Below are 288,358 nucleotides of genomic sequence, written 5' to 3'. Positions count from 1 at the left end.
TGTAATAGTTATCCTCTAGAAAAATAAAGATTTGAATTTTATATGGAGTCCATACAGAGGAAAGATGGAGAGCTTTCTAAAGATAGAATCAATAGTATTTGGTGATCTACTCAATGTAGTGGGTGAAGGACAAAGAAAAACTAAGTTATTTTTCAAATTTTTGGTTTAGCCTGTTGGGTAGAAAATGTGGCTATATACAAAAAATGAGGAAAATTTTGGAGTGGGGAGGCCAAGAATATAAGCAGCAATGTCACTTTTATTGTGACATTGTCACTTTTGGCAAAATCTAAGTCTCTAATTGAATAATTGCTTCTATTTTGTGTCATTCTAAAATACTCTTTATTCACCTTAAGTCCATACTAAAGATGACATTACTGCTTATATTCTCACACAACCACATTCCAAACCTGGATCTCTCATGTGACATTCCTAAATACTTGTTAAATATATATTTCTTTTTCTGATTTATTCCTCTGACACTCTGCAATTATGTGGGCATTCAGAGATTGAAAGAGAAGAATGTTTCAAAAAGATAAGAATCCAGGCTTAAGACTCTCTTAATTATGACTCTTTTGATTAAATATGAGCTCAGCAACTTATGCAGATAAGTACTCTCATTGAAACCGTTATTTAGAAAAGAAAAACACATTTTTGTTACTACCAAAGAAAGAGTAATAGTTTCTTTATAAACTCTTACTTCACATTAGCTGAATTCAAATAATGATTAATTCCTATAACATGTCTGAATTTTGTCAAGAAAATAAAAATGCTAAGGTATCGCTATTTACTTTTATCCAGGCACAATACAAGTAACAGTAATAAATCAATGCAAACTTCATATAGTCACCAGGTATAAAGAAAATGTATATAATACCAATGTTTTAAAATGACTAGATTTAGGGCTACTTACATATAATAGAGGAGAATTTTGTGAACAATTCTTTTATATAATAAAGGGGGGTTATTTCCCAGGACATAAATAATTTGACTCAACAAACCATTCTAATATTTTGTTGAAATTGGCCAATTTTGAATACTAACTTCAAAGCAAATACTCATTGTTTTTGTTAATCTAAAAATTGAACAAATTTGTTGATTTGAGAAATGAGAACTGTGTTTACATAATAGCTGAGGATGCTATTAAAACCTTAATAGGCTGGATGCCATATTAATTAAAAATGAGATATATAATTTTAAAAAATATTACGAAAGTAAAAGTTTATCTTTTCTTTTAAGCTTGTCATAATATAGGACAGAACATGAAACATAAGGATAGTCAGACAAAGAAATTCAACATAAAAACAGTTGGTTTACATCCTTATTCTTATTCCACCATGATGCTTATTGATCCAAAACTAATCTCACCACCAGATTTATTCTCTGTCTAATCTTTTACTTCTTATTTATAACATCTGAAATTTCAGCAACATGAAATTCACATTTTAGTTACAAGTCAGATATATCATTGAAAGAAAGAAAATTTGGGTCGAAACATTCTCACTTTTTATTGTTAAATGTCAAATAATTGCAGAATTCTCTTTATTTTGTATATGTATAATCTAATTATGTTTGAAATGAGTAGGTATCTTGCAAAGAAGAAATAAAGGAAGGTAAAAATAAATAAATGTGGAGAAAAAAAAACATAATCTGCGAAAAACCAAAAGAACAAGAGCATCTTGAAGCCATGGGTACTTCCTGGTCTGGGGCAAAGAAAGAATTATGTGAAGCTGGAGTATCTTGTTCTACAAGAAATTTAATTGTCTTCAAAATTAATGAAGTGACATTAAAACAGCAAGCAAATAGACATTAAAAAGCCCTCATGGACTAAAGTTGTGACATGTTGAGTACCAAAAGAATAATAATTGCAGTGGAATAAAATAACTTTCAAATCTGAAAATAGTGTTTAAAAACAATAAAGCCAGAAAAATCTTACAGAGTAAGATTTGATAAAGCATTTTTTTACTTGGAAATTGGTAGCTAAAGTACAATAAGTAAACTTTTTTTTTCCACTAGGAACTATGTTTTCAAGTAAATAAAGTACTCAAGTAATTGGGGAAAAGCTCTACATTATAAAAAAGTAAAACTTATTTTATAAAATAAATGATAGAGTTGATACAATTGTTTTAAGCTTGCATTCTTCAAGTAATATAAGCTCAAAATATACTAGTGACATTTACAGAATTACAATGCAAAAAATTTCAAATCTGAAATCAAAACATTGTAAAACTTCTCTCTGAATAAGAAATACATTGACAATTATAAAATCGAATATTGTTACAAGACACTTGAACAACTAACACACTTAATATAATGAAAATATATAAAAACCTGCACCATGAAATTGCTGAATGCACATTTTGTAACTTATATAATTAATAAAAAACTTAAATTCAAAACAATAAATTGACAACAAATAATCAAAGACTTATAATTATATCAGCTATTTTCTAGAGACAATGAAATTAAAATACAAATTAATTACAGTAAAACATGCATTATTTCAAAACTGATACAAAAGGCATTACAAAAGAAAGAAAATTTCTAATATTTGTGCAACTGGAAACTCAGAAGGAAAGAGTACAGGGGATGGTAGCAATTTTTAATGACACACTAACTAAAAATTTTTCAAAACCAGTTATTGAATTTAAAGCATCAATAACCAAACAAAATAAATTCAAACAAAATCAAAATTTTCACACCATAATCAAATTACTGAAAATTAAAACAAAAAGAAAATCTTAGTAACATTCAGAGAAAAAGAAAATATACAGTAATAATATTTTGGTCAATAACAGTTCCTTAAGATTAAAATGGAGCTGAAACATTCTTCTTGCCTGGTGACATCATAGCCATCTTAACATCGTAATACAATTAATTTACTCACATTTGTGGTTATGATTGTGTGAACAAATCTACTGCACTGCCAGTGTTATAAAAATATAACACATAATACTTGATAATGATACTATTAATAAATGGTTATGTTTCAGGTTTATGTATTTACTGCATTATACTTTTTATTGTCATTTTAGAATATGTCTTCTTATTTAAAAAAAAGTACAGTATGTCTTGTACTTATTACAAAAAAAGTTAACTCTAAAATAGCCTCAGGAAGGTCCTTTAGGAAATATTTCAAAAAAGATATTGTCATCTCCTATGACAGCTCTATGCATGTTTTTGCCCCTAAAGATCTACCAGTGGGACAAGTTGTGGAAATGGAAGACAGTGATGTTAATAATCTTGACCCTGTATAGGTTTAGGCTAATGTGTATGTTTGTGTCTTTTTGTTTGTTTGATTGGTTGGTTTTGGGGTTTTTTTGAGACAGAGTCTCTCTCTGTCACCCAGGCTGGAGTGCAGTGGCTCAATCTTGGCTCACTGCAATCTCTGCCCGCTGGGTTCAAGTGCTTCTCCTACCTCAACCTCCTGAGTAGCTGGGATTACAGGTGTGCACCACCATTCCCAGCTAATTTTTGTATTTTTAATAGAGATGGTGTTTCACCAAGTTGATCAGGCTGGTCTCAAACTCCTGACCTCGTAATCTCCCCACCTTGGCCTCTCAAAGTGCTGGGATTACAGACATATGCTACCGCCACCAGCCTGTGTCTTCATTCTTAGCAAAAAGTTTAAAAGGTAAAAAAGGAAATCTAAAAATGGAAAAAGCTTATAGAATAAGAATATAAAGAATGGACATATTTTTGTACAGTTGTACAATATGTTTGTGTTTTAAACTGTTATTACAGATGAGTCAAAAACTTAAAACTATACCCAAAGAATTATAAATCGTTCTATCATAAAGACACATGCACACATATGTTCTCTGCAGCACTGTTTATGATAGCAAAGACCTGGAACCAACCCAAATGACCATCAATGATAGACTGGACAAAGAAAAAGTGGCACATATACACCATGAAATACTAGGCAGCCATAAAAAATGACAAGTTCATGTCCTTTGTAGAGACATGGATGAATCTAGAAACCATCATTCTCAGCAAGCTGACACAAAAACAGAAAACCAAACACCGCATGTTTTCACTTATAGGCGGGTGATGAACAATGAGAACACTTGGGCACAGAGAAGAAAACAACACTCACTGGGCTAGGTGGGGAGGAGGAAGGGAGGGGAGGGACAGTGGGGGTGGGGGTGCGGGGAGGATGGGAAGGGATAACACGGGGAGAAATGCCTGATGTAGGCAATGGGTTGAGGGGGTTGTGGGGAGATGGAGACAGCAAACCACCATGGCATGTATGTACCTATGCAACAATCCTGCAGGATGCAGGATGCAGGATGTGCACATGTACCCCAGAGCCCAAAATACAAAAAATAAATAAAAATAAAAACAAAAACAAAATCTAGCTTGCTAGCTTGTAAAGTAAAAAAGTTATAGTAAGCTAAGGTAAATTTACTATTGAAGAAAGAAAAACTTTCTTGTAAATTTAATGTAACTCAATTATAAGGGTGCTCAAAAAGTTTACCCTAGTATACAGTAATATCCTTAGGATTTCACATCCACATCCCACTTACTCACTGACTCACTCAGAGCAACTTCCGGTCCTATAAACTCTATTCACATAAGTACCCTATGCATGGGTATCCTTTAAAATATATTTTATACTGTAGTTTCACTGTACCTTTGCTATGTTTAGATATGTTTAAATACACCAATACTTGCCATTGTGTTATAGTTGACTACAGTATTCAGTATAGTAACACATTGTAGAGGTTCATAGTCTAGGAGCAATAGACTATACCATATATTCTGAGTAAGGGGGAGGGCATCCCATCTAGATTTATGTAAGTACACTCTATGATGTTAACACAACAACAAAATCACCAAAGACACATTTTTTAGAAATTATTACTGTCATTAAATGATGTATGACTGGACTATATTTAAAGTAGAATCAATAAGTCTGAGAAAGATTTCTCAAAGAAACAAGCTTTAATGAAGAGATTATTGTAGCACTGAAAGAAAACATTGGTAAACATTTATTCTATATTTAGCTAAAATGTCCTTCTAAACTGGAAAGAAATAACAATGTTTTGTGACACACAAAATTGGCAAATGCATTGCTAGAGTCCTACACTAAAAGATAAACTAAGTAATTCAAGAACAAGAAAAATTATTTCAGATAAAAATGTAAATATACAGGAAAGCAGACCAAGCGATGTAAATGTTAAAATTTGGGTAAATATAAATAAATATTAACTATGGAAATCAATACTAGAAAAATTCTATATGCTCTGGTTCAGCATGTAAGAAGTTTAGAAGTCATCACTTGACCCTCGCAAATAAAAAGCTAAAACATCAACAACTCCTCTTAGATCCATCAGAGAAAAATGAGAGCACAGGGGAAACCTCACTGCCTTAAAATTAGAGACACAGACAGGGTGATGCAGAGAATCACAAGTTACCCGAGCAAAAAGTCATGAGCAGAAACTTCCTAAGGGACCAGTGTGCAGTAGGAAAACCAGAACAGTAATCGACAAATTGTTGGATACTCAGTGTGGACAGATTCAAATGTTAAAAATTCCAGGAGGATCTAGTCAAAAGGGAGCGTCCACACTTTTGTAAATTTAACCATGAGGAGTTCTACCAGATCTCCACAGTGAATATCAAAGAAAAATTCCCTTCTGATTCTGGCAGGGGGAAGTGGAAAGTGACCATTTTGAAATGCACCTGAGCACTTTGTTCTTTCTAACAAGGTTGGCCCTGAAGAGAAAAAATTTTACTAGATCCTCAGGAGAAAAGTACTGGGAGGCACTGGTTAAGCTTATAGTACAGGGGCACAAACTAACCAAAAGACTGAAACTTAGTCATAGGAATAAAGTGGTTCGTCTCCCCTCACAGGTTGGGATGACCTTACTAAAGGGCTATTTACCATAGTTCCTTTTACCCAGTACATCACGTCCACCTTTCAACAAAAATTACAATGCATGCCAAAAGGCAAAGGCACAGTTTGAACAGGCAGAACAAGCCTCAGAATCAGAGTTAAAAAATGGCAGGAATGTTGAGATTATCAGACCAGAAATTTTTACAACTATGATTCATATGCTATATGAAGGCTTTAATAAAAAGACTAGATAACATTCAAGAACTGATGAATAAGGTAGGCAGAGAAATTGAAATTCTATTGAAGAGTCAAAAAGAAATGCTAGAGATCAAATACACTAACAGAAATAAAAATGCCTTTGATGGACCCATTAATACATTGAGAAAAAAATACCTGAGCTTGGGTATATGACAACAGACAAAGATGAAAAGCAAAGAAAAAAACTGAAATAAACAGAACAAAATATTGAAGAACTGTGGGACAACTACAAAGGTGTAATATGCATATAATGGGAATATCAGAAGGGAAGAAAGAAAAAAGAAACAGGAGCATTATAGGAAGTGACAATTACAGATAATTTCCAAGAATTAATTTCAGACAAATGAATGACAGACACATCCAGATAGCTGACAGAACAACAAGCACGATAAGTGCAAAATAAACAAACTATGCAGAAACATATTATATGTAAATTTCAGAAAATCAAAGATTAAAAAGAAAATCTTAGAAGAATCCAGAGGAAAAAAAAATTTCTTATCTATAGAAAAGTAAAGATAAGAATTACATCTGGTTTCTCAGAAACCATGTAAGAAGTGAGTGAAGTGAAATCATTAATGTCGATGAGAAAAACCTACCAACCTAAAATTCCATACCCGGAGAAATTGTCTTTTAAAATGGAAAAAGAAGTAAGGTTTCCATAATGAAAAAAATTTCTAATCTGAAAATCTGAAATCCAAAATGTCCTGAAATCTTAAATTTTTGAATGTAGACATGACACTTAAACCTCATGCTAAAAATAAATGCTCATTGGACCATTCTGCATTTCAGATTTTCAGATTAGGGATGATTGATCTGTATAAATGAATATAATGGTGGCCTGAATACACTAAATATTAGTATGTGTGCGTGTGTGTGTGTGTGTATATATATACACACACACACACACGTACACAAACTCATATATATTAAATTACATTACACTCAAAATAAAGCACATTGAGTCTAGAAAAAGACCAGTTGCCTATCCTCCATGAAGCTTAAAGGATGACACTATTTTGATAAACTTACCACACTTTTCTCAGTCTGGATCTCAAGCTTACGTGATTCCTGAAACAAAGTTTTATCAGTAATCGAGAAAGAATATATTTCCCAATGGAGAACCTCATGTGAACAAAGCCAATAAAATGAATTTTACATATATTTTTTATCTTCAAAATAGTGAGAATAAAATGAGTTATATTTATCAACATATCTGGAACTAGATGCTGAATACATGATAACTTATTGTTAAATATAAAATCAAAATGTTAATATAGTAATTACCCCTGAGAAATAGAACTATCAAGCTGAGTGTTATCTTTGCATAATCAAGGCAAATTACACATACACACACACAATGAAAGACAATTTATAAGCATGATTTTAAAAAATGGATTTGGGAGGAAGTAAGGGCAGAAATTGTTGGCAAAACCTTCAAAAGTGTGATTATAAAGGAAAGAAAAGATAAAAATGGTGGTGGAAACAGAAAGTCTAGTTAAAGAATGTTTGAAAACTTATGGTTTTGTTTTATAAAAATAGTGTTCTGGGCTGAATTGTGTCCCCAATCAAATATATAAATATTTATATAAGTCACACTGTGAAGTACCGGAGATTAGGACTTCAAAAAATATATATATTAAATTATATATATAAAAGACATACATATATAAATATATATAATATGTATAATATAAATATTATATATATTAATATATATAAATATATTTATATGTATTATATATAAATACATTGAATTAAAAAAATATATAATATATATTATATATTTATATATAATTAATATGTTTTACATATATATATTAGTTATATATAATATATATTAAAATACATATTTTGTTTATATGTATATTTATAAATATAATAGTTATATATATTTTAATATATTTATATAAATATAAAATCTATATTTAATTTATATATATATTTGTATATAATATTTATATATATCTTTTGTGTATATATATATTTATATATATTTTTTGAAGTCCTAACCCCCGGTACTTCACAGTGTGACTTTTTATTTAGAAACAGTGTTATTGCAGATGCTACTAGTTAACACGAGGTCTCTCTGGAGAAGGGTGGACCTCTCATCCAGTATGACTAGTATCTTCAGAAGCACATGGCCATGTGAAAACAGAGACACAGGGTGAACACCATAGGACATCAAAAGCAGAGATGGGAATTAAGTATCTGCAAGCCAGGGAACACCAAAGATTACCAGGAAACCACTAGAAGCTAGAAAGAAGCGACCCAGAACTGTGAGACCATACCTTGTTGCAGTTTAACCACCCAGTTTGTGATACTTTGCTACAGCAGTCCCATAAAACTAACATTGATAAAGAGATTCAAGAAGCTTGAAATGTTGAGAATGGGTTACCAGGAAGTGAGTCAATGAAGACAGAGAAAGAAGGACTATTGATGGAGTATGTTCCTGGAGGAGAAGACAGGAAATGCTATCCTAGAGAAAGGCCCTAGGAGGAAAGACGCTTCTTGAATTGTACTGAGAGGAAAAAAGGAAAGTGAGATTAATTCCTATCTATAACTCTCATTTTCTCTAAAATTTATGAGATAAAATCATCATCTGATGATGAACAAATACCTGGTTTCATAGGAGATCTGAGAGAATAGAAAATAACTTCTGTAGAGAATAAGAGAGAAAACTGAGCACATACAAGATTGCCAGTCTCCAGATTCAAGTGTAACATTAATAAATGAATGCATTTCTAGTCTTCTTTGGTATATAGAAATTCAACTTATTTTCTTTATCTGTCCTACTTGAAAGATTAATTTAGTCATAAACATTATAAATATTATAATTTGAAGCCAATAACATTCATATGTTTTGTTGCCCCCTCACATCATCTGAGAAAATCATTCATTCATTTCAAGGCCTGTATTCATGTTGCTGGTGTCCTAGATCTGCATGCCTAGTAAGAAATGTATATGTGAATTTGATCCTGCCATTTTGATGCTAGCCGGCTGTTTTGCCCATTGGTTGATGCAGATTCTTCATTGTGTTGATGCTCTTTACCATTTCATGTGTAAATGTAAATGGACTAAATGCCCTAGTCAAAAGACACAGACTGGCAAATTGGATAAAAAGCCAAAACCCATCAGTGTGCTGTATCCAGGAAACCCATCTCACATGCAAGGATACACAAAGGCTCAAAATAAAGGGATGGAAGAAGATTTACCAAGCAAACAGAAAGCAAAAAAAAAAAGCAGGAGTTGCAATTCTCATCTCTGATAAAATAGACTTTAAAGCAACAAAGATCAAAAGAGACAAAGAAGGACATTACATAATGGTAAAAGGATCAATGCAACAAGAAGAGTTAATGATCCTAAATATATACGCACCTAATACAGGAGCACCCAGATACATAAGGCAAGTTCTTAATGACTTACAAAGAGACTTAGTCCCACACAATAATAGTGGGAGACTTCAACACACCATTGTCAATATTAGACAGATCAATGAGACAGAAAATTAACAAGAATATCCAGGACTTGAACTCAGACCTGGAACAAGCAAACCTAATAGACATTTACAGAACTCTCCAGCCCAAATCCACAGAATATACATTCTTCCCAGCACCACATCACACCTACTCTAAAATTGACCACATAATTGGAAGTAAATCACTCCTCAGCAAATCCAAAAGAATGGAAACCATAACAAACAGTCTCTCAGACCACAGTGCAATCAAGTTAGAACTCAGAATTCAGAAACCAACCCAGAACCACACAGCTTCATGGAAACTGAACAACTTTCTCTTGAATGTTGACTGGATAAACAATGAAATGAAGGTAGAAATAAAGATGTTCTTCAAAACCAACAAGAACGAAGACACCACGTACCAGAATCTCTGGGACACATTTAAAGCAGTCTCTAGAGGAAAATATATAGCAATAAGTGCTCACATGAGAAGAAAGGAGAGATCTAAAATTGACACCCTATCGTCAAAATTGAAAGAGCTAGAGGAGCAAGATCAAAAAAATTCAAAACCTAGCAGAAGACAAGAAATAACTAAGATCAAAGCAGAATTGAAGGAGATAGAGGCATGAAAAACCCTTAAAAAAATCAATAAATCCAGGAGCTGGTTTTTTGAAAAGATCAACAAAATAGACAAACCACTAGCCAGATTAATAAAAAAGAAAAGAGAGAATAGCCAAATAGATGCAATAAAAAATGATAAAGGGGATATCACCACAGATTCCACAGAAATTCAAACCATCATCAGAGATTATTACAAACAACTCTATGCACATAAACTAGAAAACCTGGAAGAATGGATAAATTCCTGGACAGTTGCCTCCTCCCAAGCCTAAACCAGGAAGAAGTCAAAACCCTGAATAGACCAATAACAAGGTCTGAAGTCAAGGCAGCAACTAAGAGCCCACCACCCAAAAAAAGCCCAGGTCCAGATGGGTTCACAGCCGAATTCTACCAGACATACAAAGAGGAACTGGTACCATTCCTTCTGAAACTATTCCAAATAATCCAAAAAGAGGGAATCCTTCCCAAATCATTTTATGAGACCTACATCATCCTAATACCAAAACCTGGCAGAGACTCAACAAGAAAAGAAAATTACAGGCCGATATCCATGATGAACATAGATGCAAAAATCTTCAATAAAATACTGGCAAGCCGATTACAACAGCACATCAAAAAGCTTATCCACCATGATCATGTAGGATTCATCCTGGGGATGCAAGGCTGGTTCAATATATGCAAGTCTATAAATGTAATTCACCACATAAACAGAACCAAAGACAAAAACCACATGATTATCTCAATTGATGCAGAGAAGGCCTTCGACAAAATTCAACAGCCCTTTATGCTAAAAACCCTCAATAAACTAGGTATCGACGGAACGTATCTCAAAATAATAAAAGCTATTTACAACAAACCAACAGCCAATATCATACTGAATGGGCAAAAACTGGAAGCATTCCCTTTGAAATCTGGCACTAGACAAGGATGCCCTCTCTCACCACTCCATTCAATATAGTACTGGAAGTTCTAGCCAGAGCAATCAGGCAAGAAAAAGAAATAAAGGGCATTCAATTAGGAAAGGAGGAAGTCAAATTGTCTCTATTTGCAGACGACGTGATTGTATATCTAGAAGACCCCATCAACTCAGCCCAAAATCTCCTGAAACTAATAAGCAACTTCAGCAGTCTCAGGATGCAAAATTAATGTGCAAAAATCACAAGCATTCCTATACACCAATAACAGACTTAAAGAGAGCCAAATCAAGAACGAATTGCCATTCACAATTGCTACAAAGAGAATAAAATACCTAGGAATACAACTAACAAGGAACGTAAAGGACCTCTTCAAGGAGAACTACAAACCACTGCTCAATGAAATAAGAGAGGACATAAACAGATGGAGAAACATTCCATGTTCATGGTTAGGAAGAATCAATATTGTGAAAATAGCCATACTGCCCAAAGTAATTTACAGATTCAACGCTATCCCCATCAAGCTACCAATGACCTTCTTCACAGAACTGGAAAAAACCACCTTAAACTTCATATGGAACCAAAAGAGAGCCCGCATAGCCAAGTCAATTCTAAGCAAAAAGAACAAAGTAGGAGGCATCACACTACCGGACATCAAACTCTACTACAAGGCTACAGTAATCAAAACAGCATGGTACTGGTACCAAAGCAGAGATATAGACCAATGGAACAGAACAGAGGCCTCAGAGGCAACACAACATATCTATAACCATCCGATCTTTGACAAACCTGATAAAAACAAGCAATGGGGTTAAGGATTCCCTGTTTAATAAGTGGTGTTGGGAAAACTGGCTAGCCATGTGCAGAAAGCAGAAACTGGACCCCTTCCTGACACCTTATACTAAAATTAACTCCAGATGGATTAAAGACTTAAACATAAGACCTAAAACCATAAAAATCCTAGAAGAAAACCTAGGCAAAACCATTCAGGACATAGGCGTAGGCAAGGACTTCATGACCAAAACACCAAAAGCATTGGCAACAAAAGCCAAAATAGACAAATGGGACCTAATCAAACTCCACAGCTTCTGCACGGCAAAAGAAACAGTCAATAGAGTGAATCGGCAACCAACAGAATAGGAAAAAATTTTTGCAGCCTACCCATCTGACAAAGGGCTGATATCCAGAATTTACAACAAACTAAAACAGATTTACAAGAAAAAAACAAACAAGCCCATTCAAAAATGGGCAAAGGATATGAACAGATACTTTACAAAAGAAGACATACATGAGGCCAACAAGCATATGAAAAAATGCTCATCATCACTGGTCATTAGAGAAATGCAAATCAAAACTACATTGAGATACCATCTCATGACAGTTAGAATGGCGATCATTAAAAAATCTGGAGACAACAGATGCTGGAGAGGATGTGGAGAAATAGGAACACTTTTACACTGTTAGTGGAAGTGTAAGTTAGTTCAACCATTGTGGAAGACAGTGTGGTGATTCCTTAAGGATCTAGAAATAGAAATTCCATTTGACCCAGCAATCCCATTACTGGGTATGTATCCAAAGGATTATAAATCATTCTACTATAAGGACACATGCACACAAATGTTCATTGCAGCATAGTTTACAATAGCAAAGACCTGGAACCAACCCAAATGCCCATCGATGATAGACTAGACAGGGAAAATGTGGCACATATGCACCATGGAATATTATGCAACCATCACAAACGATGACTTCGTGTCCTTTGTAGGGACATGGATGAACCTGGAAACCATCATTCTCAGCAAACTGACACAAGAACACAAAATCAAACACCGCATGTTCTCACCCATAGATGGGTGTTGAACAATGGGTACACATGGACACAGGGAGGGGAACACTATACACTAGGGTCTGTTGGGGGGGTGGGGGGAACAGCGGGGGGTGGGGAGTTGGGGAGAGATAGCATGGGGAGAAATGCCACATATAGGTGAAGGGGAGGAAGGCAGCAAATCACACTGCCACGTATGCACCTATGCAACAATCTTGCATGTTTTTCACATGTACCCCAAAACCTAAAATGCAATAAAAAAAAAGAAATGTATAATCATTGAGTTAAAGCTTGTAGAAGCTACATAACCAGAAAAAGTGGAATTCCCATTAGATCTATCAATTTACCTAGCCCTTAAGTTTATTTCAATATAGGCAGTCATTTATTAAGTAAAATGGCACACTAACATTTTACACTTTGAAATGTGTAGTCAATGAGTTCCCTGATAGTATCAATCAAATAATGTAAAGACAGAATTGTTCCTTAGCATATTTAAGAGTTTATTACTATAGATAACACTCATCTTATTAACATAAATGTGTAGTAATAAGCCAACATAGAGTGTGAGAGGATGCTTATGATTTCTTGAGACATAGGTGTAAGATGTATAAGATTATATTTAGTTTCCATACCTGATCCATACAAGTAAATAAATATCTAATTAGCTGTATGTCTGGGAAATGTTAATAGAATCTCTATTCATGAGGAGATAAAGAAAAGCTCAGCATAATAGATAATATGGACATTTTAAAATAAAATGTATGACCATTAAAAACAATCATATATCTATGAATAATAAGTCATTCTAGACTAAACCCACATAATTTTTGATGTGGTAACTAGTCCATTGTTTGGATGTGTGTGTGTGTGTGTGTGTTTTACATACATACATTTATATATATATGTATTTGATTTACATTTACTTATATATACAAAAGGACTACACAGTCAAGTTGATTAGTTACTAAAATAATTAACTATTATAGCACTGTGTTGATGCTAATTGTATAGAATATTGTCAAAACAGTACCAAAATCCTCATATTAAGACATCTGTCTTCATAGAGGCCAACTTCCCCCTCAAATTTGTTCATCTTCTCAGCAGCAGAGCTGTGTGGCATGGAGCTCAAAGTAAGCTCTGCAACTATTCCATCACATTTGTAATTTCACTCTCCTGCTCACTAGCTATGCGACCTTGGAAAATTATTTATTTCCCATGTTCTACAGTTTCCTTCTCTGTAAAAAGGAAATAATATTATTTTGTAACATTGTTGTTAGAATTAAATGAGTTAATTGCACTAAGGATATCTGGAATCTCAGTACTTTGAGGCCAAGGTGGGAGCATCCTTTGAGGCCAAGAAGAATTCAAGACCATCCTAGCCAACATAGGGGAACGCTCTTTCTACAAAAAACTTAAAAACTTAGCTGTACATGATGGTGGACAGAATAGCTACTCAGGAGTCTGACTTGGGAGGATCATTTGAGCCCAGGAGTTCCAGTTTACAGGGAGCTATGATAGCACCATTGCACTCCAGCATGGGGAGTAGATTGAGACTCCCTTAAAAAAAAAGTATTTGGAGCAGAGCTTGAGTCTGACACAAATTAAGCACTACATAATATTAAATATTATAATAAGCATTTATTATATTCCCTATCTTGGCTAATAGCACTGTCATCAACTCAGTTGCACAAGCTGAAAATCTGGGGATCAGCTTTAAATCCCACCTTTTCATCACATATGTGACATAAATAATTTGTAGACCATATGCCTGGTGTAATCTTTAATATTTAAGCTTTAATTTATGTCTTTGTTTCTCACTTGGACAATTAAATCTGTCTCATAAGTCTCTCTAATATCATCTACTCACACTCAGATTTGTTTTCTATGTCATTTACTATACCATTTTTTCTGATATCCAAATCTAATCATGCCGCTTCTTTTCCTATAAGGCTTAAAAGTTTCCAAAATAAAGTTCAAATTTCTCATCATTACACATCAAATTGAATATAAAAGGTCACTGTTCTCTGAACCTGTTCTGTGTCTCTACACCTTACTGCTCTGCAATATTTTCTCTCCATCTTCAGCTTGGGGTGCATTTCCCTCCCTTCTCTGCTTAATCATGATGCCCTTTTCTTCTCATCTTGTGTTAGTCAACCTCTCTCTTTCACCTTTTAGCACAATTATTTCTTAATAACAAGGTCACCAAAATAACAACAGTTAATATCAACATACAGTTATTTGTCACAGGCTATTATAGAGACAGATAATACCTCATTTATTCCTCAAAACAATTCCATAATATGGGTAATGATATTATCCTTATTTAACAGATGAGGAAACTGAAATCAAAGACACACTTGTCCAAGTCCACCTGGCTGATGAGATATGGAGCAGACTTTGAATCCATGCGTTATTATTTGAGAGCTAATTTTCTGAAATACTAAATAGTATTGCCACCCCAATTACACCACCTATATAGTAGTACATATCATACTGTCGTAAAAATCAACCTCTCTCTCTCTTCTGAAGTACTTTGTCTTTGTATTGGAACCTCCAGGGTCTATTCAGTAATGTGAATACATAATCCATAATAATTGATAAAAGAACAAATAAATAAATTGATGGATGAACAATATAAATAAAGTAAATAGCCATTTTTTAGTGGATTACCTTTCCCACCCTGTAGAAATCATGTTTATTCATTTTTATGATTACCACTTATTTATGGTTTTCTTTCAACCTCGTTAGAGGAAAAACATAAGAAAATTCAATTTAAAAGATACTGCTACAGCTGAATTAATATTTGTCCAAATCTATACAACCACAAGTAAATCAGGCCATTAGAGGATGATACTTGGCATTGTAAACAGTGCTGCAGTGAATGTGACAGTACAGATATCTCTTTGGCGTACTGATTTCAACTTCTTTGGACATATATCCAGAAGTGGAATTTTACCATTATTATTTGTCAATTAAAACTACAATTAAGTCTTTAAAGTCTGATCTCTTTTTCCAAGGTTTTTAGGTATAGCCACTGTAATAAAAAATCAGTATAAGTGAAAATGTTGTAATATTCCAAAGTCATGAAAAAAAAGTGTATATATTTACTAAGTAGAGTATAGCCTCAGTACAATTTTAAAAGCATCTCATAAGACAGAATGGGCCCATTCAGCTGAAATACGTAATCTGATTCCTGCCTAGATTTCTGAAATATTCTTCCTGGTCCAGTGAGATCAGCCATGTCAAAGGTTTTCCAAAAATTTAGACTTAGTATTACAATATACATCTTTCTTAATTTAGCCTCTAATTTTTCCAGGTTTTCAAACTCATTTTTAAATGTCATTGCTTTTTAAAAATGACTACCTGAAATTGAAATCATACCATGAGGTTTTAGCTTCTATTTATTTATTTAATGTCCAACCTTTTTTCTAGAAAGGAAAGATATAAAATGTTTTATATGCTTTCTATTTTAGCTTAAATTAAGGTACTTTGGTGTCTAATTTTTTAAATTTTCAAACATAAGGGGATTTTTTGTCTTCTTGTTATTAACTTTTAATATAATTGTATGGTATCAAAGAAATATATTTTTTTGCTGTTAATCAAATTTTTCTTTTCTTTTTTTTTTTAAATTATAATTTAAGTTCTGGAGTACATGTGCAGAACGTTCCGGTTTGTTACACAGGTGCCATGGTGGTTTGCTGCATCCATTCCCCCAACATCTACATTAGATATTTCTCCTAATGTTAGCCCTCTCCAATTCCCCCACCCGCTGCTATCCCTCCCTTAACCTTCCTACCCCCCAACAGGCCATACTGTGTGATGTTCCCCTCCTTGTGTCCATGTGTTCTCATTGCTCAACACGCACTTATGAGTGAGAACATGCAGTGTTTGGTTTTCTGCTCTTGTGTCAGTTTGCTGAGAATGATGGTTTCCAGATTCATCCATGTCCCTGCAAAGGACATGAAGTCACCCTTTTTTATTGCTGCATAGTATTCCATGGTGTATATGTGCCACATTTTCTTTATCCAGTCTATCATTGATGGACATTTGGGTTTGTTACAGGTCTTTGCTATTGTAAACAGTGCCACAATAAACATAAGTGAACATGTGTCTTTATAGATGAATGTTTTACAATCCTTTGGTTATATACACAATAATGGGATTGCTAGGTCAAATGGTATTTCTATTTCTAGATCCTTGCGGAATCACCACACTGCTTCCACAATGGTCGAACTAACTTACACTCCCATAAAAAGTGTAAAAGTGTTCCTATTTCTCCACATCCTCTCCAGCATCTGTTGTCTCCTGTTTAATGATTGCCATTCCAACTAGCATGAGATGGTATCTCAATGTGGTTTTGATTTATATTTCTCTAATTACCAGTGATGCTGAGCTTTTTTTCATGTTGTTGACTGCATAAATGTCTTCTTTCGAAAAGTGTCTGTTTATATCCTTCCCCCACTTTTTAATGTTTTTTTTTTTTTTTGTAAATTTGTTTAAGTTCTTTATAAATTCAGGTTATTAGACTTTTGTCAGAGAATTTTTTCCCATTCTGTTGGTTTCTGGTTCGCTCTAATGATAGTTTATTTTGCTGTGCAGAAGTTCTTATGCTTAATTAGATTCTATTTGTCTATTTTGACTTTTGTTGGCATTGCTTTTGGTGTTTTAGTCGTGAAGTCCTTGCCTATGCCTATGTTCTGAATGATATTGCCTAGGTTTTCTTCTAGGGTTTTTATGGTGTTAGGATTTATGTTTAAATCTTTAATCTATCTGGAGTTACTTTTTGTATAAGATATAGGAAAGGGATCCAGTTTCAGGTTTCTGCATATGGCTAGCCAGTTTTCCCAACATCATTTATTAAACAGGGAATCCTTTCCCCATCGCTTGTTTTTGTCAGGCTTGTATTTTAATATAATTTTTAAATACAAGATATGGAAAATTTCATTACATCATTTTTAATAAACCTTAAATTCTAGGAATCTATTGTAAGAAAACAATTGAGAACACACAAAGATATAGTCACAAAAACTTTCTATACATTTTCTTTATAAACACAAAAATATCGAGAAAAATATGCTCATGTGAGTCATTAAAAAATAGAAAATAAATCACTGTAGTTAAAAGCAGGATTCAAAGAAATTTAATAACATGTAAAGGCATTTAAAAATTAAGTGAAAAGAAAATACTAAAATGAATATATTTAGTATGTTTTCATTCTGTTAGTATATATGAAAGACAAAACTCTGAAATGCTACAATTGTATAATAAGGCTGAGAATGATTTGCATTTATTTTATTTATCTGTATTTTTAAAGTTTCTAATATTATTACTTTTGTTTTTAAAAAACATTTGCTTTTAAAACACTATATTAATGTAAACAATACACAGAACTAAAATTTTAGAGTTCTATTCGATTTGGTCTACTCTGAATGTTAAGACAACACTAATGCAAATAGAAAGTTTAATGGGGCCTTGAGGAGGGATAGTTAAAAATTTTGTTCAAAATACATCACCAATTGCTGATATATTTCACATACACGAACATAAAATTTCTACTACTGCTGCTGAAACTTCTTTAGATTGGCTGCCTATACCCAGCATCATCTACTCAGACTCAGAAGTTTCTTCAACCTGTCTAGAATTGCTTCAAGATTATCTAAAATATTTAAAACAAAAGTGGACTTCTATTATTAATTCATATTCTCAAGGGATCATTAATTGATGTTACATCACAAAAATTTACCACAACAATGGAAAATTTTCACAAAGTTCTACAAAAGTTGTATGCTGTGGGAAGCTAATAAAAACTTTTTTGCATCTGTTCTTGTGTTGATTAATCTTTCCTTTGCACATCTTTACTCTACCATAGACTGAATGAATTTGGAATTTATTTAGCCATTTTACTTGTAAGCCAGAAAAATTAAAAATATAGATAAGAGATTATTCTTACTGGCTAATCAGTCTATATGATAAAATATAGACACATGCTGATTTATAAAATACTGTTTATTTGATCCATAACAAAATACTTAAAATACTCTAAGTAAAGTGAAAGTTTAGCCCTTAAAGTGCTTCAAATCTGAAGACTGCTAAATTTTAAAATCTCAGTGAAGAGTTTTTGAAATCTGAAACAGAATTAAGAGGTAGATTAGATGTGGGGCAAATCAGGTATCCTATAATATTATGTTTGGAGTTAAATTTTTTTTGAGTAAATAAATTATTTAAATTTTGCAATAAAATGAAAATGATCTACAAAATAATATACTTTTCATTTATAGTTAAATATTCAAAATAATATAATTCAGTTTTTAAGGGTGTGGTGTGTGTGTGTGTGTGTGTGTGTGTGTGTGTTGGCAGAGACTTCGGGAAATGTGTGCAGAGATGAATATATAGTTATCAGATCATCTTGAGCAATGAAACCATTGGTGATTTTCTTTTCTTTTCTATATTAATCTATTTTTAAACTAATTTTATTATAATTAAATTTTTTTTTATGTAAGTTTGTCTAATTACTAGCTTTACACTGGAATCCTAGAACTATTAATTCTCTCTTTTACAAAACATAAAGATAATTCCTTAAGCAGACAGGGTCAGCAAAGCATTTAGAGTCAGTAATGTTTTTTAGTACCAAATATCTACTTAAAATAAGTGTTATGCCTACAAGTATCATCAAGTATTTATCTCTTTTATTTAGAGAGGCCTTGAAAGAACATGTATTACTTGGTATAACTTTGGTAAAATAATGCCATAGGCAAAGAAATGATAAAGGGTATAAATATTAGAAATGAAAAGATAAATATCATTATTGTAAATATAATTCTCTATATAAAAAGCATACAAAAATAAACTGAAAAACTCTTGAAACTAGAATACTGTTCAGTAGATGGCTAGTTAAAAATATAACAACAATCGCTTTAAAAATAACCAGTAAGAAACAAATACGTGAGACAAATCTCATTGGAAAATTATTTTATTTTATTCTGTTCTGTTTTTCGAGACAGCGTTCTATTCCGTAGCCCAGGCTGGAGTGCATTGGCATGATCACTGCTCACTGTAGCCTCAACCTCCCAAGGCTCAATGGATCCTCCTGCCTCAGCCTCCCAAGTAGCTGGGAGTACAAGGGCACACCACCATGCCCAGATAATAATTTTTGTATTTTTCTTTTTCTTTTTCTTTTTAGAAAAAAAAACCATAATGGCAGCTGTCTTCTTAGGATAGGGGAGTGAGTTCTGTTAATGGATAGGTGGCCCCTACTTGCCGGCAATGAGCAGGTTCCACAAGACCACAATGACCGAGTCCCTACACAGGAATATCTTGGAGATGTAGTGGTCTTTGTTGACTGGCTTGGACTTCTTGCTCTTGGGTACCTTAGTCCACATCTCCTTCATGTTCTCCAGTACCATGTTGCAGTGCCTATGGAAGGCTTTTACGTGGCCCAGGAGTTTCTTATTGTTAAGGTAGTTGATGAGCACTTGGGTGTTGTTTTTGATGGACTGCATGAGCACAGAGTGGACCCGTGTTAAATTCCTCCTCCTCTCACTTCTGCAGCTCCTCTGGGGTCATCTCACTCTTGGGCTTGTTTAGGAGGCTCATAATGGTCACTATGCTCTCAGTTCACTCCCGTTTCCTGTACGTTGCTTAATTAGAGACCAGGTTTTGCCTTGTTACCCAGGCTGGTCTTGAACTCCTGAGTTCATGAGATCCACTGCCTCAACCTCCCAAAGTGTAGGGGTTACAGGTGAGAGCCACTGCTCACATTAGGCAAATACTTTAAATATGTTCACTCAATTCTTATTTCAGTGACTCCTAATTTGCCTTCCTATGTGCCACAAAGGCTTAAAATCTAATGCAAACTTTTATGCTCCTTATTGCAGGATATCAGGGATGTAAGTATGTAATTAATTTCTAAAAATCATATGCACATATGCAAGATTTAGATGCAAAATGAATGCTGTGAGATGCTCTCTTCCTGCAGGGAGTTCACGTATTCTGGCAAGCATGGAGATAGTGGCATTTGGTTCTTCTGGAACAACTGTGGTAGCAATTTGGTATCCAGTTCCCTGACCATTGTTGGTGTGGAACAACAGGTGCTGATGACAGAAATATTTCTATCATGTGATTGGGCAGTTTTACTGGCTGCATTGTTCCCATTGGGGTAACAACAGAACCTAGTATTCTAGAATCTCTCACTGAATCTGTGAGCTATCTGATATCTTAAATTTATTTTCACTTACTATGACAAGAGCTCACCTTATTCTTATTCTTGACAACCAAAATATTTGACAAATTCAATGGAGCATTATTACATAAACAGAAAAACGATAGTTAATAGATTATCTAAAAGGGCATATATATGCATGAATATTAATATTGGGTGTATTCTGGATCATAATATTTGGAGTAATAGTAATCTTGCTGATTTAAAAAATAAAGCTTTTCATTATACTAATAATATATACTAACATGTATTTGCTACTAATATGTATATGTTTATACTAATATGTATTTGCTACAAAAAAGCTATGCAATATAAAGTGGACATAAGAAGTCACCCAGAAATTTTCTTCAGTATGCCATAATTAAACGGAAAATAGTACCTAAAGTAGAATCATCTCTGTGGCAGGAATAGCCAGCTGTCCACCAAACAGAACACACAAGCAGATAAACAGATACTGGTTGCCTCTTCTTGGAAACACAGCCAGACTAGAATTCTCAGCCTCCCTTGAAATCGAGTGTAGACACATGGTTGTTTTAATGAATGTGCTGTAAAGAGAAGTGATGCATACAACTCCCAAGAGTAGCTCATATAAACTTCCCATGGGCAACTTCTATACTCTCCACTCCCTACTTCTGACTGATGGTTATGCTCCTGGTGACCTTGGAATCCACATATTTAAGATGGCAAAGTAGCCATCAGTCTGCCCTAGATGTCTGCATAGAGAAAATGCAGCTGTCAACCTGAATGAACAGCCAGGACAATTAGCTGAGAAAGAAATAGGTCGGACATGGTGGCTCACTCTTGTAATCTCAGCATTTCGGGAGGCTGAGTAAGAAGATCACCTGAGCTTAGGAGATCGAGACCAGCCCGGGCAACATGGTGAAACCCCTGTCTCTACCAAAAATACAAAATATTAGCCGTGAGTGATGGCACATGCCTGTGGTCCCAGATACTTGGGAGGCTGAGGTGGGAAGATCTCTTGAGCCTGGGAGGCAGAGGTTGCAGTGACCCAAGATTGTACTGCACTCCAGGCTAGGCAACAGAGGGCCAAAAAAAAAAAAAAAAAAAAAAAAAAGAAATAAAACAGTTTCATTTTTTGTTTGTTTGTTTTTGGCACTGTAAGTTGGGGGTCTGTTATGTTAGCCTACTCAACATTAATACAGTCTCCATCTTTCATTATCTACCTTCTCCTCTGGCCTTTATCCCTTCAAATTAGGACTTCCATGGTGTTATTCTGTGCTTTTTATTTACTTTCTCAAAATGCTGCCTGCTTTCAGTAGCTGGAGACTATTTCTTAAAAGAAGTCTCATCTGTAATAAGACAGACATTGTTCAAAATATAAAATGTTGTCCCTTTCCCAAAGATTCAATATTGATAAATTGTTTTTTATTTTCTTACTTTTATGTGGACATTCCTATCGTGTAATAAAAAAACACTGAATGCCTGTTCTTACACTGACATATTTTACTAACATTTTGATTTGAAATAATTTATTATTTTTATTTTATTTGTATTCTTTAATTTTTCTGTAAAAAATAGGAATTACTTATGTAATGCTCAATAAGAAAATTCTACAATGCTTTATTAAAAATATCAAAGTTAAAATAGATATTTAGCTCAGTGTTCATTTAAAACTTTGAATTCAATTAAATTCAAGTTCAAGTACTGCCAAGAAAAAGTTTGTTATTCCCAAACTGGCCTTCATTGCTCAATAAAATTGTGTGTACAGGCCCATCATATTCACAAACATAGGCGAGAGAGTATGCATTCAGAGGATGTTCTCCCTTTTTAATTTTCTTTCTTTTTTATTTTTTTATTTTTGTCATGCAGGCTCTAGTATAGTGGCATGATTATAGCTCACTATAACCTTGAACTCCTGGCCTCAAGCAATCCTCTTCACTTAGCTTCCCAAGTAGCTGAGACTACATGTATGTACCACCATGCCAGGCTATTTTTTTTTTTTTTAAGAAATGGGGTCTTACTATGTTACCCAGGTGCATCTTGAATTCCTGGCCTCAAGCAATCCTCCTGCCTCAGCCTTCTAAAGCATTGGGATTATAAGCATGAGCCGCCATGTCCTGCTCCTTTATAATTTTCATCTTTAATTCTCTAATATCTTCCAAAATCAGGAACTAAAAAGCTGCATTTTACTTCAAAACCTCCTATACATGACTACTAAGCATTCCTGCCCATAAGGGCCACACAACCAACTCTGATTTACAAAAGTCCTTAGATCATTCAATGTCCATTTCTACCGTTGCCTGCTCTGTGAACGTTCCAAGATTCCTCAAAAAGATGTACTCATATCTCCATTTATATGTTTTTGTTTGACATCTGTATATGACGCTTTCCAGACCAGGTCTTTTATCCCTGAGATATTAATATATTCTGTGCTCCTCTGTAAACTGCAAGCTACTTGAGGCCTGGAACTGTGTCTCTTTTGTCTATATTCTCTATATATCTTAGCATCTCAGAATACATATAAATGATGTTAACCATATTTTGTTGAATTAAATTAAGCAAATATCTAAGTTTAGTCAATATTTCTGCTTCTAATCTGCCACTAAAACTCTGTTTCCACAGCAATCCTAGGTGATAGAAGCTCTTCCTTCCAAGAATAAGATGTGGATTCTGGTGGCAAGATATAATGGAGTCCCAAATGGAATAAATAGGAAGAAAGTTATTTCTGAAATCGCCAATAGGAATATCCTTAGAAAAACAAAATTTAACAGCAGCTCAGAGGAAACTGAATCCTGTCCTCTTGCTTTCCTTCTCTGAGACATGAGATTCATCACTCACTTGACCACCTTCTCTACTAACTGCCTGTCCGTGGGGTTCATCCAGTTGCTCACCAGCAGCCTGGCTATCCTTTATGCAGGCGCCAGGGGCTCTAGCTTCTGAATCTTCTCTTCCAGCTCCACCAGCTTCTGAGTTGGCTGAGGGACCAGGATTCTGGCTGCAATAATGACCGAGGATCTGGCAGAAATAATGGGGCATGCAAAGCAAGAACGAGGCCGTGCAAGGCCTGAATAACTGCTTAACCTCCTACCTGGACAGAGTGAGTGGCCTGGAGACTGAGAATCAGAGGCTAGAGACTAAAATCTGGGAACAACTGGACAAGAAGGGGCCCCAGGTCAGAGACTGGGGACATTGCGTTAAGACCATAGAGGACCTGGTGACTCAGACTTTTGCAAATTCTGTGGACAATGCCCAGATTGTTCTAGAGATAGACAATGCCCATCTTACTGCTGATGATTTTAGAGTCAAGTATGAGACAAAGCTGGCCACACGCCCATCTATGGAGAGCCACATTCATGGGCTCAGCAAGGTCACTGATGACACCAATGTCACTCAGCTGCAGCTGAAGACAGATCTTGGCTCTAAAGGAGGAGCTGCTGTTCATGAAGAAGAATCACAAGGAGTTTTGCCAGTTCTGGTTGACCATGGAAATTTAGATGTCTCTAAATCTCAGGACTCCAGCAAGATCCTGACATATCAGTGTGACGAGCTGGCTCAGAAGAACCAAGAGAAGCTGGACAACACTGGTCCCAGAAGATTGAGGAGAGGACTATAGTCATCACCATGCAGTCTGACAAGATCAGAGATGCTGAGTTGATGCTCATGGAGCTAAGAGGTTCAGTCCAGTGCTTGAAGATCAACCTGGACTCCATGAGAAATCTTAAGGCCAGCTTGGAGAACAGCCCGAGGGAGATAGAGGCCCACTATGCCATTCAGATGGAGCAGCTTAATGGGGCTCTGCTGCACCTGAAGTCAGAGCTGGCATGGACTCTGGCAGAGGGGCGGTACCAGGCCTAGGAGTATGAGAAGCCCCTGCTGAACATCAAAGTCAAACTGTCAGCTGAGATGGCCACCTTACTGCTGCCTGCTGGAAGATGAAAAGGACTTCAATCCCTGTGATGCCCTGGATAGCAGCAATTCAATGCAAACTATCCAAAAGACCACCACCTGCAGGATAGTGGACAACAATTAGCATCTGAGACCAATGACTCTAAAGTTCTGAGGTGCTTAAGCAGCAGAAGCAAGGTACCCTTTGGGTAACAGGAGGCCGATAAAAAGTTTAAGGGTCAAAAAAAAAATTGAACAGCAGTTTTGGTCACCCAATGTCAGGAATTTTAGATTTAGCTCTAAGTCAACTAACAGGATTGATAGGGAACCTAACTAATTTTTCAAACATTGTATCATTGGGAAATATATTCCATGCTTTAAACAGTTCACCAAAACTGTCTTTGGAATAAAATATATTCTTGGTTTTAAACTTATTACAGTAAAAACAACTGGCAACTTCACACAATCCTCTATCAATCCTAGAAGTGCATTCTCTGTGCAGAAGTTATCTCAGTTTAGTTGATACACTGAACTATACAGAATGATAGAACTGTTTGAACTTCTATGATCCATCCTGAGTAGAAAATTTTGTAGTCATGTCAGGTATAAGAGTTATGACATGCCACAAATATTTGTCTTATTATAGAAAACTTAAACATAGGGAGGAGGTATGTAACTTTTCTGGTCCTATTTAATCTCACTGAGTTAGTATGTTTTATGTTTCAATAGCAAATGTATACTGAAAAGGCAGAGAAACATTAAAATGACAGCAAAAATACAGAAATAATATTTCATTATCTGGACTTTGTTAGTTTATAATTTTCTCCATACATTTTAAAAAGGGGAGAAAAGTAATTACAATAAAAATATATGTTTTTATTATTTATCACTAACTTTAACTCCAACAGAAGAAACTTTTGCATTGAACAAATCTAGGATTTTTTTCAAAAATTTCAATTAAATATTATATATGTATGTTTGTATATATAATAATATTCCATACATATAAATATATGTATGTTTGTATATGATGATGTTTGTATATATAATAATATATAGTACATAATAATGTTCATAATAAAATGAACATATTGAAATATTACTCATCCATTAAAAGGAATGAGGTTCTGATACATGCTGCAACATGAAAGAAACATGAAATCATTTTGTTAGATTAAATAACCAGACACCAAAAAACACATAATGTGTAATTCCACTCATATGAAATATCTAGAATAGGCAACTTCATAGAAACAGAGAGTAAATTAGAGATTACTAGGGCCTGGGAGACGAAAGAAGAGGGTGCCTACTGGTCACAGAGTTTCTATTTGAGTTGATGAAAATGTTTTGAAAACGGTGATTATGGTTGTATAATGTTGTGAATGTGATTAATACCACTGAATTGAACACTTAAGAAATGGCTAGAATAGGAAATATTATATATTTTGATATAATTTAAAATAACTAAAAACTAAAATTAGTAAGCAATGATATAGCAAAGAAGCATAGCATTGTGTTTTATGTCTGTTGCTACTCTGATTTTTTTAACTTAGATTAAAATTTTTATTTATGCTTATAATTATAATCAATAAATGAGAATAAACCAAGTAGCCTTACAACTGACATTGACTAGTCATTATGTAAAAAGTCTAGACTTTTGGAAAATAAATAACTATGGAATTTCTATGGAATCTATAACACAATTTTAAGAGTTCTCCTCCAAACACCATGGTTAGGTTTGAAAACCAGTAGAATAATCACTGATTGCAGAAATTAAGAATCTGTTTTTGGGAGGCTAATATATGAGCTCAAGAGATTCAAATTCATGAATGATCGTATTAAACTGTTAAAATATATTTATATAAAAACAATACAGAACACTAATATACAACACAATAAACATAAAAATAAAGACAATACCAAATACAAATTCAATTAGTGATATTTTATTTTTGTTAAATTAATTTTAATGATTATTGTTTAATAAATTTTTATTGAGATTTGATTTTAAGATAATTTTTTGAAATGATATAATACATTTTTTATGACCCCAAAGTAATAAAGGTAGCCAAGTAGAAATAAGAAGAAGAGTAGTTGAGAAAAAGAAGTCCTCTGGTCACTCTTTCTCTGGCAAATAATGGAGACATTCAGCGTTGTTAAAATTGAACTATGAAAGTTTAATTATTCAATTGTCTGCTTGAAGCGTCAGCAGGTTCACAGCACTGGATCAAGCAGGGTTTTTTTGGTATGTGGAATGGCATAGGGCTCCTATGCATAGCATTTTATAAACTTTTGAAGAATGTGTGATGCTCATTAACAGAGGTCATTCCTTTTCTCTTTCGCAGGTCACTTGGCAGCTGTTTATATATGTGTTTGTGTAGAAAATATGTTTTCTTATTCAGAGGTCAATTTTTTTTTTTTTGTGAATCCCATTGCTTTTCTAGATAGGTTTAAACAGTAGTGTAAAAAATCAATAATTTTTGAACTTTTTTGCATTGCCCCCAAAGCCCTTTTCTCTCTCATCACTTAATATAATCAAATCTTCAAAGTTTTTTCTAATGGATTCTAAAAATGGGAATTCAGCAGTTGGCACGGTCACTTGGTTCAATGTCATTAAATCTTGTCCAATCTTTATTTATTTCTTTATATTTTTTGATTAGTACAATGATCTTTTTTTGTTTCCACCAGAGAAACCCTGCAAAATCATTTGAAAGCTTTAGCAATTTTTCACAAGGGACAGAGTATTTTACTTCACATATCAATTCCCTTATTTTTTAAACATCTAGAAATAGGGAACACTTTTTCACTGCTGATGAGAATGTAAACTTGTACAACCATTATGGAAAACAATACGGAAATTCCTTAAAAAACTAAAAATAGATTTACCTTTGATCCAGCAATCCCACTACTGGGTTAGGCCCTCCCTAACCTGAAGGTGGTGCCTAACCCAGACCCGCCCCACCCTGCTGAAGAGCCTGCCTGCCTTCTGCCACTGCCCATGGTTCTCAGGCCACTCAGGCCAAGGGGCACCCACAGACCAAACTGCTCCCAGCCCCATCTCAGCCTCCTTCCCACACTTGTTGGTGCCCAAAGTCTGGAGGGGCTGAGGCAGCAGAGGACCAGTGTGTCAGTCCTGCTGCACACCAGGACTAGCTGCAACATCTCTGGGGGGCTTGGCCTTAACCTTGCCAGGCCAAGAGGCTTGGGCCCACAACCACAACCTGGGTGGCTGAAGCTAGACCTTGGGAGCTCCCACTCTGCCAACTTGGGAGGGCAGGGCTCTTAACCATCCCTGTCCCAGGTTGTGCCCCTTCTCTGCATCATCTCGCCACAGTGGCAGCTGGCAAGGTGCAGGTGGCATGGTGGCCCTGGCCAACTCCACACAAATGAATTCCATGCTTCCTGGTCTGGTCCTGTGATTCCCAGCTAGACTTTTGGTTAGGTGCTTGCAGGCTCCCTGGATTCGGTGGGGAGCAAGGCTGAAGCTACAGTGGAGGCTCTTGACCTGGGAGCAGGTCCTGCCTGGCCATGTGATAATGGGTGTGGCACAGTCCACTGCCTTGGGGATATGGGGCACAGGGGACACACTGCCATTTCTGCTCCTTCTGCAGCTGCTCCTGCTTCCCTGACTGACTCTTTGCAGCCTGGGATGGGGTTCCCTGCCCTTTCCAGGGTCTGGGGCAGGAATGACATCTGGAAGTTCCCCCTGCAGCCCTGGCTCTCAGTGACAGCCAGGGGCTCCCCCTTGCTTAGCTCATGACCATGCCATAAGGGTGCCTCCAGGAGTTGATCATGGGCCCTCGACACAGCCACTGGGAGAACCAGATTCAGCTGTTACCCCAACATGGGGTGGATCCTGGGGACCATTCTAGGGTGGCCCCAAGCTGAGCCTCCCACCTAGGCACAGGGACCTGGTGCCTTTGGCAGGTTGGGTATGATGGCTGCATCACTGGTCAGGTCCTACTGGCAGAAGAGCCACTCCCACTTCCCACTCCAGGGCCCTGAAGTGAGGCCACTGCTCCATGTTTGGGAATAGCCCCCACACTCCATGCACAAGCACAGCATCACCCTGGGTCGAACTCTGCCTTGGGTTCCCTCCATGCCTGATGGTGCCATTTCCCCACCAGTGGGTGTTTCAGCCCATCTTGGCCCCACCGCAGTGGTTCCCAGGGGTCAGCTCCCAGGGCACCAGGTTCCAGGGATGGTTCACCTCAGCATCCACACCTAAGTACCCATAGCTCACACCCACACCCCACCATCTGCACCCCACCACAGCTGGTACCATGGCAGCAGTTGCTTTGGACAGCCAGCAGCTGTCATCACCTTCATGCTGAAAACCCTCAACACCTAGTCACTGAAGCAACATGCCTGGAAATAATGAAGCATCTATGACAAACTGAAGCCAACATCATAGTGAATGAACAAAACCTAGAAGAATTGTCCTTGAGAACCAGGACAAGACAAGGATGCTTACTATTCTCACCAGTCCTAGTTGACATAGTATTGAAAGTCTTAACTAGAGATATCAGATAAGAGAAATAAATAAAAGGTATCCAAATAGGAAGAGAGAAAGTCAAATTATCTCTGTTTGCAGATGATTTAATTCTATAACTAGAAAACCCCTCATAGTCATTTCCCAAAAACTCCTATATCTGATAAACAACTTCAGCAAAGTTTCAGGATACAAAATCAATGTTCAAAAATGAGTAGCATTTTTATATATGGCCGACAAATATATGAAGAAAATGCTCAACATCACTAATCATTAGAGAAATGGAAATCAAAACTACAAGATAGCACCTCACAGCCAGTCAGAATGGCTATTCTTAAAAAGTCAAAAAATAACAGATACTGGCGAGGCTGTGGAGAAAAGGAAATGCCGATACACTGCTGGTGGGAATGGAAATTAGTTCAGCCATTGTGGAAAGCAGTTTGGCAATTTCTCAAAGAACCTAGAATGACCCATAGACCCAGAAATCTCATTATTGGGTATATACCCAAAGGTATATGAATTGTTGTACCATAAGGTCACATGCACTCATGTATTCATTGCAGCACTATTCACAAGAGCAAAGACATGGAATCAACCTAAATGCTCATTTATGGTAGACTAAATATAGAAAATGTGGTACCTTTACACCATGGAATAATACACCACCATGATAAAGAATGAGATCATGTCCTTTGCAGCAACATGAATGAGCTGAAGGCCGTTATCTTAAGTGAACCAATGCAGGAACAGAAAACTAAATATCACATGTTATCACTTATACATGGGAGTTACACATTGAGTACACATAGGCACAAAGAAGGAAACAAGAGACATCAGTACCTACTTAAGAGTAGAGGTTCAGAGGAGGCTGGTGATTGAAAAACTACCTATTGAGTACTATGCCTATTACCGGGGTGATGAAATAATCTGTACACCGAAACCCTATGACTCATAATTCACCTACATAACAAACCCACACTTATACTCCTAAGCCTAAAATAAAAGAAAAAAGAAGAGAAGGTATCTAAAAGAAGATGATTAGAATTAGAGAGGGAGAACATAATAAAACACTTAATACTCTGCTATCTATCTGGTTAAGTTTGTCAGTAGCCTCTTAAAATTTTTTTGAAGACGTCTGTATGGAAGACCTCTTTATTGCTACCGTAGGTGCAAAAAGTACGGTAATAATGTGCAACACACATGCATGTGAATGCAGACAGGGACAGATTGTTTCTAGTATAAGTTCTTCTCTTTTTCTTTGAAGTAATAGAAACGTCCAAGTTTAAGGTCAGTTTATGTCCACTTAGCTACAGACTACATTTCCTGACCTCCCTTAGACATAGATAAAGCTGTATACTATATTCTAGCTCATGAAAGGAAGTTGTTTCTGCAAACTTATGAAGGCTCACAAGCTTTAAAAAATGAAGATTTTCACCACCTGTGATGGTTAATTTTATGTTCCACTTTACCAGGCCACAGGGCATCTAGACATTTGGTTAAACATTAGTTTGGATTTGTTTATAAGAGCATTTTTAGATGAGATTAACAATTGAATCAGTCAAGTGGGTAAAGCAAATTGTTCTTCCTAGTTTAGGCAGGCTCTATCCAATCAACTGAAGGCTTAAAGAGAACAAAAAAGCCCTCTTGAGAGTAGAGAGAACCTGGCTGCTTGAGCATGAGCACTGGTCTTTTTCTGCACTTAGAGTGGAACTTATTTAGCTCTCTTGATTCTCATGTCTTGTGAAAAAAATGGGACTACTGCATCAATTCTCTTTGATCTCCAGCTTGCAGACTGCAGATCTTGAAACTTCTTAGCCTCCATAATTTCATGAATCAATTCTTTATAATAAATCTCTTTATAAATACATATATATGTGAATGTATATACATACATAAAAGTTTTCTTTCTATTAAGAACTCCTGGATATCCAGAATTTACAAAGAACTAAAACAGATTTACAAGAAAAAAACAAGCCCATTCAAAAGTGGGCAAAGGATATGAACAGACACTTTACAAAAGAAGACATACATGAGGCCAACAAGTATGTGAAAAAATGCTCTTCATCACTGGTCATTAGAGAAATGCAAATCAAAACTACATTGAGATACCATCTCATGCCAGTTAGAAGGGTGATCATTAAAAAATCAGGAGACAACAGATGCTGGAGAGGATGTGGAGAAATAGGAACATTTTTACACTGTTGGTGGGAGTGTAAACTAGTTCAACCATTGTGGAAGACAGTGTGGCACTTTCTCAAGGACCTAGAAAGAGAAATTCCATTTGACTCAGCAATCCCATTACTGGATATATACTCAAAGGATTATAAATCATTCTATTATAAAGACACATACACACATATGTTCATTGTGGCACAGTTTACAATAGCAAAGACCTAGAACCAACCCAAATGCTCATCGATGATAGACTGGACAGGGAAAATATGGCACATATACACCATGTAATATTATGCAGCCATCAAAAATGATGAGTTTGTGTCCTTTGTAGGGACATGGATAAACCTGGAAACCATCATTCTCAGCAAACTGACACAAGAACACAAAATCAAACACCACGTGTTCTCACTCATAGGCGGGTGTTGAACAATGAGAACACATGGACACAGGGAGGGGAGCACTACACACTGGGGTCTGTTGGAGGGAAATAGGGGAGGGACAGCGACGGGTAGGGAGTTGGGAATAGATAGCATGGGGAGAAATGCCAGATATAGGTGAAGGGGAGGAAGGCAGCAAATCACACTGCCATGTGTGTACCTATGCAACAATCTTGCATGTTCTTCACATGTACCCCAAAACCTAAAATGCAATAAGAAAAAAGAACTCCTACTATGTTCTATTTCTCTGTAGTACCAGATTAATACAGATTTTGATACAAAGACTGATGTACTGCTGTAACAAATATCAAAAAATTTGGAAGTAATTTTGGAACTGGGTAATAGGTAGAGATTGAAAGAGTTTTGAGGTACATGTTAGAAATGTATGCACTAGGAGTGATTCCTGTTAGGTTTCAAATGGAAATAAAAATATGGGAAGTGAAAAAGGAGATCCTTGTTACAAAATGGCAAAGACATGGCTTAACTGTGTTTTAGTGTTTAGTGGAAGGTAAAACTTACAAGCAATAAAATTGGATATTTAGCTGAGGAGATTTCTAAGAAAAGTGTTGAAGGGGAATCTTGGTTCCTCCTGACTGTTTATAGTAAAAGGCAAAAAGAAAGAGATAATTTAAATCCCTGAGGCTATTACATAAGAAAGAATAATAAGCTTCAGTTTTTTGATGGAAGAACTGTATTGTTTGGTCTCTTAGCTAATGTAGTATTTAAAGTCCACCATCTTCTATATAATTATTATTTATTGCAGTAAATATAATTCAAAATTTGTGTAAATCACTATATTATACTTCTACTATTTAAATAATAGTAATATTTTTAGGTCACATATATTTCTACATCTTAACTTTATAAATCTTACACTCATAGAGAATTTTCAGTGTCAGTTGGGAGTTTCCTGTATCAGATGGGAAACTGATGAGTTTCCCATATAGCATATGAGAGATTGAGGGCTAGATTTGGTGCACCTCTAGAGCTTGGTGTCAGTATTAGAAAATTGTGCTCTTTTAAATTGCATGCAATTAGAATCAATAAAAAATTGAAAGTATTACCTTCAGAAGTAACATTCTGAAATATGATTTGTGGATTTATTGCTGATGAGAATGCTGTTTCTCTGAAATCTTATTAAAAGCACTAAAATGTGACCAGTGAATTTATGACCTAATTAATTGTTTTATATGACTAACAGAACTATGGTGCTTAAATAAAATATAAATATTTTAAAAAGAACAATACAAATTTGTCTCTTTTTCCCTACAGTCCTGCAGAGAGTTAGGTAACAATGCCACTTAGTCTGCCAAAAAAATGCTCTATTGGGGAAATTTCTAAACAGAGGAACAGCAAGATACAGCATGCTGTTTCCCACATTCTTTTCTCCCTTGGAGAATCATGTAGGGATGAAAACACAATGGGAAGTTGTAAAGGACACTGTTCTCCAGGAATGAAACTTGTCCCCTCTTCCTCTAATTTTTTATAGGACTGTGGTGAGAGTGCCCTTGAGAATGCCCTTGAGAATGTTTAAAAAGGGGTGGAACAGTAGTCAGATTAGGGACCAGCTCTTCAGGGGGAGGTTTCTTCCCAAGACCTGAAACACTATTTGTTTAAATGACTTGTTTATATATTGATGATAACACCTGGAGGCCTGGGGGACTGACAGCTTTGCAGTCCATTTCTCTAGGGTGAAGGAGAGTCACAGCTCCCAGGTAGCTCATTGCCAAGACATCAGAAAATATTTCTGCTGTGTTTTTGTGTTTGAGCACAAAATATTGGTTTCTGCAATTTCCCAGGATAGAGGACATACAGCTTTTCAGTGCTTTGACCTATCATAGCTTGAGGACACTGTTGCTTTTGGTCATCTATACCGCTTTGGTCTAATTTTTAAGCATAGAAAGCAATGTTCTGGTATTGCCACATGTTGTCTTCCTCAACAAAGTGAGTATTTCAATTATTTTGAAATCTGTCTTCTGCACAAAAAAACAATACTTGGCTTCTCAGTCACTCTTTTATACTATGGAGATCATAAAATGGTTCTCTTTTGTATTTTTGTAAATGAGATCACATTATATATCCTTCACTATCACTTGGTTTTTCCATGTACCCATTCTGCATCCCTTCAGATTCACACACACAGGTCTATGTTATTCTTCAGTGGATATAAAGAACTCCTTTACTCATACAACATCATCAAGCATGTCCCCTATAAATAGATATGTAGGTTGCTTTAGTCTTTTGTTTAAAAATGGTGTCTCATATGGAATATTAAAAATATAGTCCTGCAATCACTTTTCTTTTTCTAGAGGAATTTGTATCAAATATACATATTTTTGTTTTAACATGCGAGTTTTGTTTAAATTCTGTCCTCTAACTTTATGTTGTATTTTCTTTTAGTACTGCTTCTTTTATTACTTTTACCACAGGGGCTGTATTTATTTTTTCTTTTGTTTTCTTTATTGGAAGATTTTCACACGTTGAAAATACTTGAAATATTAAATTAAAATAATATAAATTGTTTTTTAAGATTCAGCTCCTTAATATGGTATCTGTTGATTCCACATTCTGAGGTGTGCATATATTGGTACATATATAACTTTTGACTTCTACTCTTCAAATACCAGAATTTTGCTTTTTATTCTTATATTGTTAAATTTATCAATGCCTTTTTTCCTGAAACTAACATAGAAAAGATTCTCCATTTAAGAATTCTTTATTTATAATAATGAATTGGTTGGCTTAATTTAAATATAAAATATATATTTATTTTCCTAGTGAATTCATATCAGTGCTACATTTCAGTCTTGGTATCTTAAAAACATATACATATATTGTTAAACAAATTGATTTTTCATTCTTCTTGTGAATGCATTTTGTTAGTTTTTTCTCCTGATGCTCGTATTTGATGTTCAGCAACTTCATCACGATTATTATCTTTTTCTGAGATAGTATTTCATTTTGACTAAATTTTAAATACAAGTGTCATTTACATCTTTAAAACTTATTTTTGCTTTATTTACTCTATCTTCTTCATATTTTAGATCTTGTCTTGTATTTTTTAAATATTTGTCATTTTCCTTCACATATTTTTACTTCTTTGTCACTTTTTGGGTGTATTCCTTTACACATGCTTTGCTCTGTGTAGTGAAAATGGTTCACACATTTATTTTTCCCCATTGTCTGTCCACTACTTTTACCATTCTCCCTTGTTCAAAAAGTAAAAAATAAAAATACAAAGGTTATTATTTGGATTTCTCAGTTCTCTAGTATTTGCATTGAAGAAAATCTGTAATTTTCAAGGAACTTAATAAGTACATATCATCTCCTAGTACACTTCATTAATTTGGTCCAAACTGTATTGTCTTTGGCAGTTAGCTTTCAGAGCAAGTATTTTTCTTTTTTTAATCGTAGAATTTCTTAGTTGCATTGTAGATACATTTTCTCTTTGTGTTTATTTTGATACACTTTCTATTGATGGGAAAAACAGAGTAAAAATAGTTTTCCTTGGTTATATTTTATCAGATATATTTAATCCTAACTGTTTTCAAGGGTGCTTTAACTGTGGGCATAAATAGTAAAAACCAATGAAGCCTTAATTCCCACTAAGAAAAATTCACCTGAGATGTCCTATAACATCATGTACAGTGGCTAATGGAGACAGAAAACTTTAAAAATAAAAGCGGAAGCAGAGTCTTACCATACAATACAGCATTGCACTCTTAAGTACTTACCCAATTTATTTAAAAACGTATGAATACTAAAAAACATGGCTATTTATGGCAGCTGTATTCATAAATGCTAAAAACTGGAAGCCATCAAGATGTCCTTTAATAGATGAATAGATAAACAGTAGTGTGCCCATACAATAGATTATTATTCAATGATAACAAGTTATGGGTTATAAAGACATAAGAGGAAACTTAACTGTAACATATTGCTATGTAAAAGAAGCCAATCTTATTCCAATTATATGACATTCTGGAAAAGACAAAACTATAGAGAATAAAAAGACCAGTGGTTACTCTACGTTTGTGGAGGAGACAGGAAGGACTGAATAATTTAAACATGAGATTTTTAGGCTGGTGAAACTATCATATATTATACTGTAATGGTGCATACATAACATTATGCATTTTGTCAAAACACAAAGAACTTTACAGCCTAGATTGTACCTTAATTTATGGAAATTTTAAAAATCATCTGAGGTCAGGTTTCCCTGGAAGGAATAAAGAACAAGAGAACTCTAATTGTAATGCAAATATATGGAACAATCTTACTGATTGGTTGGGATAAAATGGTGCTGACCTATGTGACATTGGAAATAAATGGAATCTGTAAGACAGGAGGGACCTGGTGGAAGGTAATTGAATCATGGGGGCAAGTCTTTCCTGTGCTGTTCTCATGCTAGTGAATGAGTCTCATGAGATCTGCTGGTTTTATAAAGAGGAGTTCCCCTGCACAAGTTCTCTCTCTTTGCCTGCAGCCATCCACATCAGACGTGATGCTCCTCCTTGCCTTCCGCCATGATCATGAGGCCTCTCGAGCCATGTGGAACTGTAAGTCCATTAAACCTCTTTCTTTTGTAAATTGCCCAGTTTCAGGTATGTCTTTACCAGCAGCATGAAAATGGACTAATATACCACTCTAGTGAAGTTGGGGAAAATTTCATGGACCATATCCCTAAAATATGTTTTCCAAACTGCTTTCTTTCCCTCTCTTTCAGGACACCAATGAGTCATTTTGTCTTTTTACAAAATCCCATACATATCAGAGGTTTCAATCATTCTTCCTTATTCTTTTTGCTTTATATATTTCTAAATGTGTTATTTCAGAGAACTGGTCTGTGAACTCTGAGATTCTTTCCAGGGCTTGGTTGATTCTGCTGTCAATACTTAGATTCCATTATGAAACTCTTGTAGTGAGTTTTTCAGCTCTATCAGACTAGTTTGGTTATTTCTTAAAATGGCCATTTTGTTCTTTCATCTCTTATGGTTTTTTTTTTTTCCTATTCCTTATATTCATTGGTTTAGATTTTAACTTGCTTCTGAATCTTGATGATCTTCATTCTGAAACATTATGATTTTCATATATGTCATTTCAGCCATGATTAAGAGCCATTGCTGGGGAATAGTGTGATTACTTGGGAGCATGAAGACACCTTGACTTTCTGAGTTGCTATAGCTCTTGCACTGGTTCTTTCTCATTTGTGTGAATTAATGTTCCTTCAATCTTTGAAGATGCAGTCTTTGGATTTTTTTTTCTTTCTCTTTTTTGCTTTTAACTTCTTTGATGCCCTTGGGGTTTGATTGTGGTATAGGATGGGTTTGGTTGATTGGCTTCATTTCTAGAGGATTTTAGGGGGCCAAGACTCAGCTCAACACCCCTGGGCTGCATGCTCTAACTCTAGGGAGCTGGTACTAGATCCCTGTCTTTGTTCTCTAGCCCCTCAAGATTAGGAAGCTATTGCACTAGCAACTGAGGTGCTCCCCGTGTGCTGGCCACGACACTCCAATGGATGGTGCCAGTTAAAGGCTTCACTGAGGTAGTAGTAGTGAGATCTGTTCTTACTCATGTGTGCCAGTAGCTATGGCAATGAGGTGGTGCACATGCACATCAGCAGGGATGGGATACCAGCAGGAGCAGGGTTTCAATGTCACTTACACAAGAGTTTATGGCAGCACAATAGGGGCAAGGCATCACTTGTGCTGGCAGCAAGGGTGCAGTGATGGAGCACTGGCCAGGGTGGGGCTGCCAATGTCTGTGAGCATTCTGGCACTGGTGGCGAGGGCACAACAGGCATTGGGCTGCTGGCATCTATGAGCATGTTTGCATCAGAGGGCATTGTGGGGGGAGCAGGTTAGCAACCTCCATGTGCACATTTACACCCATGATGGTGCTGCAGTCAGGTGCCTGCAAGTCAAATGGGGGAGAGGCAGGGGGTATACTTGCTCCAGTAGCAGTGGCACAGTGGGATGCACATGTACACATGTACTGGCATGGGAGGGGAAGGGGTTTCACTCTGAATGTGCACTGGCAAAATAGTCGGGGAGTGGCTTCAGGCAAGTGCATGCCAGCAAAGTGGCATGGGGGAGTCTGCAGTGAGGGAAGGTGTGGGTGGACTTGTGCACGTTGGTAGGGGCTGGTCTCCTGGAGTTCTCTGAATCAGCATGGTCTGCTGGTGAAAGAGCTATGATGAGAGCCCCGAAGAAGCCCCCTGCTTGGGCATCCAAGGCTGTGCCAAAAGTGGGCAAGCCAAGCTGGGGCCACAAGAGAGGCCAGCAGATGGGGGCACTCAGATTGGACTGGCTCTGTCTCACAGGCAAGATTGCCCTGCTCCATCTCGCTCTGACAAACACCCTAAGTGTAAAGTATCCTAAAGGAGCATGGCAAACCTTAGGGGATGGGCATCCTTGGCCATCTTCCATTGTTGACATTCACACATCAAACCCTCTGGGTTCTGAATAAGCTGGAGTCCTGCTCCTCTAAGCATCTTTCTAAGCACCTTTTCCTACCAGTTCAAGTTTCTGTGTGAGTCATGGGTCACTTACTGCCAGGATTCCAGAGGCTTGTGACATCAGTAAACCACTTCTTGCATGTTCAACTCACCTGTTACCCAGGAGTCCCTGGGAGCCAGGAATGAATCCTGGTGCTCAGTAGTCCCATGGTGGGTTCCCAGATTCCTCTCTCTTCAGCTCAGCATCTGCATCTTCCCTTACCCACTCTCAATGCCTTCCCTCCAAAGATCTCAGAGTGTTCCAGTCTTCCTGATGTTCTGTTGTCTCAGTGGAAAATGTTCCTCCTGGCTGCATGTAGTCAGCCATCTTGGTTCCTGCTAATATACTTTTTCTCATTTCAAGTTTCTCCACCTTCTATGCTCTTCTACAGAAAACTTAGCAAAAAAATAGAAAGGGGTTTTTTTAGCAAATAAATAATATAATAAATAAAACCTATGAGTGCATGAAGATCTCCTGTATTGCACACACCTAACAACCACCCCACTATTCTTCTCAGAGCTACTCCTTAGTAAGCTATTCTGACCAAATTACACTAAAATTTTATTCATTAACCCAAATCCAGATGAAAAAGATTAAATTTACTGATGCTTCTACTTGTCTTCTTTGTCGAATACTGTTTCAACCTTTCACATTCTCCTCTAACCTCCACAAAGACTTCTTTCTCCTCCTTTGCCTTAAGCAGACGTGGTAAACATTCTTTAAAATCACTTCCTATAATGTTCACTTCCTGGTTTTTATGCCTTGGTATGATTCCTCCCCTTGAGTGTTTGCTGAACTTAGTGACTTGCTTTTAACAAACAGAATACAGGAAAAGTAATAGGATGATTGTTCAGCTATTACATTCGTAAAAGACAGTAACTTCCATCTTATAACTCTATCTCTTGCTCTCTATAATCATTTGCTCCAAAGTAAATTAGCTTCTGAGTGACAAGTAATGCTATGGAGAAGTTTATGTGACAAGAAACTGCTATCTCCAGCTAACATCCAGCAAGGATCTAAAATATGCCCATAGCCATGCGAGTAACAGTGGAAGAAAATTCTCCCCAAGTTAAGCATTGAGATGACTTGTAGCATCATCTAATACCTTGATTGAAGCCTTGGGATCACGTGCCTCAGAAGACTGACCCACAGAACCATGAAATAGTAAAATATTTTTAAATTGTAAGCTTCTAAAATTGGGGGAAATTCATTTTGCAACAATAAATAGCTAATACAGCAACTTATGTTTTCACATGCTTCATTTAAAAAAATGATGGAATCAAATAAAATCATCTCATCTTTCTGCAAATTAACCTTCCACTCTTTCTGTTCCATGTATTGTGTTCCCCTTCTTACAATGGGCGAAACCTCCTGTTCCTATCTGAAGTCAAGCCCTCCAATTTCATTATTTTAGACACGACAAAGGCTTCCCTTTGATAATTATCACCCCTACTTATCACTTAATCAGTTTCCACCTTGCTGCTTAACCATTGCCAATGATATACAAGAGTGCTTTCTCATAGCCCATCTTTAGAAACAAGGAAACAAAACTTTCTCAACCCCAACTTTAAACCCTGTTTTTTGTTCCTTTTCACAGCAAAACTCATGAAGAGAGGAAAAACTTATATTTATTCACAATCTGTAGTTCTTCAACTCTTAGCACTGTTTGACACTTTTGGTTACCCCACCTTATAAAATATTTCGCTTCCTGTGGTTCTGAGATTCTATATATTTCTGGTTTTTCTACTACCTCATCAAGGTTTTCGTTTCTTTGTTTTACTGTTTTCTCCTTTCTTTCCAGACTTCTAAATGTTGGAGTGCCCAGCTCTTCTCTATCTGCTTTCTCTCCCTGGATGGTCTCAAGTTCAGTGCTAAATAATGAGCTATCAAGCCATGAACGGATGTGAAGGATACTTAAATGCATATGACTAAGTGATAGAAGCCGGTCTGAAAAGGCTATATATTATATGATTTCAACTGTATGACATTCTAGGACATCTCTAACTACAGAGATAGTAAAAACATCAGTAGTTGTCAGCAGCTGGCGGGGGCAGGGAGGAACAAACAGGTAAAACAGAATTTTTAGGACAGTGAAATTACTCTGTAGGCAATGATAGATACATGTCATTACACATTTGTCAAAATCCATAGAATGTACAATATGGAGTGAACTCTAATGAAAACTATAGACAGTGGGTGATGATAAAGTATCAATATACGTTTATTGCTTATAACAAATATACCCCTCTCATGAGAGATGTTGACAATGAGGAGGCTATGCATGGATGTGGGTGGACACTATGTGGGAACTCTACCTTTGCTAAATTTTGCTGTGAAACTAAAAATTAAAGTCTATTTAAAGCAGAGGTGTATACTATTTAAAGCAGTAGTATATACACTTATATACTACTATTATCATTTGAAAGTATTGTTAAATGAGTGGTTGGTCTTAAGTACTCCCTGAATTTACAAATTGATTTTGATTTTTGTAGGATGTTAAAGAAAATACAAAATAACAGATCCCTAAAAGGACAATAATAAAAACCATCAGGAGAAGGGATAAAAGATGAGAATACAATATTAATAAACCACACAAGTAATTTATTATTTAAGAAAATGATAAAAAGATTTATATTACTATTATAAGCATAGTCATCTTTTAATATCTTATGAATACTGATAAACACAACAGATAATATTTATGAAATGGTCACTCTATGCCAGGCACTCTTGCTAAAGATTTGGTATGCAATAACTCTTTTAATCATTGTAAAAAATCATCCCATAAAGTGGATACTAATATTGCACTTTCATTTTATAGACAAGGGAAATGATGAAGTATGTTAATAGATTTTCTAATCCAGTAACATTCCTACCTTCTTGGAAAAAAAAAGAAAAATACATTTAGTGATGATATAGTAATGTGTAATAGGGTTCATTTGTTAATATTTTAATTAGGATTTTTGCACAGATGCTCTTAAGTGAGGTTGGTCTAAAAAAGTCGAAACAGCATGGTACCGGTACCAAAACAGAGATATAGACCAATGGAACAGAACAGAGGCCTCGGAGGCAAAGCCACACATCTACAACCATCTGATCTTTGACAAACCGCAAAAAAAAAAGCAATGGGGAAAGGATTCCCTGTTTCATAAATGGTGTTGGGAAAACTGGCTAGCAGTGTCCAGAAAGCTGAAACTGGATCCTTTCCTTACACCTCACATTAAAATTAGCTCCAGATGGATTGAAGACTTAAACATAAGACCTAACACAGTAAAAATCTTAAAGGAAAATCTGGGCAAAATCATTCAGGGCATAGGCATAGGCAAGGACTTCATGACTAAAGCACCAAAAGCATTGGCAACAAAAGCCAAAATAGACAAATGGGAACTAATTAAACTCCAGAGCTTCTGCACAGCAAAAGAAACAGTCATCAGAGTGAATCGGCAACCAACAGAGTGGGAAAAAATTTTTGCAATCTACGCATCTGACAAAGGGCTAATATCCAGAATCTACAAAGAACTAAAACAGATTTACAAGAAAAAAATAAACAAGCCCATTCAAAAGCAGGCAAAGGATATGAACAGACACTTTACAAAGGAAGACATACATGAGGCCAACAAACATATGAAAAAATGCTCATCATCACTGGTCATTAGAGAAATGCAAATCAAAACTACATTGAGATACCATCTCACGCCAGTTAGAATGGCAATCATTAAAAAATCTGGAGACAACAGATGCTGGAGAGGATGTGGAGAAATAGGAAGACTTTTACACTGTTGGTGGGAGTGTAAACTAGTTCAACCATTGTGGAAGACAGTGTGGCAATTCCTCAAGGACCTAGAAATAGAAATTCCATTTGACCCAGCAATCCCATTACTGGGTATATATCCAAAGGATTATAAATCATTCTATTATAAGGATACATGCACACGAATGTTCATTGCAGCACTATTTACAATAGCAAAGACTTTACAATAGCAAATGCCCATCGATGATAGTCTGGACAGTGAAAATGTGGCACCATGGAATACTATGCAGCCATAAAAAATGATAAGTTTGTGTCCTTTGTAGGGACATGGATGAACCTGGAAACCATCATTCTCAGCAAACTGACACAAGAACACAAAATCAAACACCACATGTTCTCACTCATAGGTGGGTGTCGAGCAATGAGAACACACGGACACAGGAAGGGGAGCATCACACACTAGGGTCTGTGGGGGGGAACTAGGGGAGAGACAGTGGGGAATGGGTAGTGGGGAGTTGGGGAGGGATAACATGGGGAGAAATGCCAGATATAGGTGATGAGGAGGAGGGCAGCAAACCACATTGCCATGTATGTACCTATGCAACAATCTTGCATGGTCTTCACATATACCCCAAAACCTAAAATGCAATAAAATATATATATATATTTTAAAAAGTGTATATGACATTTAATCTTCAAAAACTTTACTTATAGTCTATCAGTGTGGACACTTGTGGGTTAAAGTATTAAGACTTTTATTAATGATGGGCTTCATGTTAGCTCCTTGAATATCTTATAATTGCTGCTGTAGAAATGTTGGTGATATATAAACTTGTACACAGATATTCACAATTGCTTCATTTTAACAGGAAGATGTCTGTTCTATGATGATCTTAAAACATCCTTCTTTATCTTGTTTAACATGTTTTAGGCTTTACGACACCTTATCTCTGATTAAGATTGCAATGCCTGCTTAGTCATTGTTTTCATTTGCCTGATATATGTTTGGTCATATTTTTATTTTTTAAGTGTTCTAAGTGTTCTGAGTTTTCCTGTTGTATATATGAAACACAGAAGTCTAGTTTCAATGATAAAATATAAAAATCTTTATTTTTGTCCATAGAACAGATTTTATTTACATTTATTAATATAATGGAAATATTACTTTTAGTACTGCCATATTATGTTATGTTTTCACTTGTTACTTTGTAAAATTCCTTTACTTTGTGTTCTGTTTTATTTGTGTGTGTGCGTGTGTGTGTTTGTGTGTGTGTGTGTGTGAGATAAGGTCTTGCTCTGTCACTCAGGTTGGAGTGCAGTGGCACAATTATGGCTCACTGCAGCCTCAATCTCCCAGGCTCAAGGAATCCTCCTGCCTCAGCTCCCCAAAGAAGCTGGGATTACAGGAGTGTGCCACCACACATGGCTGATTTTTGTATATTTTGTAGAGATAGGGCTTCATCATGTTGCCCAGGCTATCTCAAACTCCTGGGCTCAAAAGATCTGCCCGTCTCAGCCTCCAAAAGTGCTGGGATTACAGGTGTGAGCTACTACTCCCATCCTATGTATGTATTCTTAATATTACAAAGGTTTTCATTTTGTTCTGAGTTACTTTTGTAATTATTTATCTGTCTTGCTCTATTTTATATAGACTGTTTCTGTTAGTTCATTTAAGTAATGATTAAAAACTAGTGTTTCTCATTCCTCCATGCCTTCCTACTTGACTAGATAATTTATCAAATAATTTGGATTACATTTAATCTTTGTGTTCCTAAATGTCATGCTACTTATTTGTTCCTTTAAGTGGTTTTGTTGGACTCCCAGCCATTAGACAATCAATGCCATTATATCTCATATCATTTTTATATTGTCAGAGTCTATTTTTTCTGTAAGGTTTATATTATATTCTATTGCTTTAATTCTCATATTCTAACAGAATAGATACATTGAACGTATTAGCTTGAAAACCAGTCCTCGTTTCAGTGTGTCTCTTTTATTTATTTCTTAGAAAGCTGAATTTCATTATTCTAGTGATTTCCTCAAGGTGGTTTAATGAGAATAATAGTCCCTGAGTTCTTGCATGTTCCACATTGTTTATCCCCATTATACTTGAAGAACTATTTAGCTAAAAAAAAAAAAGAAAGAAAGAAAGAAAGAAAACAAAAGAAGAGAAAGGAAAACTGTAGTTCTCACTCTATTTTCTTTGGTTTCTTGTAAGCTTTGTTCCACTGATATTGAATGGCCCTATTCCAACTAAAGTTGCAGTGAAGACTTCTGAGGTCCCAGTATCAGTATTTTTTTAATATATAAGTTACTGATTGTTTTTGCCCACATGCCTAAAAATTTCTTTTTTATATTTAAATTCTAGTTACTGTTCTAGGACACATCTCAGTGTTGATGATTCTGGGGTCATTTTTCCTGGTAATCATTTTTTGTTTTCAAAGTGAAATTTCAAGTTGTCTTTCATTTGAAGAATGTTTCTTTCTTTAATAATATATTTACCTGTTTCTTTTCCCATCAGTTCTTTCTTTTCTCTAATTATGTATCAACTGGATTCCCATTCCCTATCTTGTCCATCTTTCATATTCTCTCTAATCCTGTGTATTTTTTTCTTTACTTGCTTTTCATTTTGTTAACCTTTGTTATTTTAGTCTCTTCTTTTTCTTACTGTGTCTATCTCAGTGTCCATTTTACCTTGTAATTCTTCCATTTTTATTCTTTTTTTTTTTTTTTTTTTTTTTTTTTGAGACGGAGTTTCGCTCTTGTTACCCAGGCTGGAGTGCAATGGCACGATCTCGGCTCACCGCAACCTCCGCCTCCTGGGTTCAGGCAATTCTCCTGCCTCAGCCTCCTGAGTAGCTGGGATTACAGGCACGCACCACCATGCCCAGCTAATTTTTTGTATTAGTAGAGATGAGGTTTCACCATGTTGACCAGGATGGTCTCGATCTCTTGACCTCGTGATCCACCCGCCTCGGCCTCCCAAAGTGCTGGGATTACAGACTTGAGCCACCGTGCCCGGCCCCATTTTTATTCTTAATTCATGAAGGTATCTTTTTCTTCTCTTCTTTTCTGAGTTCCCCCAGCTATGTGTCACCAGGTCCTATTGTCTCTAATCATCCCTTCCCAATTTCTTGCATTTGTACCTTGTATTTTTCATTTACAGAGGCAATTCCTTCATTATGCCTTCTTGAAAATTCCTGCCATAATGTTAGAACAAATTTCTCAAATTCTCCATGACAACATTTTTATGGTGTGTGTTCTTCAACAATTGGTACATTTTACTACTCCTTTGCAGTCTTTTCCTTTACTACTTTTGTATTAACAAAGTGTCCATTCTTTTTTCAGTTACTCATATATAACTGAGTTAAATTTTCTCATCTAGATTCTTCAGAAAAGGAGAGGAAAATAGCATCTAGGGTTTTCAAAGGGTTTCTCTTCACTGCTGCTACAGAGATAGACTGTTTTCTACAAATATCACTCCTCTAATTTTTGTGTATCCTTCCATTACTTCCTGCAAGACACATCCAAGTGGGCTTCTTTCATTAGCCACACTGAGTGTTGCAAATTCCAGTTCCTACACTGATCGGTGCAAACAAGAAATACAGGTTTCATAAGTTACAGTAAGAAACTGACCTTCGGGAATTGTATTTCTGTTGGTCTCCTGAGATCAGCCGTAACTGAGTCCTCTACACTTGTCATGTTTCTTTCTTTCCTCCTTTTGCAGCTATACCCCAACTCCAGTTCCTGAATCCACTGTCGTAACCAATGGAAATCGATTTTGTTCTTCTGAGTCAAAGTCTCGCTTTCCAAAAGATGTTTTTTGTTTGGTTTTCTGGTTCATTCTCAAATTAGGTGTCATTTGGCCCACTCTCTGACCTTCCTTCTTTCTGTTCTGAGACTTCTGGTTGATCTCAGCAGTTCTGGGATCTTATATTCAAATTTTGGAAACCACAGATTATCTATCTTTAGGTTTTACTGAAAAAAAATTTGTGAACTTTCTTTTTTTCTTTTGATTCTTTCCTTGTTCCTTTGGTACATTCTTTGGAAGGAAAGAAGGAAAACTGCTAATTTTTGCCACCCTCTTCATAATAGATTCAGTTCACGTATTCAGCGGTGCTACTCGTATGTATCTTATAGTGTACATATAATTTTTCGGAAGTGTCTGCAACCTCAGAAACATTTATTATTCTCTATTTTTCTCACTTTGAATAAAAGAAGATGCTTATTTTTTAAAGTTAAGGCTCCAAAATTTTCACTTGCCTAAAAAATATCCATTGTGTTCTGTTACTACAACAAATGTGACTCTTAACTAGCCCTTCAATTTTCCTCTTTTCTTCAACAGCTCATATAAGAACTGGTTATAGCAGAGGTTCATAATCTATCTTCCTTTATTCCTAATGTTTTTAATACCTATAATTTAATTATTAAATATTTCTTCTTTAAGCTTGAAATTGATCATGATCATCATTATTACTAGAACATCTTTCTTAGTGATAAAGCTTTTCTATTGTATCACTGGACTCTTAAGTCTCACAAGGGCACGGTTAGCAATTTTCTTAACTGTGATATCCCTGGGGCCTAACATATTGCCTGCCTACAGGGAGTGCTCATTGAATATGTGTCCAATAAATAGAGCAATTAGATTTCCTTTGCTAACCAATATCTGGCACTCATGCAGTATCAGTTTAAAGACAGCATTTTGAATCTTTCTTATTTTAGAAAAATTTCAGCATAAGAATTTGTTTTGAACTAAACAAATGCAAAGGGTCAGTGTTTCATATTAAGTTTTTATTTTATTAATTAATTAATTTTCCCGTGATGTAATGCATAACACAGTACAACAGTAATAGACATGTAGAAGGGGAAAGAAATATAAAAGGGAGGGAGAATGCTGTAGCAAAGGCAGCAGAGAACTTTTCTCTCAGCCTCAGAATCTAAACTGAAATGCAAGTCCTTCAGCAGGAGAGTTCAATGCCATTCCATTGCTTATCATCCTGTTCTAGTCTTTGGTGGGCCAAGTGGTAGGGGATGTAAGCTGGAGGGAGGAGTTAGAAGTTTGCTTGCTCTACTTTAAACGTCACCCCTTTCCTTTGCTTTGCTTTAAGGTATTAGAGTTTGCATATTTGTCTTTGCCATTTTAGAACAATAAAATGAGACTATAAGCTATTGCTTTGCAGTTTCATAATTAAATGTAGGAGGAAAATAGTAAAAACTTTCAAAGGTAAATTAATAAGGAAGGGATGATAAATATTCTAAACAGAAATGAGAAAATAGAGATGTAATTAATTCTTGGTAGCCATCCCCTGCCCAAGTAGCCTCTGGCATTTGCAAAATTTATTGTTCACCTCTGTAACATAGGCACCATTGAGAAGACTTAGGGAGCTGAATGAATAGTAGGTCTTTGCCAACCTTTTCTTTCTATGAGTGGGTGAATTCGCATGGGATACCTTTGGATCTCTGGAGACAGTAACACATGCCTTTTAAAAGGGAGGCGTATTTGAATAACTAGATGTTTGTTCCCTAAATAAGGAGATGCTTCTCTATTTCAGATCATTAGGTAGATGTTGAACCAAATGTTTTCATTAGCAGATATACACAACAGAATAGATTCTAGCAAGTTGATAATGTCCAGTCTATCAAGTAATACTTTATCTCCTACGTTGTTTTTTCCTTCATGTGACTGTACATAGGAAAATCTAGAGGTTTTCATCAATATTTAGGTATGGCCTATTGCATTGAAAATGTTTTTCTACATTGCGTTTACAGTCAAGAGAGTACTTTTTAAAATATGAGAACATTTGTTATATAAGACACACTTATGTAAAGTGAAATGCCTACTTTATTTATTCTAAAGTCTATGATCCTTTAGGCTTTTTTTAAAAAAATGAATCCACCAACTGAAAGATTACTTCATTTTATTTTTAAAGCAACACCACCAACCAACCAAACAAAATCAGAATCTCTTTCCCTTGTAGGAATGTCTGGGAGTAATTAGCTCACTTCATGTGCTATGTTATTTGAGGAGAGTTTTACTAGACTTTTTTTTCTAGTCATATTTTTTAGACACATAATCTACTTACTCCCTGTCTATACCAATTACGACGTGAAAATTATAAAATAAAATTATGGCTCAATCAGTTAATAACGTCCCAGTGTTTTTATATTTACTGAATATGTGTTAATTCACCCTCTCTATCTCGCGCGTGTACCTGCCCTCAGTACAGTATCTATTTGCATGCGCCTCTTTGTAGTTTGCGAATATACAGGATCTATTTAGAGTCTAATATAACAAACGAAAATCCACAATAGGAAAGCGGGACCAACCCTAGGAAATGCAGGAGGAAATAAAAAGCTCTGTGATATAGAGATCCAGAGATCTTTAGATCCCTAGGTTTTTAGGATGTAGAGAAAAGGGAGGAAGGAAACCAAGACAGAAGGTAATGGACTGTCAGTCACTATGCCCTTCACACTTACAACCTTCCTAGATCACTGAGGACACAGTCTGAGACAATTGGGTCAAAACGATATATGTATATATTTCTTTTTTTTACCTCGTTAGCTGGCCACCCCTGCCCAGGCAACAGCTCCTAGGGGCAGGCGATGGTTGCCGGCATTGAGCTCCCTGCTGGCGCCTTCTGGTGGGACAGCCGGTGCCAAAGAGAGCCCAGGGAAACAAACAGCAATGGGGGACCATACAGATGCCATGGATGCACATGTAGGATCATAATCTGTCCAGAAAGGGGAGAGAAGGAGGGCGACAGGCTAAGGATTCGGGTCCAGGAGCCGCCGCAGTGGAGCGGGCGGCGGGGTGCGCGCACAGGTGCCACAGGCCGGTGGCGCCTAGAGCTGTAGCCGCTGCCTCCCGGACTCAGCACTTGCACCCGCGCAGTGAAGCCGCGGCTGCTGCCAAGCTTGGGTAACCCCCAGCCTGAGCCACGAAAGGAAGAGCCCAAGGAAAGGGCGCGAAGGGGGAAGGAAGATGGGGTAGAAGGAGGGCGGAGGAGAGACCCATCGCCTCATCTTCGATTTCCCCTCCCCGAGCTCATCTTGTGGGGACCTTTCTGGGCTCCTGTGCGCCTCCCTACCCACCGCCTTAACTCTAGACAAGCGTCTCCCCCTCTCCCCTTGCTCACCCCCCACCCTCCCTGCTCTTCCGTCCCTCCCTACCGCGTGCCTCCTCCCCTCCCCCTCGCCTCCCTCCCCTCCAGCAGCAGTAGCTGTAGCAGCTTCAGCGAAGCCGGAGATGGGCAGAGAGCGCGCGCGGCGCAGCAGCTCCAGATTCACTGCTCTCTCCTGCAGCTCCCGGCGCCCCCGCCGCTGTCGCCGCCTCGGTGTCCCCCGGCTCCAGTCCCGCTCTTAGGACAGCGCCGCCACCGCCGCCTGGCCCTGCCTGCCTCCTGCTCCGCGCAGCCCTCGCGCGCTCCCCGGATGGCGCTTTACCCTTAGGACCGGTGAGTAGGCGGGAGAGTGCAGGGGGTCGGGCGTCAAAGCTTGGCGCGGAGAGAACCTCTTTTGATTTGGGAGGCACCCCAAACCACCTGCTGTGAATCCCCATCCCCCGGGCAGAGGGTCTAGGGAGGGTGCTGCTCCGTGGTCCCCAAGGGGATATTTGATTTCAACTCCACCTGCTGGCAACCTGAACCCCTCTCCCTCTCAGCTGCCTGGAGCTCGCAGTCCTGCCTCACCTTCCAGCCCCCAGGCTCCCACACTAGCAGCAGTAGATGGCCCCGACCCTCTGGTCACTCCAAACAGGGTCATCTCTACCCTTACCGTCCCTGCGTTTCCCCCCATGCCAGTGCACAAACGCCCCCATCTGCCACCCTTCACCGGATCTCGCGCTGACAAAGCCTTCCCCACAAAGTCCGCCCTGACCCACCTTCCCTCCTTTCCCAAAGCCAGGCTCTCTAGCCCCACTGTCCCGTCGTATTCCTTCCCAGTGAATTCTGACCTCATTCCCTCGACACAATGGTGCCTTTCCAGATTTTCTGACAGTCACCTCAGGAAATTGACACAGACACGCTGTGATCCTGGCTTCTTACAATTACTTTGTGTGTTCTCAGCACCTGGGCTGTTCACGGTATGATTAAGCATGAAAAAATAAAGACCAAAAAGCAAACCCTTGGGAACCAAACTTTTGTTATTGTTGTTTTAAAGCGCAGAACTATTTGCATTGCTTAGGTTTGTTCTGTTCATTGAGAGGCGTCTTAGCTGAGTACAGGAAACACACCTATTTTACCTGTTCCTGCGGAATTTATCTTACCTGCAGGTTAAGAACGGAGGACCTGCCTGGGTAGTGAATCTCTTTCAGCAACAACACTATCAAAAGCTCAGCAACTCTTGAGGATAAGAAGCTTTTTCTTGAAGGAGATGAGAGTAGCACCAAACTTACCCTTTAAAATCTTCTTTGAAATTGCAAGAAGCCAAAGCTCTTATTTTTCTTTAGGTGTAATGGCTAAGAGAGGGATATAGGAGGATTAGAAAACGTTGTACCAAGAAGCCCCTGCGCTACCTGGGTGCTTCCGGAGTTGTGCAGTATCTTAGCACCAGACGCTATTTCTGTTCGGTATTTCTGCAGAAGTTTTCTTAGGGCAGTAGCCATTTCTTCTGAAACCATGTTTACCATTTTATTATTTTTAGTTGGAGTGAGAGAAAATAGAGTTGTGTTCGATGAATGAATATGAACAAGGGGGATGGAGGAATAAGTGAACATTGGGAGAGAGCATTTCAATAATAAAGTGTGTACTCTCAATTTCCCATGTGTGGAAATATTAAAAACAAAACTACCCCACACAGTTTATGGTTTAATTTTTTAGAGAGATGATGAAAATGCATTCATTTCAACATGGCATTTTACTACATGGAACCCTTGGTCATAGTGCTTGTGTTCTAAGCAATATGGATAAGAATATCCAGAAATAAATGTTAGAAACTTTAAAAGATGCTCCATTTAGGAATGTAGTGTGTTGATATAAATTTTCTGGTATTATTATTGCTCTAATTTGAGGGGTATATGAATTAAAGTGTCATTCTTGCTCTTGCAGTTGGTGGAGAGAGATGTACTCTTCTTCACCTTAAAGGAGCAAGTCTCAGGCTACACAAGAAATAGGAAGGGAAAGTTGAGCTATTATCTAGGGAATTTGTCAGTGAATATTGCCTTTATTGCCTTAAAATCTTACCTTCCCCAGTGTCAGGAATTTTTGTTGGTTTCTTTTAATTCAAACCGTATCTGAGCTTTTATTTCCCTTTTGTGTGGACACAGGCAGAAATACACTGAGCAAGTCCACTGAGAAGGGGTGGTTTTAAGTAAATGTGGATAGCTACATTAAAAGTCAAGATGGGCTATGAATACTGACTTTATTGTTGGTTTTCTAAATTTGAAAATTTTAGTTGGTTAAATTTAGGACTTGACTAAGAACATTCAAAACTGTATTTAAACATGAAGTTACTGCAAATATTCATATGTGGCCATGACGTGAGGATGGTAGATAAGTCAGGAGCTGAACCAAAAGGTTATTTGATTGTTTCCCTACATATGTTTAACACTTGGGTAACAGTGGGGTGATTACTAGGTACATTATGTCCAACAGTAATTAATCTGTATTGGAGCTGATACATCCTAAATTAAAAGCAAGGAGTTATACTGACTTTGATCATTATTGTCCATAATTATGTTAATGATAAATTAAAGTCAATGTATTCTAACATAATTCCAATTAACATGAAAATATTAACAAGGTCTCATAATTATCTATGATAATGCAAATAACTAGTCTGCCAAAAATTATGGCAGGAATTTCTATAAGGAATTATTGGTGAGCTGAAAGTCAAGAATATCTGTCGGGATTTAATGTCATTGTCACTGGTAAGAAAGGCTAAACAGTTAAATATAATACATGGGGAGATAAGGCACACCAATACTGGAATGGCATATCTTTGAGTACCATTGAACTGTATCTTATAATGCTCATAATTATATGCCACCTAGAGGATGATGGGTTTAAATTAAATATTTGCAATGTTAAACATAAATTAAACATTATAAAGAAAAATGTAAAATTACGGAAATTATTTAGATTAGTTCATCAACAAGTTGCCATTAGTTGACTGTTACTTGTGAAACCATGTTTTACCTTGTGAGTGATGAAAAGAATGGCTGAGGAAGAGAAAGCTGCAGGATGGAAGAGATAGAGGGAAAGGCTTCAGACTCATGGATACTGGCTTAAATTCTTTAATCAAGTTAAGGTAAATAAATACAAGTTCTATTATTTTGGCATTGGGAAAAACAACTGTTTTCCCACTTGAATTTTAGGAAATAGTTCCTTAATTATAGCAATAAAAATACAAGTTTTTAAAAGTAAAGTATTTTATTGATTTTATTTAGTAAAATCTGAGCATCTCAGGGAAACTATTTTGTGTAATCTAATTGATGAATTGAACAAAATAAAATTCTACACAAAGTTACAAAATAAAAATACCTTGAATAAAAAAGCACACATACTCACACCTCACACATACCTAAAATTAAATTATTAGATAAAGAGCTAAACAATTTAGTGTCTTATGAAGGCAACAAGGTTCAGTCAAGTAATAACCACATACAATATTTTTATGCTTTAATATGTATTTCTTATATTTTCTTTTTCATGGTGGTGGATATATTATTACATTTTATAAATATTTGCATTTTATTGATAAATTCCTGTCTCTGTATTATAAAATACAAATTTTATAAATTCAAATAACCCCCCAAATAACACTTGTAAGTATCAAATTATTGCATAAATGTTCATAATTTTGCTTTCTATCTTGCATTAAGGAAGGAGTATTTAGCAAAATGCATTCTCAAAGAGCAACTATGTAAAATGAACATTTCGAAACAAGCATAATTCATCCAAAGTTTTACAACAATACTATAAAGTGCTACTTTCATAAATAAACTCTAATGTATGATTAAAATTCCTAAGAGAAACATTTAAATTCTGTGATTTTTACCCGTAACTGAATGTGTAAAATACAATTGTATTCATTTAGCTGCAAATGGAATGCTTGGCATTCTTAATAGAAGGATGCACAGAATTCAGATGTTGATTAGACATATAGAGAGCATTCCATTTCTATAACTTTACTAATGACTTGCTCAAGGTTTCAAAGTAGTTAATAGAAACAGAATTCAAATCCTAGTCTCCTGACTCCATGCTGTATTTGTCCTTCTATAAAATAAAAACCATTTTCCACTTCTTTTATTTTAAGATGTTAATAAAGAAGTCAGTTTTAATGTTAAAAAAATCTCAAAATAAAATAAAAGATCTGTGCTTCTTCAAGGATCATCTCAATGCTTAGCCTTCCAACACACCACAGTTGAAGGTAACCAGTCAACCAGACTTTTCCATTTACTCCTACCTTCAGGTTAAAGTTTGGGAAATATTTAAAAATTTAACTGCAACTAGCCCAGCTAAAACTCTTTTAACATTTTTGCACAATTTTTATTATACTTTTCTCACTTATGCAGTGTAAGGTTTTTTAAGTTAATAGCGTGCCATGGATATTTCCATATAAACTTTTGTAGACAATTGACTGAAAAGTATTCCTAAAAAACAGATTTTAGTTTCTGTAAACAAAATACACTTGTAATTTCATCTCCATGCTGATAATATTTATGTCATCACAGAGTAAGTGTTGTATTCACATGTTTTTTTTTTAATTTTTACATCCATAGACTGTGAATAGCTCAGGTCGTCAGGGAAGGTCAATTTGTTTCACAAAGTTCCAAGCTAAGACATGAAAATCCTGGCAATTTTAGCTTTCTCTTCACTGATAGCCAGAGGGATCAATGAAAGTGAATGACTAAATCAATGGGAAACTGTCATCATTACTGTGTAAAAAAATAAGCTCTCAAATGTATTCTTGGTGATGATGGCTCATGACCATCATTTCATCTAAGAAGAATAACATGGTGACATATTTTGACATCTCAATTACATTTTCTGAAACAACACTGCATTATCCAAATGTGCCTGAGTTGATGTAAGCTAGGGGAATTTGTGGTCTTGTACTGGTGGGTGGCCGGTTCAAAAGCTGAGGTGTTGATCTTAGGCACTGGTCTTCTTACAATACATTAAATGCAGATTTGGCTGAAAGGAAAACTACATCTCTAAGGCTCCTATGACATAGTTTCTTTGGAGTGTAATTCAGCCTCCCTTTATTGAGGGCCTATGGGGCAAGAACTGAAGTGATGATAGCAGGCACAAGAATAAATATGATTTAAACTTTGACCTCAAGCAGCTTAGAGTTTAACTGGAGAAACCAGTAAGAACAAATAGAAAGATGCAATGAGATACCAATTGCTTTAACCTAGGGATGGCACCTTGTTATTGAACAAGGGTGTCCAGGAAAAACTCAAAAAGACCAAAAACGAGTAAAAATCTGTCTTATGTAACATGGATCTGGACATGCTGTGGCTAAGGCTTGACAACAAAAATCATTTAGTTCCTTTTAAAAAGCAAGTTTTCATTGCTCCCTACATTATGTTTAACTCTGACAGAGATTTTTTTTTTTGAATAATGTAGGAACCTGTTAGAAGAATGGACATAGACACTTCCAAACTAACAAATCCAGTGGTTGATTCAGTCCTTGGAGGTCATAGGGCAAATCTTTTAATGAAAATGTAACTAAGTATATACTTTAATTAGGTAGGAAATGTTTACCTTTTAAGAAACTTATATCTTCAAGGAATATTCACAGGGAAGTACATGCAGAGGATGCAGGGCAGGAGGCTATGAACATTATTATTTTATCATCTATTCTGTAATGAAAAGCTTAAAAATCACTTTAATAAGATAGACCACCTTAAAAAGGTAATTTTAATTATCTATATCTTATTTACTCTGATGAATATTTATCGAATAGTTACAATTCAGTGATAGAAAACGAAGGTGACATATAGTTGGGATGATAAAATATATATTCATGAAGTAATTTGGGAGAAGTATGAGGCAGCATCTCAATAGTAAGTATTACATGTCATCTGACCTAGAACATGGACTGGACAATTACTTTTATGCCTAGGCAAAGTTTATAATACTCATGTTATTGCGAAAATAGTGGCCCCAAATAGCTTCTGAAGGTGCCTGAATTATGCTATAGTAGGAATAGCTTATGCCCATGAAGGATCTGGTTCATCTATGGTCATTGTTGGTTTAACAAAAGACGAAATTAAAGTATTCAATTTTTACATGACAGGGAAAAATATACCACCTAACTTGCTGACTGTTTTATGAATTCTTTACTACTTTATGTTTTCATGACATTCTTTATATAAAGAAAGTGACTGAGTTACAGGGGTAATATGATTAGAGAGCTTCAGGGAAAAATGGGGAAATCTTTGACATGAGATGAGCTACAAGCCATAGGTATTAATGATAATGAGGTTTCACTGCCCTGACCTGGAGGGAAACAACTGAGCTATTTTACTAGTCAATTCCTGCTAACATTCAAGAGTCCTAAAGGGTCTGAGATTAATTTAACCCACTAAGTTAAGTATGAGTAACTGGTTGTATTCCTTCTTTTGAAAAGACTGCATGAAGGCAGTCAATCCAACTTGTCCTATTTGTCTACACCAACAGCTTAATGGTGTTGTTTTTTTGTTTTTGTTTTTGTTTTTGTTTTTGTTTGTCTGCACTGATTGGTTAAGCAAGAGTTACAGAAATGGGAGTGGGAAATACATCTGGAGGTGTTGACAGGTATTGTATGGGAAATGCAGAAGCTGAGACCATATCCTGCTATTTCCAATAGATTTTTTGCTATGGTTAAGGTGAATATAGATCAAATCATGGTCAGAGCTGTCTGGTGTGGGATGGCAGGTCTGGCAGAGAGTTAAATTTAAGGCACTTGCAACAGTTGAGTGAATCATTTTTTCATGTAAAGCTGAGATGCCACTGGAAAGCTAGGTGAGCTATAAGCTGGAATATAATCTTTCCTTTTGATAAGCAAGGTTCATAGGACCCCTTTTTACCTTTGTTAGTCGTTGAATCTTATTTGGCACACCCCACAATGAAAATAGCATGCCAGACAGTCATAAGGTCTTCAGGGTCAGGTATTCAGTTTTGACAAGAGCCCAGTAGCAAGATAATAGCTGCTTTTCAAATGAGGTGTACCTAGTAGGGGTATATCCTGAATGTTAAGGGGGTGATCTGTCCAACATCCCAAAGGGCTCTGTGAATGGAACCTACTGACATTTTCTCGGGGCTCCAATCAGAAAAATCATTAGTCACAGAAACTAGTAGCTCACAGGTTAATTAGGGATATGGGACTCCAAATGTAGAGAGAAGGTCACAGCCTGCTAATACAATGTATTGGTTTATGCTTCATTCAAATTATGCTGATTTTTTGGACCAACTAATATAGAAGTCCTAGTAGAACTTTCAAGTGAGGAACATATCATCTCCAATACCCAAAGGTTTCAATAAGATGCTGAACATTGTTTTTGTTTGTTGTGGATGAAGAGACAGCAGTTTTTCTTTGACTACCAGAAGAATTGAACATTGTGAATCTGTTCATACAGTCCCAAGAAACTTTATTTGACAATCAGAACCCTGAATTTTGTCAGAACTTATCAGCTGTCATGGTTGATAGAAGTGTGATAACACCACAGTCAAGACCATTGCAATGGAAGATTCTGACTGGCTCATTAACAGGACATCATCCGTAAAGAGAAAGCCTTGCACCATACAAAGTAGGGACACTTATGATGACCCATGTACTACTGATGGCAAAAGGCAGAGTAACCTTTAGTAACTTGGGAGGTTACTACAAATGTATATTGGTGGCTACGTCACATGAATGTGACTTGATCTTTGTCCTCAGAAGCCAGTGGTAAAAAAAAAGCTGATATTGGCACAGTCCAAGACAGCATACCAAGAGTTTATTCTGTGCAATGGATTCAATTACATGAATTGTTGGGATTATGGGATTAACAGCTTGATTCCATTGGTGATAATCCATTCTAAGCTTCTAGCTCTCATTACTCTGTCTCGCTGGTCATACAGTGCTGTTGTACTAAAATATCGCATCTCTTAGCACCCATGTTCCCTTCAAATCCGTAATCAAGGCTGCGATTTTCTTTTCTCCTCAGATTTTATGTTGTTTTTGTTGGACCATTTGGGAAGAAACAGAGTAGAAGACAGGAAAGTGATTTGTGGTCCCATTAGCACTTCACTACATTTTGCCTTTCCCAATTGTGATAATCTTCTCAGGCACTTAACTGATGATGAAGTATAAGCACTTAATACATTAATTACTATACAATTGGGTATAGAAAAAAACAACAGTACATTGAATTGGCCCAAAGGGCTCCATTCATGACATCATGTAGCTTGCCTTTCCCACTGTGAACCCTGCTTAAACCCAATTAGCTAAATCAGATGATCTTTTTCTTTCTATAAATCGAGTTTAAAAAGTGACTTGGGTATCCTAAAAGTTTGATTCCCTTATTTTCCTGAAATTCCTCAACATAGTTGGATGGGTGCACATGTCATTTGATACCCACTGGGAATAGGGATGCCTTGACCTCTAGTCATGTTTCTCTTTAAATAATCTGAGATTGTAGTAGAGGGGCACAGAAAAATCAGAGAGCAAGAGAGGAGAGAGACTTCATATGTACTATCCCAGTTTCAGTGATATGGCAGTGTCTCATGGCATAAACAAATTAATTTAGAATATTGTTGCCCACCCAATATTCTGTAATGGGAGCAGGACTCCTGTGGCTGGCACCATCTATTTCATCCTTGGGAATCCCTTGACTCAGAAGCCACAGACATATTGCTGTCTTTGCTAGGGCGTGGGATTTGTGACCTCTGGCTGACTCAATCTTGGCTCACACAGTGGTGACTTTAAGGAATCCACCTTAATTTGAGGCATTAACTTCCCAATTATCTTATATCTCTTAAGTTCTCCCAGTGTCAGCATCAAGGATAGGGAAGTTTCTCTGCACGGTGCTGATAACCTCCAGAATTTATCTAGATTTCTTTAGATCGCTTTCTCAGTTCTCTAGTGGGTCAATTTTATCAGAATTCTAGACTCAATCCAGGCCAGTAAGAGCCTAAATACTGGTCAATGCCTCATCTATGATTTTCCACAGGAGTTTTTCTGTCTTTCAAAAATCTCCTCAAGAGAAGTAAAGCTTCCTTATTGCAGCAAAGTCCCACTACAAAAAGACTTTGATTGATTTTTTTTTTATTACTTTCAAGTGGATCTAAGGTTGGCATGATAGAACGGAGGAGACGTTTATCTGCAAGATAACCCAGCATTTCCCATTATTCCTTGATAGGCAATATGTTCCATAACCTCTCCTTTCCATTGTGAGCCAAAGTTCTAATGATTCACCTGGTTTCTGGTTATGGAGTTCCTCTTTTCAAACTCAATATATGTACACATCACTCTTAACGATTGTCTGAAAGAGGGTAGAAGCTTCTCCTTACCCAGTACAAATCTGAATATTAGTTGTTACAGTGCTGCAGCTCTGAGACTGGACTCTAGATGGACAAGGAATTTGTTCCACTTAGAGGAAAATTCTGCCATCTGTATTTTACCTATTTTATGTTATTTAGCTTGCAATGAACCTCCTTGATTCCTCCTCATTAACAGGCAAAAAAGTAAAGGACTGTCTATGGCTCAGTGGCCCATATAATTTGGTAAACATCTTTGCTACTGATTCCCACAGACTTATCTCAAATACTTACCTTCCTGAAATTTCTCAACACTCCTTGATGGGTGCATATGTCTTTTGATACTTTTTGGAGATAGAGATATCCTGACCCATAGTCATGTTTCTGTTTAAATAAGTGAGGTCATGGTAAAGGGACAGAGAGGAATCAGAGAGCAGGGAAGGAGAGAGACTTCATATGTACTATCAGTTTCAAGTGACGTCGTGGTGGTTCATGGCATAAACAAATTAACTTTGAACATTTAATACGTCTGCAGGACTCTCATCTTTCCTCTTCCAGATAGCCATGTCTTTGTTGGCATCCCATCACCATCACTAACATTATGAAAATCTCTGAAGGGTCTGAGATTTTTCCCTGCTCACAAGTTAACATGAAAGCCTGCCAGAGTTGAATGGGAGGTGGTGAAAAACATTAGACTCCTAGGTCAGAGATGAAAGACAATTTATTTTTCACAGCAATAGCAGTAGCAAAAATATCAACATTTTTGTCCGGGTTCCCTGGGCCCCAGTTTCCACAAGACAACATGAAGTATACACATTACAAACAAAAAGATCCCAAATTTAAGGAATGCCAACCTTTTATAATGGGCAATAAGCATGCCTCCCTTTCTTCCAGAAGATGCTATTTCTGTGTTCCAAGGCTGTCTGCTTTATAAACATCTTTTTCAAATAATTCAGAACAAAAGCAGTCAATGATTCTTTCAAAAGATATGCAGAAATGTGAAAGACCCATGAGAAATTGTCTCCCAATAGTGAAAAAGATTTCAAAAAGTGACTGTTTGGATAGGCTTCTTATCTGTGGTATGATATATATTCATTCTTGCTATTTCCTAATAATGGAATGCATGAAACTTTGTTACCTGAGATTGATGAACCTTTCACTAAGATAGAAAATGAGAAGGAAGCTTTTGGAGCAAATATATTGTATTTAAACTTCAATATTAGAGTCCTGATTAGTTATTCCTGACTTTATAGGTTACAGCATAGGGGATGTTAAAGAATTGAGAATTTCTATGTCAGGAAGTAAATATTTGAGCCTAAACCACAGAATATATGAAAGATATATTCCGTGTAATTGTAGTGCATTTTAAATCAAAATTATTAAGCAAAAATATGTTATTACAGGTTTCCCATGGCTGTAGTATTTCTCCAATACTTTACAGTTTGCAGGGTGTCAAAATTTTCCTAAATAATCAAAAGAAAAGGGTGCAATCCTGCTCTAATTTGTTTAATTTTTTCAAAACTGAACATAATTGTCATCTTCTCTAATAGGCATCTCCTGTATTGCCAGGTTTATCTGTACCATTTTATGACTTTACAACATCATGTTGGCCTTATATATTTATGTGTTTTCTTGACTAGATTACTCTGAAATTAAACCATGTTGCTTATTACTCTTTGTACTTCTAGTGCCTAGCTTTCCACCTGAAGTATGGTGAGTATCCAATAAATGCTTGTAGAGAGGAACTGAAAGTAAACATTGTCTGTTAATTTTGAATTTACTTTCAGATATTTTAGACAATTATGTTCCATGAGGAATAACTGAATGGAGGATGTATAGAATATTTGGGATGGAATAATTTATAACATTTCTTAATGACCATTGTTTTACTTATAGTCTTCTAAATATTCAAATCCTGATGCTTATTCCTAGTTTTGTGACATCCTGAAACATTTATAATTTTGCATTTATAGTGAAACCTTAAGATTTTATATTGCTTATATACTTTTAGACATTGAAGACAGGATCCCAAAATTAAATGTAAGACTTTGTTTAATTATCAAATGGTCTGGAGTCGCTGGTTTATATTATCCAGAATTGACTTCCATTCTAACCCTGCATTAGAAATTTCAAAGCTTCTGGCCTTTCCCCATTTTCAAAGAGGTAGACTGAAGATGAATACATGTTCCTTTCTCTGCCCTGATGCACAGATGTTCTTTCTTTATTTCTATAGTTTTTTTTTTCTCTTGAGTTCAGATAGATGTCTGCTGCTCCTACTTACCTTTGCGGTTTCTGTCACTACCCCACCTAATCATTATTGTTACCACCAGTGCTGCCAACCCTGAAATCTGGTGCACTTCTCCCCTTTCTTTTATCTCAAATTTTCCAATTTCTTCTGACTCTTATTGCTTACTCATATTCTAAAAACAACAAAAACATAAACAAAAGGACTATCTCTAAGGGACAGTTGCTCTTTCCTTCTGTGCAGTGAACTTGAAGGATCAGATAAAGTGATGGGTTCTCTGGCTCTTACTCTCTATTTGTTAGTTATTCAAGAGCTGGCTGTATCTTCACTTCATTTCAAAGGCTGTATTTTTCTGCGTTTGTTCCAGAGCCATTTTGGAAATTTAACAATACTAAATTCTTGGATTTTTATTAACCAATGTTTTGCTGTTTTCGTCATTAAAAAAAACAGATTTTTGGTACCCGTTTTGTTCCTATATTGTGTTGTTATTTAATACCAACATTAACTGGTGAATACCTTAGAACTTATAAAATACGTGTGTCATTTCAGAAAATAAAATGTTTGGAGTGAATCAAACGCAAGACAGATATGTTTTTATGGGAAGCATGGAAGGTCAGAACTGGCTTGCTTGGAGGATGACAGTGGCAATCTTGTTCAGAAGAAAAGAGGAAGATATTGGATAATAAGAGAACATATAAATACTGTAGAGAGAAGGGGGGGCAAAGTAGGAAGTTCTAGAATAATAAAGACAAATATTTACCTATGTTATAATAGGGTTTCATGGAAACACTGCATTATATAGAAAAAAAAAACCCACAGAGTTGTAACCAAATATAACTGGGTTCAAAATTCTCACTTGTTTATTGAGTTAACTATTAGATTGGCGCAAAACTAATTGTGGTTTGCAAGTAATGCTTAATTAAACTTTAAGTAACATTTAATGTATTTAATTAAACGAAGTCTTAATATCAACTATTTAGCTGAGAGAACAGTCCAATTTCTTAGTATATCTAAGACTCTATTTCCTATTATGTTGAAATTTTGCATAATTATTTTGAATGTGGAATTAGATAATATGTAGAAATCCTTGAAACATTGGCACTGTTAATTTTCATTCAATAAATGTTATGTATTTATCCATACTTAAGAATTTAAGAAGACATAATCATTTCAGTTTGTAACAAATAAAATGAGTCTATTTCTGAATTAGACAATTAGCAAGTAACAATTAGATAATCCAATTCGATAATCAGCAACTAGGAGAATTTTGGATCCTTCAGAATATTATATAGTAATGCAGGAAGAAGCATATGATGAGCACTGAAGAGCTAATTAGAATCATGCTTTCCGTGACAATATGAAGTAAACACTTAGAAAAGAAGCTATCTATTTTAATAATTATTAAGTCAGAGTGGTATAAATTTTTTTCCACAAGAATTAAAACTCATGAACAAGAGGAGTTCCTCTTTTAACCAGGATGAACAAAACTGGAAGGGGTGTCAATCCCACCCTAAAAAGAGAAAGCCAGATGAACTACAAAACCATAACTCTTGTTAAACCTGTTGTAAAACTGAGTTCACCAGGCAAACAAATATCTAGATTTTCAGGAAATGATAGGTTCCTCCACTGAGAAATGAATCATAGGGATGGTGTCATATGTGGCAGAGAATAGAATAGGACCTGACTATCATACAAGTGATGATAAAAATTATCATTTTCTAAATTATCTAACAAGAAATTTTGTAAAAATCTAAAATTATTAAAAGTTGCTAAAGACTGACTAACAGTTTAAAACTCTGGTAACCTCTGACACAAGGGTAGTTTGATGTCACCCACTGGGGCATTTATGTGGACTTCCACCAGGTACTTATGAGAAATACTGGAAGCAGGGTGGGAGACAGGAGGGAGCCCCTCGGTAATACAGGTGCAGAGTAGGGGATTGGCTGCTACACCAGGTAAAGCACAAAATCTCAGTCTATTCAAGTTCCCATCCCATTTCCTAAGCACAAGGCTATAGGAATGTGAAGTCTTTGCTTTGGCACCCTAAAGGTCAGCTCTTGACTAGATTAACTCAAGCCCCAAACTAATGGTTTTAGTGTAGCAAAAGTGTACTGTTTCTATGTATAAATGATTGGCGTCATTCCCAATTATTTTGCACTTAGTATTTGACATTTAATTGAAAAATTATAAGATATATAAAAATTTAAGGAAAAAGAAACCATTGTCAAGAGTCCAAGCAATGAACAAAACCAGACTTAGAGATGATCCAGGAGTTGAAATGATCAAACAGGGACTATGATTAATATATTAAAGAACCTAATAGGAAAAAGTGGACAATCTGCATGAAAGGATGGAGAATTACAACAGAATAATTGAAAGTGCAGGAAAGATCAAGTTGAAGGTGAGAAGTGAAAGGAAATATTATCACAGATCACAAATTCTACAATAAGTGGGTAAATTTACCAACTACAATTCCAAATATGTGTGCAGCTAAGAATAGTGTTTCAGAATCCAAGAAGCAAAATTGATCAAACTGAAAGGATGAAAAGATAAATTTACAACTATGGGGTTTTCTGATGACCAGAACTACTCTGTCTGTAATTAATAGAACAAGTAGAAATTAGTAACTATATAGAAGACCTGAACAACATCACCAACCAATTTGGTGTAACTGATAATTAGAGGATAGTCCACCCAATAACAACAGAATATCAAAGAAAATATTTTCAAAATACATATGATAAACTACTGATACACAGGATACATAAAGAATTCTCACAATTCAATGATCAACAAACAAATAACCCAATGAAACAAGTTGCAAAAGATTTGAACAACAATGGAGATGTATGGTTTACAAAAAAAATATGTGAAAAGATGTTCAACACTGGTAATCATTAAGAAAATTAAGCAAACTAAAATCAGAGTAAGATACCACTGCAGACCTAATAGAACATAACAAAAACAAAACAAACAAATAAAATCATGACCTTACCAAGTCCAAGTGAAAATGTGGAGCAGATGGAACACTGGTACATTGCTGGAAGGGATACAAAACGGTACTACCATTTTGGAAAACTGTTCTATAGTTTCTTATAAAGTTAAAAATACAAATACCATATGACCCAGCAATAACATTTCTAGGTATTTACTCAAGTAGAATGAACATGTATTTCTACATAGAAACTTATAATGAATATTTAAGTGTGAATAAATACTTATACTTGCCAAAAACTAGAAACAACCTAAATGTCCATCAACTGCTGAATAAATAACAAGCTGATGTATTCATACAATAGCATACTACTTAGCAATAAAAAGGATTGAGCTACTGCTCAGTGAAAAAGCGCACTCAAACAGTCACATGCTGCACTATTACATTTATACGACATTTAAAAAAATAAAAAACTGAAGAACAGAAAACATATCAGTGGTTTCCAGGGGTTAGGGTGTGAAGTTGAGACTAATTTTAAAGTGACAAGAAGGAAGATTTTGGGGTGATAGACTGTGCTATATCTTGATATACAGTGATGGTTTGCAGGACTTTGTCAAAATTCATAGAACTTGCCAATTTAAAAAGATTGATAATCAGTTTTCAAATCCTATCTCAATAAACCTGATTTTTAAAAAATCATGAGTGGAAGAATGAGAGAATTCCCATTAGGTAGGTCTACATATTAGGCACTTTCTAAGTGTCTAGAAATGATTATTTCACATATTTTTAATTCCTTGCAATTTTAACATTGGAGTATATGTGTATAAACAATCTAATTTTGGCAAATAGCATTTTGTATCATTCCAAAGTATTGACACACATCTATATTAATGAAATCTTTATTAAACTGAATAATCTTAATCTAGCCCTAACTTTGAAGAGTTATTGACAAATGCTTTTGAGACAGATTAGTAGATAAGAAAACTATAATTCAGAGAGGTTTCATGGTTTACTGGATCTATTAAGCATTGGAGTCATAGTAGTAATCATATACTGAAAGAACTTATCTTTAGGTAGATTTAGGGTGACTGCCCCCCAAGATCGTGGCCCAGTGTCACAAACTGGTCTAGTAAAAGATTATCTGCCCACAACTGGACAGTAATTATTTAACAGAGAGTGTATCCTTCAATAAAGCCATAGAATATTTATTCCCTGGCCATTTATAAGGTAGCATACCTTTGACCCGCTCCATCTACTATTCATCAAAAACTTAGTTATGTTAATTGGTATAATTTGAAGAATTGACCATTGTTTTAGGGAAATTGGCCCAATATTTAAATACCCTATTTCTATTTTTAATTTTTTTTAAATACATTTTTGTGGTAATTTATTTCTCAGTACTTTTTACAAAATTATTGATGGATAAGAATTTTAAAACAAAACTAGTACTTTACTTCAATTAGTTTGAGAAACACTCATTCCCAGGCATTCAAACTAACTAAACAAAAATGACAACTGAAAGATCTGTTGCCAAACTTGGCCTATGGCTTTCCAGTTTGCAGTTCTTCCTTCTATATTCTAAACTTGAGACCTTTGTATCAAAACTGCATTATTCTCATCTTTTGCAGAACTGATTTATCTGCATTCTATTTTTAGTTTACATTGATCCCTGTAGAACATATTGTTACATTAAAAATAAGGGTATTTTTAAAAAATCCAGTTCACTCACTACATGATACAGAGTACTTTTATGATAATCTACAGGAGAAATGTTTCTCACACTTCATTTCCCAGAGGAGTCATACTTATTTTGTTACTGATTTTAATGAATGAGCCTCTTTTTAATGGCTGCTAAGAAACTCAGTGTCAATTTTCTGTCCCTAATGACTACAGAGAGACTATGATATGCATTTTTAAATTATGTAACTTAATTTATGAATGTTCTTGCTTAATTTTATGTTTCCAATCTTATTCAGTCATTAATTTTTTCTTATAATACATGTTAATTTTTAGTAAAATAAAGGACACTAGAAAGAAAGACGGTAAATAGTAAGGAAAGAAAAGAAAGGAGGGATTACTCAAATATGCTTGTATATCGCATATTAAATATATGAGTAACTCTAGAGTACATTACTTCTTTAAATTTTATTCTCCTAGATACATAGTTGAAAACAATCTTTGAAAAATACAACTTTGAAAATTTTAATGTTAAAAATACATGTAGTAGTGAGACATTTAATACAATTCTCTATACATGAAAGTAGGTAGTAAAATTTAACCATATTTTCTTTTCAGAACTGCCTGTTCTTAACTAGGTTATGTAAACTGGGAGCCCCTTCATTATTATCTCTGTCCATGTGGTCTCACACTGTTTCAGGTTCCCGATTTAAGCCAGGCCCTGTCTATAGACAGGCTGTGTAACCGGAGAGATAACAGCATCCTACTGAGATAATATGCTTTTATTCCTAATGGCAACCTGAGGAGTAGAGAAATAGTACATGTTATTAGAGTAATTGTAAGAAAACTTCAGGCCAGATTTGCATCCTGTTCAACTCGGCATGACAGTTTTTTGATTCCCAGAAAGAAGTTCCTAGGCTGCTAACCAGGAAAAGAATCCAAGCTATTAAGAACAATTACATATGGTTTCCAGCTCTCTACAATGAGAGTTGAAATTCTGTATAATTAATTACATCTTATGCAGATAAAAAGAAAGGAAGTGTAAAAGCAAACCACTCTGCTAGTAAAAGTATGAAAAAATATTGAGAGCTTATTTGTTATCAGTAGTTTCATAACCATTGCCAAGCTTTGTTCTAAGATTTTGAATATATTGGGTTGAGTTTCACTGAAGAAAGTATAATTGTAATACTTTTCAACTTATGAGACCTTATGTCTAAGTCTCACTGAGAACATTTTGATCATTAATTAAAGCTGCTAAACAGTTAGTGAACTTGTATTGAATAGAAGCATTTTCCTTGCTGATGAGACACAGCCACCATTAAAATGGGGTCCAGCAATCCACAGATAGAATAAAATTACTTATAAAGGAAAATGACTCCACATTCAATTGAAACAGCAGGACCAGAAAACATAGAAGAAACAATTAATTGCATAGGCTGAAGATTGTCCAAGTCCCTGGAAAACTGTCCAAGGTCAATTTTCCTTCACCCTAAAATTATTTTCCTGAGGCACATAAAAATTTATTGACTTAAACCAAGTGTATAAATCATACCGACTATGTTAGAAAGCTCACTTTTTCAAACTAAACAATTGTATAGAAAAGCTGTCTTCTTTCATAAATTTGTCTTCTGATATACCAAAATATAAACACTCATATACACACTCAAATTCAAACACGTATTTGTTCTTATGTACATACAGGTACAAACTACCAAATATATAAACACATATACAAATATACTCACATACAAATGCACATATACATATCTGCTTACATATAAATACATTCATAAATATATACACAAATACACACACACATTCATCCTTAACTTACTTAAACACCCTAAATTCAGGGAAAAAACCTCCAAAAGTTAATAAAAGGCATATAGACATTTAACTTAGGAAGGGAAACCACAGGACAAACAAGAAAACAGAAACTATAAACACTCTCCAGAGCTGCATAAGCAGGGTCAATCCGACTTCCCGTTGGCAGCACTTTTTCAGTATTCTCTTCTTCTTTCCATCTTGGTTCTTGATCCTTGTGGATTCTTCCTATCTTTTGGCTCCTTCCTCTAGCACATCATCCCTCTGAATGAAGCAGGCACAGCAGCAGAGGCAATTTCTGTACCAACTTGGGAATGGGTAGAGCTACATGATCGTTAGAAGGAGTAGAGGAGCATTTTATCATTTTAACTGTTACTAAAAGATAATTGCATATGAGGTATGGTTAGGCACTATAATCCTATTACCCACTTATACTGTCCCTGTTTTATTTAGGATTATATCCAATATCCAATATGAAATCGAACCTGCAGAGAAAAAAAGCAGAAAAAAAATAATAAAGCAATACCCAAATGGATTGTAAAGTATAATTCAAATAAGGAGCAGTACTTGTTCTTACACTATTTTTTAAATTATTGTCTTTATTCAACATACATCTATTAAAGTAGTGTGTAAATATTTTAATGCAAGATAAATGCTCTAGATTAGTAAATGAATCAACAGGGTGATTCCATTTGAGATGCAACAACCAGAATGGTTCTTTATCACACACTTACTACTCTAAGGGCAATTTAATTCTGTGCTTAGAAAACCACCACCTACATCCTTAAGCCCTAAATTACACCTCTCCAGACCCCAAACTTACCCCTGCAATTAACTCAGAGTGCTTAACAGGTCCAAAGAAAGTTCCCAAAATTCTTAACTGGAATTGAAAAAAAAAGAAATTAGCCATGATTTCTCTTGCTTTTTCAACTTTCAACTTTGTAAGAAAGATGAATTTTGGGACAATAGCCTATTACAAAGCAGAAGCATGAGAAAAGTGGTTTGGGAACTATAAGGTACCAGTGGTTTGGATAAGATGAGATAAGCAAATGATTTAAATAAGAGGATATAGACAAATGAACTACACTTTTCTAAAAGCTCTGGTAAGAGAGGGACAATAAATCCTCAACTCTATTAACTCACTTTAAGGTCATGAAGTTACTAAAGAGAAGAAATCTTTATTAGAAAAAAATAATATAACCATCTTCTGTAATAGATTGTGTCCTTTCCATAAAACCAAAAGGCACTATTGAGGATAGGGAGAGACACATATGAGGATAGGGAGAGAAAGAGGGAAAGAGGAAGTAAGGAAAAAAGAGAGATAAAGAGAGAATGAGAAAGTCAGAGAGAGAGAAGATATACTATTTGTTTTGGGAGCATTATTAAATTACTATTATTGGTATGATAGAAAAGTGCATAAATGCATTGAAAACAAGTTATTTCCTCCCGTTTCTTTTCTTGGAACAGTAAATGTCACTCTGTATTTAGACAAGAAGTTCACATTCTTCATCTCATCCTTCTTTGCCACCCATAATCTTATTTTCTCTTATATTTTATTTAGTTTCCTTTTATCCCTTAATCCATGCATCTAATACATTTAATTTTTTTCCATTATAAAAGGTAATTTTGGAAACATTGGCCTATAGTTTTGTAGGCCAATGTAATATTTATCTAGGAAAATTTCAAAAGATACCTTAATTTTAAGTAGCTGTATTATAAAAGTTCCCATCTGCAAATAAATACTTTTGGTTTCAGATTTCACTTATATATTTTGAGCCAAAACATTTACACTTCAGAATAGAGATTCTGTATAAATATTAAATAGCTTAATATTTAAAATATAATTTTTATCTTCAAGATGTTCTTTAAAAGTAATATTTGCCTTAATTTTGAAAGGTTCTAAGCAGATTTCCATGCTGCAAGAGTAACAAATTATGAAGAGTAAATATATATTTGAAATCTGCTTCTATAATTAAATAAAACCAAGAGCAATGTTAATCTGATACATTGAGTCTATTCATGGTTTGCATAATCATGATGGTGCCGATGATTATTAGGCGTAAATGCTAAGTGATTCACAGAAATGACTATCAGTAGAATTACTTAGTTAAACTAACTTTTGGGTTTTATTTCTTCCAATTTTGTCAGTAGGGCCTTTAGCGGTGATAGCTTCCCCAATAACATGTATATTTAATCATGGTTATTATTAACTCAAATATAATGTAACGTAAATAAATCCTTCTTCCTTACTCAGACTTTAATGTTCATGTGAATCACCTGAAGATATTGTTAAAATGTAGATTCTTATTCAATAGGTCTGGGTTGGGATGTGGGATTTCTAACAAACTCTTAAATAAACTGCTACTCTGGAAACTACACTTTGAGAAGCAAAGGTCTGCAGAACTAGAAAGGTAGAGATCTTTTGGTTCATGGTTCTTAACCAAGAGCCTATGAATCTGTGAGGCATTCAATCACAAGTTCTAGGATTCTATGAGTCCCAAGAAATAAATGAAAAATTGTATATGTATGTGGATATGGGCATTTTTTTGGTTTTATTTTCTGGAGAGCTAACAGTTATCAGCTTCTGTAAGAGGCTTATGAAGTCCTAATTAAAATAAGTGGCTACTGATTGAATCAATTCAATCTTTAGATGAGTAAACTAAGGTCCAAGGAGGCTAAATTATCTGCCAGGTTCACACAGTTTGTTACAAACCTAGGAATTGCATTCAGGTTTCTGGTGCCTAATCCAGGGGCTTTTAGTAGAACTAGATTGTCTTTTAAACTTTGATTTGAGAGAAAGAAGTGTAATAATTCAATAAATAAAGTAAATAATGAAAGAACAAATAAACAAGTCAGTATGAATACATTCATGCATAAGATCCTTTGAGGAAAAAGCGTAAGAACATTTGGCCTAGATTAAAGAAGAAACTGATGGTATTGATATTTAATGACTTTGATATGGAAGAAGGTGGAAACAGCAAACACTGGAAAGAGGAAAGTAGGGGCAGCAAAAATGGACTTTAAAGATTAAACATTCAGATTATTCTAATCTTTACTGGATAAAACTCTGCAAATGCTTAGTCATTAGTCTTTAGTGTGAAAAAAAAATTTTTTTTGAGTGTTAAAAAGAAACCCTTTTTATCTTCTCTCCAGAGAAATGTACTTACAAATAATATCATATTTTCATTAGCCTTTTATGCCTAATTGTGAATACAAAATGGCAGAAGCACAAGTTCTTAAAATAATTACTCCAATGATGGGTGAGGTAAATGGGACAGTGATTGATTTGTAATACCAGTGAAATGTGCACAGAAAGATTGGCTAAGACTTTAAACTGGGCTAAAATTCTGAAAGTATTAGAAGTTTCCAGACTAATGAGCTAATCTGAGCCTAAGAAAGACACCGGAAACATACACCCAAGCCCTTCATCCTCACTGCAGGTGTGTGGTGCCTTGAACAGAATGCAGTGCTTCAGAGCGTTGTCCAAAGGTCAATGGCTCGTAAGTAAGATGTATAAGATGACAATGGACAACTTCAGGTAAAAGAAATGCAAAATATGTAACCACAAGATTTTTAAGAAGACACGAGTTTCCGTTTAATTTCCAATTATGGAATCAAATCAGAAGAAGAGTAAAGTTTCCAAAAAAGAGGTTCAAAATGTTGCTCATATTCATCAGAGAGAAACTTCTGTCATATCTGGGTCAGACGAATTCACTGCAATCCTGGAATGTGAGACATGAGTAATATTAGAAAACTGAGGCCATCTCAGGCTTCTGTTAGCAGAATATCTGGCTAACAAAACAAACCAAAAACCATTTTTAATTCTTCTTTTTTGCCATTATGCATTAAAACTACAAAGTGAATTTGAAAAAGAAAAATGTGGGAGATTATAAGGAAAATATTAGGTAACTTCCTTTAAATTTTTTCTATTACGATTTTTTTAAATGTTTAAAGAATTTAGAGGAGATCTGGCATTTCTAGAAAAGCAATTCTCTTCCAGAATGGTAGCTGGGGAAAAACATATCCAGTGTGTTCCCCACCAGCTGCCAGAGATCTATTTGAAATGCAAATCTGACTAGGTCCAATCTACTCTTCAACACCCATCAGTGGCTTTCAATTCATCTCAGGATAGTGTTTGAATAATTTTAAATGGCTTTGAAAACTTTCTTGATCTATTTCTTGTTTACGTCACAAATCTCATTTTATACTGGTCCCCAGTTCCTACTTTAAGCTTTAGTGATACTGACCTGAATGACCTTCTTTGCACCATCTACATAGAAATGTCTCTTTTTAACTTAGGCTTTCATTCTGCACAGAATATCCTCTTCGCCCTGGTTAATTAACCCAAAACTCATGTGTCACCTCTTCCAGGAAACTTTCCCCAAACAACCAGTATGAAATAATTAGGCCTCTCCTCAATCCTTCAACATTTCTACCTTAGCACTTAATGTATTATTCTAAAATTATGTTACTGAACCTGCCTTTCTTTTTGCATTGAGTAGTCTCTAAGGCTAGATGCATGACTTTCATTTTTGTACTTCTTTCACTAAGTTTAGTGATAGACATATAATTTACACTCAGCAAATATTTATTTAATCGAACTGAGCATCATTCAGTTATATATATGTGTACACACACACACATACACACATACGCCATTAGTGAAAACCAAGGAACGGAGTCCAATCAGTGCCAATTATGTGGAATGCAGTCATGAGACAAGGGACGAACTTCACAGTCCTCAGAGTATGTTTATGGTGATAAACAACAATCACATTCGTGCTTACTACCTACCCTCCAGTAGCTCCTCACCAATTTATAAAAATGCCTGTAAGTTTCTACTGAGCCTATTATTTTGTCTTTATTTTACACTGTGCACCCTCTATCTCATTTTTCTTTGTTCTTTCTCTAGAATTTGGCAAGTTTGTTCCCACTTCAGTGTTTGTGCATGTGGTATTTTTCGTGCCTGGATTGCTCTTCATTTATCTAGATCTCAACTCAAGCATTATCTCCTCCTCACAGAGGCTTCCTCAGTCACCCTATTATAAGTAGCCAAACCTGTACTTTCCTATTATTTATACTATCTGAAAATCTGTCTTGTTGCTTATTATCTATCTTCTCTGCTAACAGTAAAATTATGTGAGGACAGAGACCTTATTTATCTTGTTCTTTACTATGTCTCCTTCACCTGCAACAATCCAAGCATTTAGCAATGAGTATGTAATCCATAATGAAATGAATAATACACTTCATTTTAACGTGGAGTTTTCTTATAAAATGTTTCTACAAGACTTTCTTGGCTTAAAATATGTTAGAAGCCTATATCTCTTGGACTTGAAGTTCAAACTATTTTTTTCCGTCTCTTTCCTTCTCTTTCTTGCTTGCTTTTTTGCTTTCTTCTTGTTTCAAGTATTTATTAGGTTCTCACTACATTTTAAGTAGCAATAACTAATTTATCATACCATGTATGTGAACTATAACATTATATAAAATGTTTAAATTTCTAACTTGTTCTGAATATTGAATGCTATCTTGTTTGCAGAGATTCTAAGTGATTGTCCTTGTTATCCCACTGCCTAACGCAGTGCCAGCGCATAGTTGTTTAAATGGTCCATCTATTTGAGAACCATTTAGAAGAACAAAACACATTCTATTTGAGGCACTGAAAATTTCAACCCAGGACTACAATAAATTCATTTATTTATCCATCAACTAGTGCAGTCATGTGGTCTAAAAAGAGCACTGCCTATTAGCTAGTATTCCACAAGTAAAAAGGCACAGGCATGCAAAACCATGGCACATTCCTAGAACTAGAAATCCTCAATATTCTTACAGAATAAAGCTGGAAGTACAAAAGGGAAGAAAGAAGTAAGAAGTAATGTGATATTGATAAATATCAGATCACAGAGTACTTTTTGTGACAGGCAATTGAACTGGCATTTTATTTTGTTGATGATCCTACTCTATAGGATCCTGGCAATGGAGTAGAGGGTTGGAGAGACTAAACCCAGACACCATAGTTCAAAGGAAAGAGATGAGGAGGGTGAGAATGGGGCACAGTGTGCATAGAGCGGAATCTGTGTAAAAGGTACCTGTTTTGGAGGTAGCATTATTAGAACTCGAATGATGGAATGTGGGCATTGAAGGACAAGGAGCAATCTAGGATGAATCCCTGGATTCGGCTTAGAGGTAACATTCACCAAGACACTGGAAGACGGCCAAGTTTATTCAGGTTGATGTTACAGCAGTTTCTTTGCACTTGGACTTTTTATCACTTTTATTTGTTTTTGCTAGTGTTTAGAGCGTTTGATGAGAGGATGGGAAAGGAAGAGGAACTGATGCACCAGAATTCTGAGTCATAAGCCTAAGTGTTTCTTTACCTGCAACTGCCTGCCACCTTTCCTCACATTTAGCTGCCCCATCTCTTATTCGTTCTGCTTTTTCTCTAGGCTTAGCCAGTGTGCCTCCCCGTGTATGCCTTTCCCCAGTTTTTCTCTCTTGTGACCCATCTTGCAAAAAACACAACTTTGTAAATATATTTACATATCAGTATCTTCCCCATCTAGTAGACTGCTGACTTCTCGAGGACAGAGTTTATACGTATCACAAAGCAGCCAGCAGAATGCCTAATACAAAATAAAATATTTTATGTACTGAATTCTTATTTAAGTGTTCTGAAGCCAAGAAAATCGTAGTGATGGATTCTCTATTACTCAAATTCTTCCCTATTGTGCTTGGTAGAATACATATAATTTATAATCTATATGTAAATTTCATAAGCCTTGTGTAAACAATTCAAAATTAAATATAATCTTTTACCATTCCCTGAATGTAAACAGACATCTACCCATATTAAGGTAGATGATTTTGCATATGGATTTCCCTCCAACATCCTGTTTCTGTGTAGGAAAATAATGTCAGCCTTTTAGAGCAACTGGCAGTGTGGTGTGCAGAAATTTTACTAAACCAGCTGACTGCCATTTAACTGGCCCTGAAATGAACTTGTGAGGTGACACATTTAGCTGTTCTGGACATTATTTTTTCACTCATAAAAGCATATGTCTAAAGGCATTTGCAACTTCAAAATTCTTTGATCTAAGTGTTTTTTTTTTTTTTCTATTTTTGAAATTCTATTTAGGACATTAAACAATCTGTTGATACATTTACAGTCACCATTTCTGCCTCCTAGTAATCCCGATGAGTCTCTTCTTGTTATGGCCTAATCCTTTTATGAAAAAATATTACTGAAGAATAGTACTTTTTCTGATATTGTGCTTATACAGAAATAAGAAGATAATTACAATTATTATCTGAATAAACAAAAAGAAAGATTTACTAGAAATATCCAGGTGATTAAAGCAGAATTTATTTTGCCTGAAACTGATCTTCATTTTGTTATATGTGCATAGGAAAGTCATTGCTATATAGTTGTATTTCACATTTTGAGAGCCCTCTCAAAAGTAACAATAATTGGACTCCAGGAGAAGACATATCACTAAAACATCTCAAACTTTTCTACAGAATACCAAATACTTATACAATTGACTTTCTTTTTTTTCTTTTTTGAAAATTGGTTTGTTTAGACAAATTTGTTTAGACATCTGAATTATTTCTTCTTTATTTCTGAAATAAATAATAATTCTTTATAATAAATAAATAATTAATAGTATGATCATTCCCACAAAGGCCTGTTCTGGTTTCACATGGAGTTATTCTTTGTGGTTTAATTGCCATAACGTATCTCAAACACAGGTTAAAAATACTTTTTACAAATCTTGTTTTGTCTGAGATTAAAGAGAACATAGAATTATGAAAAATAGCACCATCTTATAAAAACATTTTGTTTCATAGAGCCATTAGTTCACAACATAAATCTGTACACACACACATACACACATACACATATACATACATATATATACACACACATATATATACATACATTAAAAAAATTACTTTTTAAAACACAGAATAAAACTACCAGACCAAGTGTTTTTTTTAGCAAGTTATGTAATCAGCACATTTTTGTTCTCTCTCATGTTTTTGCAACTCATGACCCTTTTCTCCTGAACTTTATCATCAAATTGCACCAATCTTACTCTTCAAGTACTTGCCTCGGGAATAGAAACCATCTTATAACTTTCAGTTATTTCCAGGCTCTCTGCTCAGTTCACTCCCCCACCGCCCCGACATCCCCAGGTTCAGCCTGGTCAAGTCTGTCAGAATTGGATGTCACGTTGTGCCTGCAGTCACCAGAGCCTCCCGCAGCCTCTGATGCATGGCTGAAGTGGGAGTTAGGGCAGGATGGTTATGTCTATAGGGGCACCACCACAACTAGCAACTATGGACATGGAGGCAAGCAGCAGAAATCCTAACCTTAAATATAACCATGGGTACTCCCAGGTAAGTGTTAGTAACGATGGCTGCATCTGATTGCTTCCAATTTTAACTAATTTTTTTTTCTGGCTGAACAAGTAGTAGATAGTGTCTAGTTTTTCAATTTTATTATTAAAAATTTAAAACACATGGAAAATTTAAAATAATTTGAAATGCCCCCACTACTTAAATTCTGTAACTACCATTATATTACATTAGTTTTATGCTGAAATATACATCTATTTATTCCTGTATTCATCTGTAAATTCATTTTTATGCATAGCAAATTGCTGTATACTTCCCCTGTACACTCCAGCATACATATGATAAACTAGAGATCAATATTGTTATAGCTTTCTTTTCAAGCTATTTAACGTAGACTTGAAAGATGGATATTCTAGACTTGAATCAAATCTCAGATACAATGAAACCCCAAACCCTCCTTTTTTGGTCTTGTATTAATCCAGTGGGTTTAGGTGTATTATTCCATTGAGTTTTATAGATGTATTAACCCAGTGAATTATCACAACACCTCTATGAGGTAGTTGCCATCATTCTGTTCATTTCACACATAAGGAAATTAGAGTTTAGAGCAGATGATTATTAAGACTTAATTTATGTCTTCTTTTGTAAAGTATCTGTTCATATCCTTCGCCCATTTTTGAATGGGCTTGTTTGTTTTTTTCTTGTTTACATTTTTTTTAGCTCATTGTAAATTCTGGATATCAGCCCTTTGCCAGATGGGTAGGCTGCAAAAATTTTTTCCCATTCTGTTGGTTGCCGATTCACTCTACAAGAGGCCAACAAACATATGAAAAAATGCTCATCATCACTGGTCATTAGAGAAATGCAAATCAAACTACATTGAGATACCATCTCACGCCAGTTAGAATGGCGATCATTAAAAAATCTGGAGAAAATAGATGCTGGAGAGGATGTGGAGAAATAGGAACACTTTTACACTGTTGGTGGGAGTGTAAATTAGTTCAACCACTGTGGAAAACAGTGTGGCAATTCCTCAAGGACCTAGAAATAGAAATTCCATTTGACCCAGCAATCCCATTACTGGGCATATATCCAAAGGATTATAAATCGTTCTACTATAAGGACACATGCACACGAATGTTCATTGCAGCACAGTTTACAATAGCAAAGACCTGGAACCAACCCAAATGCCCATCGATGATAGACTGGACAGGAAAAATGTGGCACATATACACCATGGAATATTATGCAGCCATTAAAAATGAGGAGTTCGCGTCCTTTGTAGGGACATGGATGAACCTGGAAACCATCATTCTCAGCAAACTGACACAAGAACACAAAACCAAACACCACATGTTCTCACTCATAGGAGGGTGTTGAACAAGGAGAACACATGGACACAGGGAGGGGAGCACTATACACAGGGGTCTGTTGCGGGGGAGTGGGGGGGACAGCGGGGGGGGGAGTTGGGGAGGGATAGCATGGGGAGAAATGCCAGATATGGGTGAGGGGGAGGGAGGCAGCAAATCACACTGCCATGAATGCACCTATGCAACAACTTTGCATGTTTTTCACATGTACCCCAAAACCTAAAATGCAATAAAAAAAAAAGGAAAAAAAAAAAAATTTAAAAAAAAAAGACTTAATTTATTAAGATTCCTTTGTGTCAATAAAATATGTACTTACCATTTAAAAACATCTGTAATGGTAGTTATCTGATATCAATCATTTGACCAATGTCGTTCCTGACTAAATTTTTATGAGTGTAGCAAAATAAAATATATTTTAACTGTGGTATTTCATGAACTTAGATTTGATCAATTCACAGGATTGTTGTTTATTCTAAGGTTATAACTGTTATACATTATTTGATGTCAAATGACATTTTGTTTTTGTTTGTCTTAAGTTATAGTTACAATAGAAGGCAGTCATACTTACTAGTTTGGTTGTTTTTGTTTAATTGTTTTACTGCTTTTACTGGGAAAACGTCAAATGTTATTTTATTTGAGCATTTTCTTTCTATAAAATTCCCAAATCTGAGAACTGTTGATTTATACTGGAAATAAATTATTAAATGTCTTATACATTTAACTTTTCATTTAAGAAAATTTATAAAATTTAATTATTAGTTATTCAAGAGCACAATTGCTCTGAATGATTAGTCTTCTTTGAATAGCATATTCTTTTTTAATAGTTGGGAAAAAATGCTCCCACAGGGATTTTTTTGTAATCTCGAAGGACTTAAGTCAGTCTCCAAGGTGCCTCTTCAGACACTTGACTCTCTTATATTCATGGGATTTTTTTTAAAAAAAGCATAAAATAGAGAAGCTGGAAATACATTTTTAAATGGAAAAGGAAAAAGGAAAATCAATATCAGTAAAATAATAATCTTTTAAAAACCAACATGTTGCTATCTGATCAGATCAAATCTGATCAACAGTTGCTAGTCAATACAAGTTCAGGTTTCAACCACCTTGAACCACTTTGTGGTCTCTGACTTTATTTGATTTTGTTGACCAAGCATCACTTTGGTTCAGGGGCACACTTTCAAAAGTAATGCTTGATTTAAAATATATGTAACAGTAGCTGTATTCACATGTGTATTTGGATAAGTGACTGTGAGTGAGAAGAGAGATCAAAAATATCACAGGCATTATAACTGACAAAATTTTCATACATGTCCCACATTCAAAAAAATCAATGTATATGTACACAAATGAAAGCCTTTATTTTTGGTGATTTTTTCCCTTACCTATATTGCCTCTAAACTGAAAGAGTGATTCCTTGAGCAAAGACAGCATGACCTAAATAATTGTCCTTAAACCTGACAGATTTCTCATTGAATTTTCTGAATTTAATCGTTTATCTTTTGTTGACACAGAGAGACAGACCTAAATAGCAGACCCATTTGCATTTATAATTGCTCAGATTTGAGTGGAAATATTCTAAAAATCCATATCCTTTGAAAAACTCCACCATGCCTGGTAAACTAAACATCAAACATATAAATAAACACATTGTATTTTCTAACAGTGCTGCTGAATCAAATATGTGGCTTACTTTCTTCTTATATTACTTGATAACTGTATTGACATAGAATTTCTCAACCAGCAAACCTATAATAATTGAAACTCTTAGACTAGGAACTGGAATCTTGATCAACAGTTTGTTCTGTGCTTTTTTATTCTGATTTAAACACAGCTGAAATTACATTATTTAGAGCCATAATCTGTGCTAAGTCTTCATAATAAAAATTATTTTTTATAAATACTCTTTTTAATTCCCTAATTATCATACTCAATGAGTCATATGAATTTTAAGTAATCTTTTATTATGCTAGGTATGAGAGTACTGCATAAATTAATCATTTTAATTAAGTAATGATGACAGTCTTAGTGTAAGTGAATCTACTCTGTTTTTTAACATTAATTATTGCTGATATGTATAGCCTTGTATGTTCTACCTGTCATATAAATATTTCAAAATGCTTGATTTGCCAGGTGACTAATTTCATTTGTTAAACTTACATATAATATTGGGAGTCAATCTAATTTGGGTGACAGTGAAAGGGTTGGAGATTGGCAAGGCTCGCTGAACAGGAGAATGTCAAGATTTAGGGAGTTAAACATGCCACAGATGAATCCTTCAGCAGGACAAGATGGGCCAAACTGATCGATCCACCATTATACTCAGGGAGCAAACCAAGAGGTCAGAATTGGAAAGAAAAGGCAAATAATGCTAGAATAAAATGACTGGTGGAAATGTTAGAGCAGGTCCTAAAGAACCAGCAACAATCAGACCGGAAGAAAGAAAACTGGGTATTAGAGAAAAGCAAGAGCTAAAATCAAGAAACAAGAGCAAGTTGAAGCATAAGAGAATAAAAGAAACTCTGACAAAATTTGACCAGATAGATTTTATTTTATTATGTTGTTCCACGTGCCACGTACATCTACTTTCTGACATTATCATCTAGTATAACCATTTCGTTGATTCCTAGATAGCTCATTTTCAATGACTTTCTTCATTAAAAATGAATTTTTAAGCCAGACACTATGTTAAGCATTTAAATTACCTAAGTGTCCCAAGACCGACAAGTAAGCAATTATCATCCAAGGGAGCAAATACTGTTGAAATTTGGTGAGGCACAAAGCACAGGAAGTGTGGGAGCAGCCCCTGCATGTGATTGTGTAGTTTTTGGAGGGTAAAGCGTACTTGGATGGGAAAAGCTGGGGCTGAAACTCAGCTTGAGATCCAAGCCAACGTTTGTGGCCTGGTCACCCTGAGGAAGTTATCACCATGCTGCAAGAGTTCAGAGGAGGCACCTCCTTTTGTAGTTTGTCCATTCCTGGGGGGTACTTCTTGCAGTTTGCCCAAGGCAGCTTAATGCAGTCTGGGTGCCTCCACAAGGAGGATGGCTAATTGAACCTTAAAGAGGTCACCATTCTTTTACTCCCTTTCTAAGTTTCTACTCAAACGTCACTGCTTCAAAGAAGCCTGGACTTATCACCCATCCTGAAGACCTTCACCCTAACTCTATGGTCGATGATTTCCTTCACTTATTTGTTAATTTGTTTATTTCATGCCCCCTTCCCGCATGTGAACATACAAGTTTTGTAAGAGAAGAGAGCCCATCTTCTTCACTGCTGCTTCCCACAATTTCTGGCAACATGGCCAGTGATTAATGAAGATCTATGTTTTGTCTATCATATATGCGTATCTGTTCCAAAATTCCAAAATATTATTTTAAAGTGAAAAAGAACATTTTTATTCAATCTGGGAAGTGCTATCAGCAGATCATTGTGCTTTCCTCTAAAGGAATGCTACATTTAAAAACAATTATCAGAGTGAGGGAAATTACCATGTATTTTAATTTAGTAGCATCCAAAAGAACATCTCCTCAATAATGCAATACACCCTAGTAACTAGAAAACCTGTCTCTGAAACTGTACACTTTCTTCTTTCTACCATGCTTAAATGGTAAATCCAAGTTCTATTCGATCTTCACTTTTCATTAAACAGAGCAGGATTCAAGTTTTACATGGTCTGAAGCGCATATGGTTTGGGGCACCATTGATGAATAGGAAATTACATGTCCGCACAGTGTCACCAAATGGAAAGGAAAATGTTATGTTAACCAATTATGGTAGAAACGGCTCAGTTATGCAAATTTTATAAGTATGTGTGACCCTCTCAGGCCTCTCTCAGAACTTTAGAAGGAGCCACGAAAATAGCTATATTTAAGCTTCACTGGCTTCACAGGACTTTTGTCTCTGTTTCTAGGTATACGTTTAGTTATAAAAATAGATTTTTTTTTCCTGAAGTAAAGCACAGTTGTTACAACTTCTGTTTTCTGAGTTTCAATCTTGTTTCTTTCTCCTTGAGATTGCTAACAAATTAATAAGAATTATGGTTATTTCCCAAATCTTACTTTATACACTTAAAAAACAAAATTTTGGTTTTGTTCCTGAGATAGCTAATTACATTCATTGTATATGTACTTTATGATTTTAGTTTCAGAAACGAAATGCATTTTTCAATTACAGATGGCAGAAGCCTCACCTTCCTCCAGTCCCCCTGCCTTCTCTACTCTAGCCCCTGATACTACTATGCAAATAAAACAAGGGCTACGATAGAAAAACAAAATGAAACAAAAAACCATAGGTACAATGTGGGAAAATATAAGATGATCTAAGAAAGACAACAAGAATTAAGAAAGATTTCCTGAAATCTCTAGGGAATCAGTAGATGATTTATAAAGAATGTATTAGTTTTCTACTGCTGCTGTAACAAATTGCCACAAACTTGGTAGCTTAAAGCAAGATAAGTTTATTATCTTATAGTTCTCTAAGTCAGAAGTCCAACTCAGGTCTTACTGGGATCAATCAAGATGTTAGCAGAGTTATGTCTCTCTCTAGAAGCTCTTGAGGAGAATTTGCTTCCTTGACTATCCTATCTTCTAGACGCTGCCCACATTCTTTGGCCCACGGTTCCTTCCTTCATTTTTCAAAGTCAGCAAGCTTCATGGCTCTGACCCTTCTGCTATAGATACCTTCCTCTGACCACAGCAAGTAAATAGTATCTATTTTTTTAGAGACCCCAGGTGATTATATTGGGCCCTCCAGAAAATCCAGGATATCACTTGATCTTAAGGTCTTTAACTTAATCATATTTGCAAAGTCTCTTTTGCCACATAAGGTAACATATTCACAGCTTTCAGGGATTCTCATCCAGACATCTTTTGGGAGACAGGGGGATTCATTGTGCCTACCACAGTGAGTAAGTGGAATGATCAGTGCTGGAAAGATAAATCTGGCAAAAGTGAGCAATAAAATTGGAAACCATTACACACCTGCCACTGTTACTCAATAAGAAGTGTTTGCAGCTTGACAAAACTTGACTATGTAAGATGTAAGAAAGGATTGACAAAGAGAAGCAAGGTTTCCACACTGGACAAAGGAATAAATGGTACTCCCATTCACGAAGCTGGGGCTGGAAGGAGAGAATAATAGATAGCGAATTCATATTGTCATATTGATTTAAGTTCCTATGATACTTAACACTAAATCTGGGAGAAGATGAGTATATTCTCACGGAATGAAAACTCAGCAAAGAGACCTGCACTGGATGCTTTGATTAGCGTGTGTTCACTGATTCATCAAATGTTCCTGGACATGTCCTAAGTGCCAGTTGTGGGAAATGAGAAGGAGGAACTGACCAAGTACAATTGGAGCGGATTCAAAGTGATTTTCCTGAGTGATGCATCAGCAGTAAAACCTGGTATGGAAGAGCAGGATCACTGTAGTCAGCTTCTCTGCATTTGAATTCTGATTCTTCTACTTAGGTAACTTACAGGAAATTATTTACTATCACTGTGCTTCTCAGTACTTTCTTCTGAGATAGTTATAATAATAAAAATGTTTTCTTCAAAGTTTTGTTGTGAGTTACTACATGTAAAATTCTTTGAAAAGTGCCTAACACGTATTAAATAAATGCTACTTATAAATATGAAGAGACAAGGGAAAATTATGGAATGGATCCTCTCGAAGTAAGAGTTTGATTCATCTAAGTCAATAAGTATTGGATAGGAATTAGAAGGAGACACAGAGTCAGCAAATCATCTCTTCCGTCCAAGGTTGTAGCCTTCTGGGTGCTGTCCTCGGGAATCCTTAGTTCTCAGACTGCTTTTCTGGAGTCTCTTTCTAAGAATTATGCAAGCTAGTAACATTCAGTCTCCTGGGATGCCACTCATCAAAATGCCAAAACACATGTTGCTCATTGATACAATTCAGTGTTTAAATTGAAGAATAAAAACATTTATACACAATTTACATATGCCATTCTAATAAAGGAAGTATACTTTAGTCCTGTCCTTCTTGAGTGAGTAAACAACTCTTTCTTACATCTTTCATATCTCATATGAGGCCGTACTGTTTCAAAGCCCGGGGCCAAGGTAAACTATCAGAGAGAGGTTTGAAAAGGAAGAGGTGGTTGGTTTTAATGCTTATGAATTTGTATTAGCATGAAAATAAATGAGAGATCTACCAGACTTCCATGTTGGCCCCCAAATTTATGGTGTTTGGAGTGAGAAACACAGATTGGACAATAGTTTTGACTTTTTTTCCTCCTTGAACTATGTTTTGCTTATCTTAATTATTTATTTTGGGTTATGCATTTTTTTAGCATCTCTGTTATTTATTTTCATTCACAGAAAAAAGAGAACCAGAAATATGGAATAATTATAACAAGATGATAGTGAAAGGGTGAAATTCATAATACCCGAGATTAGCTAACATGGACTAAATAGTTACCATGTGTCAGGCAGTATAAAAAATGCTATCTGTCACTTATTCTCATAATCATTCTATGGGGCAGATAGAATCTTCATCTTAAATATTAGAAACCTGAAAAATAAAATAACCCACCTCATAGAAATGGGTCTACCAGAATTCTCTACTCACAAGGCATCTGGAAATCTGTGAGCAAACAGGGCTGAAGGAATGGGTGCCTATGCACATTTCTCAACTCTCTTCTGCTCGTATGTATGCCCCATCACCACACTAGATTTCAAAACACACTTTAAAAGTTAAAGTTATTAAGAATTTCAGATGTCAACAGCAGAGTATTCATTGAAGTCTAGGGCCCTTCTGAGAGCCGGGACCTGTGTGACTCCATAGGTCACACACCCATCAATCTGTCTCTGTGTTTACCCCAATCTAATTTGAGGTAAAATTCAATCGTTTAAGATGTTCAAATCACCATTTAAAAATGTTTGAACAGAAATAGGGTTCTGTTTACTATCATTCCATTTAATTAAAAATGCAATGCTTGTTTAGTTTGTAGTTTAGTTTTTCAGTTATGAGCAACTGCTCTTTTCATTATCTAACCCAGTGCTTTTCAAGCTATTCTAACAGAAGAGTTGTTTTCCTCTCAATTCATTACCAACTGATATTTTGGCGAAATACAAAACCACACAGTTGGATATCTTGCTCTTGTTAAATTGCTTTAAAAGCATTTAAATGCCTATCCTCTCTTTCTGAACTAATCTCAATGGGACTTGGAAATAAATAGTTTACATACCACACTTTGAGTAGCACTGATCTCAGAGATATCCTATAATTGCATTTTAATTATAAAGATTACTTTTTAATGTTAATCTCAGTAAGGGACTGCTTAGAAAGATTACCTCAGTCTTTTAATTCATTTATGGATGATGGAGGGATATATAGCTGTCATGTCTCTTTCATTTTTACCCTAAGAAACAGTAATAAAGGATTTTTTAAAAACTTGATTATTGATAATATAGATACTGTTACATAACTGACTTGAAATTCTTTTTAAAATCAATAAAATAAGCCAGCCTTTGTGGCTCACGCCCATGATCTCAGCACTTAGAAGCTGAGGTGAGAGAACTGCTTGAAGCCAAGAGTTCAAAACCAGCCTGGACAATATAATGTGACCCCATCTGTACAAAAAAATGAGCAAAATTAGCTGGGCATGGTGTTGTGTGCCTGTACTCCTAGCTACTCAAGAGGTAGAGGTGGGAGGATTGCTCAAGCCCAGGAAGTCAAGGTTGCAATGAGCTGAGATTGTGCCACTGCATTCCAGTCTTGGCAGCAGAGCAAGACCCCATCTCTAAAAAGTAATAATAATAATAAGTAATAAATAAATAAATAAATAAAACTATAAAATAATAGGGAAATTAGTAAACTGGAAATTTGCAAATCAATATTATATATTAAATACATAATTTGCCCTTGGATTATTCTGTCCATAATTCTGATGGCGAAGAGCAAATATCCATACCCACTTGATGTCTCTGAAAAGGACTGGTGGTTTTCCACAATGCTTTGAGAAGTGTGGTTAGATTGGGAAGTATATTACTTCCTTCTTAAGTTGCTATGAAGGAATACCCAAGACTGGGTAAGTTATAAAGAAAAGAGGTTTAATTGACTCTCAGTTCTGCATGGCTGGGGAGGCCTCAGGAAATTTACAATCATGGTGGTAGGGGAAGAAAACACATCCTTCTTCACATGACAACAGGAAGGAGAAGTGCCGAGCAAAAGGGGGAAAAGCCCCTTTATAAAACCATCAGATCTCATGAGAACTCACTCACTATCATGAGAACAGCAGTATGTGGCTAACTACCCCCAAGATTCAATTACTTCCCATTGAATCCCTCCTGCAACACATAGGGATTATGGGAACTATAATTCAAGATGACATTTTGGTGGAGACACAGTCAAATCATATCAGAAAGTGTTACTAAAAAGAACCTGAATGTCTGGCCACCATATTACATTTATTCTCTGCTGAGTGTCCTGCTTTTTATTTCCTAATTCTTTTACCCCATAGCTTCTTGAAAAATGCATCACAAGGTTCCAATTTTTATCAATTTCTGTTATTTATTAAGCATAGTTACTTTTCCTCACTCCCATTGGTTAAGTCAAGATAGAAACAAAAGGAAAGCTGGACAGCTAAGTCTCATATGCTACCTAACCCGGCCAGGTTGTGGCACAAAGGAAATTGGATTAGGAAAAAGAATATCAGAGAATTTTCCAATGGAACCAACTTGGCTTCCCTACAGATACTCAGATGCCAAGTGCCAGAAAGATGTTGGGAAAATGACTGACTACACTATAATGAAAAGTTTTTTTTTGTTTGTTTTTTTGGCTGTTTTACCAATCAAGATACTTTTTGAAATATCAAGAAAAAGCATCACTGAAAAAATATTTGTCAACTTTTCCTCGTGAAGGTGGTGTGGAAAGAATAGAAGGGAAAACTTAGAGAGCAAGTTAATATTTAATAAGGTCAAAAAATAAAAATGAAGTCTTGAAAATAATATTGTGTCTTCACCTTACTGGTTTTTTTTTGTCTTTGCTCAATCACCATCCAGCCATGCACACCCCAAAGCTCAATCGTCACTGAAAATATACCAAAAGTAAAGTAATTTTAAAATTCTTTTGAATCCAACTACCAAATCAGTTTAATTAGCAAGTCTTTATCCTGGTCTACTGAGAAAGATGTCAAATAGTTCTTATTTTCATCACAATGAAATTAATTTTATACTTCAGAGTTATTTTAGATTTTAGGATTCTACATGTCTAAGAAGCATTAAAGCAATGCATTTTTTAGTTCATTTGGTCATTTCATTTACTTTTGTAATTTAGAAACTTTAAAGCTATTTTACCCAAAGTACTATTAGAACTATGACTACATTAAATGGAAAAAAGGAGTCTTTCTATTCTGAATAAATGAATGAATGAATGAATGAATGAATGAATACATAAATAAATAAACAATGCTAACAACTGAACCCGAGCCTGAACTATTCAAACTGAAGAAAATAAATTTATTAACAGAATTATTTAAATAAATAATAATTACAGCACTGGTCAAAATATCACGTGTTACAGGTTTTTATCAATTTTGCAAAATTCTTATGGAAAGCTGTTTAGTGCTTTGTTGGCTACTCTAGTAGGATAACTTGTATATAATATTTATAGTATTAAATTTTTGGTCTAAGGAAATTGTGAAATTATGTTTGTGAACATAATATGATATAAGATATAAAATGACTCAGATAAATCACATTTACTTCTACTTTTTGGATATGTTTAATAGTGCTAAATAAAGCATAGGATATTATAAAGTGTTGCCATAGAATGTTGTTGTGGTGAGTCAGATAGCAAGAAAACTAAATCTTCAGCTGTTTCAGGTCAGCTTCACCAAATGACCACAGTTCTTAAGGTCTTTTTGGCCCAGGGATCTTGTCCTTATTAGTCAGGATGAGTGGACAGATCCATCTACTCCTTCAATCAACTCTTTACTAAGTCTTTACTCTGAGCTGGGTATTGTTCCCAGTGCTGGGGTTATAACAAAAGTGAAAGAGATAGATATGGTGTTGGTCCTTATGGACCATACAGTCTAACACCTGTTTACTGTAGTATTGGACACTTTTACACAACACCAAGTCCACACTATAGTGTGTAATGTGAAATATGCCCTATAGAATTCATTCATGTATTCAGTCAGCAATTTTTTAAGTAACTATTATGATACAAACACTTGGCTAACTCTTCTTACTACAAAGATAAAAGAAAAATCCTCTGCACTTAAAGGATTTACAGTCTAAATAAAATGAAAACACACATGACCATCAAAATTATAAACAAAGGATATATAACACCAATACAATGAACATCATAATGCAATGCAGCTAGCAGATTCAAATGTGAAACAATCCAGCATACGTGAAGTTAGAAGATTAGGCAAAAATATTGATGTCAGCACATGGAAGAATCCTACCCACATGACCTTGTTCACAGTCCTAATCCCCTCGCATTTCAGTGCTTCATATATCTGAAAGAGGGAGAAAAAATAGTGTCTACATTATATGGTTTAAAAGTGAGGATTAAATATAATAATATAAGTAATGTTCTTATAAGAGTGCCTGACACATAATACATACTAAAGAAATATTATTGGTCATTTTCATTTTTATCCTTTTCTGATTTTATGTTCCTGTTTCCCTTTTCTTCATTAGATTTGCCAGGGTTCTTTAATTTTCATGATATCAAAGATTATGCCCCTTGATTTTGTGATCAAATATATTGTTTTATTGGTTACACCAACAAACATGAAAAATAGAATGTATTGTTTCATATTTCCAAATTCATTAAATTCTGCTCTTATTTAATACTTTATTTTTTTCTTATGATTAATTGATATATAAATTATGAGTGGTATACTTAGTGCATTAATTGATTTTTCATTCTTTTAAATATTAAAAATGTTTAATATTACAAATTTACCTTTGTGTATAGCTTTAGTGATGTGATAGAATTTTGATGTGCAGCATTCTTCTGCTCAGTAATTTATAAATAGATGTGACAATACTTTTAATTTTTATTTGACCCAATAACTAGGATAATAATTTAAATCTCTAGTTAATGGCTGCTTGGGGTTTGTTTTTTTTCTTTACTTTTTTCCTGGTTGGAAAACATTAATTTCAAATTTTAGTATATCCTTGTCAAATATTATATTTAGTATACGCAACTTCTGCTTTGGTAATTTATTTAGATTTTCTTTTTAAAAAGTCCTCTCTTTTTTTTTTTAATTTTTATGTTCAAGAGTAAATGTGTAGACTTGTACATAGGTAAACATGCGTCATGGGGGTTTGTGTGCAGGTTATTTCTTTATGGTGTAGTCTGTTTTTGATTACACTGACTATAGATTTTTTTTCTATTTCTTTTTTTTTTTTTTTTTTCTTTTTCCTAGAGATGGGATTTTGTCATGTTGGCCAGGTTGGTCTCAAACTCTTGGCCTCAAGTGATCTGGTGCCTCAGCCTCCCAAAGTGCTGGGATTATGGGTGTGAGGCACTGCCCTGGCCAGATCTAGATATTTGAAAAGAAATTTGCAACTCTATTTCATAAAGTTTAGTATAGAGTTATTCTATTTCTAATATAATTTATTATTTGTCATCTATGTCAAAACAATTTATCAAAATATCAAAATAATATCTGAAGCCATATATTGAAGTCTTGCATGTTAGTCTTGTGTTGGAAGTCTTCTATTTCTGTCTGTTCTGTCTGGCTTAAGTTTTACTTTTTAAGAAGAATTTATATTTTAGATAGGCTGAGTCTCTGCTGCTGCTTGAAGTTTCATGCCTGTTATACCTTCATTATACATTGTCTTGTTCTACATAAAATGACAATATGTGTCTTATTGAATTATTTCTGCCTTGGACTCTAACTTGTCTAATACTAAAATAATGATCAATATCTGCTTTAAACTTTTCAAATACCCACATATCCTTATTTTCCATTGAGTGGCGTAGAAAATGATAAATAGAATTTGGTTAGTCTGTATGTCAAAGTCATACACATGAGATCTAGAAACATTTTTCTTTTGCCAAGGGCATTAAAATGGCAGGTGGAGAATCAGCACTACAAACATGCATATCTGCTTTTAGTTTTCTTTTATTAATTGTTTATATAACTTATACTAGACTGCTCATGATCAATAAAACATGTAGGAAGTTACAAGACCATTTTTCACCTATCAGTAATTCAGTCAGAGTGTTAGTAGTAAAGAAGAAAACATAATCTTAATATAAGCAAATATTTCTAGTGTCCAACAACATAAGCTCTCAGTTGGGTGGCGTGGCATGTGCCTGTAGTCCCAGGTACTTGTGAGGTTGAGGCAGGAGGATCGCCTGAGTTCAGGAGTTCAAGTAGGCAGTGAGTTATGATTGCTCCACTGCACTCCAGCCTGGATGACAAAGCGAGACTCCATCTTTAAATGAAAAATAAAAGAGTAAAAACCTAAGCTTTTAAAATTAATCATCTTATGAACCACTGAATATGATAATTATGTCTCATATATTTACAATATACAGTCTCTGACTTACTGTTGGTTCGACTTAGGTTTTTTTATTTAAGATGGCATAAAAGCATATGCATTCAGTAGAAACCATACTGCAAGTACCCACACAACAATTTTATTTTTCACTTTTAGTGTTCAGTAACTTACATGAGGTATTCAATACTTTGTTATAAAATAGGCATTGTGTTAGACGATTTTGTCCACTGTAGGCTAATAAAAGTGCTCCGAACACCTTTAAGGTAGGGTTGGCTAAGCAAGCTAGACTATTTGGTAGATTAATTGTATTAAATGCATTTTCAACTCATGATATTTTCAATCTATGAAGAGTTTATTGGGACATAATCCCATCAGAAATTAAGGGACACCTGTATGTAATTCTTAAGTGTGGATAATAATAATAATAAAAGAGAGGTTGGAGAGATGAAAACAGTTACATTTCATGTTTTACTATCCATCTTTTATTTTTCTAATGCTTCAATACCTAGAAGAGTGATAAAATATTGCAGTTTGAATGTCTACTTCATTTTACATATAACATCAGGAAGTGCTAAAGCGTGGGAAATCAGATAATTGTGGAATGCAGAGGGAGGAGAGAAAGCCCCAGTAAACCATATGCTTCAGACACAGGCCCTGAATAATAAGGAAACAGAAGGATATATAGAAACTGAATTGCTAAGGCACTTTTATTGCCACTCTTAAGAAACTCAACATTATCAGCAATAATAACGACCATCATTTATATATGTTGATTTTATAAACTTATTTTTTAAAAGTTCTAAATTGCTCTCTCTCTCTCCACTCCCTGAAGCTGGATTAAAACCTATTGCTTCCAAATGCTGAATTAGGGAAATTCTGTGCCACAATTTTTGCTACAGAAAATTAGTGTGAGCACAGAATGAAGAGCAATCTTCTGCATGGGAGGCTGCTGCTGGAGAAAGCTGAATAAGAGACGTCAGGAGGTTTGGCTTCTTTTCAGAGGCCTTGGGAAGTTTTGATACCTAAATGATACAATAGAAAATTTTGAAGTAATTGCTAAAGCTATTTATATGTGCTAGACAATTTTCTTAAGATTTGTCCTTTTTGTCTATGAGACTTTTACTAAAACTCCATCATCAGGTAGTAATTCACAAATGTAGATAAATCTCCAGCCTCTCCAAACATTTTTAAAATCTGTAAATTAAAGACATTTAAAAGGAAGACACGATCTGATCTGGACTGCTGCTTGATCTTGTTTGATATTCTTCAACACTCTACTTTTTATAATGGGTCAATAGCAGAAGGGCTGTAACTGATCTCCTTATTTCAGAGCTGAAAACACAAGGCACTTTGCGTTGGGTGCAGTTCTATTCTGTTATGCTACTCCCGTTTGTCAGTAGGTAAAAACTTTTCCCATTCCCCAGAAGGCAGTACTTCTATGAATAGTTGCTTTAGACAAGCATTCATTGTTCAAAGGGTTTGATTCCTCACTGAGCAAAAGCAACAGCATTATAACGATGCCAGTTTAAATTTTTTTAAGCTTGAATTTTTTAAAGCTAGAAAGGAACCCTCACTGTTGGGGAAGTCATGAAAGAAAACCCCTTTTCACAAGCCCTGAAACAAGTGGATTAAGAGAGTAAGAGTAAAAGTGCAAAGACTGGGAACCTGGCTTTATTCCAAAAAAAAAAAAAGGCCAGAAAAAAGCCACAGTTAGAAGTAATTGAACACTTTGGAAATCCCTTTGAAGACCTAATGCAGTAGAATTTTTTGAAATGAATAAAAGTTAAATGCATAATGATTTCAGTTAAGATATTATAAATGAATGTTTGAAGAACTAAGTAATGAATTTATAAATGTTTAATGCAGTGAGACCAAGCAGTATCAACCTTTGGTAATGTGTATTAAACATCAGCAATGTTGTTCCTTGTAAGAGACAAATTAAAAACCTGGCAATCTTACCTCATGCTATATTGTACTTTGTAAATTTTGAGTGGTTTATAGAGATGATATTATCTGTACTGATTACCCTTGTTCAGTAGAATTTTGTATACTTGTAAATGGAATTTTTAAACATAAGAATAAAGGTACAACGATTGTCTAACTATATAAATTTTCCCCTTTTGTATTGGGACTAATGATATGTTAAACAATCTGATGTATTACTTGAAAAAAACAGTAATGGCAGTTGCATTTACCAGGAAAATGTAGCAATAGATTTTAGCTCTGTTAATAGAACAAAAATTATTAGTTTTGAATATCTTGCTGTATGTGGTGCTTTTAAATAAAAAGACATAGAAATCATTGATACTTGAAGAATGTTGCTATAAAAACAAATCTGTGTAGACGATAGTGGAGATTTGATCTAAAATGGAAAAATCCCCAAGAGTGTATAACACACTAAAAGAGGGTGTATTTTCTGCCAAATAGAGTATACAATGTTATGTATTTAGTACATAAGATCATGTGCATGCAATCCTTCCCTAAATGTCCCAGTTGTTTCTTTATGCCAGTTTTCTTTAGACTCATTTCTCCACCTTGATCTGTGATGACTCCATGTGAGGTCAGTCAGAGAATAATATTAGTTCAACCACTCATGTGCACATCTCCATACACACATACCAGAAGGTTAATGTTTTACTTTGGAGCATTGATTTTACTCTGGACTATGTGTATGTGGCAGAAGGATGATAGTTACTTGTACATAAGCATCTAAAGAGAAGGGATAACTGATACATATGCTGGAGTTTGACAGAATCCTAAATCAGGAAAAATAATAACAGAATCTTAAGGTTGGAGGGGATTTAAAAAATCATCTTGACCAATAATCCATTTCATTACACCATTTCTCACTCTGAAGCTCATTTCTAACTGGTATTACCTTGGAAGATGACTAATTTTTAGTGCTTGTTTTGAATTTAGTTTGTGGAGTGATTTCTCAGCTTGCCCCATAATATCTACTCTATACAGAAAAATGTTATCCCCTTTTCTTTGCAAAGTGTGAATATAAAGCAATGAGGCTGTTTTTCTTTCATGAGTCATATCCGGTCTCTGAACACAGTTCCTAAATTGGAGTTGCCAAAATATTCCATGTCATGGAAGCATGGTTAGAATAGGCTTATCAAGGTGAATTTTCTGAATGGTATTTCAGTACTCATTTTATAGTCTCATAGATCTATAATCACATGTTGACTTTGATTTAATACTAAAAAAGAGAATACATAAAAACACATTGTGTCTATTATTTGGATAGAACAATAGCCTAATTTCTTCATTAATAGATCTCATTTTATGAAAGCTACATCTCACAAAATTTTATCTTGCTCTCACCTAATTATCTGAACACAAGGAATGATCCTGCTCTGAATTAAACCTTTCTGTTTAGTGTCAAATTGAACAGATGCAGATTCACTTATGGGAAGCCATCCTTTGTTGGAAATAACTCTTTAATTCAATAACTATCTAATCCCAGAATATTCCACAGAATATGAATACCTACTTAAATTCATTTCAAGTACCAAAGAATATTTCAGTAATAACATTTACATACTAAATTAAACTTAATTATACAACATAAAACATTTAGAACCATTAAATACAGAACGATTATTTGAATTGTTAAGTGCTCCTAACATCATTGACATGGTATATTTTTTGAAATAATGATGTAACCATTTAAGTACGTTTTTATATTTTATTCACATTAAAGTTTACGTGTAATAACTTTTTTCTTTTTCTTTTCTCTCTCTCTTTTTTTTTTCTTTTTGACGTGAAGTCTCATCTTGCTCTGTCACCCTGGCTGGAGTACAATTGCACTCTCTGAGCTCACTACAAATGCCACCTGCCAGGCTCAAGCTATTCTCCTGCCTCAGCCTCCCCAGTAGCTGGGATTACAGGTGCCCACCACCACACCCAGCTAATTTTCTTGTATTTTTTGTAGAGACAGGTTTTCACCATGTTGGCCAGGCTGGTCTCAAACTCCTGACCTTTAGTAATCTGCCTGCCTGGACCTCCCAAAGTGCTGGGATTACAGGCATCAGCCACAGCGCCCAGCCAGCATACTTAACCTTTACAGAGACATTTTTAGCTGAACATTTACAGCATTTAAAGAACGGAATTCAATTATCAAAAAAATACTTTTTATAACATTGAAACGGGGAGTTTAAAAAAGTAAATGTGTTGCTATTTTATTTTGTTTTATTTTGACAAAGCGAATATTATAAATTGCCAAATTAAAAGCCTGTTAATACACATTAAAATATATTCTATATTTAATGAGCATTAAAAGTGAAGTTTACTCGTAATGTCATGGGATTTTCTTATGAAGTTTAAGAATAGGACAGAACTTGTAGTTTATTTCCATCTCATTTTAGAATTTTCCTATTATGGCACATGAATATTAATCCACTTAAAATGTTGTCATTGAAGCAGATAGTATGATATTATCATTCTAGTATTTAACTACATCTCCTGTTAAGAATGATTTTATCACACCTTATTCTTTAAACCTCTCAAGATACTTCTTAGGCTCTGTTCTCTCTGAAGTTGTGTAAATTCTAATAATCATACCACATATTGTTATCTTAGAAGTCACTGAGTCTACTTTTTAATTTATTTTTAGCATTCATAGTTTCTCATTGGTATAGTTTTATAAACACTTTCGTTCTTCATATTGGTTTTCATTTCATATTTTCCTTTCCCCAAAAAGCATCACACTGCTGCTTTCTTTTCTTCTTGTTTCCAGTGGGATTGGTAAAACTTCTTCTTAATACCTTACAGTTATGCGAAGTCTCATGGAATTTTTAATGCTTTTTATATATTTTTTTCTGATTTTATTTTGTTAAACTGACCTCCACTATGATTCGAAGATCCTTTTCCTCTCAGGCTCATGTGGTTGCCCATCTAAGCCTTGTATTCCTGTTCTTCATTCTAGTGGTGTCTAGCTACTTTTCATTGTTAACATTATTTTTATTGTAATCCTTTTCTCTCCAGTGCTAATTACCCAATCACAATAATCATCAGCAAACTCAGAAAACTCTCAGTCTCTCCTGTTTTATGTAGAGGAATTCTCCCAGAGTACTTCTTTCCTGAGGAGGCTAAAAAGAAAAAGTGTACCAATCCCATTATGGAGTTACAGAAAACAGAAGCACAATTACATATTATTTTGTCTTATTTGAGCCATATTTTGGAAGTCAATTTGATCTTTATCATTCCCATGGAGTGGCTTAATTAACTTAATATTTTTTCTTATAACTATTTCACAGTTTGTAGTATATGATACTGTTTAAAATGCCTTCAGTTAAATGACCTCTTTTAATACTGGAGAGAGAAAGAGTTAAAGTAGCTGGCCTCTAATCCATTCACCAGCTTTCTGAGGAAACAGAAATGGGGGTGTTGCTGGAATGATGTGAAGCAGGGAATTTAGTATAATTTACTTATGAAAAGATACTGGACCTCCTGGTAAATGAACTAATAGTATTACAAGAAAAAGATACCTTATTTATGAAATGCTTTTAGCAGGATATTCCCGGTTTAAGATTATTTATAACAAATCAACCCAGAATCTGTGGATTTATGGAAAATGAGAAATACACAAGCTAGCTGACTGTTTATTTAGGGTTTATTAGACCATTTTCCCTTGCTAAAAAGAAATACCAGAGGTTGGGTAATTCATAAATAAAATAGATTTAATTGACTTACAGTTCTGTAGGCTTTACAGGAAGTATGGTGCCAACATCTGCTCAAATTCTGGGGAGGCCTCAAGAAGCTTACAATCATGGTAGAAGGCAATGATGGAACAAGCGCATCACATGGCAAAAGCAGGGACAATAGAGAGAGTATGGGGGACACTCTTTACAACAATCACATCTCGTGTGAACTCAGAGCAAAAGCTCAGTTATTACCAAGGGAATAGCTCAAGCCATTCCAGGGGATCTGCTCCATGATCCAGACACCTCCCACTAGGTTCCACCTCCAATATTGGGGATTACATTTCAACATGAGATTTGGGCACAGACAAATATTCAAACTATGTCATGGGATATAAAATATGAATTTTAATAACATGCTTCACTGTTTTGTGAGACAAATAAAGGCAATGAAACATTGCAGGGTCATGGATGGATAAAGTTACTGGGTCCAGTGAGGACATTAAATGGGAAGCAATAACTTTTATCTTTGGAGAGAGGATTTGGGGAAGGATACTGAAAATGTCGTCTGTACCCTGTGCACCAGGCAGGTGCACCAAAGTATCTCAGCCAGTTTCACTGAGATTCAGACTGGCAAGAAGCTCTTGGGAAAGTATTTATAATTGAATTAAAATCTTAAGTAATTGTTTCTGTTATTTAAACTCACTGGAAAAGATTCAAAATCAGACAATGACTTGAATGTTTGAACCAGAAATCTCTTGGTTACACTATTAGGGTTAGCAGATATCACGATCAATTTAGAACTTATAATGGCACAATTGCTACCAAAGTTCACAGGTGAGTTAGTGTAAGGGGATCCAGAATGACTCACGTTGGGGTAGAACAATTATCTCATTTTTGTTAGCTTGGGGTTAACCACTAGTGGATAAGTTGCTTGATCATACTGGCTTTCTGTGATAAAGACCTCATCTTGCACCTCACAATATTATTACCATGGTATTTAACCAATAGTCTCATCTTCATCAGAAACTAGCTACCTATGAGTTAAGTACTGAGACCCAGCTTGGGACTCCCTGCTGAGAAGGAGAACTAATGAGGGGCATAGAAAGTATATTACTGGATCATGTGGAAAATGATGTGTTTCCTTTGAGCAGTAATCACATCGCACCAGCAATGTACAAACAGAATGTGAATGACTTGCAGGTGCATAGTAAGGACAGCAAAGAAAAAAATGAGGGGGCTGATGCCATTAGGGCAAGGAGCTCTTAGAGTCTTCTTATTCCCTATGGGAGAAGTTGGCAGCAAAACTCTACTTTGAAATAACTTTTCTTTGGCTCCCAGCAAACACACTGATCTACATTGAAAAAAAACACAAACATAAAAGTAGCCCTAATATAGAAAAGTGGGTGGATCTTGAATCAGTTTGATGTGTCTTCTACTCTTGGCTTATTTGTAAGTAGGCTCTATCCAAACCATTCTTTACTTTTATCTTGCACCTTAATACACTCAAACACACACACACACACACACACACACACAACATTTAATTTTCTCCCCACCTCAGTCTGCATTAGCTATTCTAGAACTGAATATCTAAGAAATCTGTTGAGAAAGCTGCCATGCTAGCCAAAGCAATGAACAATTATTTTATGTTTATGAAGACATATTGTAGCATAGAAATGTATGTCTCAAAACATGTTTTTAGGTTACTACATCACAATACTGTAGACAGGAAAAATGAAAATTCCCTTGGCTTCACTTCACATTTGGGGTAGGGACCAAGAAATATGTATTTTTAGTAAATGTTTCATGTGAATTTTAAGAACAATGGTTAGTAGAAAGAACACTAGATTAGATGTTTCTGGAAGAGTTACTAGTATCATACGGTTGTTTTTCCTCTGTTCCTGTCTACGTAGACTTGGGCAAATTATAAAAATGCTCTGAGCCTTAGACGAGTCAATTAAACTGAATGCTCATGGAGGGGCAGTCAAGGTCTAACTAGTACAATTCCTTGTCTAGCTGTTCAGTATGAATGTTTTGAAATGAACTAGCCATACAAACAATGCTCCCTTAAGGGATTTGCCTTTGAATTTTTCCTTTGTTTGTATGCTGTAAGAAGCCTCCTGTAGCCACAGGAGCAACAACACTTGAAAAAAAATATGTTTAGTGAAAAGATGGCCAATGATTACAAATTCCTGGGAACTTACTCAGTTCTCTAAGTAACTGGCCATGTGGCTACTCCATCTAATATGATGAGATGTGACTGGTAAGTTAATAAGTAAAATATTGTTTTATCTCTTTAAGCTGCAAGTCTATGAACTTTCTGAGGAGTTTATATGCAGTCTAAAGAAATTTGAATTAAAAAAATTGTTAGCATTTGCTTTGCTTTTCATAACATTTCCTTCTTTGGGATATATATGCAAACAGCAACCACAAAACTACTATATACCAATTATTTTGAATTTTTAGTTGCAAGCCATATGCCAATATACTTTATTAGAAAGTTTGGCACTCTATGACACAAACAACAAAATTGATAGGAAATTTTCAGTGAGAATACTAAACAGCTACAATCTGCAAGATAACATAAAGGAATAGATTGTTGTCTCAAGATAATGGCTGCTGACTGTGAGATAAATTTGTCAAGGCAAAGTCATTGACAAGTCTGGCCATTATTCAAAAATAAACACTGAAGAAAAGTAGGATACATTTATCAAGCAACTGTTCTAGTATAAGTATTTTATTTTTATTTTCCCAGGTAATCTATGATTTAGATGCTGTCATTTCACCTGCCAGGTATTTGTGCAGCTAAATGACTCAGGTCACCATTGCATTGTTTAGAGTTATATAACCTTGATTTTTGAGTGGTTATTGTGTTTCTCTCAATAACTACCTTATTGTAAGGAAATAGTTAAGCAACTGATTGGCTCAGTTTTAGTTTCTTTTTCTTTCTATTTAGAATTGTTTACACTCTCATCTATTTATTTAAAGTGATTTAGTATGGTTCACATTAAAATGGATATTTAATATATCAATAGGATAGAAATTTAAATAAAAAGCTAGAACTAAGGAAAATGATAACCAGAATTATTTTAATATGGGCATTGTGATTCTAACAAATATACTGATTGCTCTACACATCTTACTCCCTGACAGATGTCGCTTATTTAACCACAAGTGTGTTATTATCATTTGGTACTGACAGCCCTATTGTCATCTAAAGCCATTTATTTCTGTCACCACTCATAAATTACTGTTAAAAAAAAAAAAAGAGGCCACTGTTCTCCTAATTTAACATGTTCTTTCACATTCCAACCATGATGGTGATTTTGTAATCCATTTATCTTCTTAAAGCAATAGGACCATAGGCCAGCTTCCTCAAATGGAAAGCAAGCCCCCAGTAATTAGTAAGCTGATAAAGTACATAAAAATCTTTGTATAACTATACAAATGTAAGTAGATATACTTTATTTCCAGAACTACTTGAGAATGGCATTACTTGCAGAATAGGCATAATGAAGATTTTCCTCATTCTCCTCCCTGAATATTCAGAGAAATGATGTGTGGTATACCACTTCCAGAATCTTGCCTTATTCCTGGATCTTGCACACTCAATTTCTTTCAGTTGGGGGAAGAGGCTGAATTTTTTTAAATGAACATCATGGACCCTAAAATATGGTTACCTAAAAGCTTTATATTAGTTTATTTCTTCATTCATTCACGTGTTGAGCCAAAACATATTGAATAACTGCCATGTGCAGAGTACTGTATATTGTTAAGGTTAAAAAATACAGATGAGTAAGGCATGATATTTCCATTGAGGAATTCCTATCTATATATTCCTATGGATATATATGTATGCATATATATACACACATATATATATATTTATTAGGCTATGGATATATATATTCACTGGGAGATATACATATATGAATATATAAAATATGTTGTATACACACTCATATTTAGGTAATAATAAGTAATCATTACAACAGGGAATATATGTTTGAGGTAGGGTTGAGGGGCAAGTGAGGAATGTTCGGAAACTTAACACAACTTTAGAATATAAAAGACCTTGAGTACTTTGCCGAGAAGTTTGAATTTAATTCTGCATGAAACAGAAAGATTTTAAACAGAAATGCTTTAAACATAAGAATGATGGAGTCACACCTGATTGTATGGGAGGCATCATGAAAGTATAAAATATTGGAAGTAGGAAGTCTTTGCTACACATTAAATAAGAGTTGGTGGTTGCTTGAGAAAGCAAAGGGTAGAGAGGTGATGAGAAGGGCATTAACTATGCAAAAGACCAGATTGACAGGTCTTGGTAAATAATTTAGGGATAAAAGAGAAAAGAATGACTCAAAGATGATTCTGAAATTTTTAGCTTTCAGCTTGGAAGTATAGAATTGTGGTTGGAAGAATAGAATTGTGGATGTCTTTCTTTCATTCTTTCTTTTTAAGAGAAAAAAACTTTATGTGGAGACTATAAAGCTAGTTTTTCTACCTTTTATTTATCAATATGACCTTGGGCAATTTCCTCAAATTTTGCACCTAAATATTCTTACTTATAAAATATATAATACATATGTTTATTTTATAGTATTGTTGTGACAATTAATGAGTCAGCACATGTAAAGCTCTTAAAATGATTCTGGAGTATGAATAAATGTTTCTAGTTTTTTATTATTACCATAATGTCACTATTATTATACATTATTTTTATCATTATCCTTATGCCGTTTTCTGAACTAACGAATTCCAACAGAAAGGATGATTTTGAAGAAAATATAATGAATCTGACTTTGGATTATCATTTTAGTCATCCAGGTAGAAGTGACAAGTAAATATTTGAAATGCAGTTCTGAAAAGAGGTGACAGCCAATATATAAACTTGGAAATCAACCATGTACAGGTCATATTTGAGGCTATGAAATAGTTTGACTTGCCCAAGGGGAAAGTATAAGAAAAGAAGAAAAGAGAGTAGTACTGAGAAACAAAACAACCCTTCTAGAAATATCAGTATTTAAGCAGTGGGTAGAAGATAATCATCATAGTAGCCTGAAGATCAGAGATAAACTAGAAGACTACGGAAAGATGGGTGAGTTAACCAAAAATACCCAATATGAAGATGAAGAAAACTGCATTGTCAAATTCTATAATAGTATGACTTAGCCTAAAGAGTGTTCGTTGGAATTCAACAATTAATTGCTGTGAATGAAGCAATTAACTTGATAATTGAAACATCATTGGTGACATAGCAAACTATTTTTGTCCTGCTTCTTTCACACTGATTCGCATCTGAGTAAACTGAAAAATAAATGTGAGACTTAAAGCAGTTTAAGTAATGTTAGGTATGAACTTTAGATTTCAGTGGGCTAAGTTGTTACTGGAGAAATGAAGAAACTTATGCTTTGGTAAAAAATATAATTGTAGATAATATTTCCTCTTAAAATGAATTATATGCTACTTAAATTTGCTATCCTTCATACCATTGTGAAACTGGTATTTGTAAATTTTGTCCATGGACTTTGGAAAGAAACCACCCATATATGGAGAACCTAAGAAAATTAATTGGAGAAAAAAAGAAGTAAGCTGTAAAGTCAAATAAACTGTCTGGAAACAAGCAAGTTAAAATCTGTACACAGATAATAACTGATTAAAAATATAAAGAAATTATGATACTATTTGAAGAAACAAATGTAAAATATAGTAGTTAAGAATCATCAGCTGGGAGTGGTGGTTCACGCCTGTAATCCCAGCACTTTAGGAAGACGTGGCGAGTGGATCATGAGGTCAGGAGTTCAAGACCAGCCTGGCCAACATGGTGAAACCCCTTCTCTACTAAAAATACAAAAATCAGCTGGGTGTGTTCCTGTAATCCGAGCTACTTGGGAAACTGAGGCAGGAGAATTGCTTGAGCCAGGACCTGGGAGGCGGAGGTTGCAGTGAGCTGAGATCATGCCACTGCACTTCAGCCTGGGCTACAGAGCGAGACTCCACCTCAAAAAAAAAGAAAGAAAGAAAGAAAGAAAAATAATTATCTTACCAAGAAATAAATGAGATCTACCATATTTTGCTGGGCTTAATGGAGTGAGTAATCAGACTGCCTAATGAGAACACTGAAAAAAACTTAGTTACAAGATTTTTTAGAATATAGTTAGTTTAATTTTAATAAAAATCTCAATAGAATACCTTTAGGAAATTTAAAAATCAATTTTAAAATTCAGATAAATGAATAATATTTGGTAAGATAATTTTATGAAAGATTAATAAGTAGCTAAACAGAGCAAATTATTATTTTATTTGTTTGAGACGGAGTCTCTCTCTGTCGCCCAGGCTGGAGTGCAGTGGCAGTGATCTCGGCTCACTGCAACTTCTGCCTCCTGGGTTCAAGTGATTCTTCTGCCTCAGCCTCCCTAGAAGCTGGGACTACAGGCACGTACCACGATCCCCAGCTAATTTTTTGTACTTTTAGTAGAAATGGGGTTTCACTGTGTTAGCCAGGATGGTCTAGATCTCCAAATCTTGTAATACACCTGATTAGACTTCCCAAAGCGCTGGGATTGTAGGAGTGAGCCACTGCACCCAGCCAGCAGAGCAAATTACTAAAACACAGTTTTAAAAAACACAAAATAATTAAGACAGAAATCGGTTAAAGAAAAAATATTAATGGACACAATTCATGAATAATAAATTATTCATTAATTTATAAACACTAGTGAATGAATTACAGAATAGTTAACTTTCTTAATAATAAAAATATACAAACAAAAAGCACATGAGAAATATTCTCTTACCTTGCTGATGAGCTGATAAGTGAGGGGGCACCTATCCTACTATGTTTGATAAAAATAATTGCATGTTTAAAATGTCTTTGCCAGGAATTGATATTTCCATGAAGCTATTTGAACAAAATTGAAATATAGAAAAAAATATATTTATATAAATACATTTATTAAAGCATTATTTATAGTAAAATATTGGGGGCAATATAAATGTCCAACAAAATGAGAAAAGCTAATTATGGCAATTCATATTATATAATACTACGCAAGTCTTAAAAGTGTAATTATGTCTGTAATTCCAACACTCTGGGACGCCAAGGTGGCCTGATTGCTTGAGCTCAGGAGTATGAGACCAACTTGGGCAACATAGAGAAACCCCATCTCTACAAAAAATACAAAAAGTTAGACAAGCGTGGTGGGGCACACCTGTAGTCCCAGCTACTTGGAGGCTGAAGTGGGAGGATTGCTTGAGTCTGGGAAGCAGAGATTACAGTCAGCCAAGATTATGCCACTGCACTCCAGCCTGGGTGACAGAGAAAAACTCCTTTTCAAATTAATTAATTAATTAATTAAAACTACATAAAAATCATTATAAAATTTTGAATAAAAACTTGAACGTGAAAATATGTATGCAGTTTGAGTTAAACACAAGAATGTATATGTGTATATATAATATATCCTGAATTATGCATTGCTTTGCTAAAGATGCAGTAATCTAAATAGAAACATTGAAGTGTATGTAAGTAGGGGCTTATCAAACAGATGTTAGTCTTCCTGCTTAAATTCAGCACGTATATTTAATATTACTGCCTGACAAAAATACATTTGAAGACTTTCAAAATAAGTTGATCAAAAGTAATATTAAAACAATCTCAGTCTATTTAGATAGCTAATACATATTGGATAAAAATTCTTTGAAATCTAATTTTGCATTTTATGAACGAATTAAAAGTAAAGAAATTTCAAATATAGTAGAGGGCTTTTTAGAATTAGGACGGAATTCTGACAGCAGATGTGTCTGCATCTGGAAGTTGATTGCAGGTCATAGGTGCTGTTCTGCAGGAGCACTCATTAAAACAAACTTCCACATGAGGAAGTATGAGTGGCTATCTCTGGGAGCAATTTACCTTACATAGGATTTGTTCTAGTTGTCTGGTAAGGGATAGTATGTTTTGGGAGGTAGTTATTTTGGAGAAAATAAAGCTGAAAAATATAATGCAAAATTAAGAATTTATAACAATTTTTACACATTTGCCCAGATATCATGATTATTAATTTTCTGCCTCTATTATTCATTCCAATAAGTGATCACAGAGAAAATAATTCCAGAAGTAAAATAATTGGTTTGTTTATGGAAAAATCAATTATTTTAAAAATGAAGTTTAAATGTCCTTTTAATGAAGAGTATAAAGAGCAACGGACTGCAAATCTGAATACCTGGAAGCTATGACAGTTTTACTATTACTACATAAACAAAAGAGCAAGAATAAAGGCATTTAAAAAAATTGCCACTGAGATCTCTCCTATCTCTAAACATCTATGACCAAAATTTTAACAACAGCCATTCAATAATTATAGTAATGACAATAGTTACTTTTTTTTAATTTAAATGTAACTTTTTTTTCTTTTGTAGAGACAGAGTTTCACTATGTTGCCCAGGCTCATCTTGAACTCCTGAGCTCAAGCAATGCTCTCATCTCAGCCTCCCAAAGTACCTGGATTAGAGGCATGAGCCACTGCACCCAGCCCAATAATAGTTAATTTTATTTGTTATTACTATTAAACTAGGTGTAGTGCAAAATATGTGAATTATTCTTTTTAATCCTTGAAATGACTTTATGAAATAGGCTCTATAGGCTGGATTCCTAGGAAATATAGTGAGACCTTATCTCTATTTAAGAAGAAAAGAAATAAGTTCTATTATATGTTCCATTTCTAATGAGAAACTAGGGGTTTGGAAATGTTAATTAACTTGCTGAGGTCATATAGTTGCAAGTAGCAGAGTCAAGATTCAAACCCATAGCTATAAATCCCAAACTCAGAACCACTACCCTGCCCTCCCTCTATATTTCTTATTTCGTACCACCTTATTTCTAAGCAGCCAGAACATAGGAATGGCTGATTATAAATATGAAATATGTGCATTAAAAACACTGATGATGTAAAAAATTGTATCTTTCTCCTGTTATTCTCTGCAGCACCTTGTAGATTGCATCAGAAATATATCTTTGTCAAATACACTGAAAAAGCATTTTTTTCCTCTCTATATACTCAATTGTCAGGATCTTTAAAAATAAAACAAGAGAGGATCATGTTTAAAATTACTAGTCCCTGATGATGTACACAATTCACTAGGCCTAGCACATACCTCTACGTGGTACGCACATGGTTATTTTTATAATGTCTTTGTGGTCCATATATTTTTAGAAGAAGGCCACATTTTTCTTCTATCTGAATAATGAATTTCATAGGTTAATTCATTAGTGAAAGCAGATTTTTTGAAGTTTATCATTTTGCACTTTATTTTAACTGAATTACTTTCATGTAAATAAAAACTGCACAAACGTAGCTAAGTAAATTTTATAGTTATTCGAAGTATGAGTAAATGTGGCTAATGGATACTTTCTAGTATTTTGAGCAGATAGTAATTATGCACCACACATACATAGTCTTATTTAACAGGCACATGTCAGAGCCAGTGTATATAGGGCACTGGAGTCATTGAGAAGAAGCAGACAATTTTCCTACCTTTAGAAGTCTTTTGGTCTAGCTGGAGAGATACACATGAGCAAACAATCAGAAAACAGAATAAATGTTCTGACTTGTAATGTGAGCACAGGGGATAGCACGCTACTTCTACCTGGATATAGTGAAAGGATGGAAATCAGATGTCTCATAGAGAAGATGAGATTTGAACTATCATTAGAAGCAGCATTGAAAACATAAAGGATGATATTACTGATAAACACACAGGGCAAGCAAAAGCCTGAAGGCCTGTGAGTGTATAGGATTCAATAGGATATAGGATATGTAGGTCTAAATATTAAGAGTGAGGTAAGGTTGAGAAATTGATTGAACATTATCAATATCTTGCTATTAATTAAAATCTTGCACAGCATGAGAAGCAGAGCTAGAAGAATAAAGGCTTGAAAGGATGATGGGGAACAGAAACATTAAAGGGGCCTGCTGAGGAAGAGATGCTAATGAGGGACCCAAGATAGTGCTTTAACAAATTGTTTCCCTCCTTATAAATTTGTGTATATCCAGCGCTGTCTCTCATTAGCTGTGTAACCTTGGACAACCCTCATCCTGACACAACTTCTGTCATCTATGAAATAAAGAAAGATTTATTCATTTCTAACTTGAATCCCCACAGGTAGTAATGGAGTTCTTCAAACTAAACTCAAATTCCATTTAGATGTTCAATATTACAAAATAATTGTATGATTGCGGCTTGTTTACTGATTTAAAATCTTTTAAAATTTAGGGCCTGCAATTAAAATAATAAAAAATATCTACTAGTGAAAAGATTGCAAACCATTAGCCCAGATGGTTACTTGAGTCCCTTCCAGTTCTAAAAACCTGCTGTTATTTTATCTCAGTGAATATTAGCAGTAGTTGGTTTTTAGCATAAAATTTGTACTGCACCAAACAATATTCACACTGTCCCCATCCCTGAGACTGTAGCCTGCCTGGCAGCTGCATGTCACCCATTAGCACAGTCGTTTACATAAAATACGATGATCTCTGTTTTCTTTGGTTTGTTAAAAAATAAAACACAGCACTTACAAACGGAGCTAGAAGAATAGGGTCTTGCAATGATTTTCTTCCCAGTCATTTCTTGGGAAGAAAGCAAATGGTATAATGAAAGTAAGATTAAGTTTTGGATATGAATTTCCTGAAGAAGCCAAGTTTATTAATATATAGTTAGTAGTCAGATTTTTTTTTTAAATTTTAAGGCTCTTGAAAGAAACTATAATTAGCCTTCTAGAATGTCCCTTTTCTTCTTTGTAAAAGGAGTAGGATCATAACTGCTCTCACTTTATACTTCATGGCCATTTTCTAAAGAATAGAGTCTCTTTGTTCTTTTGAATGTTGGGGTTCAAAAACAAGATCATTTAAAAGCAATATAGTTACCTACATAACAAATAATTTTTGGAAGAAAAATTACCTTTGTCTCTAAAAATTTGCTATTGTAATCAAATCAAATATTGTCACTGTATAAAATATAGCCAATAAAGTAATGAGATTGTTTTAGTTTTAGTTTAATTAATTGATTCATTTTTATAAGAGACAGGGTCTCATTCTGTCTCCCAGTCTGGAGTGCTGTGGTACGAACATAGCTCACTTCGTCCTTGAACTCCTGGGCTCAAGTGATCTTCCTGGTCAAGTGATCAGTCTCCTGAGTAGCAAAGAGTACAGGCCCACGCCACCATCCCCAGCTAATTTTTTTTTTAATTCTTTGTAAAGACAGTGATCTCACTGTGTTGTCCAGGCTCGTTAGAAACTCCTGGATTCAAGCCATCCTTCCATCTTGTCCTCCCAAAGCACTGGGATTGCCGGCATGAGCCACCACACCTGGCCCGATTTTATTTTTTAGGCAGTACATCTATATTTTATATACGTGTGTGTGGGTGTGTGTATTCCTGCCTTGTCAGTTACTAGCACAAAGCTACTGTATAAACATAAATCAGAAATACAGCAAAAAGTCGGTTTGAAACTAATAATGGTGAAGACTTTAGACAGTAGGGAAACAATCAAAGTTTCATGTTCCTTTTGGATACATCAGAAACAAAGCCTTTGAACAGGGTTTGATACCAAGAAAACTTGAGAAACCATGGAATCCTAAATTTTAATTTTATACCATTCGTATTTAGCACCCGGAGGAAAAGGATGGAAACTTTGCGCTTCGGAAATGAACCTCACTTTCCTGACAAATATATATATACTAGTTCTCCTTCTTGCAAAAGCGGGTTTCATATACATACAAACTCAAGTTACTTATGTATAACTTTTCATTTCCTTAACTTTTAGTAATTCATTCATTTCATTATATTTAAAAGGAAAATCAATGGGCCAAATATTATACAGACTAGGATCTTCTTATAATATGAATGTGTAACTGAATCTAATGGAAATTAATACACATTTTACACCTTTAGATGTTTAAAACTCCCTGTCTTATTCAGGCTAGTGCTTCATCAGATGAATATTAATATCAACCAATTTTTGAATTTTATGTCAAGTTAAGTTCACTGACCGATTTGACAGTGGATCAATGAAAGAACTATGTAGGCTTCTAAAGTTTAATATGTACATAATAAGAGAATGACATTTCTTTTCCCCCCTACATATTTTGCAGTAGATATTAACAAATATTTATATCTCCAAATAGCCTGTTGTTAGAGAGGGCTTTGTTCTTCTACCTCTTAAACATACCAGAAAGGATAGTTACACAAGCTGCATTGTTCGGACTATGTCGCTGGCCTATTATTTACTATACATAATGAAATGACTGGGCAAGTGGTCTGTAGTGAGCTGTGACTCAGGGCAGTCAGTTTCTTGGTGGATAACATATCCATGGGATTCAGAAATAGCCCAGCTTTTCAGAACCTTTCTTTAGGAGCTGATACTCTACTAAAAATGCTTTTGTGTTTGCATTTTGTACACCAAATGCTACTTTATAATTTGATGTCAAGATTTAAGGAAATATAGGAAGACTATTTTGGGCTGGGACATGAAGGGGGAAATATTAATAGTGATTATTATGATATCTTTACAAAATGTTAAGGACTGCAAATTCGCTTGATAGACAGCCTTGCTGGTAATCTGGGAATTACCTGAGGGCTTTCATGTGGCTGTCGAATTAATTTACATTGCCTTATGATTATACATTGCAGCCTTCCTTCATCCAAGGAGACAAATATCCACATGCTTTTTGACTTTTCACCTAAAATAGTTAGGACCACTAAAATAATTTATTTAGCATTTTGCTGTGTGTGATAAAACTGACAAAGTCATCTGATTTCTTTCATTTGAAAATGGAACTGCTGAGAACAACATATATACTTGGCATTGACTTCATAAGTATAAACTAAATAATTTAAATTATTGTCAATGTATTATACTGTTTGATATATAGAAATGTAAACTCCTAGTAAAATTTAAATTTAAAACAGGCATGTTATAACATTGTTTTATGTTTGCAGTGTTATTTCCCCTGGGCAGTTGACTTGTTTCTAAGAGTAATTATTTAGTTCTCAAATATACCACATGAAGTGCTCAGTTGCAAATATTGTTGACCTTGTCTTACAAATTGGAATGCTTTTGTAAAGTTTATGTATCAAATAAACAAATAGACCGTAATAAGAAAACCTTGATTATTAGTTCACTGATGGCTCTCTTCATTATTTTATGAATATGCAAAATTTTTATCAGAGCAATATGCTCACAAAGCATAAAATCACTAAATAATACAAAAAGTCTAGTAAAGAAACACTTCCCCAGCCCTTGCCTTTCCCCAGATTGACTCCTCAGAGACACAGTACTCACAAATACACAAACCTAGACATGGTTCTGGTATAATTTTCTTATGTTGCTGCGACTTCATTAATCAATGTTATTGTTATTTTTTGCCTTTGTGTTATGGTAATGAGATTAGGATCTTCACATTCACTCCGTTACCAACACACACACACATACACATCCCTTTTACCCAACCTCATAAACTAAGAATATTAGAAACTTCAGTCTGTTTTTATATTATTATGATTGGGTAGGTACTCATTTTTTATCTAAATTCTCTACTATCCTTTCTTATACAACTTTGTATTGTTCTTGGAGTTAATCATTTCCTTTTCTTTATTAATGTGCATGGTTTTCTATGTAACTGTTCCTATTTTTTTCATAGTTTATCCAACCTATCAAAAGTCTTTTAATGTAATTTTTAAAAACTCAAAATTATCTGGTAATCTATCAGCTTCTTCCCTCTCCTCTTACCTTGTAAACTCTCCTACTGGAGCTCTCTACCCATTTTCCATCTGGATTAATTGTTCTGTAGTCTCAGCAAAGAGTGATCGTTCTGTAGATGCCCTATAGCTCTTTGTTGGCTGCATTATTGTTTCCTGAGTTATCCTTCTGGGTTTTCTCTCTTGCTTCTTTGGAGCAAATCCTACAATAACATCTGAAAGAACACATGAAAATCCACTTTGGAGTCTTTATTTATATGATATCAACTTTCTCCTCATTCTAACCTCACACTCAACTAATAATGTAGTTGGTTGCAGAATCCTCTGTTGACAATCATATTCCCTTAGATTTTATAGTCTCTTTATAGCCAGTGCTTTTGGTTAAGAATTTTGAAATATTTCTTTTGTTGTTCCTTTTTATGTTATCTGCCTCCACATCAACTTTGTAGTCTCCATTATTTATTCTTTATCTCTAGCATTCTAAAATTTCAAGGTGATGCACACTGAAAGTCTCTATAATAATGTTACTGTCTTAGGTATTCAGTGAGCACCTCCAATTGTGACCTTAGTTATTTTATTCTTGTTTTTAAAAATAATTTTAAACTAGTTTCCTAGGTGTTCTATATCTGAGATGCATATGAATGAGATGTTGGACCTTCAGAATTGATCCTAATTGTTTTAATTTTTCCTCATTATAACTTTTTTCCCTTTCATTTTTTTCTACATTCTGGGAGATTTCCTCAACTGTGTTTTTCAAACTTTCTGTTGGAATTTTAGTTTTGGTTACATTTCCATGAGCTTTTTATTGCTCTCTGGCTGCTCTGGCTTCATATAATTCTGCATTTGTTTCAGAGATAAATCTTCTTTTATAGCTCAGATATTCAATATACTGTTTCTCTTATAAACCTTCTTGGAGTCTGCTTGTTTTGATCTTTCTTTCATTTTAGAGTCTTAACCAAATTTTTCATGATTGTGAATTATGCATTCATAATTAAACAAAGATCAAACAAAGTCAATTGAAGCTCTTTATTCATAAGATGGAATTTGTTAGATATATTTCATTTACAGTAATTAATCGGTGAGTTAGTCTTTTCATTGAGAGACATCAGTATTTAGGATCTTGCTTTTCCTTGCCCCTATCCCCAACAGTTCTGTTTCTGAAAAGAAGACTCCTTAATCTTTTTATCTAAAGATAGTATCCTGTGGCTAGAGTTTTGGGGTCAAAGAGTCCCATCATTTCATTTTCAGATCCTTGCTGTCTTCCTGTATTTAGCTTTGACCTGCACTTTATTTCTTCACTGTTCTTCATATGTGCTCACGTTCAGAGGCACCGTGCTTTAATTTCTCTTGAAAATAGGTATTCAAGATTTTTTCCCTGTACATTTTTAAAAGTGGGGAAGGGAGACTAGAAAACACCAAATCTATATGCATTCTTTCAACCAACCTTCCATTTTCAACAACTTTAAATTTCCACAACGCTCAGTGCCTTCAAATACTGAGCTTTTCCAGGACACCACAGCAATATTGACTAGTTTCTTGTCACTCTCCCTTTCTCTTGGTATTTAGGTGACATCTGAAGTCAGTTACTACACTTGAAGTTAAGTCAGTTATTATTCTTTTATTTGCTTTCTAATTCCTCCTGAAATTATTGAAATCTTTCAGCCGCTGATATTCCTCTCTGTTTCTCATTCTTCTTGAGTATTTAAAAACATGTTATTCCTTAACACTTATTTTGGTAACGTTCTTGAAAGGCAAGAAAATGAATGCATGAGATGAATCTACCATTTTTAATGGAATATTATTTTATTAATCTTCCAGGTATTAGCATCACCAGTTTGTTTTCTAATGTACAGAGACAAAATGTTTCTGAGGACATTTAAGATACAAATCCTATTATTCTACTATATATTTCTAGTGTAAAGAACATCATCTCCATCAGAAAAAGCAAGATAATGAGAACTGGAAACTTTCATTTTTTTAATAGTTTGGTAAAAACATTAAGAACTGTACTACAATGTTAGCTATCAAAGTCCATTGGGAAGACAATGATGTATTTGAATAGCTTAGGAAAAACTACCTGCTAAGTTTAATAAACTCTAAGGAAATAAAAGTTTACTAGGGGAAAAAAAAAAATAGATCAGCTTTAAAAAAATGAAGAAACAATAAGGATTCTCACCAAAAAGAATGCCTTTGCCTTTACAACAATGTATCTGACAATGTTATTGCTTTGTACTTGAAGGAGGAGAATAAACTCAGGACATTCAATATCAAAAGAAATACAAATTCATATATATATTTGTGACCTTGCACTTTTTAAAGAATTATATTTGAACAAATCGTGATGAATAAAATATCCATCAACCCAATACTCAACATTTTGTTTTTGCTGGTTTCTGTGATCTATTTCTCAGCAGTTCTCACAAATAAAGCTTAATTGTGTTTCTAAAGAAAAAGCCAGAAAGAATGACATAATAATTTTTCTAAATGGTTATTTGTAAGAGGATATAAAAGTGTAGCTATGAATAACTTCTTTAATACTTATGTAGACTCTAGGACTTATTTTAGTAGACTTTACATAAGAGGAGTGAAGCGATCAATAAAATGAAATTTTAAGGTACATTTTTCCATGCCTTAGGCAATTTATTGAAAGAAGAAAGAACTGAAGTGAAGCAAAAACAAACTACAAAAATGTATTTGCCTACTTACTAAATGTAAATATACTCTGCCTATTTTAAAACTGACTTTGAAGTGTATTATTACAAATAAAACACTATATTGGGAACATTATGATAAAAAATAAGATACTTAATTGTTCCAATGATGATTAAAATGGAAATAACTCATTGGTTCAAACTTTAATACTTGAAGAATCATGTCTTGACCATGCACCCTCTTCCCTTTCAATCCGCAGTCTTTCCTAAAGTGGACATATCCAGTTCTCTGGTTTAAAATGGATGCCATCTATGCCTAAATTTTTATCACCAGACTTGGTATATCTTCTTATCTCAAAACTCATATATCTGTCAACTTAACATGTTCTTGGATGTGTCTATTATACATGTTAAAAATGGCAAGTCTTGATTAGAACTCTTATTTCATTGGTAAACATATTTCTTATTTGAAGAATTAGCAACATTTACTCTGTTTATTCAAAACAAAATCCTGAGATTAATTTCTAATATCAAGTTTTCATTCATTTTATACATGTAATGCAGCATAAAATCTTATCAGTAATGACAATAAAATTGTGTAGAATCTGTTTATTCTCTCCATCTCCATTGCTAAAATCCTACTCAAACTAGGATTTATTTTTACTAGTTAAAATATCTGTAAAATATTTTATGAAAGAAACATGAAATGTATATGTAAAGTTTAAGGAATATTTTCAATGAATATCCAACATCAGAAATAAAACAATATCAATACTTTTGAGGCCCCTTAAATGGTTATTATATTGCCTCAATTTCTTGCAAAGGTTCACATGTTCTTCATTTTCTTACTTTTTAAAAGTATTCTTTTCATACACACACAGCACACACACACACACACACACACACACATCTCTTTGATAATACATTTTTTTAGTTTTGATTGTCTTTGAACTTTTTTTTGTTTTATTGCATTTTAGGTTTTGGGGTACATGTGAAGAACATGCAAGATTGTTGCATAGGTGCACAAGTACCAGTGTGATTTGCTGCCTTCCTCCCCTTCACCTATATGTGGCATTTCTCCCCATGCTGTCCCTCCCCAACCTCCCACCCCCCACTGTCCCTCCCCTATTTCCCCCCAACAGACCCCAGTGTGTAGTGCTCCCCTCCCTGTGTCCATATGTTCCCATTGTTCAACACCCGCCTATGAGTGAGAACATGCCGTGTTTGATTTTGTTTTCCTGTGTCAGTTTGCTGAGAATGATAGCTTCCAGGTTCATCCATGTCCCTACAAAGAACGCGAACTCATCGTTCTTGATGGCTGCATAATATTCCATGGTGTATATGTGCCACATTTTCCCTGTCCAGTCTAACATTGATGGGCATTTGGGTTGGTTCCAGGTCTTTGCTATTGTAAACTGTGCTGCTATGAACATTCGTGTGCATGTGTCTTTATAGTAGAACGATTTATAATCCTTTGGATATATACCCAGTAATGGGATTGCTAGGTCAAATGGAATTTCTATTTCTAGGTCCTTGAGGAATCGCCACAACTGTCTTCCACAATGGTTGAACTAATTTACACTCCCACCAACAGTGTAAGAGTGTTCCTATTTCTCCACATCCTCTCCAACATCTGTTGTCTCCAGCTTTTTTAATGATCGCCATTCTAACTGACGTGAGATGGTATCTCAATGTAGTTTTGATTTGCATTTCTCTAATGACCAGTGATGATGAGCATTTTTTCATATGCTTGTTGGCCTCATGTATGTCTTCTTTTGTAAAGTATCTGTTCATATCCTTTGCCCACTTTTGAATGGGCTTGTTTGTTTTTTTCTTGTAAATCTGTTTTAGTTCTTTGTAAATTCTGGATATCATCCCTTTGTCAGATGGGTAAGCTGCAAAAATTTTTTCCCATTCTGTTGGTTGCCAATTCACTCTAATGACTGTTTCTTTTGCTGTGCAGAAGCTGTGGAGTTTGATTAGGTCCCATTTGTCTATTTTGGCTTTTGTTGCCAGTGCTTTGGTGTTTTGGTCATGAAGTCCTTGCCTATGCCTATGTCCTGAATGGTTTTGCCTAGGTTTTCTTCTAGGGATTTTATGGTGTTAGGTCTTATGTTTAAGTCTTTAATCCATCTGGAGTTAATTTTAGTGTAAGGTGTCAGGAAGGGGTCCAGTTTCTGCTTTCTGCATATGGCTAGCCAGTTTTCCCAACACCATTTATTAAACAGGGAATCATTTCCCCATTGCTTGTTTTTGTCAGGTTTGTCAAAGATCGGATACTGGTACCAAAACAGAGATATAGACCAATGGAACAGAACAGAGGCCTCGGAGGCAACACAACGTATCTACAACCATCCAATCTTTGACAAACCTGAACTTTTCTTAAATAAAGTAGTATGGCACATATTTTTCTGCAATTTACTTCTGTCTCTCTACATCTTCATTGTGAGATTCACCTATGTTGATGTGTCTATTTGTAGTTCATTTGTTTTTACTGCTGTACAGTAGGCAATTGTCTTAATATTTTACGATATATTCTAACATGGGTAAATATTGGATGGCTTCCACGGTGGTGGTGGTTGTGGTTTTTTGATGTTTCATTGTTGTCCTTCTGGATTAAAAACAATGCTACTACAAACATTCTGGTAATAGTCTACTGTAGATAATGTGCTAGAGGTTCTACAAAGTACATCTCTAGAGTAGAATAAGAAAGTTGAGATTTTTACACTCCCATTAGCAATGGATGAACATTACAGTTTCTCCATTCCCTCACCAATACTCATTATTATTTCTGACTTTTAATTTTTGTCCATCTGTAGAGTGTAAGGAGGCATCTCTTTGTTACTAAAAATTTTTGCTTTCCTGGTTACTAATGCAACTGAGCATCTTTTCTTTTATTTAATGGCTATTTATGTTCCCTCTCCTCTGAAACGTATGTTTGCTCATTTAAGTATTTATTTTTTTATTCTTTTGTAATTATGGAGAAATTCCGTGTTCTTAACACTATAGTCATTTGTTTAGTCCACTTTTATAAATCTCTTATTCCAGTTCAGGTCTTGTCTTTTTATTCTTTTTATGGCATATTCAGTTAATAAAATATTTATTTTAAGTAAATTTATCAACATTTTCCTTTTGAGTTTGGATTTTTTATTATTCTTTAGGAGAAACATCAATCCTTGAAGCACAATTTTCTTACATTTTCTTCTAAAGCCTTTAAAGTTTATCTTTCATGTTTAAATATTTAGTAACTCTTAAAACAAGTTTTGAAAATGACACATGTAGAGATATACTTTCATTTTTTTTCCAGATCTCAGCACCTTAAATAGTATATACTCTTTCCTGGTGACCAGCAGTGTAAGAAACTGAGATTCCATACATGTGTGGGTCTATTGTAAAACTATATCTGCCATTGGCTATTTGCCTGTTGTAAATACTGCATTGTCTGAATTATGTAACAATAACTCTATGATATGTCTTTGATGTTTCATCTAGCAAATTTTTTCATCTGATACTTGTATAGAGTATTGGCTAATATTGTTCCTTTATTCTTTTGTATACATTTTAAAATTAGTTTTCAATTTTCTTTAAAAACTCTAATCTTTAAACAGTTACAATCAACTTATATACTATTTTTTGGAGAAATTGCATCTTTAATATATTCAGCCTTTCCACTGAAAAACGTGTTATACTTCTCCAACTCTAACTTATTGGTGATTTCTTTAATATCTTTTATAAATTGTTATCATTTTCTCTGACAGGGCTTTCTGTATTGTGTTTACCTACTTATTTATTTGTTTGTTTCTAGATACTTTATGTTCTTGCTTGCATTAACCAGAAGGGATATATTTTGTGGTTGCTTTGCTTACTATAGTGTTAGAAATGAGAATTCTTCCAAAATTGTTTTAGCTGGAAAATAACAGTAGCTTTTTAACTGGGTTCTCTGTTTTACTTTTGTCTCCCTGTAGTCCATTCTTCTCACTAGCACACACTGGACATTTTCTGTTTCCTTATTCTTTGATGTGTTGGTGACCTATATTTTCTCACCAGAATTCAGTTTTCTAAGAGTGGAAACTTTGTGTTTTCTTATCAACGCTGAGTCACCAATGTCTAAAACAAAATGGGCACTTAAAAAACTTGAATGAATGAATGAAGAGGCAAGTCGCATATATTGTTAATATTTCAGAATGTGTAAGTCCAAACAAGGACTCTGTCTTTCTCATAAATAAATAGTCTTGAGTAGTAATTAACCAGCATAGGCCAAGATTTTGGAGTTTCAAAACAAAGAATATTTATGAGTAGCAGATAATATAAAAGGGACTGCTGACCATTTACTTATTCTATTCTGTTCTCTGGATTCATTGACTTACAAGTTATTATTGAACATAGAGTAGAATGATATTGTTGATCACAGGACACCTAGTTCTACCTTTCATCCAGTGTTCTAGCCACTCTATTGCATCTTTCTTGAGTGGCCTCAAGAGTTCCACTTAAACTCCTTCCACAGCTGGCAGCACACCCTCTTCTCAGATTTCCATTCCATTTTCAAGTATAGTTCCTCATACTGAAATAAACTCTGCTTTTCTTGAGTTACCATTTATTGATCTGAACTCTGACTGCCAGATGCTCCAAATTAAAAATAAATAAAGAAGAAATTCACCCTCTTTTAGCTAATAACCCTTCAAATATTTTAAGGACTCTGGTAAAATAGTGTTTCTCTCATTTAATCTAAGCATCTGTTTATTTTAATGCATGCATTCTTTCATCTATTATTTCTTGAGTGTTTTCCATGTGTCAAGCATATCAAAGGTGAGCATTAATAATTTGAGAAAACATTCCTTCTCACATGTCTTCATATGATAACTCCCTGAGTTAGGTCTTAACCTTTCAGAATGTACTTGTCAATTGAATAGATAGTTAGTGGAGATTTGGGGCTTCTTCTTAATTCTAGCCATAACGATGGACTATTTCAACAAGAAGGTAATTAGCAACCTTGAAAATTAAAAGAGAGAGAGAGACTAAAGTGATTTATCACACTAAAAGTCAGACTGTCTAAAAGATCATATCTATTTATTTCCCTTTAAGAACTAAAATAATTTTGGATTGATTCTCCAAAGAATTCTGTCAAAGAGAAGAAGATCTTAAGTTTCCTTGAAAGACCATCTGGCACATTTCATAAGTGTTATGTATTTTGTTAAGCTATAGAAAGCACTCTAAAAAGAAAGCATTTTTGGATAAAACCTAAAACAAAAAATAATTTAGTTTTCAATTTTGTCCCAAATCATTTTTGTCAATTACAAATATATGTCTAAATGTCCCAGATTTATCTCTAAATCTATCAAAGCTAGAGCCTAAATGATTTACCTTAAAGGTGACTAGCTTTTCAGAGTGCCAAGTTAATTTTATCACACGCACACATTTGTGACTGACTGCTCAAATACTCAGTTATCAGCAAATTAGCAACACAGCAAACATGTCCCATAGAAATTGGACTAAGGTGACTAGCTGTACAGGAGCCATAAAACTTATAAATCCTGTGGACAAGATCTTGACCTGTAAGCTACAGAAATTATTTGAAGGCTTGGATACTGAGAGTTGCATTACTCAGCACACTATGGTCTTTAGTCCCTATAAAGTTCTTATTACTCATTCCCATTTGTATCTCTCCACTCCCCATAGACATTTACTCTAATGTTTGTTTTACATCCCTGGTTTTATATTATATATATATATATATATCCTTGCAAAATATACTGTGTTTTGTGTGTGTCTATTATTTAATTATTTCATATAAAGGATATTACGATGCATGAAGTGTCACAAGCATCATTTTGTTGGGTTTCTTGTTTTACTGAATAGTATCTATCCACATTGATAAATGTACGTATTTCCCAGTTTGGCTATTTGAAAGGACTTACCAGACTCTACAGAGCATATTCGTATAAGGCTTTTATTTAAATTTAAAAATGATACAGTACAGCAAAAGAAAAAGAGTACAGGCAAACATTAGAGGTTCCAAAGACATGCCATGTACAAGGCACCATTTCTGGGATAGCTCAAAGGATGTTGTAGTTCCTTTGGGCTGCTGCAACAAAATAGCATAAACGATGTAGCATATAAACAGTAAGAATGTATTTCTTATGCTTCAGGAGGCTAAGAATTTCAAGATCAAGACACCAGCAGAGCTGATGTCTCATAGATGGCAGCTTCTAGCTGCGTCCTTACATGGTGGAAGGGGTTAGCTAGCTCTTTGTGGTCTCTTTTATAAGGGCACTGATGATATTCCTAAGCATAGAGCACTCACGATCTAATCACCTTTCCAAGGCTCCACCTTCTAATATCATTACCTTGAGGTTTAGGATTTCAACATTTTTAGAGGACACATTCAAATTATGGCAAAATATAAGTTGCCTGGGAAGTCTTTCTTTGTCTTTTTGGCCAAATAAACAAGCCAGGTTTGTCAAACTCCGGTGGACTAGTTGCAATCATCAGGAAAAAAAAAAATTACCCTGAAGGTTCTCAGCACATCATAAATTCAACTTCCCTTATCTTGGCCAAGAGTCAAATGCAAACACTCAAATGCCCTGGAAATACAGAGTTTTTCAGCATAGTTATAAATTAATTTTATCTCCACAATGTACTCTATTATTTCTAACTGCTTTACAGTATTTCATGCCTTGCACCCCTCAAGTATTATTTAGTCATTCTTCTAGAAGTAGACACCCAGCTTTCCAACTCACACAAACAGAATTGTTATGTTTACTGGTAAATGTCCTTTAGTGGGCCCCTATGAAAGTTTCTCTGTGAAAATTAGATGCAAAATTACTGACTCATCAATAGAGCAATTGTATAATTTATCATCTACACTGAACTAATTTTGAGAATGAAAGAGGGTATTATTAATAATTATGCTGTGACAACATCATGAACCAGAGTCTGGATAAACCACGGCATATAGTACTCTGAATCACAGGCTTCACATATTCACATAACACGATCAAACACTTCTCCAGATCACATAAATGTACCTGTTTACACACTTTATTGCCAATACTTTGTGTTTTCAAGTTTCCAGTTTTGAAATTTGATGCACAGTGTTCTTTCCATTTGCATTTATCTCCACATATTTGCTAGCTATGCAGTCTTCCTTCCTTTTAATTTTTGATTCAAAGCTTTGGTTTATTTTTTCTGCTTATCAATTGGTTTTCAGCTTTACATCTAGCAATTATTTCCTTCAGTTTGTCCACTACTCATTAACTTTGTCCTTTACCAGAAATGCTTAATTTTGATACAGTGAATCAACTCATTTTTGTCTTTAAATTGTACTATACGTAACGTTTAAAAAATATTTCCCCATCTTAAAGTCACAAATATATTCTCCTATATTTTCCTTCTTAAAGTCACGAAGATATTCTCGTATATTTTCTTCCATCGGCTATATGATTTTCCCTTTCATAATCAGGAATATACCTGACTTTAATTTTGTAATCAATATGAAATAGAAACCCGTTTTGACCACAGAGTTCTTGCCTTTGTTTGTAATTCTTAATCTTAACTAAATACTCATTATCTAACATGAACCTGTGATTTTTCTCAGTTAGTTAATATTTTTCACTGCTTGGCCTCTCTTTTTTGTCCTCACGCTAAAGGAACATACTGTCTGCACTAAGGTATTAAAAGGCACAGGATGACATCAGGACCCTGCTGTCACAGAGAATAGGTTTCCTGCAATTCAGGAGTGTGCAGCCTGCCAATTTTGGGTTAGCACCTGTGCCTCCTATATAGTCAGTGGGACACATGCCATCTCAACACATGGGGATCAGCAAGGAGACAAGTATTATGTATGTGGGTGAAGACCGGTTCCTAACTTTTTACTTCCTGTTATACTTGTTTTTAAAAATCTAGACCTGGTTTTTAGATAAAGAAAAATGACACTCTTGCAGAGCCAAAAAGGAAAGTTCAAGAATTGCTTTATTTTGGATTATTTGAATATTTTCTTTATCTCTGTAATCTCTATTGGCTTATTACCTAAAATTATTTGTTGTTGCTTTCAGATTTGTAGTGTATATTTTCAACTTATCATAGTCTACCTCCAAGTAACATACTACTCTACATATGGTATCAGAAGACTGAAATAGGTTTATATTTTCCACACATTTTTTTCTTTAGACACAGTTTCACACTGTCACCAGGCTGGAGTGTAGTGGTGTCATCTTGGCTCACTGCAATCTCTGCCTCCTGGTTCAAGCAATTCTCCCACCTCAGCCTCCTGAGTAGCTGAGACTACAGGTGTATGCATCAATGCCCAGCTAATTTTTGTACCTTTAGTAGAGATTGGGTTTCACCATGTTGGCCAGGATGGTCTCAATCTCTTGACCTCGTGATCCACCCGCCTCAGCCTCTCAAAGTGCTGGAATTAAAGGTGTATGTCTTCTTTTGTAAAGTATCTGTTCATATCCTTCGCCCATTTTTGAATGGGCTTGTTTGTTTTTTTCTTGTAAATCTTTTTTAGCTCATTGTAAATTCTGGATATCAGCCCTTTGTCAGATGGGTAGGCTGCAAATTTTTTTTCCCATTCTGTTGGTTGCTGATTCACTCTATTGACTGTTCCTTTTGCCATGCAGAAGCTGTGGAGTTTGATTAGGTCCCATTTGTCTATTTTGGCTTTTGTTGCCAATGCTTTTGCTGTTTTGGTCATAAAGTCCTTGCCTACGCCTATGTCCTGAATGGTTTTGCCTAGGTTTCCTTCTAGCGTTTTTATGGTGTTAGGTCTGATGTTTAAGCCTTTAATCCATCTGGAGTTAATTTTAGTGTAAGGTGTCAAGAAGGGGTCGAGTTTCTGCTTTCTGCATATGGCTAGCCAGTTTTCCCAACACCACACATACATGAGGCCAACAAACATATGAAAAAATGCTCATCATCACTGATCATTAGAGAAATGCAAATCAAAACTAGAGAAATGCAAATCAAAACTACATTGAGATACCATCTCACGCCAGTTAGAATGGCGATCATTAAAAAATCTGGAGAAAACAGATGCTGGAGAGGATGTGGAGAAATAGGAACACTTTTACACTGTTGGTGGGAGTGTAAATTAGTTCAACCACTGTGGAAAACAGTGTGGCGATTCCTCAAGGACCTAGAAATAGAAATTCCATTTGACCCAGCAATCCCATTACTGGGCATATATCCAAAGGATTATAAATCATTCTACTATAAGGACACATGCACACGAATGTTCATTGCAGCACAATTTACAATAGCAAAGACCTGGAACCAATCCAAATGCCCATCGATGATAGACTGGACAGGAAAAATGTGGCACATATACACCATGGAATATTATGCAGCCATTAAAAACGAGGAGTTCACGTCCTTTGTAGGGACATGGATGAACCTGGAAACCATCATTCTCAGCAAACTGACACAAGAACACAAAATCAAACACCACATGTTCTCACTCATAGGCGGGTGTTGAACAAAGAGAACACATGGACACAGGGAGGGGAGCACTATACACGGGGGTCTGTTGTGGGGGGACAGCGGGGGGGTGGGGAGTTGGGGAGGGATAGCATGGGGAGAAATGCCAGATATAGGTGAAGGGGAGGGAGGCAGCAAATCACACTGCCATGTATGCACCTATGCAACAACCTTGCATGTTTTTCACATGTACCCCAAAACCTAAAATGCAATAAAAAAAAAAGAAAAAAAAAAGACCAAACAATATACATATGTATGAAAAAAAAAAAAAAAAAAAAGGTGTAAGCCACCATGCCCGGCCACTCCCACAAATGTTTGTGCTATTGTCATACATTTTACCACTACATATGTTATGTAGAAGTTGTAAACCCCACAATATAGTTTTCAGTTTTGCTCTAAACAGTAAGTGTTCTGATATACAGAAAATCTTTTTTTCTGCTTTTAACCACATATTTACCATTTCCAGTGCTTATCACTCCTTGGTGTAGATCCATGTTTCCACAAGGATCATTTTCTTCTGAAGAACTTCCTTTAACATTATCTGGTAATAGAGACCTGTCAATGTCTTTTAGCTCTTGCATGAGTCTGAGAAAGTCTTTATTTTTCAAAGACATTTTCACTGGCTGTACAATTCTGGTTTTTAGTACTTTAATGATGTTTCCCTTCTGTTGTTTGGCTTCCATTGTTTCTGATGAGAAATATACTGTCATTCTTATCTTTATTTCCTATATTACATGATATGTCTTCTTCTTTGGCTGCTTTAAAATGTTCATATTTCATTTTTAAAGCAATTTTAATATGATATGTTGTGGTATAGTTTCCAAATGTTGCTTGTGCAAGGAGTTTATTGAACTTCTTGGTTCTTTAGATTTATAGCTTTCATCAAATTTGAAAAATTTTAGACATTCATTTATTTAAACATTTTTGTCTTCCCACACTTTTTCGGAACTCCTAATACCTGTATGTTATGTGGTCTGAGGTTGATGGAGAGAGGCTTTGCCAAGTCCAGATGGTTTTACAAACAAGTTTTATTGAATGTTTAAGGATTTTTGAGTGAGAAAATATTCGCAGAAACAAAGTTTCCATACTAATTTTATAATGTGAGCATAACTTTGAAACTTGATTAGATCAGGACAGTTTGAGAAATTCAAATTTAAGTATACTACAATAAACATGGATACAAAAATGATATTCTATAAAATATTGTCAAATTACAACCAATAGAGCAATAAAAATAATATACTATGACCAAGTAGGGTGTATCCCAAATGGACAATAATATTTTAACAGTAGAAAATTGATTGACATGTTTGCCAAATTAACCAATAAGAGAAAAACCTTGTAATCAACTAAAATTTCCAATATTTTTATAATATAGAACTGAACAGCAGGTAAAATGAATGAACTAGATCTGTATGCATCTTTATTAGAATATCTCTGAAACATAATGCTGAGTGCACCAATCAACTGGCTAATGATATCCTATGACACACTTGTGGGAAATTCAAAAATAAAGAAAAATTTATATTTTATTTTCTGAGAGAGATATATATATATCTTCATGACAAAAACAAAAAAAGAATGTTTAAAGTATATTTTCTAAATACAAAATTCTAATGGCTTCCTATAACTGCTAAGATTAATATCAGATTCTTTACTACAGACTATAGGAATCTGCATAATCTGATTTTTGCTGTCATTTCTAGAATTGTCAAATATACATCTAGCTCTGTGCTCCAGCCTTATCTGGTTTCTTCATTCATTCATTCATTCATACACTTGAATGTGTCGTGTTACAACACACAATTGAAACTTAAAATGTACCATCTCCTCTTTCTGGAGTATTCTAGGCCTATTCTTCCTCCTAAATAACTTATCTTTCAGCTCTCACCCCATATTCAGGAGACTCGAGGTCAAATTCCCTCATTTTTATTTATAACATTTCATGACATTCTTTTCCTTTTCCTATTTTTTTTTTTTTTTTTTTTTTTTTTTTTTTTTTGGAAACAGGGTCTTTCTCTTTCTCCCAGACTGGAATGCAGTGGCACAATCATAGCTCAACCTTCCGGGCTAAAACAATCCTCCCACCTCCACCATTTATGGCTAATTAAAAGAAAATGTAGAGGGGAGTGACTGTTCTGGATATGGGGGTTTCTTGTTGAGGTGATGAACATATTCTGGAATTAGATAATGGAGATGGATGCACAACTCTATGAAAGTACTAAAAATCCCAGAATTGCATACTCTAAAAGAGTGAACTTTATAGTATGTGAATTGTATCTCAATACAGCTGTTATTATAAGTAAGTAAGTAAATAAATAAATAAATAAGGAAATTGTGCTTTGTTCCTCAAAAAAAAAAAAAGAAAAAAAAATGTAGATGCAGAGCCTTGCTATGTCCCCCAGGCTGGTCTCAAAGTCCTGGGTTCAAGCAATCCTCCTGCCTTGGTCTCCCAAAGTACTGGAATTACAGGCATGAGCCACCATACCCAGCCTCTATTCCTTCCTTTGAGGGCACTATATCAGTTATTCCTCATTCACTTATGAGGTTTTGTGATTAATATCTATCCTCCCATTAGGCTTGTATCTCCCCACATAAAATCAGAGATGACATCTGTTTCACTAAGCATCATATCCTCAGGACCTTGCATAGTTCTTGACACATTAAAAGTATCTACAAAATATTTACTTAATTGGTGAATGAATTGGCAAAGTCATTTCTTTCATAGGATTCTCTTATTTTGATCATGACTCCGTTGAAACAGGCTTCTCTTGATAATTCTGCACTTTCATCTATCTTTCCCCTATGACTAATGCAGTTTGATGTGGTTTGGGCATCTCAACCTGAATAACAGGATATAGATACTATGATTGAGAGTATCCTCTAGAAATATGGGCATTGAATGGAGCATTTTAGACAAGAGGAAGGGATATGCCAATCTTGGCCTATATATATATATATATATATATATATATATATCAATGGATGTTAAGAAATTTCACTGAAGAGTTAATAAATTAAATTGTATTAAGTAGTAGAATATTTAACAGAAAATATCTCTGCAACAAAAATTAGAATTGAAATACGCATTTCTCCATGCCCTTATTACTTATGTGCATATAATCATCACTTTTCCAGGCATAAAAATGGCTTCAAAGTTATTGCATGAATATGGATCCACATACATACAAAAAAAGTGAACTTTTAAAATATGACCAAGAACCTTACACACACTATCTTCATCTGTGTAATAGTCCTTCAGAGAAAGGTATATATTACTGTTACAATGTTTACAAATGAATAAATTAAGGGACAGAGGAGTTGAAAAATTCCCTCAGGTTATACAGCAGCAGAGTCAAAAATGAAATCCACATTTGTATGACTACTGAGCCCTAGTTTTGTACACTGTGAGCCAAGGATATGAAAGTTTTGCTGAAAATAATGAGGCTGGAATTGTATATGTCACTTTTTAATCTAAGTCAGTGTTTCTTCAAATTTGATGCTGCTCTGTGAAAGATTCCAAAATCAAACAAGTTTTGAAATGCTTCATATCGTAGGCAATACTCCTCCCTTATTTGTGTTTTCATTTTCAGTGGTTTCAGTTACCTGTAGTCCCCAGTGGTCTTAAAAGATTAAAAGCAAAATTCCAGAAATAAACAACTCACAGATTTTAAATTGTGTGCTGTTCTGAGTAGCATGACAAAATCTCATGCCATCCCTTTGTCTAGCATATTCACGCTGTGTTAGTCATTTTGTAGCTAGCTTAGTTATCAGAGCTAACCTGTCACAGTATCTCATAGTTCTCACAGTATCTCAGTGCTTGTGTTCAAGTAACTGTTCTTTTCCTTAATAATGGCCCCAAAGCACAAGGATGCTGGCAATTCAGGTATGGCAGAGAGAATACATAAAGCACTCTCTTTAATGAAAAAGTGAAAGTTCTGTACTAAATAAGGAAATTTAAAAAATCGTATGCCGAGGGTGCAATCTATGATGAGAACGACTCTGCTATCCATGAAACTGTGAAGAAGGAAAAAGTAATTCATGCATAGCATGTATTGTGTTGGTACTATCAGTGGTTTCAGGCATCCACTGGGGGTCTTCGAATGTATCTCTCATCAATAAGTACGAACTACTGTACTCAAAAAGTTCTGAAAAAGTTTTTAGTAAAGAAATAGCTTTTTCTATTGCTTAACTCAGCATTTCCCAAAGCATACATGAATAGGGAAGCTATTCTGGGGAACTATTTTAGACAAGAGGGAACTATAATACTTTTTTCTTCATTTTTTTTTCCTAATGCAAACCTGTGTCCTAGGAAGACAAGTTTTTGTGTTGTCGTTGTTGCTACTGTTGTTATTTCAATAGGTTTTTGGGAAACAAGTGATGTTTGGTGACATGAGTAACTTCTTTGGTGGTGATTTCTGAGACTTTGGGGACCCATCTCCTAAGCAGTGTACGCTGTACCCAAAGTGTAGGACAATTTTGATAACAATCTGTGTCTTCTCTCACCTCATGCTTCTGCTCAGGCTGTTCTCTTTGCCTGGAACACCTATGTCCTCTTTGGGATATATGGTAAATTCTTATTTACACACTAGTTTAAATGTCAATCATCTGTGCAGCCATCTATTAACCCTTCACCCACATGCTCATATACACAGAATAAGCACTAATGAGCTATAATGTCATAAAATAATGTGAATGACCACTCACCTTTAACAAGCCTCTCCTACGTTTAGACCCAGCTCTAAACACTGCAAATCTTATTTCTCATTTAATATTTACAACAGTTATTTATTATTATCTCATTTCCTTCCAGTTCACATATCATTTCTCAGATTCTGTTTCCAGAAAACTATTCCAAAGAGATGACTACATTGCCTGATTGACTCCTTTCCTCAACTTTCACTTGAATACATCCAACTAGGCTTGCCCCACCTTCAACAAAGCTTTTCCCATCTAACGTAGCAAGAACTGCTACATGAATGAATTTCAGACAAACTCTCAATCCTCATTTATTTGAATTATCAGCAGTATTTGACAAAGTTGGTCCCTTTTTAGAAGTTCAAACCCTCTCTTCACTTTTCTATTAGTATACTGTACATTTCTGGTTTTCTCTGTACATCACAGGCAATTATTTTGTGGTCTACTTTTCTGGTTCTTCTCATCTTTACAATTTCTAAATGTTGGCCTGCCCCAGCCTTTTGCAGTAATTCCATTGGTGATTTCATCGAATTTCATGTGGAGCATTATGGCAAAGAGTACAGACCTTTGCACCAGGCTGTCTAGCTTTGAATTGCAGCTCAACTAGTTTGTTAGATGTGTAACCATGGGCTAGTCATCTATCTCTGTCTTTCTATGTCTACCTATCTCTTACCTCATTGATAAAAATAGGGATTATAGCACTACTTATGTCATAGAACTATTGTCACGTTACATGATTTAATGTCTGTAAAGTGCATAGAGTAATGTCCAGCACTTCGTTTTTCCTGATATTTTCTATAATATAATGACTCATGAAATCTATCTAGCTGAGATTTCTGCTACAAACTTGTGAATCATATATTCAACTACCTATACAATGTCCCTACCTGGAAGTCTGATATATATCTCACATTTATTACATATAAAATGCAAAGTCTTACCACGACTCTTAAACCAGATATGCTTGGTAAACGGCAACTACACTCAGTTGCAGATGATAAGAGACTTGGATGCTTCGTTGAATCCTTTCTCTCAGATCATCGATCTATCTGTCAAATCTAGATTGTTCTGCCTTCGAGTTTTCCAGAATCTTGCTACTTCTTACCTCAACCATTCTAATCCAAGCCCCTAGGATCCCTCATCTCAATTATTGTACTAGCTTACTTGCTCCCCTGTGGACTACATTCAACATAGCAAAGTGGTTATTTTAAAATATAAATCAGATGATATTACTCCTCTGCTTCTAGGCTTCTGTGACTTCTTATCCCACTGATTAAAAGCTGGAATTCTTACACAGGCTTATAAGAATTTACCTAATCTGTCCCACCATTCCCTTAATCTCTCTAAACTCGTCTACAATTTTCACTTCTTTGATCCCACTCTCACTGATCTGGTTCCCTCACAGGTCCTGTAGAAATCCAGGCATGGTCTTCCCTCAGCCATGCGCTTGCCATCCCTCCTCCTAGTGTAAGGCACCCATGTCTGTGTGTGTGTGTGTGTGTGTCTGGTTCTTTCATATCTTTATGTAAAATTCACCTTTCCAAGGCGCCTGACTACTCTATTGAAAATTGCAACTCCACTCTACCCCAGCCCCCTTTTCCCCTTTATTTTTTTTCTCTGGAGCTCAAAACGATCTAACACAATATGGCTTTTATTTGTTTCTTGTTTCTTCAACCCTTAGTTCTAGAACATAAGCTCAACAAGGAGAGGAATTTTTATTTCATCTGTTCACCGCGTTTCTCTGGTGTTAGAGCATCCAGCACATAGTAGGCAATTAATCAATATTCATAGAATAAATTACCTCCTTCTTATAAGGGATAAAGAAAGTGAGGCTCATAGAGATAAGTCATTTTCCCAGACCATCTAAAATTTCCCCAAGGAATCCAAAGTCAAAGCACTGAATTAGAAGACACAGGTCAGCATCTAAGCCACACATAGTAAGGGAATATGTAATTCATAGAAGATAATAATAGAATAGCCAAATGCATACTTTTCTGGCTAGAAGGGATTTCCTTGAGAAAAGGAACAGTTTTAGTCCTCTTTATAACCCTGGAACCTAATGTAGTGTGGGAATCACAGAAGCAGCTGTGTGCTGGAGTTAGCTCCCCAATCTCGGAAGAGTGGGTTGTGTGCTCTCTTCCAATCCTGCTTTTTGTGACATAAATTAATAGCTTAGAATTGGCCTTACTGAGACTATTTATACCAGGGAAATTAGCAAACAAGTCAGGGCTTGTTAAATATTTACCTGAAAAACACTGCATAGAAAATGGTAAAAAAACTTTATATTGCTATATGAATGAATGAATTCATGAGTACAATGTATAAGGGAAAGATTATAGTCCAAAGCATCTTTTAGATACTGGTGCTGTAGATAAGGTGAAAAGAAAGTGAAAACTGTTGATCAATAACTTTCACTGAACATTACAAAAACAAACAATAACATATAAAATCTTTGATATAGAACAATTCAATTTCTTACTCCGTGAGCCCTAGTTATATATAGCTCTCTGTCTTCCCTATGGAATAATAAAAAATAAGGCTCACATTTCCTCTCAAGTATAGTATCCCACGTAACGTATTCCGATTTTGTATTTTATCATTATATGTCTGTGAATACACATGACTTTTCCACTAGACAAATCCTTCTTAAATATTTTTAAATTACCATTTATTTTAAGAAAGTCACCTTCATATAAAAAGACAAACATACAACAAAATACGCATACAATTTCCAGAGGAGCATAGATCTTCAAAATACTGTGCCCCCCGCTACTACCCCTACCAATGGGCCCCAGGTTAAGAATTCTGCACTTGAAATAGAGGATCCTGGGGGAAGGTTATTTGTCTAAGTTATTGCCTATTCCCGGCATGTGTCTGACATAGTGACACTTAAAAAAAAGAAAACTAAGAAAAAAATTAGACTTGCAGGTTGAATAAATGGATGGAATGAATAGCTATTTTAGTTGCTTTTTAGATCTTCTCTTTTTCTAAACACCTCCAATTTTGTCAACTACTTTTTATAAAGTATGTTTTCTAAAACGTATAACTTCTGGATCACCCTCCTCTGATTCTCAATATTCTTGATTTTGGAGAAAGTCAAGCTATTGCCTCATCCCCCCCAAACTCAAATATATAGTTCATGTTATCATTTAAGATTCAACTAACGTCCCAGGCAACATTTCTTTAATCACTCACAATTCACAGTGATCTTTCATTTAGTTAAAATGCTAGATTCTTTTCAACCAAAAGACTATAGTCAGCTCCTTCTATCATTCTACTACCCTAGTGGATTTTTGAATTTAACTCTATATTTTTACCATTAAATTCTATTGCCAGTTTCAACCAACTGTTCTAGCCTGTGAAGCTCCTGAAAATTACATAACATAGTAGCCAGAACTCCCAGTTACAGTCATTTCCAAATGTATTCAATATGTCTTATGTGTCACCAAATAGTTCATTAAAAATTATCTTAAGAATAACAGAAGCCCAGAGTCCTCCTGCAGTTTTACGGTGAGCCATTAACCAATACTGTTTGGTAGGAAAGAGCTATCAACTACAGACTCAACAAACTACTTAGCTATTCAGCCCACATATCTTCATAATATCTACAAGGAGATCTTAGGAAATTTCAAATGTGCTGTTGAAATCCAGAGGATTTAAATAAGGCATGGTATAGTCTTTTATTGTAACTTTTCCCTGAGATATTATTGTATACACCTCCTTTGTGCTCTCATAAAATTTTGTGCATGCTTCTATCGTAGTCCTTACCACAATATACCCTATTTTTCTTTTGCATCTGTCTCCTCAAGTACTGTAAAGTCTTTGGAGGATTAATCTGTGCCTTCTCTATCTCTTTATCAGAATTTTATGTGTAGTACTTAATATTTGTCAAACAAATGAGTAAATAGGAGTCTCATATTTTACCATAGGATGTGAAAATCTGTATAAAGATTATAATTTTCTCTGGACTTATTCTGGGAAGCAAATCACTAAAGATGACTCACAACAACTTGGGAGAATAGAAGAGCCAGTTCATTTCTTTGTACCTCACTTACAACACTCTTACTATTTTAGCTTCATGCACATATGGAATGTGTGACTTGGTTTTATAACAGAAAGATAATTTCATCCTTTTTAAGCTAAAACTGTACATGCTATTATGATTATTTCTGTTTTCTTCCTTTTATACCTCACCTTTGGTATTTCTTTTTAAAAGGTCAAAACGTATCTCATTAACACTTCAGAAAAAATAGTTGCCAATGTTTCCATTCATAGACCTCATACTTGGAGTGTCTCCTTTAAAATCATATGAAAATAATAAAATGCAACAAAATCACAATGTTCTTGAATATTTATGTACTCTTGTATATAAAATTTACTTTGGACTTTCTGCTGCTTGCCTGTAATAATAAATTTATTAGTGTATTTGAAATATAAAATGTCATTATTTTATGCCTGCCTTTTGACGGCCACACATCATTTTTTTCCAAAGCCAAATTTCTATAAGGAGACACTCATCTATAAAATATCCAGTGTTCCTGCACACAGGTTGAGTAGTTAGTTTCTACTACAGACTGGAAAACTCAATGTGTGGAAAACAAAATAACCTTGTACATTATGTACAATCTGTATTAATTGAACTTTAAGCTAGCCCTTGAGATTTTTATGCAATCTGCAACAAAAAGGTCAATGGAATGGCAATGAATCTCTTGTATTTCTAAGTTCATTTTGCAAATGCTAATGTTGGGTGAGAATTGATTCGATTTATTTGTGATCCAATACCAAAGGGGGAAAAGTAATGCTCTTCTTATTCATTGTATTCATTTAGATTTACATGGAAAATAACATTCCCAAGGGAAATCAGAAGGAACATTTGTAATAGCAATGATCATACTAGAGGTTGACCATGATTCTCATTTTATACCATTTCTTAAAATTATCAAAAAATGTCTTCAAAGAAATTATTACTTTGAATTAAACACACACACGTGTGTGTGTGTGTGTGTATATATATAATATAAAATGTCATAATTTTATGTCTGCCTTTTGATGGCTAGATACTCATCAATTTTTTCCAAAGACGAATTTATATGAGGAGACACTCATTGATTTTATATATATATGCACATACATATATATGTTATATATGTACATATATATGTATGTACATATATGTATGTATATGTATGTACATATATATGCATGTACATATATATGTATGTATATGTATATACATATATATGTACACACATGTACATATATATGTTATATGTACATATATATGTATGTACATATATATGCATGTATATGTATATATATGTACACACACGTACATCTATACATGTGTGTATATATATACACACACACGTACATATATATGTTTTATATATATATATATAAAATATTTAAAGTGCTGTTCTAGGCTCCAAGGATACAACATAAATAAAATAGTCAATGTCCTCAAAAAACTCACAATCTAATGAGGAAAGAGAAATTTGAGAAATTATTCATTAGCGTACAAGGTAAAGGAAATATTTTGATATCAATATGAAATTATCTATGGGAGTACAGGGGATTTAAAGATAAAACATTATAAAGCAAGAAAGATTTCACTATGTCTTAGATGATTAGCAGAATTTCACAGTTTTAATGGAGACACTAAGCAAAAGCCAAAATATAGGCAAGAAATCTGGAAATAGCTAAAGAAATAAAATTATTGGGAAATGGAGAACAGAGCTGTGTGACTGAGATATGGTGAGGTATGACGATCAATAAGCTGAGAAGTAAAGACGCAGGTTAGAATTCGAAGACGCAGGTTAGAATTCGAAGAACCGCCTTTCCTTTCCATGTTGTCAGGTAGCAAGGTACTACAGAACAGTTTGAACTTTGGAATGGGTTGAGTTAAACCTGAGTGTCTATGTTTTAGAAAGTTATAACTCATTTGTGACAACACAGGAGGAATAAAATCTATAATTTCTCTAATACATGTGAAGATACTCTCGGCTGTGACAATGAGTTAAAAGGAGGGGAAAGATACGTTAAAAGTTAGAATTAGGGCTCAGTGTTTGCATGAAAATGGAAGTTTAGGAGGTTAAAGATGGCATCAGGATTTTTACTTAGGACTTTGCATGCCTGTGTAATCAGATGTAAATTATTAAACATAACTAAATATTTTATATCTGATTTTGTAATTACTCCTTAATATTTTTAACCTAAGTGTTCTTAATTCTGCAAAGAATTTTAAATTTAAAATGCCTAAGTAATCTTTTTCAGTTCACTTAAATATATATGTGTGTGGATGTTTGTGTGGGTGTCTTGTTTTACTAGAGTATCTTCAAGAATAATTTTTTTAGAAAAAAATAGTAAGAACACAAAAATGTGCCAAGCATGGTGGCTGATGCCTGTAATCCCAGCACTCTGGGAGGCCGAGGCGGGTGGATCACCTGAGGTCAGGAGTTTGAAACCACCTAGGCCAACATGATGAAACCCTGTCTCTAGTAAAAATACAAAAAATTAGCTGGGCATGCTGGGAGGTGCCTGTAATCCCACCTACTTGGGAGGCTGAGGCAGGAGAATCCCTTGAACCGGGCAGACAAATGTTGCAGTGAGCCAGATGGTGCCACTGCACTCCAGCCTAGGCAACAAGAGTGAAATTTTGTCTCAAACATAAATAAATTAAATAAAAACAAAAATGTATATTTTACTACATGTTCAATTATTTTATTAAGGAGATCACAAGTTTTCTACTGGAGGAGAAGGGGAAGTCTTTATTCTTTTACACACTCCAATTTTAGAGACAAGATTTCATTCTGTTGCCCAGGTTGGAGTGCAGTGGTGGAATCACAGCTCACTACAACCTTGACTTCCTAGGCTGCAGCGATCCTTCCATCTCAGCCTCCTGAATAACTGTAATGACAGGCATGCACTACCATGCCCAGCTATTTTTTTTTTCACTACAGACAAGGTCTTGCTATGTTGCACAGACTCACATTCTCCTTTTCTATCTGGTAATGTAACCAGGGACTTGAATCTTTTTATCCTATGATGATTAGAAAATGTTTACTTATAAAGATATATTTAACAGTTATTTTAGCTCATTTGATATCATGTATGGATATGTATGCATGTGTGTGTCCATGTGTGTGTCAAAATATGTGTGTAAAGTCTTAAAAAATAATCAGTGGGTATTTCAATAAAACTTTCCTGATTTGTCATCACAATTGTATGCAGATAAAAGCTTTCTAATATCACATCTTTACACAGAAGTAGGTAACAATGTTCTTGCAGAGATTGTTATTTCTCAAAAATTATATATGCTAAAGTAGATGTTCACATGTAGATGTAGGTATTCAAAATATGGCATCTATTGTAAACATATTTATTACAATGACAAGTAAGAATAATATATCAGAAATTTTACATATAAATAAAGCACTAAATTTACCTGAGTTAAAAAAATTATTAGGTCATAGCCATCAATTAAATTACATTTCGTTTTTAACTGAGATAATTTTCTAATTCTTAATTCCCTTTCCTTTCATCTGAGTCCTAGGATCTGTAATTGCCTTGAATTCTTTTAGCCAATAAAATTTTCATGTCAGGTGCTTCTCTAAGAGGTGTTATTAATTTTTTTCTCTCAAATCTGACCCAAATGGGCTATGAGTCCCCTTTTGAGACACATTTTGCTACAACATGGTTATCTTATCTTAGAGTTATATGTGTAAACAGCCTTAAGCCTGTAACTCTACTTATAATCACATATGATTCATTGGATTTGAAGCTCAGGCCACTTAATTTTCATTTTTAAATCAGCTTTCTCAGGTTGAAAAATCTTAAGCTCTAGATGTAGTTGAGTTTGACACCCACACCGAATAGCATGTAGAAATTGTATATTCACCACCACCCCTCCGTATACCAAATTTGAAGAGAAAACACCTTCCCATTATACTAGAGAGAATAGTTTAAACTTACTTACCTCTCATGCATCACGCTACATTAGAATGTGTGATATGCTATGCCAATGGACGTTACATATGGAAATAGGAGAGCACTTTGAAGAGCTGACAGAAGGCTAGAGTGATGAGGACAGACTGAACAAAGTTAAGAAAGTAGTAGGTTCGTACAGACTGCCTTGGCCTTGGACTATTGGAAAATAACAGTTAGGAATAGACTTTCAGCCATGCAACATCAGCTAAGTGAATAAGTCATGGACAAATGCTTGAATGGGGAGTAGGGGAGGAGACCAGTGAATATTTCAAAAATTATTATCATGCAACAGCATTATTTAAGATGATTTTAAGTTCAGTCAAGACAAATATGCACATACACGCAAACACATTCACGTGTGCTATGCATATGTATGTATTTTCTAGACTCTTTCCTTCTTCCTCTTTGCCCGCAATTTCCATCTCTCAGCTGAATAGAATTCTTATGCTGCCTTTTTTATATTCAACAACTCAACACTATAGCATCCCATCATTATCCCAACTACTCCCCTTACCCAAATTCAAATTAAATCTTTGAGGAGTGTATAAATTTCCTAAGGCTGTCATAATAAATAACCACAAACTGGGTGTCTTCAAACAACAGACATTTAATCTTTCACAATTCTGGAGGCTAGAAGTCCAAACTGAAGGTGTCAATAGTGCCGGGCTCTCTCAAATGGCTCCAAAAAGAATCTTTTCTTGCTCCCTCTATCTTCTGGTGGTTGCTAGCAAGTTTCTTGGTTGTGGTTGCATAATTTCAATCTCTACTTCTTCTTTGATAGACTTCTTTCTGTGACTCTCTGTATCTCCAAAGCTCTGTTAACACCAGTCATTGGATTTAGGGCCTATCCTGCTCCCTTGTGATTTTCATCTTTTATTTCCTCTTTTCTTTACTGAGGTATATTTGATGGATAAAAATTGCATTTCTAGATCCTTGAAGAATCACCACACTGCCTTCCACAATGGTAACAGAAATACCATTTGACCCAGCAATCTTATTACTGGGTATACCTAAAGGATTATAAATCATTCTATTATAAAGAACATGCACACATATGTTTATTGTGGCAGTGTTCACAATAGCAAAGACTTGGAACCAACCCAAATGCCCATCAATGATAGACTGGATAAAGAAAATGTGGCACATATACACCATGGAATACTATGCAACCATCAAAAAGGATGAGCTCCTGTCCCTTGCAGGGACATGGATGAAACTAGAAAGCATCATTCTCAGCAAACTAACACACGAACAGAAAACCAAACAGTGCATGTTCTCACTCACAAGTGGGAGTTGAACAATGAGGACACATAGACACAGGGAGGGGAACATGACACATCAGGGCCTGTTGGGGGGTGGGGGGCTAGGGGAGGGATAGCATTAGGAGAAATACCTAATGTAGATGATGGGGTGATGCATGCAGCAAACCACTATGGCATGTGTATACCTATGTAACGATCCTGCACGATCTTCACATTTACTCCAGAACTTAAAGTATAATTTTAAAACAAGCAAAAATCAATGTATATATTTAAGATGTACAGCATGGTCTTTATATACATATACATTGTAAAATAATTGCTATAATAAAGTTAATTGATGGATTCATCTTGATTACATCTGCAAATAATGTATTTCCAACTATGGTCCCATTCACAGGTACTGGGGGTTAAGACTAACATGTCTTTTAGGGGTGCCATAATTCAATGCATAACAGGGGGCTAATCTTAGCTAGGTGTTTAGAAGGACAACCAGATCACCTGATTAAATCAATGTACATAAAAGAATAACACTGCCTTTCTAAAGAAGAATTTTGTAACACAAATATATAGAATAATGTATACACTGTTAAGGATAAGAGCATTCCTGGTACCTGTTTTCTGTCCAGAGCTTTCAACTCTCCTGCTTCAGTAAACTCAAGGCCAAGGTTGTATTTCTCTACCCATTTGCCAGAGTAGATTAGCTATGCAATGGAAAAGATACTTATGCAGAAAATTTAGGTTGTGTATTTTACTTCCTTTTTCTTTAGTAATGTTTTCACCTTTATAGTACATATTTTAATATTATTTGACAAAATTATGTGAAAAATAGCTTGATACTTTATTTTAGTTTTCCCATGTTAAGATAAATTTAGATCTGCATATTTGCCATACATGGTCCATATAAGAAGGACAAATATAAAATATATGAAGGACATTGATGAAAAATGTTGGCAGTAGAAAACTAATGTAAATTAGTTTTCTACACAAAATAGAAGGCAAGCACAGATTTTTTTGCCAAGTATGATTTAATTTGTTTTCAAAATACATAATAAGTGTGAATTAGAAGGACAAATAAATGCAAAGTTAAAGAGTCTTCTCAAGGCTTCGTATCAGGCAGCCTGGGTTCTTCTGTGCTCACTTAGTAGAGTCAAATTCATTCACAGTGGTGGAATGCTCACCCTTGGAAGGAATAAGTTCAGAAGAATGTGGTACTTTGATTTAGACTATTAAAATCCTGAAATTCAAGTTTTAAAATTATTCAAAAGGAGATAAATCTGTTTTAAAACAAAATGCATTTCTTTGTATGCAGTGAGTCAGAGTACTGCTTTGTGGTAAATTGCCCTATGTTCTGAACAATATAATATATTTCATTTTTTTAATAATGAAGCCATGTACTTTTATTTTTGTACTTTATATTTTAATAATGAAGCCATATTATTTTTAATAATAAGCCATGTACTATTAACACATAGCTCAAACCATTGTATTTAATATAGAAATTGCAGTTAAAATTGGTGTGGACTCTTTTCCTTTCCCAGAACATTCATTGTTTGAGGAGAATTTAATAAAAAAAATCTGATTTTTAAAATTACCTCATCGCAGTGTAAGCACATCTTTAAAAGTAAAGATTATATTATTCTAAATTAAATTGCCATGGCATAAAATAGCCATTTAACATTTTTTGCTAGGAATGGAATGTCTTCTTTGTTGACTACAAAAAACAAAAAACATACTATGCTAAATTTCATCATTTGATGGTTGATTTCCCAAGAGCCTTTGGTCCAAATGAAAAGCTGTGTCTTAAGTTTTCTAATTAAAATATATAGTGATACAATTATTTTTCATGCAGTTAATTTATACTCAAGAAAAGTTTTAATGGTTATTTAGATAATGATAATTTTCTATAGACTTTTTCTATTCAGTTGTTTTTAACACTCTGGAGCTGATCTGTTATTTTTCATAGCATGATCCCCAAACATCTGCAACAAATTCCTCTAAAAATTAGGGAAATTGTTAGATATGGAAATTGAGGATCTTACCCATACCTATTATCATCATCTCTGGAAATATACTTCATAAATATGTGTTTCTAATAAGCCATTAGTTGATTCTTAAGCCCATTAAATTTTAAGAACCCAGTATTAGAGAGAACAAATCAGTGGATCCTAACCTTTCCAACACTAGTGATCTCTAGGCTCCGTAGTACATTGGGAGAACCTGTTCAATGAATGTCAGCTTCTTGTAGAGGAAATCACCCAGGGGTCAGGGAAGAGAGAAAGCCTGAACACCTCTTACTACCCCTAGAGTTCTGGAGTTCTGGAAGTCTGACTGAAGATAGCAGGCAGCATATATAGAGCTATGTCAATGTCAGTGAGCCCAAGATAAATTGTCACAGACCTTCCTTCCTTCCTTCCTTTTTATTCTTAATGCTTCCTCCAATTTTGTCGGAAGAATGAGGAGGAAGGGTTGTTGGGAGAAGAGCAACAGCATATCAAAACCTGCTTTATCTTATCTTGACCTCATTGAACACTCTTAAAGGCATGTGCTTTTAAAAGGAAGTATTCAATTTTTTCTTGTTATTGCCATATACAAAAAATTAACAAGGAAGTAAGAAGTGTCACCAACTGTCTGTTCCTGGCCTACTTTCCCAACCCAGGTTTCAAGAGGCATCTCCCTCTTCATGGCTATGATTGATGATAGATACAAGTGTTATACAATCTTTGTCTGACTTTACCTCTTATCTCCTATCTTCAGATCCTTCTTCCTGGGAGAATCTTAACATGTAGGATGAGGAATTAAAACACCATCTAAATAAGTACAAAGTGCATTGCAGTTGTTGGGAGCAGCACCTAGAACTCAGCCCAAACTTTATCCTATCCATCAGAAGCTCCTGGGCTATGAACTGGTCTATCTATCCCAGGCCTGTTACAGGAAAAATCAGGGCTTATTATCCATTGTTTTAATTATTCCAAGACCCCCTTAGAACTAGAGAAATGAAAAGATGGAGTGCTTATACTTGATTGATTCAACTGAAAGACACAAAGTATCAAGCCGTTTTTAGACATACCTCTCAGTGAAATTTAAAAATAAAAAAATTCATTATGGTCTAAACCATAATTTGGTAAACTATAGCACATAGTTACATATGTCTGCCTTCACATTACAAAAGCAGAGTGGAGCAGATGCAACATAAATTGCATAATATATGGGCACTTATAGGATATCTTTGACTTTGTTTCCTGGCCTGCAATTCCTAAAATGTTTACCATATGGCTCTCTAGTGCATAACTTTGCTAACCTCTGGTCTAAATCAAAACATCATAATTTATTTTCTCCAGCATCTGAAGGCAAAATATTCATCTACTGTATTCCATTAAAAATGTATTCATACATGTCTTAAAACTTGCATATTTTATTTTCATACCACCCAGCATAAGACAACCATAAATGTGTAGGAACAACAGCCTTAGTCCCAACAATCACAGCAGCACCTATCATAATAGTGATCCAGTTCCATAAACGTTTTGATTAAATAAGTCTTTAAAATGTATATACATTCTGCATTTTATTTGTGATATGCCATCTGTTTTAGAATAAATTTTATTTTCCCAAATCTTCGAGTAAAATAGATGCTTCAGGAAGAAGGTACAATGAGGTTTCTAGTACTGCTTAAAGCTCAGGGGAAGAAGCACAAGAATTTGTCCTGAAGTGTTCAAGTTTTAAAAGCACAAAGCAGCTTTCCCTTCCCTGAAGTACATGTTGAAAATATTTCTATTAATAAAATATATGTATAAATTTGGACAAATCAATTTTAAACATCTATTATAACAATTACTAATCTCTATTCCAAGCATAAGTGTATTTTAAGTTCTTAAGATATGATGTTTGTCAGTGGTCCGAAGTGTCACTAATTCTGTAACCTGCAGCAACTCAGCATGTAGAAAAGTCTACATCATTCAAGGCTAGCTTTCTACAGAACCTCCAGCCCTGTCCAACTCATGAGGATCCACATCCTATTCACTTTAACCATAAGGTCAAGACAGATCATTCAAACCAGCTAAGTAAGAGAGAAGGAATGAAGAAGAAAGCACAACCCTTGAAAGATTTCAGATAATGAAAATAAACAAGAGCTGTAGAAGTAAGTACGAATCATACACGTCTCTCGTGGCCACTCTTGTTTTTTTTTTTTTTTTTTTTTCAGAGATATGAACCTGGGGAGATGACCTTTAAATCATCTAGCCCAGAATTTGTTCCACAAATATATGGGCACTTATAGGACATTATTAAATGTCCTATAAATGTCCTTAATAAAATGCTTAAGAAATGTTCATTATTTCCCTCCCTTCTTCCCATTCATTCTCACTTGGCTTTGTGCTTTTAGGTCTAGGATTCTTATTCATATTTCTACCTAGTGTAGAGAGCCAACCAACATTTTTTGGACTAGGAGGGGGAAAATTTTCTTTTCCAAGTATAATTATGAAAAAGAAATTCTTTAGAGCCAAATCGTTCCATGTTGTAGGCAAGAGGCAGACATGTCACACCAAGAATGGGACTCGAATCATTCTGTCTGGGTTCCAGTCCAGCTGTACCACTTACAGGCTGAATTATCTAGGACAAATTGCTTAACTTCTCTGTGCTTCATATAACTCATCTCTAAAGCAGGAATAGTGCCACCTTATAAGCGTGTTGAGAGGACTGAATGAGAATATATATGTATAGAGCCCTTAAAATTGTGCCTGTATATAGTGAACACTCTTTTATCACTGGATGTTATTATTATTAGCACTGATGAGAATCAAGCTCTTAGCATGAGCCAGGGGCCCTCCAGCTCACCTCTGCCTTGTGCATATCCTCCATGACACTCTCTACTACTCTGTTCCACTGAGACCAAATTACTTTTTAATCCCAAATAATATTATTCTTGTTATGCTTACCTTTGTTCATGCTGGACTGCCTTGTCATTAATCAACATTCACTTTGTGTAGCCTATTTTATATTAAGCTTCCACCTTGTAAAATAGAATGCCATGACATGTGTACCCAAGCCAGACATTTTGTGCACACGTAGTTCATTTCTCTTCCTCCCCTTCCACTTCTAGGCTGTGAAGATTTCAAGGGCAGAGAGAGTGTGTTAGGAACCCCATGGCCATAACCTCTAGCAACTCTCTGTTATATAGAAGACATTTAGAAAATGTATGTCGGATAAAAAAAAGCTTAAAGACCCAGTCATAAAATTTTGAAGTCATAAAATTCTACTTAAAGCACAGCCACAGGATTTGGCCCATGACCCCTCTTGGCAGCAAGTCTCACTTATTACCATAAACAGCACATAGTACTTGTCATTATTTTTTCAAAATTCAATTGTCCTTTAATCTCATCTGGTCAACTGAATTAAGAAATTTGCTTCTTTTGATGGAATTCAGTTTTCAGTATATCTGAGGTGCTTCTAACAACATCATTCAGAGTTCTCTGAAGCTTGTTCTTTAAAATAAGTAATACTCTATTTGACCATTTCATTGTTCTTATATGTTTATAGATCATGTAGTATTTTTCTTAATAATTTGCACTATCTTCAATTCAATGGCAATGGAAAACAATTATATAAAACCAGTGTGTCTCCATATTTTTCACCTTTGGTGAATTTTTCCCCAAATTTACTGAAATATCTTGCATAAATATCTAATTTTTATTATTTGAACTGACCCTTCTCTACAAAAAAATTACTCAACAATGACTCAAAAATAATAGCTCAATGATGCATTTGTGTTTGTGAAACGGCAATACTAAGGAATTGAATCTAATACTTTATTCAAATATATCAAATGCATTCCAAATGCAAACACTTATTTCCACCAAACTTAACAACCGCTATTGTCTCTCAATTCAGGGACAGCAATAGCCTTTGAACTGGCTGCTGCTTTCAGACTTGCCCCTCTATTATCAACAGGTTAGGTGAAGCGATCATTTAAAATTGTATTCAGATCATGCCAGTCCCCAGACAAATCCTCTTGTATCCATTGCACTATTAAGTCTAAACTCTTTACAACGGCCTTTGAGGCCCATCATGACCTGTTGCTGCTTGGCTGTCTTACCTTTCCCCTCACCCCCACTACATCCATAGTGCTCTGGGTCACTACAACTACAGGTATACTGGGCTGATTTTCTTTTTTGTTTGAACATGCAGGGCTTGTTCCTGTCCTGGGTCTTTGCACTTCGTGTCTACTCTTCTCGTAATGCTAGATCTTGAACATAAGGCTGAGTCACTGTCTTCAGCTCAAACATGACCTCCTTCATGAAACCTTCCTTTTATGGCTCCTTCTCTTCAATGGGCCTTTATAGTCCCATTCAGCTGTTGACATCTCTCACAGTCAGTTCTTTCTCAGCTCTGTCTCTTCTAATGGCCTTGCTAATTCAGCCTGCCCTTGATCTTGGTGCTCAGATTCCTCAGAGTCTCTAATACTTTTCTCTTCCAACACCTGGTTAAAGCTGTGAGACATTTTGCTCTTAGAAGGCCTATTTATTCCCCTCAACTCATTTTCCATGTTGCAAGATAGCCAAGGGAAAGTGAGTCTGTCATGCCACAGGGCCTTCTTGACTACTATTTGGGAACCACATGTTGGCTTGGGATTACTCAGCACAGTAATGTCCTCAAAAACTTGAATGCAAAAACCCTGAGCATCTCCTCAACCTAATTAAGAATTTCTAAAGCTGCACCCCCTAGAGGATTGACCTCGAAAAGCCAGAAAGGAAAAACAAGAGCTGTGGCAGCCACTTTTTTCTACCACTGTGCTCTTTCTCTCCACCTCTTCTGGCATTCCTCAAAAGAATGCCTGAGGGCTTTTGTCCTACTTTACTTTTTTAAGGGTCTCATTCTGTTGTCAAGGTTGGAGTGCAGTGGCATGATCATCTGTAACCTCAAATGCCTGGGCTCAAGCAATCTTCCCACCTCAACTTCCTGAGTAGCTGGAACTACAGATGTGCACAAACGTGCCTGCCTATTTTTTTTTAATTTTTTTTCATAGAAATAGGGTCTCATTATCTTAGCCAAGCTGGTCTCAAACTCCTGGCCTTAAGTGGTCCTCCTGCCTGGACCTCTCAAAGTACTTGATTACAGGCATTAGCTACGGTGGTTGGTCTGCTCCTTCTACATGATTTGAAACTCCTTTATATAAAATTCCATGCAAACCCAGGCATTTATGTTTGTTGACAAACATCAAGATGAAAAGTGAAAACACTTGGTGATTCATCTTAATGTTTCATCTTTAAGTTACTGAGCATCTGGGTCTTGGCAAAACATCCAAATAATAGACTAACCCATCAAGCCTGGTCTTGATATGGGACAAGAAACTGAAGGGCTTTCTAAAGAATGATGTTAAAGTATATTTTTAAAATAATGCTTTAAGTAACAGAAATGGAGTGTCTGTTTCCCACTTCCACCCCATGGCAGGCAGATGCCTAACCACTGTAGGGAGAAAGACATGTAAAAAAGCAAAGGAGAAAAATGTGCTATCATAATTTGACTGGCTTAGACACAAATAAAGGGAATGGAGGAAATGATTTTCTTCCTACACATAATAGAAAAAGGGAGATAGATATAACAAAAACTAAGTTCAAATAAAACATTATCAACAAAAATAATCACAAGAGTAGCTCAGTTATGTAAGTGTAATTTACTCAGCATGCTGAGCCATTAAATTACAGCCATGATTTGGGAAATACACATAAACACTCACAACACAGACACACAGATACACACACACACACACACACACACACAAACACACACACACAAACCTGAGTTACCAAATATAAAAGAACTCAAGCCACTTCCTAGCCCTCATTATTTGCTCTCATTCTAGAAAGAACTCTAAAGGCTTGATTTTTCTGACTTTTCAGTCATGGTCTTTTAGAAGGCATCAAATCAGATGTTGGATGGTAAAAACAAAAACAAAAAAAGGAAACACTGGTACAATGAAAGCAAATGTTGAGAAAGAAAATAGTTATATGTATATATAAAACAGATGTTTGAGAGCCAGTTTATATAGATGCCTATGCCTCTTCTCTAGTTTTTATTAAGTGATTGAGTATTTTGATCTTTTATGTGAAGAATTATAACCAATACACTGCATACTTTATATACAAAAATTGTGTTTGTGGTTTTACTTCTTTAACAATCCTAAGGCAGCTATACACAATTTCAACAAAGAAATTAATTTACTCTATAAAGCATTTTGTTATTTTTTTAATTGGGAGCTCTAATAGTATTGAAAGTAGATAGTTAGGCAGAATAGTCTTACGAACAATATTCGGGAAGGCATGTGCAAGTGAAGATTGTAATAAGAAAGAGTAGATACTTTGAAGTTAGGTTTGGATTTGATCCACAGCTACAATACCTCTCAGCTTCTTAATATGTACCAGTTGTCTGAGTTATCAGAACCTTGTAAAATGAGAAAATTAAAACCTACCTTACAATAGCGCTTTGATAATTGCATGACAATCATACACACTCACAAAAACACTAAGCAAATGTTACAAAATATAGACAAAGTTCATTTACAATGTGTTATATATTTGAAAGAAGAACAATTAGATGATATTTGACTTTTTAAAGGCAAGACAGATCCATTCCTTCATATTTGTATTATCTTTAAATGTGTTTAAATCCATTATCAAAGTATAAGGGGGATAAGGTACTAAATTCAGTGGAAAATTAAATTATTTTTCTTTCAAGCATAATCCAAGGCTATGTAGAAATACACACAAAGAAATCGGACTGAATTTTGTTTTAAAGTCTACTTCTTTAGGAAAGAAAAAGTAATGCAAGTGTTTGAGGGACATAAAATCAGAACAAAATGTGTTTGTGTGTGTGTAAGCATGTGCACATTGGTGTATGTAATGAGTAAGGGATACCTAACAAGTATTTTTGGTTAGTGCTAAGTGTAAGAAGTCCCTTGGATCTGTTCTATAACAAAAATGCATTTTTTTGACAGGGATTAAGTTTATATATCATATTTGGGGGGGTATTAGCTTAAAGAGAAAACTGAATCTGCCCTTTATAATATTTTAAATTATTTCATAGTTTAAAAATATGTGTTCTTGATTGGGATAAGTGAATGCCAGTAGGTCAGTATCCCAGTTTGTAGTAAATCTAATCCTTATTCATTAAGGACCACTTAATTCGATACAATTTGAAAGCACTTACTTCTGTTTATACCAATCATGTATGGTGGCTGACACACATCAGCATGAAAATGAAAGATGTTTAGAAAAATCATCAAATTATTTGATCTTTATTTTGCTAAGCATTCAGATAGTTGTAAACATCCAGATCATTTAGCAACTTTTGTTTGTTTGTTTTTTTGTGCCATGAGCACAATTTATTCTGTAAATGGGAAACTTTAAATATATTTAATTACTAAGATATCTTATACTCACTTCCTTAGAGTTTCAACTATAACCTATAGCATTCATTCTTTTTAATGATATTTCCCTTATTATATATTGTAACCATTTAAGCTATTCAGTAACTCTTTTCTTTCTTTTTTTTTTTTTTTTTTTTTTTTTCCGAGACAGAGTCTTGTTCTGTCACCAAGGCTGTAGTACAGTGGTGTGATCTTGGCTTACAGCAACCTCCATCTCCCAAGTTCAAGTAAGTCTCCTGCCTCAACCTCCCAGTAGCTGGGATTATAGGTGCCTGCCACTATGCCCAGCTAATATTTGTATTTTTAGTAGAGACGGGGTTTCACCATGTTGTCCAGTCTGGTCTTGAACTCCTGACTTCAAGTGATCCACCCGCCTTGGCATCCCAAAGTGCTGGAATTACAGGTGTGAGCCACTGTACCCGGCCTTCAGTAACATTTTTTAAAAGTTCAATAGAAATCACAAATTGATATCAGCAAAGAACACAATAATACAGAAAGATTTGTGTTTTTATCATTCATTATTTCTTTTGGATTTCTCTTGGTTCTCTAGCTACATATATTGTACACCCAGTGCGTTTAACTAACATACTTCTTTATTTCTGTTTCTCATCAGGTTTAGAATGTAATAATTCAAGGATTTGATAATACAGTGAAGTAGTTTAACAACTGTCTATGTGCTTCCCATGATATGTTCTCTATATTGTAAGTATATATTTACTTTCTCAATCTAGCTTGATTGTGGGAGAAATATGTTCAATTAGAACTTATATATGATTTATACCGTTCCAGAAGATTTTGAACTAAAACTCATCCAAGGTACAGAATAATTTCAAAAGGTTAGCTTCTATGAGGAAATCTTCTATACACTTAGTCTTAACATTCTATCAAGGTTAAAGTTTAAAATAATTTTCTGTCATGGTAGATTAATATATTCATCATGTTTAGTCATATTTTAAAATAAATCTTATAGTTAATAATCTTAAATTTTCTATACTCTTGTTTTCTAGAAAAAATAAATGTTAGACATGGAAAATTTTATGTTCTCACCATGTCTTTTTAAAAATTCGATTTGCAATCTAATTTTAAATTTAGATCAATTTTTTTTTTATATTAGCTATCTTCTGAAAATGGGCTTTAATTTTGGGTAGATAATGCCTATACCACTAAATCATTCTTATATAAGAATATATTGAGTATGTATATTATATATATGTAATTTATTTAATAAGTTAAATTTTAAAAAGAAGAAAAGTAGTCTTTGCACAGATGTGAACCTCTTACTGTTCATTTCACATTATTGAAAAATAAGACAGGAGGTAAAATCCTGGGAAACTGTGCTTTGTTTTTGAGTTAAGAAATACTGCAAAGCATTAGTGCTACTCATGTCAATGAGAGAGAAAGACTATAGCCCAATCCCTTTTCCTTGGATGAAAGCAAGCTATGAACTGGAGCCCATCAGGAATCAGTAGTGTCCCTACAATTTACGGCATGTTAGGGCATCAGGAGATGCTGTTTCTTAACACTGAATACTCTCAGACCTAGAATCCCGTTTCAAGTCTTACTCTCCATTCTCTTCAGCTCTTGTTTTGCTGAAACTCCTGCCTGAGGATATACAGCTGCCAGAGAATTGGAGGAGGTAGTGGATAGGTTATTGACATTCCTATTTCAGAACTCTGAGTGCATTATGACACAAAATATGATTTAATACTTATTATCATATTCTATAGCAGTGCTATCTAATAAAAATATAATGTGAACTGCATATGTTATTTACATTTTTCTTTTGGCCACATTTTTTAAAAAGTAAAAAGAAGCAGGTGAAATGAATCTTAATGATATATTTATTTCACCCTGTACATTCCAAATATAGTTATTTTAACATATGATTAATGCAAAAAAATTGAATAAGACAATTTGCATCCTTTTTTCACACTAAGTCTTTGAAATCTATTGTGTGCTTACAACACATTTCAATTCAGATACCAAAGATTTGTTGAATATACTTGATCTATATTTAGACTTCATAAAATTTACAGTTGAAAAAGTGGATTAACAAACCCAAATTTTCCTACAAACATTTAAAAGTTTTCTAATAACTAAATCAATTGTCAGCTTTTAAATTTAAATTAATTATCCTATTCTCAATGGAACTAGCTTTATTTCAAGTGCTCAGTTGTCTCATGCGGCTAGTAGCTGCCATATTGGAAACTCTGCTCCAGGAAACTGCTGATACAATGTGTCAGTTCTGCTACCTAATGAATTTTGAAGGCCAACCTCAGACCACATCAAAGGAGCATATGACTTTAAAAGTTCAATGAGAAAAAAAAAAATCAAATCCTAAACTTCTTGCTTAAAATGGAGTTTTATAGAACCCTATGTTTACAATAAATTGTAGAGAAGAAAATATACAAGATGCATACTTCTAAGCTGTAATACATGCTGGAATTTGGGGGCTTTTTGTTTGCTTTCATGTACTTGCTTTGTTGCACTAAATAATTTGCTCATCACAGCCCTCCTCATTACAATGAGTAAATCAATAAAAAAAGAAAATCTAACATTTTTAAAAACTTGTTTCGTCACAACATTCTTAAAAGGATGAAAATATGGGCACTAGATTTGTAAATCACATATATGATAAAAAATTTGTTTTCATAATATATGAAATAACTCTTAAAATTTAATAAGAAAGTAAATCCAATTTTCCTGGTAAAATATCTGAGCTTTACCAAAGAAGTTGTGTGGATGACTAATAAGAATGTGAGGAGATGTTCACTAGGGAGATACAAATGAAAACCACAGTAAGGTACCAGAACATACGGGTTAAAATGGAAAAACAAATTAAAAATCTAACAATATCAAATATTGGTAAGTATGCCAAGCCACAGGGACACTCATTCATTATTTTCATTACTGTTGGCAATTCAAAATGGCACAGCCACTTTGAAAAAGTGTGTGCAAGTTTACTATGAAGTTAAATGCTTACTTAATATATGATCCAGTGATCCCATTCCTAGGTATTTACCCAAGTGAATTGAAAAACATTTTTTGACACACAAAAAAATATGGGAATATTTACAGCAACTTTGTCTTCAATTGCCAAAATGTGGAAATAACCAATATGTTGTCTTCAGCTGGTAAATGAATGAACAGACTGTGGTAGATCTATAAAAGGGAACACTATTCAAATAATTTTTTAAAAGAATTATTGATTCATGCACATCATGGATAAATGTTTTACTGCATCTTGCTAAGTGAAAGAAGGCAGGCCCAAATGACTACATATTTAAGATATATAATTTAACATGTCTTAAATTCTGGAAAAGACAGAGATGGGAAACAGATCAATGGTTACCCAAGTTAGAGATATAGGAGGGTGGATTACAAAATCATTGATTACCTGAGGAAATTTTAATGGTGATGGAACTGTCCATGGTGCTGGACAAATTACTGTGCTCATCAAAACCAATAGAACTGTACAACACAATGAATAAACTGCAGCATGCAAACAAAAAAAATAAGAAAACAAATAGGATGCATTATCCCAAAATGAGGTGGAAACTGACAAGTGAATCTAGCCACATTACAAATGTAATATATAAGCTTACTGAAGGTGATGCAGTCAAAAGATCTAGCCTATATTTTGGAAAACAGTATTTTGAACAGACAAAACCTGCAAAGAATGAGGCTAACTATAAAAATAACTGTATGTAGACATTGTACTTTAGTTGATATTTTTTCACAGAAGTGCAGGTTAGCAAGTATGAAACTGCTTTGCATGTATATTAGAGTAGATTGCATAAGTAAATAAATTATTGATATTGCTAGAGAAAGAAATTATAATCAGCAAGGAAAGATAGCTAAAATTAATCCTGTATTGCTAGATTAGAGATGTAGATATTAATTTGTAAACTCATTTTTATTTTAAAATACATAGATACAGAAATGGGTCTACATACCTGACATTTATTAGCTCTATCTACTGAAAAGTTCTAGAAGCAGTGACACCACATTAGCAATGAACATGCCTCAAGCCCAAATTTTAGTTTCATGCTCAGAATTTAGAGGTTTCTGTATATAAATCACAATGTTTCAATTGTAGAGTGAAAATGGAAAGTAGAGAATTAAAATAGTGTTCTTTATTCATGCAAAAGAAAAGTCTTTAGAGTTTAAGTGACTTGCCTGGAATCAGCAGTTTGTAAAGAATTGAGCATATACACAGAACACATCTTACTTCATTCTGCATCTTAACTTTTGTACCACATCAAGAAGTCTACACAATATGGAAATATTCTTATTTATTAAATTCTTTGTTTTTAATGTCCAGAAATAATCAAGCACTTTTCTTTAATTTAAATGAAGTTCTAGCAAATTTTATATCATTATATTATTCACATTTATAGCCAAAATTCTTACCTCAACTGTCTGTTTCCTGTTGAGCTTCAAAGTCCCATCTAGAGACCAGGTGCAGTGACTCACTCCTGTAATCCCAGAGTATTGGGAGGCTGAGGCGGGCAGATCACTTGAGGTCAGGAGTTCGAGACCAGCCTGGTTAACACAATGAAACCCCATCTCTGGTAAAAAATGCAAAAATCAGCTGGTGTGGTGATGCATGCTTGTAGTACCAGCTACTCGGGAGGCTGAGGCAGGAGAATGTCTTGAAACCGGAAAATGGAAGTTGAAGTGAGCCGGGATGGTTCCACAGCACTCCAGCCTGGCAACAGAGTGAGACTCTGTCTCAAAAAAAAAAAAAAAAAAAAAAAAAAATTCTACTAGATTGGGAAATAAATCATTACTGCTAATTTATTTCTGCTATATTGGACAAACATATACTTTCACTTTAAGGAAATCCTATGCAAGAACCAAAAAAAAAACAAATTACAAAATATAGTCATGCATGCATGACATTGCAGACAATAATTGACCACTTATTCTACAGTGGTCCCATAAGATTATAACAGAGCTGAAAAGTTCTTACCTCCTAGTAACATTGTAGCCATCAGAACTTAGTAGCACATAACTCACATGTTTGTGATGATGCTGGTGTAAACAAACCTTATTGCACTTCCAGTTGTATAAAAGCATAGTGCATACTGTAAAATTACATAAGGTACACAACAATGATAATAAGTGATTATGTTATGGTTTATGTATTTACCATATTTGTATTATTTAGAGTGTACTTCTATTTATTTAAAAAAAATTAATTATTAAACAGCTCAGGCAGGTAATTCAGTAGGTATTCCAGAAGAAGGGATTATTATCATAGGTGATGACAGCTCCATGCATGTTAATGCCCCTGAAGACCTTCCAGCAAGACAAGATATAGAGGTGGAAAACAGTCATATTGGTGATCTTCACCCTGTGTAGACCTAGGCTAATGTGTGGGTTTCTATCTTAGTTTTTACAAATTTAAAGGTAGAATAGAAAAAATATATTTAAAAACAGAAAAAAGCTTATAGAAAAGGATTAAAGAAATTATTTTGTACAGCTATACAATGTGTTTGTGTTTTAAGCTGTATTACAAAAAATCTAAAAAGTTAAAAATATTTTTGAAGTCTGTAAAGTAAAAAAGGTTACAGTAAGTTAAGGTTACATTATTGAAGGCAGAATAATCTTTTTATAGGTTTAATATAGCATTTGTACAGTGTTTATAAAGTCTACAGTAGTGTATAGTAATGTCCTAGGCTTTCACACTCACTCACCACTCACTACTAAGTCACCCAGTACAACTTCCAGTCCTGCAAGCTCCATTCATGATAAGTGCTTTATGCAGGTGTACCATTTTTCATCTTTTATACTGTATTTTCACTGTGCCTTTTCTATATTTAGATATGCAAATACCATTGTGTTAAAATTTCCTACAGTACTCAGTATAGTAACATGCTATAGGTTTGTAGCCTAGAAGCAATAGCCTAAGTGTGTAGCAGGCAATACCATCTAGGTCTGTGTAAGTACACTCTCTGATTGTTGTTTGCACAACAACAAAATCACCTAACGTCACATTTCTCAGAACATATCCCCATCTTTAAGTGACACACGACTCTACATAAAGTGCTTTTTACTATGAAATAAGTATGTCTCACGAAACGTTCATTATGTATTTTCTTAGATAACAGTCCTCCCTGCCACAATGTTGTTAGATTTATACATAGTATCTCAAAGGAAATAAAGTCATTTGATAAAACCAAGCTAACCTGTGATCCTTTCTTTTAATACCTTCATCACTATGCCCATCTGCTGCAATTTCTCTAAGTAAGTGTGATCTCATAATCCACACAGCTTTAATATGAAGAAAATTTATAGTATACACTTACTCATCAATAAATCAAGCTTTCTCCCTATTGCTTTCCGATCACAATGATGACTTCTAAGGGAGCTTATTTTATTAGGTAATTCTAAAATTCTTTATTAGGCCATTTGAGAAGCTTCTTGAATATGAGGGGATTATAAATAGTAAAAGAAGGTATACCCAATAGAAAAACTATTTTTATACCTTCAAATAGTAATATAGTAGGTATAGGAGGCAAATGCAAAATCAGTGTGATCCATTATATATTTAACCCTCATTTGTTATCTGTTACAATGCATACATATGTTTTGAAAAGAATATTCTCAAATCTGTTCAAATTTTCTACGATATTTGAATGTTCAGAATTCTCATTATTTTATATTTTTCTGATTTAAAGTCCTTCTACCACAGTAAAAGTCTATTTTATTTGTTTTGTTTGCTTGCTTTGTTTTTGTTTAAAAGACTACTCAGAAGAGTTCCTTTTTAGAAAACCACCTACCTTTTTTGTACTAAGACTTTCTACTATTCTGCTTGATGAATAACGGGTACTTAAAATGTTTGTGATATTGATTTCTCAACGAAATAACATTGAGCACGTTTTTTCAGTTAATTTTATGAGTAATTGGGATACCCTGTAAGGGATCACATATGGGAGATGCTCCAGAGTCCCACTGTTTGCTATGACCATTCCACATGCAATATAAAATGAGTCTTGGTGGTGTCTCAATATCTTTCTCCTCCACAGGGAGAAGTAGATGGAGTATAGACGGATGCATGAGTAGATGAAGTAGGACAGATAGAAAAATAGATAGATTGCTCTTCTATGTACCATCCAGTATCTTCCATACCATGGACAATGTTTTATCCTTACTTGTTTCTAGGAACTAAGGACCATAGTTGGTAATATAGAATCCTATGGAACTTCAATAATTTCAGAGAAAATTGAGGATACAGTATTTTTACCCTCTGTAACCAGAAGAACTTACGGCTTTATTCTGGGAATTAAAAAAATAACATTAGTTTACTTTTGCCTTGACAGTACGGTCAAAATCAATGTCCATAAAAGGCTACCTATAATAGCGACTATATTGTTTTCTCTTCTTATCCCTTATAATGATATATCCTTACTTTCAATATGAAGATATAAGCCGTTCTAAGTCTATGCTTCAAATTACATGCTCTGAGGAAAGAATTAGTCAACAAAGATGTCAAGAAATCTGAATTTATTATTTTCAAATTGTTCTTAAATTTTATTTTTAGAGACTATGATTTCCCTAAAGCTACTCTACAAAGAACAAGAAAACACTTCACAGTGAACTAGTCTCCTTAGGAAAAACACTGTGGAGTGAATATTTATGTTATCAAGTAGTTAGAATAAGTAGAGACAGATAAAATACACCCTAAACTTTTATTTAAAACCATGCATATTAAGTCTGTGGGCTTTCTTGATATCCTTATAAAGTCAATTATCATCCTACACATTTCGAATTTTAATTTTAGTTTATTTTAAGCTATCTTTACTTTATTTCTTTGTATTAAAAAATTAATCTTCCCTTTTACTTTTTATGTCTCATCATTCGTTTTTAATTCATGTCACTTTTGTACTCCAAACACAGTAGGATGCTAATTTAAAATTTGTGACCTTAAATGCATGTCATTTAAATCCCCCAAATGAATATAGTGATTCACCCATTTTGACGTTTGAAATATAATCTGCCTCAAAATAAATCTTTATGTTGCTAAAAGGTAAAACCTAGAATATGTCCCTTGATTTTATGAGAGCACAAGATCAAATTTTCATTATACCCAGAGCTTGCATTGAAGATGGAAAACTGCCTTATATGATAAAGTGAGAGAAATGTATCAGTAAGTCTTCAAGGAGATGAGAGATGTGCTGGTAAGCCAAAACAATTTTAGTAAAGTGGTGGTCTGTGTTCAATATTAGCTTGTGTACTTTGCTATGATATAACAGCCCTCCATCTAAAACTGCAGAAGTATCTGCTAATATTACATGTGCCTTGTGTGAAATTTTAGAAGAAATTAAAGAGACTCAGTTTCACACCCAGGTCAAAGCAATCAGAGGAAAAGGAACATTTATGGTAGATAACACATGAATATAATTTGGAAATCTCTAGTGTAGGAGTTCAGGACCCTAAATAAGCAGGAGTTTCTAGAACCCCTTTAATTATCGGAAATCTTATGGGACACTAGAATTTTCAATAGAATATGGGATGGGTGGCTGGAATGCTTAAAAGCAGAAACTGCACTTTATATCTAGGTTACCTTTGTTAGTACACGAACATTAGAACAATATTTAAAAGGCCAATCCACTCAGAATCCAACAACACAGAAATTCACAAAATTATTTGCTCATGTTTCCTTTTATTTCTAATCCATATACACACATGTTTTTACATGATATAGTTATATATTTTTTGATTTTGTACTCAGTGTCAAGCCATAAACATTTTAATATGTTCCTTGTTTTAGGTGCCCTTATAATGACTATTTCCCTAACACTTTTCTTGAGTATTGGAGTGTACTTGAGTTTTCATGTATGTAAATATCATTTCAGTTTAAATATTTGTCAAATGTTTTGTCATCAAATGTTTTGCTTTCATCAAATGAAAACTGAGAATAAAAACAAGCTTATATTGTGGAGCTGTTGTGAGGATTAAATGCAAAAATGCATAATAAAGATAATGCATAGTGTCAGTTTGGACCAGTTTCTAAAAATCAAATTATTGATGCAAAGAATGTGACTATATATCCTTTCTGAGACTGTTGCACAAATTATTAACTTCCAGAGTATTCAGCTGCCAAAAGAATAAAATCTGGCTGTCAATATCTTAAACAAAAAAACCCCAATGCTAAAGTGATCACTCATTTTAAAAAGGGGAAAATATGCTTGCCAGGCACAGTCTCCCAGAGCAAAGAAGACTGCTAATATTATAGAGGGCTTTGAGGAAGAGTAGAATTCAGTGATTGTTAGACTTCTGGAGGCATAAGTGTGTTGATGTCATTTGTAGAAATATGGTTCTTCAGGTGAGAATTCCTTTGATTAATTAACTTCCCGAACTATGTTCGTTGAAGTGGGTCTTTTTTGGATTAATTTAGAAAGACAGGGTTGTTACTAGTTGGTTGACTTGCAAATGCATGTTCACTGAGATGCAATGCCATTAATTCTTCAACTTTGTGTAAAATCAGTTCTCATAGTTTCTGGAACTGCCATTAATTAAGCAGTTTTAAAATCACTTCTGGTGACTACTTGCTACCACAGCTACAGAAAAATACCAGTCATTTCCTAAAGGTGTGGGAACATTTTATTCTCAAGCTATAGTTGAAATAAATAATGAGAAAAAAAATTACAGAGGAAATGATGGAAAATGCCAAGGGCTTTTCATGAGGAAGAGGGGGAAATAACTTGAAATCTGTTTTTAACACAATCTTCTTCTTCTTGATAAATACTACATCAGTATCCAACAGTGAAATAGATGTGGAAAGGTAGTACCCATTGAACAGAAGAGTAGAACTAGGATGGAAAGGTAAGCACATTTTATGTAAGTTAATAATGTTGTTAAAGAAAACTCATTTCCTGTTTTATTGTCAAGAAATCATATAATTATACATTTTGTGGAATCATAAATGTCTTTTTATTAAACTTTTTAGTTCATAAGGCTGATTTTCTCTAAATTTATACTTATATAGATTACTTGATAATCTTTATTTTTATTTTTTGCATTGTAATATAAATTGTGTTCTTATTTGCTTATATTCCATTCTAGAATGGCTTCTAGTCTCCTCCCGGAAGCCTGACCCTGCCAATTTAAAATTTTTTTTCTGACTCTTATCCTCCTGAATTTTTCTCTCTTCCATAGTCAACAATTTTGAACACCTCCTTTTCTTTTTCTATATGACATTCAGTTTCTGAAATATTGGCTTCTTTCATTCTACTTCCACCCCCATTCTTCCACCATGCAAAAAATAACTCTTCTCTTCTCTTTTTTTGGCTAAACTTTCCAAAAAGAAATGTGTTAGTGACATACGCCCAGGTTAACGCATTCCAGATGATGTCTCTATCTTCCAATCTGTCTTACTAGTCTACAACCTATTCCAGCACCATCAACAGATGACTCAGTTCAGCCTGACCTCATGAAAAAAGCTTGCGTTCTAGGATCAGACAGAGTAACAAGAAACTTCTATTTATACCATTTAGTGGCTGATGCAATCTTAAATAAGTAATTATTATTATTATTATTTTTTGAGACAGAGCCTCACTCTGTCGCCCAGGCTGGAATGCAGTGGCGTGATCTTGGCTCACTGCAACCTCTGCCTCCTGGGTTCAAGTGATTCTCCTGCCTCAGCCTCCCAAGTAGCTGGGACTACAGGCGCATGCCACCACGCCCAGAAAATTTTTTGTATTTTTAGTAGAGATGAGTTTTCACCATTTTAACAAGGATGGTCTTAATCTCCTGACTGTGATCTGCCCGCTTCGGCCTCCCAAAATGCTGGGAATACAGGCGTGAGCCACCGCGTCCCGCCGAGTAACTTAAGTTACAGGGGCCTCTCCTCCTTTATCTGTAAAATGGGAATTCTAGTACATGGGATGGTAATGATGATGTAAGAAAATAATGTATAGAAAACACATAAGTAGCAAACTCTTTCTACCCAGGAGGAGCTATGTAACTGTTAAATCTTGTGTTTATTTCTTACTATCTCTTACAATGTTGACTGTTCTTCCAAATTGCATAACCAAAAGATCCATGAGACCTAATGTCAAAAGCTCAATGTCTTTGTTATTTTATGAGGCAAGTGAGTTTATCTCATCTTGTTCATTTAGGGATAATAAGAACTCCTCCTGTACCTTAATCACATTGTGGCAATGGCAGATTGAAATGTGTTATTGGTTACAAAAGTACTTAATTATTATAATAATTACTGTTAGCATTTTTTTATTTGGTATTATCTATGTGTAAGTCACTGTGCTGGCACTTAATATATGTAAGCTCGGTCTTTACAATTATCTAATGGGGATTAGTATTATTTCTAATGCTTGTGTGAGGAAACTATAGCTCAGAAAGATGAAGTAGCTGGATCAAGGATACATAGGTGGGAGGGAACAGGGCTAGAACTGGAGTCTTCTGAATCTCCACCTGCACCCTCAGAGCCCCATACAACAGTGAACGATCAAATGCATTCAGTTTCCTTTCATTAAAAATGCTCCTCGGCCACTACTTGAACCATGTTCCATTACTACCCAGCTCCATTCAAAGACTACTGTTAACTCTCCTAAAGGCATTTTAGAGCCAGATCCTGCTTTCATTTATTTTCCTTATAGCTGCTTTCTTTTCTATGTCATTAATTCATGCTTCTCTTTTGTAATTTTACTATCAGGTTCTCCACTAAGTATTCTAGGGCATTAAAAACACATCCACACAATATTTAAGCCTTTCACCCAGTGAAGGTTGACCTCAATTCCTGTTTTCCCTCCCTCTTTGTGCTGTCTTCAGGGCTGATGTGTCTCTCTCCTCTTCTGCATTCCAGTAGTGCTTAAGCCTCTCTCATGTCAGCACAGGTTAAAATTCGTCCACAGCCTTTGGATGTTTCATTAGTCTGTTTTACATTGCTGTAAAGGAATACCTGAGATACAGTAATTGATGAAGAAAAGAAATTTATAGTATGGCAGGTTGTATAAGAATCATGGCACTATTATCTGCTCAGCTTCTGGTGCGGTATCAGGAAGCTTTTACTCATGGAGGAAGGCAAGCGGAGCCTGTGTGTCACATGGCAAGAGAGGGAGCAAGCAAGGAGAAGGGGTTCCAGGCTCTTTTAAACAACCAGCTCTAGAGCAAGAAGTCACACATTACTGCCATGAAGGCACCAAACTATTCATGAGAGATCTGCTCCCATGACCCCAACCACCTTCCTTCGGCCCCACCTCCAACAAGATGTTATTCTTTGCTTCCCTAAAGTTCTCAGATCTTCAAAGCACTCAACAAAGCAGAAAAGTATTTATACCATAGTTATGCTATTCTGTAGATCCAGGACCTATTGCAAATTATCAATTACATGCATAATTGATATTTTATCAAAATACCAAAGGCAAAGCATTCTCTACATCTGCTTCAGACTAAGAGATTGAGTTGGTCTTTATATACACAAGTTTGTAAATAAATTCAAACTAAAACTTTAATTCATGTCATTTACTACTGTAAACATACTTGTTTCATCTAAATAAGATCAACGGAAATAAAGACAATACCATTCCTGAAGTCCTCAACTGTGCTGTAGAGATTATAGCATGGCCAAGCAGTGAATGGAAATATAAAGTGATGATTAAAATGGAAATGAACCATCTGTAATAATATTAAATAATTGAGCAGAAAATTTCAATCTAGATGTTAAGGCTTATCAACCAAAATAATAATTCATAAAAAACTATTAGGAATGGTTTCAGGTTATTATTGCTCTGAAGATTAATAATTTCTTCTGCTAAAAACTACTTTTTTAAAAACATATTTCAGGGGTACATGTGCAGATTTGTTAGATAGGTAAATTGCATGTCTCAGGGATTTGATGGACAGATTATTTCTTTACCTAGGTAATAAGCATAGTATCCAATAGGTAGTTTTTCAATCTTCACCCTCCTCCTATCTTCCACCCTCAAGTAGGCCACAGTGGCTGTCTGTCCTTCCCTTCTTGTGTACCTGTGTATTTAATGTTTAGCTCCCACTTATAAGTGAGAATATATGATATTTGGTTAACTGTTCCTGCATTAATTTGCTTAGGACAATAGCCTAATGTAGCCTTCAGCTATATCCATTTTGCTGCAAATAATGTGATCTCATTCTTTTTTATGGTCATATAGTATTCCATTGTGCATATGTACCACATTTTCTTTTTCCAGTCTATCGTTGATGGACATTTAGATTTATTCTGTGTCTTCGCTATTGTGAATAGTGCAATGAACATACGTGTGCATATGTATTTATGGTAGAATGATTTATCCTTCTTTAGTTATATATCCAATAACGGGATTGCTGTGTCTAATGGTAGTTTTAACTTCTTTGAGAAATCTCCAAACTGCTTTCAACAATGGCTGAAATAATTTACATTCCCATCAGTAGTGTACAAGTGTTCTTTTTCTCCTCAACCTTGCCAGCATCTGTTATTTTTTTACTTTTTAATAGTAGTCATTCTGATTGGTATGAGATGGTATCTCATGGTGGTTTTAATTTGCATTTCTCTAATGTGATGTAAAGCCTTTTTTTTCATATGTTTATTGGCCATGTGTATCTCTTATTTTGAAAAGTGTATGTTCATGTCCTTTGCCCACTTTTAATGGGTTATTTTTTGCCTATTAGTCTGTTTGAGTTCTTATAGATTCTGGATAGTATAATTTTATCAGATGCATACCTTTTAAATATTTTTCTCCTATTCTTAGGTTTTATCTGTTTACTCTGTTGATAGTTTCTTTTGCTGTGTAGAATCTCTTTATTTTAATTAGATTCCATTTGTCAATTTTTGAAACTGCTCTTTTGAAAAAGAAAATTATAAAGAGCTTTTTAAGCCAAATTTAACAAGCAATATATTTTTTAAAGTAACAGATTCAACTACCTAATTATCAAAACTTTAGTATAACAACAAAAGATATTATAAGCAAAATTTATTGTGTCTTTAAATTTAAAAACCTGAGGGAAAATATTCCTTCCCCAAATTAGACAAAAGCTTCATTTTGTAATATATAAAGAGTATTCACCCTGTAATCCCAGCACTTTGGGAGGCCGAGACGGGTGGATCACGAGGTCAAGAGATAGAGACCATCCTGGTCAACATGGTGAAACCCCGTCTCTACTAAAAATACAAAAAATTAGCTGGGCATGGTGGCGCGTGCCTGTAATCCCAGCTACTCAGGAGGCTGAGGCAGGAGAATTGCCTGAACCAAGGAGGCAGAGGTTGCAGTGAGCTGAGATCGCGCCATTGCACTCCAGCCTGGGTAAGAAGAGTGAAACTCCGTCACACACACACACACAAAAAGAATATTCACAAATTAATTAGGCAAAATGACATAATAAAAGAGGCAAATAAAATATGAATAGTCATTTCACAAAGGAAATAAAAATTATCCCAACAAAGGTAATAAGGTCCAACCTTACCAATTAATAAACAGGCAAATGCAATTTTGTGGTCTAATGAGACTTTTTAAAATTTGCCTTGTATTCTATAGTTCATAACATTTATTGTTATTAAGGGTTGTGGAAAATTTGATTCTGGGTGAAGCAAGTTGAGCCCTTTTGAATAACACGCTGGTGATATTTATAAAAATGTTAAAAACATATATTGTTTGACCCAGTAGTTCAACATGTGGTAATTTATTCATCAAAAACCTTTGTATGCACCATCAGGAAGCCGTCACTAAAATGTTTATTGCAAATTTGGAATGACAAAGTTTTAAAAACAATCAAAATATCCATCAATACGAGAAAAGTAAACTATATAATGGTATATTCTTACCAATCAGTGCTAAGTAACCATTGAATATATTTTGGTGAATATGTAAAGACAGATTAAAATATCAAACTAAAGAGCCAGGCACAGGGGCTTACACCTGTAATTCCAGCATTTGAAGCCAAGTAGGGAGGATCTCTTGAACCCTGGAATTCAAGATCAGCCTGTTCAACATGGTGAAACCTCATCTTCACAAAAAAATACAAATAATATATATATATAGCCAGGCATGGTGGCACTTGCCTGTGGTCCCAGCTATCCAGGAGGCAGAGGTGGAAGGAGTTCACCTAAACCTATAAAGGTTGAGGCTGCAATTGTACCACTGCACTCCAACTTGGGTGACAGAGTGAGACCCTGTCTCATAAAATAAAAACAAAAAACATAAAAAAGTATCAAACTCTTTAAAAAGCAAGTCTCAGAATAAAATAAATAGAGGAGTCTCAACTATCTCTCAAAAATTATATATATATATATATATATACACACACACACACACAAATATGTATAAAGTTTTGAAAAAATTCTAAAAGGATATATGACACACTGAGACAAAAGTGGTTACTTGTTTGGGAAGAGAATGGGTTGAAACAGTGGTAATTGGTATTAATTTTGTATTTAGTATTAAAATTTGTTATTCATTATTTATTTCATATACTCTTGAATTATTTACATTTTAATAGTAAAAATATATTCTTCTATTACTTTTATACTTCTTATAAGTCAGGCAAATACTAGTACTGTAACTGAAGTTAGTAAATGTTTTCAGAAAAGACTTGATGAATTATCAGTCAATTAGTAACAGTGTTCTTAAGAGTGGGCATTTTTGAACATTGTTCTTGTTTATTTAAGCCTTGAATTTTTTAATTAAATTTCAAAAACTTTAATTTTATCACACTTATAGAGCTTAGCTTTGGCTAGAATCAAAATTTTACATAAATTAGACATGAGTTGGAAACAAATAATCAGGACCTCCTCGATGAAACAACATTGGGAGGTGGGAAAGGTGGTACGAATCTCAGCATGGTTTTTGGAAGACCAGTTTTTTAACTTTATGTTTTAAAAGGATTTTTTTATTTGGCAATTAAAAAGAAAAAGAATCTTAGATAAGTCAGTATGAGAAACATTAATTTAAAAAAAAATTGAAAAAGGAAAAGAAGTTAAAATTTGACTTTCTCTATTATGAAAGGTATTGTGGTTATATAATTTTATAAATATTATAAGAGACTTAACCTATCTTCATGTCTTTATAGCACTTGTATTAAATAAGATGGAGTAAAAATGAAACCTGGTGCAAATGCTAATGTCGCATGAGTAACACCGTTAGTTATATTCTTGCCACACTATCATCTTGAATGTCTCAGTAACACAATAACATGGTCTCCATTTAGTACTTGAAAATTAAATAAACTCCCATCCTTTTGTGAAAATATCTCTCTAAAAAACAGAGAGATGGTTCTTGGACATTATAGAAATTCTGTAGATTCACTGCAATTCATGAACCTGAGTGACTCTTTCAAGCACTTTAATTACTGCTACAATTGTGCATATCCAACCTGCTTTTATATATTATTATTATTAAAGGATGCAAAAGCAAGACTTTCCCTCTTTCAAGATAATACAGTAAAATTTATTTTCTTTGACACAATTTTAATTGAATTACGTACACGTTTTCCAACTTCATGTGGCAATAGAAAACGTGATCATTATCTTTCTCACTCATTCTGAAACTCTTAGAGTGTGAGAGGAAACTATTGGAAGTTTGCTTTTCTCTTTACCGTGGCAGTGCAAACTTGTTACTTACTACTCTATACTCTGTAGCCATTTCTGAACTCAAATCATTTTTGAAATTCTTTAATATTTAACATTTTCTTCTGATCTTTTTTGAGGAATCAGTATACAATGGTGTCATCTCTGCTTATAAAACTGGGTTAATAATATGACCAACTTCATTATTGGCTTGAGAATGACACAAGATAATATGTATTTGTTATGTGCAGGACCCAGTAACTGGTGTGTATGGCTCCCTTTCTAAATAAGTGCTGCTGGCATTATTTTTTCTTCTAGGAGTTCCTATTGCTCTTTTATTCTAAATTATCATCACAATAGGCTACACATTACTTATTTTCAAAAATAAATTTTGTGGTAACCACCTGCATGAAGAAAAGTGAAAAAAAAAAGAACATATTATGAATATTTCTGAAAATTCAACTATCTGACATTGAACAATAACACCTTGAAGAGTAACTTGATTTTTCTCATTTTCAACTTGTTTTCTTTCCATTTCCATATTTATATTTTAAATGGTTGCCAGCACCTAACAATGCAGTTATGCAGACTACACATGGAGTGTTGTCATACTCCACCAAACACACACATACACATGAGCACATACACTTTTGTTTTAAATCATTGTTAACCTTAATCATAATTGTTTGACCAACAGGAAGAATTCAGACTATAACTCCCTATCTCTGAGAAGAAAGTTTTATAGACAGCTTCTTCACATTCTACTGCTTCTAGACCTTCAGAGGAGATAGGTAGTTGTTTTGTAACCTCAAGTTGCTTCCACACATATATTCAGTGATTCCTCTGGGAGTCATTTGCATATATACCCCAAAGAAATCGAGATTGGGAAAAGGTTTTCTATTACTTTGCAGAATTATAGAAACGAAAAGAAGTAACCTTTCCTCTTCACATAGTATACAAAAAATTTCTTGCCTCTTCTGAAACAAGTAAACCATTTCTCTAATATGTGGAGAGGGATTAGGAAAGGGGAGATAATCTAAAATTTACTAAATTGCCTAAAACATGTCAGTAAATTACAAGTTATTTTTTCTATCATCACAGTTCTATGAAGAGGGTATTATAGTCTTCATTTCTCATATGACCGAGTATCAGGGAAGTTAGAGATTTTCTCGAGTCCCAGCATAAAATGCACCAGATGCAAAAGGTGCCATTTATTAATTGCATTTCTTCCTGCTCCCCTACGAAATTTCCATGTTTCCCATGACACACTGTGTTTTCTCACCCTGACATTTACATCACTTGATATTTGAATGAATCCAAAAGCTATTTGTTTTTTATGTTACTTTGTTTTTAATAAATGCCAATACTTTATGGGAGATAGGAATTATTTTCCTCTCCATGAAAGTTTTTATTGGTACTCAACATCATTCCAAACAACTAACTGAAAAACAAAGATTGAAAGAACACACATATCTGCTGTTCTATTCTTAAAAGCCTTTATAAGCTACTCCTGAAAATGAGCAAAATGTCAGATGATTTCTCCCCCCAGCAGAAATCATCCACTGGTTTCGGCTGTAGATTATAGTCATTACTGTGTGTAAGCATGCATTCCACAGCAGAACCATGAGGGTTTGGATAATGTGGGAAGACTAATTAGACTGTAGTAAGTACATAATATAGAGGAATATTTTTCTTCACTAAAATGCTGAAAATTTTCCCTGGACTGACAGCAAAGGAGAAAAGGTGACACTCTAGGGGGACTCGTTAGCACTAAGCTGTCTACCTCTTGGTAGACATTTACACCTACTCAATTTTAGTATGTTTTGTTATGTCCTGCTTTTGGTGATTTGGACACACTCATTTTTTATGAGAAAATATTTCATAATGAGTTTTGATATTCTGTAATGGAATTTGTGCTAAAATGTAAAAAGCATATATCAGTTGCTATAAGCTTTCTTTAAATCTTTATGAAATATAATTACTCAAGCAAAAACCTATTTGCAGACTTTTATTGTAACTTTCAAAGCAAATACAGAAAAAGCATATTGTTCTGTTCAATTCACAGGACTTTATGTGTCTATAGACATTTATTTATTTATTGTTTTAATAGGTTTTGAGGGAACAGGTGGTGTTTGGTTACATGGATATGCTCTTTATTGGTGATTTATGAGATCTTGGTGTACCCATTACCTGAGCAGTGTACACTGTGCCCAATGTGTAGTCTTTTATCCCTCACCCCCTCCCACCCTTTCCCTGGAGTCCCCAGAGCACTTTAAATAATAATAATAATAATAATATTCTTGTGTTTGGGGGAAGGCATGGACCATTTGTATGAGTGTGTACTGGGTAATGATATAACATGTATTTCTTATTATGGGTCATATGCAAAAACTAAATGTCATTGCCAAAAAACAAAAAAATCATAGCTCTAGAGAGGTAGGACTTTTAAGAAACTTTTCCCTAGCCAGAAGCCACTTCTGTGGTGCTTCACTCACATAACTGAAAGCAGCTAGGAGTAGAATACAGGGATGAAGTAAAACCAAAAAAGGAAAACAGTAGTGAAATCGTTACGAACCTCTGAGTAATCAATTGGCTTTTAATTTTTAAATGATAAGACAGAACTTAAAATTCAGCTAAAAATATTGGGTTCTGACCTCAGCTCTACAACTGGTTGGTTAAGGAACCCTGACCAAAATTATTTAACCACACTAGGCTTCACATTTGCATCTATAAAATGAGGATGAAACTACCCTCTGTCTCCTTGGGCAGCTAACTAAATTAAGGTATATAATTCATACATTGAACTTACTGCCCCACATAGAATGAATTTTCAGTAACTGTAAACTATTGGGTCAACAGCTCTGCTGGAGGGATCACAAAGTGCTAATTTACAGACTAACCTGAAGTGTTTTTGTTTTGTATGTTTGTATAGTTTATACTTTGCTAAAATTACTTGCTAAATTAGTAGTCTCTCAAGTAAATATTAAATTTTTCTTTTTGGTCTTTGAAGATATATTATTTATTTTGTAAGATCCTACAGTTTTCTAACTACTGAATGAGAATAGTTTCACTTTGTTTAATACTTTACTATAGGATATTAATAGGTAAAGTAAGTAGGCAAAATTTTTAAAAATAATTTTGAAGATATATCCTTAAGTATTTCTTTTGTTGACTCCTAAGTATAGAAGCCCACAAAATATTATAATAATAATTTTTCAGACATAAAAGTTTGAGAATGAGTTAAATGAGAAAAATAAAGAGAAGATATGTGAATAGAATAAAATTATTTTTAAAATAAAATAGTTTTCTATTATAAAATTAATACATGTTAATTATAAAAATTTAGGTAATAGCCAAGGACAAATAGAACAATATTACTACTTAGATGTATATGTTTCAAATGCAGTTGCTGTGCACATATACAGCTAATAAGATTTTTTTCACAGAATGAAATTGTGCCATACATAATTTTATATATTCCTTTTGTCCTGTGACTATATCATGGATGTTTCCCATGTCAACACATAAAAGTCAATAGTACTGTTTTTAAGAGAAGTATAGTATTCCATTCTTTGTTCAGACCGTAACTTTTAAAGCAATTACTTATTCAGGAACATTTATCTAACATCTGATATTTAGAAATTGCAAACAATGCTCTATCGTTTTTCAAAACTCTTGTCTTTCTCCAAATATTTCAATATGATACATTTCTCTTTCAGTTCTTAAAAGTAATCACCAATTATTGAATGCTATTTGACAATTATAGAGTTGAACATCTTATATACACTATTTCATGGGATAATTACAATAATAATCACATTTCAATTTCCTGAACTGAAAATTAATAAATTTGAATCATTAGCCAAAAGTTCACAGAAAGCAGGAACAACTGATTCCAAAACTCATGTGTATAACCACTATACTATACTACATCTCTACTGTAGTATGCATATTTTAATTTTTTTATTAGTCTTAGCTAGTTTCTGGATAATTTAAATTATTTTTGATGAATAATCTAAATTCTACTTTCCAGGACCAACTGCAATTTATTTGTCGTTGGTCCTCCATGCATTGTCTAATATGTAACCTTGTCAAGTAGTTGCATGACACATTCAAATTACATAGCATTTCAAAAAGTTACAAATTCCTCTATTGTTGCAAAAATTCATTGCAAAGGTAAGGACTAATAAATATGTTGCTTGGAAAGAAAATTACTTTATCAATGACTTTATTGAAGGTCAAATAATATGAATGAGAGACAATGTGGAAGAGAAATTATCATGAGTACTATGGATGATTTTTTTTCTCTACAATATTACAAAAGTTCGACTTTGTATAGTATAATCAAATGTTAGTATATGTACTGATATATATTTACGTACATACACGTGGGACATTTTGTTCACCAAAAATTTGTGCTGGTAGAGATATTTGTTTAGTTATTGCTTATTATTATTTTGAACACTATTGTAGTCTCAGACAACGTCCTGTTGGGATTATAAATGAATGAGCACCACTTACTGGGCTCCAGGGAAAGGTGTTAAAGAGGGAATGTCAGGGTTTGCACCTTAGCGCCAATACTCAAACTGCTTTATGCTGGAAACCAGTTGCCCAGCCAGTTTAATTATTCCTCATTGTGATTCACATCAACATAAAATGAAATAATGAGCATTGGGAATATAATAATATTATGGATGCTAAGTATATTACATAAAGATATGCACAGCAAATGCAAAACTACCAGTTGCAGAAAGGAAAGGTACTGGGGGAGAGGGAAGTGGCAGGAGGAGTTGCTGTTCAATGGGCATAAAGTGTCTGTTACAGAAGATGAAGGAGTTCTAGATATTTGGTGTACAATATGGTGCTAGTAGTGAACAAATACTATACTGTGCACTTGAAAATTTGATAAGAGTTTAAATTTATTACATGTTCTTACCACAATTCTTTTTTTAATTTAAAGTAAAAGGAAAGGTACTTTTAAAATAAGAAAGTGGGTAACAAACATTTCTTTCCAAGACCAACACTGTCATGTCTGTGATTTCAAGTGACTTTCTCAAGCAGCATATCTTAGTGATATATTCGATATCTAGTACAGCCTGAATCAATTACCCATTGCCAAAGAAATGACTTTTCTGAGATGAAGGTAATAGGATTCCTTAACAAGATCAAAAGGAAATCATGTAAAAGAACTGATGGCTTATAGATTGATTTTTTTTCTCTAATCCATAATGATTGCCTTTATCTCCTACTTGCCTGAGAAATATATTGATGGGATATCAGTGGGCTTATTTTAAAATCACCTCCATATACTGCATTAGATCACTAGGAAACGCATTTGAGTAAAATGTTACCAAGAGTAATTAGAAGGTCATTTATCTTGACTTCCTAATAGTTGACTGAGTAGAATCGTTTACCCTTTTAGCTTTAAACATGATATGTTGGTATGTGATGGAACACCAGAAGTTGGATTCAATGAAAAATATCTCAGTATTCAAAATGATCTAAAGATGCTCTGAATGCTTCCTGAAAATCTTGACAGATACGATTAAAAGTTTTCACTTAATTTTACTAAATCTACTTATGCTTAGGTCAGATATAAACAGCATCATCCTTCCAGCAGTTATGAAATAATTTTATATTTATTATATTTTATCATTATATTTTAATTATAATAAACATTTTAATGTACCTCACATTTGCAATCCTTTTGAATACTAAGTATCCATTAAGTGATCAGCAGATGCAGAAAGATTTATATCATGCTTAGGAATATATTCTCCACGGCATTTGTATGTTATCATAATCCCTTTTATGCACAGAAGACAGCAAATTTTATTCCAAAGAAATGTAGAGTCACAAGTTTGTCAAAGTTCTGTGTGTGAGGGGCTAGGGGTATTGTGGGATTTAAAACAATAGCAGAATAAAAAATGATTGTGAGGCTACTCTCAACCCAAATGCTATTCCTAAACACGTTTCACAAATAATGAATTTAATATAACTTTTAGTATCTTTTATGAATATCAACTTTTAATGACTTATGAATCAAACTTGATCTTTACAGCATGCATACTGCATCCTCCCAAAATAGAATAGCATATGAGAAAATGGAAACCTTTAGACAGAGTTTATAAATCTTTGACATTTACCTTTTCTTGTCTTCTATATACATATCAAATAAAAATTTAGATTCATGGTCATTTGAGATCTATAAACAAATATTTATTACGATTTTATTAATTCCAGGAATATGGTGAGGTGCTTTAAGGCATGGAAACCATGAGACACAACAATGAAGTGTTTAAAAAAGCAAAAGAATGGGAGCCTACCAAAGGAATAAAGAATGAGCCAACCAGAAGAGTTCCCAATGGCCAATTTTGAGTAACACATAAGGGAGTGATTTGATAAACAAAATAAATATTGTAATATTATATTATACTGCAATGTAGAGAATGAGTATCTGTGAGTGCATAGTTATATAAATAAATGATTATATACATAAATGAAGGAGAAAGGTAATGTCCTGCACAGAAGAATTAACAACAATTTATGTGGATGCTTCACCCTCAAGGAGAAGAAGCTTAACTTCCAAGTCCTTAATTGTGAGCTGCACATAATAGCCTCCTCCCAAATAGTACAGTATAGAAATGGAGAAAAATAGGAACTTTACAGTGGAGAAATCTGATAAACATTGCCTCAGCCAGGCAATAAAAGTTAACATCAAAAGTGGTAAGTTGTATTAACAGCCAATAATACCTTGATATTATGTGATGTGATGAGAATGACATTTCATCTTTTTTGTCTTCCTTCCAAAACCCCATGACTTCACTTTAACCAAGAGAATAGTATCAAACAATCCAAACTGAGGGATATTCTACAAAATATCTGACCACTACCCTCAATAATGTCAAGGTCGCTGAAAACAAGGAAAGTCTGAGAAACTATCACAGCAAAGGACCCTAAGACATGATGACTAGGTCCTTGAGGAATCGCCACACTGTCTTCCACAATGGTTGAACTAACTTACACTCCCACTAACAGTGTAAAAGTGTTCCTATTTCTCCACATCCTCTCCAGCATCTGTGGTCTCCAGATTTTTTAATGATCGCCATTTTAACTGGCGTGAGATGGTATCTCAATGTAGTTTTGATTTGCATTTCTCTAATGACCAGTGATGATGAGCATTTTTTTAATACGTTTGTTGGCCTTGTGTATGTCTTCTTTTGTAAAGTATCAGATTCCTCAAGGACCTAGAAATAGAAATTCCATTTGACCCAGCAATCCCATTACTGGGTATATATCCAAAGGATTATAAATCGTTCTACTATAAGGACACATACACACAAATGTTCATTGCAGCACAGTTTACAGTAGCAAAGACCTGGAACCAACCCAAATGTCCATCGATGATAGACTGGACAGGGAAAATGTGGCACATATACACCATGGAATATTATGCAGCCATCAAAAACAATGAGTTCGTGTCCTTTGTAGGGACATGGATGAACCTGGAAACCATCATTCTCAGCAAACTGACACAAGAACACAAAATCAAACACCACATATTCTCACTCATAGGCGGGTGTTGAACAATGAGAACACATGGACACAGGGAGGGGAGCACTACACACTGGGGTCTGTTGGGGGAAATAGGGGAGGGACAGCGGGGGGTGGGGAGTTGGGGAGAGATAGCATGGGGAGAAATGCCACATATAGGTGAAGGGGAAGAAGGCAGCAAATCACACTGCCACGTATGCACCTATGCAACAATCTTGCATGTTCTTCACATGTACCCCAAAACCTAAAATGCAATAAAATAAATAAATAAATAAATAAATAAAAAGACATGATGACTAAATGTAATGTCACATCCTGGATGAGATACAGGAACAGAAAAAAGACATTAAATAAAAGCTAAGAAAATATGAATATCAGCAACATAAGACAGGTTGAAAAAATAAAAACTAAGAAAATAAGTAAAAAAGAAAATATGAATAAAATCTTGGATTCAGTGAATAATTATATATCAATATTGACTCATTTGTTTTGATGGAAGAACCACAGTAGTATAAGAAGTTAAAAATAGAGGGAACTGGGTTTGGAATATACAACTTTCTCCACTCTCTTTGTAAATTTCTTGTACATTTAAAGCTATTCTGAAATTAGAAGTTTATTTAAAAGTTACATATTAAGGGACATCCAAAGGTTTAGTCTAAGAGGGGCCTGTGGAGTATCTCACTTACAATTATAAGAAGCCAAACTTGTATCTGTGTGCTCATAGTGCTCATCTGTTGAACTGCTGGATTGTTCTCTGTTTATTATTTTGATAGACATTCTACATACTTTTCCACATTCATGTTGCTTCTTTTGGCGACAAGCTACTAGAAGGCATAAACCCTAGTTCCTAGTTACTCAGGTCCTCTCTTGATTAAAAACTAAGGAAGCAATGGTTTTCCAATACAGAGCTGGGTTTTTCTATATCTTTGGAGAAAATGACTTTGTAGAAAAGGAAAGAGGAATTATGGGTCTTTGGATGAATGAGTCAAGATAATCTTAGCAAAGGTGAAGGGCAATTTTTGCTTGATTTTTATTTTTTAGTCTTTCTTTTATGCACTTTTATTTTTTTCTTTTTTTATTGTAAAAATAGATCAGAATGCTGACAAAAATTATGGCTTTCAAAAAAAGAATATGTGAAGGAATATTCTTGAATTAAAAAATACAAGCACCTATGTGTTCCTTCCTTTTTTTTTTTTTTTTTGACACTTCAATTTTACAGGGAAAGTGAAATTTAAAAATGGCACTTTATGCAAAAAAAGAGAGCAAAAACTCTTAGCACAGATGGTTAGCAACAAGGTTGAGGACACAATTAACAGTCTGAAATTATATCATTGTATAGTCTGTCAGCAACTCCAAAGCTGGGCAACAGCATCCAGGACTGAATTGGCTTATTAATAAGGCATCTTTTCATTTCCTTTCTGTCTAACTCTTACATCACTTGTAACTATAACAGACAGATTTTTTTGAGTATCTGCAAATGAATTTGATCCCAAAAGCTTATCTTTTCTGCAGCATGTGTTATTTATTTTAAAGTAGAAGTTTCTCTTTTAGGAATACTTAAACTTAGTATGCAGCTTTTAGGTAAAACTCTCAAACAAAAAGTGTCACAAGAATTAGACACCAGCAAGGCAGAGATCACCCTTTTGGAAAAATATATCAACTACTTAATGATTGCCTTAAATGCAGATAATGCAAATCTCAATTTAATACCCATGCTTAAAAATGATGAGTAGATATGAATTAACATTACAGGTGTATACTAGTCCATTTTCATACTGCTATGAAGAAATACCGGAGACTGGCTAATTTATAAAAAGAAAGAGGTTTAATGGATTCACAGTTTCACATGACTGGGGAGGCCTCACAATCATGGTAGAAAGTGAAGAAGAAAGAAGCAAAGGCACGTCTTACCTGGCAGTAGGCAAGAGAGTGTGTACAGGGAAAGTGCCCTTTATAAAACCATCACATCTCATGAGGCTTATTCACTATCTTGAGAATACCATGGGAACACCTGCCCTCATGATTCAAATACCTCCCATCAGATCATCCCATGACATGTGGGGATTATGGAAGCTATAATCCAAGATGAAATTTGGGTGGGGACACAGCCAAACCATATCATACTGCTCCTGGCCCCTCCCATATCTCATACACTCCCATTTCAAAACCAATCATGCATTCCCAACAGTCCCCCAAAGTCTTAACTAATTTCAGCATTACCTCAAAAGTCCATAGTCCAATTTCTCATCTGAGACAAGAAAGTTCCTTCCACCTATGAGCCTGTAAAATCAAAAGCAAGTTAGTTTCTTCCTAGATAAAATGGGAGTACATGCACAGTGTAAATATACCTGTTCCAAGTGGGAGAAAATGACCAAAACGAAGGGCCTACAGGCCCATGCAAATCCAAAATCCAGCAGGGCAGTCAAATCTTAAAGCTTCAAAAGGTCTCCTTTCACTCCATGTCTCAAATCCAGGTCGTGCTGATGCAAAAGGTGGGTTCCCATGATCTTGTGCAGTTCTGCCCCTGTATTTGCAGGGTACAGACCTTCTCCTGGATGGTTTCATGCTCTGGTGTTGAGTGCCTGAAGCTTTTCCATGTTCATGGTGCAAACTGTTAGTGTATTTATCTCTCTGAGGTCTGTAGGATGGTGGCCCTCTTCTAGCAGCTCCACTAGGCAGTTCCCCAGGGGGAGCACTTTGTGGGGGTTCTCATCCCACACATTCCTTCTGTGCTATCCTAGCAGAGGTTCTCCATGAGGGCACCACCCTTGCAGCAAACTTCTGCCTAGACATCCAGGCATTTCCATACATCCTCTGAAATCTAATTGGAGGTCTCCAACCTTCAATTCTTGACTGCTGTGCACCCACAGGCTCAACACCACGTGTAAGCTGCCAAGGCTTGGAGCTTACACACTCTAAAGCAACAGCCTAAGCTGTACATTGGCCCCTTTTAACCATGGCTGAAGCTGAAGCAGCTGAGAAACAGGGGCACTATGTCCCAAGGCTGCATAAAGTGGGGCCTCCAGGCCTGTGATGGGAAGGACTGCTGTGAAGGTTTCTGACATTCCCTGGAGACATTTTTCCTATTGTCATGGTGATTAACATTTGGCTTCTCATTACTTATGCAAATTTCTGCAACCAGCTTGAATTTCTCCCCCAAAAAATGGAGTTTTCTTTTCTATCACATTATCAGACTGCAAATTTTCCAAACTTTTATTCTCTGATTCCTCTTGCATGCTTTGCCAATTATAAATTTCTTCTTCCAGATACCCTAAATTATCTCTTTAAATTTCAAAGTTTTATAGATCTCTGGGTCAGGGGCAAAATGCCACCAGTCTCTTTGCATGGCAAGAGAGACCTTTACTCCAGTTTCCAACAAGTTCCACATCTCCATCTGAGACCACCTCAGCCTAGACTTTATTGTCCATATCACTATCAGCATTTTGGTCAAAGCCATTCAAGTCTCAGATAAAGTTCTCAACTTTTCCACATCTTCCTGTCTTCTGAGCCCGTCAAGTCTATAGGACATTACAAACTTTCCTATGTCTTCCTGTCTTCTTCTGAGACCTCCAAACTATTCCAACCTATGCTGTTACCCAGTTCGAAAGTCGCTTCTAAATTTTCATATATCTTGATAGCAGCACCCCATTAAGTGGTACCAACTTACTGTATTAGTCCATTTTCATACCGCTATGAATAAATACCTAAGACTGGGTAATTTATAAAGAAAAAGAGGTTTAATCAAGTTACATTTCCACCTGGCAGGGGAGGGTTTACAAATGTGACAGAAGGTGAAGGAGGAGCAAAGCCACATCTTACATGGTGGCAGCCAAAAAAGTGTATGCCAAGGAATTGCCCTTTATAAAGCCATCAGATCTTATGTGACTTATTTGCCGTCACAAGAACAGCACAGGAAAACCCATCCCCATGATTCAATTACCTCCCACTGCATCCCATCCATGACTTGCTGAGATTATGGGATGAGATTTGGGTGGAGATATATCCAAACCACATGAAGGTGTTAGGCAAGACTTCTGCCTTTGATCTACTCTTACCACTGAGAATATTCATATTCTTCAAGCATAATGTCCAAATATCTAAGTATGCCATGCATTATGTACCGAAAATTTTCACAAAAATGCAGTTACATTTGAATGATAAACACTTGTTTTATGTTATAGTGACCTTAGAACTATGTAATAATTCAAACAAACACTTCAATTTCTTGGTTATAAAGAGGAATTTTGATAGAATATTCAATTTTTACTAAATATAGCCAGACATGGGATTGTTTTTATTTCTTTGATTAAAATTAATGAGATTTTTGAAATTATCTCAAAGGCATTATGTTTGTGATGGGTTATCTATAACATAATATGGAAGCTATCCTTTAATGATAAGTTTTTTCTGAAATGCATTTTTATTACTTTTTTATACTTTTACAATATTAATCTTAATGATAAAATCTAGACAGAATATATAGGGTTTTGTATCATTTTTCCAAAGTTTGGAATACTACTAGTTATCAGAGATTTTTATTAACTATTCTATGAAAAATTAGAAAGTGTTCCATGATCAAATACGTTTCAGAAATGTTGCCAATTATGGTCCCCTCTGCATCTTTCTATTAACATGCAAAATGTTCTGGTAAGTCCTGCAAAAAAGACTTTGAATCAGGTGGGATGTAGGAGAATGAAAAGCCTCAAGGGAGAATGAGGAAATTAAAGCAAGAAAGTGGAGGGTTCTAGACGGATCAGAGAAGCTGGGGTTTGGGTCAAAAGAGAGGAAAGCAGAGCAGCAGAGCAGTGTAGGGTTGAATGGAAAGGAGAGGGCAGATATTCACAGAGGCTTGCACTTTGTGTTGTAAGCTGAAACAGTGGGAATAGGAATATAATGAATTAACTCCCTTCAAATTTTTAAAGAGACCTCAAGAATTATGTTGCAAGCTGAGAATCTGGGGATTGTGGGAAATCTGGGGAATGTGGCAGTGATAAACCAGTCCTTGCTAGGACTTATCTCACTGGCACACTACTACTTCTCCAGATTCTGGCTGTTGCCTTTGAGATTTTCCTAGCTATGGCTTGGCTGCTTTTCTTTACTACAGTTTATAATTTCTCTCTTCTTGTCTGCTGTGTACCCATCTTCCAATTCTAATTTTATCCTTTCTCCATTTTTACATCCCAGCCCTCTGAAGGGATTACTTATTCCAAGCACATGTATACAACATATGTATATTGGTGAAAATATTTTTTTTTTTTTAGATGGAGTCTCACTCTATTGCCAGGCTGGAGTGCAATGGCACAGTCTCAGCTCACTGCAACCTCCATCTCCCAGGTTCTAGCAATTCTCCTGCCTCAGCCTCCCAAGTAGCTGGGACTACAGGCATATGCCACCATGCCCAGATAATTTTTGTACTTTTAGTAGAGGCTGGGTTTCACCATGTTGGCCAGGATGATCTTGACCTCTTGACCTCGTGATCTGCCTGCTTTGGCCTCTCAAAGTGCTGGGATTACAGGCAGTGAAAAGATATTTTAATGGGAGTGTCAGGAATAAGACCAACAGCTTACACACTGGGATGTTTTACTGGTGAATATTGCTAATAAACTGTACAATTCTTTTAAAGCCTAATAATTTCAGAGGTTGGACAGGGTACAGGAATATGGCAAAGAAAATCAATCCCATTTGAATTTTCTAGTCCTACGGCAAATTTCTAGTTCCCTAATTCATCAGTATAGCTGCTTCTTATATTAACAAGTAGTAAGGGATAACTAAAGATAAGATTAATCTCATATCTTGAGAAGTACTCAATTTTATTCCTTTTGGCTACAAATGGAAAAAGAAATGAGGCACATTCCAGTTATGAATACTCCTCCTTGCCAGCAGAGGTCTGGGCTATGTCAATGTCAGTTCTACAATAGTAATCGGAGAGACAAAGCTGGTGCATCTTACCAAAAGTGAACAAGAGGCCAAATACCAGAAGATCTATAAAGGAAGAAAAGGATTAGAATCAGGACAGACTTGGATGAAATGCTATTTAATAGTTCATTGTTAATTAAGATACCATAACTAAGTGAATCTGATCCTATATCAAAGGCTGTATTTTCACTCTCTTTTGTGTATGTCCCACCCTTACCTGAGAAGTTCATTTTTTTCTGTGTGCAGGTCTATTATGAGGTCAGTATTACAGGTTGTTAACAAAATTTTCAGAGAGAAATAGCTAATAGAAGGATCATGATACATCATTTTGTTTATGCATCCTCAAAAATTTCTTTAAAATACACATACTATGTATAGGGAGTAGTATTTATGTATAAACACTTTTTGACACTATATTTTATGCTAATAAAGGTTTCTTATTTTTTTAACCCAAGAAAGAGTATAGCTATAGGGATATAGGATTATCAATATTTTGTCATAATTATAAAATAAAGTCATAGCAACATATAATTTTAAAAACTATTTTTACATAGATTATATCATGTTATCTTTGTAAAAGCCTGTGGTTTTGATAAGGTAGATATTTTGTCTACATTTCAGAAAGAAAGAAAATTCGAATTTTAGTGAAATTTAGGGTTGCTGTGGTCTGAATGTTTGTGCCCCTCCCAAAATTCCTATGTTGAAAACCTAATCACCAACTCAATGGAGGTAGGTAGAAGAGGTAATTAGGTCAGGAGGGCAGAACGCTCATTAATGGTATTAGTGTCCTTATGAAAGAAGCCCTAAAGAGCTGCCTCACACTTTTCTGCTATGTGAGGACACAATGTGAAGATGGCTCTCACCAGATACCTAACCTGTTGGCACCATGATCTTGGACTTCTCTGCTTCCAAAATGATGAGACATAAATTTTTGTTGTACATAAGCCACTCAGTTGATGGTGTGGCATAACTCATCAATGTCATGGCTAGAGATGAAGCCAAGAACATTTCAACTCCCAAGAATGTGTTCTTATCTACTATCTCTTTCCGACCAAATTCATGTGATTGCATGATCTTGGGCATGGACTTGGACGAGTTACTTAACCTCTTTATACCTTAGTTCTCTACCTGGAAAATGCTAATACAAACACCATTGGCCTTGTAAGTTTTGTGATAAGGATGAAATAACATTAGAAATGAGGAGTTTGATCATACATGAATGCTATTCCTACGTGAATCATGAATCACACATAAATACTATGTGTGTTATTTCTTCTGTGCAGTAGGAGGCTAAAAATTTTGAGAAGTTGAGGATTCCTTCACAGGCATTCATTTCATAAGCATTCATTGAGTGTACGTATGCCAGGCACTGTGCTAGGTCCTAGAAAAACCAGAGGTTAAAGATACCTCCTTGCCTTAAGTGGTTTCTGGTCCAAGGAAGGCAAGTGTTCATACAAATTAATATTTGCCAAAAGCATTTCAATCACTGAGTAAGGAACACTGGTGTAGGCCTCAAGCAGAGTGGTGGTCAGGAAAGGTCTGGAGGTTTAGAAACTATTTCTTAGAATGTGGCATTCCAGATAGGGAGGAATATGAGCAGAGGCAATCACTGGAATGAAACTTAGTGTGCTTAGGAAACTATAAGCCTTTCAGTATGGCTAGAGAGTAAGTATGACAAGAACTCAGATAGGAACTAATAGTTAAGTAAGGAGGTAGTTCCTTAACGCAGATAGTTCAGATGGTTCCTTCCTTCATTCCTTCTTTTCTTTCATCTCCTCATCCTACTTTTTTTTTTTCTTGCTCTGTCATTCAGGCTGGAGCACAGTGGCGTGATCTTGGCTCACTGCAACCTCTGTCTCACCGATTCAAATGATTCTTCTGCCTCACCCTCCCGAGTAATTGGGACTACAGGCATGCGCCACCACACCCAGCTAATTTTTGAATTTTCAGTAGAGACGGGGCTTCACCATGTTGACCAGGATTGTCTTGATCTCTTGACCTCGTGATCCACCCACCTCGGCCTCCCAAAGTACTTGGATTACAGGCATGAGCCACTGCACCCGGCCTCCTCTTCTTTCTTTATCCTTCTCCCCTTTCCTACCGTCCCCTCCCTTTGGTCCTTTCCTTCTTCTTGTTTTTAATATACCCTTTCCTCATATCTCAACTCGCAATTCTCAGAAATACCACATCCTCAATATGTGTGTGTTAGGTACGGAGCCATTTGAAACTGTTTACTACCAGCATTTGTCCAATAAATATAATAATATAAAATCATTGGCTGCATTGAAATTTTAGATAAGATGGCCATGTCACTGTCTTTGCACAAACATAAGTGGGAATGTACTACCCCATAATATGCTAGGAGGGGGTCATATAACAGAGGATAGAGAAATGCCTATTTAAATAGTTTAAGCAGCTCACCCTTGCTTATTCCATATCACTCAGCTGTTTTAATTTTTGCCACTTGAAAATAAGTAACTCTGGTCGGGTACTTAAAAAGCCCCAACTCAGCAAGTGAAGAGATAAGTCTTCCCAGATAAAACAGTGAACTGTACCCCTTAAATCCTGTGCTCTTCCTCTCCAAACTGGGTCTCCTGTTTACCCTGCTCTTGTTCAGTACTCTCTCCTGGATATGTTTTCTCGATATGAAGCCTTCAGCTGCACATACATATATACATAGAGTAATGCAAACTTTATTATATCATCTGTGACTCCTGCTTTTGTGGGAAGTTAGTTTCTAAATCTTCCTTCTTCCTTAGTGATTTTTTTTCCAATTAGTTGAACGAATGATGGCATTTGTTTGCAGCTTCCAGTGTTGCCCGTAGAGAACAGCAGTTATTCATTTAGGGAAATTGCTTGATCAATGCTATGCAGGGCTATTATATCTTTTTTCTGCTGATAGGAGAAAAGAGTGATATTCCAGATTGAAACAACTGGAAAAACAGATTGCTGAATTAGAAGTGAAGATACAATTAGATGCACCCTCCAATAATTGGGTAGAATTGAAAGCATTTAAGTCTGTACATAATCAAATATTGCCTGGAAATGCTACAGCATCCTCATTTTATGCTAAACAGATTTTTATGGAAGGGCAATAAAGGAGGAAATCTGCTTGCTAATTTGATTAAAAACACCATGGATCTCTGTGATTTCAGCTATTAAGATTCCAAATGGGAGGAGGTTAATTGTAAAAGAAAATAAGAATTCTTTTTCATATTTAAGATCTATTATCAAACACTGCATATTTTAAATGGAATTATTCATAACAATTAAAGATGCACTTTAATAATTACTCTCAGAAAAGAATAGATATATTCCTAGTTCCACTTTAAAGTCAAAAAAAATCTAAAGAAAAAACAACAGTGTATCATCAGTATTTATGAGGAGAGAGAAGGTATTTTATTAACCATATAAGTCCATTTTACTGAAAAGAAAAATATTGCAAGAATTTTACTTGCCAAAAACTATCCTGAAACATAGATATGTAGTAATAATTTAAGAACTGTATCCATTCTGTTTATACTATTTAATTTCTTTATTATATCATAGCTATTAGTGGATACATCCTTTTTGTCTTATTTATCCATCCATTGAACAGACATTTACTGAGCAGCTACTATGTAGCAGGCACTGTTTCAGGCACAGAGGATACAGCAGAGAATGAAGGAGTCAAAATTTCCTACTATCAAGAATCTTGCATTGTGTTTCAAAAGGGACAATGCAAAAGATAAATAAATACAATACATGGTATGTTGGATAGTAATTAATGCTAAAAAAGATAAATATGAAATGGGAGAGTGAGTTTTTTTAGAGACGGTGGTCAAAGAAGGCTTCACTATGGTAACTTGAGTGAAGATTTGAATGAAGTGAAGGAACTGACCTTGCTGATATCTTAAGAAAGCTTCCAGACAGATGTGCAAAGGCCCTGAGACAGGATTGTACATGGCTTGTTGGGGCAACAGTAAGAAATGGTGTTGATAGAGTACATCTAGGCAAGGGCTGGGAGGAAGGCCCTCACAAGTTGTAGGTCACAAGGTCACAGTAAGAATTTTGACTTCTATTTTAATCGTTTCATTTCATTACATTTTTTTTTTTTTAGCCAAGATCTTACTCTGTCACCCAAGCTGGCATGTATTGGCGTGACCACTGCTCACTGCATCCTCAACCTCCCAGGCTCAAGTGATCCTCCCACCTCAGCCTCCCAAATAGCTGGGACTACAGGCACATGCCACCATCTCCACTAATTATTTGTAGAGGTAGTCTTATTAGGTTGCCAGCGCTAGTCTCAAACTCCTGGGCTCAACGTACCCCACCTAAACCTCCCAGAGTGTTGGGATTGTAGGCATGAGCTACCATACCTGGCCAGATTTCGACTCCAAAGTGAGATGGGAAGGACTGGTAGAATTGAACGGAAGAGATGTGATCTACCTTATTTTATCAGACATGAGCTTCTCAACTGCAGAGGCTGCTCTGGGCTATGCAGCTTTGTACAATTCCCGAAGTGATATCCTATCACTCTACTGGGTTGTGGATAGCTCAAGAACCTTTGTATCTACTTTATAATTTGGTACACATTCAATACTGGAATGTATTTATTAATGATGTTGGTTACCTTTTAAACACAAAATTTTAAATATGGGTCTAATTTAAACATAAAAATAAAAAATTTGCAAACTACAAGGAAAATATGAGGGATTATATCTTTATAGTCCAGTGTAAAGGCATGTACTTCCTAAGAATTATTTGGTAAGTTTAAAAAAAAACTTTCTTTATTCATTATGCATATGGTAAATGTTCTTTGCTTTTCATTTTAAGAACTACATTTAAAGAGAAATAAATTAATTCTAGAGTGCTGCTTTGTCACAGAAAAAAGGCAAAGGGGTATCTCTAGATTTCCAGTTTATGTACCTTCTCATTCTTTTCCATATCACCACAAAATAGTATTACTACTTGTTGAAAGTTTTCTTTTCTTGTAAAATGGTAAAATAAAGTTTAAATTTATTTCAAAGGGTGCATCCAGGAGCCAGCTAAATATACTCATGGGTCTGCTCAAGTCAAGGTTTTATTGCTGCTAATTGACAAGCCCAATTGTACAACATCAAATTTGGAACTGAAAATTCCCTGTCTTTGAATAGCTGTAATTTAATCAAGCTTGCTTTAGCTCCTTTATTATTTCATAATGAAATATAAAATACCTTACACACAAATGCTTCTCTTCCAGAAATTAAATAGAAAGAAAAGAATTAACAGACCAAAGAGTAACAAAAACAGTGCAAACACAATTACCTTCTCACTTACAAGATAAGGCAATTCTCCCTCTTTTTTTCATCCAATTTTAGAGTAGCATGATCTTTTCTCTGCACCTATTTTTTTTTAGATAGAGTCTCCCTCTGTTGCCCAGGCTGGAGTGCAGTGGCATGATCTTGGCCCACTGCAACCATCGTCTTCCCGGTTTAAGGGATTCTCCTGCCTCAGATTCCTGAGTACCTGGGATTACAGGCACGCACCATGATGCCTGGTGAATTTTTGCATTTTTAGTGGACAGGGCAGTTTCATCATATTGGCCAGGCTGGTCTCAAACTCCTGACTTTAGGTGATCTTCCCACCTTGTAGTCTGAAAGTGCTGGGATTACAGGCATGAGCCACTGCGCACAGTTCCAGATTTGTATTATCCTCATGTTTCTGTTAAGGCAAAAGATAAACATGAGCAACTGTGGAAAATAAAAATACTAAAGCTATGTGTTTTCTGAAAAAACTTAAGCTTCAGGAAGCTTATAACTGTAATTATTAAACCCAAAGAAAGAAGTAAATCTTCATCTATCTAGAAGCAATGTGAACATTTGCTACTAGTGGGATCTAGAGCGAAGATTTCTTAACTCTTCATCCTTTGCATGCTAATTGAATGAAGACCCCAGGGTTTTTTTCAAATAATCTCATACACAGTGCTAAAGCATCACTTGATAATGGCCAGCCATGATGGATTCAGGCTTGCATAAATAATCTGCAGGAGTTCTTTGAAGATATCACAGTCACACTAGATAAAAGATGCTCTGGGAGTACGATATAGTTAATATTTCAGGAAAAAAAGTGTGTTTGATATGGTTCTACATCAGAGATAAAGGTAAAAGAACCTTTAAGAGGCAAAAGAACTGAACATGGAATAAAGAGCACTGAAGAGAAAATTAGTTTTAGAAAGACTGCAAAGCAAAGACTTTAAAAGCAACATTTATGTTAGGAAGAAAAAAAATGTTGAAACTGGGCAGCCCATGTGCAATTAATTGAAGTCCAGTCCTTCATTAAAAACCTTATCTAACACAGCAAATATCTCACAAAGCTGATGGCAACTAAAAATCTTTCCAACTGTTTAGTGCAATAGACTTATCACTAAGCTAGGAATGTAAAAATCTAAGTTCTAGTTGATTAAATGATCTTGTATCATTACCACTCAGGGTCTCAGATTCTAACTTAGAGAATAGGAAATTGGGTCTGGAAAGATCGCCAAAGTCCCTTCTATCTCCACAACAATTTGATTTTAACAGCTCCATGGAGCTCTGGGGAATGTAATCATCAAGTAAGTATCCCCATTAAGGTGGATAATTAAAATGAGTGAGTACTCTGTAGCGCATCAAAACAGATTCAGATTGCTGGCTTTTTCAAATTTACAATTTTGCTTTCAGTAAAAATCACATGGTATAATCAGTCAAGCTGTGGAAATGTGCTCTGAAGACTATTTATTCCTGAGTTCTTGATACTTTCATTGACCCTATCAAACCCTTAAATATTCCAAAGCCTGGAGTGGCCCTGGAGAAGCTCAAGTTGTAAAAGTTTTGTACTGCCTGAGGTTTATATTACTCCAGATAGTATATATTTTGTAATAGGGTTGAAAAGATCATAATTTTTTTAAGTGACCACTACTACAGTAGTGTAAATAGATGAAAATTTAAACAAATGCATTGTTGCTATTCTGAGTCTGTACATGTACACAAATCCCAGCAAAATGTTCTCTAACTAGTCTTATGTGACTCTGACTTAAAATATGAGCTGTTAGATATTGAACTACTTGAAGCCAGGCATGGTAGCTAATGCCTATAATTCTAGTACTTTGGGAGGTTGAAGCAGGTGGATTACCTGAGGTGAAATGTTTGAGACCAGCTTGGACACTATGGTGAAATGTTGTCTCTAACTAAAAACACAAAAATTATCTGGGTGTGGTGGCATGTGCCTGTAATCCCAGCTACTTGGGAGGCTGAAGCAGAAGAATCACTTGAACCTAGGAAGCAGAGGTTGCAGTGAGCTGTAAGCTGAGATCATGCCACTGCACCAGCTGAATGAGACTCCATATCAAAAAAAAAAAAATTGAACTACTTGAAAATAATAGACTGCCTTTATCCATGCAATTTTGTTGAATTAAATTCAATTATTCTATCGCTAGAGTGCATTATTTTTAATGAGGAACATGATTATTAATTTAGATGACATGTAACCAAGTTTAAGACGGACAAAAAATGTCTCTATTAGAAACACAATGAAACATTTTGGGGATAAAATGAAAATATTAACTTAAAATGTATTCCTCCACCCCTTTAGCCCAAAGGAGTGAATAATTTTAAACCCTGAAACAAATGTTTTCTCAGTATAACCCTTCTAAAGAAGTACTGTAATTTCACTAAATCATAGAACTCCCTTGCCTTAGATCAGGTGTGTGTTATTATCAACATCAAACAAAACTCAATTATTTGTAACTGTCAGCAGAGCTGAGAATAAACCTTATTGAAACATGAACATTGTGAGAAAAAATACATCTGTGTGCTCCATCAGAAGTAAGAATTTCTTTGCCTAAATTCTAAAACATTGCTTTATTTCTAATTATTGTGGATACATAATAGTTGTACATAAATGCACATGTGAAGTTTGGATACAGTATATAATCTGTAATGATCGAATCAGGGTAATTGAGGTATCTATCACTTTAAGCTTTTACCACTTTTTGTGTTAGGAATGTTTCAATTCCACTCTTATAGTTATTTTGAAATATATAATAAGTTATTTTTAGCTATAGTCACCCTATTGTGCCACCAAACACTGGATTTTACTTTATCTAACTGTATTTTTGTCCTCATTAATCCTCCCCTACTTATCCCTCTTCTCCATTACCCTTCCCAGCCTGTGGTAACCATCATTTTATTCTCTATGAATTTGTAATAATTATACTTCTAGAGCAAAAGATAAACTCTGCCTACTTGGGTCTTGATTCTCTTAGGAGGGATAAGTCATGTCCAAGAATACAATACAAGAGAAAATGGTGTCAGTAGTATCATGTTATACTATACTTTCGTGCTATACTAAATGGTGTCAGTTTCAGATAAAATCACCTTAGAATTCAGAAGGAGGGAGTTACTCCAGCTGGAGCAATTAGAAATCAGGAAAGTCATTGTAAACAAAGTGGCATTTTTGATAGACCTTGACTTTAACATATGGAAATTAGTAGGGAGGGTGATAAATCCAGCATTCCAAGGAAAAAGCAATGGGAGAAGGAGGTGTGAGGCACCAATTGAAAAGAGGACTTGGTCTTCCTGAGCCTCTAGTGTGTGAAAGAGAACAACGGGCTGTGAGGTGGTAGATGGTGCAAAGCTTTGGATGCCTGACGGCACTTTAATCATCAGGCTTGGACCAGGCATAAAGGGTTTTAAGAAGGAGAATGACAGAACCAGAACTGTGCTTTTGGAGATTTATTCTGGCAGCAGTGTGTAGGATGGATTGAAGGAGGGGCTGCCAGCTCATGCTCAACAATTCCTTAAAGTGGAGAAAAGGCACAGCCTCAGTAGAGACTAACCCACATGCCACTGAACATTGCCCTGTGTTTCACCTGCAGCACCAATTTGAAGACTGTCCGCCTCTTTCCAGAATACCATGGATCTGTGAACAGTTAAAATCTATCATATGAGCTGTGTGGAGCTAACCTGACAGGGATAATTATAATAAAAGATATATATCATTCCCTAGAACTAGGGGTAAGGGCGATATAACACTCTAACACTCCTACTTTGTTCCTGTTTTAGCTTTAGAAGTTTTATAATAGTAAGTTACTTAATTTGTCTTGAGATTTGAGCTGTACCACTGATATAAGCTTTCTAATTATCTTTATCAACGTGGCTACAGAAAGGAAAAGTGTGATTTCACAATTTAGATTTGCAGAGAGCAAATAGAATGCTAATTGACATTTTGGAAATATGATTTTCAAACTTAGCAGAGTGGGTAACAGCAAGAAAAATGTTTCAACCTGAAATCATTTTGAAGGCTAAAATAGATGTTAAATTTAAACTGGAAGGGAAAGTGAGGAGAACCCTGCTTGAGGCTTTAATGCTTTGATTAAACTTGATAGTGGGTTATCTTTAGGGTAACTTCTACTTCAATATGAGCTTCATTCCATGGGCAGGCCATTGTAATTATGTATAATAGAATTTTTTTCCAAAATACATTACAATGTCTGAAGGAGATAATCACTTTTTAACATAAAGAAAAGAAATTCTGTCAAAGAGAATGAAGAAATTATACTTGCCTTTCTTGTCTGTACTGCCTAAAGTAAAATGAAATTGTTTTTCTGTTATCAGGCCAAGTGCAGACATGCTTTAAGAGACCAGCCTTCCTTAAAGATTTTATCAGGTAGAGACATCAGTTCTGCCTTCCTCCTTGCTTCAGGGCACTGCAAATGGCTTCAGAGCACATCTTTATGCTAGTTCGATGGGAAGAATCATTGTCTAAAGTTTTGCAGAACAAAACTCCCCTAAATTCTCAAGAGACCAGTTACACAAAGCTGTGAGCTGAATTTTGTTATATTCAGATTCACTATCCGTATCTCTCATGAGCTTTGAGTTTCAGCTAGGATATTTTGAACCTAAGGAATATTTTACTCTTTCTCTTTCTCCAGGAAGCAACGATTCAGTATAAAAGGAGTTATATAATGAAGACCCAACTGTGAGCTTTGAAACTATTTTTAATCGCCAGAGCCTGCTTCTTACCATAAAATGATTTCTCAAGCTCCATAATTTGGGATAGAAAACAATGGCAATCTTGAAGAAATACCAGCAAGGACATTAGAGAAAGGAAGTAGAGAAGCATTCAAAAAGGGAACAGAGGACACATCTATGCACAGGTCCACTTGATGCCAGAGCTTATAGAAAAAAATTTAGAGATATATTTAGTGCCATTGAAACTGTTCCCATCTTTACATAGGGAGAGATCAGCATTATATTTTGAGAAACCATAGAGAAAGAGCCTGTCTTTTAATGTCTGGTGCTACCCAGGATTGTGTCTTTGGTCATAGACTCATCAATGGGTCATCTCTTACTCGGTCACAGTTTTACTTATTACACACTGTATATGCTTGTGACATCCAAGTCTACAAATTTAGCCCAGACATAATCCCTGAGGTTCAGATTTGAAGATTTGTGTAATGACCTACATTTATATGGGGGTATCCCTCCCACAGGCATCTGGCACCCATCCTGTCTTCTAGAGTACCCTGTCCTCTCCCATAGAACTCCTTGTATTGAGTTCTAAGTGCTTATGTCACTGCCTATCTCTTCCACTGAACCAAAAGCACTGGGAAGGTCAGGGCGATGTCTGTTTTGTTCATAAATAAAAGCCTTGCTCCTGGTACATAGCAACTGTTCAATAAATATTTTCTCAATAAAACGAATTATTGGAATGAGGCTTGAAAAATTCTGGATAATTATAATTTTATAAAATGTCCTTTTTGCACAATCCTCTCTCCAGCCACTGCCATTTAAGATGAAAGGACTGCATTAGGACTTACATAAGTGCCAGTCTACTTAGGGTCACAGCACACTGATTTGCTATGTAGTCATTTTGGACTATGATTTGTTGTATGACTTGGCCTATGACTATTCTGCCAAGTACAAATAATTTAAAATTATTGACCATTCAGTTGATAAAGTTGTAAATAGATAATTATTGCCTTTCAGAAGAAAGTTGCTAAAAATGCATATGTATTCAAAATAATACCTGAGAAGCATAATATAAAAAGTGCTTGCAATCCCACAACACAGTTCAGTGAAAGCTGAGCTTTGCCTCACAGAGAATAGGCAAATTGAATCTGGAAACCTTCTTGCAAAACTATAAAAGTCTAATTAGGAACTGTCCTAAATGGACTCCGAATGCTTAGGTATGGTGGAGGAGCCAGTAATTATGCTCATCAGTAAAAGGAATGAAATGCCTTTTAAAAAGCCCTTCCATTTCTCCTGTTTAATAAGTAAATATAAAATTGGGGTACTTACAAAAAGTATTTAGTTGTCATGGGTAATAGGCAAGATAAATTTCTGAGAATCCAAATTTGGTAAAGAAATACATATAAATAATTTTTGAAGAGCATCAAAAGTTAAAAAGCGTATCAGACCATCTGGGACTTGATTCCCTTTAACTGATCTGGGATGTGCTCCGTGCTCTCCCTCAGCCAGCTGCTTCATTTTTCCCTGCTCTCTTTTCTTAAAATCACAAAAGGACATTAGGCATTAAGGGTTGCTGTGAACTAATTTATATTTGGGTGATAGTGGAAAAGCTGACATTTCTTCTAAGTGTGCGGGATTCCCTATGAGTAGACAGTGTGAGAAAAAGTTATAAATACTTTTCAGATCTCTTCCCAAGTATGAAATTGAGAAATACCCTGAAAAGTCAGAGTTAGACTGAATTTAGCTAAGAAAATACAAATCCTATGATCTCTGCTACAAAGGTATCTGCATCAATATAGTGACCATTAAATCTCAGATCTTTACAAAGGTCTTCATTCAAGCAAGACAAAAACAGGAATTTGTTGAATAAGACTATGGGAAATACTACCAACCTCCTCAGGTCTCTCATTTATCACTTTGTCTTGGGTCTCATTTCTCCAATTTCCTTATAGTTTTCAATTACGAATGCTAGGATCACGGCTGTCATTTAAAAAATGGAATGTCTTTATTTCTTTATACCATTTGCATTTCAATTTCCTGCCCCTTTCAGAGACATTTCTTTTGCTAAGTAATGGCCAGCAGCCAATCTCAATCTGGAGAGGAAATGATTAAAATCTTAATTCTCCTGGAGGGGGATCTACTATATTTATCTTTTGTTTCTGGATTTGATCATCAGACTGTATATTTCTGCCACATTAACCCCATTTTAGCAGGAGTTTTCAATGTGACTGAGGAGAAAAAGGAGAAGAGATGCTTTCAATCCAGTGGTTAATCTGTTTGACATAACATTTGTCTTCACATAACAGGTAATGGTAGTTTATATCACTCATTAAATCAGAGCTCAAGACATGTTTTATAGTATCAAATTAATAATATTCATTGTGCTTCTTAAAGTTGGATATTAGCAAAAGTGAAAGAAATACATGAGCATAGAGTAGCAAAATCATTTTCACAAATGGTGATCCTCTGTTAATGTTGAGTTTTTAGTTCTTTAGTCGTCTATATAGCCAACTTATCTGTCAAATTTTATTTTTTAAAAATTTGATTTTTCTTAGATTCTAACAGTAATATAAAAGCAAACAAACAGTATTTAGTTAGTTAACACATTAGTTGAAAATTATAAGGTATAAAAGTAGACCTGTTTTTGGTTGTATGACACAGAATGTACTTCTGAAGCTCTCTAAAGGAAAATACGTTTATTAATTTAAGAGTTCAGAGATTGATGGACATTGGGTATAATCTGGTCAAGCCACTCTATTTTTTTACAATTCTATTGGCTCTTTTATTATTCCATGGAAAGCTTCATTCTGTGAATTAACATTTCTTGTGCCTACAAACAGTGATTGCATTTGTAAGTATCACATCTTCCTATAATATTCTCTAATTATAAACAGAATGTGTTAGATTAAGTAAAAAGATAACTACCTTTTCCCCAATAGTCAAAAATTTTTGGCTTTATCTTGTTTGAACCAAAGTATTTCATGTATATACTTCTGAACCAATCAGTGTAGCTGACAGCTCCTGTATATGCAGATTGGAAGACAGGCATAGGCAGTGGATGAGGTCCCATGGGCTGGAACCAGCAGCAAGCACTGGTCCTTCAAAGTACTTGCTGCTGTACAATAGGAGAGGGGTACAGCATATGCCAAGGAGGCAATGACAGTCCCTGCAGTTACCCAAACTTCACATTTCCATTAGCTCTTAAATCACAAAAGCATTCTCTCTAGCGTACAGAAAAATGACTCCCAATCAGCAGAGCAAAGATTCTCGCAATTCTACAGCAGTTAAGGTTTACTTCCCTGTGATGCCTGTCTTTATTTAAATGCTCTTAGCAAGCTTTATAGCAATTTTAAAATCTGATTCTTTGAAATCCAGAAAGTTACTAATTGGGAGTTAGAAGAGGGAAAAAAAACTCAGTGTCAAATGATTTATTGTAAAAGGTGTTTTTTTATCTGTTTAGGAAGGAAGAGAGTGTTATGGTCTGAAATATGTTGTCAAATTCACATCAAAGTCCCAATCTCCAGTATGTTTTTGGAGATAAGGTCATTAAAGAGATGATTAGATTAAAAGGCCTCTAGTGTTTAGCCCTATTCTAAAATGACTGATGTCCCTTTAAGAAAAGCAAGAGCTACCAGAGGTGAGAGCACATGAAGGAATGACCAAGTGAAGAGACAGAGAGAGGGCAGCCATGTGCAAGCCAAGAAAGAGTTTCAGAAGGACCCAACCCTCCTGGCCCCTTGATCTCAGACTTCCAGCCTCTAGAACTGTGAGGAAATAAATTTCTGCTGCTTGATCTACCCAGTTTGTAGTATTTTGTTATGACTCCCTAGCAAACTAATACACAACGGTAGTTTGTTTGCTTTTTGTATCAATAAATATCTGATTGCTGAAACAATTTCTAGTATCATTTCTTAACATGTATTTGTTAGGTGCATTCTATTTTTGGTCTAGGACTTTCTCCTGTAACTGGTATATATATATGGATACTTCTGGTACTTGGTGAGGTTGATGCATTTCTCTTCACCAGTGAAGTCTAATGCTACAGGAAAGTTTTCAAATTTCACACCGGTCCAGGACTGGTAATTTTTTCCAAGTGGCAAATCCTTTGAGGACGAGAGCTGTGAGTCAGTACAACTAACACCATGGTCGCTTTCTAATTTTCTTGTTGGTGTTTATGAACACAACGTTTCCCCTTGGAGCCTTGGGGTGATTCCTGATGATGCAGGATTTTATCTCCTTAGCTCAGCTAGGTCCAGGTTCCTGTCTAACAACCGGGAAAAATCAGACAGGCGGACACTCGAAGAGTGAGTGGAATAGAACTTATTAAGTGAAAAGAAAAACTCTCAGCAAAAAGGAAGGTCCTGAAAGCAGGTTTCCAGTTGCCCTTCACAGCTGGGTACAAGGGCTTTTATAAGCTGATGGAGCTGGGTTCTCTGTTTGTATAAGGCACGAATTCCAGGTGGCTCCACTCCATTCCCCGCTGTGTGCATGTGGACCGTTAATCTTCTGCAGGCATGTTTAGGCAGCCCCCTATGCAAGTTCCCTTATCTGCTCAAAATATCTGGTGTAGGCACTTGTGGGGTAGGTTGGGTGTTCTCCGGGAACCCTTCCCTTACTGTCTGCCTAAAGCAAGCTGGCTAACTCCTTTAACTGGTTTTGAAGATTTTGTTGTTGTTTCTCTAAGCACTATCTCTTCATTTTATTTTATTATAAATCCAGTTCTTATAATGTATAAATGAAATATCTCATTTTTATTGTGTGCTGAGGTTTGGAACTCAAATGTACAAATTATGACTGCCTATATATAAAGAACAGAAGTATGTTGCCATTAAATAAAATAATGGGCAGACAATGTTAGTTTGAAATGTTCTTTTTCCCCTCTGTTCCTATTAAATTTGGGTTGGTTCTTTGTTAGAGGAAAGAGAAATAAATAAAGTGGAATGCTATTGCCCAGAAACTTATCCCCGAAGGAATTGAGTTAACTGTACCTAGTCCAAGAAAAAGACATTAAATTATAACTGGCTAAAAACGCTAACCAAGATGTGTGTTTTTCTAGGATTTCTTCTTACATTCTTTGAGTCTATATAATATGATCAGTATCTTCACTTTCATTTTCTCTTTAATTGTGAAACGGGTGTGACAATTCTGCCCAGGATATCTCAGAGTCTGTTACCAAAGCCACTAAAAACATCACAAAGGAGGACCTTGAGCTCCTCAGATTATGTTAAATAAGTATTAAATGAGGTAAACTGTAAAGATCCTGAGTCTTTTCGTACACTTTTATTATTTTGGTGAGCTGGCTTTTGTGCTTTTCCTTTGAAAGAGAACACCTGATAAAATGACTTGAAAAATGTACACTGAGTCAGAGTGAACAATACTCCTGGATTTGCAAGTGTTTATTTTAGTTATAAAGAAAGTCCCAGTTAATAACTTATTCTAGACAAACAATGACATTTAAAGGCAACCATGGTTTTAATAGTTCTCTAAATCAAGCAAAAACAATTTAGGAAAATTTAAACATTTAAACCTCAGAAATGCCAATGAAGACTATAAAGCTAATTCAGTTAATGATTTCAAAATCTTATTTGATCTCTTTATACACACATTTTATAAAACAGGAATAAAACCACCCCTCAGTAGAAGCTACTCAGTCCAGCAATTATAATTTGAATCGATATCATATTAATAAACAGTAACACTGACTTGCATTTTTTCTCTGTTGCTTCAAAAATCACTTGTCTTCAAATATACTACTGTCTTTTCTTTAGAGACAGTGTCATTCCAGAAATGTAGAGATTTTTGCTTAATGATATGATGCAAATAAAAAGAAAACATTTGTAAAATGTAGTTTATCTAGCTCTTTATTTTTTTCTCTGACTCTAAAATTTTATCTGTGAATATCAGTTATATTATCCAGTCTTTTACAATCACTAATAGAACAAGCATTATTAGAAAAGATAATTAGATAAGGCCTCAACTATGATGACTTTTAATTAGCACTTTTGTAATATGATTTTCTGAAGAATATATGATTAGTGGTTACTATAATTTTTACAATATCATTTATCTGAACTTTACTTTTGTGTCATTTTTGTAAATAAATGAACAAATAAATGAATAAAGGGACACACTCTCGAAGATTCCATTTCTTATATATACTTTTTTAAAGCAAGGTGGTGGTTTAATGGTCTTTAATTCATCTTGATGTCATAATGGACAGACAGTGGAGAAAGATTTTCCCCACTGTGTAGGTGTATGATATTAAAACAATAAACACTATGCAATGTAAGTTAAATTATCTATAATATATATGATGTGCGTGTGTGTGTGTGTGTGTATGCATTTCCTGAGGCTTACTAACAAGTTCTTTTTCAGGAGCATTTTATGAAATATCAAATATTAATCTATTTGAATTTATGATCTGACAAGGGAAATTATTAACTTCTCTCAGATGGAAACCGCTTTGCAACAGGGCAAAACAGATTGGTCCCTAATTTCTAATCACTCCTTCAGTAATTCTAGGGACACACACTCATTAATCAGTTCTCAGATAAGAAACTTGCTCTGTTCTTTTAATGATCAAGTATGCTGGGGAGACTTAAAGAATCTCCAACCATCTCTTCCACTTCCGTAATATTAGATTTGCTGCTTCATCATCCAAATTACCCATAACTTTCTTCTATACCATTAATGACTAAAATTTAAGCTCTCGTTTCTTTTTCCTGAATCAACCACCCAGGCTTGCATCTTCAGAACTGTAACATAATTTGTTAAATTTATTTATAGGAAATTGCTCGTAGATTATCTGCTGCATCCCCATTGTTGTACTCTGAATGATGGTATACTATTAAGTTGAGCCAAAGAAAAAAATAATTAAAAGCATCTTTTCTCTAGAACTTCCCTCCAAAAATGAAAGAATTAAATAAGACATGATAAATTAGAACATAAATTATTAAGAAGGATTCTACAAGACCAAATGTACTGGTAAACCTCTATGTCTGTAACATGATTTTAAAAAGTGTAATCTGTAGAAACATCTCCCAAAATAAGCTTTCAGAGCCAGGGTAATTACACTGACTAAATCTTTTTGACTTGTTTTTTTTTACTCATATAAGGTCTGCCTATGGCGCTTCAAAGCCCTCTTTATTCTTTAAACTGTTTCTGCTGGAGCCAGGATCCAAGTTCCATTCATTTTTCTCCCATTTTAGTCCTTAGCATGGTATTTAGTAACTGTTAAACATGACTGAATGAATCAAGCATTACAATTTCCTATATGAGTCTTATATAGACAGGATTCCAAAAACATTTATTATTTTAGCAGTGGAAGTAATAAATTATTGTGATAAACTGCATCAGTGATCCATGCATTATCAGTAATGAGGTTAACCATGTCAAATTTTAGTTATGGCCACAGCTACTTTCGGCTATTCTACTTTATATTCGTTGATTATACCTTTATTTTTCATTAGCTTAAATTTATATTACCAAAGAAACAATAAATAATTAGGCTAACAGATAAAATCAGGGGATAGGAAAATTTTCAGGACACTTGTTAGTTACATTAAAGTAAAATGTTTTAAACTTTTGCCTACAGACATTTTCACTGAGCTTTAAAAAATACTGCCATTCCCCTTGTTTCCAAATAAGAAGATGGCTCAAGATTAACATGGCATGCACACCACTAATTTAAGTTTTGGCACACTGAAGTCAAACTAGGAATTCTGAAATCTGTGTCAATGATGGAATTGTGGCTTTGATGAAGAGTCTGGGGAAAGAGTGGGGAGGAAACTGTGAGTAAAGTTCTCAATTGCCCAATCTTTCAGCACCTAATAATCTGTGCTGATGAAAAATACCACAGTTAATGCTGTTCGAGTTTACAGAATAAATAGCTTTAATTTCCATTACTAACTGTGTTTCCATTTGAATAACAAAGACTTGGTTTGCTGGATTTGTAGAATACTCACTCTGGTCAATCCAGAGAAATAATTGGTAAGTGTAGTTAGAATAATACGTATCAAAGTTTTTTAAAAAGTAAATGCTATAAACAATCAAGGCATTATTTATTAAATTGTTAGATGCAATGATAAAAAATTTATCCAACTTGATGATTCACTAAATTGTTCCAAATCAGTCAAACAATGTACAAAAGAGAAGCTAATAATAGATATTGATGGCTTTTACAAATTCACTATCATAGGTAACTAGCTCTTATCTATGGAAATAGGCTTTGGTGATAACATGGGAAAATGAAAATGCAGATCTATCCATAAATGCATTTTGATTGAAAATATAATCTTTTTACAAAGCAAAATTATAACATTTGGAATTTTCTATACTATTGCTTATTATTTACTCGAAGTAGTAGAAATAACAATGAGAAGGTGCTAATGATTGAGAGAAAGATAGTATGGGTGACAAAGAGAGAAAGAATGAAAGACAGTATCCGTTTTTAAACTATGATTATGCAAAGGTGAATTGTAATTACTGAATAACCTCCATTTACTTGTATAGGGTCAATTAAGAGGGGTTATATTCCTCAGTAGAAGAAAATCTGAATTTATTCTGCAACACCAGAGTAGAAACAGTAACTGGCACAAGACCAAGCTCAAGGAAAAGCTTTATAGCTAGAAATTTACTATCATCTGAATATTTATGTCTGCCCCAAATTTATATGTCAAAACTTGATTCCAACTGTGATGATATTAAGAGGTGGGCCCTTTGGTGGGTGACTAGATCATGAGTACAGAGCTCTCCTGGATAGAATAAGTGCCCTTATAAAAGAATCAAGGAATATCATTGGCTTCTTCCACCACAAGTGGACACAGCTAGAAGACATCTATGAAGAACACGTGCTCCCCAGACACCAAATCTCTCAGCACCTTAATCTTGGACTTCCCAGCCTTCAGAGCTGTGAGAAATAAATATTTGTTGTTTATAAGCCACCCAGTTTATGATATGTTGTTGTAACAGCTTGAATGGACTAAGAAACATAGATAAAGCAGATAAATATAGATATAGGTAGATATAGATAGATAGGTAACCAGGTTTATTTTGACATCTTCTGAAGAATATAAATAGTTTCAGATTTAGAGGTGGCTGCCTGAATTTGGATGTGAATATCTACAGACTACACAAATATTTATGGGATATAGAATGCAGTGTCACACCTTTATCCTCTGAATTTACATTTTCTGTTCAATAAAGGCTGTATTATACATTATGTAGATTTTTAAATAAGTACCCATAACTTCTGCATTATTAATATGTGAATGCTGGATATCTCCAAAAAAATACACCTACCTCATTCTGCCTTTTACCATGAGAAGTGAAGGAGTGACAATCACCATTTCAAAAATTTATGCTAGTGGATTTTGACTTCTTTCCTCTGTAAACTGAAAATAAAATTCTAAGCCCTCCTACAACTATCTGAAGGGACTTGCTCCTCTCAGCCAGGGTATTCCACAGTTAACCTGAAAAATTGGTTCAGACCATGACAGGATGGTAGAGGGTGGGGCATGCCTCATTATCTCCTCCTCTGTTTTGGAATTCAGGAAAACTGGCCAGTGTTTAACATAAACAAAAAACATAAGTATGATAAGAGACATTTACATGCTATTCTCTCTTAATCTTGCTACCTGGAGGTTTCATCTGCATGATAAAACTTTGGTCTCCACAACCTCTTATAACTCAGAAATTTCTTTCTATTGATAATAACTCTTTCAACCAATTGCCAGTCAAAGAAGTTTTTAATCTACCTATAATCTGGAAGCCACCTACCTGGCCTTGAGTGGTCCCCTTTCAGGACCAAACCAATGTATATCTTAAGTGTATTTGACTGATGTCTCATGTCTCCCTAAAATGTATACACCAAGCTGTGCCCCAACCACCTTGGGCACATATTTGCAGGAACTCCCAAGGTTGTGTCATGGGTGCATCCTTAACCTTGACAAAGCGAACTTTCTAATTTTTATTTTTAATGAGCATAACTTTTTTTAAATTATAAATTCTGGGGTATATATGCAGATCATGCAGGTTTGTTACATAGGTATACATGCGCCATGGTGGTGGTTTGCTTTATCCATTGCCCCATCATCTACATTAGGTATTTATCCTACTGTTGTCCCCCCACCGATTCCCCCACCTCCTGCTATACCTCCCCTAGCCCCTTACTCCCCAATAGGCCCCAGTGTGTGATGTTCCCCTCCCTGTGTCCATGTGTTCTCATTGTTCCTGAGTTCTGTCTCAGATACTTTTGGATTCACAACTCCAAACACTGCTCCAAATACAGTCTACTCTTAAGCCCATCAAATGAGTTTTTAATTTCAGACAATATATTCTCACTTCTAGAACATTCATTTGGTTCTTTTTTCATCCATTCCAATTTTTAAAATTCTGCATCTTTTCTTCCAGTTTGTCCACTTTCTTAGTCATAAAAGTGACCATTTTCTTGACATCCTAAGAGATCAAAACGTTCTCCGGACTTTTCATACTTGACTTTAGACAAAATCCCAGGTACAAGCAATATTTAAAGATTGTACCTTTAATGTCCTAAATTTTTGTATGCTATCTGCATAATGAGTTGCATTTCTTACTAAATCTCTGTAATAGCACTATATATTATCAGAAACATCCAGATCCACAGCCCAGACAATGATGAGATACAGCAATATAGTGAAATATCACACACTACTAGCATTACTTCCTTGGGGCAAGTTCATTAGGGATGCAGCCAAAGAGTGGCCTTGCCACTCTAAAATAAGAGCATTTTAATGACCGAATCTTTTACTGAGGGGCAGACATGCTGGCAATTCCAGTTAGAAAGCAGTGTCTTTATCTTTCAAACTATTTACTTGTATTTACTACACTTCAGATAAAATATGGCAAAAATCCAGAATGATAAAATGTTTCCAGTCAAATGTTTTCTTTGATGACAAACAGTATTAGCATGTTAAAAGTCAACTAATCCTGCTTAAACTAACAGCAATAGATTCACAGATCTTTGCTAAGGTGGAATGTTTACATCTTTTTTTTTTTTCCTAGACTAGAGTCTTTGGCATTATAGTGCTATTCATGGATTTTGTGTTCAGAAACAAGTTTTGTGTAACAAGCTTTAATATAATTCTGCAGTATCATCATTTGGTAATGGTTTCTTAGCAGGTACATTCAGCACACTATGGAAAGTCTCAATGTAAAATAAAAGAGCTATTAAGACCCACTGGAATAGGCTCATGGTTTAGTCAATGTTATTTGTTTATTAAAATTTTTGGCAAAAATTGTGACAGTATGTCAAAGATGAGGGTGCTTTTTGATCTGTTCACTGGGGAAACAAGTCAGCGCCCCTGAATTGCTAGAGAGTCCACTGGGTTTTCCTATGTGGACATTGAGGCAAGTCAAGTTATAGAATGTACTTTGCTAATTTCACCAAATATTTTCAGGGTCCTTTAGGTATGGCATAATGTCGTGTCTAAGATTCTGTTATTCCTCTGAAGATGTTGCTGGGGTTGCCCAGATAATTTGCTCTACCGCAAAACTTTTCAAGTTCTCTCTTGTCTCCTTCCACCTCCTTTCTTCAGTGTGTCTGCTTCCCATTCTTTCCTGTAGTTGTACCTGTTAGGAAAAGCTAAATGCCCCAATTTCTTTACTTTATCCTACTCCTTATCTCTTATAATCCCATTCTCTCTCGGTTCTTCTCACTGAAGTTCTTGGCATTTTAGTCAGAACCAGTCACTCTTTTAGGGGAAATTTTCCCATTGATGTTACAGGAATATTATCTGGGCCATCCATTCTTTTACATTTCTAGATTATATAAATAATCACATATAGAGAGATGGCTATTTTTTCACTGACCTAAACTGTCTCTTCTCTGATTCTAGTGCTCTTCTTGATACGTGAAATTATCCAGAAGACACACTCCATATATTTGAGCCACTACCACACATAAACTTTATGGTTTGAACATGAAGAATGCATATAAAAATCTGTGCATAATCTGCTATAGACACAGTCATAGGTGGTGTTTGGTGGAAGGTGTGTTTAGGAGCTTGGAGAATGACTACCCTAAGAAGTAAAAATGAATTGCTTCTCTTGTAGCTTCTGGAGGATACCAATACCACCATGCTGTTTTTATTTCCTGTCTCCAGATATGATCCAAGGATATTTAGCAGTAGCTAGTGCTAATAATCAGAATCAAAAGATATTAGTAGTAGACAATTTCAAGCTAATTCTGGAGAATGTTTTGTTTATTCTGATGATCTAGTATAATGTTTTGAAACTTTAATATGCATACAAATTAACTGGATGTTTTGCTAAAGATGAAAATTCTAATTCAGTAAGTCTTTGGTGTGACCTGAGATTCCGGATTTCTAACATACTCCAAAGGAAAACAATGCTGCTGGTCCAAAGACCATACATTGAATTGCAAGAGAGTAGGGTCAATACAGACACTATTAGCCACACACGGCTATTTATGGTGCTATTCAAGTCAACTATATTTTTTACCGATTTTCTGCCTGCTTGATCTATCAATTATTGAAACAAGAGTGTTGAAATCTCCAACTGTAAACATGCAGTTCTCTCAGTTATTATCTCATGTATTTTGATACTAATTTATTGTTAGGCACGCACACATTAAGTATTGTTATTTCACTTCTTGAACAGTTGAATCCTTTATCATTATATAGTGTTTATCCTTTTCCCTGTTACCTTTTCTTTTTCTGAAGTAGGCTGTTTCTGAAACTAAGATAGCTATTCCAGCCTTCTTTTAATTACAATTAGCATAGTATGTATTGGTGCATCCCTTTACATTTAAACTAGCTAGTCTTTATATTTAAGTAGGGATTTTGTAGGCAGTTTTTACTCCTTTTGCCTTCTTTAAAGACTTTTTGCTCTGTCTTTGGTTTTCTGTAGTTTGAATATGTAAACTGCTCAGATATAAAACTGTTGGCATTTTATCTTATTTGCCTTGCTCTGAACGTCATGGATCTGTGGTTTGATTTGTTATTAATTTTGAAAAAACTTAACTATTATTACTTCAAAGGTTTCTTCCTCTTCATTTTCTCTTTCTTCATCTGATATTTCAAGTATGTGTATGTCACTCTGTTTGAGATTGTTCTATAGTTCTTGATGTTCTGTTCTGTTGTTGCTGTTGTTGTTTTCATTTTTTTTGTGTGTGTTTCAGTTTGAGAAATTTCTAATGATATATCTTCAAACACTGATTCTTTCCTTATCTGTGTCCAGTCTACTGATGAACCCGTCAAAGACATTTTTCATTTCTGTTACAATGGTTTTGGTCTTTACCATTTCCTCTTTATTCTTTTTTAGCACTTTCGTTTTTCTGCTTAACTTTCTCATCTGTTCTTGCATGTTTTCCATAGAGCCCTGAACATGTCAGTCATTGTTATTTTAAATTCTGTCTACTAATTCCAAAATCTGTGTCATAGCTGAGTCTAGCTCTGATGCGTGTTTTTTCTCTTCATAAAGTGTTATTTTGTTGTTGCCTTTTAGCATGTCTTATATTTTTATTGATTAATATTTTTAGTTGACATCTAATTGTACATATTTATGGAGTACAGTGTAATATTTAAGTATGTATGCCATGTGTCAAATCAGGGTAATTAGCATATCCATCACTTCAAACACACACTTATAATTTCCTTGTGTTGGAAACATTCAAAATGCTCTTTTCTAGCTATTGGAAAATATAGTAAATTATAGTTACCTATAGTTAACCTATAGACTATAGAACATCAGAACTTATACTTCCTATTAGGCTGTTACTTTACCGTTTCCAGTCTCTACTAACTACTATTCTACTTCCTTGTAATTATTTGTTGAAAGCTAGAAGTAGTGCATCAGTTAATACTAACTGAAGTAAATAGGCTTTAAACATAATCGAACTCCTAGCCCAACTAACATAAAACCACACATTAACATTTAATGATTGTTATAGTAGTGTGTGTCTGAAATCAACATTAACTAGCGTCCTTGTTTTGTCTCCACTGTTGTTTTTGTGCTTCTTTAACAAGTCTTCCTTAAATAGAGCCTACATCTTGCAGTCTTTCAATTGTAATCCACTGCTATTATACTGGAGCCCTTTTGGCCTGACATTAAGGTATAGGTGGTGGAGAAGAGTTCTTTGATCTTATGATTAAATTTCATTCTTTTAATGGGTTAAGTAGTCTAGGACCATCATAGGTCTTTCTTAGCTTTTAATTTCTTCTTAGATCATTTAGGAATGCTAGAGGATGTTAGGGACTCCCTTTCCTGTAGGCCAGATAAGCCTCAGGTAAAGTCTTTTCCCTTTGAGTGGAGGCCTTTATCATGGAGATTGCTGCAGGTGTATTTCACAAAGGTTATTATCCTCTCTCCCTGTCAGAGCTTGGAGAGGATTTTGGCTCTTCACTGTGAGATTCTTTTGGAAATCCCAAGAAAATGTGAGAGGTCCTCCAAGACTGCATCCTTTACAAGTTTTTCACTCCCATGCTAGTTCACAATCATCTTCAATATTTCATAAAAGTTACCAACTGAAATGTTCCTACCAGTTTATGGCTTCAAGAAAAGTGATGAATTACAAGTTGTTCAGCTGTTTCCTTGTTTCAAAGATAGCAGTAACCACTTCCAAGCTTTTTCTTTTTTTAAGAGAAAGAGGGTCTTGCTATGTTTACCAGTGTTAAAGCAAACTAAATATGGCCTGAGAAGGACTCCATAATTCTGTATTTGAGTCCTTTTGGACGAACTGTAACCTAGCTTAATAGGCAGACAAGATGGAAAACGTAACCTAAGAGTATGCGCCTGCAACAATAGCGAAGTCTTGGCCAATCCCAGTTGCCATACTTCAACCACTCATAAGTGTTGAAGTGTTCAAATGGTGTTCAAATAAGGCAAACACCAACTTGTAACCAATCCAGCTGTTTCTGGTTTCTGTACCTCGCCACTGATTTCTCTATGTCACTTCCCTTTTTTTTTTTTTCGTTTATAAATTAGTTCTGATCAGGAGGCATCCCTGGAGTCTCTCTGAATCTGCTGTGATTCTGGGGGTTGCCTGATTTGTGAATCATTCATTGCTTATTTAAGCTCCTTTAAATTTAATTTGGCTGAAATTTCTCTTTTAACACCAGACTTCAAGTAATCCTCCCTTTTCAGCCTCCTGAGTAGGTAGGATTACAGGCACAAGCCATTGTGCCCAGCTAAGCACTTTACATATTGTAGCTGAAGCCAGAATTTCCATATGTGGCTATTTAAATTTAAATTGTAAACCAAAACATACCTGAGACAAGTCTCAATCAATTTAGGAGCTTATTCTGCCAAGGTTAATGACATGCCGTGACACAACCTCAGGAGATCCTGACGACATATGCCCAAGGTGGTCAGGCTACAGTTTGGTTTTATACATTTTAGAGAGACAGATGACATCAATCACTACATGTAAAATGTGCATTGGTTTAGGATCCAGAATGGCAGGGCAATTCTATGTTGAGGGTGAGGGGTGGCCCTTCAGGTCTTAAGTGTATTCGAAGATTTTCTGCTTGGCAATTGGATGAAAGAGTTTATCTAAAGACCTGGAATCAATAGAAGGGAGTTTCTGGGTTAAGATAAGCAGTTTTGGAGACCAAGGTTCTTATTGAGAATAGACTGTAAAAGTTTCTTATCAGATCTGAAGAGTCTACTCTGTCAGTCTTAAGGTCTCCGTTTTAATGTTAATGTTGGTCAGCTGTGCCCGAATTCCAAATAAAGGAAGGTAAAATGAGGCGTTTCCAACAACCCATTCCCATCATGGCCTGAACTAGTGGTTCAGGTTTATTTTAGAATGCCGTTGGCCAAGAGGAGGGCCCATTCAGTTGGCTGGGGGCGCTTAAATTTTATTTTTGGTTTACCAAACTACGTAAAGTTAAATAAAATTTAAAAGTTTGTTTCTTGGTCGCGCTAGCCGTATTTCAAGTGTTCGATAGCCATGTGTAGCTAGTGATTTCTGTATGAGATAGCACCCATGTAGAATATTTTCATCATCACAGGAACTTTTGTTAGTCAGAGATGGGCTAAAGGAATTCCCTAAAGAAATCTCATGAGGCAACTAAAATCACAAGACAAAATGGGTCAGTATAAAGTAAAATCTTTTAGAGTGATGTGAATCTTTGTCTCAGGTTCACTAAATGATGAGAGAAAATTCATAATAGAGGATAACTAAAGAGTTGACTCACAATAGTCTGCAGTAATAAAGATAAGAAGTGATCTCTACCCTATTATAGCAATTAGCCTAAGGTTAAAAAAAAAAAAAGACCCAACCAAGACAAAGACCTTTATATTTCCATAATATAGCTAAAGCCAGTCTCGGATTTTCTGCAAGTGACTGTCATATGTAGATTTAAAAGTGTTTTTATATGTTTTTTTTGTTATTGTTGTTCCTTTTCATTTTTTTGAGACAGAGTCTCACTCTGTCATCTGTCACTCAGGCTGAAGTGCAGTGGCACAATCTCGGCTCACTGCAACCTCCAACTCCCAGGCTCAAGTGATTCTCATGCCTCAGCCTCCCGAGTAGCTGGGATTACAGGTGTGTGCCACCATGGTTGGTTAATTTTTGTATTTTTAGAAGAGACGGGGTTTTGTCATGTTGCCCAGGTTGGTCTTAAACTCCTGACCTCAAGTGATCCAAACCCCTAGCCTCCCAGAGTGCTAGGATTATAGGTGTGAGCCACCACACTGGGCCTTGTTTTTATGTTATTCTGTATATTTTTCCAGTCAGACAAAAGTCTGCGAATTAGCTACTGAAATGCTAGCTTTGGCTTGTGATTTTGAGTGTGTAAAAAAATTCCCCAAAGATATATGCTGATTCAGCCTCAGGAATTATTTAGAAATTAATTTCAAAAACATACAACCCAGAGTAAAAATAAAAACTTTAAAAAAGAAAGGGAGAGAGAGAAAGCATGCACATAATTCACTTGCTTCAGAAACTAAAAAAAAAAAGAAAAAGAAAAAAAAGAAAATGAGATCTTCTGTACCTTTAATATTAAAGAATGTCATGTAAGTGACAGGTTTAATGACTGAAACCTTTGAGGTGATTATAGTGCCAGGACAGTTAAATATGATAATGTAATATTAGACCAGAGAGGCATAGTAATGCTGGCATAATCTGTACATTGTTGGTTGTTCAAAAATTATCTTACTTGTACAATACAGCAGTTAAAAATATCTTTTTATATTTTTTCTGAATAATGCTATATTCTAATATGCTGCTCTGAGTTCCTCACAGAAGCCACAAGTTTCTACTTTAAGCAATCTGTTTCTTAAGTTGAAGGTTAAAATTAGAGGTTTACCATTTTGCCTTTGATCTTTTACTATCAGAAAGTAAGAGCCATTAATTCTGAAATACCATTGGTTGAAATAAATAAAATATTTCCTATGCAATTTTTAAAATGTGATATTTGCACAAAATGTGATATTTATTAATAAGAGGCTGATATATGTATGTGGCACTACATAGTTGTCCCTCAGTATCTCTTGGAGCTTGGTTTCAGGATGTCCCACTGATATCAAAATCTATGCATGCTCAAGTGTCTGATGTAAAATGGTGTAGTATTTGTCATTGTATACATTGACAGATAACCGCTGCACATCATCCCATACACTTTAAATGATCTTTAGATTACATATAATACCTAACGCCATGTAAATGCTATGTGAATAGCTATTATACTGCATTATGTAGGGAATGATGATAAGAACAAAACGTCTATAGTGTTCAGTACAGATGCATTTAAAAATATATTTTCAATCCACAGTCAGTTGAATCCATGGATGCAGAACCTATGGATATGGAAGGTTGACTTTACATTAACTTTGTAACTTTTTACTCTTTGATTAAATGCTTTTATTACTGAGAGTTCCCAAAATAAATTCCTGAAAATGTAAAATGGTTATTTTAAGTTTGACGGAACCAATGTAATTAAGAATAATGTAAAGACTATTTCTAGGGCTTGAAGTTACTGGATATGATCATTAATCCCTAATAAGCAACTATGTATCCTCAAATATTGAAAATTGAAAATAATAATAAAGATCTTGAAAATTTCCAAATCGAATTCCTGTGCCAACCTGATGGCAACTATTTGTAGGAATCAATAAAGCCAGTAATGAGCAAGAATGCAAAAAAGGAAACAATAGTAGTATCATAAGATCTCCTCCCTCCACTTGCAGCATCACAAGGTGGAGGGGTAATGTGGAAATTGCAAACATAGCTAATGTTTATTAATCATTACATGTATCAGGCACCAAACTAATCATTCATTCATTCATGCAGCAAATATTTATGAATCACTGAAACTGCCTATACACGTGGAATACTACAGATGAACAAAGCAGACAAGGTTTTCTATCCTCTTGCCATTTCTATTTTACTAGAAGCCATAAAAATAAGTAAATAGTGATGTCAAAAGTACTAAGGAAAATAAAAAGAGTAGAGTAAGGGATTTGGAGGTGCCAAGTACAGAAGAGTAGTTGCAACTTGAAATCTGTGGGCCTCATTGAGAAGGTAATATTTGAACAGAAGTGTGGGAGAGAAGAGTGCTCCAGGTAGAGACAGTAGCTGGTACAGTTACCTAGGATGGAGAGTGCTACTCTACTCAAGATGCTACATGGAAGTCATTGTGTTCATAAGGGAGTGACCAGGGAATTGAGGGGAAAGAGAGTGGAGTAAAAGAGGTCAGAGAAGTCACGGAAGGTGAGACTATAAATATAAGTTGAAGATAGAGTCAACTAGATTTCTTGCTAATTGGATACACATGCCAGAGAAGGAATGGAGTCTGCCATATATCCCAAGATTATAGCTTGAGCAACTAAAATGATGAAATTCACCTGTAATCCCAGCACTTTGGGAGGCCGAGGCGGGTGGATCACGAGGTCAAGAGATCGAGACCATCCTGGTCAACATGGTGAAACCCTGTCTCTACTAAAAATACAAAAAATTAGCTGGGCATGGTGGCACGCGCCTGTAATCCCAGCTACTCAGGAGGCTGAGGCAGGAGAATTGCCTGAACCCACGAGGCGGAGGTTGCGGTGAGCTGAGATCGCGCCATTGCACTCCAGCCTGGGTAACAAGAGCGACACTCCGTCTCAAAAAAAAAAAAAAAAAAAAAAAAGATGAAATTCCCATCAGGTAAGATAGGAGAAAAAACAGATGGAAAAGACTGGGTAGAACATTGAATTTCAATTTTTCTTTTATCTCAAAATAAATTTGAGATTTGATTAGCTTTATGTGATAATTTTTCATGAATTTGAGATGTCTGTGGGAAATCCAATTGGAAAGATCAAGTAGACATCTTGATACATGAGTCTAGAGTTCAAGACTGATCTTCTCCGGAGATACATAATTGGTAACTTTGTACATATACGTGGAACAAAATTGAGTATGAGCACCAGGTACTAAGCTCTGGGACACTTGAACTTTGACTGCTAAATTTGGGTGTTACCAGGAATGGAGCAGAGAAAGAGTGACCAGAAGGGAGAAAATTAAGAGAAGGTGGTATTTTGACCTAAGAGTAGAAAGTTTATGAAGGATAAGGGAAGAAGCAATTGCATCAAACACCATTCGTAAGTAAAGGAAAAGGAAATAAGATGAAGACTGAGAATTGACCATTAAACTTGGGAAATAAAAGAGTTGCAAAGCAGTAAGGGGGAATGGCTGATTGGGATGTATGTAATAGGAATAGAAGTAGAAAAAGTGAAGAAAGTGAACATGTAGAAAACTAGTTCAGAGAGTTTTTCTGCAAAGCGAAATACAGGAGTGAATTGGTAGCTGGCAGGAAGTGAAGTTGAGAAGTTTGATGACTTATTTTAAGATGAGAGATGTCTTTGTATTGTGATGGGAATAATCCAATAGAAAGCGAAAAAATAAAGATAATAGAAGAGGGCTCAATATTTTTTATTAGTCAAGAGGTGATGGGACTGTACAAATCAAGGAATTGACTCAGAGGAATAAAATCTATCCAATCTATGGCAACAGGCAGGAAAGCATGGCATACCTGTACAGATGCTGCTAGGTCTGAACAGAAGGGAGTAGAAGCACATATGTGGAGTAAAAGTGGGTTGACTTTCTCTTCTTTACATATTTCGACAGCAGTCAACATGGCCAGGAATGGGGGAAACAAATGAGTACCAAGGCCCTGAGGATGGAGCTGGGTAATGCCCTACAGTGTCCGCTACAGTGACTCACCAAGTAGTGAGTAACTAATCTGCTGATGGGCAATTTAATATTGCCTACAGAAATTCTGAGGAATATAAAGCAAATATGCTGATTTCAGTTCTAACTTTGAAGTACGCTGCGCTGATGATTTCAGTAGTATTTTAAATTAATTTCCCAATTAAATATGGTAAAATAATGCCATTATCTTGGAGGATAAGGTTATTGAGAGTTCAGTGAAATCATTCAAATAAAGAATTCAGCATAGTTATTGCACATAGTAAGTACTTGATTAATGTCAGGTGTTAGTTACATGAAACAATCATAATTCTCAGAAAGTCATAATTTATTTTTCATTATTGCTAGGTGTGGAGGGGGTGGTTTTGTTGCTAATAGTGTTTTGTTTTTGTATTGGGGGAGGTCTCTACTGAAGAACAGAATTAGACTTATCTCTCAGGAAGAAGTTTTATTTATTGGAGATGTGTATAATCATTTTAAATTTAAGTCTTTCTCTCTTTAGGTTTTTATAAATTGAAGAACTATTCTAAAGTACTTAGGCATTTTAATTAAGACTTTGTTTCTCTCATACTCAAATCTCTTAAATGCTGTGTGTTTACCAAATTTCTCTCTTTTGCTCTTTAAAATTGTTTATTATTTTGACTTATTTGAGGATATTTGAATAAACAATTTTTCTCTTGTTGAAAAGAAAGATAATTTCTTATTGCAAAGATGAGTGAGAGTTTAATTTTGCCAACCAAAGAAATTTGGAGAAAACTTGAGTTCAAGTGATTTCTTTCATTAGCCTGTGAACAGGTTATTTGTTTCCACATGTAATAACAAAACAAGTAATTCTGACTTAATGAAATAAAAGCAACCCTGAAAACAAATAGGACTCATTTGCAGTTCTAACTGAATTAGATACTGAAAAGTGCTTGCATTCTGGTAAGTTCTGAAAAGTCTAATAAAATTATAATATTTCCGAGAAGGTAACATGCATAGATAGCATAAAAAGAAGCTCAAATTCACTTTGCCACTTGCAACTTTTCTTATCCATAAGTAGGTAATGTGAAATAATTCAGGAAAATTGCATTTCAACCCAAATTTCATGAGGTTGCTAAGTATAAAGTAGTTTGTAATATGCACTACGACAAATTGATATTGTGATCCTTAGAGTTAAATGCCTTATTTGATAAACGCAGAAACCCAAATTTAACTCTAACAGAAGTTTAAAATAAGTTATAAATAAGATTTAATGCTAACAGCAGGGATTTATTCTAACCATAAACTGAAAAAAAAAACCATATTAATAAGTTACAATCATGCATGACAATATATTAAAATCAAACTGTCCTTTTTTTCCCCAAAAGAATAGCTGATGAACTAGGTAGAGCTAGTTAAACCAGAATAAAATCTCTTTCATACACACATACACACACACACATACACACACACATGCTATTGAATAGTAATGAGAAAATAATGTTATTGTCATTTAGAATCATTGCCTTCTAGGTTGAAAACAACGGTTTTCCTGTGATAGCTTTATAAGTTAATAAAAATCAATAAAGTATATAATAATGACAAAAGAGCCACTGTCCTAGGATTAGAAGGAAATATCTTTTCCTAACACTCCATTCAGACAACACATTTTAAACCCTGTAGAATGGGACATTTGGGGATTGTGCTCTGAGTCAAGTAGAAATTCAAAGAAAATTCCAGTGATCAAAAAAACTGTCTCACTTTCTCTAAGTTACTCATAGCAGTGATTTAGTACATAAATGAAGTAACTGTCTACTGTTTTGAGGACAAAATATAGTTCACTCATTCTTTTTTCTCCCTTTCTTTCCCTAAATTCTCACTGCTAGCTTTAGTACTTTTGACAGCAGGGCCAGAGACAAAGACTTGATTGCCAATCCTTTCGGGGAGCATGCAATCCTAAGAAACAGAAGTTTAGAACAGGGAGGGCAAGTGAAAATGAAAAGGAGCGATAACTGCATTTATCCGTCAGTTCCAACCCTCATTTGGATAAGACTGACTCCTCAGATATTAACAGCCCTGCTCTTCTGGGTTGCTCATGCATGAGTACGTTGCAGGAGCTCAATAATGTTCTATACTCAAGGCAGTAAGTAGTTAGTTTGTAGCCCAAGGAAAAGCACTGTTGGGTTGCAACAGTGGAGGGCTAGTGGAGGGCTGAATGGAGGCAGTCACGCCACAGAAACAGGGGCTGAACTTGCCAGTAAGGTTTAGAGCATGGTGAAATGGGACACGATAGTTGTCTGAGATGCTCTTCCTCCTCTTGTAACCTAGACTCCTTTAAACTCCCCCCACTTATGGCTCACAAAAATTTTGTTTTTGTTGCTGCTCTGTGCATACCAAAGTGATTTTATCTCAAATGCATGACTCTTACTTTTCTGGAGCAGGATGAAAACAAAATAGTGGTATTTTTAACCTTATGTAAAAATTCTAAACAGCATGTACCTGTCGCGGGTCGGGACGGGACTCAGCTCCCTCCCGGATTTGATGTACCTGAGGTTTTTAGCCTCTCTTTGCCCCAAGAATGGGGAAGGGGCCCTGGTGGCGCTGTGTGCTTGCTGTTCAAGCAAATATCGGACCCAAAGAGTTTAGCAGAAAGCTATTTACTAAGCAGAGAAAGAGAGAAAGCTCCCACCCTGCCATGGGAGAGGCATCCGAAGGGGATTTCTGTACAGGTAGAGAGGGAAAAACAGCTCCCACGTTGTTGTGGGAGGGGATCCCAGAAGGGGAAATCCATGCAGGTAAGATGCAGTGGAGTTTTAACTTTGAAGTTATTCTTGTCTCATTCATGTTCTTGTCCAATAAAAGGAGTTCTTTCAAACTTCCTCCGGAGTGATTGATATTTGACTCTGATGCTGGATTGACTGGCCCAGAACAGAGGCCCTTCCTCCCAGAGCTTTTCCTGGGCTTTTTTAAACAAAAGAGCACACCTGAAATTTTATCTGGCCCATGCACAGGAAAATTAGACAGAGAACTCTAGGTTCCCGGATGGGGAGGTGGATGGAGGCATGGTGCTGGGAAACTCTTGCCTTTGAAACCACGCCCCTTGTGGACCAGGGAAGAGAAGTTAACATAGTCCCTCAAGCAGCTTTAGAAAGGGCCCATGCAGCAAAACTTTGAATCCCTCTACCTTATTCAAGATTTTCCACCACCTCAAAGGATTTCTACTCTTGGTTTCCTTCATTCATCCTAACCCTTAAGTTAGTCAAGTGTCCTGAAATCCATCCTACCCGTGTCTTGAAGTATCTAGCAGAAAAAATAATTTTTCTAATGTCTAATACCTTTTTTGATTCACTACTATTTGACAATTCTTATGGTAGAATGTGTTTCCTCCAAAATCAGTGTCTTAGTTCAGGCTGCTGTGACAAATTATCATAGACTGGGGAAGACTTAAACAACAGAAATTTATTTTTAAGAGTTTTAGGGGAGAAGTTCAAGATCAGGGTGTGAGCTTGGTCAGGTTCTGGTGGAGGAGCTCTTCTATTTGTATACCCACATGGTGGAAAGAGTTCTCTGGGATCCTTATCAAAAGGTATTAATTCTATTCATGGGAGAGGGGGCTTCACTCTCATGACCTAATGATTCCCCAAATCCTGACCTCCTAGTACCAAAACATTGGGGTCAGGATTTCAGCATATAAATTTGGGAGAGTGGGATACAATCATTCAGTCCATTGTAGTCTCTGTGAGCTAACTCGAATAAAAGATTCCTTTTAATATTTTTCTTGGAAACACTGCTATTTACTACCATACGCATTTTTCATATCGTTTTATTCTTGCCAAAATACTTAGTAATGATTCTATATGGGTCTGAATACAATTTCAGGTGATTATTGTTGTATGTTTTTGGAAAGCATCACTACTACACTGAGCAATGTTTAGTTTATTAGATACTTGACCCCTGTAATTTTTGCCCCTTTCTTGAAGATCAAGGTCTTAGTACAGTGTCGGTTTCTTCCTCATACCACCAATGTTTACAGATTGCTGCCAAAAATCAAGACAAGGAGGGAAGGAAGCCCATTGTTGAAAAAAAATGGACAAACGCTGAGAGTTAAGGCTGACAAGTAGCAGCAAACAAGCGAGTTCTTCAGCAAAACCAAGATTGTATAATACATTGATAAACATACACAGAATTCTCATTTGTCAATACCATTTGTCCAAAAATACTGGCCGTATGGAGGGCAAAATAAAGAGATACAGTTCTCATTCTTGAAGGGAGCACTGTATACTCTGAGGACATAAGAGAATCATGTACATACATTTACATAACACAGATTTAGGTGTGAAGGTCTCCTGTACCATTGAAAAATTTTTAAAAATGGAAAAATTTGTATAAGGCTGGAGTCAAAATGAATGATTTTATGGATTTAGAGGAGGACTTGCAGAAAATGGGAAGTTTGAATTTGGACTGGTGGAAAAGGGCAGAAAATGCATTTCTTGTGAGGAATAGTAGTTGAGTAATTTCCAGACACACATTCTTCTCTCCACTTACAAGGGCATTTTTCCATTTCCCCAAGTTCCTCTCTGCTGCTTTTTATTCAGATATTTGAGGTGCTGGCTCCCACTGTCATGTAAACTTGCCTTAAGAATGTCTATATCATCTTACTTGCTCTAGTCTCCCTGTAGAATTATGTATTATTTTATTTTCTTCAAAGAACTTGCCTTAACTGATATTGTCTTGTTTACTTATTTATGTTTATTTTTTCTGCCATCCTCCGCTAAAATGTTAGCTACATGAGAGAAGAGAATTTGTCCATCTTCTTTACCTGCGATTCAACAGCAATTTGAACAGTACTTAACATAAAGTTCACAACTAATCGTATTTCTTGGATAAGTTGAAGAATGTATCACACATAATCATATGACCTTGCCTCTTTCATGACAAGAATTGGGACTTCAGTATGTTCTGTTCTCAGTCTCTCTACTAACTAGAAGTTTCATGATTCACGTTCTTGCTTCATTTAAAATCTATTCAACAACAAAAAAGAAAAAAACTGGTGAATATTTTATCAGATAAACTATTCTTACATCTGTCTTATAAAGGTATGAATTTGGAAAGTTGAAACATCTGGTCTTTTATATTTACAACATGATAAATATGATAATTTAAAATGTATTATGGATGTTTAAAACAAAAAACACTCAAATTTCATTTTGGTTTCTCTAATACTGTCTCATAAGATTTGCTATCTTCTTACAGCATTGCTAAAAGAGTTTTGAGTTTTAAATTAAATATGATATCCATATTGTTGTCATTAAAATTTTGTATTTAAAGAACCCTTTTGCATAACAAAATAGTTAATTTATTTGTGTTGATTGTTTAAGTTTTTATAAAAAGGAATGTGACATTTTATTCTTTGGATCAAGATTAAGAGAAATATGAGAAGTATTTAGGACTTCTAAAATGAGGAATTTCCTTCATTGGTTGAGACAGAAAATATGGAATCCTATGGTCCAGTAATTCCTCATGGGTTTTGCAGTCACAGGCCACTGTAATTTCAGTTACTTTAAGAGGCCAAGGCAGGTGTATCACCTAAGATCAAGAGTTCAAGACCAGCCTGGCCAACATGGTGAAACCCTGTCTCAACTAAAAATACAAAAAATTTAGCTGGGTGTGGTGGTGGGTGCCCATAATCCCAGCTACTTCAGGAGGCTGAGGCAGGAGAATCGCTTGAAGCTGGGAGGCAGAGGTTGCAGTGAGCCAAGATCGCACCAATGCAGTCCAGCCTGGGCAACAAGAGCAAAACTCTGTCCAAAAAAAAAAAAAAAAAAAATCCACAAGCAATGCATTAAAGTAAAAGAGATGTGATTTAATAAATACAAACTTTTTACCACTCCTGTAAAATGACTCAAAATTAAGGTCCTAACAATTCCAGCTTTGTATTTAAAGGGCAGCCCATTATCATAGAGATGTTATAGAAACTTAGATTATTACTAAAGAAATGTGAACTGAGGGTTGTTAGTAACTGTTTTCAAGCATACAAAAAGTGCTGTAAAAAAGATTGACCAGATGTTTTCCATCTACATGGAGACAGAATCAAATTAAATGATGCCAAATTATAATAAGAAAGACGTAAATTATACCTAAAAAGAAAAGCATCTCCACTGGATAAGGTTATAGAAATGGCACAGTCGTCTTTCATGAGTTAAGTATAGCAATACTGGCAGGCAGAGAATAGAAAGACAGTACCTACCTGGATTTTTCTTCTGGCATAAATACACACAGGAGTCTCCAAATAAGAGGCTCACTATTACCACAATAACAAGATACACATATCACGGTCTTGTCTGCCACCAGTTCATCATTGTACTTTCATTTGGAACCAGGAAAAGAAACAATAAAGTGAACCAAGAAAGTGTAACTAGGTTAGAAAGTTTGAATAAGATGGAAATAAATGAGGGAAGATAAGAATGCACAGTTGGAAAAATAGATAATAATACACCCAAGGACTTTTTCAATACATACCAGTTCTGAAGTCCTAAACAGGTGACCTAGAAAACATCACAAACCAAAACTCCTTGAAGTTCAGTGCAATCAATTTCATATATGTGCATTTAGAAAAACTAATGAGATTCTAAAGCATTCATCTATTCTAAAGGGGTGGCTGATTTCAAAAAGTTTCAGGATCTTAGACTAAACATTGCTGTGGAGTAATTAATTGTGTTGCTATTCCGATCACAACTTTGCCTTAACAATTAGGCATTAGCTAGATTGAAGACTTTTTTTTTTTTTTCTGGAGGTGAACTAAGAAAATGTCCTCATCAAGGCATCAAGTGTCTTTCAGGGACTATTTAAAGCTAAAGAAATACCCTGTGGCTCCCACATACCCGACATTACAATTTAGGAGAAAAATGTTGGAGCTCATGAAAGAGAAAGAAACTGTTTCTCCAAGTCCATGTCTAGGTCACCTGGTTCTCTTTCCCAGAGAGCACATTCAGCTCTGTCTTTATTGAGTAAAGGGAAGGCATTGTATTTTTGTTTCCTATCTGTCTCAATCCATCTTTCATCTCAATAAAATACATCCCCAGTACTACATTGTTTGCTAATAAATATGTAAGCTATACAGTCTCTTTGAAAGAAACAGAGAAAAATTAATGATCTCGATGCGAAATATATAAATCAAACACCAAATATTGTACCTATTCTGTGGCTAGCTGTGATAATTATACAAATACAAATGCAATAGAGCACCTAGTTTAATGTAGATTTAATAGCCATGTAAATTGAAAATAGAGTTTCTTGTTTAAAACTACTCTGACCTTCTATCTGAGTCATCAAATATTATGAATAAATAAATAAATAAATGCACATTACACTTTAAAATAAATTTTACCTGGTGCTATAAACCAGGGATTGCAAACTTTCTATAGATGACCAGATAGCAAATATTTTAGGCTTTGTTGGCCATTCAGTCTGTAATGGTTAATCTTAGATGTCATCTTAGTGGGATTGAGGGATACTCACATTGATAGTAAAGCATCATTTCTGGGCCTGTCTGTTGTGAGGGTGTTTTCAGAAGAGACTGGCATTTGATCAGTGAACTCAGTAATGTCTATCCACTCTCACCATTGTGAGTGGGTACTAACAAACTAGCTGAGGGCCCAGAACAAAAGGCAGGGGTTCAGCCCTCAAAATCACATAAGCCAACTCCTCTAATCCCCTCCTATTTATATCTATCTTTCTCTTTTTCTCTCTGTACATTTATAAAATGTGTATTTGAAATATTTTATATCATATATATAACATATAATGATATATAATATATAAGATATATATATATATCCTATTGGTTCTATTTTTATGGGGAACCCTAATACACAATCTATATTGCAACTACTCAACTCTGTCATTGTAGAACAAAAACAGTCATAGACAATATATAAATGGGTGAGTTTGGCTGTTTTCCAGTAAAATACTATTTAAAAATTAGGCAGTAGCTGGATTTGGCCAGCAGGCATGTAGTTTGCTGACTGTTGATTTAAACATTTCCCTTTTGGCAATTTTGTTTATATTCTGTCAGATATTCTCTCCTTTCAAGTATTTTTTTTGCTCAGTTGAAGTTCAAGAGAATGAGTAAAGGCATCTTCTCATCTGCCAGCCTCAGGGTCACGCTTCTGGCTTGTCCTGCTGGCTTAAGTTCTGAGGTCTGGATAATTTGTCATCTGGGACTCTCCAGTAAGAGCACTATGTGGAGCTGCCTGGCTGCCTTGGTTCTCCTCAGCTCCTTTGGTGCTGTGACTTTTCAAGTGTCTGGCTGTGGCCGCCACCTAGCCTCCGCAGGTCCCACGACCACTTCGTTGCATTATGGAAATCTCTGACAAGCTTCCCAGCCACATCTTCATCCCACCCATACCATATGTAAAACAAAGGCAATTTGGGGAACTGTCTCAAGATCTCAGGTGTGTGACTATACTGTTGGCTGTTCCTGTGGTTTGCGAGAGACCCTCATGCTTCCCTCTTTTAAATATTACGTTAAATTATGTGATACTACCCACTTAGGTCAAAGCCAGAGAACTTCCTTCAATCTTAAACCTTAATATGTTTAAAAGCATTAAATTTTTTTCTCTAAAAATAATTGAGTTTGCATCTTATACTATATGTCAGAAGCTGAAAATTACAATATTCTTTCTCTTCTTAGTCCTTCTCTAATAAATCTGAATTTACTTATCCTACCCACTCCCAGGGTAGATTAGGTGACAGGCCAGCTGGGATAAAGGTCTGCACTGAGAAAGTTCAGAAAGGAAAATAATTTAGTTTTCAAACTTTTACTCTGTTACATGTTATGTTACGTTTTCCCTACAGCAGTCCTCCTAGGTAGGTATTGTTACACTCATCTAGAAATGAAAAAATTAAGGTTCACAGAATTTGCTAAATAAAGCTTGACATGCTACTATATAATAAATCAAAAGACGTATCTGTTTCTGACTACACTCCTAATTCTCATTCAACTACAGCTCCTGGAAGACAGGAAGTTAACTCCTGGTAAAGAGCGTGGTTTGGGTTCCAGCCCCAAATCCTTCAAATTAATGAATTTCTCTCCACCTTTGCATAGACTCATTGGGATTAACTGAAATAAATATAGTAACAGCTATCTTTCATCCAGCCCATGTGTGACACAGGCAGTTTCTAAACATTTAAACATATTATCTCATTTAATTCTCAAAACAGTTCTATAAGGTATTAAAATTACTCTCATTTTTTAGTTAATGTTACTAAGGGCCTCAGCATAGACTCCGCCACTAGTAAATGCTTAGTAAGAACTAGTTATTCTTAAAATTATTACTCTTCCATTAGAATTACACCCACCAAGAATATTTATACAGACAGCTTTCTTTCCAGAGCAGAAACAGTCTTTGATAGGCAGCCTTTATTTGCTCATAGTGTGAAGGACTCCCTTTCTTAAAAGGACTAAAAGAGCATCACACTTCAGAACAAATTCTGGTGTCCACCTACACTGCCATTCTTCTCAGCACCCATGATGCTAGACCTTGATGGATGCAGAGCCATAAAGGCAGTGTTGGAAGCAGAAGGATAGGAAAGGATGTGTACCAGGAGAGCCAAGACAAGCCACTGGCTGAATTCAATATCCAGGCAAGACATTTCTCTTTTGAATTTACGTTTGTTTAAGTTTTAATCCTAACTCACTTGATTAATTCAATTTGGACTTTTTCCATTTTGAATTCTTAATTTCACAACTTTATTTCCTCATTTCATGAAGAGGGGAGACATTGTGTTATGGAAAAAGCCTTGGACCTGAAACTAATATATGTGGTTTGTTATTTCTACTGTGTCACTAGATATGTGATATTAGCACTAATCGAAATTCTATGTATCTATTTGAAAACACAATCAAACTATGTAAGGCTATAAGGCTATAAGACTAGATGTTCACAAAGATACTTCCCAGAGAAAAATTGTGTTTTGAATATTTTCTGTTATCCTCAGTACGAATGCTGATGAATCTCTTCATCTTTAGTCAACGTAAGACTTAAAATTGTTTCCAATGACAACCACCTCACAATTATTAGTTGAGAAGAAACTAGCTCCAGGCTTTGAATAATCGATCATTTTTAGAATTATTTGTGTATTTCAATTCCCCATTTGATATTCTTTATAACTGAAATATAAATGGGAGGAATATGAACTGTAGTAACTAAGGGTTTTCTTTACCTATCTTTATGCTGATCATTTAATATAATAAACACAGAGATACCCATTTCCCTTCTCCCTTTTGAACTGTACCAGTATTTGCTTCACATCAGCATTCACTATTTGCAATTCATAGAATCACATGGAAAAAAAAGTATGTTCTTTTGCTTTTAAAGATCTCATTAATACTGGGATTTCACAGTTATCAACTACAAAAAAACCCACCTTTTGTAGTTTCCCTCCTTTTGGTATTTCTAACGAATGTGGATCTTATTTTATACCACAAGGAGCAGAAACCTCATTCTCTCAATGCATTGAAATTGTTATCACTGTAAATTTATAGTTATTGGGATCTTAGGTATAGTCATCCCATACTGTATATGACCATAGGAGATTTTTTCTTCTTCATTCCAAAGAAAGAAAGAAGAAAATTGTCAGGTTAGAATGTTTGATTGAATTTTCATTCATTCATTGTTTATACTTATTTGTTCAATATATATTTGCTCATTCAGTAGGTATTTATGTCTTCCGTGTACCAGAAATTGTGCTAAGTACAAAGAATAGAAAGTCAAAACAAATTTGGTTCATGCCTCCATGGAGCTTATGGTCTAATAGGGGAGGAACATAGGCAAATCAATTATAGTGTCGTTATAATGCAAATGCTGTGTCAAAGAGATGCACAGCAGCCATGGGAGCACGGAGGAGGAACATCTTTCTTATGAAAATAAAATCTTTCAAAGGTATCTATTATTCAACAGGATTTATATGTTACTTTAACAATATTTTTTGCTTATGCATTCTTTAAGAGAGATTTTATTCAAAACACTATGTCATATAAATACATGAACTTAAAAATATCTAATGAACATTTGTTATATGCAAAGCTTTGGATAAGTTAGCTTGCTGGCTGAAAGAAAAAATAGAATTCCTATACATAAGCACAGTAAAAATTAAGAAAATGATAATAAGTGAAAAATCATTTGTTCCCAAAGAGAATACCTGAAAAAAATGTGTTTTCAGAAATGAAGGTCAAAGAGGGGCAAAGAACATCAGAGAAATGAGTTTCTTAATCTTGTGCAGCCAGATTTGCTTACTGAACATACAGCTTATGACAAAATAATTGTGCAGTAATTACTGTAAAAGATGAGACAAAATCAAGTTAAAATGGAGCAAATTGCCTTTTGCATTGTGGCCAATGACAATTAGTGACACATTCATGCTGTAAAATACCACTTTCTTTTTGTGAGAGGTGACCTATTGCTCGATGGTTAAGTAGGTTACTTCATGGAAAATCTTCTGCAATCCTGTCTCTCAGAGGAAATGCAAAGTTTATTATTGCTACTGCTATTGGTGGTGATTTTATATTCAACAATGAAGAAAGCACACATCTTAAGCCATGCATGTGTAAGTGCAACGGTTATTCCAGGTCATGTTTACTGAGTGTTTGCTATGTCCAGGGGCTCTACCAGGTAATTTGCCTGTATCAATTCATTTTGCATGCACAAATCTACCATGGTGGCATTTTTCTCATTTTTTAGATGAATAGCTGAGACATGGAAGGTTGGGGATGTTGCCCAAAAGTTTCACAGACAGCCAGATGTAGATCCATGATTTGAAACCAGGACTGCTGTGTCCAGGGTGAGTGTTGTCAGACAGAACAATATGCCATGTGCCCCACATAGTCCAGAAACCAGTGGATGGTCTTCCTGTTTACAGTTTTTAAATGTAAGTGAAAGGTTTTTTGATTTATTGTTTTTAATTAACATATATTAATTGTACATATTTACGGGGTACAGTATGACATTTTAACACACACATACTTTCGTATCAGTTAACCAACCTTTGCCTATCTTCCTGCCACCATCACTTTCCTACCTCTAGTAACCATCATTCTGCTCTCTGCTTCTATATGAACAACTTTCTTAGCTGCTACATATGAATGAGAACATACAGTATTTGTCTTTTGGTGCCAGACTTACATCACTTAATGTCCTCCAAGCTGAGAATTTGTTCTTTTCTACGGCTAAACAGTATTTTATTGTGTATATTTTCTTTATCCATTCATGTGTTGATGGACACTTAGGTTAATTCCATATCCTGGTTATTGTAAATAAAAATGAAATTTTTCCTTGAAGACTTAAACAAATGATCCCAATTTACTGTTAAGTAAAAAGAAAGAAAAGCAGGAGAAAAGAGATGAATACTTACTGGTTCTCACTGTTGTTTTTAAAAATAGCATACAGAGTTAGTAACTGAAACTAGATAGGTAAATATATAGTTAAGGAAATAGAGCTATGCAATAAAGACTAGAAACTTATTAATTCTTGGAGTTGCATTATAGACTGCTTTCATTTACTTATGTGTGTATTTTCAGAATTGTACACAATAAACATTAAGCTAATATAAAAATCAGATTGTCATATCAGATTCACTTCAGTGAGAGACTGTCCAGCATCAAGCTTTACCTGTGGTTTAAGGATGCAATCAATGAAGAGGCAGGAAAAGGTCTGGAACATTCTACTAGCCTCCACAGCCCTCCTTTTCACATTAGACACACAGTATCTGGTTCAGAATAATAGATGTCTACAACGTCACCTCACCCAGTGAGAAACATTTATGTTATAAAGCATCTCCATTTTATTTTTTTCTTCATAGTTCATTTAAAAAAATTTGTTTCCATAGGTTATTGGGGAACAGGTGGTGTTGGTTACATGAGTAAGTTCTTTTGTGGTGATTTGTGAGATTTTGGTGTATAAATCACCAACTGGTATACACTACACCCTATTTGTAGTCTTTTACACCCCACCCCTTCCCTACCTTTCCCTCTCAGTCCCCAAAGTTCATTGTGACATTCTGATGCCTTTGCATCCACATATCTTAGCTTCTACATATGAGTGAGAACATGCGATGTTTGATTTTCCATTCCTGAGTTACTTCACTTAGAATAATAGTCTCAAATCTCATCTAGGTTGCTGCAGATGCCATTATTTTATTCCATTTTATGACTGAGTAGTATTTCATTGTGTGTGTATATATCCATACACATATGGATATATATATATGGATATATATACTGAAATATGTATATATGGATAAACTGTGGTACATATATACATATATATATATGATACATATATACCACATATCACAGTTTATCCACTCATTGATGAGCATTTGGACTGGTTCCACATTTTTGCTATTGTGAATTGTGCATGTGCAAGTATCTTTCTGATATAATGACTTCTTTTTCTCTAGGTAGATACCCAGTAGTGGGATTGCTGGACGTCCTACTTTTAGTTCTTTTTCTTTCTTTCTTTCAAGATGGAGTTTTATTCTTGTTGCCCAGCCTGGAGTGCAATGGCAGGATCTCAGCTCACTGCCAACTTTGCCTCTTGGTTCAAGCGATTCTCCCGCTTCAGCCTCCCAAGTAGCTGGGATTACAGGCATGAACCACCACACCTGGCTAATTTTTGCATTTTTAGTAGAAATGGGGTTTCACCATGTTGGTTAGGCTGGTCTGGAACTCCTGACCTCAGGTAATCCACCCGCCCCAGCCTCCCAAAGTGATGGGTTTACAGGCATGAGCCACTGCACCCAGCCTTACTTTTAGTTCATTAGGGAATCTCCACACTGTTTTCCATAGTGGTTGTAAGCACTGTAGAAGTGTTTCCTATTCACCGCATCCACGCCAACATCTATTAGTTTTTGATTTTTTGATGATAGTCATTCTTGCAGGAGTAAGGTGGTATCACATTGTGGTTTTGATTTGCATTTCCCTGATTATTAGTGATGTTGAGCATTATTTCATATGTTTGTTGGCCATTTGTATATGTTCTTTTGAGAACTGTCTATTCATGTCCTTAGGTCACTTTTTGATGGGATTTTTTTTCCTTGCTAATTTGTTTGAGTTCATTGTAGACTCTATATTTGTCCTTTTTCAGATGTATAGATTGTGAAGATGTTCTCTCACCCTGTGGGTTGTTTGTTTTTTCTACTAACTGATCTTTGTGCCATGCAAAAGGTCTTTAATTTAATTAAGTCCCAGCTATTTATCTTTGTTTTTATTGGATTTGCTTTTGGGTTCTTACTCATGAAATCCTTGCTTAAGCCAATGTCTAGAAGGATTTTTCTGCTGTTATCTTCTATAATTTTTATAGTTTCAGATCTTAGATTGAAGCCCTTGATCCATCTTAAACTCAGATTGAAGCCCTTGATCCATCTTGTATAAGGCAAGAGATGAAAATCGTTTCATTCTTGGACATGTGGCTAGCCAATTATCCCAGCACAATCTGTTGAATAGGGTGTCTTTCCCCCACTTTATGTTTTTGTTTGCTTTGTCAAAGATCAGTTGGCTGTAAGTATTTGGCTTTATTTCTGGGTTTTCTATTCTATTCCATTGGTCTATATGCCTATTTTTATACTAATACCATGCTGTTTTGGTGACTATGGCCTTATAGTACAGTTTAAAATCAAGTAATATGGTGCCTCCAGATTTGTTCTTTATGCTTAGCCTTGCTTTGGCTATGTGGGATCTCTTTTGAACTAATATGTATTTTATTATTGTTTTTTTCTAGTTCTGTGAATAATAATGGTGGTATTTTGAATTGCATTTAATTTGTAGATTGCTTTTGGCAGTCTGATCATTTTCACAATATTGATTACAATATTGATAATACCCATCCATGAGCATGAAATGTGCTTCTATTTGTTTGTGTGATCTGTGATTTCTCTCAGCAGTGTTTTGTAGTTTTCCTTGTAGAGGTCTTCCACCTCCTTGGTTAGGTATATTCCTAAGTTTTCTTAAATTTTTCGGCAGCTATTGTAAAAGGGGTTGAGTTCTTGATTTGATTCTCAGCTCGGTCACTGTTGTCGTATAGGAGAGCTACTTACTTGTGTGCAACAATTTTGTATCCAGAAACTTTGCTCAATTCTTTTATCAGTTTTAGAAACTTTCTGCAGGAGTCTTTAGGCTTTTCTAGGTGTACAATCATATCATCAGCAAACAGTGACAGTTTGACTTCCTGTTTACCAGTTTAGATGCCATTTATTTCTTTATGCTGTCTGATTGCTCTGGCTAGGACTTCCAGTACTATGTTGAGGAGAGGTGGTGACAGTGGGCATCCTTGACTTGTTCCAGTTCTCAGAGAGAATGCTTACAACTTTTCCCCGTTCAGCATTATGTTGGCTGTGGGTTTGTCATAGATGGCTTTTATTACATTAAGGTATGTCCTTTCTACGCTGACTTTGCTGAGAGTTTTAATCACAAAGTGATGCTGGCTTTTGTTGAATGCTTTTTCTGTGTCTATTGAGATGATCGTGTGATTTTTGTTTTTAATTTTGGTTATGTGGTGTATCACATTTGTTGACTTGAATATGTTAAACCATCCCTGCATCCCTGGTATGAAACCCACTTGATCATCGTGGATTATCTTTTTGCTATGTTGTTGGATTCAGTTAGCTAGTATTTTGTTAAGGAATTTTGCATCTATGTTCATCAGGGATATTGGGCTATAGTTTTCCTTTTTTTTTATTTTTGTTATATCTTTTTCTGGTTTTGGTATTAGGGTGATGCTAGCTTCATAGAATGATTTAGGGAAGATTACTTCTTTCTCTATCCTGCAAAATGGTGTTAATAGGATTGGTATCAATTCTTCTTTTCATGTCTGGTAGAATCCTGCTGTAACTCCATCTGGTCCTGGACTTTGTTTTGTTGTTGGTAATTTTTTTATTATTACCATTTCGATCTCACTGCTTGTTTTTGGTCTGTTCAGGGTATCTAATTCTTCGTGATTTAAACTAGGGGGGTTGTGTCTTTCCAGGAATGTATCCTTCTCCTCTAGCTTTTCTAGTTTATGCATGTAAGGATGTTCTTTGCAGCTTTGAATGATCTTTTGTATTTCTGTGGTACAAGTTGTAATATCTCCCATTTTGATTCTGATTGAGCTTATTTAGATTTTTCTCTCTTCTTGGTTAATCTTGATAATGATCTATCATTTTTATTTATCTTTTCAAAGAACCAGCTTTTTGTTTTATATATCTTTTGGTGTTTGTTTGTTTCAATTTCATTTACTTCTGCTCTGATCTTGGTTATTTCCTTTCTTCTGCTGCATAGGTTTGTTCTGGTTTCTCTAGTTCCTTGAGGTATGACATTAGATTGCCCATTTGTGCTCTTCAGACTTTTCGATGTAGGCATTTAGAGCTATGAACTTCCCTTTTAGCAGCGCCTTTGCTGTATCCCAGAAGCTTGATAGGTTGTGTCACTATTGTCGTTCAGTTCAAAGAATTTTTTGATTTCCATCTTGATTTCATTGTTGACCCATGATTATTAGGAGCCGGTTATTTAATTTCCATGTATTTGCATAATTTTGGAGGTTCCTTTTGGAGTTGATTTCCAGATTTATTCTGCTGTGGTCTGAAAGAGAAGCATCTCTATTTTATACTTAACATCACTGTATAGATTATGCTACATTCTCTAGGGAACCATGTCTCATAAATCCATCAAAGTTTAGCTTTGCTTAAAGTAAGCAATCCTAAACCAAGAATACGTTCCTCAAAGTAGCTCATAGATAAAAATGCGATTTCCAGCAAACATTCTTAGTCTGTTGTCCTGGGGACCCTGTTACTATGTTTACAAAGAGATTAGACTAGGTCACCAACCTTCCTTCCCCACTCCTCAGGGGAATACCCTGGTAATCAGGAGGAGTCACAGACTAGCTGCTTTAACTCCTTACTCCTCAACAATACATTTAGAAATTTTTTTTAACAGAGGCAATGAAAGTGTGGGGAACACTCAAACCACAGTATTTGTTTTGAATTGGAGGAAAGCAAGACTAACATCATTTATAATAGTGAAAGTTCATTATAATAATCTAGAGAATAATATAAGCCTAAACAATGAAGTTAAAATAGGATGTAGAAAGGGGGTGAGATTTAATAAATACCACAGCATTTCAATTAATTCAGTATAGTAACTGACTAGATGTAGGGTTTAGGGAGTTAAAGAAATAAATAATGATTTCCAGTTAGAGCCTGAGGCAAGTATATGAATAATGTGGTTATTTATGGCCATAGAGAAAACAGAGGAGCAATGTGTGGGAAGATGGAAGTTCTTTAATAGAAGATAAGAGAATTTTAATTTTATTTAAATTCTGATAGAAAACAACCAGTAGAAACATAGAAATGGATGATGTCGGAAAAATATTGGATAATCCATGGAATGAGGTCACTTTACCCATTTAGATTCTGGAATTTAATGAGGAGGGATCAGTCTTAGATGAGAGGACAGATATCTTTCCACTCTGGTAGGAGGGAAAAAAAGAAGAAGGTTCTCTTTTGATGTATTCTCTTCTAGTGGCCTCCATTTTCTCTATTACGTTCACAAAATTTGGAACTTTCTTCTGAGTATTAGACACTTGGTAAACTAAATATTGACAAGATTGGTTATTAGGAATGAAATCAGAGCAAATTATAAGATGACCCTTGAAGATGTTTCATTCAGACTATACAAAAAGAAATGGAGCCAAATAAATTTCCTGTTATAAGAAAAGTCCTCTCCTCCAAGGTTCGAGAAATTTGTCTCTCTAAGATTAATGATTTCTCATTCTTGGATTTTTTATTTCTAAACTCTACCTTTCCACCTGTCTTCTAATAGCACAATTCTCTAAAAAGTATGTTAATTAGTTCATTTTCAGATCACTCAGCTGCAAGTTGATTAAACTTGTCTTCTTTCTAAAAACCTCTTTACACTTTTATCATATCATTTCTTAGGCTGTTGACTTCTTTGTGGCTTATTCTTTCTATTTTAATTCTTACTAGTTTGTTCTCTTTTTGTAAATTGGACTTAAGGTTTCAGAGCTCCTCATTAACTACAGTGATATGTTTCTATTTAATCTCAGCAAAGCTGGTGCTAATTAGTTTCCCAAGAGTTCAAAAGATGATCAGCCTGCAAAATTTGGTCTGATCCAGAAACTGTTGTCATAGCAATGCCCCATCTAAGGTAGATACTCTCTCCTTCATTCCTGCAGCCTTCTTCTTAGTGTGTTAACATCCCTTGATATGCATGACGGTGTTTGTTTTCTAACTGTGTAATAGAGTTCTCCAAAGAAACAGAACAAATGGGAAAGAGATTTATCATATATACAGAATACATATAAGAGGCATTTATGTGTAGAGTAAAAGATTTATTATAGGATATTGGCTCACATGATTATGGAAGCTAAACAGTTTCACAATCTACCATCTGCAACCTGGAGCCCCAGGAAAGCTGGGAGTGGTTTGAAGGCCTGAAAACCAGACAACCAATGGTGTCGATTCCAGTTCAGATCTAAGGGCTAGGAACCAGGAATACTGAGGACAGAAGATCCATGCTCCAACTCAACCAGTCAGGCAGACAGCAAGTTCAGCCTCTCTCTGCCTTTTTGCTTTAAAATTAAGGCCCTAAATGGATTGAATGATGGCTACCCACTTCAGGAAGGGCTATCTTCTGCTTTACTAACTCCTCCAACTTAACTCCTCCAATTTAATCGCTAATCTTTTCCAGAAACACTCTGAGACACACCCAGAAAGAATGTTTAACCATTTATCCAGGCTTCTCAGCCCAAGCAAGTTAACACATAAAATTAACCATTATAAACTGGAAGAGCAAGAATTTTATGTAAACATAATAACAAAATATTAGACCAGGTTACTAGCCTGGCCTAATGTTAGAAAAAAGGGTGTAGGAAAGAGCCAAGGAGGATAAAGCAGTTGGTTTTCCATGGATTCTCTACTTTGACCTGTGAACTGGACTAAAACCTCTATCATTAGCAGATAGAGGAAGAGAAATTAAGGGAAACATTCTGGAAGCAATGCTATGAGTGTTTCACTGAATTCAAAGCCACTAAAATCGGCAACAAAGTTTGATTCAGATAGTCAGTTTTCCAACTGCAACATGAAGCCAGACTGACAACTGCAGGGTTAGAGGTCAAGGAACCACTGAATTTGGGATTCTGGGCCCACACATCCAATAGAAAGGAGCAAAAGTGAGCTTGCATCAGATTCTCAGACTAGTGGCAGCTAAATGATAAAAAATGAGTAGAGTGGGTGCAGAGTGTAATTGCTAGAAAGGTTTGGAATCCATATAAAACACCTATGGTCATTTACAGAAACAACTGGGGAAAGAAGGGAAATTCCCAGAGGTAAGATCAAAGAAGGATCAAACTGTCACAATATGGTCAGTAAATAACTGACCTTATATAGTAGTTTGGTGAGATTCAGGGAATTTGGATTATAAAAGTTTACAGAGAGAGAATTTTTATTTTGTTTTAAGTAATTAAAATTAATACTTGTAAATATTTTAGAAATATCATCTGATGGTGTTGTGGGGAAAACTCTGGGACATAACTGAAATTTTTACTTAAATTTTTCCTTTTTTCTCCCCTTATTGTTTTTAGGCAACTTGGTTCTTTGAAGTTAGTTGATTTTCAAAGCTGACTCAACAAAGCAGCACATAAGGAATTTATCTGAAAGAGAATGTGGCTAGCAGGGGATACAACTAATCACAAAGGCCTTGGATCCGCAATTAATGTATCATTAATCTTTGATGTTCCTTGAATTGCTTCATAAACACACCAATAATAAAACAAATCTAGACTCCTTAACTGTTCTGATTCACCTTTCTACACTTTCCTGACAGCACTTGGCTATTTTCTTGGCCATTGGCGTTCAGAAAGAGAGCAGATAGGGAAGTGTTGATGAATCTATTTGTTCTAATTATCAATGACTCCAGGGAAATATATATCATAAAATAAATTTTCATTCATATAATTCATAGAAGTCTTTGCAACTGTTAACTGGAATCTTAATATTCTCTCTCTCTCTGTCTCTTTCGTGTGTGTGTGTGCCCGTGTGTGTATTTGTGTGGACATATATATATATATATATATATATATATATATGATTTTTAGCGATGAGGTCTGACCTGTTGCTCAGGCTGGAGTGTGACTCACTGCAGCCTCGAACCCTTGGGTTCAAGCAATTTTCCTATCTCAGTCTCCTGAGTAGTTCAGACTACAGGGATTGCCATTATACCTAGCTAATTTTTCCCCGTTTTGTAAGGAAGGTGTCACTCTGTGGTGCCCAGGCTGGTCTCAGCTACTGGGCTCAAGCAATCCTGCTTTGGTCTTCCAAAGTGCTGGGATTACAGGCATGAGCCACTGCACTCAGTTGTCAACATTTATTCTTAAAGCAACACATTTTGGAATCAAGACATCAGTGTCTAAATCTTAATTGAACACTTACTGTGTGACCTTAGGTAGAAAGATGTACATCAGTTTCGTCATCTGGAAAAATTGATGTAGTTCCAACTCATTCCACCTGGTTGTGAGATTTAAAAGAATTATTACCTGCAAAATGCTTGGAACCATGCTTGCCTCATAGAAAGGAGTGTGTGTGTGTGTGTGTGTGTGTGTATACATATATAGATATATATAAACACATGCACATATATTGTTCATTTAACAAATATATATTATTTGCTATATATATGCATACACACAAATACATATATGTGTCAAATGAACAATAAGAAATATATTTTTTCTGAAGATTAAATGGTAAAATTTATATTAGAATCTTAGCCTGGTGGTTTAAAAACTGTAAATGCTGAATAATTGTTAGCTCTTTGGTCAGTCATAAAACATATGCTAAGAGCAAAAATATGCCACATATGAGTGAAAACACCCAATCTTTGTCTTATAAGCCTAGTTACAGTTGAACAGAGGTGACAACCTCTGTTGTATATATTAATCATATACTTACACAAATCTAGGTAGACTTGCTACTGTGGCAAATGCTGTGCAAAAAATGACACATGGTACTATAAAATGTGTACTTTGATTTAGTGTGTGGGGGGATGGTTGAGAGACTGTCAGGAATTTTTCCATAAGCACTGACAGTAGAACTGAGAGCTGAAAAGTGGAAAGAGAAAAGGGAATCTACTCTAGGGAGAGGTGAAGGCTCGCTCTGTGAGAGGGACAAGCATGGCGATGGAGGGACTGCAACAATGGCATGCACTGAGGCCAAAGACGAAAGCTGTGTCCCCATCTTCCAGGGCTCCTTAAGCCACATGAAGACTTAAATTCTTTTTATTTATTTATTTATTTATTTATTATTTTTTTAGGTTTTGGGGTACATGTGAAAAACATGCAAGATTGTTGCATAGGTGCATACGTGACAGTGTGATTTGCTGCCTTCCTCCCCTTCACCTATATTTGGCAAATTCTTTTTTAATCTTGAAAGCAATCGGAATTCATCAACAGGCCTGAAACAGAATGGTAACATGTGATCTGTGGTTTGAAATATCACTCTATTGGAGGGATTCTTGGATTTTAGTGTACATCAGAATCACTTAGAGGGCTCTTTAAAGCACGTTGCAGGGCCTCTTTCCAGAGTTTCTGATTCTGTATGTCTGGGTTCAGGTAGGAGAATTTGCCTTTCTAACAGGATCCCAGATGATACTGATGCTGATGCTACTGATCTGGAGCCATTCTTTGAGGACCACTTATCTACTGCACTGTGAACAAATTGAAAGGATCAAAAGGGAGTGCCAGGTGGACCACTTAGAAAGAAATGTCAGTCTTCCAAACAAAAATTGATAGACATTTGACCTATGGAAATGGAGAGAAATCTACTAATGTAAGGAATATTTAGGAGGTAAAATTGGCAGGATTTGGTGCTAGTTTAGGTATGGATATGAAGGACACGGATATGTCAAGGTGTCACTGGGTTAGTTGCCCTACCTTATCATCTGGAAGGAAGATATTCTCATTTATAAAGTCCAAAAGGCTAGTGATATATCAGCCCAAAATGAGACTTTTGGATTTTTTAAAAAGTTATTCTGGCTTTCACTGGTTGGCTGCAAGGGACTAAAACCTGACAATAATCATAGAAAGTGCTGGTGCTGACAGCTAAGTTATGAAAGACTGCTGTCCTCAAAGGGTGCCAGAAAGCTTGTTCTGAGAAAATGCCAGTAAGGCACCTTCTGGCCCTGTGTGTGGCATTCCCCAAGGGCACGTGGAGCATGAGCCAGGTTCCACTTGGGCTCAGTGTCAGATCTCATGGCTCTAGCTGCAGCTGAAGCCAGTAAATACAGCTTCTAAAGTTAACAAAGGCAGCGATGAAGGACAAATGATTGAGCAGAGAGGAGAGAGAGTAGATGAAAGATCAAACTAAAAGAGGCTAATCCTTCAATTTGAAAAGAAAATTTCAAAGAGAGAGAACATAGAAAGTGCCCAAAATAAAAAATTTTCAGTACAGGAAAAGTAGCTGGCAGCTCTCTTGCCAGTAGAAACAAAATGTCTGGGACAAAAATGAAAGAATAAAAAGAATTTTAAAAAGACATGCATTTGGACTGTCTAAAGACAAACTCACTGCAGAAATGAATCAGGGACTCTTACTATGTACCAGAGAGGGTTCTGAGGAATATTTAGGAAAAGTGTTGGTGATCAAAATTGGTGTCATTTGGTGGCAACTTCCTCAGGGCATGAAGAAATAAAACAAAGCTTACCCTTGGAAATACCAGAGATTATATCTAAGGATCTTTGAGAAAGCTTCACAAACACAAATTTTATAGCATTCCAGAGATCAACCAGTGTCTTCGTGCCACAATTAAATGGCATTTCTCCCAAAGGCAAGAGGCATTTGGCTCAGAATTGAATGGAGAAAATTGTGGGAACTTAGAGGAGGAATGCCCATTAGAGAGGTTCAATAGAATTTGAAGTTTCAACGGAATTTTTGAAAGCACAGTGATGAATATATAAAGTTTTGCAGGACTTTGAGGCACAATATAATTTGGTATATAATAGCTAAAGCATAAAACTTTTGTTTTTAATCTTGCATGTGTTCTTTGCATAAAAATTATAGTCAGGAGCAAAAGCAAAATAAAACAATAGCCAAAAAAACTAAAAAGAAAAGATAAGCCACCCAATTTAAATTATAAGCATTCAGTGCAGTGTTCAGATTTTTGCAGAATCCTGTACTAATATTTTGATAGGGAAGGTCACAATGATTATATGGGGAGCAAATTATCCTTTGAGCCTGCGTAAACAGATAGTTGAGAGTCAGATAACACCAATGGCTTATATGAAACAAAGAGAATTCTTTCTAGTTTTGAGAATTTACATATCACGTTGCTGTGGGGTATTTTTGGCTTATTTGAAAATACAGACAAATATGGATATATTTTGAAGGATTCAAGATATATACTTTGGATCCTGGAATATTAGGGGAAGAAGAAGGAGAAGCGATTGCCAGTGTGGGAACAGAAAGGTGGTGACCTCTTTCCTCCCCAGCATAAGGGTCATGGCCAACAGCCCTCTAAGAAAGACAGATTAATAAAAGAATAGTCTAACAGAATAGACAGATTAATTTAAAAATTAACAGCACAGGAAATTTATTTGATCATAGCTTTATGTTACATGGGAACCTTCAGAATTAAGACTTAAAGATCCAAGATGAACTATTAATTTTTGTGCTTGGGTTTAATGAAGAACAAACAGTCATACAGAAATGCAATAGAGCAAAATTCTCTGATCTAATAATAGATCAAATGAAGGGGAGAAACCCAGCAAGACCAGTCTGTTAAGATTCTTCTTAGCTTCTCTGTAGCATTCCTTTCTTCTGGTAAGAGACAAGACCTTCTCTGGAATGGAGGTCTTATGACCTAAAATCAAACAAGGTAGGTCAGAAAATTCCTTCATGGCCAGTTCTTACACAGAAAGATGGGTGAAAATTGTAGAAATATTTTTAGATGTTATAGCTAGGCCTGGGGGAAAGGGGTTCTTGTTTCTATGAGTGCCTTGGGAAAGAGGAATTCTAGTTTCAACTGCTTGTTTAAGGAGATAATGAGTGGTGACAGACAGGAGGGCAGAAGAAAGTCAGACAGAAACTTCGTTTCTGAGGCTGCTTCTGAGGCCTTTGCTAACCTTAATTCACCATTCAATTTGTCAGTGACTCATTTCTGGTCTTTGGAGTTGGTGTGAATTTATCTCAAAGATCCTCAGGTTGATCTAAAGTTCTGTTCAAATGGTCTATGTATTTCACATATTTATATCAGCTATCAAAAAGTCTTATTAGGAATGGTTTGATTGTGCACACATACACACACATACACACTAAAGTAAGTGTACTATACAGTGATTGTCAAATGTGATGATCCAACAACTCCTAATGGCATAAGAGAAAATCACTTCCAACCCCACCACCCTGCTAATGTGAGATAGAGGAGGTGGTTTGAAGAAGTAGGTAGTGGCTGCGATCTGGGAATAATGCCCCAAGTGACAAGTTACGAGCCCAGCTATCCTGTTCCAGCTCCATGTGTTAAGCAAGTATTGAATCTGGCTATAGTCTGCTCCTGTTTCTTTCCATTTAAAATAAGGATTCAACACCTACCTCCCTAAAGAAACAAAACTTAGAGTAGGACTACCTCTCCTTGAGGGAGCCTCCTGCTCTCATTAGTTTCACATTTGTCTCCCTGATACCTTGATATGTATTTGTGGTTTGAGAATTACAACTCTAATATTTTTCTATTTCAAGCTATCTTCCATTCTTTAACATTCAGTAGAGTGTTCTTAAAGAATGACTGGAGGTAATCTCTTAACAGAAAATTGAATCATGCATACCAAGTCTTGTCAAGCAGTACTTTTAGCCTTATTTTTGATGGTAAAGTCTTTAAGTTACATTCTTTCATGGTACTTGAAACTACTAAAAATAATTGAAAAGGTTTAATTATCCTATTTACTGTTAAAATTTGCTTTGTGCTATAAGTTTATTGCTATCTCTGGTGAGCTATAGTAACACTACTGCAAGTATTTTTAAAATAGTTTGTATTGATTAACAGTACAAGACATGTTCAATATCCAACTGAACTTTAGTTATGAGGAATTGATGAAAAGGATTCTGTCAAGGAGATGTCAATTTGGCCCCCAAGAGGCAAACTTTTTTGATAGTTCTGTATAAAGTAGGGGTTACTGAGTAACTACTCCTATTACTTAGTAACTGACCCTGACAGCAAAGAAAAATTGAGGGGAGGAGGTGAGCAGAGACTTAACAAGAAGAACCTCGAGTAATATAAAATATCCAGTAAGCATGAAAATTGGAAGCCACCAATATAAGGAGCACTGTTTCTTCCCAGTGACCAATTCCTCCTTATTTGGCTGAGAGAGAGAGAGAGAGAGAGAGAGAGAGAGAGAGAGAGAGAGAGAGAGAAATTGAGACATGGAATTAAAATGTTCTGGGTAGATGCTAACCTTGAGACAAAACCAAGACAGGCAAAACTGGGAGATTTTGCTCATCCAGTGGTAGAAATAGTCACATGTCAATTTTAATGAGATTTATTCCATAGAGAGCTCCATGCTAAATGCACAGAGGAAGAAACAAAGTACATATTCATTCATTCACATTTGGTTCATTTTTGTGTATCTGGTTACCTGATAAGCATAGTACCTGTACATAGTTAAGACTCAGCAATCTACCTATTCATTCATATGAGACATACAGCATTTATTAAGCACCTACTACATTCTGGTGATAAGGATACAGCAGTGAAGAAAACAAAGCCCCTCACAAAGCTTACATTCTGATATCACTAAAATGATTGCGTATTCTGGCTGCAACCTAGGGAATCAGTGATCTAAAATGTTAATCATCAAGTGTCCAGATTCTAAAGCCAGGTGGTCTGGGCTTGAAAATTATTCTGTGCCATTAACTCTGTGTGGCTTTGAACAAGTTACTTAATCATTTTGGGCCTCGGTTTCTTTATCAATAAAATGGGGATATAATAAGTTAATATGTGTGTGTGTGTGTATGTGTGTGTGTGCGTGTGTGTGTATAAGTTAATATAAGTGCTCAGATCAGTGATTGATACTAATAAGTGCCATATATATATCCTTCTTGTTAATAGAAATTAATCTAAATTTAAGTCATAGATAAATAGTTCTTAATTACAGAATAAAAGTTAGAGACCAGGGAAATCAAGACAACAAAACTTGAGATACCAAAAGCAAATGGATTATTCATGTTGGTAGTATTTGTAAATAGAAGATTATAGAAGGCAAGAAAGATCACAATCCAGTGGTTAAGCTATTTACTGGTATCTCCTCATCTGTGAAGGAATGAGAAAAGATGTCCTTTTTAGGGGTTCTAGAAGGATTAAAGGAAATTGTGTGTGTAAAGTACTTGGCACAAGGCCCGTCTAAGGGTGAGCATTTATTAAATGGTGGCTATTACAGTCGTAGCCTGATTATATTGAATGGATATCATTTATTTAATAGTTTTTGCCATTGCTTTTCAGTTCAAAAGGATTTAAGAAAACTTTCAATCAGAGCGTTTCTAAAAATCATTAAGCATTGGTCTCACAGGAAGAAAACGCTGCAATAGTCAAATCATGCTTATTAAAAGTTAATATTTTTCCAATGAAAAGAGATCCTTCCAGTAAGATTTTTCAATCTGTAAATTCTGGAGTCTATATGGAATTGAGAGATTGTTCAATTAGTTAAATTTATACTTAGGATCAAATGCAACTATACTTCCACAAACTTACTCTTGAATCACATCATGATCTATTTCCAATACTCATTATTGCTAAATTTTTGTATTTTTACATTTGTGTTCATAAGCACAAGTGACTTTTTTTTAAAAGTCATATCTTGTTTAGGCAAGAAGATTATAATTGACCTTATAGCATGGGTTAAGCTTCTTTCTTTATTTTTGTATTTTCTAAAATGATTTTTTTAAAATATGGGTAGTATTTCCAATTCATTGAATTGATACTATTGGAAAGCCATTTAGACCTCATATTTGTTTTTAGTTGTTGTTATTAATTCCATTTCTTTAACAGTTATCTGTTGAATCAGAATATGATTTTCTTTTACAAACATTGGTATTTCTGTATTTGTGCAAAAATATAACCATTTATTTAGTCATATTTCAAATTTTCCAATGTAAAATTACTCAAAATAGTTATTTCAATTTTTATCTATGCTAAATAAAAAATTGCTATTTTTGATATTAAATTTGAGTTTAATTTTTCTTTATTATTCTTGCATAAAGTTTCAGTATGTTCAAAGCTTGTAATATTATTATTCATTTCAAATTTCTAGTCCTTACCTTAACATTTTTCTTTCTTATTTCTTTAGCTTTTTAACCTTTATTCCTTGTCTATCTTCTTGAGTTGACTATTAATTAATTAATCTGAAAAATGTGCAAACCTGTTTAAATTTCCTTCTGTTTAAATATACAATGAAATTTGGCATGTAGAAACTTCAACGTCATTTAGTTAAGAATAACCGAGATTTCCTTCAGAATTATTTCCTGATTTTCTCTGTATTCCAAGGGTTGGTTAATAATTTAGCTCCTAGATATATTTAATATATACTTGTTGTTTTCATTTTCTTATTGACTGTACAACTCAAGCTAACTTTGACAGCAAACTGTAATCTTTGATTCCAATAATGTAGTTCTGAGACTTACAGTCAAGCTTTGTTACTCAGAGAGTATCATATGCTTTACGAAAAACCACATAGCAAAAGAATGTGGGTTTTTTTAATGTTCACATCAATTTTGGCAACTAAATGGAGGACAATTTCTCCCCTTTTTGAGAAGGAAACATCTAATGATTCTATATTCATTTCTATCACAATTTCAAAATACTTTAATGAGTCTGAAATTGATAGGCCATATTATTTTTGTAAGAGAAACTATGAATTTCAAAGGATCAGTGAGAATTTTATCAAGAAACATTTTTTGCAAATATATTTTTGTGTTCATAGCCATAAAGAGTCATGAATGACAAAGAAGAAAAAAACTTGAAGACACCTAAAAAAATAAGAAGACCTGACTCATCTTTTTAGCCACAATCTGCTAAAATTCCTGAGATCAAAATTGTTCTTCATTAAATATAGCCCTTTTTTGAGAATTCATTTGTGTTTATTTTTATAATATAAATATCATCTTAATATGAAGAAAAACTTTTTTAAAGCCCCTATGCTACATGAGAATGTTGTTCTAATCCAAATAGAACATTTGATTATTACATCTTGGTAGATATTAGATGTACTAACAAATTATTAAAAGTAAACAAAGAAAATTGTAAGAAAAAATATGGAAATTTTAGTCATGGTATTGGTGATGACTGTCTAGGTTGTGCCACTTTTCTACAAGCAAATAAAAATAGAACAAGTAAGGATAGCATTGAGAAAGAAAGTTACTTGGTTTGAAGTTTTTGGGAAACTTTCTGTTGAAAGCAGTTTCTTGGCTTTGAGGAAAGTTGTGTTTCTCTCAATGGTTTGATAACACTGAAAAGGAAAATGCAGTTGATTATTACCTGTTTATGTCATATTTATGATTTTAAATATATCTCAAATATGTTTATTATTATCTCTTCATTCCTGCCCCTACTTACCCTTCTGTCTTTCTCTGTCTCATAGAAAAAATTATGACATCAACATCCAAAGGAATTCTTCGCCCATTTTTAATTGTCTGCATTATCCTGGGCTGTTTCATGGCATGTCTTCTCATTTACATCAAGCCTACCAACAGCTGGATATTCAGTCCAATGGAATCAGCCAGCTCTGTGCTGAAAATGAAAAACTTCTTCTCCACCAAAACTGATTATTTTAATGAAACTACTATTCTGGTGTGGGTGTGGCCATTTGGGCAGACCTTTGACCTTACATCCTGCCAAGCAATGTTCAACATCCAAGGATGCCATCTCACAACAGACCGTTCACTGTACAACAAATCTCATGCAGTTCTGATCCATCACCGAGACATCAGTTGGGATCTGACAAATTTACCTCAGCAAGCTAGGCCACCCTTCCAGAAATGGATTTGGATGAATTTGGAATCACCAACTCATACTCCCCAGAAGAGTGGCATTGAGCACTTGTTTAACCTGACTCTGACTTACCGCCGCGACTCAGATATCCAAGTGCCTTATGGCTTCTTGACGGTGAGCACAAATCCCTTCGTGTTTGAAGTGCCAAGCAAAGAGAAGTTGGTGTGCTGGGTTGTGAGTAACTGGAACCCTGAGCATGCCAGGGTCAAGTATTACAATGAGCTAAGCAAAAGTATTGAAATCCATACTTATGGGCAAGCATTTGGAGAATATGTCAATGATAAAAATTTGATTCCTACCATATCTACTTGTAAATTTTATCTTTCCTTTGAAAATTCAATCCACAAGGATTACATCACGGAAAAGCTCTACAATGCTTTTCTGGCTGGCTCTGTACCTGTTGTTCTGGGGCCATCTAGGGAAAACTATGAGAATTATATTCCAGCAGATTCATTCATTCATGTGGAAGATTATAACTCTCCCAGCGAGCTAGCAAAGTATCTGAAGGAAGTCGACAAAAACAATAAGTTATACCTTAGTTACTTTAACTGGAGGAAGGATTTCACTGTAAATCTTCCACGATTTTGGGAATCACATGCATGCTTGGCTTGTGATCATGTGAAAAGACATCAAGAATATAAGTCTGTTGGTAATTTAGAGAAATGGTTTTGGAATTAAAATCTTGCATCACTTGCATACTTGATAAATATTTTGATGAGATATTATCCAAGTATTGAAGATTAGAAGAGATACAACATCCTACTTTTGTGTCACAATTTATTTTTATTACCCTCTCTCGGGTAACATGTATATTTTGGTGGAGATTTTTAAAAGCTCAGCATGAGCAATCATTCCATTTGGTTTTAAATTATCCTGTATATACCTAATTATGTGCACTGGAGAGTAATTTATTCTTCGTTACCGTTTGTAAACATTGTTTTTTCACATTTTTGTAGTTGTCCATAGTGTAAGCTTGTGATTTGATTATTGTTTCTACACTGATCAGCTGTTTAATCTATTTGGGAAATGAAGATGCACATCTTAAAGGATGAACATTTTTCACTAAGTATTATAATGTCTACTTCCAAGTTTGCATACTATAACAAAGGAAGAACATATTGCAATTGAATTCTAATCTCTTTGACTCCAAAGTCGAACAAAATGTAAACTGTCTCTATTTGATCTTTTTTTTTTTTTTTTTTTTTACCTATTTACCACATTTGTGAAGGTGGAATTATTCATGGAGTGAATAAGAAAGATACGAAGCGCAACTGTTCTGTTTAGGAAGCCATTAGACTTCTCATTTATTTTCATTAAGCTGATCTACAGCTACTTATTCTCATGATCTTAAGTTAAATTATTCAAGTATTTTTAAATATCCAATTTGTTGTGATTTTCAGCACCTGGGAAGTAATCCCATTAATACTTTAGCAAATCTAAAGCAGTTCTCTTTCTGCTACTGATAACATTTGTTGTCATAATAAAACAAATAATTTTCTCATATAACAAAGAAAAATGATATCTATAAATATATTTCTAAATGGTGTCATTTATGAACAATGTTTAATTACTTATCAATTTAAGATTTTTTTTCTGAAGCCCTAATATTTAAAATGGTCTTATTTTATTACATGGATATAAGATTTGGCTCATAATGATAAGCCCTATAATTTGATTTGAGTTCTATCATTTAAGAGAGCCTAAATACAATTATTATCGAGGTGTTAAATATAATATGTTAAATATAATAAAGTGGGGATATATAGAAAACACACAGTGTTAACACAGAGTAGGATCTCAAAGCATATTTGTTGAATGAATAAATAAATGCCATTAAATTCATAGGAAAGTGTTTGTTTCAAGGAAGTGACAGTTCTACTTTAGAAGTACTAATTGGGGATGACTTTTATATTCCATTTTGGTACTTATTCATACATTGCACATAGGACCGTGGTGTTCAGGGCTTTACAGAGCCAAATAAACCTACCATTACATTAAAATTTTGAAGGGTATATTCTTGAACTTGCAGCTGCCTTCAGCATTCTCCTCCAAAAGGCTAGAGAAGGGGAGAGCTGGATATAAGCAGAAACAGTAGGTGAAAAAAAAGATGGGACACTAAGGATTCTTCATGGAAAGCATTCTTCAAAATAGATATTTAGTGTCTTTATTCCATTCAGGCCAAAATTCCATCAAAAAATTAGAATGTTTTGATGACATCCATTTGGGTCTATTTGTGACTTATTCCAGTAGTCCTATTACATGTTGGCATCAGCTAAACTCAAATAGGATTCAGTAAAAAGGACGTATGTCCAGCTATCCAGACTATCTTGTGAGAGAACAAGCTCACCTTAGCACCAGAAATATTTGAGCAGAGGAATATTCCTGTAATTAATAGAGGATTGTTTGATTCTCAGGTATATTTCTTAAGCCAAGACTGAATGCAGTGTCAGACACTGCCTTAACACCCACAGAGATAAGATGAACAAGGTACTATCACTACCTAAAATGAATTTACAATTAAGTGGACAGACATATGAAAGTTTCCTTTCAATTCAGACTGAAACTGTTTATATACGTGTGCTACTCTCAACGAAGTTTATATGGGTCAATGCTGATTTAATGGGGAAGAAAAGTAGCAAATTTCTCCAATGGCTTAGCTATTTGACATGTTTCTGAACTACACATTTTGTCAACTCTTTTGACCCAACATATTATTCTCTCCATATTATCTCTTCTAACCACAATACATTAAGAAATAATATTTTTATCTGGATGTCCTCCTCGATTAGTAAAGATCTCCATCCATATTTAATTAATTGATAAGACAGTCAGATTCATACATTTACATTTACTTTGTCAAATTTTTTGCCCTATAAAAAGTATAGGGATCTAAAGATGATACACTGCTACATGTTTAGAAAGCGCCTGCTTCTTTTGTGTGTGTATGTGATGAAGTCTTGCTCTGTCGCCCAGACTGGAGTGCAGTGATGTAATCTTGGCTCACTGCAACCTTGGCCTCCCGGCTTCAAGTGATTGTCCTCCATCAGCCTCCCGAGTAGCTGGGATTACAGGTGTGTACCACCATGAGTGGCTAATTTTTTGTATTATTAGTGGAGACAGGTTTCACCATGTTGGCCAGGCTGGTCTTAAACTCCAAACCTCAAGTGATCCACCTGCCTCAGCCTCCCAAAGTGCTGGGATTGCAGGTGTGAGCCAAGGTGTCCGGCCCACCTGCTTTTTTTTGAAGGCAGAAAAGCATTCAATATCATTTCAATTTGACTTGGCTCTAGTGGATGTTCATGATTTGAAAGAACTGAAAGATCTAAAGGCAGTATCTCTATTGTTGACTACAAATTTTGACTCTTTGTTGGACTATGACTATAATCATTCACTGATAATATGACCCAAGTCAAGGCAGTGCTACTAAGTGACTTTAAACCTCATTACTAAATCCCAGAAGACTGCTTCCCAAATTTGAAGTGCAAGAATTAAATGACTTAGTGGAACCCTTCAGCTCAGGGTCCATTGATCTGTGAGTTTTAGGACTAGAAGGAATTATAATTTTGTGGTTTATAATTACTATAATACAGAAATTATAATTGCTTTTCTTTCTATTTATGAGTTAACTAGATCCAGAGATATTTATTCAAGACACACATTCACACATACACACAGAAACACACATGCACAGACATACCACAGCTAGTGACAATAGTTAAGACTAGGATTTAATGATCCTATCTCTCTTAATTCCACTTTGTTTTCAATCACATTCCTACTCTATATGGAATTATTCCTCAATTTTTATTAATGCGCATGTCTTATTGGTATTATTTAGGGCCTATAGAACGGTATATCTCTTGTAAAAGAACTTTTGAAGGTATACAATGAATAAAACATCAAACTTGTTAGCATTTGTTCTGGTTTAAATATTTTAGGAGTTGAGTTTAGCAGAAGAAAATGGTCTATCACTACATTTAAGTGAAATACAGCCCTCAAGAAAGTGTATGGTTCTCAGTTACTTCTTTAATTAATCCTGTGGATTGCAATTCTTTGTAAGGAACTCATGGAAAAGATATATTGATTCAACAAAATTGGTTTGCTGTTGATTATAAAAACAAATAATTATGCCTGGAATCAAATTGTGGATACAAAAAGAGAACAGACTATTTAAAATGTTTTATTTCAAAATATCAAAAAGCTATTACCTTCAATACTCTAAATATTTAAATATTAATTATTGTAGACATTAGTAAGAATATATAAATATTAATCATCATGGGCCTTACTAGTAAGAATATATACTGAATTGTCCACATCCATAGAATTACACCCTGAAGAAGAAAGACATGAGAGTCAGGACAGTCTTATATATTATGACAGCCGTATATCATTATATAAAGTAGAAACTGAAAAAAATCATCTTAGTGGGAAACAAATATATGCTTAAAATTTTTTTATTTACTGTAAAACTCCTGATAACCTTAGATTGTGCAGAAATGTTTTTATTGTGAGGAGCTTAGAAAACTCGGAGCATTTGATGTGTAAAGCAACAGAATATTTAGGAATTATTTGCTGAGCCTTTAAATTATTGCCTCCAATTGGAGGTTAAATATGAAAAGAATAGGAAACTATGCCTCTGATATTTTTTTGTCAGCCTATTTTTAAACTAGATTCCATGAGTCTCAAAGTAATCACCTAGAAGAAATTTTTTTTGCATGAACTAAAGTTACCACAATTTTTAGGTCCTTATCTTATGACTTTGTGTTTGACCAAATCTTTGAGTTCCCTTGAACTCTGATCTCATTTTGGGAAACTTCTTAACAATTATTATCAAGCTGTAAAATATAACAAACATCAGAATCTAAAGGATAAGCACAGTGCCTAATGTACAGGAGGGTCATATCAAACACCTGTTGAGTAAATAAATGAATGTCATTAGTGGTTGTGTAAAATATTTTTTAAGTGTAGTGACAGTGTTTATTGGTACCAGTTGGAGATGATATTTTATATTTATTTTATTAGTCAGTTTGTTGCCTGGATGCAGAAGGAAGGCATTTTAACTTCTTCCTATCTTACCACATAGTAAAGTCCCAAAAGTCACATTGCCAGAAAGATTAGAAAGGATTTGGATCACGTTAACATTCTACCTAAATATTAATAACATATCAACTGTTTCTAATAGAAAAGAAAATTAGTATTTAAGGAGAGTATAAAATGCAAGCACTGTGAAGGGCACATATTTATTACCAAACCACATGGAGGGAAATATACTTTCCCTCCTAACTTCATTCCATGGTATTTCAATCAGTCAATTAAGGTGATTTCTTTTCTCTGGATGTCTCTCATCTAGAGATTTTGTAGCATTTTGCAAATGGGCATGCTTCACTACTATTCAAAGTGTTCCTCCCTTTAGTAATTCATATTGAATGTATCCATACGCATATGTATTTTATAAAACAGCAGAACCTAAGTAAGAGATAGCCTGCTAAACCAGAAATATGAGTGCTACCCTAGGTTATTAGTTCCACAAACTAATATTGAGAAGGTCACTTAACCTCTCTAGACCTTCCTTGTAAGGTTCCTTCTAGCACTATTACTCTTATCTAAGATCAAAATTAATATATGCATGAAATTGCTAATCAAATTTCAATGACCATCTCAAAATAATTTTTTAGACTATTACATATTTTCGTCTCATTTATCTGTGTATATATTTAAAGTATGAAACTGATTATTTTAAATAACATGTGGAAAGAACCTAATCCAGAGCTTGGAATATAGAAAGTGCTCAATTAACTGACATTCCTCCTGTATTTCCTCCCTCCCCTTAGTTGTCTATGTCTTTTGAACTCACTACACACTGACACTTTAATTGCCTGCAGAAAAATCAATCATATTTTGGGCATTATTCTGAAATATTTTAGAGTTTCTGTTCTATTCAAATTCTTATTATATTACAAAAATCTAAAGATATTTATTGATGCAAAAAAATTAGGGAGTCACTGGGAATACCTAAGGCAACCCCCAACTAACAATAAAATAACATAATTTTAAGTAAGCCAGATTGAGTTCAATTAGAACATTTAGTTATTTTTAAACTCATAGTTAACATATGTTCATGCATTTGATTTACTTTAAAAATATTTTATTTAAAAATAACGTCTCCAACACCAGTTGCTTTCTGTCAGTTTTACTCAAAGCATGTTTCCTAGGTCAGCTGACCTAGAATCACCAGAAGGGATAACAATACCGATTTCTGGGCTCTGATCCATGCAATTAGAATTTCTTCAAATAATCCACTCTCCCTTCCTCCCACCCAAAAAAGGTGCATGCTTTTAATACATTTCCAAAATTATTCTGTTTCTGCTGTAGTTGGTGAACCATCCTGTCCTAAACTAGCATTCTCAAACATGCATATGTCTTTGAAACTTCCTAGATCATCTTCATAAAAATCACTTGAAAGATTGTTAATAATACATAATACATAGCTTCTGAGTCTCTGGGTGTGAGATGGGACCAGGAATCTTTATTTTAAAAACCTCCCCAGATGGTTCTGATGTCCTGTTAGTTTTGAGGTTTGCATCCCACCTGTTTAGATGGAAAGTATGCTATTACTTATGACGTATTACCATTCATTAGTTCACCTGGAATCTTAAATACATCGGGAAAGTATTCTACTTCAATATCCAAGACATTTTCTTTGCCTAATTATTTCACACATGAGCATGGAATTCACCAGTCTTGTGATTTGGGGCAGGTTATTTATAGTCTCCAGACATTCTTTCAGTTGCAAGTTGCTTATAGTAGTTCATGAACCTGAATGCACATTAGAACAATCTGGAGAGGCTTTAAAACTGCAGATGTCCAATCTCCACCTCCAGAGAGCTGATCTATTTAGTTTGAGGAAAAACCCAGAAGTCTAACAGGTGTAAAGGCTCCACAGATAATACTAATGTGGACTTACTTCAGGAAACCATCAGTTCTTGGCCTAGAGGACCTATTAGGAAAATAAAAGATTATGTATCTTGAAAAAAAAAGTCTCTCATTCTCTTTCTAGTTTCTAACTCCATGTTTATATTTGCTACAGGAAAGACTGGTCTAGACAATTACTATGATATATGCTTCTGTTTTCTGCTTTTCTATTATATGTGTTTAGGAGACCACTTTCTTGGGTTCCAAAGTCTCCTTGCCTGATAGATAGAAAGGTAATTTGCAACTGAGATATGGCAAGAAGGTGTATAGCATATGAAATTTTGATAACTACAGATTTAGAATTGAATCCAAGCCCTGCCATTCACTAGCTATATGCAAGCTACTCAGTTTCTTTTACTCTCAGATTTAGCACCTGTAGAGGTAGCATACTTCTGAGAAATTATATTCAAGTGACTATATACCTTTTCAATTATCTTTTACTTTTATAGAAGATAATTGTGAGGAATCCAGGACTATTTTCACAATTTTAGTTCTAAAATTCTGAAGATGTTAAACAGGCAGCTTGTAAGAATCGTTGAAATTTTATACAAGCTGAAGGAGCAACATTCAGCAAAAGGGAAACAAATAAATACAGTGTAGAAGCATATATTCAGTTTCCTGTAAGTACTAAGTAGTGAAAGGGGTGTGAGGAGCTGGCAGTGGTGGTGAATAGGTATTATTTTCATTGCTAAACAAATACACCATTTCTTAAAATAATTGGAACTCAAGCAGGCCTAATTTTCTCTCCCTGTTATAAGCAATCAATAAATTAACAGTCAATTTAGCTTATTATCAGTTGGTATAGCTCATTTCACAGAATAGAATAGCAAGAAGGTTCTCAGAGATCATTTTCTGGTAAAGAAAAAGGCCTAGGAATATTTAACAGTTTGACTTAATCCATCACTTCAGCTGGTCAACTAGTTTTGACACAGGACTAGTTAATGATTTGTTAGGAAGTCTCCATCTACTTTTCCTAAAGCTAATTTTAAAAAAGCTGAAAGTTACTTTTAAAATGTTAGGGTATAAATTCAATATACAGGAATATTTGTCTAGTGCTATAGAAAGAAAATAATTATTAGCCAGATTGTGATTAAGACTACCTTAATTGCATAATAAATAATTTTGACATGAATAATCTCAATTGTTCATGTGTACAATTTTAGAGCTGTATTGTGTTAGAACAGAAAAGTAGGCTCAAAGAAAATTTATATTTTAATACGTGAAAAGAGAATGATATTCAAAATAGTATTTTAAGTAGTTTCTAACCGTGTTCTTTAAAGAGCATTAGAAATGTCTGCTATGTCAGTAACATTAGAAAACTTCAAAAAGTGATTTATTTTTCTGAGTTCTTTGGCAACCAAATAATTTTGAATTAGTTGCGCATGTAAAGTAAGTTAAGTTATAGCTTGCTGGAATTTTATTGTGGAAAACAAATATAGGTTTTATCTGAAAATTTTAAGGGCCATTTCTACAGAAAGTTATGCTAACGTCCTGACATTCTACGCTATACATGGCTGCATTCCATTTTGATTAATGAGGGTTCAGGAAACAGAAAGGTAGTCTCTGCAGAAGCAGTATCCAAAGACTGAATTAACAACCCAGAAATACTACTCATTATGTGAGAAATATGGGCCAGAGTGACAATATCACATCTCCAGTCTCAGAATGGCCTCATTAGCCACCTTCAGTTCCTCAAATGAGACAATCCTAAAGATGCCTCCCTCATACAAGGTGAGATTGCCAGAGGATATGAGCTCATCTAGGGTGGAATACATGTCTCCAAGGACTGTAATGAGATCAGGCTTTTCATTTACTGGTTTTCTTCAAGAGTCCTTAAATAAATGACGATTATCTGATTGCCTATATAAAACTGGAAGCAGTCTACTTTTTAGATAAAAGATAATCTATCTTGAATATTTCATATATGATTTTAAAATAATCAAAGGACAAAGACTATCATATTTGAGAAGATTTTACTTAGAAGGGAAAAAAAGAACTTTTCAGCTTGTAGATGCTCTACATTCAAATCAATGAAAGTTCTTGCTCTGGAAGTCTAACAGGCTACCTGTCATTGGAAATGGAGATGGGGAAGAAAGTTATGGAAATAATGATGCCTTTTTATCCTTAAATAAAAATGCAAATCTTCAGAGCTATCATCATTATGGCAGCTTTCAAAACAATATACATTCATGTGTTTAAAAGAAAGATTGGGTTTGGTAGGAATTAGGGTTAAGGGAGTAATTGTGACAATATAAAGAATAGCATTGTTGTAAAATTCCTAAGAGGTAAATAACGTATGAGATGAAGGTAGGAAGTAATGTATGCTTGCAGAAAATTACTTGAATGCAATTGTTGAGATTAAACATCTTCATTATAATAATGTGTCTTATTCTGATTCCAAAACAACATGAATGTAGAGAAGAGATTTTTAAATGGAAAAAGTAAAGAGCTAACAAGTCTGTATCTAGATTCAAGTTCACAAAGCAAAAGGGAGAAAAGTGTCAATGAGAAACGAGAAAGGGAGTAGTAAATTAAGGAACAGAGCTCAAGTTCCAGTTTTCACAATCTACTGTATAATTCACTAATATTTCTGGGCCACAGTTTTTTTTTTTTTAATCTGTAAAAGGAGTGTGATGGACTATACGTTAGAAGTACCTGAGGACTATACATTAAAAGTACCTGAGAAGCTTTTAATAAATCTTGATGAATTGGTTAGAAATTCTAATTTAATTAGCCTAGCACAGTGTACAAGTTGCCATATATTCTTGAAGATTTTTTCTTCTTTTCTTACTCCTCCTTTCCATGTGGCCATGTTACTACTTTACAAGGGATAGGGAAGAAGTTAACATGTAATTTTGTTAGGAATTCTGATTAAAAGGTTGCTGAAGCAAAAAACTGCAATGAAGTTTTGCAAATGAAGAGTAAGGACTTTACACGCTTTCTCTTTGTCTCATTCCCTCAAGAAGGCACATATAGACACCCATATGCCAATATCTTTTTTGTGTAGTTCAAGTATAAATTTGAGATGACTTACACTCAAGGAAGGTCAAAACTATTACACTGAAACAAAATGTGCCAATTCTAGCCAATATGTGAATTGTGAGGGTCGGTAATCCATAAACTATTTGGAGAGTAATTGTATGTTTTATTAACGTAATGTAATTTTAAACTATTGTATTGTCATATTTAATCAAACTCTTAAAAATACCCTGAAACTTAATGCCAAATGTACAGTTTATAGGTTCATGTTCTTTCTGATAAGAATTTAATTGCATTGTGCTAATAGTCGTTTATTGCTATTAAATTTCTGTGTATGTATTATTGCGATGCAGACCCAATAGGGTTACTTTAAGCACACTAATTAGTCATTTGGATTTTTATAGATAAAATCACACATTGATCAGAAATCATTTTTCTACTTATTTTTTTGTAGAGTATTTTTTCACATTTAAAAAAAAACATGATTATTTTATATCAAACATCAGCTTTTCTTTAAAATCTTATTTTAGTAGCTAATGCATGTTTGAAATAGATGTGTTAGAAATTATATGACTATATTAAGGTTATGTTTATATTAGGTGAAAAAATGCATGCAATTGGTGAATCATGCAGCTTTGGGGGACATCTACACTGCCATTCATACACAGGCTCTGTCTCAATCCATATGCATGATTCACGTCCTTTCAAAAATCCTTTTTCAACATTTGGTAAAGTGAAAATGTTATTCTTAGTGCTAATGAGCCAATAAACAATGCTGCATTTCTTTTTTTCTAACTTTGCAGCATATTGTGGTAAATTTGCTCCCAAAATTTTATTTTTGGAGTTATTGTTGGCAATAAATACAACAAATTATTTGTTGGCAAGTGATACAATTTACTGTATAGCAGCTTAATATTATAAAGCATGAAGATGTGAAAATATCATCTTAACCAGTTTCATTCTATGAACATAATATTCTGGCAGCTTTTTCTATAACTGAGAATGGTATATCTTTTTATACACTGCCAAAATCAGTGCTACTGCCAGTCACCTGAGGTCAGGTCTGCACAACACTAAATTGGGCAATAACGTAGAACAGCAAGGAAGTCTTGACAGTCAACCAGTGTAATCACTAGGGGAAGAAAAAGTAGGCCTAGCCTTTTACTTGGTAACTTAAGTAATAAAAAATGTATAAAAATATGAATGTTGGCTGCAGAGGTGACGTTATATGCAGATAATTTACAGTAGTCTTTGCAAATAACAAAAATTACTCCATTTAATGAAGGGTTTGCTTTGTTTAGCTTTTCTCTTTAATTCAGAAAACACACTTGTGCTTTTGAAAGGGCTTAACTCCAAACAGGTAATACGTGTGAATCAATCATTCCTCCTCCCATGAAATTAATCATTCATAGTAATATATTAAGGCTAGAATATAGCTCTTAGTGACCTAATACACTATTATAAGTATTTACACTGTTGGAAGGTAATTTCATTGCTATGTTATTAAAATGATGGGAATCCTATTTATACATTTATTTATTTATTTATTTATTTACAGAAGATTGGTTCCTTCCAGTTCAATTTAACAGCTTCAATGAAGTTAGTATAATGATAAGAAAAATTGACTCTAGCTGTTATTCCAAGTGAAAATCATGCAGCTAAGTCTTGCTGCATCCTGGGAGTAAAGGATTAATTCAAATGAGGAGTAGCCATTCCTAGCACTGTAGAGGCCTACTTTACCAACCAAGATATTGTATGTGTGTGACATTCAGCTGACATTGATCTGGGCACTTAGTTTGCTACCACATTGTTCCCTTCATTGATTGAAACTGTAAATAACATAACACTTTAAGGCAGCTAAGCAAATATTTTAATAAGCCATGAAAGGCAAGATGCCAGAGGAAATCTGTATATTCAGCTATTTGGAGAACTCATGGTTTCCCCAAATTAAACTGGAGATGTCATTTGAAATTTTCTTCTCTTAAAAAATGCTGTCACAACATGGATTCCTGCACATGGATGTCTTTCTAGGCTTATAAATATATGGTGTGATTGCTCTAATTTTGTGAAATTTTGTTCAACAATTAATAGTTACTTCAGCAATATGTGCTAATATTCCAAGACAGAAATAAATGTATAAAGGATTTGAGCCTGTATGTGTAAGAAGAAACTCTTTCTTCAGTCATATTTCCTAAATTCAGTGTAAGTATCTCACTGATTTAGCACTGGAGTTTATTCCTTGAATGTGTAAATAATGATGTTCTATTCTGACCTAATGAATTCCTGTAATGTGAATATTTAAAATAAAAGACTTCAACTTAAATGCATGCTAGCTAGTACTGGTTATTTATAATTCTTACATTCAAAATTATTCACTTGAGAAGATTCATTTTTACTTAGATGCAAACCCAGATTCTATATATGTTGAATTGAAATTTTTAAACTACATAAATATATTATCCAGATTATACATTCGTTACAAATATTGCATCAAAAGGGACAGTCAGTGTTCATATATAAATTGTTCTAGATTACTTTGTTTCCTTACTCTTGCATTGCTTTAATGGATTCAGGGCTGCAATTACATCTGTTAATGATTTGGGCTCATATGCATGCAGAATAGGGAAATCTATCCAACCTTCTCTACTCTGCCTTGATCTTAGCTTTGGAAATGTCTCACCTTGCTTTCTAAATTATCTTCTATTTTACATGCTCTTTTGATTGTCTATATTCAGGCCTATAGAATCAACAATTACCAATGTGCTAAGATCCCAAGTGTTTTTATCCAATTTCCTACTGTCCTCTAACTTCCCACAGATCCATTGACCGGGATAGCCCACTATAAGGGGATGGAAACACCTAATTCCCTATAAACTTTTATTCACTTAAGGACAGTATTATAAATTATGTTGCCTAAGTCAAAAACTTAGAATTATCCTTAATTCTTCTTTTTCTTTTTCCCCACATTGAGTTGACTATGAAATTTCTCTTAAATATGTCATTTTTCTCCTGGTCCATTGCATGGCTTTATTCAGTCAATAGGGCCTTTAATATTTCTTACCTGAAGCAAAGCAATAACTTCTTAAAATCTCAAAAATCTACACTCGACACTGTCGCCAATGGAAAAACAGAGGAAAGGTGATACAGAGAGAATTCAGCTTAGAGTGTTGATTCACCAGTAGTTTTTCCCCAAAGTCACACACTTATTAGGATTTTTCACTGGTTCCTCATAGTTTTTAGAATGAATTATTTATTTGGTAGCCGATCATGTACTGTCCTTTAACATTTGACTTCTATTAAAGGTTCTGTTTTGCTCCCTTGTATTGCCCTATGCTGTTTCCTCATCTGGGATGCCTCTCACACCACCAAGAGCTCAGACAGCTTCTCTGTCCAGTGAACTCTCGGCACCCTTAAGATTATAATCAAGGGTCATATTCAGTATCATACAAAATACATTTCAGATGTAAAAGATATTTCAGAGGTGTTTAAAGACCAAGAGGCAAGTAAGGTTATTAGCATTATCCTGGAAGAAATGAGTTGTGAGACAGTTCTTAAAGGAAGAATTTAGTTAAACAAGCAGAGAGAGGGCCGGGCGTTGTGGCTCACGCCTATAATCCCAGCACTTTGGGAGGCCCAGGTGGGTGGATCACGAGGTCAAGAGATCGAGACCATCCTGGTCAACATGGTGAAACCCTGTCTCTACTAAAAATACAAAAAATTAGATGGCACGCGCCTGTAGTCCCAGCTACTTGGGAGGCTGAGGCAAGAGAATCACTTGAACCCAGGAGGCGGAGGTTGCGGTGAGCCGAGATCGTGCCATTGCACTCCAGCCTGGGTGACAAGAGCGCAACTCCATCTCAAAAAAAAAAAAAAAAAAAAAAAACAAGCAGAGAGAACATGTGGATAGACCTTCCAATGAGGACATGAACAAGTCTGGGATACAGGATATGTTTAACAAATACGGTTCCTTTTAATTGTATGTTCATGAAGGAGAATAGCATTAGATAAGGCATTAGTGATTTAAAAATGGAAAAGTCAGAATATCGGGAGCTTGACACTCAAACTGATAAATGTTAACTAGGTTGGTTGATTCGAATTGAGTTAATTTGATTTGATTTATATTGCTGCATGATTTAAAGTCTGAAAAATTATGAGCAGATGTATAGTGTGTGCAAAGCCATGAAATGCATCTTTTTAAAACTCTAAATCATTAAAAAATGTCAGCTAGTATTATAACATCTTATCCACCTTCATGGCCAGTTCCAGTGTGTTTCAGTGAACAGTGTCTCTCTTTGGCTGAGAGAAACCATGTGATATGATGTCTCTAAGTGTGGGCTCTGAGGCTGAGTCCAGTGGTGTGGCCTTGGGGAGGTTATTTCACCTCTCTTCATCTTAATTTTCTTGTATAAAAAGCAGGAATAATGACACTTTACTTAAAATTGTTGTAAATGTTAAATGAGTTAATGCATATAAATTATTTATAACATCTGACACCACAAGCACTTACGAATATCTTAGCTATTATTTTAAAAGCAACACAAATACTTTCACAATACATCTTTTCTTCAGTTCTCCCAGTTACTATTAAATCACTGTCTTCTAACATATTTTTTCGTTGTTGTTAAAAACGTAGATATTCAGGCCTAGCATGCTGGCATGTCCCTGCAGTACTAACTACTCAGGAGGTTAAAGCAGGTAGATTGCTTGAGTCCAGGAGTTCGAGGTTGCACTGGGCTGTGATTATTGTACCAGTGCACTCCAGCCTTAGTGATAGAGCAAGACCCAGTCTGAAAACCAAAACTAAAACCAAAACCAAACAAAACAAAACAAAACAAAATATATGTCTTCACATTACTGCTCTATTCTGTCTATTCTAGACAGAAGGTGGTTTTCATCACAGAGAAGAGGCCTAGAACATGACTGGATGCCTCCTACAAACAAGAATATAAATTTTTGATAGGCTATGCACAGCGGTAAGGTACTCTGAAACAAAAAATTCCACACAGAACAGACTCTGATTTGGGAACTACATGTGAAGTAAGATGACAATAGTGGTAACTCAGAATTTCTCATATTGTAAGCAGTCCAACAAACTTTTTTGAGCATAGAACTGGCTTGAGAGAAGCTGAAACTTCTTTCCAGATGGATGATGGAGTTTTGCCCTCTTTGTCTTTTGTTTTCACTCTATATTACACTGTAAAAATGATTTTTTTAAAATTGGAATACCTTAATCAATGGATAGGTTGTCATAATTCAGGAGGAAAATATGCCCAATTACCAAAAACCAGCAAGGACATGAATACCTACAACATACAATCTGTTAAGAAAAGATCAAATAGATTATTCTTGAATGTTCAGTGTCCATCTGATTGCCAGATCCTGCCAAAATGTTAAATTTTATGCCCAAAAGCTAGAGGCAGACCTAAAACTCAGGATTTTCATTATTCAAAGCACAATTATGTCAAGTCTAAATTCTAATTTCAGAGTCTATGAGTTTAGAATTACAAAAAATATATATGTATGCCCATTTAGCCATTTATTAAATTTGTCAGTAAATGTTATTTACTTTCATAAATGACCGTGTTTGCAAATGATCACTCAGACTGAACACTGCATCAAATGCTGTCCCTTAAGTCTATGTCCCAAATTACACTAATGCCAAAGTTTTTGATCTTACTTCTTTCTCCTTTCCCTCAACCTAATCATCTCCAGGCTCAAATGTCTTTCCAATATGGTCTAGTTCAGTGTAGTGAAACAGGACAAAATAGAAGAAACTGTGACCTAGAATTAGTTCTGCCAAGTGAAGCAGGGCAGGTAGTAGAGAGGTAGACCCAAGCTATAGGTGCTAAAAGAAAGTTTATTCTACAAAGGTAAATATTAATGTGATTTCCACAAGTTAGGGCAACAGGCAACAAATAAGTAAAAAAGAGAAACAAATACATACATACATACACACACACACACACACACACACACATATATGAAACACAGTAGCAGAAAATGGTAACAGAGAAGCAAATACATACATACATACACACACACACACACAAACACACGTATATGTAAATGCAGTAGCAGAAAAGGGTAACAGAACATGGCCCAAAAGGTAGGAGTAGATGGCAGAAAGAAGAGGAGGAGGGAAGAGGGAGTGGCTGATATCACATTCATCTGACAGAAGGTTCACCAAGTGCAGATGTGGATACTACTGACATATGTTTTATATTCTGTGCTAAATACACTTTAGGATGTCTATTTTTAAAAGATCACCTCAGGTCAGGCACAGTGGCTCATGCCTGTAATCCCAGCACTTTGGGAGACCAAGGCAAGTGAATTATTTGAGGTCAGGAGTTCAAGATCAGCCAGGCCAACACGGTGAGACCACATCTCTACTAAAAATACAAAAATTAGTTTGGCGTGGTGGCAGGCACCTGTAATCCCAGCTACTTGGGAGGCTTAGGTAGAAGAATCACTTGAACCTGGGAGGTGGAGGTTGCAGTGAGCTAAGATTGGGCCACTGCACTCCATCCTGGGTGACAGAGTGAGACTCTGCCTCAAAACATAAATAAATTAATTAAATAAATAAAAATAAAATAAAAGATTGCCTCAGACTAAATAAATAATAATAATAAGATAACTGTTTTCCTTACTTCATGAATAGGAAAAAGTAGCATTTTGATCCTTACTATGATCAAAATAGCCATGATCATTTTAGCATAAAAATGAACTATGGACATAAAATCAAACTATATCTGTTCTGTGCGCATGTCTGTGTGTGTGTGTGAATGTGTGTATGTGTCAGGTTAGAACTAAAATGACACAAGATATTGCTAATTTCTTAATTCTGTCTTTAAGATATTCAGTTCCACATTTTAAAAAATGTTTTAACTTTTCATTTTATAAGAACTTCAGAATCATTTAAAAAATTAAAATATTTTGCAGGGTTCTGCTATAACCCTCATCCAAGTTTCCTTAACTGTTAACATTTTGTCAAATGTTAACATAGTATAAAGATCAGAAACAAAACCTTCATTCAATATCATTAATGTATAGGTTTAACCTGAATTTTACCAATTGCCCCACAAATGGCCTTTATTGTGATCAGGATCTAAACCAAGTTCACACTGCATTTAGTTGTCATGCCTTCTTAGTTTCTTCCATTCTGAGACAGTTCCACAAACCGTCTTTTATGATTGATAATTTAGAAGAGTATTGGCAAGTTATTTGTAGATCATTCCTTTTGGTTCTTCTTTTTATTATACTTTAAGTTCTGGGATACATGTGCAGAATGTGCAGGTTTGTTGCATAGGTATACATGTGACATGGTGGTTTGCTGCACCCATCAACCCATCATCTATGTTTTAAAGCCCTGCATGCATTAGGTATTTCTCCTAATGTTCTCCCCCTCCTTTCTCTCCACTCCCCAACAGGTACCGTTATATCATGTTCCCCTCCCTGTGTCCGTGTGTTCTCATTCAACTCCCACTTATGAGTGAGAACATGCAGTGTTTAATTTTCTAATCCTGTGTTAACTTGCTGAGAATGATGGTTTCCAGTTTCATCCATGTCCCTGTGAACGACATGAACTCATTCTTTTTTGTGGCTGTGTAGTATTCCATGATGTATATGTGCCACATTTTCTTTATTCAGTCTATCATCAATGGGCATTTGGGTTGGTTCCAAGTCTTTGTTCTTGTAAATAGTGCTGCAATAAACATATGTGTGCATGTGTCTTGAATGATTTATAATCCTTTGGGGATATACCCAGTAATGGGATTGCTGGGTCAAATGGTATTTCTGGTTCTACATCCTTGAGGAATAGCCACACTGTCTTCCACAATGGTTGGACTAATTTACACTCCCACAAACTGTGTAAAAGCATTCCTATTTAGCTTCTGCACAGCAAAAGAAACTACCATCAGAATGAAGAGGCAACCCACAGAATGGGAGAAAAATTTTGCAATCTATCCATCTGACAAAGGGCTAATATCCAGAATCTACAAGGAAGTTAAACAAATTTACAAGAAGAAAACAACTCCATCAAAGAGTAGGCAAAGTATATGAATAGACACCTCTTAAAATAAGACATTCACGTGGCCAACAAACATTTAAAAGGCTCATTATCACTGGTTATTAAAGAAATGCAAATCAAAACCATGATGAGATACCCGCCAGTTAGAATAGCCATTATTAAACAAAGTCAGGAAGCAACAGATGCTGGAGAGGATCCACATTTAAATGGTAAGAAATTTTGTAGCTTGTAAGGTAGTCATTCAAATCTATTTATTTATTTATTTATTCATTCATTCATTCATTCATTGATTTATTATAGATGAGGTCTTGCCCTTTTGCCCAGGCTGATCTTGAACACCTGGGCTCAAGGGATAGTCCCACCTCAGCCTAATGAATAGCTGGGACTACAGGAGTTCAGGACTATGCCTGGCCTCATTTAAGTCTACTTTTTAAAGTGATCAATGAGCAAATATTATATCTTCCATCAGATCTAGAAATACAAATGTTAATATACTTTTCACTGGGTGTCTTAGAAGACTATAGAATCATTGTTTAGAGTTCCCAATGAATTAAGACACAATAAGATAATTTTCAATAAGTCTGAAACTTAAAATTCCCCAATATTACCACCCTAGACCATCAATAGTTACTTAGTAACTGGAAACATGCAGATGAAAATCTTTATTCTACCTAAAAGTAAGAGTAGACATTGATTTTATGTTATAACCTTTATTTCACCTGAATTATTCAGAACACTTTATACAGATTTTTGTAATTAATCACTATGGATTCATGTCTAGATAATTTCATAAGAGATGCTTTATTTATGGCCACTTAATTTGATGGCAAAATATTTCCAGTTTGGCTGGCAATGTGATTGCATGTGAATTTTCTAACTCAAAAAATTCACCTCAGAAGCCTCTTATTTAATTTTTATCAGTCAGTTAAAATTTTCTAATTATGTCATTATGAGCCAAATCATTAATTTGTTTATCTATAAAATTTTAAGATAAAATAAAAAAACACCATTTCACTAAAATAGGTTAAGCAAGCACATTAATAATCTCTGTTGACACTATCTCTACTTTTGTGACTAAAGCTATTTTTGATTTACAACTTTGAAACATGATACATAAGTGTGTCATGTTTCTATCTAAACCTCTAAATAAAGGATTTTTAAATTTTTTAATTTCTATTTTTACATAGTGGGTGTATGTATTTATAGAATATGTGAGATATTTTGATACAGGCATGCAATGCGTAATAATCACATCAAAGTAAACGGGGTATACATCACCTCAGGTGTTTATATTTGTGTTACAAACAATCCGATTGTACTCTTTTCGTTATTTTTAAATGTACCATTAAATTATTTTTACTATAGCCACCCTGTTGTGCTAGCAAATACTAGGTCTTATTCTTTCTATAGTTTGTACCCATTTACCATCCCCACGTGACCTCCCCGGGCCCCGCCCCCACTCTTCCCAGACTCTGATAACAATCCTTCCATGATCTCCATGAATTCAAATTTTTAGCTCTCTCAAATAAGTGAGAATATGCAAAATTTGTCTTTCTGTGCCTGGCTTATTTCGTTTAACATAACGATCTCCAGTTCCACCCATGTTTTTGCAAATAACAGGATCTCATTCTTTCTTATGATTGAATAGTACTTCATTGTGTGTATGTATCCCATTTCCTTTATCCATTCATCTGTTGATGAATGCTTAGGTTGCTTCCAAATCTGGCACAGTGGCTCACTCCCTCAGGAGTTTGAGACCAGCCTGGGCAACACGGCAAACCCCGTTTCTCCAAAAAAAAAAAAAAAAAAAAAAAAATTAGCCAGGCATAGTGGTGCATGCCTGTAGTCCCAGCTACTCAAGAGGCTGAAGAGGGTGGATCAATTTGAGAGGTCAAGGCTGCAGTGAGACGTGTTCATGCCACAGCACTCCAGCCTTGGTGACAGAATGTGACCCTATCTCAAAAAAAGAAAGAAAGAAGGAAAAAAAATCTTGGCTATTGTGACTAGTGCTATAACAAACATGGGAGTAGGTATCTCTTCAGTATACTGATTTCCTTTCTTTGGGGTATATACTTAGGAGAGGAATCATACACTAGCTCTGTTTTCAGTTTTTTGAGGAAACTCCAAAGTGTTCTCTATAGGGGTTACTGTATTACACTCCCACCAACAGTGCATGAGGGTTTCCTTTTCTCCATGTTCTCATCAGCATTTGTTATTGCCGGTCTTTTGGATAAAAGCCATTTAACTGGGGTGAAATGATATCTCATTGTAGTTTTGATTTGCATTTCTCTGATGGCACCTTTTCATATGCCTGTTCACCATTTGTACGTCTTCTTTTGAGAAATGTCCATTTAAATCTTTTGCCCATTTTTATAGAAATTTTTTCCTCCAGAGTTGTTTGAGTTTCTTATATATTCTAGTTTCTAATCCCTTGTCATATGGGTAGTTTGTAAATATTTTCCCCGATTCTGTGGATTGTGCCTTCACTTTATTGTTTCATTTACTATGCAGAAACTTTTAACTTAACGTGATTCTATTTGTCCATTTTTGCTTTGGTTGCCTGTGCTTGTGGGGTAAAGATAAGTTTCTGAAACTAAAAACCATTTGTTTAATCCAGTTATAAGAAATCTCAAGTTTGTATTGATTTATTGGTCTCTACTTTTGAAATATGAGAATTTGAGATTTTACGAAGTTCTTTTGTTGTAATAAAATTTATTATTGAGGTATTGCTGAAAAACATGCTAATAAGATAAATCAAGATGAACTAAAATAAGCAAAAAGGGGCTTAGTGAAAGTATTCTTAAGTGACTTAGAGAATTCAAGGTGCCAGACCTTCTGAGAGTTCTAGACTTGGAACAGGGAAGCCTGCAGGAATATCCACAGTGCTCTACAGGTGTGGGTATGAATTACGTGAACAAGTGTGGATGTCTGCACAATGTGTTTTGATGTGTGGGCTGGTGTGTCTGTGTGTGTGTGTGTGTGTGTGTATGTGGACTTGCACATGCTCTTGTGTTATTGTGTGTATCTGTGTTGTGCATGGGTGAGGGGTGTTAGCTTCTTTACTTTTTCTCATCTTCATGCCTTATTCTTCTCTCTGGACATAAAATTGTTATGTTTCTCAGTGTACATGGAGAGCGATGAAAACTTAGCTCCGCAATCCTGAGTTTACAACTTGCTTCCAGTCATATACGGGCATTAACTGTTTCCTGCTTAGGTCAGTTACCTTTCCCCCAGGTAAGTACTCAGAGACAGAAAGTAGTTTATCTGGGCAGACTTCCTTCTATTGGCTACTGGATCAAAATCTCTGTAACAGTACTGCCAAAGTTCATATACCACAGTGATACCAGTAGTTCTTTCTCCAGAATAAAGAAATAAATCCTGGTCATATACAAATGATTATAATAGTAAATATACACTGAGGGTTTTCAGAGGGCAAAGCTGTATTCTAAGTACTTGACAAGTATTATTTCATTTAATCCTCACAACACTATATTTCTAGCATTACCTCTATTTTCCCCAACCAAAAAGTTTGGAACTTCATCCAACTTTATACAGGTACAAAGTGGGAGAGCTGGAGTGTTAGAGCCTGTCATCTGGCTCCAGGATCTCAATGCTCAACCACTGAACTCTACTGTTTGGAAACATTGGATTAAATGAGGTTGAACCAATATTTCATTAAGTAATTTATTAATTTTGTTGTAGGATTTCTTATGATATTTAATATGTTACAGTGAATTATGACTTTCCCAGAGAAGGATATACCATAAACTCTTCAAAACTTATATAATCATTTAAAAAATCATTTTTATGGATGACTGAAAGGCACTAGTAGATGATTCCTTGGGAAATATGGCTATAATTTACTTTTATTTCTGAGTTAATAAAAAATACATAAAATATGTGTCATAAGAAAAACTGAACAAAAATTAAGTATATTTATTTTCAGGTTTAATTTTAATTAGTTATGAAATTCTCTTCTCATAGATTCTAAAATTAACGAATATATCAACATTGGCAGACAAAATCAAATTTTGTGCAAGCAACCCAACTCCTAAAATTATTCAAAAAGTCAAGAGTAAAGAAAGAAAGCAGCTCATTTTTCAGACAAATAACTGGAAGCAAAATGTTAACTAGTCCATATACGGGAAATAATCCTATATGAATTTGTGGTTCACAGAAATAGTAACTTAAGAAGGGTACAATTCAGTTAAATTCTTGGATAATAAATTGATAATGAATCCAAAATGGAATCTAAAGAAGCAGTTTCTTTCTAGAAGAAGTTTAGGAAAGACAATCAGTTTCTCCTCTCACAAAACAGCAATTAACTCATTTAACTAACATTTACTGAGTCCCTACTGAACGCAGGGAACTCTCCTGTATTTTTAGAAGACAATAGACTAGTACAATATAAATTCTGTCCTCACACCTTTCATAATATATCTCGATATATTTAACTCACACACTCAAGGGAGTAACCATATTCAAAGGAGGGAGAAATGCACATGAGATGATGAGGAAAGATTACAGAAAGTGCATGGCATTTAAACTGGACAGAATGGACAAGGCAGGTGTTAAGACAAGAAATAAGTGACTTGTAAGGAAAGTGACGTTTAGAAAAGGTAAAAAACAGGGCCGGGTGCAGTGGCTCACGCCTGTAACTCCAGCACTTTGGGAAGCCGAGGTGGGTGGATCACAAAGTCAAGAGATCAAGACCATTCTGGCCAATACGGTGAAACCCCGTCTCTACTAAAAATACAAAAATTAGCTGAGTGTTCTGGTGCGCACCTGTAGCCCCAGCTACTCAGGAGGCTGAGACAGGGGAATTGTTTGAATCCGGAAGGTGGAGGTTGCAGTGAGCCAAGATCTCGCCACTGCACTCCAGCCTGGCAACAGAGCAAGATTCTAGGAAAAAAAAAAAGAAAAAAAAAGAAAGGAAAGGTAAAATACAGAGAAGAAAAAGAAATAATTCAGTTTTTTTTAAATTGCATTTTAGGTTTTGGGGTACGTGTGAAGAACATGCAAGATTGTTGCATAGGTGCATACGTGGCAGTGTGATTTGCTGCCTTCCTCCCCTTCACCTATATGTGGCATTTCTCCCCATGATATCCCTCCCCAACTCCCCACCCCGCGCTGCCTCTCCCCTATTTCCCCCCAACAGACCCTAGTGTATAGTGCTCCCCTCCCTGTGTCCACGTGTCCTCATTGTTCAACACCTGCCTATGAGTGAGAACATGCGGTGTTTGATTTTGTGTTCTTGTGTCAGTTTGCTGAGAATGATGGTTTCCAGGTTCATCTATGTCCCTACAAAGGACGCGAACTCATCGTTTTTGATGGCTGCTTAATATTCCATGGTGTATATGTGCCACATTTTCCCTGTCCAGTCTATCATCGATGGGCATTTGGGTTGGTTCCAGGTCTTTGCTATTGTAAACTGTGCTGCAATGAACATTCGTGTGCACGTGTCCTTATAGTAGAACGATTTATAATCCTTTGGATATATACCCAGTAATGGGATTGCTGGGTCAAATGGAATTTCTATTTCTAGATCCTTGAGGAATCGCCACACTGTCTTCCACAATGGTTGAACTAATAATTATAGCATTTTGTCTGTGAAATGAGAAATAAGCAGTGAGATACAGAGTCAGTGGAAGCTAGTGTATTCTCTAGGGCAGAACGTACTAAGTAGACAGGGCCGTATCATGCTTATGAGCATGGGCTGCAAAGCCTGGAAAATGCCTTTCTGCTTTCAGTAACAATGGTTCTCACTAGGAGTAATTTTGCTCCCCAGGGGACATCTGGCAAATTCTGGAGACATTTTTTAGTTGTCATAACTATTTAATGTACTACTTAATATTTAATATTGTGATAATTTAGAAGATCCAAAGTAATACTACATTTAACATTTAAGACAGTGACATTATAGCTACAACACACTGCTTACTGACATTTAAAGGAAAAAATATCATGACCTTCATTTCTGAATTCAATAAACTAAATATTTCAGAAAAACTTTTCTGTCGAACATTAAGAAGCTGAGTGAACTGTAACGATCATCTCCTGAAAACAAATAGCTTAATGAAAAAGAATTAAAAGGCCAAGGCACTGGAAAGAATGTGAATCCAGTGATTTTAACATGACAATTGGAAATATTTTATCTAATCATAATTGGTCACCAATAAAGGCTGAGTTGCTTCTTATTTTGTGCATTTTTATCATTATGACAAGTCTTGGGTGGCAAAAGTCAGCGTTCAAGACCAATAAGCAGTGTAATCCTGCTACACTTCACTGTCTGCTTTGAGGTGGGATCCAAAGAGCCACACAGCAGTGTTAGGAGGAAAGAAGGAACTGCCCTGTACAGGCTGCAATCAGATCATCTGAGTAGACCAGGAAACCCCATTCTGAAACACAGCTTGGAGTAATGTAGCCTAACAGTGACCTCAGGTACCCAGTAGAAGCAATACAAACCTTCTTTAAAGGATGATAAGTAATCCTGAGCTCCTGATTATTTTCTGTAAATTATCTTCTTGAAACATTGTCTATTATGCAAAAATAAACAGATAAATGAGGAAACTAATCACGAGTGAAAAGCAAGTAAAACCACTTCTGAAAAGTCCACAGAAATAGATTCAAAAGATCATTGCGTTGAGGACACAGAGTTGGTAGTCTGGAGAGGAAAAGGCGGCCAGCCATATTTGCAAAGCACAGTACCAAATAGCAGGAGAGACAGAGTCAGAGAAAAACAGAGACAGAGAGAGACAGAGAGAGAAAGGGGGAGAGAGAGACTGAGATCTGAAGATCTGGAGGGGGTTCCCAGTATTCAGCTGAGAAATTGGTTGAGGCTCTTTAAAACATATATGTGGGGAAATCACCTGCGGCAGGGAAAGAACAACCTCAAAGGATTCGTGGGTACATGGGTACAATCCGTGGAAATAATACAGGGCTGGGATTAGTTTGTGTTCCTACTAGTGAGTAAAGAAAAAACTTGAAATTAACAGGACTTTCAGTATAGGATTCAAAATATATCGCCTTGGTAGGAGGAAACATTAGCCCTAGAGTACAGGCTGCTCTGATTCTGCCTAACAAAGCTTAAAAACATTTAACAGAACGAAAGCATTTCCAAGTACTTTAACTGTGTCCAAACTAAAGTTCAAAAATATTTACAGGCTTAAAATGTATATAATATCGAACAAGATACAATACTTAATATCTGGCATCAAGTCAAAAATTAAATTCAAATTAAGAGAGAGAAAGTAAATAATAAAAATGAGGATAAAAGAAACAGAAAATGGAAAATTTAGAGAGAAAATCAATGAATCCAAAAACTGATTCTTAGAGATGATTAATAAAATTAATAGATTTTTGGCTAGAATGGCTATGGAAAAGGAAAGAAGACATAAATTTACAACACCAGAAATGAGGGAATTTATAGGATTACATATTCTAGAGGCATTAAAAGGCTAATGAGGGAATATTATGGACAATTCTAAGCCAATAAACTTGACAACTTAGGTGAAATGGAAAAAAAAATTTTAAAGATACAAACTACCAAGACTCATTTAAAAGAAAAAAATGATATGAATAAGCCAATATCTGTTTTCAAATTTTAAGTTTGTATTTTAAAACCTTCCCACAAAGACATTTCCAGACCCGATGGCTTACTGGCAAACTAAGCAAACATTTTCAGAAATTAAAAAGGATATGTTTATTGTCTTTATTGCAATGATGGCTTCACAAGTATATACATATATCAAAACATATGAAATTATACACTGTAAATATGTCAGTTATACCTCAATAATCTGTTTATAAAGGTTTTAAAAAATTATGTTTCCAGTAAATGAGCAATGGACAATTTCTATAAAAATATATCGAACATTTATTAAGAAAATGCAAACAAAATAATATTGAAAAATTATTTTATAGCTCTCACCATGTTTTTTTTTTTAAATGGAGTCTCACTCTGTCACCCAGGCTGGAGTGCAGTGGCATGATCTCTGCTCACTGGAACCTCCACCTCCTGGGTTCAAGGGGTTCTCCTGCCTCAACCTCCAGAGTAGATGGGACTACAGGCATGTGCTACCCCGCTCAGCTAATTTTTTGTATATTTAGTAGAGATGGGGTTTCACCGTGTTAGTCAGTATGGTCTTGATCTCCTGACCTTGTGATCTGCCTGCCTTGACCTCCCAAAGTGCTGGGATTACAGGCATGAGCCACTGCACACAACCCCTTTCACCAGTTTTTAAAAGATCAAATAAATGCTCAGAAAATTGTGATAACACTGGCATATTTAGATATTGCTGGTGGAATTACAAGCTTTTTTATCCATATGAAAAGTAATGGAAATATATTCATCAATAGTTTCTTGGAAATTGCAACGTTAAGCAAAATGCCATATAACAAGAACATTTGTTTTCTCATCTAGATTATAACAAAAGTACATTGAATGAAACAACTTTATTCCAGAACCTGCTATATGTCGTTTTGCTTAAAGACATAATTTTCAAGAACTTATCAACAAAGTGAGGAATGTAGTAATGTATGAGATATATATGTGTAGATGTGTATGTATGTGTATCAGCTGCTGTAAATAATTTGATACTGATTTTTCCAATAAACTTGCTTTTGTTATATTTTAAGAAAATGATTTTAACTGGATCAAGATGTTTACTTCATTATATAGAATATATAAAAAATGGAAACAGATGAGATAAGGTGCGTTCAGGGTGGTATGAATTAAAAAGACTTAAACATAAGACCTAACACCATAAAAACCCTAGAAGAAAACCTAGGCAAAACCATTCAGGACATAGGCAGAGGCAAGGACTTCATGACTAAAACACCAAAAGCATTGACAACAAAAGCCAAAATAGATGAATGGGATCTAATTAAACTCCAGAGTTTCTATACAGCAAAAGAAACAATCATGAGAGTGAACCAGCAACCAACAGAATGGGAAAAAATTTTCGCAATCTACCCATCTGATAAAGGGCTAATATCCAGAATCTACAAAGAACTAAAACAGATTTACAAGAAAAACACAAACAAACGCATTCAAAAGTCGGTGAAGGACATGAACAGACACTTTTCAAAAGAAGACATATATGAGGCCAACAAACGTATGAAAAGATGCTCATCATCACTGGTCATTAGAGAAATGCAAATCAAAACCACATTGAAATACCATCTCATGCCAGTTAGAAGGGTGATCATTAAAAAATCTGGAGACAACAGATGCTGGAGAGGATGTGGAGAAATAGGAACACTTTTACACTGTTGTTGGGAGTGTAAATTAGTTCAACCATTGTGGAAGACAGTGTGGTGATTCCTCAAGGATCTAGAAATAGAAATTCCATTTGACCCAGCAATCCCATTACTGGTTATATACCCAAAGGATTATAAATGCTTCCATTATGAAGACACATGCACACTTATGTTCATTGCAGCACTGTTTACAATAGCAAAGACCTGGAACCAACCCAAATGCCCATTGATAATAGACTGGATAAGGAAAATGTGGCATATATACACCATAGAATACTATGCAGCCATAAAAAATGATGAGTTCATTTCCTTTGTAGGGACATGGATGAATCTGGAAACCATAATTCTCAGCAAACTGACACAAGAGCAGAAAATCAAACACTGCATGTTCTCATAAGCAGGTGTTGAACAATGAGAACCCATGGACACAGGGAGGGGAGCACCAAACACTGGAGTCTGTTGTGGGGGGTTGGGGGAGGGACAATGGGTCGTAGGGAGGTTGGGGAGGGATAACATGGAGAGAAATGCCAGATATAGGCGACAGGGGGATGGAGGCAGTAAACCACCTTGTCGTGTATTTACCTATACAACAATCCTGCATGATCTGCACATGTACTCCAGAACCTAAAGTACAATTTAAAAAATTAAAAAATAAACGGCATCCAAACTGGAGAAAAAAACATGGAAACAGTCCAAATACTAAAGAGTAAAAGAGCAACATAAATTATGTTGCTGATACATTGTGGAAATCCTTGTAAGTCAAAAAAAAGAGTAAATGGTCAAACAACTGAAAACACAGATGTCAATATTATGCATTTGTCATAACTACAACTATTTTTAAGTGTATGTTTTTGAATGAGTGAGATAACAAAGTCTGGATGTAATACTTCAAAGTAAAAATAGTTTTATTATGGTGGAGACAATATTGTTGACTCCTTTTTTTAAAAAAAAATTCATGTTGTTACATTAGTTTTAATGGGAAAAAAAAGGCACTTCACTTGATCTAAATGTTTCTCCCAATGTAGATTATCTTCCAAGTTACTAATTCTTAAAATAGTTTTCTATTTTAAGAATGTGGAGAAACAGGAACACTTTTACACTGTTGTTGGGAGTGTAAATTAGTTCAACCATTGTGTAACTAATTCATACTAATTTGTCTATATTCTTTGTTTTTTTCTTCCTAATTTCATCAGAGAACTGAAGTACAGACTACAGTCATGGAATAGTGTGAAGCCCTAAGGCAGTTCATAACCTCAGACATTTATAGCTGAGCTAAGTGGTCATGAATATAAACGCAATGGAGAGACTGAGTGAGGACATTTCTGTTGTGATGGTTGCATTCTATATTGTGCACTAAAACTAATAAGGCTTATGATAAAAACTAACAAAAGCAATAACAATACCAAAAAATATTTGCACAAATATTCACAGAAATTTGCATCCTGCATCTTGGTCAGTTGATCCTTCTTGGAGCTACAGATCCTTGAATGTATTTGCTTCAAATACAATCTTGCTTGGGTAAAAGTGAAAACTGGTCTCAAGTTGTAGCTTTTATTTTTCATTTCTCTCTCTCTCTCTCTCTCTCTCTCTCTCTCTCTCTCTTTCAGAGTTTTTATGATCTACACTCATAGCAGCTTCACCAAATAGCTTAACTTTGGAGAAAACTTGGTAAATCTGGAAACCACAAAATATCCATTACCTCTACATATTCCTAAAATTTTCTCTTTAACTGTATAAAAGTTTGTTTCTGCACATTTCAAACATGTTTCTACATTAGGCAAAAACACTTAGGAACCAACTCCACTTTTCCATTTTTATTTTGACATAATTTTCCTATTTTCTTATCACTTATAACCTAACTGGCATTATAGAAATACATATTTAAATCCCTTCAGCTATTTGTTAGGTTATCTATCTCAACATCCTATACTATAATACATTATAAGTCCATGATTCTTTTTGCAGATTTCATACAAGTTTCTTATATCTCCCCATTTGTAAATGTAGAAACATTTTAGAAGTTACCTAAGAGGATAAGTGAGAATTACTATGAGAATTAAGTGTACAGATGTTTACATAAATTTAGTAAAATATTTATTATCATAATCATTAACTTCTGTAATGAAAAGACAGATTTCTAGGCAAATCAAACCTGTCACATGTTAAGTAGCTACTTTAAATACATATTGCTCTGGAAACAAGATGGAAAACATTGTATCATGAATTTATGTTTTGATCATCATCATTATTAGCTTGCCATTGTATGAAATATAATATTTAACACTAAATCATTTTTTTCAGTGTTTGAAAGAAGTTTACTTTTGAGGGGAGTGTGTTGACCCTAAACTAATGCTAACATGATTGCTTATCTTTTAGTGCCTGACACAAAGTTATGATTCAAAAATTATTATTCAAATTAGCTTAAAACCATTTCAAAAATACAAAAAAAAAAAAAAAAAACCAGAAAAAAATTGCTCCACTTTAATTTAGAGTCAAGAATAGAGTCTATATGACCATGGAATCTAGGGAAATTCTTGGCACATTGAAGGAATACTTTGATGTTCACTAACTCATCTCCTTCAAAAGTTATCATGAAACAAACATGCAAGCAGAGACAAACTGAATAAACAATATTGAATGGTCACATTAAAAGAGAAGTCGATTTACTGCTTCAAAAAACAAGAAATAATTTCAGCCATCTAATTGAATTCCTTCATTTTATAAATAAATTGGAGTTCATAGAAGTCAAATGACTTTCTCAAGTTTACATAGCTCATGATTGGCAGAATCTTAATTTCCAATGTTGCATCCATCCATCTGTGATAGCATGCTTCTATTATGTCCAATTAAGAAAAAAGCACTCAAAGAAACATGCTACAAACATATATGCAAAAATCAAGACTAAATTGCTACTTATATACTAAAGCACAAAAGGTATTTTAAAAGTTTTTCTCCCCTTCATTAGTTAGGACATCACTTACTTATAAGTAACTAGTGGCAAATTAAAATATCTGATTTATTACATGTATTATGCTTGCCCTTCATGTGAATGTAATTGTAACAAGAAACTAACACTGTAAATAATTACTGTACTAGATGGTTCTTGCATTTCTACAAAGAAATACCTGAGACCGAGTAATTTATGAGAAAATAGATTTAGTTGGCTCATGGTTTTGCAGGCTGTACAGAAACCATGGCAGCATCTGCTTCTGGAGAAGCCTCAGAAAGATTCTAATCATGGCATAAGGCAAAAGAGGAACAGGCACGTTACTTGGCAAATGCAGGAGAAAGCAAAGGAATGATGGACACACACTTTTAAAGGGCCAAATCTCATAAGAACTCACTCACTATTGTGAAGATGGCACCAAGCCATGAGGGATCTGCCTCCATAACCCAAACACCTCCCACCAGGCCCCACCTCTAGCATTGGGGATTACAATTCACATTAGAATTGTATGGGACAAGTATCCAAACTACAGCAATTATTTTTAAGCATTTGCCATTTCAATTAACACAATGTTTTAATTCATCTTCACTCATCTTCCATGTTTTGGTTATTAAAGCAGTAGGTCTTACATTTCTATTATATATGGAAGTATGGGTAAAAATTACACTCTTATTTAATTAGGAAATATTATTTAACTCTTCATTGCAAAAATATCTTCAGTAGAAACTGAAAAATAAAGTGATAAGCTCAAAGCATTGATCCAACTATCTTTTTTTTTAGGACTAGAAGAGATTATATGAATTATTGAGTTTCAGTGTCTTTTTTATTTTTTTATTGCATTTTAGGTTTTAGGGTACATGTGAAGAACATGCAAGATTGTTGCATAGGTACACACATTGCAGTGTGATTTGCTGCCTTCCTCCCCATCACCTATATCTGGCACTATAACACAGAGATTATGCACAATTGTAGGACCATTATGGCAAGAACAGAAATACACTTCTATGTCTTCCTTATTCTTTCTAGAGATGGTTGAATATGTCTTAAGATAAATATCTAAAAATTTAAAATGCCAGGATTGGGTTCTCAAGTTGATAACTGCATGACTGTAAGCCCAGAATAATTCTATTGATAATGTTTTCAATTCTAATCTATCTTTAGAAAGTGTAACAAATAAAATAGGATCTTAGACACTTGCAGTCAAGCTTATCTCAGCTTTCCACCTTAACCTGCATTTACTGAATTTGCTAATATATGTCAAAAGCCAGGTCCCATCCAAGAAGAAAAAACAAACCCAATGATTGAAATAAAACAGAAAGCAATAATAAAAATAGGAGGATAGGAAAAAATAATTATTTTAAAAGAAGCTTAATGTGCAAAAAATAGAAGTGTCATTTGAGAAGAAATAAATATATTATGAAGGTGGGTGGTTATAAGGGATTAAAAGGAAACTCAAGAAGCATAATTTACTAGAAACAAAACACAAAGGCATATTTAACCACTGACAGAAGAAGAATCTTTTTTTCATGCATATAATTAGCCTGGAGGTTCTGGTGGGAAAGAGATATAAGCATAAAAAGACATCTTTAATAAAAGATAAGGAAAATCATTTTTTGCTTAAATGCCGGATTGCAAAATCAGCAAGCATAGGACTTCCCATACACCTAGGGCTCCCACCACCATAGGTAGAATAAGATGAGGGAAAAAGTCCTCTATAAGCAACTTGGGTTAGTGACTCACACACACACACATACATACACATACACATGCACAAGCACAGGTGCACACATGCACACCCTCCCACACATGGATACACAATTTGAGAGGCAGAGGAGGGTCATAGACACAGACATTGTACACATTCCCATTCCTAACAATCAATCAGTTCCCTAGGATGGTCTCCTGTTTCTAGAGCTCCCAACAGTCATCATCTACTTTCTTCTAATCCAGGCTTCTTCCTGATTCCATTTCCATCCACTCCTTCATGGACTAGTGGTTTAGGATTCTAAAAATCTGTGCTGTTCCAGTAGATTAGTTTAAAACTGTCAGTGTCACAGAATTAAAAGAAGTGAAGAGGTAAACTTCACTAACAGGCCAAAATGAAAAAAAAAAAACATAGCAAATATTGAGAGATAGCCATACGTCCACCAAAGTTATCTTTCTAACTTCAAATAAAGAGTATCTAATATTAGAATCTAAGGATTATTAAATTTGGAATGACTGGAAATGAATTTGTTTCCAGATATATAAGTAGTAAGGATCTTTCCTACTAAGTTTAATAATTGGCCTGGAGTTAATAAACATATTTCAGCCAGATGTTCAATGGTATTATGGCAAATTATAATTCATATACATACATATTGTCTTCACATGAAGGTTACAGGATAAACAACATAGAAACACCCACATTCTGATGTCATGGATTGTTTCTTCTTGGGCTCAGGAGAGCCTACAGTACACAACATCATTCACAAGAAATAGCTTTCATCATCTATCATTCATTGCACATCACTGAAAATTGAATGTCTTCCCATCTTATTAGTTTTCCTAAAAGCAACCATGGTGAGTAAATCCAAACAACTGATTTTCAGATGAGAAACTGTGGCCTCTAACTAGAGGCCCCCACAAATCAACAACATAAATTAATTAAAAACAATCTTCTTTGTGTTGTGGACATTCAAAATCCTCTTTTCTAGCCTTTTGAAAACATACAATAAATCCCGTAAATATGTACAATTATTATGTCTCGACTAAATATAAAAGGAAAAAAGAAACAGTCTTCTGATTCCCCTACATTGCACATAAAAATACTGATACACAATACCTCATTCAGTGGCTCACATTGTTCAGTGACATGGCTGAGTTTCTCCATTTGTTTTTGATCTAGTAACCTTGAGATTTTGCACCACTTAAGTTTTATTACCTGGAAATTACATCTAATTTATCTCCACAAATACATTGAAATCAAATAAATGTAATGTAAATCAGTAATCAGGTGGCTTTAGGACCGCCTTTAATTAGACCTGTGGTAATTTGTCTAACAAATACATCACTACGAAATCAAATTAATGTATATAATAAATTCTAAAGTGGCTCCTCTGCCATTGGAAGACTGCAAGGCATGCTGCATACCAAGAAGTATTAAAGTGTTCTCCCACCTGCAGCTTTGCCACAATAAATGTTTTCTCTTCATTAGGGAGTTGGCCACTAACTCGTGTACCATGCATGTTCCTCCTCTTGTATGGGTAACCCAAAGCCACAACATGATCAAAGATTTCCCATGTAGCTTTTGCCCTTGATCTTAGCCAAAAGGCCAAGAAGCAATTTCCATGTAGCTTTTAAGTGACATTTTCTGCTAGTGACATCTTGCCCAGACCACAAGCCATTCTGTTATTAAAAGTTCTCATGGACTTATTTATAAGTTTCAAAGGCCTCCTTTGTCAGTCACAGCACTTCACCTGTGATGATAGAAGTCAACAGAAGGAGAAAATTGAACAACGGTTCCTTCTTATACAAGAAGCTCTGATATACAGACAAAAGCATCAAGTAGATTAATCTTTTCTATGCACTTGAACCTTCATAAACCTGTATAAAGCAGGGTCATATGGAGAAGGAACAGGTCTGTCTTCAACTCTCAAATGCATTTGCAATCTGCCTTTCCATTTCTCAGAAGCATCTTTGGTAAAATGGAGTTAATACTTGTGTCTTTCACCATAAATTCATAACTCAGTTATTTTCTTCAAATACTCTTTACTCCAAAATGCTTAAGACATCATGCTCTGTCAACTACTAACGTATTGTACTTGTTGGCTCTATTGGTAACTTGTTCAAAGTGTACTCCTAGGCTGCATTCTCTTGAATTACTCAGATATAAATACTGCTGTCATTCTTTCTAGCTGCTCTAGAGGAAAAAAGTGCCATTGCCCTGTATTAAATTTTAATGAGTATGAGAAGATTTCATTTAACTTTAACATAAAATGAAGATTTTATACATAATATGGAAAATTATTTCTTTAATGTATTATTATAATTATTACTATCTATATTTAACACTATCATTTATTGTGTGAATATCACATCCATGTACTAGAGTAGGTCTTTCATTTGTTATCCTAATTAATACTCAAAAGACAAAACTCTGTGCTGAATGTTTTAGTCCCATTTTTCAGAGGTAGAAACTGAGTTTCAGAGAGGTTGTCTAAAGAAAATTGGTTGATTGACTGACAGAATAGAACTCAGCTTCATCTGACTCCAAAGACGGCATCCCATCTATTGAGCAATACTAAATCTGTCCACAAAAGTTTTGAAGTGTCTTATATTAGGATTTAAGAACTCTGTTTCTCCACTTCATTCAATTATAAATTCAAGTATTTTCTGAGATCCCTAAGTGCCAGGCAAGAAGTAGAGACAGGTGGTGCAATGAAGAGAAAAACAGACCTGATTCCTACCCTAGTGAGGTTTACCAACCCATAATCACACAAATAAATAGAAATTGCCAGCTGGGACAAATGCTATGCAAAGAGAGTATGTGTTTTTCAGGAAGATAGGTATTTGCAACATCCCTGGAGCAGTGGGGTGAGATGTATTTTCAATGAATGGAAAACGCTCAGTGACCAAGGCTATTCTAGGACAAGATGAGGCAGAGCAAAAGCATGCATGTGGTCAGGAATAGAGAAGGACATGCCACGGGAGCAAACAGAGCCCTGCTATGAATCAGAAATTCAGGCTGCTAACATTAACCCACACCATCAACCCTCACGAGTGTGTTTAGAAGGATAAATTATTGGTCTCACCTTAGCCATGTGGAGATGGAAATTACAATGACTGTCCAGTCCCTGAACCAGGAAGCAGAAGGGCTGAGTTGAACTGGAGACTGCTTCATCTGAAAGTAAGCATGTTGTCACCACACTGAGCTGCCTCAGAATTTGCCTTTTAGGCAAGCTGTTTTAGAAAATCATACACAGGTGACCACCACCTAAAACTTTTCAAAACTGATTACGAACTTTGCGACAGGGCTCCATTGAAAAATTTCTTGAAATGACAGGAGCCAAAAGATGAAGGATCTATTAAAAGTGCAAATCATTTTTCAACAGTACACTGATGTGAAATAACCCTTGGATGTGAATTTGATAAACATATCAATCCTTGCCTCCTCCTTTTTCATTCTAAACTCCAACTCAATGCACACCTTTGATAGGTTTGTTCAAATCACCTCAGTCCCAGGGAATGCTGACAGTTTCATTGGCGTTCTCTCAAATTGTTGCAGACTAGAAATCTAAACAAATGCCAAGTAACTATGTCAGTAAAAGTAGATGTAGCTGCAAATATTCCAAGTGAGATAGTGCAACTGTGCACCTGCTGGAATACATTCATTTATCCTTGCAATGTAAATAAGTTTGATCTAGGAAATGTGGCTCATTTATATGGAGATTTCTAATATCTCACAAAACTAACATAAAAGTGTTTATAAAAGACCCATATCCTACACTTATATAAAAATTGCTTGTAAGAAATGTTAAATGTCTTCTAAAGTACAGCACAGGAATGTTGGGATCATGACCTAAGGTGCTTCAGACTCATTGTTTGAACCCCTCTAGAGACTCTCCTACTACCTCTCAGTCTCCAGATTAACGCTTTCACTAAAATGACCTTCTTTTCTTATAGATATTTCTGAAAGGTTTCCTCATTCCTTAAGGTCCAGTGTAAATAATGAATATTTTAGGAAGCTTCCCAGATGTCCTACTTAGAATTATTTTTCCTCCCTATCCTCCCATGAAACTTTTCTATCTCTACTATTACACTTATTCCAGAGTGACATATTAGAAATGTGTCCTATCTCCTCTATTCACTGTATAACAAATTCCTGAAGGTCACGAAAGGTACTTTGTCACCTTCCCCCAACACAGGGAACTGTACTTAGCGTACTAAGACTATATTGTGATGAGACTATAGTGTACTAAGACTATATTTGTTGACTTGTAGACCTTCTATCTTAAGGATCTAATTCTACATAGCCACACATTTGCCTTCTTGTTTATAACTGTATGACTTGCATATATGACTTTGGGAAAAAAAAGTCTATAACGAAAATGACAATATAGTTATTTTGAGGATAGCTAAATTCTTTATTGTCTTCACATAGTGCCTACAGTAGTGCATTTAGCCCACCCTAAATTCTGAATATCCACACACATGTGCACACACCTCAAAAAACATTCAGAACATTAAGCTGTAGTCAAGCTAGACTGCTGTCTAGATTACAGGCCCCCCCACATGTTCACACTTCTGTTCACCTTCTGGATTGTTGACTAAGTTGTTTGATTAATTGTGGAATAGAGATTAGAACCCCAACAAATCTCTAAAAGTACTTGAAACATTGTATTCAAATACTTCAGAACTGTTAGGAACCTTAGGAACTGTGGGACAACCTCTTAGGTTTATAGATGATAAAACCGAAGCCAGAACACAAAGAACTGCCTGTTATTCAATGATGAAATCAGGAGTCCTGACTTCCAGTCTGCTGCCCTAAAATGTCTGATATTTATAAAATATACCATGTTGATTTCAATAACTCAATAAAATAGTTCCACAAATCAGAAATATTTGGTTTAAGTATACACACACACACACACATATATACACACACATATACATACATACATATATATGCACACTTTTTTTGAGGACAGTGTCTCACTCTGTAGCCCAGGCTGGAGTACAGTAGCACAGTCAGGGCTCACTGTGGCCACAACTCCCTAGCTGGGACTACAGGCCTATACCAGCACGCCAGGCTAATTTTTTGTATTTCTAGTAGAGTTGGGGTTTCACCATGTTGCCTAGGCTGGTCTCAATTCCTGGACTCAAGCGAGCTGCCTGCCTTGGCCTCCTAAAGTGCTTAGATTATAGGCATGAGCCACTGTGCCCAGCCCATATTTCTTTTTCTGGGAAAAAAAAAACCCCACAACTTTATTGAGGTATAATTTATGTGACATAACTTATATCCAATTTAATTACACATTTCTAAAAGTTTTGAAAATGTAAGCAGCTGTGTAGCTACCATAACATAATATAGAGCATTTTGCTCTCACCAAAACATTTCATCAGACCCCTTTTCAGTCAATACCCACTCCACTTTTTGAGTTCAAGTGACACTTATCAGTCTTCTGTCATTGTAGAATAGTTTTTGCTTATTTATGAATTTCAAATAAATGGAATTATTTGAATGTACTTTGTCTGACTTTTTTCACATAGAATTTTTTGTGAGATTTATCTATGGCATTGCTTATATTAGCAGTTCATTTTTTGAAAATTAGCAAAATTTCAGGCTTTTTTTGAATTTCACAAGTTTTCCATTAAAATCAACTGATCACTATAGCAATCAATTGGGAAGAAAAAAAATTTTTAGAGTCAGACGAGTATAATTCAAACTGGCATTAATTTTTATTCATACTGGCTGTGTGTGACTTTAAAGAATTTATTGACTTCCATGAGCTTTAGATTCCTCATTTGTGAAATAAGAATGATAATCCACAATGCAGAGTTGGTTTTCAGATTAATGAGATAATACATGTGCATGTTTAACTTAGAGTAAGAACTCAATAAAAGTTTGCTGAATAAAATTATAAAATAAATAAGAAGAAAATACAGCAGACCAACTTGACATGAGATACTAAGAATTCACATAAGATAAAAATAACAGAATTGAAAGCACTCACTTATTAATTCAACATGTAATTATTGAATGACTGTTTTGTTCCAGAAATTGGTGCAAAGCATTCCATATTGACTCAACAAAATTTACATTCTAATATGAAACAGAAAATGTGTGCGTGTTTGTGTGCATGTGATGAATACAATGAAGAAAAATATAGCAAACAGGTTAAAAAGACAGCGCTAGAGGATGCTATATTACCTTAGATAGAGAAAATTATGTAAGGTGACATTTACACACCAAATATCTGTCCGGAATGAATTAAGGAAGCAAGTCATGGTTTTTGTGAAAGCATTCAAATTCAAGAAAAGCCGATTAAAACCCCAAGGCTGGTGTGAGTTTAGTATTTTGGAGGAAAATCAAGAAGTCCTATTGTAGAAGAGAAATACAGGCTGAAGTAAAGAGAACAAGGGTAACAGTCATAATGTGAAGGGGAAGTAACCAGAGGCCCAATGATGTAAAGTTGTACAGATGAGATGAAAGGTTTGAAATTTCATTGAAAGTATTATGGGTCATAATGGAGTGTTTTCAGCAGGAGAGTGACACGACCTAATTAATTTTTTAAAGAATCACTAGTGTCTTCCATTTCTAACATAATGGCAGAAAAAATATAAAGAGAAATACATTCAGGTACCATACACTTTTTGAAAGAAAGCTAGGTGCAAAGTAAAAGAAAGTACAACTATCAGAAATAATAAAAATCTATATTCTGTGCTTTGGTGCTGCACTTACTCTTGAATTGCCTGCCTATCTAGTAGATTAGAGCTTGGGCTTTAACCAGTTGAGTGCACTGATAACAGGACAAAAATACTGAGGAAGCCTACTTGGAGATCACTGATAACATTGGAGGCACAGGAGTGCAACTCACTCAATGCCTCAGCCAGAAAATGAACCCTTAAATAAAAGAGACTATGGAGTTAAGATGAAGACCCGAATTTGACTCTGGATGTTGTGACACCAAAGAAAAAGAAAGTACTCATTGAAATGGCAAGCTCACATTCACACAGGTTTGACTCTGATTTCATACTAGCCAAATGGTCCCCAAAAAAGCACAAGCTGAAAATTTATCACCATGTTTCTAGCTTTTTCCATGCACCAGGCTGAAACAAATGAATGAAAGCACATAGAACTCAGAATTCAAATAATTTCCACAGAATTTCAAAAAATGTGAGTTCACAATGAATATTTACTAAGATGTAAGGAGACAAGCCAACATTACAACCATCACTAACAAAACTAAACTATAGAATCTGCCCCAAATTTAAAAAAAAATTGTAATTATCCAGTACTAAATATAAAGTAGATATTCTTAATATATAGAAACAAATAAGGGGAGCAATAAAAGCATGATGAAAGCAGAAGAGTATCAGAATTGGTAGGTAGGTAGGTTTGAAAGAAACACAACAAAACACAACTGTTGGACACAAATATGCTAACAAAATATCATGGATTAACAGCAGACAAGAAAGTGCTGGAAGTAAACTAGAAAACATATCTAATAAAATTATGAGGCAACACAAAGACAAAGAGATTAGAAAGAAATTATGGAAGAAGAGTGTGAAGGTCTAATATAAGACTAACTGAAGGCCTAATACATGACTAACTGTAGTGCCAGAAGGAAAGAATAGTAAAAGATAATGGTTAATTTTTCAAACCTGAAGAGAGTACAATTTGCAAAATCAGAAACTCCAGTGAAACCTAAGTGAGAAAAATCAAAAGAAATCCATACCAAGAAATATTACAGTAAAAATGCAAAATACAAAAGGAAAAAGATATTATGAGCAGCTATCAATTTTTAAATGTATCATAAACAAAGCAAATATAATTAGACATATAGATAATTTATCAATGCCTACAAGAGAAAATGGAAGAATACTATTTTCAGATATGAAAGAAACTAATTGTCTAACTAGAATTCTGTATACTGGGAAACAACCTTTCAATAGCAAGATTGAAATGTAAATATTTTCAGACCCTGTAAAAAAGGGATTTTACTACAATTTCTTTATAAAAATGATTCTAAAAAATCTACTTAAGAAGGAAGAAATGATCAAGAAAAAATGTTCACCATTTAGAAAAACATAATGAGCAGGGGGACATTGGGATAATCATTTGACATTGACTACTGCAGTTGTATAAACATATATACAATCCTTTTTATTTTATCTCATAAACTAATATGTTTTACACTCTGTCACTGTCAGCCAAAGTCAAGTTTAACCTAAAATATAATCACCAACGAAGTCCTCTACATGAAAACAAAACAAAGCATAAAACCTGCTTTATTCTTAAACATCTTTAAAATAGTGACCATATGAAGTACCCTATAATGGAATCCCATATATATTAATAGTATTATTGCACGCGGCATTTGACAAGTTAGAGACTTTCTAAGCTTCACTTCCAACTATAAAACATATGAACCATATTTTCTACCACCGTGAAGAGCAAATGAACACAAATACTTTATTATTTTTAAAATGAGTACAATGTTAGAAATTCATTCATGTTTCATATATATTTTTCTATTTAATTATTATAATAATACTGTGAAGTAGATAGATATAGATTTCTGCATTTTTCAGATGAGGAAATAAAAGAAAGAGGTAATTATTAATCCAAGGTCAATGTAACCTAGTAAATAGAGTGTCATAGCTATAGGACCAGGGCATTTCTATAACCACATGTCTTATCAGTCTGGTTTGCACAAAACTGTCCCTCTGCATGTTGCTCAGGCCTGTTCATCCAGTCAAAGGAATTTTCACCAATGATAAATGTCTCCTTTCTGTTCAGCTTTAGTTCCCTCCTGAGAATGTGAATGAGCTCCATTGACTACTTGTGTATAAATTTAGCAAACTAACATGGATTGTACTTTGGTTTGAATATTTATTAATTTTAAGTTCTTCATTTATGAGAAGATAATACATTAACTCTATTTTCAAGTTTGTACTTTCCAATACCACATTCTAAATTTCAAAGAGAGAGAAATTTGCCAGTATAAGTTATTAAATGTTAACAGACGCAATGCTATAAAAGGAAGATATCAGAAGTGGATGCGGAAAGCAGGCTAGTGTTTCTCATGAAAATCATCAAAATATTGCCTTGTTCATTTTCGTACAATGAAATGTGAATAATTGCAGAAGTAAAGCCTATATGGTACAGATTCATTGAGTGCGGTTTGATGGCCTTTGATTCCCTAATATAAGTTTTAACTTGTGCTTTTAAAACATAAGTAGTATAAAAGTGTTAATTAAAATTACTCAATGTGCAACATAAGAAAGTTTCATTTTAAGCTTGGTTGTATTTATTTCTGACATATACAATGCACTAAATCAACCAATGAGGAAAAATAATAAATTCCTAATAAGGCCTTAAGATATGAGCCATGCTATCTCTCCTGTGAAGTTAATTACTTTTTGGCTACAACCTCAGCTCCTCTTCTAATCTCCTATATAAATTTCCATCACTTTCTTCCCAAGACAGCACTGCATTTCCCTGAACCACAATAAGCTCTTATACATTTTATAAAGTATTATCATCCTAGGGGAATTAACTCCCTTTTCAGAAAATCATTGAAAATAGAGAAGGAAAAGGCTGTTGATTGTCCTCTTTTGGTGGCAATAGCAATTTTTTTTCCATTAAATACGAGTGATACAAAGAACAAAATTCAGATACTCACAGCCAGGCATATCAACCTACAGGAAATTACGTAGTCAATCAAATGGTAATATCTAAGCTTTGTGTGTTTATATATGAAAAGGACATCAGCCTAAGTGAGTTGTAATGGTTTATCACCAGGGCATTTTATTTCTTTAAAAACATGATGTTATGAAACTAAAAAAAGCAGCACATTTTGGTAAGTATGAAATTTTACTCTCTTAAAAGTTATTATCAATTGATTGTCCAAACTCATTCCTGACTAGTAATCTTTTCTTTACATTCAATCTTCTTTTACATCATTGCTCACAGCAATACATAGAGCAGTGAGATAAAGTGGATGCCTGGAATGAAAAAGGCTCAGGACAGAAAGGAATCAGGGAAGGTGTGATGTTAGAGAGGGCAGTTAAATTGAAGTTTTTTTAAATGTTCAAAATTCAATCACTTTGTGTTTGAAGATATGAATTAAATGAAAATGAAAAAATTTCCTATATAGAAAAGTAGACATCAAAATTACCTCGTCAAAATGGCATGCATCTATCAACAGTTGAATTTGCAAATAAATGGTTGCAAAAGGTTGTAAATGAAATCTGATACAGCAGAGAAAATAGACGAATTACAGCTAGATACAACAACATGAATGGATCTTAAGAAAATAATTTTAAGTGGCAAAAAGTTGCAGAATACATACAATATAATTATAATTCAAATTCAATCATATACACTTCAACAATTTATTAATCTATATATTATTTAGAATACAAATGTAAAATTAAGCTATACAGAAAAGCAAAAAATAGTAAATCCAAAACTCATTATAATGGTTACATCTGAGGGTGAATGAAGTAGGGCAGGGACTCAGAGAGCAGCACAGGTGATTGCGTGAGAGTAAATATTTTTCTAAGTTGGGTGATACATCTACATTACTGTATATTATTATTATTTTTTTTTTTTTTTTTTTTTTTTGAGACGGAGTTTCGCTCTTGATACCCAGGCTGGAGCACAATGGCGCGATCTCGGCTCACCGCAATCTCCGCCTCCTGGGTTCAGGCAATTCTCCTGCCTCAGCCTCCTGAGTAGCTGGGATTACAGGCACGCGCCACCGTGCCCAGCTAATTTTTTGTATTAGTAGAGACGGGGTTTCACCATGTTGACCAGGATGGTCTCGATCTCTTGACCTCGTGATCCACCCGCCTCGGCCTCCCAAAGTGCTGGGATTACAGGCTTGAGCCACCGCGCCCGGCCTACTGTATATTATTTTTAAAATTTTGCATGTATTTTGTAAATTTCCTCTGGATTTCATCTATGTATTTTTTAAAAGGCCAGGTGTGGTGGCTCACACCAGTAATCCCAGCCTGTTGGGAGGCTAAGGCAGGTGGATTACTTGAGGTCAGGAGTTCAAGACCAGACTGGCCAACACAGTGAAACCCCATCTCTACTAAAAATATAAATATTAGCCAGGCATGGTGCCATGTGCCTGTAATCCCAACTACTAGGCAGGCTGAGGCAGGAGAATCGCTTGAACCCAGGAAGTGGAGGTTGCCATAAGCAGAGATTGTGCTACTGCACTCCAGCCTGGGCAACAAAGTGAGACTCTGTCTTAAAAAAAAAAAAAAATTAATAGTGCCATGTAACTTGATACTCATTAATACTTCAATCAACATTATACAGAGAAGAAATAAGTTCTGAAACTGAAACCAAGACTGAGAAGACAGGCTTTGAACCCCACACTTTTGGATCTGGACATCAAGTTGAGGAATCTTCTTATTATTATAGTGCCCAGCACAAGGAGAGAACCCAGAAATGGGAATTCTGCTGAATCCTGAGAAATCCAGAAAGTCAGGAATTCCCAGGGAGAAAGCAAAATCTTTGTTTAGGCAGTTATTTTTAATAGTTCGTATCTAATAGAGACTGTTTTTTTAAAAAACATTTTCTAGAAATCCATATTTTCAAGCACAATGGAAATGGATAATCTCTTATCTTAACGTTTAGTCAGGTGTGTACTAGAAAATCGGTAGTCTCATGCACTAATGACAGATTTAACAGAAACAAGTTCATATGATGAATACTCCAGCTGAGGACATAGCACTGATAAATGATAATACATATGCTACTATTTTAAAAATCAATCTCTAGATAAAGGATTTTTTGTGTGTTTGTTTGCTTTAGCTGGACATTCTAAGTTGCTTCTGCTGGAAGGTGATTTAAATGATGTCTAAATTCCAGGTTACTTCCCATGAAACTAGTATCAAATTACCTTCCCCAGTATTCAACACTATTTCAGACAAATTTAACATTTATGCTATCGGGAGAGAAAAACTCCTCAATAACATACTCACTGAATGTTTTTACTGTATACTATTTATCCTAGATTAAATCTTTCATGAATTCCCATAGAAATTTAAAAAGAATTAAAAAAGGAAGATAAAAGCTAGTTATATATTGGCTAACTTACTGTAATAGCTGTAGTCTATTAGAGGCAATGAAATGAGGAAAAGATAGTATCAATTTCTGAAAGATTGAAGAGAAATTTTTGGAGATACCAAAGAGGTTTTTAAAATGTTCATGGAGGCCTGGCATGGTAGCTCATGTCTGTAATCTCAGCTCTTTGGAAAAATCGCTTGAGGCCTGGAGTTCAAGATCAGCCTGGGCAACATAGCAATATCCTGTCTCTACAAAATAAAATTAAAATAATTAGCCAGGTATGGTGGTGTGCACCTATAATCCTAGATACACAGGAAGCTGATGTGGAAGGATCATTTGAGCCCAGGAGTTGGAGGCTGCAATGAGTTATGATCATGCCACTGCACTCCAGCCTGAGCCACAGACAAGACCCTGTCTCGTAAAAATAATTATGGAAAATATTATTTTAAAAATCCATGAATTTTAATAATAGTTTGTGCCAGAATAAACTCTTCCTAACTTCTTATAAAATATCTGAACAGAATCCAGACTGAGGCACTATGAAGGATAAGACATCAGTTTGAAAGGAGTTCCTATCAGAGCAACATAAATTCTGCTAACATTGAAGCAAAAACATCAAGTTTATGGTGAAGCTTAGGTGAAGAATAGTGAGATCAGTGATGCTTTATGAAAAGTTTATGGGGAAAATGCTCCATAAGAAATCAACAGTTTACAAAGAGATAACTCACTTTAAGAAGGGACAAGAGTATATTGAAGAAGAAGCCTACAGTTTATTCACATCAATTTTTAAGGAAAAATTAATCTTGTCCATGCCATAATTAAGGAGGAACAATGATTAACCACAGAAACAACAATCAACACCATAGACATCTCAACTGGTTCAACTTCCACAATTCTCACTGAAAAGTTAAGGTTGAGTAAACTTTCCACTTAATGGGTGCCAAAACTATTGTGCCCAGATCCGCTGCAGGAAAGAGCAGAGCTTTCAGTGGAAATTTTACACAAATGGCATCAAGATCTTGAAGCATTTCTTCAAGAAATTGTAACAGGAGATGAAACATGGCTTTACTAAGTATGATCTGAAAACAAAATACAATCAAAGCAATGGCTACCACGAGATAGAAGTGGTCCAGTCAAAGCAAAAGCAGACCAGTCAAGAGCAAATAATTTCGCACAGTTTTTGTGGTGCTCAAGGTAAGGTATTTTTCTTGCTATCTTTCTGGAGGGCCAAATAAAAGTGACATCTCTTGGTTTATTTATTTATTTATTTATTTATTTATTTATTTATTTGAGCTTAAGTAATAAAAATTTATTGAGAATTCCTGGGTTGGTGGTTATCTCCTTCCAGCCTTGAGGGAGGGAACAACACTGTAGGAAATCACTGAGAAATCACACACTGTCCCAACATCCCTGGCCGACACAGGGAGAAGGAAAGTAATTCCCCAGAAAAGGGGCTGGTCTTCAGTCTTCCTTAATCCAAGAGGGGCTCAGGGGACCGGTGCGGGGGACCATCGCGTGATACTCCAGTGGGATAGGGCTGTGCTGTACCCCAGGCTGGCTCCTCAAAAACAGGAGAAGCAGATCCACTTCCTCTAGGGATGGAGTTCTCGGTAACTAGGCTCATTTCTTACCCTTAATGAGGCTGTCACTTCCTCGGGTGAAACTTTCATCCTGTACGTTCAGCACAAGGTTGTCAGAGCTTCTCCAAGGTGAGTAGAGTTAAGGTTCACACGAGGGCAGGTTTCAATCCTGGCCCCATCCTTCCTATACCCCCTTGTTGCAGTCCTCCTCTGGGCTGTCAAATCCAAGGTTTCGCTCAGGTGACTTGTGCCAAGCCCTACCTTGGACCCCATCTGTGGGCCTCGGTTTATTTGTTTTTGTTTGTTTGTTTTAAGAAAGCCAAAGCTGTAGCATAAAAATATCCCAGAAAGCTTTAACAGGGAGTCTTTCACCACCATAATGTTCCTGGTCATTTATTTCATTAAATAAGTATAATTCTGTGAGAATTTCAATGAAAACTTATTAGGCATCTACTTTTGATCCCGAATTGGCTCCTTCTGGCTCCTTTTTGTCTCCTAATTGTATTAGTCCATTCTCACACTGCTATGAAGAAGTACCTGAGACTGGTAATTTATAAAGAAAATAGATTTAATTGACTCACAAGCTTTGTGGATGGAAAGGCCTCAGGAAACACAGTCAAGGTGGAAGATGAAGGGGAAGAAAGGCAGGTTCTTCACAGGGCAGCAGGAAGGTGAAGCAGGGGAATTGCCAGACACTAATAAAACCATCAGATCTCATGAGCACTCACTCACTATCATAAGAGCAGAATGGGGAAAACCACCCCCATACTCCAATCACTTCCAATCACTCCTCCCAAGGTGTGTAGGGATTATGGGAACTACAATTCAAGATGAGATTTGGGTGGGACACAGCCAAATCATATCATTATTCTTAAAAAATCTGTAAAGGTTACCTATTTTTCTTCAGTTAATAATGTTTAAAAGACTGCATCAACATGGTTAAATTCCAAAGACCTTCAATTCTTTAGGGATAGACTAAATAACTGATGTCACTGCTTACAAAAGGTCTTAAATTTGATGGAACTTATGTTGAAAAATAAAGTTTATATTTTTTGCTTTTATATTTTCATTCCATTTCTCCATGAACTATCTGGAGTGTGTGTGTGTGTGTGCATGTGTGTGTGTATCTATGTATATTTACATATATATGTACATATAATAACCAAAGAGAAAAATCACAGAATCTTAAGGAAGGATAGTGAGTCAAATTTAAAAGTCCAAAATAATACATCACTATTGTAAGGCATACAATGTTCTGATTACAGTGCATGAGTGGCAAGGGTGATTAGAATTGAAGAGTCTACATTATCTATTATATTGGTGCATATATATACACACACAAACACATATATATGTAATACTTTCACATACTGAAATAATTAATGAAAAGTATATGCCTATACAAAGTCAACACAACTTATTCACATGTCCACCTGGACACCAGTCACTGTTGCTGGTCTGCAATGTGCCACCCTCATTCTTCATGGCATTCAAGGATCCTTTTAACTCATGGACCAAATCCTACATATCAAATACAAAAGCTGTATCATTCTGAGGTATATACTTCCCATAATAGAAGTAACCAATTAGAACAAGCAAGAAAAAGATGTGCCATTTCTACTAAAATTTCTTGTTACATACTTTATTAAAATGGTGACCCACAGAAATCTGGGAACAAAGAATCCTGATCTAAAATCCTAAAATGCTCCCTAGGAGCAACCCAAGTCCTAGGTGCACGGTATGGTCAGCCCAGATTTCTGAGATTGTAGAAGAAAAATCTTTGGTCAAAGTTTAGGATTCTGAACCTGAATTAAATATATAGCAGATCCTAACCCTACCAGTGTCCATAGCTCTTAGACTTTTTGGTTGTTCTTTAAACACTGGAATTCTCAAAGATAACAAAAAAGGTTTAGAATAAGACAGCCTAATGAGGTCTGGAGTGAGACCAGTTTGGAGGTCCTCCAGGTATATCTGCTTTCAGAACTGATCCGTTAAAGAGTTAACCCTAAAAATACAAGAATTGTTACAACTAAGAATACCAATGAGGCCCAGCCAGGCTTTATTGCAAACATAATATCACTCCTTTTTTTGTATTGCTTTCATCGTCTACATAAAAGTACCTGGAAATACCTTTTTCTCAATAAAACACATGTAACATATTTTTAAAATCTTTGCAAACAAGGTGTGGTTTCTTGGTCAAAAAAATATTAATTATGCCCACCAGCATTTTGAGTACCTCTTTTTGTTAACATGATTTTTTTCTCTCTCTCTGAATTCTTTTTTTTCCTTGTATATATATATATATATATATATATATATATATATATTTTTTTTTTTTTTTTTTTTTTTTAATTGCACTTTAGGTTCTGGGGTACATGTGCAGATCATGCAGGACTGTTACATAGGTAAATACATGGCAATGTGGTTTGCTGCCTCCATGCCCCGTCACCTATATCTGGCATTTCTCCCCATATTATCCCTCCCCTAGTCTCCCCCAACAGATCCCAGTGTATGATGCTCCCCTTCCTGTGTCCACGTGTTCTCATTGTTCAACACCCACCCACGAGTGAGAACATGCAGTGTTTGATTTTCTGTTCTTGTGTCAGTTTGCTGAGAATGATGGTTTCCAGATTCATCCATGTTTTACATAAGATTATGTGTCTGTATATTCATTTTACTAAATGCCAAGGCAGACATTTCTCAAATTTCCATGTAATTTTAGACAAAAAGTATAATTATTCATCACAAAACACGAAACACAAAACAGAAATGAAAAAATGAATTCATTCGTTTAATTCCTGCCTTAGTCACCAAGTGTGGTCCTATAGTTTGTCTGAAAGGAATATTTTAAGCAGAAAAAAAGGAAGCTAAAATACAAATAAAAACATGTTTAGACAGAATAGAAGTCACTCCAAAAACTTTCTTCCAACAGTATAGCCTCTCTAATGCCACTGCTATGTTTTAAGTTTAACAATTCCGCCAATTGACAGTTGAATGTTTAAGGTATAATCATGTTGTCCTCAAAAGCATTGTACTTGACTATTCTTGTATTTTATTTCTCATAAAATTAAAATGCTTTTTTCAGCTACAGCTAGCAGGAGGTAATCGAAATTTACATAGAGAGAAAGCAGAAAGTCCTTGGTAAACACAGGTGTTCAAGTAGTGTGTGTGATGTGTGTGTGCTGTAAGAAAGAATGAGTGTGTGCATCACTGGGCTGGGGTTGTGAATGTGTGGATAACACTAGGATATATAGGAACACCTCTGACAGCTGCCACTCTCAGCACGTCTTCTGGGTACAATTAGAACAAAATCAGAAAATGATGGGCTGAATCATCTCTCTTCATCCATAACCCCCATGCTCAAACGTAACTTCATAAAAAGAAACAGTAAAACAACTTTGATGTAGGTTAAATACCTTTGAAAACAATCATCATAAAGGAAGGGTTTGAAAATCTAGTGGAAAGGGATAAAATTGCTGGTTGTATTATAAGAACCCTTGTTCCAAAAGTTTCTGTATCACAGTATCTATGAAAAGGATTTAGAACAAAGATTCCATACAGTTAGCATATAGTAATTCAAAACTTAACTGTGAAGTGTTTCTGATGTATCAGCACATTAATCTATAAGAGAAAATGTATTTCATTTCATCCTTTAAAAATCATTTAAATATTTGGCTTACCTCACTACAGATAATAGTCACTGAGAATGCATAAGTTACTGTTTAATAGGTACATAATTTTACAATAAGTCTCAGCCATCTGCTCCCTCCTCTAATTATGAATTCAAGAAGGACATAATTCACTACACATGGTACAAAAAAACTGATAAAAAAGATTTAAGTGTTAGGTATAGATTCTTTCTAAGATATTTTTGTTCAAGATAAGAATTCTCAGACTTAAGGGAAATTATTAGATCACCTTTGAAAAGTGGCAAATGCCTCTAAAAGAAAATTGAAATTAATGAGAAAAGAAGCTTTTAATTAGATCCATGTTTTCAGTCTCCAACAGGCAAACATTTTTTGATATCAAAATGTGTAAGCTTGATTTAAATGTTGTTTTCAGTTGGGATTTCTCTTTTTCTTTTTAATTTTTTTTAAAAGAGAGGGGAGGCCAGAAACTATTCTCCACTTGTTTTGCACTATTTCCCAGTGTGAAATTGATAAGAAGTAGTACAAAGCTAATAACAGAGAAAAATGGAAATTAACAACACAAGAAGAATATATTTTTGAGCTCTTATTTTGACTAAGATAAGTATTTACTACTTTGTCTTAACTTTCATTTGTCATGGAGACAATATACCTTATAAACTCTCACATGAAAGATTCATTGTTTTCAATATAGTGAACTAACAATCCATTCATATATATGTGATATGTAATATGAGTATATATGTGTATATATATACACATATATACTCATATTACATATCACATATATATGTCATATATATGTGATATATATATATATTACATATTATAAGAACCCTTATATTATAAGAACCCTTGTTCCAAAAGTTTCTGTATCACAGTATCTATGAAAAGGATTTAAAACAAAGATTCCATACAGTTAGCATATAGTAATTCAAAACTTTGATGTCCTAGGTACATCAGAATCACTTCACAGTTAAGTTTTGAATTACTATATGCTAACTGTATGGAATCTTTGTTCTAAATCCTTTTCATAGATACTGTGATACAGAAACTTTTGGAACAAGGGTTCTTATAATACAAGTATTCTTATAATATGTGATGTGTGTATATATATGTGTGTGTGTGTGTGTGTGTATGTATGTGTGTGTATATATATATATATATATATATATATATATATATATATAATTTGGCAGCATGTTTTTTAGATAGGAAAAATAAAGCTTAAAAGGGCCGGGTACAGTGGCTCACACCTTTAATCCCAGTACTTTGGGAGATCGAGGCAGGTGGATCACCTGAGGTCAGGAACTCGAGACCAGCCTGGCCAACATGGTGAAACCCCTTCTGTACTAAAATTACAAAAATTCGCTGGGCATGGTGGTGGGTGCTTGTAATCCCAGCTACTCGGAAGGCTGAGGCAGGAGAATCACTTGAACCTGGGAGGCGGAGGTTGCAGTAAGCCTAGATCATGCCACTGCACTCTAGCCCAGGCAACAAAAGCAAAACTTCGTCTCAAAAAAAAAAAGTTTCTGATTTATTCAACTAGAGTGCAGGTCACAGTCGTTCCATAATTTGGAACAACACAATTAACTCTTCCACATGGAAGGACTAGCACCTAGAATTATACTTGCCTGTAAGAAGAGGCAGGCACTAGGATCACAGATTTGCATATAAGTTTTAAAAGAAAATCTAGACCAGCAAACACAACACTAAATCTGGAGACTAATGACAACCCAGAAGGCACCCTGACAGGGAGTCGACATGGGGAGAATCCCACCCAGAAGGTGCTCTGAAAGATAGGTAGAGCAAGACAGTTGAGACTTTCAGAATAGGGTCTCTTCAGAGACCCAGGCAGAACAGATGGACCATGGAAGACTATCTGTAAACTGCCAGATTTCAGCCATTAGGATAGAACTTAATTCTCCAAGGATATGAGGTAATAGGAAGAGCAAGAGAAATTGGGCACTGGAAGCAAATAAAGCATTAAATTTCTCTCAGTGTGATTTAAAGTAGAGAATAAGTCCCAAGATTGAGGTAGAAGTCAAATAGGGTCCGAGAATTAGATAGTGGAGCTAGGATACAGGTCAGAGAAAATCATGAAGCAAGCAAGGCATGAGTTGAAATGTAAGGCTAGTTGAGGGTCAGGTTTGGAAAAAGGAGATGGTACTTGCCATTAGACATATTGTATTTGAAGGAATAGAAAGAAAATCATGTAAAATTAACTAATAGACAGTTGATCTAGAAATAAAGTTTATGTGAGAGGTCCAACTGGAAAAAAAAAATTGTAGTTATTTGCAAAGAAGTGATGTACCAGCTGTCTGTCTTCACCCTCCACCCACTCTGTTCCTGGGGAGGCTGATCTCCACAGACTGCTTATCCAGCCTCACTCACGAGCTGGCTTCAGGTTGGGTTTGGCCCATAGGAGGCAGGGACAGGGAAGTGCAGGGATTGGTAGGAGGAGAAAGCAGTCAGGGTGCTTCTTCTCCACTCCCTCCTGGCTTCAAGTCTGATTTCTGACGGTAACTGTGTCCCTCCACCATTACAGCTCCACCTTAACAGTCTCCTCCTGCCAGGTTTCAGACCTCACTAGGCTCGTGTAAGTTTGAGTCTCTGCTTTTCTTTAGCCCTCAAGGTGGAGATAATTTGCCATTATTCTTTTCTAAGCGCCTCACCATTCTTTTTTTTTTTAATTGTAAGCCCTTCACTCTGCCCTTCACTCCGTAATCCTTTTATTTAAGTCTCTTCATTTGATTAATCTGGGGGTAAATTTAGTTACCTGACAGTATCATGACTGAATTAGATGATGGAAAAAAATTATTTGGGGAAAATACAAAAAGATACCTATATAAAGAATATATTCGTCTTTGATCCAGAGTTTCAGGGACTAAATAGTGAGGAATATAGATACTTGGTAATTCAGGGACATGAACAAAGAGTGAACAGCTATCCTAGAGAAGAGGGTATGACAGTATAACATCAGAGAACTGACAAAAAAGAGGTGTGATGAAGATTTTAGACAATGGTGTCAAATGCTCCAGAGAAGCCACAGAGAGTTGATAATTGAATGTCCCTTTTCTATTCTTCTCTGTACATTTATCCAGCTATATAGCAAACCTACCTCACCCTATACAAATGAAATATATTTTAGCATTTTTGATTATATCTTTAGCAGTGTTTTCTATGCATCTTCCAATAGAATTTTCAGAGAAGAAATGTGCTTTAAGTTTGTTTTCATGTTAATTCCTATGTAGTATTTTAGCTACTTTTTAACAAGAGCAAAAACAAATGTTTACCTAACAGTACATGGCATTTCATCTTTTACAATTAAGAAACCTCAAATTTATACTTTAAACATTTATTATACTTGATTAAGTTTCACAAAGTAATGGATTATCATATAATCCTAAGTAGTATTGAGAAACTGGTCATCTGCTTCCCAGTGCTTAGTTTTTCAATGTCCTATTCTCATAATGGTTTCATACTATGATTAGCTATGATTTCAGGGCAATAAAAACACTTAGAACAAGATTTGTCCTTACTGATGCTGGATGCGATTTAAATTTCAAAAAGCCTCACCCTGATAATTTTATATTTTTTTAACCAGTGTCTCAAATTTTATTGGGTTGTTGATTTGAGTGCATCATGTGGCAGAAGAAGAGCAAGTGCTAGCTTCAGAAGTGTTAAGTCTGCCATTTACTTGTTGATTATTTGCACTTGCATTATCAGTAATATCTTCAAGCTAGGATTTCTTTGAAGAAATATTTTTAAACCATTTGCTTACTTTGAAAGGTCTAGTTTCCTCAAAACTAATATGTAAATTTACCTGATTAGGCAGAAATAAATTTCAATAATCACAATATGTTGAAATTGAATGAATACACAAATAATTCTTGCAAGCATCTTTGTTTTAGTACATCTACACCTCTCTCAGGATAAATACCCATTGGCTACCATATGACATATGTACCTGCTGAGGGTGTCAGTGTCAAGTGTTCATTTAAATATTAGCAAATCCTAACATATTGCCTCAGTAATCCCATTTTTGGCACTACCAGTAAAAATGACCTTTTGAATTTCATCTCATTATAGTGACTACATTTATAAAGATGTTAAGATTGTTCACTTGCAGTAAAGATTCACAGAAACCTAGGGACTTTTGAAAACTTCTAATCACTAGTATTTTTAAATTAGTCACTAAATGAGCTGCAGTAAGCCAAATTAAAATTATGTCTGTACGTAAACATGAATTTAGTGTTTTTAACAAATCTGCAAATTATATTCTTATTTCTAGTAAGATATTTTCCTGAAAGAGTGTCAGGTTGAAACTTCGGGGAAATTATATAAGACTCACATATTTTAGTAAGCAAATTATTTCCATAATTAATATCTTTTTTATTATACTTTAGCTTCCCTCTTCTTTATCATTAGGAAATACCTTCAGTGATTGTATGAGTTAGTTGGCCATTTATTTTTTTATTTAAAGTAACAGACTGTAATTCAAACGAAAGTACTCATTTATAACTAGAAGCCATTTTAAATGTGACTTGTTATTTTCACATGTTAAAGAGTAGTTGAGGCACAATAAAATTTTAAAGACTTTATTTAAGCAAACAGCAATTCATGTTTTGGGCAGCTCCAAACCACAAGTGATTCAGGGGCTCCGCTAAAGGAATGCAAAAAGGGATATTTATAGGACAAACATGGAGGGAAAGCCAAGACAGTATTTGATTGATTATGGTTTTACAGTTCCTTTATTTGGTCTATCCTGTTGGAAAGTCCTTGTTGTATAACTTTAAGTTACTTAGCTGTTTCTGACTGATGGAGCTTAAGTTCTGTTTTTCTTTGATACAAGCATTCACAAGAAATAGCTCAAGTTAAGTTTTGCTTCTGTTTGTAAATCAGGCAAGGTTAAGGTCACTTATGAAGCCTAACTGGCCTTGTTTGCTCAGTGATTCTTTAGGCCTGTTCTCTTAATTTACTTTAATACAGGTAACTGTGCTATGGTCTGAATGTTTGTGCCCCTCCAAAATTCATGTGATGAAATCTTAAAAGGTGGGGCCTTTGAGAGGTGATAAGGTCTTGAGGGCTCTGCCCTAATGAATGAGATTAGTGCCCTTATAAAAGGGCTTGAGGGAGACTGTTTGCCCGTTTTCCACCTCTTCTGCCATATGAGAACATGGCAAAAAGGCTCCATTTTTTAAGAGAGAGCAAGCCCTTACCAGACACCAAATCTGCTGGTGTCTTGATGTCTAGAACTGTTAACAATAAATTTCTATTGTTTATAAATTACTCATTTTTTTCCTCTTTACTTTTCCACAAGCAATAAATGAGAATTTTTTAAAAATTATCCTTTAAGTTCTCAGATACAGG

At 35.1% G+C, this 288,358-nt stretch overlaps 1 protein-coding gene and 2 pseudogenes across 4 annotated transcripts; 2 read left to right on the top strand and 1 right to left on the bottom strand.

The window, feature by feature from the left end:
- Positions 1 to 20,158: 20,158 nt before the first annotated feature.
- On the bottom strand, positions 20,159 to 20,501 carry LOC105711435 (small nuclear ribonucleoprotein Sm D2-like; annotated as a pseudogene).
- Positions 20,502 to 23,734: 3,233 nt separating this feature from the next.
- On the top strand, positions 23,735 to 25,119 carry LOC105711434 (keratin, type I cytoskeletal 18-like; annotated as a pseudogene).
- Positions 25,120 to 49,737: 24,618 nt separating this feature from the next.
- FUT9 (fucosyltransferase 9) lies at positions 49,738 to 246,056 on the top strand. 4 transcript variants are annotated; one of them, XR_001106019.2, is made up of 3 exons: positions 144,733 to 144,798; positions 145,185 to 145,273; positions 184,513 to 185,424. XR_001106019.2 is itself a non-coding variant. In XM_012444288.2 (3 exons), the coding sequence occupies exon 3, from the start codon at positions 233,374 to 233,376 to the stop codon at positions 234,451 to 234,453; it is 1,080 nt and encodes a 359-aa protein (XP_012299711.1). In that variant the 5' UTR covers positions 144,733 to 144,798; positions 145,185 to 145,273; positions 233,366 to 233,373; the 3' UTR covers positions 234,454 to 246,056. The 4 variants fall into 4 exon arrangements, 3 of the variants coding, with proteins under 3 accessions (XP_012299712.1, XP_012299711.1, XP_012299710.1); XM_012444288.2 differs by lacking the exon at positions 184,513 to 185,424 and adding an exon at positions 233,366 to 246,056; XM_012444289.2 differs by lacking the exons at positions 144,733 to 144,798; positions 145,185 to 145,273; positions 184,513 to 185,424 and adding exons at positions 49,738 to 49,778; positions 233,366 to 246,056.
- The last annotated feature ends 42,302 nt before the right edge of the window (positions 246,057 to 288,358 follow it).

This window comes from Aotus nancymaae, unplaced genomic scaffold (genome assembly GCF_030222135.1).
Source record: "Aotus nancymaae isolate 86718 unplaced genomic scaffold, 86718_ANA_hifiasm-v0.15.2.pri h1tg000040l, whole genome shotgun sequence".
Taxonomy (NCBI): domain Eukaryota; kingdom Metazoa; phylum Chordata; class Mammalia; order Primates; family Aotidae; genus Aotus; species Aotus nancymaae.
Note: the sequence above shows the minus strand (reverse complement) of the source record. Positions and strands in the feature narration are given on the sequence as shown.

Bases quoted from the DNA above. Each gene is read 5' to 3' on its own strand.
- FUT9 (XM_012444287.2), top strand. From the start codon at position 204,725: ATGCCCTACAGTGTCCGCTACAGTGACTCACCAAGTA. The intron at 204,762-233,365 runs GTGAGTAACTAA...TCTGTCTCATAG, and splicing joins CTACAGTGACTCACCAAGTA to AAAAAATTATGACATCAACA.